The following is a 288,358-nucleotide window of genomic DNA, read 5'->3' on the forward strand; positions in this document are numbered from 1 at the left end:
AATCATACTGCACTTTTCTGTCCAAAGAAACCTCTCTTCCAGTATTAAAAGCCAAGGATAAATTTGTCCAAATTTGGTATTTTCTTGTCAGATGCATCAAAAAAAATGTTGGCCTGGATCTTGCTAGTTCCGATCGAAATGACTAGCATTCGGCAGTAAGCCTGAGACTTTGGTGCATGGTGTGACAAATATGCACGCCTTGACTTGCTGACAGGTGGCGATTGTCTCTTGAATTCTGCACTGGGTTAGACCATGCACAGGATCCAAGACGTCAGCGTTTTCAATGGGAACTGTGTAGCCATGGACCAAAAGGCAGTGAAAGGTAAGTTACTCAATTTTAAAATTAGTTATGTCTCTGCCAGCTATCAGCTTTTATCGGTGGGGAGATGACTCACTTACTACTGCTGAAACCATATCATTGGAGTCTGGGGGAGGAGGGAAGGTAAGGGGAGGAGTAGAGGGAAGTAGCAAGTGAAATGAGGTCAGGAAGATCTGGCCTTAATTACTGCATTTAACATTTTGATTTGGAAGGTAAATTAAAAACAGGCCAGACTAAAGTGATAATTTAGTATTGTGAAGTGAAATTGAAACACTTAAAAATCTGGACGATCTCCAGCACAAATTTGTGCCATTCTTTGGGGTGTTGTGTGGTGATGATAAAACAACGCAAATTATATAGTTACACAAAGGCAAGTTTCAGCAAGTAGTTCATCCTTACTCTCCCAAAGAAGGGAACAATTTTATACTTGCACCAGTGGAGCAAAATTGTCATTGTGTCTTGCAATTCTATTATTAAATCATTGAAACTGTTAAGGCTAAATTAAAGTCTTTCAAATGAAACTAATGTAAAATTTCCAGAGTTTACTTTTGGGATGAAGATTCTAATTTTTGGCAAAAAGGTGCCCATCATAACCATGCAGTCCAAACTTTCCAATTGCATTCAAATAGCCTAGAAAGTGGTTGCCCAGTCGAAATGCAATCCAACTATTTGTGCAATGGAAAAGGATTCTGGTTGCACCTCAAACCTAGAGTGATAAATGCATATATTTATATATATATATATATATAAATTATATAGCGTCTAGAACTAGTCCCAGGAAGCTTCGTGGAGGAATAACATTTGTACATTTAAAAGTATTTTAACTGTTTACAAAAAAAACTGCTGCTGCTTGATCACTGATCGTAACAGATCTTAAAATCAAAACCAAACATTGCTCACTGTCTTTTTTTTAAACAAACATTCAACATTTCCAAACAATGTAAGATGCATTGAAGCGATCCTGGTTATGACAAACATTTGACAATCTATATGGGTCATCGTTAAACAGCATGTGACATCCAGAATTGAGACTTGACCAATATCAAACAAACCAAAAATACTGTGACAGTACAGATATTAGCATATTAAAAATTCAGATTGGATTTTATCCCAATCTATTAAATTATATAAATATACAGATTAAGATCAGTCAATCATATTAGTCAGTGGAAAGAGCTTGCAAAGGCACAGCAGGTCAGCCATCAAAACAAGCATGTCTGAAAAGTACTTGACAGAAGTTTAAAATTAGGGAAGAGTGAATGTTTGCTTTTCCCAGAACAACACTATTTTGGACATTTAGATCCGTCAAAGCCTTTAACAATATCCTGCCAAAAAATGGGCACATCTATAATCGGCTGCTATTAACTACACTTATAAAAATTAAAATTAAATCTCACCAGACTAAACCCTGGACAGTATTTGGAGTTTCTGTTGATAATTGTGGCAATGTTTTACTATTAATGGCAGTTTCCAAAATGTGTTACGGTCAAAGGCAAACTAAACCAGGACCTAATTCTGTGGAGACTTTCAGTGCTGGATGACTCAGCACATTAAGGATTACATGCAGGGCTCTGTATGACAGTGGAGATTGGTTTTATGGTGTGTTTACATCAATTTGCGAATTCTATCTCTAAGATAGAGGGCATGAAAACCACCAGCAATACAAAACCAAAATGGCTTTTAAATAGATGTTACCTCCTCTGTATAGAGGGCTGTGGAGGAAAGGGTAAGGGAAAAACTGCAGATGCTGGTTTAAATCAAGGGTAGACACAAAATGCTGGAGTAACTCAGCGGGATAGTCAGCATTTCTGGAGAGAAGGAATGGGCGACGTTTTGGGTCGAGACCCTACTTCAGACTGAGGGTCTCGACCCAAAACGACACCCATCCCTTCTCTCTACAGATGCTCCTTGTCCCACTGAGTTACTCCAGCATGTTGTGTCTACAAAGGATGAGGGAGTTGGATCCACTATTCCCAGCACTAGATGATCCAGTTTCATGAGTGCCAGTAAAAGTACTGATAACCATTTCATGTATTCCTGCTGATTCTGCAGTCCAGAAGAATTCCATGGAATTTTTGTCTGGTCATCTATAAAATTTGCACAGTGCTACCAAACTGAAGCACAGTCTAGATTTTCAGCTTGGTTGATATCCAGCAATAGTTCTGATTAAACCTAATGTCATGAAGAGAACATAAACCCCGAGCTTTCCTTTGATTTTCATCATTTGCAATAACTTTGCATCACAACTTTTTTTTAATTAAAAATTTTCACTGTTGTAATCGTCATATAATTTTTCTAAACTTAATCACTTCATTTGTTGGCCTTCATCTGTTATTTCCCTTTGCTAATGGACTCCACCGTTATAAAGGCTGTACCTTTTTAGCTCTGTTGTTTGCAAGTAAGCAAATATTTTTTTACCACATTCTGGATATTCATTTCGATTTAAAGTTCTGGGTCAATTACTATTTAAAGTATTATGCTTGTATTGCAATTGCCAAATCGGTCAAAACAAAAAGGTCTCTGCTATTGGCACAATTATACTTTAAGGTCAAAGACTATGGAAAAATAATGAATTAATGCAAGTATCATCACCCCTAATGTTATTGATAAGTTGCTTTTCTTTTGCTGGGTATTTACAAAGTAAAAGCAAATTACTGAAATTAACCTTGTACTCAAACATTAGAAAAATGAATTGGGGATGGTATTATGCTGATGTAACATACTTCCTGTTCGGGGATTAAAGAAACGTACCAATCTTAAGGGATTGGACAGGCTAGATGCACTAAAAATGTTCCCGATGTTGGGGGAATCCAGAACCAGGGGTCACAGTTTAAGAACAAGGGGTAGGCCATTTAGGACTTAGATGAGGAAAAACCTTTTCACCCAGAGTTGTGAATTTGTGGAATTCTCTGTCACAGAGGGCAGTGGAGGCCAATTCACTGGATGTTTTCAAGAGAGTTAAATTTAGCTCTTGGGGCTAACAGAATCAAGGGATTTGGGGAAAAAGCAGGAACAGTGCACTAATTTTGAATTATCAGCCAAGATCATATTTAGTGGTGGTGCTGGCTTGAAGGGCCGAATAGACTACACCTATTTTCTATGTTTCTAATAAAAGGAACAAGTTAGTGATCAAGTCTAATTTTTTGACATTGAATGTAACCACCAGTTATATATATATATTTATTTTTTTCTGTTGTCTGCCAGATTTCGATGTGTTGCAAAAAGAACCATCAAGCCTAAATAGAGTGATGATACTGGTGTCTTATTTTTCTACAAAGGTGAGTTCCAAATAACTGAAATTATTCATTTAGACATCAACTTTAAGACAAATGTTTACTCGTGCAGACTTAATGCCGATTTTATTTGGAATGAAAATCTAATTTGTATCCATCCAGTTCTCCCTTGTATTGTTAACTGCAGCAAATATTTAAGAACAAATTATTATTACAGTAAATCTGAAAGAAATGCTGGAGACAATCCAAAATAAACAAACATCCACAGAGGAAGGGTTAATTTTAGGTTTACTTCATAATACCAGAGCAGGCAGGGGATTAATAATTAAATTTATTAATTTCTTAGGATAATTGTAACATCATTTAATGCATTGATCTGGCATATAACCAAAAGATCAAATTAATAATAAATCTTGCACTACTTCCAGAATGAAAATACTGCCATTTTAATTAGTGGCCAGGCAAATACTTTAAACCAAAATTTTACTTGGTAAGTTATTTAGAATTATTCTTTTTTCTATGATCTAATGGGATTTTTTTTTGAGAGTTTAGGTCGTGAATGGAAACAAGCTTTTCGTCTCCTCAACTTTTGGGGCATGTAAATGCACCAAAAATGCTTGTACTTTGTTTTTAAATTACTCCACCCTCTCCTGCATTGAGGAATGTTGATATTTGAAACTGAAGTTCAACAGGATTAAATCCCACACAATATCATCTTTGGTTTTGATACTTGCTCCACCTCTCTACAACTCCTAATGAATATCCAGGTTCCTGACATAGACCTACTTGAAAATGAATGTCCATTGCTGTGTTTCCTTGCGAGCAGTCCAACCATATTACAGAGTATTATGTTTGTGCTGCTGCAAGTAAGAATTGCATTGTTCCATTTTGGGACATATGACAATAAACCACTGGACAGTGCTCTGTTTCTTTTGGCTGGAAATTATTATTACGGTGCAGCAACTACTAAAGAAACTTGACATTTTTCCTGCCCCGTGCACTGAAAATTCTCTTTCTCGTTAGCTTATTCAATAATTCAAGATTTAAGGCAGGTTTCAATAGCTGCCTCAATCTTATTTGAAGCCAGCAAGATTTGCAACAGATCCAAAGGATGGCTTACAGACGTCAAAGTACCCAAGGACAACAGACTTGCCGCACTGACCTGATTTAATTTTAAGAAAGAGCCAGCTCCATTTCCACTGCTAAATGTTAAGGAGGTTCAAATGCAAAGTATGAATTTGCAGCTAAATCAGCCGAGAGTTCTTCAGGAACTGTATGAGGACTTGGTAGACGAACCTGTATTGGGCTATAGTCTGTACCATCAACATCCGCTGTTGACGGAGAAATCCCAACATAACCGGAACTTCCAGCTTCTAAAATGGAATTGCAGAGGTGTTTTAATGCGCAAAGTGACAAACATTTTGTAATGAGATAATTCAAATACCAATAGACAACTCCAAGTTTAAACACTATAATAGTGCTAAATATAACTAAATTCACAGCCATGAGACATTTTGAATAAATAAACCAAAATGTAGATAGACACAAAAGGCTGGAGTACCTCAGCGGTACAGGCAGCATCTCTGCAGAGAAGAAATGGGTGGTGTATTGGGTCGAGAAACTTCTTCAGACTGGTTAGGGATAAGGGAAACGAAAGATATAGACGGTGATGTGGAGAGATAAAAAACACAATGAATGAAAGATATGCAAAAAAGTAATGATGATAAAGGAAACAGGCCATTGTTAGCTGTTTGTAGGGTGAAAATGAGAAGCTAGTGCAACTTGGGTGGGGGAGGGATAGAGAGAGAGGGAATGGCGGGGCTTCCAAACCAAAATGTAGTATGGCTTTAAGTGTGTGGCCTCTTATTGGCATGTTCTCACTATTTTTAGCAAAAGTTTGATTTATTTTTTATTATCAAAAATTGTACTCAATTATTTAAAAACAATATTTACAATACAATAAGACAAAACATAACCCACCACTAGAATACTACGCAAACAAATATACAAAATGAAACTATTATACAATTGTATTACAATCCCCATCCAGGATACATCCAACCCCTCGTGGTGCCCAGCGGTCCCAGAAATCCCCCAGGGTGCCCGTGGACAGCACACAGTCCCTCTCCAACACCACCCGGGCGCGGACGTAACCCTGGACAAGGAGCAGGCAGCTGGCTCGGGCAGAGCCCTCTTCCGCCTGGCGCCGTGAGTCACGGATGGCCTGCTTGGCCAGGCCCAGGAGCAACCCAACAAGGATATCTTCAGCCCTACCCTGTCCCCTGCACACAGGGTGTCCAAAGATGAGGATGGTGGGGGAGAAGTGCAGCCAGGAAGCAAGGAGCAGCCCTTTTAGATATTGGAACGGGGCTGCAACCCCACGCACTCCATGTATACGTGGTGCACAGAATCACACTCTCCATATACACGTGGTACACAGACTCACACACTCCATGTACACGTGGAACACAGACTCACACACTCCATGTACACAGACTCTTTCAGCCCGCAAAAGTGGCAGGCGGCGGGCGAATCTGTGAACCGCGCGAGGAACAGTTTGTAGGGGACTCCCCGGTGCAATACCCTCCATCCCAGGTCCCCAAAAATTTGATATTAACAGGCATGTGAGTGAGGTTAAAAAAAAGAGGAAAAGAGCCGAGCGCTTGTGTGAGACATACAGCGGGGGTCAAACAATTGGAAAATGTACACACAAAATTACTAGTTTCAAGCCTCTTTTAGTGCATTTCAAAAAACGGACATTCCAAAATAATGTGAATATGCCACTGTCTACTAATAACATTTTGAAGTATATTCGCACATTAATTGCTAATCAGCCCAAAAAGGTGGTAATTGGCTTTTCTGCTGTTTTTTATATTTTAACCCCGTCTTATTTAATTTAGTTATATAATCTTGCACTGAAATTTAATATTTACTCATTACAGTTCCACCACTGATTTTCTGGCACTCTTGATTCCAGAGCTTTGCTGGTTTATTGAGCCGGCCAAGGAAGCCGGCTTTGGGGATAGATTTGCTGGCTGCAGCTGGCTGGAGTTCCAGAGCCCCGGCCGCAGGTTGCAAATTCAACCCATCGATCGGCTGTGGAAGTCCCGATGAGGTCGAGATTGGCTGCCTTGCCCAGCCTTAGTCTCACATTTTCGGGCAGACTACCAGTGGTGGTGGGGGGGGGGAGGGATTTCTCGCGAAACCCCTAGCGACCTCTAGTGGCCCGAATTGACAAATTGGCCATGGAAGTCCCGATGAGGTCGAGATTGGCTGCCTTGCCCAGCCTCGGTGCCACATTTTCGGGGAGACTTCCAGGGCACGTGGGGGATTTCTCGCGGAACAGCTAGCGACCTCTAGCGGAACCCTAGTGTTCATTATGAGTCTACATCGTTTCTTTTCTTTTTTTTCCGATCCAATTTCTCTGTTAGTAAATGTGATTTTGGCAAAGTGAAAAACGCGGAAATCATGCAAAAAGTGTGGAAAATGGATTTTAAAAACGCGGAAATCCGCAGATAAGCGGAAAATTCACATGCCTGTATTAGGTGTTTGTCATCTTTCGTAAAAAATAACGGCGTCTACTGGGGCCAAATATTTCAAATAAAAAAGTAATTTAAGTTGAAATGAACACTTTGAGATATGGTAGTAAATAAGGTCACTTTTGGGATATAATTTGAAGTGCTCCAATGGAATGCATTACTAACTTAGTCTTCATGCACAAGAAGAAAACTTATGCCTAAGCAATCTGCAACCAATCCAGTTGCAAAGGAACTAAACAGATGGACGGTATGTCCTTCAGGATGCTAGACAAGATTATACTTTGGTAATAAGGCTTCTCCCTTGAATCCTTACTTTGGGTAGTTGCTTTGTGTAGTTTTAGGCAGGTGCAAATACATCCCTGCTACAGAGATTGTGGGCTATTGTTCTGAGGTGCTGGGAAGGAATTCTCAGCACCAATCCCTGAACACTGTATACAGTGAAGACAAAAGTACGTCCCCATAACATGGCATTTGACGGTTTACCTTGTTCTGGTGGAGAGTCATTGCAGCAACTGAAAATGACCTGCATCTCCATTTTGATTAGCTAAGTCTAAATTTTCCATTTTATGCTGCATTTTATCTTTGCATCTTTCAGTATCTCCGGGTTTGTCCGAAATGATGCATTGCAGACAGAACTGCAAAATGACAAATAATCTAATGTCGCGGTTATAAATTGAATAGATAAGCTAGATGTGTGTGTGAGTATATATATTCCAGATATCAGTAAAATATGCAATGAAATACAAATGCCTGAAATTCTAAACATTTGTATAGTGACAGTGAACAAACAAGCAAACAAGTTAACCATCGGAAATAAAATGTCCTTTGTATAAATGATCCTTGCAAGTTTCTATACATTGTGCAGTCCACGAGTTAGAAAAACCTGCAAGGATCATTTGTCCAAACAGTTCAAAAAAAATCAAAAAAATGATCTGACAGATTGCCTTTTCCAATTTTTCAGCATAATGATTTTAACACAAATGCAACACGATTACATTCCTTCTCTCCCGAGATGCTGCCTGACCTGCTGAGTTACTCCAGCATTTTGTGAATAAATCGATTTGTACCAGCATCTGCAGTTATTTTCTTATACAACACGATTATAACACTGCTTTGTTAACAAAAGACACTGGATGACTAGAAGACAAGAGTGATCAATTCACTCCCTAGAATACCAACTTGAAAAAAAATGTCAATTATCAGGAACATGGGCAGACAGAACTTGCCATAAAAGCTGCCAGCATTTCTGAACTACCAGCCTTTCTCTTTGTGGATTCCTGCACCAATTTGCTGTCCACTTTTATGGGGTTTTGCCAAATGTACTCTTAGATCTTGCTGCAAATCCCAGCACTTGATGATCAATTGTTAATATTAATGTGTTAACTAATATAAATCAGTTAAACAGAACTGAATTTACTTAATGTTTTAAGTGAAAAAAATAATCAATATTTATAATTGTCTCTGTACTTATCTCAACACCCCAATAATTCCAGATCCACAAGTGCAAAGAACTCTTAATTGCCCAAGGTGTAGCCGATACTTGCTGGCAATATCCACATCCCATGAATGAATAAAAACCATTAAACCACAAAAAGATACCAGGCCACTGGTTCCTTAGTGCTTATTACTTATAATCTGATTACAAGCCAATAACTCACCTCATTATGCTCCAAACAACCGACCATGACTTCCGTTAGTATCACCACCCCTGTCCTTCCAGCTCCTGCACTGCAATGCACGACTATTGGTGGGTTGCAGCTTTTGGTAGAGTCGAGCATGCTATTGGTGTGCCGACGAACTGACTGAATTTCTTCTAGATAAGCTGAGACATTAAAGGAAAATGTAGTTAGCAACAAAACTAAGTCCTAACACACCGAGTACATTTTTGATAATTTCCTTACTGATTACCACCACATAGCACCCATCGTAGCTTATTGGAATAGTCAAATTTTGGAGCTCAATCAGCCCTGGGTGAGGGTGTGGGCTGCAGATGAGATGGGGCAGGCAACAATAGAGGTGGAGATATCTTTAATGGTGGCACAGATAGGTGGGTGTTTCGACAGTCTTGAGTTCAACATGCAATGCCCATACGTGTATCCTTCTTCAAATACTTGCAAATCATGTTATTTCTATGACTTACAAACTTCTACAGATGCACCATAGAGAGCATAATATCAGGTTGCATCGCAGCTTGGTTTGAGAACAGTTCTGCCCAAGACAACAGACAACTGCAGAGAGCTGTGGATGTAGCCCAGTCCACCAAGATTTAAATCATAAAATTTGGACAGGACAATTCAGCCAGTAAGAAATATTGGGAACAAACTGTATTGTGCAGGCATTTTGAGCCAGACCGGCAGTTGTGCATATTCTTTTTGACCACATCTGGACACCACTGCTCTACAACAAACAGTATGTTTGCTTAATAATACGTTTTTCCTATTGAATTAGCGATGAATAGCAAATGATAAGGTTAACATTTCATTCCATGAGTATGCATACTTACACAAAAAACCCTGAACGTCTTCTGGACAGCCGTGGTCTGGCCAGTCTGTGTACTGCAAATGCCACACGGTTCTCTCCTGCCCGGACAACAGGTGCTTGACCTTTAAACCCGTAGTTGCATAGCAACCAGAATCTGTGCGGAATTTGGTTGTCACCTTAAATTTTCCGTACGTTGCTGAGCTGTGCTTTGAGCCCAGTTTGGGCCAGTATCGATGGGTCTTTGGTTTTCCTCCTTCCTGCACAACAAATGATGTTTCATAGGTTTAGGAAATTTAAAGCATATATCTCTCTACAGTTGCTTTGTCTTGAGTTATACCAAGAATAAATCCCTCCCCCACCCATGTCGCACTGGCTGTTCTCATAGAACAGGTTGCCTACCTGAAAGGCAAGCATGGGATTGAAGTACAACAAGAACAATTGAAAATAAAAGAAGAACTGAGAAGACAGAAGGAACAACTGGAACTAGATGCTGAACTGGCAGCAACCAAGACAAGACTCAATGTACTTGAGGCCATGAAATCAAGAAGCAGCTCTTAAGAGTATCCGATCCGATGAACTCTTACTTGAGAAGAGAAACTGCTCAAAGGGAAACATCAGCTAAATCAAGTGCAACAGGTTTTTAGAGCAAAACAAACAACTCGGGGACCATCTGCTAGAGCTCATGATAGGACCGACCGAACTCACAACTCTCTTCAAAGACAAAAGGCAAAGACTCATGAGCAAAAGGGTGTGTGGGGCATATTCGCATTACCCCCCTGATGGAAACCAAGGTGATATCTATAATCTAATCCAGAAGCAAAATGATATCACTGTTCTTCTGGCTGAACAAAATCTTTCTTCTACTCTACCACCGAGACATTCCTGTTTATGAAGGTGATCCTTTGCAGTATGAAATTATCATCATGGCATTTGAGAGGAGTGGAAAGAAAGACTAATGATAACAGTAACCGCTTACATTTTCTACAGCAATATACAAGAGGCCAAGCAAAAGACTTAGTCCGCAGCTGTCAACACTTACCTCCAGCCCACAGCTATCCTAAGGCAAAGAAGCTGCATAAAGAGCATTTTGGTAATGAACATAAAATTGCCACTGCATATATGGTCAAGGCCTTGGCTTGGTCAGTGACCAGACCAGAAAATGTGAGAGCATTGCAAGCGTTCTCACTGTTCCTTAGAGGTTGTTGCAATGCAATGGAACATCTCACCATATGGAGGAAATGAATGTTGCTTCCAATATGAAGACTATCCTTCTAAAACTGCCTTACAAGCTCAGAGACAAGTGGAGGGATAAGGCATGTAAGCTACAGGAAAAACTTGGATATCGAGCTAGATTTTCTGACCTGGTAGATCCACTTTTTGGGAACATCCAGGAAGCCAAGCCAGTTGCAACTGTCAAAAGCTCTACTCTTGCTAAGGCGAGAGAAAGGCAGCAACCAAGAGGAAGCAATTTTGCAACAACTGCAAAGCCTGTGGAAGCACAGGTGCAAGAAAATCTGGCAACAAAGGGAATGAAAAGAGACATACGTATCACCAAGCCACAAGGTTCTTGTTTGTTCTGTAACAAAAGTGGTCCACAGATCAAGATGAAGGAGCACAAAAAAAGAATTGACTTCTTAAAGAAGGGAATCTGTTTTGGATGTTTGAAAATAGGTTACATGAGCAAAGACTGCAAGAGTCGTTTGGCTTGTGATGTGTGCAACAAAATCATCCTGAAATACTTCACATTGAACAGAATGAAAAGCCAATTGTGAGTGAAACTGTTCTCTCATCTCAAATGTGTGGGCATATTGGGGCCGGTGATGAAACCTGCATCTTCTCCATTGTACCAGTACAAGTAAAGAGCCACAAAGGGAGCACAGTGTTGCAAACATGCGCACTTTTGGATCATGGAAGTCCATCTACCTTTTGCACAGAAAGCTTGATGAGAAGGCTGAACATTACAGGACAAAAGACCAATATTCCCTTGCGTACCATGAACCAAGTGAAGCCTGTGATCAGTCGTCTTATCTCAGGTTTGGAAATATCTAGTCTGGACAAAGACAATTTTATTCAACTATCTGATGGGTTCATACAAAAGACCATGCCTGTTTCTCAGCTAAAGATTCCTAGACAAGAAGACCTGAAACAATGGCCTTACTTGAAGGATATCAAGATTCCTGAAATAAACACTGGCATTGACCTACTCATCAGGACAAATGCTTCAAAGGTATTGGAAACTTGGGAGCTGTCAACAGCCAAGGGGATGGACCATACGCTGTGAAAACCCTACTGGGACGGATCATCTATGGTCCCCTGAGAAGAGACAACAACAGCAGGGATGTAAATGGCTGCCCTGCTGCTGTCAATCAAATATCCATTGCAAACCTAGAGGAACTACTGGTCAAACAACACAATCATGACTTCAGTGAAAGAACCAGCAAGGAAACGGAAGAAGAGAAGAGGTAAAGTTCTTGGACATTATGAATCGCTCAGCATGGATGACACTATTGTCTAGACTTACCTTTCAAGCAAGAAAACGCCAGCATGCCAAATAATCATTGCATTGCAGAGCAATGCATCCAGAGCTTGAAATGCAAGTTGGCAAGAATGAGAGGTTTCACGATGAATATACATCTTTCTTCGCACAAATGATTGACAATGGTTATGCTGAAAGGGTACCAGTGGACCAGTTGAATCAAAGTGATGGAGAACTCTGGTACATCCCTCACCACGGGGTGTATCACTCAAAGAAAGCAACTTTAAGGGTGGTCAAAAAGGCTTTTGGCATTGTGGCCTTCATCAGTCAGAGTATTGAGTATAGAGGTTGGGAGGTCATGCTGCAGTTGTATAAGACGGTGAGCCCGCATTGAGAACATTGTGTTCAGTTCTGGGCACCATATTATAGGAAATATATTGTCAAGTTTGAAAAGGTTCAGAAAAGATTTACAAGGATGTTGCCAGGACTAGAGGGTGTGAGCTATAGGGAGAGGTTGAGAAGGCTGGGTCTCTATTCCATGGAGTGCAGGAGGATGAGGGGAGATCTTATAGAGGTATACAAAATCATGAGAGGAATAGATCGGGTAGATGCACAGTCTTTTGCCCAGAGTAGGGGAATCAAGGACCAGAGGACATAGGTTCAAGGTGAAGGGGAAAAGATTTAATAGGAATCTGAGGGGTAACTTTTTCACACAAAGGATAGTGGGTGTATGGAACAAGCTGCCAGAGGAGGTAGTTGAGGCTGGGACTATCCCATCGTTTAAGAAACAGTTAGACAGGTACATGGATAGGACAGGTTTGGAGGGATATGCGCCAAGCGCAGGGCAGTGGGGCTAGTGTAGCCTGGACATTGTTGGCCGGTGTGGCCGAGTTGGTCTGAAGGGCCTGTTTCCATACTGTACAGACCTCCCAACATTTGATTTTACAAATTCAGAATTTTGATGTCCATAATTCAGAATTTTACATCAAAATTCATAATATGGCACGTAAAGCAACTTTTCAGCAAAAAAAAAGTATGCACGCCAAATGTGCGTACGCATGGCGCTACATTCACGTGTGAAAAACGACTCTTATTTCCAACAGTCTGTAGTTCTTGGACTACATGTACAATGTCAGGCCTATCATGAGTATATTCTACTGTTATAGAAAGGTTATTGAACAGAAATACTTTTTACAACAAAGAAAAAATTGTTTTGTTTTGTTTTTTCTATTTTGCTTTCTCCTGACACATCCCAATTCTCTTGGTATTGAATAAAAAAACAATGGTCATAAGGTGTATGACTAAGTTAGGAAGAGTTTCATTTAAAAAACTGCTCATACCTAATTTAATTGAAGACATACTTGCTCCAGTGGTCTTCAACAGCAAATCACAATGGCCCATGTTCCCCCCAACCCTACTCCCCCCAACCCCTACTCCCCCCACCCCTCCCCCCCCCCCCATCCCTGCCAAATCCACTCCCCCACCCCTCCTCTCCCAATCTCCTCCCACCCCCACTCTCCCCCTCCCTTCCTCCACCCCCCAGCACCCCCACTCCCTCCTCTCATTCCACTGCCCCCCTCCCCCGCACCCTAACTCCCTCCCGCCTCAACGAGGCGAGGCCGGGCGAGCGGCGAGGTAAGGCAAGGCTAGCGGTGAGGCTGGTCCAGTGTAAATTTGAACATAGTGACAATATGTCTCCAATTTAGGTTTGTTAATGTTACCATTAGAGGTCCATTTAATTAGTTTTGGTGCTAGTTGGATAAGAAATACATTTCCTGTGCTTGGGATCAGAAATACTTTCTTGTGAGGCATGAAAAGGAGAAGTAGTTTAAACTGCTGTGTGCTTTGAAATCAGAGGTTGTTTTAAGTGTCTGTTAAAAATACCACTTAATATTTAACAAAGCTAGAATATTTCCTGCTTTGAGCAGAGAAATGTAATACTGCGGACGTACGGTTTTATAAGGTAACACCAGTTTAACCGAATTGCAAAAAATAAGAGCTGTTATGTGTAACCAGAGACGTTTGTTCATTCACTTCACAAAACAACAGGAAGTCCAGTGATCTTAAGGGCATAATAAACATTTGATTCAATAATCTCCTCTCAATGTTCCTGCCACGTATAAAACATCATTTAGTAAATATAACAACATGGAACTCACCTCTTCTGCTGTAACCATGACAATAACATTCACTCCTTGCTCCCACACCATCTGCCAGAAGTCATGACATGTATGAGGCAAGGGTCCCTGGGTAGCAATATAATGCCAGTCTTCTCCAGCCACAGTAACCTGTCAGTTAGAAGCAGCATCATAAATGGACACACTCTCCACAATATTGCATGATTGAATATTTTGAGCTGGACTGGGCAGTACCAGCTCCCTCTAGTGTTAACTGAAATTGTTCTGCATTCCAATGTGTAGGAAGGAACTGCAGATGCTGGTTTAAACCAAAGATAAACACAAAACGCTGGAGTAATACAGCGGGACAGGCAGCATCGAGGCAGGCAGACAGGCAGCTCTTCTTCTGACTCTGAAGAAGGGTCTTAACCCAAAATGTTAACCATCCCTCTCCAGATGCTGTCTGCCTGCTGAGTTACTCCAGCATTTTGTGTCTATCTTCTGTTCTGCATTACATATGGAAAGAAAACCAGGATCTCTTTTTGAAAAGAAAATGCTTGGAAGGAGTAGCAGGGGCAACAGGTAGGTATTGGATCATAATGACAGAGAAGGGAAAAATGCGATTCTGAGTGTCAGGTCAGGAAAAGGCAATGGTTTAGCACAGTTAGAAGACTGACGTGGAATCTGGTGCAGAATGGAACAGCGTCTGAGAGAAGATGTGAAGTGTTGCTTTCTTCACTGGGGTTAGAACAAGGGGAGTCCAGAACAAGGGGCCACAGTTTAAGAATAAGGGGTAGGCCATTTAGAACTGAGATGAGGAAAAACTTTTTCAGTCAGAGAGTTGTGAATCTGTGGAATTCTCTGCCTCAGAAGGCAGTGGAGGCCAATTCTCTGAATACATTCAAGAGAGACCTGGATAGAGCTCTTAAGGATAGCGGAGTCAGGGGGTATGGGGAGAAGGCAGGAACGGGGTACTGATTGAGAATGATCAGCCATGATCACATTGAATGGCGGTGCTGGCTCGAAGGGCCGAATGGCCTCCTCCTGCACCTATTGTCTATTGTCTAGATACTGCTGCAGTTGATCACTGCTGCTGCCTCTGATTAAAGGCCACTTCACTGCATGAAATGATCAGGTTTGTCGGTGAGCACTGGTTTAGGTGGTGTGGCTGTCATTGTTGAATCAGTGGCAGGATGCTTAAGCTGTGGATGTGGGTGTTTGGTTTGGAGAAGTTCAAAGTGTGCGCGATTGTATGAATGGTAGGAATGTCTGATAGCATTTGTGGGTGAGTAAAGATGGGGCCGCTGTTTCTAGAAGCTGTTGGTGGTGTTGATAGGCTGTGACCTTCAAAGTTGCCTTCATTGACCTCAACCCCAGAGATGAGTTCACCGGCATTTTGCAGCACTGTATCCAGGTTGTGACTCCTGCTACTGACAACAGGTGCCATCCTTTGGGCCTTGGTGGGATCATTGACAATTCACTCCCTCTCCAAGGCCTCAATACGTGAACCTCACTTCAGCATTGTCATTTTCAATGCTTCCCATGCCAGAATAATTTCTGGAATGCACCCTTTCTAAAGCATGCAGGCTGGCCTTAAATAATGCAGATAGACACAAAAAGCTGGAGTAACTCAGGGGGACAGGCAGCATCTCTCGAGAGGAATGGGTGACGTTTTGGGTCGAGACCCTTCTTCAGACTGAAGGGCCTCGACCTGAAACGTCATCCATTCCTTCTCTCCAGAGATGCTGCCTGTCCCGCTGAGTTACTCTAGTTTTTTGTGTCTATCTTCGGTTTAAACCAGCATCTGCAGTTCCTTCTTACACACTTAAATAATGCAGGTTAGTTTTAAGCACTATTTGCACTGGAGCCCCTGCTAATGTGATCACCACGAAAAACACAGTTTAGCTTATTGTCGCCTATCCTGAGATACAGTGAAAAACCTTTGTGGATGATCAGCCATGATCACAATGAATGGCGGTGCTGGCTCGAAGGGCCGAATGGCCTCCTCCTGCACCTATTTTCTATGTTTCTAAGTCCTAACCAGTCAGTGGAAAGACTATACATGATTACCGCTTGATGCAAAAAAAAAACCAGCATTGCAAATCCTGAACTCATTTTTCAAACACCCCATCAATTTGTTGCTTTTACAGATGTCAGCATTGTTTTAATAATGTGTCTCTGGCTGTCCAGTGATATATGCTTCCTGTTGTTAAAAAAGACCGACAAATATGGTGGTGTCCAATTGATGTATATGTTTAGAAGTCTTTACATTATACAATAATGTTGACTTGACCATGTTGGTAACAGGTTTGATTGCTGGCTTGTAGGACCTACTGAAGACTAAACAGCCTAATCTGTTCTACGGATACACTGAATGTAGATACAAAAATGCAATTAACCTTATGCAGTGTTAAATTACATTCTATACATCTCAACATTAATATGTAAACAGCTGTATAGAGAAATGGGATTAAACCTTCATAAATATTCAGCACATTTTGTAGACCAGGAAGTATTATAAAAGCATTATACAATGCATAAAATAAAGTAATGGAGCAGCTAATGTAGCCAGTGACTAAGCATCAGATGGGTTTCCTCACCTTGATGTGAGAGGCATTTACGTAGCCAGTATTGTTTTCTTTGGTTGGCACAAGTTCCACCCTGTTCTCCTCATAGGGAACTACATCCCTGAAACGATTCCGTTCTGCATTTTCTGGAAGAGTTGCTGTGGTGAAAATACCATCCACCATCTTCTTTGGGATCTGCTCGTACTCTGTAAACACCATATCTTCCTCCAGCTTTCTTTCCAGCATCTTACACTGCATTTACAGAAAGGGAAAGGGAAGTTTTTCAAGTTTCCTTCAGCATCTCAGAAACAAGTGACAAACTGTACGATTACAACCTCAGATAGAGGTTATTATATTTACTGCAATTGGTATGGTGGGGTGGAAGGATAACAGAACAAAGGCACTAATCTTGCAAGATGCAAACCCACCCTGCAGAAATAAGGCTATTGAGGTAGAACCCATTTTTATTGACAGGACTACCAACGTACACTGTGAACATTGTTGCATTTTTTATTGATATCAAAATATCAAAAATAAAAATATCCAATACAAATATCACCAGGATGGAAGTTTAATTAATTCCCAACAATATGAGATTAAAAACATAAAATGCTGGAAACAGGTCATTCAACATTTGTGGGAAAGGAAACACTTCATCAGAACTGGGGAAAAGGGGAATACCTCATGTAGTGAGGTCAGGGTTGCTCCAGGGATTAATTAATAGGTTGGAGAGAGCAGTGATTGAGTAAGAGAATGAACAAAGGAGTATACAAATTATGAAATGAGCGCAGTTACAGGGAGAGACCATGAAAGAATATAAAAATTGCAAAAAGGCAGAGTTGTAAGAATCACTCAACAAGTTAGGCATTGCTAGTGAAGAAAGAAACACTCAGCCAGATTCTCCACAGCAAAATCGTCCAGTTCTGATAAGCATGGGAAGCAAGCTATCTGAAGCTGTAGAACTCCACACTCTGCAGAAGGCTGCAATGTGCCCAGACAAAAGATGAGGTGCTGCTCCTCAAGCTTACATTAGTAACATTTATAACGGTGTAAGAGACCACAGACAGGCAGATCAGAATGGAAGTGGGACAGATGATCGTAATGCCAAGCATAGGGCAGCTAAGGGGCCATTCTTGCAGATTGAATGCAGATGCTATGCAAAGTGTGTAGGAAGGAACTGCAGATGCTGGTTTAAATAGAAGATAGACACAAAAAGGTGGAGTAACTCAGCGGGACAATAGGCAGCATCTCTGGAGAGAAGGAAAGGGTGACGTTTCGGGTCAAGACCCTTCTTCAGACTTTGCAAAGTAGCCACTTGGTGTCTTCAGTGTGTAAAGGGGATCACGTTGTGAGCTCCGAATGCACACATTAAAAGGGGAGAAGTGCAAATGAATCACTGTTTTACCTGGAAGAACAGTTTACGATCTTGAATGGTAGGAAGGGAAGATCTAAACGGGGAGGTATTGCATCTCCTGATGCTGCAAGGGCCTTGAGAAGGTGAGTGGTTATTGCATCTCCTGATGCTGCAAGGGCCTTGAGAAGGTGAGTGGTTATTGAAAATGGGAGAGCAGATGAGAGTCACAAAAGAGAGAGTCCCTTTGGAATGCTGGAAGGTATGTCTGGTGGAGGAATCAACAATTATAGTATCCTCTCATCATTCCAGTTCCCTTCAATTGGGAAGGAGTGATGCATTTGCCCAGTTTTTTAAATTTGCTCAGTTATATTCACTGAAAATTAGATAAATTATATTAGGTTTGCTTTTTAAAAAAAAAACATCATTAAGAGTAAGCACATCAATATAACCAGCTTTGTTCTCCCTGTGACCGCTGGGTTCTCCTGGTGCCTCTGGTCACCTCCCACATCCCAGGGACGTGAAGGTTAGTAGATAAATCGTCACTAAAGTGTAGTTGAGTGGTGGAATCTGGGGAAATTGATGGGGATATGGGACTAATGAACGTTAGTGTAAATGGGTGGATGATGGTCAGTGCAGACTTAATGGGCCAAAGGTCCTATTTCTGTGCAATATCTCTCCATGACCATGGGCAAGAGTTATAGCATTTATGGTTTAATGGTAGCTTCCGCTAAAATAAAAATCACCATATAGTGCTTTCTTAGATCACATTTTTATTTGTTCAAGGGATATGGACACCACTGGCAAAAAAATAAGCATTTCATGTCGGTCTCTGACTTCCCTTGGAACTCAGAAGGTAGGACAAGTCAACCACTATGGTGGGCTAGTTACTCATAGGCCAAACGAGGCAAAGACAATGGACATCAGTGAACCATAGGAGTTTTATGACAAGGACACAAAGAACTGAAGGGTCCCAACCAGAAACATCACCAATCCATTCCCTTCACAGATGCTGGCTGATCTGCTGAGTTGCTCCAGCGCTTTGTGTTTTACCCTGAAGATTCGAGCATCTGCACCCTCTTCTTTCTCTTTCCACTGATGCTACCTGACCTGCTGAGTGTTTCCAGAAAACACTTTTTTTTAAATTGGGTTTAATGACAATCATGTATATTCATAGCTACTTGCCTTCCTTATAAAAAAAGATTAAATTTATATTCCCCCAATTGCCATGGGTGGGATTGAAACAGGCTCAAAGGTCCAGAACTCTAGCAGTTTAATTTAGTTTAAAGATACAGTGTGGAAACAGGCCCTTCAGCCCCCGCCGACCAACAATCACCCTAGTACACTAGTTCCATCCCACACTCTAGGCAATTTACAGAAGCCAATTAACCTACAACCCCGCATGTCTTTGGAATAGAGTGGTACTGCATGGAAACAAGCCCTTCGACCAAACATGCCCACACCAGTCAACATGTCCCAGCTACACTAGTCCCATCTGCCCGCGTTTGGTCCATATCCCGCCAAACCTGTCCTATCTGTGTACCTGTCTAACTGTTTCTTAAATGTTGGGGTAGTGCCATCCTCTACTACCTCATTTGGCAAATTGTTCCATACACCCACCACCCTTTGTGTGAAAAAGTTACCCCTCAGATTCCTATAAAATCTTTTCCTCTTCACCTTAAACCTATGTCCTCTGGTTCTCGATTCATCTACTCTAGGCAAGAGACTCTGTGCATTTACCCAATCTATTCCTTTCATGATTTTATACATGTATATAAGATAACCCCTGAGGAAGGGTCTCGACCCGAATCGTCACCCATTCCTTCTCTCCTGAGATGCTGCCTGACCTGCTGAGTTACTCCAGCATTTTGTGAAATTAGATAACCCCTCATCCTCCTGCACTCCAAGGAATAGAGTCCCAGCCTGCTCAACCTCTCCCTGTTGGTCAGACCTTTTAGATCTGGCAACATCCTTGTAAATCTTTTCTGTGCCCTTTCCAGCTTAATATATTTCCTATAACATGGTGCCCAGAACTGACCACAATATTCTAAATGCGGCTTCACCAACGACTTATACAACTGCAACATGACCTCCTAACTTCTATTTACTCTGACTGATGAAGGCCAATGTGCCAAAAGCCTTTATGACCACTTAACCTGCGACTCCACCTTCAAGGAACCATGCATCTGCACTCCTAGATCCCTTTGCTCTACAACACTCCCCAGATCCCTACCAATTGTTCAATTAACTGTGTTCTCTTCTTCAGTTATGTTTTTTATTCTTCAACACAGCGTCCAACTTTGAATTTACTTGCAGACTAAGCAGCTGTTTTGTTGGTTACATGGCAGATACTCGATGTTCATTTCATTTCTTATTTACAAAATTAATGGATTAAAGCATAAAGATAGGCTTGTTCTGTACATTGCCTATATGAGACGGTAACATGAGATGCCGTCAAACACCCAAATTAACGACACAGCCACTAAATACGATTGAGTTCACCAGACAAAGAATGATAATGCCTCGAGTTTTGTAACATTACCATAGCTACAACCAGTGTTAAACACAGTGTTCAGTACAGAAATAGAAGTGGATTCTTCAGAATAAAGCTGGCTTTTATTTTACTGCCTAATTATATGTTATCAAATATAAGGTCATACGAATAAGGAAACATTCAATTCATTCTGTCATGGTTCACCCTCTCTCTGCTACATGTGACACATTAAAGTGTTCATTTTCAATCATAGATTAATTTAAACTGAAATCCTAACTATCAATAGTTTAATTTTAAAAACGATGCACATTTAATAGATATTTAACAAGATATCTGGACTTCTGCCGGGAAAACAGAGATTATAGAAGTTGTACATCAACATTCTACATTCACCAAACTAATGATATCTCCAACATTGAAACTCCATCCATAATATGTAGAATACGTAGATATGGCCTTTATTTGCTGACTATGGCCTTCCTGCCCCTCATCTTGCCACTCAAAAGCACATACATAGCTTGCATCTCCTAAAGTATTATAATCTTGGCTGCCTTCCCAGCCTTCAACTTTCATAAACATCAGCTGACACAAAAATGTATTGTCTGTACACCATTTCACATAAAGTCACAGTTACCCAAGGCTCAGGCTGCTGATCAGAGACATAGATGGACCAAAACTCAAGGGTTTATTATGGTGACCATAAAACTATCAGAGTATCGTGAAAAAACTTTTCAGGAAAGGATATCCTTCATCCTTCATCCATAAGGCTCCTGACACACCGATATGATTAACTTTGACTGCCTACTTAAGCCAAACCATTAAGATCAGGAGACATTTGGGGATGGATACAAATGCGGTCTTAGCTGTGATAACTCTTTTTTACAGAACACTTGCTACTCCCAGCAAAACAAAAATTGGAAGAACTCAGCATGTTCAGCAGCATCTGCAGAGGCAAAAGGGATATGTTGATGATTCAGGGCCACGCTTGGCGGCACGGTGGCGCAGCGGTAGAGTTGCTGCCTTACAGCAAATGCAGCGCCGTAGACTCAGGTTCGATCCTGACTACGGGCGCCGTCTGTACGGAGTTTGTACGTTCTCCCCGTGACCTGCGTGGGTTTTCTCCGAGATCTTCGGTTTCCTCCCACACTCCAAAGACGTACAGGTACGTAGGTTAATTGGCTGGGCAAATGTTTTTTTTAAAATTGTCCCTAGTGTGTGTAGGATAGTGTTAATATGCGGGGATCGCTGGGTGGCGCGGACCCGGTGGGCCGAAGGGCCCGTTTCCGCGCTGTATCTTTAAATCTAAAAAAAATCTAAAAGACAGTAAGTGAAGAGGAAAGTTGGAAAGTAAAAGTAGGATAAAGGAGTGGAAATTCTCGAACAACTTCATCTAGTCAGCCTAACGCTATTCTACCTTTTTGGATTCCTTATAAAGTGACCAGGAGAATGTGAGAGTCTTGTCATCGGACTTTTGCTAAAGTTCTCTGTCTCTTGATGGAAATTGAGTGAACGAGGAAAAGACCGAAGGAGAAGAATGAGGAGTGACCTTGTTCAAGCATACAAAATCCTAATGGGGTTATGACATGATAGATGTTTTCACTGGTGGAAGACTTGTGAATGTAGCTATCAGATAAGAGGCCAGTCATTTGAAACTGAAGTAGGTAGAAATTTCTTCTCTGAGAAGGTAGTGTATTGCTGGAATTTTCTCTCCCTTAAGATGTTGGAGGCCAAATCATTAGCACATTTAAGATGGATGTAGATAAATATGCAAAAGAAAAAGGAATTGGGATTTATGGGGAACTGTAAGAGAATGGTAGTTGAGGCCAACACAAGTCAGCTGTGATTAGATTGAATGGTGGGGCAAGTTTGAGGGAGCTGCTGGCCTACTCCCTGCTCCTATTTTTCTTGTGTTCTTGAGCCGATGAAAACAAAGGTACACCACCTCCCACCTAAGGTAAATCAGAGGGTCAGCATATCAGAGTCCAACCAGTATGTGGGTACAGGACATTAATCCTTCTCAGGATATTCTCCATCAGGACCTTTATTGTTTTTTTTTATCCAGGATACCTGATGCAGATGAAGGAAGTATAGAGTATATATAAATATATTGTTCCTAGAAAATTGTTTGTTCAATGGACAATAACAAAAAATAAATTGCACCAATCGGACTGCTCAAGATAATTGGTAATTAGGACCAAAAAACACCATTAAATTCAGCATGCCAAGCAGTCAGGCCATATTAGGAATGGAACATCAGTTTTGGACCTTTAAGATAATTAGCACTCTTTCATTGCAGCCCGCTCCCCTCCCATTCCCAGTCACATACAGCTACATTGGGTAAGAATGGCAGATTCCCTTCCTTGCAGCACAGAGGTAAAATGTTTTTTTGATAATGTTCTTTTTATATAAAGGAGGATAGCAAAAGTTTTTTTAGGTACGTGAAGAGGAAAAAAATAGTCAAGGCAAATGTGGGTCCCTTGAAGACAGAAGCAGGGGAATTTATTATGGGGAACAAAGAAATGGCAGACGAGTTAAACCGTTACTTTGGATCTGTCTTTACTGAGGAAGATACACACAATCTCCCAAATGTTCTAGGGGCCGGAGAACCTAGGGTGATGGAGGAACTGAAGGAAATCCACATTAGGCAGGAAATGGTTTTGGGTAGACTGATGGGACTGAAGGCTGATAAATCCCCAGGGCCTGATGGTCTGCATCCCAGGGTACTTAAGGAGGTGGCTCTAGAAATAGTGGAAGCATTGGAGATCATTTTTCAATGTTCTATAGATTCAGGATCAGTTCCTGTGGATTGGAGGATAGCAAATGTTATCCCACTTTTGAAGAAAGGAGGGAGAGAGAAAACGGGTAATTATAGACCAGTTAGTCTGACATCAGTGGTGGGGAAGATGCTGGAGTCAATTATAAAAGACGAAATTGCTGAGCATTTGGATAGCAGTAACAGGATCATTCCGAGTCAGCATGGATTTACGAAAGGGAAATCATGCTTGACAAATCTACTGGAATTTTTTGAGGATGTAACTAGGAAAATTGACAGGGGAGAGTCAGTGGATGTGGTGTACCTCGACTTTCAGAAAGCCTTCGACAAGGTCCCACATAGGAGATTAGTGGGCAAAATTAGAGCACATGGTATTGGGGGTAGGGTACTGACATGGATAGAAAATTGGTTGACAGACAGAAAGCAAAGAGTGGGGATAAATGGGTCCCTTTCGGAATGGCAGGCAGTGACCAGTGGGGTACCGCAAGGTTCGGTGCTGGGACCCCAGCTATTTACGATATACATTAATGACTTAGATGAAGGGATTAAAAGTACCATTAGCAAATTTGCAGATGATACTAAGCTGGGGGGTAGTGTGAATTGTGAGGAAGATGCAATAAGGCTGCAGGGTGACTTGGACAGGTTGTGTGAGTGGGCGGATACATGGCAGATGCAGTTTAATGTAGATAAGTGTGAGGTTATTCACTTTGGAAGTAAGAATAGAAAGGCAGATTATTATCTGAATGGTGTCAAGTTAGGAAGAGGGGATGTTCAACGAGATCTGGGTGTCCTAGTGCATCAGTCACTGAAAGGAAGCATGCAGGTACAGCAGGCAGTGAAGAAAGCCAATGGAATGTTGGCCTTCATAACAAGAGGAGTTGAGTATAGGAGCAAAGAGGTCCTTCTACAGTTGTACCGGGCCCTGGTGAGACTGCACCTGGAGTACTGTGTGCAGTTTTGGTCTCCAAATTTGAGGAAGGATATTCTTGCTATTGAGGGGGTGCAGCGTAGGTTCACTAGGTTAATTCCCGGAATGGCGGGACTGTCGTATGTTGAAAGGCTGGAGCGATTAGGCTTGTATACACTGGAATATAGAAGGATGAGGGGGGATCTTATTGAAACATATAAGATAATTAGGGGATTGGACACATTAGAGGCAGGAAACATGTTCCCAATGTTGGGGGTCCAGAACAAGGGGCCACAGTTTAAGAATAAGGGGTAGGCCATTTAGAACGGAGATGAGGAAGAACTTTTTCAGTCAGAGAGTGGTGAAGGTGTGGAATTCTCTGCCTCAGAAGGCAGTGGAGGCCAGTTCGTTGGATGCTATCATGAGAGAGCTGGATAGAGCTCTTAAGGATAGCGGAGTGAGGGGGTATGGGGAGAAGGCAGGAACGGGGTACTGATTGAGAGTGATCAGCCATGATCGCATTGAATGGCGGTGCTGGCTCGGAGGGCCGAATGGCCTACTCCTGCACCTATTGTCTATTGTCTATATCAGTGGTATAGATCTCTGGCCTTAGTCCAACAACTTAATAGAGGTAACACTGTGTCATAGAGTCCAGAGTTATGGACTACTGCAATGGGCCCTTCGACCTACCACATCCATGCTAAACATTTTACCCATCTACATGATATAGGTCAACAAAGAGTTCAAACGCAAGGGCAAGTAGTGGTGGGATTTGAAATAGATTCCTGATGATAGCTTGATTGCAGACTGTGATGTTCAGCTCAGAAACAAACTAAACAATGACTTTGTAGCTGATAGGACATGGCCCAAGTGAGTTATCAGACAGATAAAAAGCGATTTAAGAGTTAGTTCATTATTCCTTCCATGAGTGTTGTAGGGAAATAAATAGGAAGTCCAATCAAGAACATAATGTTGACCAAGGTCCTGTATAATATAGGTGATAAAAGAATAATGGATGGTATCAGAGATTTTACTAGGTTGTTATCAGTTTACATATGAAAGCCAATAGATGTCTGTCTACATGACTCAGTTACCTTGCCTTCCTTATCATTCCTCCTCATGGCAACAAGCAAGTCTTCTCCTCTGATCAGTTAACCTTAAAAGACATGTCAGATGCAGACTGGCACAATAACAACTGCTACCGATTTACTCTCCCAAGCTCTGCCAAATAATGCTGCCAGCCACCTTATCCCAATTTAGTAGCTTCCCTCAAAGTCCAGACTTAACTCCGTAAGTTTTAAGATAGTCATGAATTAGGATGTGATCACTTGCTCCCTATACCTCTTCACCCTTAAACTCCAGTTACCTGGCCCGGCTCATTTCCTAGTACAAGTTCCAGTATGTTCCCTCCTTGAATTTGACAATCAACCTACTATTTCTAGAAATCCTCTTGGGTACACCTAACAAACTCTGCCCATCAGTCCTTTCATTTGCTGACTTACTCTGGTTTCCATCATCCTGCCACTCTACTTTAAACCTTCCCAAGTAGCACTTGCAAAACTCCCTGCAAGGATATTGAACCCCTTCCAGTTCAGGTGCAACCTGTCCCTCTTGTACAGTACACCTATGCCCCAGAAAAGATCCTAATGGCCCAAAAATCTGAATCCCTCCCCTGACACACAGTGGTGGCATGGTGGTGCAGTGATAGAGCTGCTGCCTTGCATCGCTAGAGACCATTTTTCTTTTTAAAATGTATAATTTTTCTTTAAAATGTTACCAACAAGTAAAAGCCTGTCACAACTATATGAGGGAAAATTGCTATGCGGTCCTTAATGGAAAAGAAATTGATAATCATCAGCAAGAACAATAAAACCAAAATTGAGCACAGGTGACCAACTCCTTCATGAAACGTTGCCCACAGTTACTCTTCTAGGGAACACCTGTATTCATATAATTTATTTGACCAATTATTTATCTTGGAACATATTAACACCTATTAAATTTTTATTTATTTCCCAAAAGAGGTCATTTTCAAATTCAGTTCCATGGATCATTAGTTAATGCAGCAAATATATTTGTTGAAGAGTAACTAACTGGAACGATTACACACAACGATCTCACGTAAAGTTATGTCTAAAATAACTGAATGAAAATAATTGCATGATTGCAGCAATTGTATTGTCTTATAATAACTTGAATGCCTTTTATTTTACACATACAAATAAAAGTGCGAGTTACAAAATAAAAACAGGCAATTTTGATGCAACCAATTCACATGCTGTTTACAACACCAGTCTTCCTTCCAACCACGTCATAGCAGCTATCCGCTTAAAAGAAAGTAATTGCTTTGTCCACAGTTTTATTCTATTTATTATTGATGTTTCATGCTGTTAGTATGAAATATTCTAGTCTGCTGGATTGATTGTTGCAATGCAACTTCAAAACATTTAGCAAGTTGACTTCTGGGTTAATGTGAAGGATCATACATATAATTTATCTTTACTTTGTGAGAAGTCATGAAAATAAAGTCCGCTCCTGGGTCAGTGAATTTTCAAATCAGATCTAAACAACAATTAACATCACTAAGGAAATCTGTGCTCTATACATTGCAGAATGCTACAAACATTGCTCACCCTTTCATCCATCGGCCCCTTCGAAGTATCATCTTGGCTATCCTCTGGTACTGGAACTCTGGCCATCGACAGACCATTGAGGGCAGCCCATTTGAGTGGCCCTATCTTCTGGGCTTCTGCTGCTGCCAGTTTCTGCTTTTCTAAATTCTTGGGACAGAGAATTTAGAAAAGCTGATCATCGGAGCTGATTTTCGAAGAGAAAAACTTAACTGAAATCTTACCCTTTTTAAAAATCTGCTTGACAAAAATAAGTGAACCCAATCATCAGGCAGCATTCTTTTGAATGTACATTTCTAGCCACCAGACAAAAACCAAATGCTGTACACAATGATGCACTGTTATAAATTGTTAAATTTCAGCAAATTAAACATGAACATACTTTATCAAGATTCAAGCAGTACTATGCCGGTTCTGAACCAGATGCTAATTTGGTGCACCTTACGGGAACTAAATAAATGGCCACAAATGAGTAGTGTCTGAAATCAATGAAGCCAGGGGAGAATCATTTAAAAAATATATATTTTCAAACCTTCAAATTGTTACTGGACTAGAAGAATGTAGATTTGATTATCGTATTTAAACTACGGATTGCAAATGTTTCAAGGAATTATAATTCGACAGTTCTGCATTTATGTTGCTGTCAAAATTCAATACATTGAGATTTAGAATGCCAGTTTTTTAACACATTTTTTAACTTTCAAAGTATGCCATTATTATGATTCGCGCGCGGCATGCCAGTCCTTTGTAAAAGAAATGTACATTTTAGATATTGGCGTCTTCCTCTGAGTAGTAAAAAGAAATAAAGAATTACCCTCAGCATGATTTCTCTTTCCACAATGCTATCTTCAGTAGAAAAAAGCTCAGACACGGGCCTTTCCTTGACAGGCTCCTTTTTGACACGCTCTTTTACACTAGTTAGATCGGGCTCGGAAATAGATGGCCCAAGGGAAGACCCATTGAGCATCATTTGTTCATTTCTTGAGAAAGCATCAAGTTCGGGACCTGGTAGTTTGGCCCTGACTATAAGTTCTGCACTTTTATCTCGTTCTTGTCTTAAAGCTCCATTGCTTATACTCTTTTTGTTTCCTGGATATTCAGGGGGGGGCTTGTTTGGTATTTTTGCCAGTGCTGCCTGCAGCTGGGCTCTGTAGCCCATAGTGTCATTAAATGCTGGGATTTGAACATCATAATCGGGGGTCTCTTCTTCATCTTCGCTCTCACTGCTGTGAATTAGCATTGTGGCGTCGGACAGCGTCTTCTTGTGATGATACGGAGGTTGCTGCTGAACCTCCTGCACCCGGTCCTCGTGGCGGCGTTGATCGCGCATGGTGTTTCTCCGCTGTGGGACGGAAGCACTCAAAGTCTTCAGCGCCATGGCCTCCATACCACGTACCATGCTGCTGATTACCTCGAGGCTGTGCCGCTTGTTAACAGCCGCATGGTGTTTGGCCGTTGTGAGGGGCTCGCTGACCTCTTGCAAGGACTGGTGAACCACAGGCGAACTATCCTCTTGGAAGGTCTTCACAAAGAGCTGGACTCTCCGACTGACCAAATCAGGACTGCTCCCACTCACGTACTTGTGGCGGTGGCTGGCGAGGTCTGGCGTACTGGTGGCGGGCCTAGGACGTGGGTACGGAGGGGGCGGTCTGCAAAAGTGGTTTCTCAACATGTGGGTGGTGCTGTAATTCGGTGTGCTCTGCAATTGCATATTGGCAAGCTCGGGGGTGCTCACTGTGTGGGAAATTGCACTGTTTGCAGTCCTGCTGGGTGCAGGTTGGTGGGCACTCGGTTGGGCAGACGGCACCATAGGTTTTTTGTAACTGTGCTTTGACCCATAACGAGTGGGATACTGATCCCTGATCTCCGGCTGACTGTAAACCATAGCCTCTGGCTGGTTGTATGCATGAGTGTTTCCAATATTAAGGTTCCTCAATGACTGGCTTTGGCAATCCATATGAATGATGCCTCGTTTCATTTGCCTCATCACAGTCTCGTAGTCAGGTGTGGGCCGATATGAGGGCACAATGATAGCACTGTGCCTATGGCTGGGGATGTAGTCTGGACGCATGATGTCACTTCCAGGGATGCTGAGATTAGAGGACATTGGAGATGCCTGGACAAAGTTTTGTGAATGATTTAACGAGTTCATACTAGGAGCACTGTACACACTGCCATTTGGCACAGTTCCATTCATGTAATTATATTCCATTGGACATCTGTCCAAGCTGGTCTGAGATCTGTAGTAGAACCCTTCCTCGTTACCATGGTAAATACTATCTATGTAAGACAAAGAAAGCAAAATTAAAAGTGATGAGCAATGGAAAAAATAACTTCAAGGATATGATTTATTGAAAGTTACAACATGGAAAGAAGCCCTTAAGACCCACCAATTCCATACCAGGCATCAATCAGCTGCTGAAACTAGTTCTATGTTATCTCACTTTCACATCCACTTCTTACCCACTAGGGGCAATTTACATTGGTCAATTAACTTACAAACCTGCACATCTTTGGGATGTTGAAAGAAACCGGGGGCACCCAGAGTAAACCTATGCAGACATAGGGAGAAGGTGCAAGCTTCATACAGACAGCACTCAAGATCAGGATCGATGGGGATCTCTGGTACTGTGAGGCAGCAGCTCTACTCATGAGCCACTGTCGGAGAGACATTTCAATCAGCAACAGAAAGGTCAGATTTATTTAATCAATGATATGTCATGAAAGAGCACTCACTTCTGCTGCTTCAATTGATTTATTGAAAGATTGAGGAAATATATATGAAACGCATTTTGCACAATGTATACATTTCATTATTCCATTAAACAAATAGTATGTATTTAGATACATTAAATACCTTCCAATACAACTAGAACATACTCAACTCAAAGGTAGACACAAAATGCTGGAGTAACTCAGCGGGTCAGGCAGCATCTCTGGAGAGAGGAATGGGTGGCGTTTCGGGTCGAGACCCTTCTTCAGACTGAAGTAGGGTCTCGACCCGAAATGTCACCCATTCCTTCTCTCCCGAGATGCTGCCTGACCCGCTGAGTTGCTCCAGCATTTTGTGTCTACCTTCAATTTTTACCAGCATCTGCAGTTTTTTTTTCCTACTCATTCTCAACTCAAATATACCTTCCATTGGATATTGAGGCTATTCAGTAATAGCTATTGAAACACAGCTTCTCTGCTTATCCAGTATCCTTCCACCCTTTCTCCCACCATCTCTTTAGTTGGTGTACACTACACACTGCATTGGTGACATCATATAGGTGCTCAAAAAATAGTCATAATTCATAGAGCCATACAGCGTGGAAACAGGCCCTTTGGCACAACTTGCCCACACCGACCAACATGGCCCACCTGCACTAGTCCCATCTGCCTGTGTTTGGCCCATATCCCTCTAAACCTGTCCTGTCCATGTACCTGTCAATTGTTTTTTAAATGTTGCAATAGTCCCTGTCTCAAATACCTCCTCTGGCAGCTCGTTCCATACACCCACCACCCTTTGTGTGAAAACGTTACCCCTCTAATTCCTATTAAATCTTTTCCCCTTTACCTTAAACCCATGTTCTCTGGTTTTCGATTCCCCTACACTGGGCAAGAGACTCTATGCGTCTACCCAATCTATTTCTCACATGATTTTATACGCCTCTATAAGATCGCTCCTCATCCTCCTGTGTTCCAAGGAATAGGATCACAGCCTTAGCCTCTCCCTATAGCTCAGACCCTCAAGACTTGCTAAAATCCTCGTAAATCTTCTCTGTATCCTTTCCAGCTTGACAACATCTTTCCTATAACATGTTGCCCAGAACTGAACGCAATACTCTAAATGCGGCTTCACCAATGACTTATACACCTGCAACATGACCTCCCAACTTCTATACTCAATACCCTGACTGATGAAGGCCAATGTGCCAAAAGCCTTTTTGACCACCCTATTTACCTGTAATGTAATCTTCAAGGAACTATGTACCTGCACCCCTAGATCCATCTTTTCTACAACACTCCCAGAGACCTACCGTTCACTGTGTAGATTCTGCCCACGTTAAGACTTTCCAAAATGCAACACCTCACATTTCTCTGCATTAAATTCCATCGACCATTCCACAGCCCACCTGGCCAACCAATCCAGATAATGCTGCAATTTTTTGACATCCATCTGTACTATCTGCAATACCACGCACTTTTGTATCAACTGCAAACTTCCTAATCTCACCATGCACGTTTCCCATCCAAATCATTGATATAGATGACAGACAGATTTGTGGGAGGAAAATTTGGTGCTAGAACGAGTAACTATTTATTTGCAGAATGTATCATTTAATTCACCACCTGACATCCACAGAACCACCTTTCCGGCAAAAATGTGGCTACGAGATATAGTAAAAACAAAATAGGAGGAATACCTTGTGAGGTGTTTGTTTCAGGATAATCTCCATACTGGATGTGCATAGGTGGCAGTATAAAAGGCTGTTGCCCTGACTATAAAAATACATTAAAAAGAGAAAACCACTGTTATATTTAATAACTGTAAATTATAATTGTATGTGAATATATATAGTTATATTTAATACTGTAACATTATCTCTTTGCATGAGAGTTTACACTGCTGGTAATATCTCCAAAGGAGATGAAACCCATTTATAATATTACAATGTCAGGGGTGATCCATTGATCTGGTCCTCTCTACTTTTGTTAAATGCTTGCTTGACAAGTTGGCTATGGTTCAAAACTATTAGTCCAGGAAGCTTTTTAAAAAATTCATTATTAGACATAAAAATAAATAGCAATGATCCAGAAGCTGAGATAAATGTGTGAAATAAATTAAATGTTATTTAATTCAAGAATGCCGTCCAAGAACATTAATTTAATACCTGAACAATTAAAAAGGAAAAATAGGCAGATAATTCTATTTAATGTGCATTTCCTCAGGACTCCTTAGTAGCTATAATTTTGCTGGAATTCCAATCCACAATTGAACAGATTTTACACCAAATATACTAAAGTTACACGGGTGGAGTGAGTAAGGCCTAGAAATCTACATCTAATGAGGGCAAATGAGATTAGTGTAGTTGGGCAAAGAGATAGAGGACTGACTCTAATAGTCTAATTCCCACTTTTCCCACTTTAAGTTGTTTGAAAATCAAAATCGGCGAGTGTAAATATTACTGGATTTAATTGGCCAATCAATTGGAGATTATAACTACTGGAAAGGCTATTGCCAGTATATTCCACAGGCCATTAATTATATGGTCCTAAATAACTTAGTACCTTGCAAATTCCACTATATCCAGGTGTTATTATCTTATTAGCACATGATAGAAACATAGAAAATAGGTGCAGGAGGAGGCCATTTGGCCCTTCGAGCCAGCACCGCCATTCATTGTGATCATGGCTGATCGTCCCCAATCAATAACCTGTGCCTGCCTTCTCCCCATATCCCTTGATTCCACTAGCCCCTAGAGCTCTATCTAACTCTCTCTTATATCCATCCAGTGATTTGGCTTCCACTACCCTCTGTGGCAGAGAATTCCACAAATTGACAACTCTCTGGGTGAAAAAGTTTCTTCTCATCTCAGTTTTAAATGGCCTCCCCTTTATTCTCAGACTGTGGCCCCTGGTTCTGGACTTGCCCAACATTGGGAACATTTTTCCTGCATCTAGCTTGTCCAGTCCTTTTATAATTTTATATGTTTCTATAAGATCCCCTCTCATCCTTCTAAACTCCAGTGAATACAAGCCTAGTCTTTTCAATCTTTCCTCATATGACAGTCTCGCCATCCCAGGGATCAATCTCATTTTTTTAATTTTTATTACATATATTACATGATGTGCCATATTGTAACAAAGCATGGTATGATTTTGATTACAGAATTACCATATTATCCCTATTTTACTTCTATAATATGCAGGAATTATGCATTGGGCAGAATAGCCCAGGAGACAAACCACAATGTAGAATAAATTGAGAGGTAATACTTAACATAGTCTAATAGATTTTAAATGGGTTCTAACTATTTGTATTGGCAAAAAGAGAAACCAAAACCATAATTTTTGGCTAATCCTGGTTCTTGTTGCAAACAAATGAAAACTGAGTACAGGATTGTTACGTTTCTGCTAAAATATTGTATTCCACAACATAAGATAACTGGCGGTGCTGACTCGAAGGGCCGAATGGCCTTCTCCTGCACCTATTTTCTATGTTTTCTATGCCAAGCAGATTATTGGGAATGTAATCATGCAATTATATATTTTTTAAATGATACCGTTCAATGCACATGCAAAAGCAAACGTACCAAAGATGATCTGCTCCATGTGGGTGGTCTCCTAATAGGTGTGGGGGAGCATGACTGTGTTTGTCTGTGAGAAAACACAGCAAAATGGCAGCACTTCAACACATACACATCATCGACACAAGAATTATTACATGAAATTCCCCAAAATGGTGTAATATAAATCTTTGAAAAATTACTTAAATGAACAATGAAATGAGGACTTTCTTTTAGGAAGGAGATGAGGAGAAATTTATTTAGTCAGACGTTGGTAAATTGGTGGAATTCTTGGCCACAGAAGGCTGTGGAGGCCAAGTCAGTGGATATATTTAAGGCAGAAATAGATAGATTCTTGATTAGTACAGTTGTCAGAGGTTATGGGGAAAAGGCAGGAGAATGGAGTTAAGAGGGAGAGATAGATCAGCCATGTTTGAATGGCAGAGTAGACTTGATGGGCCGAATGGCCTAATTCTACTCCTATCATTTATGAACTTATGAACTGTTTGTTAAGCAAAACATGCTGGAAGAAACCCAGTGGGTCAGGCAGCATTAGTAACTCCCAAAATTGAAGTTTCAACCGCCTAACCCCCCCCCCCCCCCCCCACTGCCATCCACCAAACCACTGCCATCCACTCTCCCCACACTCTGACCCCACTCCTTCCTGGTCTCCAATTACAGCCTTGTGCTGCATGCCTTCTGTCCCAAAGCTGACTGCACATCTGTCAATATTGGCCCCAATTATTCCACACTTCTACTCTAGACCTTCCATTGTGTTGGCATCCAAAACGTTACTGCTCTTATCTGACTGATCACAGTTTGCCCATCAAGTTTGAACAACCAAAAAAGCTGATTCATGCTGGCAGTCAAGGCATTAGTTCCTTAAGAGGATGACTAGGTTTCTAAAATTGATTGAGTGGTTGAAAGATACAGCATGGAAACGGGTCCTTTGGCCCAGCGAAAGCACACCATCCCTAGTGTAAATCCAGTGATTTATCAAACACAACGCCATCCATTACCCATTTACACTTGTTCTAGGCCATCATCTTTCCCACCCGCTCCCTACACACTAGGGACAATATACAAAGGCCAATTAACCTACAAACCCGCACATCTTTGGGGTGTGGGAGGAAACTGGAGCACCCGGAGGGAACCCAATGCTTCCAAGCAAAACAAGCAAACTCCACACAGACAGCACCCGAGAGCAGGATTGAACCAGGTACTGTGAGGTGGCAGTTCTACCAGCTTTTGTGCCTTTCTTTAATTCAAACTTAATTTTAATAATCATGTTAACTTCATTCAGCTTTATTTCAATTTTCATCAAGCTGTAGGAAATCAGGAAATCTGAAGTCCTCTACCATGTGATATATATTATTCAACTATTTTTTATCCAGAACCATCTCTCTTCCCTGCTAATACTTATGTCATGTAAAACAGGGCTGGCAAGGCAAATAAAATATGTGAAAATAGACTGCTTCCAAACACTAAAGGGTTAGGGTTATATATTGGAGAAAGCCCTCAGACAAGGCCATTGGCTTTGTTTATTTTATTAAAACAACATCCAGAATCACATAACATGATGCTCAAGAGAAGTCAACCAGACCAACAAAACAACAACGTCGGGCACACGACCTTTCGTCATAAACATTGAATGTGACTGATTAATTATTGTTGAACTGCAGACTTGTTCTTTGTAACACATTCAATAGCAATATGCACTTCATATGACTGTATTACTATAAGCTTATCAAACACTGGTAATAAGTGCATTCAATACAGCACCACGCAACTGGTAAATAAGATTTTGTTCACAAAAAGAACAAACTATCCCCTCAGTAGTCCTTTCATTAGTTTCTGTCAATTTAGAAATGTCTATTAACCTGCTGGAAATCTTTCTGACAGGTTGCATCGAGTGAATTAGAAAGAATAATGATTAAAGGAGCAAAAATGCCAAATTATATGAAAGGCAACAGAACCCAGAGTATTTCCAGCATCTTCCATTTTATTCTTTTAAAAAGTCTGGTTGAAAGTACCAATGTCATCAGGCAAGTAATTTGTTCCAATTATGTTGTACATGGAATGGAGAGCAATGCTCAAAATACTCACTCTGTGCAGATTTTGTTTTGTTTATAAAATTTGTGCCTTGCTGTGAACAACCGTGAGATATATTTTGCCATTTCCATATCATCCTGAAGCAGAAAAATAAACACATTGACGTTACATAATAGCATTGCAAGAATACATTTTGAATGATTAAATCTGAAATGTTACCATTGCGGTACATTTAACAGTTATATTAGTTAACACATATATTAGTATTTCCCCATTATTAAATAAAAACTCTTGTAGGGACTGCTGGTATTTGAACACCTGAAATTTTCCACTTTTCTAACCTCTCCCAGCAGCTAACCAAGCATTAAACTGTTTATGGAGAATGCAGACTGTTTCTTTAGCTACCTGGTATGCCCAAGGTGTGAAGTTCCAAACTATCCAGAAAGAGGGCTGTGATGCAATGTGGAAATCTCCCTGCTGTCGATAAATGGCCAGGGTTTCAGAGGAATTCCTTCTTCCTTGGTCTTGTCCCCCACAATTGCACTAACATTTCCATCAGAAAATGTGTTACATGCTTTAAACAGAAATGTTGCTGCACAAGGGATGGCTGCACAGTGGGAAATGGGAAACTAAGAGGTGATCTACACCTAGACACCGTGCCTGGCACCCAATGTTGACTCAGGCAAAGAAGGGTCTAGTTAATTTTCTGCAGTAATGTGAAATGCTGCAGGAATAAACATCATATTTTGCTACAGGTTATCGTTTTCCAATTGCACAATGCTAGAAAACCGTGGTATATGATCGAATTACAAGGCCACAGTGCTGGAAGCTAGGACAAGAGATCACAAAAGGTCAAAAGTATTGGCAATTCTCTGAAGTTGTCCACCAGACCCAGCAGGCAGTGTTAAAGTACTGCTACAGGTCACAGAACAATTAAACTTTAAACAATTACTGCAGTAAAAAAGATGTGCAGTGCAAACCAAAATATCTCCAAATACTTACCGTGTGAAACAAAACAGTTTCTTCTTTGCTTGTTAATTCTACATTAATTGAAGACTTGTTGTGTGTAATATTTCCAACTTCATTCCATCTGTGGGTTTATAAACACTTTATATTATTGATCATGTTAGAATTATATTCAGATGAGATGAGTATGTCAGATGGGACAATATCAACTACTAGGTTATAGATCACAATAAACCTCACTCTTTTTGGACAATGCACTGGAGTGATGGGTTTTACCCCAGGTTTGCTAAGAAAGAACTTAAATATATCACTCAATCTGAAAATCAACTGTTAGAATCAGGAGAAACGGTAGGGATAGGGACCATTGAAGGACGATTGAAGGGAGTTACATAAGGACTCAACATATGGTTTCCGGGCACATATTTCTGAGCTCTCAGAAGAATTTGATGTTGAATTATCTGCCCTTCCAACTGACTAATAAATAACACAGAGTAAGAACACTGAAAAACCCAGTAACATCTTCTGAGGAGGAGAAACAGAAAATAAAAAAAGTCTAAACGCAACCTTTAAAGTTGCAAGCTCAATTCATACACGAAAATGCACGTCTAAGCTTTTACTCCCAAACTTACTTGTATGTTATAGTTGGTCTTCCATTCCTGTGCTTTACAAATATTCCCATAAAGGAAATGCCAATGAAAGCATCATTTCCAATGTTGTCCTGTTAAAAAAAGAGCAAGTGATCATGAAAATTGTGAAACAACACATTATGACACACACTCTAAAGCAGTGCTTCTTAAACTCATTCACCCTTGAGTCTTTATCACAAAATTTCATTCACCCTCGACTAAATTTTCTTGTTTTTTTGGTCATTTTCATCTTATTCGCCCTTGTGTATAATTTTATATATATTAAGTCATTCACCCTTCATGTACCCCTCTAGTTTCATTCACCCTTGGGTGAACCATTCACCAGTTTAAGAAGCACTGCTCTAAAGTATCCTGTGCTACACTTTTGTCATGTCAGCATATTTTAATCACGTCGCTCTCCTTTAAAGATTATTAGCCATTTTGGATGAACAACTCACAGATGATGACTGGGCAGCAAGGTTTACCCAGGAAGGTAGAATATTTGGGGTGAGAGGGGTGGACTGAGAGGGATGATTGCAATTGGTGAGGTGCACTCTTCTGAGAAGCAATGGGTGGACTTTGGAACATGGAGGGGCCCGACAGTTCCTTCTAGCAATTACCAAGGAAATTGCTCTTTAAAAAATAACATGCATTCCACGCCCTCTCAGATTACCTGACAGATTCATCTGGATGGCGCACAATAGGCAAGTATACTACTCTTACTAAAATACCATCAACACCCCAAATCCCAACATCAGTCTGAAGAAGGGTCTCGACCCGAAACATTGAGCCTGAAGAAAGGTCTCAACCCGAAAAATTGCCTATTCCTCTCTCCAGATATGCTGCCTGTCCCTCTGAGTTACTCCAGCATTTTGTGTCTATCCTCATCGCAATTATATGACTGGATTCTAGTTTCAATTAGTCTTTTACCGAAATTCACCCCACTACGCCTGATCCATTGTCAAAAACAAACACGCTATAAAGGTGAAATCAGCAAAACGATAAACTAAAACTATGTCCCCATTTTTACTTTACATAGCTGATAATTGGATCAAATTTAAACTTCCCCAAAGGTTCATTTAAATGTTTAACGAAAATGGTCATGATTAGAATTATGAGTTGTGCCATATGCAATCCGGTACTAATTAGACATGGTATTACAAAATTCAGAGAGAAATGCTTGAAAATATTTCACTAAACTTTTGAAAATTTTGCAGGGCCAGTTAATTAATTTTTCGGAATCTTGGAAGGAATGCAGCTGAATGGTATTTAACATTTCAGCAGACATACTTGGCATTCCTGTATTACCACAGCTATTACAGTGGTTCAAACAACAAGTTTTGCAATGATAACTCCGCCAATGCTAACAGCCTTCACAGTGCAGTTGGTTGATACCACATTTAAGTAAAATTCCTTTCCTTAAAGCAAACCATTTATTGGAAAATGGGGTTCCCTCTCCCTCTTTCTAACCTTCCCCCTCAGCCATTATCCAGCAGCAAGATTGTGCAGTAGATAATTATGTTTGGGGTCAAAACCAAATAATTAAACAACATGTTATAATCTTTTAAAACTGCCAATAGCAGGCCAGAGAATACTTCCGTATGTAAATGATTCCTATTTTCACTATTCCTATTGTTCTTTCTGTTGCAAGCAATGCAATTGCTGTCTTTAAAGTGTGTCCACAACTCACTTCATTGAAAATATGTTTTTAAAAAACCTGCATAAGTTGGAGATACTCAAAAGGTCGGGAAGAATCTGTGGAAAGAAAAACAGTTAACATTTCAGGTCTGAAAACCTTCATCAGAATTGAGAAAGAGGAAAAACACTAATTAGTCTTTCTGATGAAGGGACCCCCTCAAATGTTAACTCTGGTTCTCGCTCCGTAGATGGTGCCTCGTTTGCTGAGGGATTCCAGCACATGTTCCATCTTTATATCACACTGGAAAAGGAATAAATTCTTGATAAATTAAATTTCAGTTCAGACTATTTATCAATCCCATGAGAAGGATATTTTAAACATGTCTACAATTACGACGTACTGGTGAAATTCTTAACGATTTGTGAAATTCCCTTAGAAAATTATGTTAGTTTCTGATTACCTTGGCCGGAAAGCTTTCTTGCCCAAAGACTTCCAGCTGTTCCACTTCCTTAATATACATCAATTCAGCTTCTGCAGGTGGCATCCCACTGAAGAGGGGAAAAAAGCAACATCCCTAAATAACAATAGTAATTATAATTCAATGTAGGAGGCAGGAACCAATCAGAACGAGCTTTGTAAAAAAATGAAACATTTTCTTTAGACATTAGATTTTAGCAACACACACCAGGGACAATTTACAATTTTACCAAAGCCAATTAACCTACAAACCTGTACATCCTTGGAGTGTGGGAGGAAATCAAAGCGCCCGGATAAATCCCACACGGTCACAGGGAGAACATACAAACTCCGTACAGACAGTACCCGTAGTCAGGATCGAACCCAGGTCTGGCGCTGTAAGGTAGAAACTCTACCGCCGCGCCATTGTGCCGCCCTATCTTCTCAAAGAAGAAAGCAAGCTAAGTTCATAGCTAGCTATGTTTTTACAATCAGCGACGGCAACTGAAAGCATTAAAATTATAATTCCCAACTCTCCTGAAAAGAAACTGCAGCTGCTGGAAATCTGAAATAAAATATAAAATGCTTGAAACATTCAGCAGGTAGAATGACATTTGTGGAAAAAGAAAAGGTGTTAAGCATCTAAAGTTGAAAGCTCCTTGCCTCAAACTTCAAATGTTAACTCTGTTTCTCCTTCCTCACATGATGTCTGTCATGTGGAGCATTTCCACCATGTTCAGGTTTTTATCTCAACTGTGCTTCAAAGTCGCACAGAATTACACCTGTCAATCTTCTAAGGATTCAAGGTTAGGATTTTTTAGAATGTAGCTACCACTGACGATAAGATCTTCCTAAAAGTAAAGAACGATTAAAACAAAATGAAAGCTGTTATCTTGCTGAAGTGTCTCAGTAACGTGGGCTCACAAACATTTATAAATTGGTCCAGGTTGTAACGTGGCAGCAATGCTCTGTGATCTGATGTGAGAAGAAGGAAGGTCTATAAGAAACAGAGAATTTACAAATTGTAGTAACTGGACATCTGTCTGCACTTTGGATTTTCTTACCTGTAGGCCTGGTGTTGCATGGCTACCTTCCTCGTCATTTCCTCTAACATGCGTTCATCCTGAGCCCAGTCCTGTAAACATATTGCAAAAGAATAAATCTTCCACCTACCTACCTACCTATTAATCACACGAAGCATACATAGCATTTAAAAATGATATCAAAGGACAGAAATGCAGTCATCATTATTGCTTGGGTCTCATCAGGCAAGAGTGCATTTGACCTCATGCCTGTGATAGGTTTGGCTCTATTTGCAGATAGGCCATAGTTACAATAAAACTGTGAATTCATTAGGGCTTAGAAATACAATTTAAACTACCTAACATCCCTACTTCCCACTTCTATTCAGTGGGTGTTGCTGGAAATGTTGGCAAAGTCATGATTGGATTTGACTTGCATGTGCCCTATTCAAAAAAAAAGTACTCTTGGTTTTCCCAAAGATCTCACATAGGCTCAAAGAGCATATATACTCTTCTGCCAACATTCCTGAGGCTTGTATTTCTAAATGCAATACATATTTACAAACCCAATGGAAAGCAACATATTCCAGAGTTCCAAGAAAGAATCAGAAGAGAAAATAATTCCTGTTTTATTGGAGGAATGCTGAATCCAAATACCAAACAAACCAAACGTGCATCATCAGTTTCCCTATAACAAAGCACAGATTAGGAATAGATAAGGCACTAAAATTAAAGTATGATTAATGGTATTAATGTTGAATTCTCCAATTTTAGGTAACTAGCCTACAACACTCCCCCCCCCCCGCCACCCCCCAGAACTGTCTTTACATCCTCTCTTTCCTGTGTCCCATCTGGATTTGGACCTATTTCTCTCCTTCCCTTCCAAGATATTCTTTCCTCTGGCTTCACAATTTTCACCTATTCTATCCTTATCTCACACTTTTTATCCAAAAATCTGCCAATCAAACACCTCTCCTCATCACCTGTATCCACCTGCCAGGCTTTGTCCTGTCGCCACCTCTCATATGTTCATATGTTCTGGGATTAGGCCATTTAGCCCATCAAGTCTATTCCGCCATTCAATCATGGCTGATCTATCTTTCCCCATTCTCCTGCCTTCTCCCCATATGTCCCTGACACCCTTACTAATCAAGAATCTGTCAATCTCTGCCTTAAAAATATCCATTGACGGCCTCCACAGCAGTCCGTGGCAATGAATTCCACAGATTCACCACCCTCTGACTAAAGAAATTCCTCCTCATCTCCTTTCTAAAGGAATGTCCTTTTATTCTGAGATTATGACATCTGGTCCGAGACTCTTCCACATTCACTCTATCCAGGCCTTTCACTATTGGGTAACTTTTAATGAGGTCCTCTCTCATCCTTCTAAACTCCAGTGAGTACGGGCCTAGTGCCTTCAAACATTCATCACACGTTAACCCAATCATTCCTGGAATCATTCTCTTCCAGCTTTTTCCCCCCATCCCCCACCAAAATCAATCTGAAGGGTCCAACCCAAAATGTCACCGATACGTGCTCTCCAGAGATGCAGCCTGACCCATTGTTACTCCAGCACTTAGTGTCTTTTTTTCACTAAAATCATACTATCAATTTCTTCTCAGCAAAAAAATGAATGGGTACTTGGCATTAAATTATTTTCAAAAGAGCAGCTTTCTTGCAATACGATACAACTTTATTCATCCCAGGAGGGAAATTGGTCTGCCAACAATCATAAAACACCACAAGATACATGAAACATGAAATTAAAGTGATTAGAGGAAAGGATTGTGAATGTGCAAAGACTGGGGAGGGGGGACGGGGGGGGAGTTAGTCTACCCCTCGACAGAAGGGAATAGAGTTTCAAAGTTTGATAGCCACAGGGAAAAAGGATTTCCTGTGGCGTTCTGTGCTGCTTCTTGGTGGAACCAGTCTGTTGCTGAAGGTACTCCTTAGGTTGACCAGTGTGTCATGGCCCTGCCCAAGACTAGACAGTGTATTGCCTTAAACAGTGACAAAAAGCTTGCAGCTGTGTTGAGTTAATTATGCAACACAATGAATTCCCAGTTCAATCTTCACAACCTTTACAAGGCTCTAGTTCATGGGTTACAAGGTCAACTAACTTGTTTGATAAATCAAGTGAAATAGAAAAGTTAAATATTTTCAAGTGAATTTGACATCAATGGCATGCACCCAATTCAGACTTGCAAATAACTTTGAAACTCATCCCCAAATATTTACATAATACAAGCTGCTCTTACAGCAAAAAAATCTGGTTTAATGGTTGCAGTTGGGAAATTAACCAATCGGCTTAATTGGAGACATGGCTTCAGATTGTTTAGATCAACTGCACCTGCAAAATCAAAAAGATGTTCTTCTGATTTAAAGAAGGAAAAAAATCCTGAAAGGAATCGAGTGTTTGAACTCAACACAAAAAAAAACTTCAAATGAGCAGTCGTGCCTTGACTTGGAAATCAGAAACAAAAGATAGCAACCTTCAGGTGTAAGGCTGCCTGCAGGCATGAAGTGCTGCCTTTGTATTATTTCTGATCAGGTTTTAGCATATTTCACTGACAGAAACAAGCATCAAAGGCAGGATCTAGAGCGCTAGACTGGGGACATCAGCTGGTGTTTATCTCCTCTAACTGGCCCATAAAGTTAATGGGACCTCAGAACAGAAATGTCTTATTTAGTTTTCAGTAGCTCAAGACAGTGTGCAGTCTTTAATATTACACTGAATTTTGCAAGTTTTTCATATTGATAAATCATTCTATTTATACTACAGTGTGTTTGCAATAATTGTACACATGTAAAGTTTCATGTGTGAAATGAGTTGCTCAGATGTTGTGAATGGCAATGTATTTTGGAAAGCACAAGAGAGCAAAAACTCCACTTTAGTTTATGACTAAAGGTGGTAGGAGTGCCAGAAAAGGCAGCTGCCATTTATCTCCACCTTCAACATGGTATAATTAGTTTCCAAATAGAAAAAGAACCTTAATAAAAACACACACTTGCTGGAAAATGTGTTTGCGATTGTTTTTTCTCCATCAAACATTTTACGAACAGTTTTGTTCACGGCACTAATAACATTGATGGGCTCATATTGATGTATTTTTCACCACAATAGGAAATGGTATCATACTACATATAGCCATATCATAGAAGAGTAAAATACCATAAATGCCACTTGGCATACCATGCCATCTTTAACAGGTTAATTTCAATGTTGTGCTATTCCTCACTTACATTAAGGACTTCTTTGACTTGGTTCTAACAACAAATTTACAGTGTTGTTATATGTAATGCGGAGATTAAACTAATGAAGAAAAAGGGAAATTGGCACAAACAATTTAAATGACCCCCGAAGTTCTACTTCTACTTTAATCAAGATGAGACATGGTGACAATACAGTTCTCTGCTCTCCCTTCTATCTCCAACCAGTCAGCAGAGGGTGCTAGTTCTATTTAGAGCAAAGGTTTGTGTAGATTTTAGATTTAGAGATACAGCGCGGAAACAGGCCCTTCGGCCCAACGAGTCCGCGCCGCCCAGCGATCCCCCGCACATTAACACTATCCTACACACATTAGGGACAATTTTTTAAAAACATTTTACCCAGCCAATTAACCTACATACCTGTACGTCTTTGGAGTGTGGGAGGAGACCGAGGATCTCGGAGAAAACCCACGCAGGTCACGGGGAGAACGTACAAACTCCGTACAAATATTGCACATAGGTAGCTGGAATTTGCAATGGTCTCTGATGGTTCTATGCAAATAGCACATAAAACCTAATTTCTTAGTAGAACAAGTGGCACAGTTGGTAGTGGCACAGTTGCCTCACAGCCCCAGCAACCCGGGTTCAATCCCAACCTCGGGTGCTGTCTGTATGGAGTTTGCTCGTTCTCCCTGTGACTGCATGGTTTTCCTCCGAGCACTCAGATTTCCTCCCACATCTCAAAGATGTGCGGTTTTGTAGGTTTTGTAAATGGCCTCTGTAACAAATTGTCCCTCGTGTGTAGTGAGTACTTGAGAAAGTGGAATAACATGGAACGAGTGTGAACGGGAGATAGATGGACCATGTGGACTCAGTGGGCTGAAAGGCCTGTTTCCATGTTGTATCTCTAAACTCTAAATGTTCCTTTCACCTCAACGGGTCTATACAGTACATAATGGAGTTTGTAGAGCATAGCCTGAAAGCAATGAGCATTTCTGGGCACATTGGCACATGTGTGTGCATGCTTAAAGGGTGTGGACTGGTCAAATATACTTATCTGGAAATGGGCCATATTTTCCTGCCCTTTTTAACTCATCAATTGCAGGCTTCCTCTTCATCGTCAACATTGACATCTCCACAACACATTTACAATGTCAGACATCCCCTAAACTTATGATTCTCAAATTTCAGCTCTGCGGAATCTTTCGGTCTTAAAGTTATGTAAACAAAAGTTATCTTAAATGCAATGCATCTGCTGACTTAGGAGGCTTCAACAATAAGCAGATTTTCATGACAATCAAAAATTAACTCATAATTAAAATGGCATTTAAAAAAATCTATTGCAACTCACAAAAATATTTATTGATGATACATAACTAGCAAATGTCTTGTACGACAAATGTCTTGTACGACATTGGACAATTATGGAAGTTCCAATAATTTTCATATGTTTGCCATCTGAGCTCTGCCTATTTTTTCTATTTCTGCTACCCTTTAGACAATTAATTCCAGATCTCAACTACCCTTTTATAAATATATGTGTAAATGTATGGGGTAGCAATCAAGTGTCCTACTTTCTGGGAGGATGCCAAGCTTCTTGAGTATTGAGTGTTGTTGGAGCTGCACTCATTCTGGCAATTGGATTGTATTCAATCACATTCAAGGCTAAGGAGACTATAGTGGATGTATTGTGAATGGCCAAAAGCCTTGGGGTATCAGGAAGCTGGTCACTCACCACAGAATATCCATCTTCTGTCCTACTATTGTCACCAATGTATTTGTGATTAGTCCAGGTGACCCTCAGGATGTTGATTGTGGGGGACTTAGTGATATTAATGCCTGTAAATATCATAGGTAAGGAACTAGTCCAAGTGTGAATTCCTGTGCACGTAGTGTGAGATGACCACATAATATACATGTTCAGTGCTCATGGTGAATAAGGACAGATCCTTCCGAGCAGCTATCAACTCCTGAAGCTTTATCACATAAGACAAGATACCAGCCCTGTATTATGACTGCTGAGCACGGTGACCTGTCTTTGTGTCATGTTGTACATTGTAGAACTTGATTACTTACTCAAGTCACCGAGAGTGAACATTTGGAATGGCTTCGATTGCATTAGGTTTTTATGCTGCTGGAAGTTTTCAATGCATACAATGATGATAGTCCCATAAACAATAATATTAACCAACAAAGATACTCCAAAGTCAGGCAAAGCTTTACTACTCTGATATATAGCCATAGAGTGGTACAGCACAGAATCAGGTCCTTTTGCCATTTTGCCCATGCTGACCTTAATGTCCACCTGCACTAATCGCATTTGCCTGCATTAGGTCCATTTTGTTTGATGTACCATAGCTAAAATCAAACCATTCCTCCAATTTGACGACATTGAAAAAATCATCCACACATTCATTTCCTCCCGCCTAGACTACTGCAACTCCCTATACACTGGGATCTGCCAATCATCCCAGTCCCGCCTGCAATTGGTCCAAAATGCCACAGCAAGGCTCCTGACGGGTACCCGTAAAAGGGACCACGGATTCGCTCAGTTTAAAATGCTACTCAAGGAAAGGACTTCTAAATGCTTCTTGCAATGACCAGCACATCCAGAATTTTTGATCAACATAACATCACCAACCTGGTTCATTTGGTGATTTTCACAACACTTACCATTGGGAATAAGACATATTCCCTGAGGAATTCCTGAGACTCATACTGCCCGTAATCTCCAAAATCAGCTGCGGAGAGAGAACAGATTGGCAAAAAGTGATTCTCACAGTTAATCTATGCCATTGCATGAATGGTAAATGTAAAATTTATGCTAATTAATCCACAAATATTACATGAATAATAAATGTTTCAGTGGGGGTGAAGGTGCAAGCAATATTAATAACTAGCATGATAAGAACATAAGTTACTGGGACACAAAGCAATAACTACAAAGACTACCAGCAACTAACAGTGATTGCTACCAATTAGTGACGGTAACCAAGTGCTAGTTAATAAGGTGTAGGAAGGAACTGCAGACGCTGGTTTAAATCAAAGATAGACACAAAATGCTGGAGTAACTCAGCGGGACAGGCAGCATCTCTGGAGAGAAGGAATGGGTGAAGAAAATGCAAGTTCTTGCTATATAAATGGGACTCAAGATCCTTGACACCATGAGTCTTATAACATTAGGTGAAATGCAGGTGAGAAAATGTCCTGCTGGTTACCACAATCCATCCTCCCTCAAAGGACGTTTCAATACCCTTTTATCTTGAAGAATCTTTAGAAATATTGATTTACTCTCAGGTAGGTGGCTTCAAAATCTATCAGCAAAGGACATAGTTGATAAACTGAGTCTGCAGCAGGAAGTGACAGTGATTTTGTCCTTAACAACTCACTTGTGGCAGGTCCATCAGTGCAAGAGACCACTGGGTCTTCACACTACAAGCTTGCCTTCATTACCATGGTGTAAAATGGTAAAATTACTTCAGAAAAGATCCAGCAGCTCAAAACCAGGCATCCTTGAGGGAATGAGAATTACCAGCAGCAGCAGAACTGTCTCTTATCACAGTTTGTACCCTCAAGGCTAGGGGACTGCAGGTGGCAACTCAACAAAGCTACAACACGCAGTGCTATCCATGCCCTTTACAACAAAAGCAGCATGAAATAAATCTAAACTATGCTACATTTACTATTCTGACAAAAACCCAGCCAGGCTCCGTCCTGAGATTACTTGTGGGAGATGGCTAAATAGTGAAGAGCAAGACGAGCCAGTCTCAGAGGGTGGGTTTGCAGAGTAGTAGGAGTCATAGGGTGAGTGTTTTGATAATGAGAGTCTGGGGGGCAAAGGGAAAAAGATGCAGGGAGGGAGGAGGTATTAATTGAAATTGGTGAATTCAAAGTTCAATCCCAAAGCATTTTATAAGGATATTAAAAGCAAGAGAGCTATCAGTCCTGTGTAAGTCTTTGGAGTAAGACTGAGGGAGAACTTAGGCAGGACAGCGGCACAGTGGTGCAGCGGTAGAGTTGCTGTGTTACAGCACCTGAGACCCAGATTCAATCCTGACCACGGGTACTGGCTTTACGGAGTATGTATGTTCTTCCCTGTGATCACGTGAAGTTTCCCCGGATGCTGTGGTTTCCTTCCACACTCCAAAGACGTACAGGTTTGTAAATTAATTGGCTTGGGCAAAATTGTAAATTGTCCCTAGTGTGTAGGATAGTGTTAGTTCAGAGTGATCGCTGGTCGGCGCAGACTCGGTAGTCCAAAAGGCTCGTTTCCCCGCTGTATCGCCAAAGTTTAAAGACTATTAAAGTTTGGATATACATAAGGAATGGCAGAGCCTCGAGCAAATATTAGACAATAGACAATAGGTGCAGGAGTAGGCCATTCGGCCCTTCGAGTCATCACCGCCATTCAATGTGATCATGGCTGATCATTCTCAATCAGTACCCCGTTCCTGCCTTCTCCCCATACCCCCTGACTCCGCTATCCTTAAGCGCTCTATCTAGCTCTCTCTTGAATGCAATTGAAATATTGAAGAAGAGAGATTTTAGGATTCTTGACATGGGCTGCCAAGGTGTTGAAGATGGCATCTGGGATACTAGACTTCATTGGCCAAGGCATAGAATATTAGATTAGGAAGGTCTTGATACATTTATAAAACATTGGTTAGGTCACAGCTAGAGCATTTTGTATGGTTCTGTTTGTCGTACTATTGGAAAGACATACTGGAGAGAGTGCAGAAGAGGTTCAGCAAGACAATGCCTGGAATAGAATGCTTCAGTAAGAAGGCAAGACTGGATAAGCTGGGTTTGTTTTCCCTGGACCAGAGGAGACAAGAGGGGGGAGGAATCTAATAGAGACGTACCAAATTATAGGGAGCATAGAAAGAGAAGATGGTAAGAAACCATTCTCAGATCAGGCGTCTAAAACTCGAGAGCATAGATTTAGGATAAGAAGTAAAGCTTTTGGAGGAGATCTGAGAAATATTTTCTTTTTGCCTAGGGTGTGGTTGGAATCTTGAACACGCTGCTGAGTGGGTGGTGTTGGCAGATACTCACAACATTTAAGTCATGCCAAAACGGGCACTTGAATCACCAAAGGACAAAGGGCAATGGAACACGCTCCAGTAAAGGAGATTTTAAAGGATAGGTATTTGATCGTTATCTTTGACAATTAACAAAGGAAATGTCAATAATTGACATTTTCATAAATGCAGTTCCATACTCAATATTCAATTGGTGTGTGTGCTTTTGTGTTTCGTACCAAAGTCGACAACAGAGATGGCCTATTCAAGGCTCTCCCAAAGAACGGCTACCCACCAAAACGGCAGAGCATGATAGAATCCTTCTACATCAACACGAAGGGGACAGTGCAGTTCAATGGCATCTTCTCGGAGCCCTTCGACATCTGCAGTGGCGTCAAACAAGTCTGCATCCTTGCTCCCACACTTTGGGATTTTCTTCGCTCTGCTCCTGAAACATGCCTTCGGCACCGCAACAGAAGGGATCTACCTGCACACTAGATCAGATGGCAGGCTCTTCAACCTCACCTGCCTCAGAGCCAGGACAAAAGTACATGAAACTCTCATCAGAGACATGTTGTTCACCGATGACGCAGCAGTTGTGTACCACACCCAGCAGGAATTACAGTCACTGATGGACCGCTTCTATCGGGCTTGCAAGGACTTTGAGCTGACCATCAGCCTGAAGAAGATGAACGTCCTGGGGTAGAATACAAAGGCAAGCCTGTCATCGCCATCGACTACTATGAACTCGATGCCGTCCATCAGTTCACGTACCTCGGCTCCACCATCACCGACAACCTCTCCTTGGACACAGAGATTGACAGGAGGATCGAGAAGGCAGCTACAACTCTCGCTCGCCTTACAACTCGAGTGTGGACCAACCCAAAGCTGACAGTGAAGATAAAGACAGCAGTCTACAACGCCTGTGTCAACTGCACGATGCTGAACAGCAGTGAGACATGGACTACATATGCCAGACTGGAGAGAAGACTCAACACCTTCCACCTTAGAAGCATCCGCCATATCCTGGGTACATCCTGGCAAGACAGAGTGCCTAACGCTGAGATTCTGTCTGGCGCTGGCCTTCCGAGTATGTACACTCTACTCAGGCAGCACAGACTGCGGTGGCTGGGCCTTGTCCACCGCATGGAGGATGGCCGTATCCCAAAAGACACCCTCTATGGAGAGCTGAGATCTGTGAGGAGAACCATCAGCCACCCCCAGCTACGTTACAAGGATGTCGGCAAGAGAGATATGAAGGCACTCGACATCGATGTGGAGTCCTGGGCGAGCCTTGCCGCTGACTGTAAGAGGTGGAGAGGTACCCTGAACCAACATCTCAAAATGGGGGAAGAGAAACTGATGAACGCAGCAGCAGACAAGCGGGCACGCAGAAAGGAGCGCATCAACTTCAACAGACCAGAGACCACACACAAATGTGACCTTTGCGACAGACACTCTCACTCCCGCATTGGTCTCTTCAGCCACAAGCGACGCTGCTCTAGCTAAGGTTTGGAGCAAGCAGCCAACAACTAGGATGCATCACCCATGGTCAGCCATGACTGAGGGGGCCTAAAGTCGGTTAGGTCACAGCTAGAGCATTTTGTATGGTTCTGTTTGTCGTACTATTGGAAAGACATACTGGAGAGTGCATAAGAGGTTCAGCAGGGCATTGCTTGGAATAGAATGCTTCAGAGAGAAGGCAAGACTGGATAAGCTGGCTTTGTTTACCCTGGAGCAGAGGAGACAGAGGGGAGGGGGGGTCCAATAGAGATATACCAAATTACAGGGAGCATAGAAAGGGAAGATGGTAAGAAACCATTCCCCAGATCAGGCGTCTAAAACGAGAGAGCATACATTTAGGATAAGAAGTAAAGCTTTTAGAGGAGATCTGAGAAAGATTTTCTTTTTGCCTAGGGTGTGGTTGGAATCTTGTACACGCTGCTGAGTGGGTGGTGTTGGCAGATACTCACAGCATTTAAGTCATGCCAAAACGGGCACTTGAATCACCAAAGGACAAAGGGCAATGGAACACGTTCCAGTAAAGAAGATTTTAAAGGATAGGTGTTTGATCGTTAGTTTTGACAATTAACAAATGGAAATGTCAATAATTGACATTTTCATAAATGCAGTTCCATACTCAATATTCAAGTGGTGTGTGTGCTTTTGTGTTTTGTACCAAAGTTGCAAACCGATCACTATGTGGCCTTTATTTCAATGGTTAAAACTATTGACTATCTGCTACAATGGAATGTTATATAGTTGGATTTAAGCACCAATTAAAACACTGTCGATTCTATATAAAAAGACTAGGTATCACCAATTAAAACACTGTCGATTCTATATAAAAAGACTAGGTATCACCAATTAAAACACTGGCGATTCTATATAAAAAGACTAGGTATCATACCAGCTCAAGTATTTGGAATAACTACTTTAACACATCAGATGAAAATAATTCTAATTGATAACAAGCAGCATAAATAGGCAAAAGGTCATGTGTCAATCAACATTCTCCGTAACCAGACTAAAGTTGTCAAAAGGAGACACAAGGAAGTGCAGATGCTGGTTTACAAAAAAGGACACCAAGTGCTGGAATAACTGAGTGGGTCAGGCAGCACCTCTGGAGAACATGGATAGGTGATGTTTCAGGTTGACAAACTTCCTGACTCGACTCGAAACATCACTTATCCATATTCTCCAGAGATGTAGTCTGACCCGATGAGTTACTCTGGCATTGTGTATCTATTTTTTAAACTTTAGTTTAGTTTAGATATACAGTGTGGTAACAGGCCTTTCTGCCCACAGAGTCCACGCTGACCATCGATCACCCATATACTAGTTCTATGTTATCCCACTTTCACACACTAGGGGCAATTTACAGAGGCCAATTAACCTACAAACCTGCACGTCTTCGGAATGTTGGAGGAAACTGGAGAACCTGGAAAAAACCCAGGCGCTCACAGGAAGAAGATATAAACGTCACACAGACAGTGCCCGAGGTCAAGATTGAACCTGGGTCTCTGGCACTGTGAGGCAGCAGCTCTAACATGGTGCCACTTTGCCACCCTAATTTTGGACATAAAATGAAAATAATTATAATTGATAACAAGCCGCTCAAGTAGGGAAAGGTCTTGTGTCAATCAACATTCTGTGTAAACAGACTAAAGTTGTCAAAAGGAGATACAAGAAAAGCTGATGCTGGTTTACAAAAAAGTTGTCAAAATACTTGTCACAACTTTTAAACAAAAACTTATTAAGATGTGCTGTGCATGAAAAATTCAAGCCTGAATTCCAAACTTGAGTGAAAGAGAAAGAACATAAAGATTCATTTGTAGAATAGTCTATTCAGATTTCTGTTCTCAGATTAGTACAAATTGCCAAAGCAATATAATTATTATCACTCTGGTTATTTCTACCAGGCACTTGTTGTAAACTTTAAATGAACATCAAACAGGTTTGGTACTGTTGTCAACATTACATTTTAAAACAACTTCAAATCTATCCTTTTAAGGAGAGTCGTATAAATGACCTCAACAAATGCAGCTCTTGTTACACACTATAAACTAGATCTTGGGATTTCCTGAAGACAGCCCAGCTGCAGTGCATTCCTATCTCAGTTCACACCTATATGCCAATTTCACACTTTGTAGGTGCCAGGAATTCAATTCACCCTAATGGCATTTCGCTGGACAAAAGAGAGAGCGTTTCTAAACAAGGAAATCCAGATTCTTCATTGCAGTCGGCAATAAAGAATGAGGATATAATTTTTCTTTGGACTCTTCCAGTCTCTTTCAGGATAACTCAAAGAGCTTTACAGGCAAGGAAATGCTTATAAAGTTGAAGCACTGCTCTTATGAAGGAAGGCAGCAGCCAACTTATGATTGCCAAGCCCTCATGGACCAGAATGGAGTATCAAATTTTCACTGTTTAGTAACATATGCAAAGACACAACGAGTAACACACTTGCTGATTCAGGTTAGTTTATTGCCATATATACCAGAATACAATGAAATTCCTAGTTTGCATGAAACTCAGGGTAAACAGTAAATACAATAAGTATGCAATTAATACAACAATGAATGTAAAAACAGCAGAATGGTACAAGGATTGCAGGGCAAACTGAAGACGTATACAAAAATAGCAATGTGCAATAACACAATGACCAAATGAGGAAAGAGTATGTGACCGCAGCACCAGGAACAGGGTGTGAAAGAGGTAATTGGTTTATGAGGCAGATAGCTTACGGAAGAAGCTATTCTTTCAGGCTCCTGTTTGAGCTTTCAAACTCCTGTATCTTCTCCCAGATGGCAGAAGAGAGAAAAGGAAACGGCCAGGGTGACAGGCATCCTCGACGACGCCCCAAGCCTCCCTGATGCAACGCAACATGAAGATGGACTGGACGGAAAGAAGTGTATACAAGGGAACTGCGGATGCTGGTTTATACCGAAGATAGATACAAAATGCTGGAGCAACTCAGCGGGACAGGCAGTATCTCTGGATGGAATGGGTGACGTTTCAGGTCGAGACCCTTCTTCAGACTGAAGAAGGGACCTTGAAGAAGAGTCTCGACCCGAAACATCACCCATTCCTTCTCTCCAGAGATGCTGCCTGTCGCACTGAGTTACTCCAGCATTTTGTGTCTATCTTCGGGTGGAAAGAAGTGGCATGTTAGTGATGAACAGGGCAGAAATCACCACTCTCAGCAGTTTCAAGTGTTGAAGAGTAGAGCATCTGCCTTACCAGGCTGAGATGCACCCATCTAAATGCTCTCCACTGCACAGCTACAGAAGTTAGAAAGAGTCCTTGTGGCCATGGCAAATCTTCTCAGACACTTAACAAAGTGAGGTAAAAAAAACAGTGGTATCATTGGCGAACTTAAAGATAGAGTTGGGGCTCTACTTGGCCACAGTCATTTATGGATATACAGGGAATAGAGCAAAGGACCGAGCGCATAATTGTGAGGAGCAAGATTGACGGTCCGGGTGGAGGAAATTATATAATCAATTATAACCAAATGAGATTTGGTCAGGTGCTCAAAAAGCTGGAGTAACTCAGCGGGACTGGCAGCATCTCTGGAGAGAATGAATGGGTGACGTTTCGGGTCGAGACCCTTTTTCAGACTAATCGATGACGTTTCGCCTGAAAAAGGGTCTCGACCCAAAACGTCACCCATTCCTTCTCTCCAGAGATGCTGCCTTGTTACTCCAGCTTTTTGTGTCTATCTACGATTTAAACCAGCATCTGCAGTTCCTTCTTACACATTTTACTGTGCCTGCCAGTTGATATGAGATTAATCCTTGGCTCTTAACCGATCTATGATTACATAGAAACATAGAAAATAGGTGCAGGAGTAGGCCATTCGGCCCTTCGAGCCTGCACCGCCATTCAATATGATCATGGCTGATCATCCAACTCAGTATCCCGTACCTGCCTTCTCTCCATACCCCCGATCCCTTTAGCCACAAGGGCCACATCTAACTCCCTCTTAAATATAGCCAATGAACTGGCCTCAACTACCTTCTGTGGCAGAGAATTCCACAGATTCACCACTCTCTGTATGAAAAAAAACTTTCTCATCTCATCTCATTACATAACCAGGATATTAATAATTGGACATTTAGGATGTTCCACATTAATTCCAAATAGTATTCTTTCTTTGTAAACCTGGAGGGACTGTTGATTGGTTGATCATCAAAATACTTTTGGTGTACACCCATGAACACGCATTTGTATTCACATTCTTATACTTGTTTTTCTCTCTCCTGACTTTCTTTCCTTCACCACCATTGGGAAAATTATGTTGGTTTCTTTTTTTCTTACTCTTTATCTAAATTTCTGTGGGCCTCATTTTAAACCTGATCAACAAGTAATAAATCTTGGAAAAGCAAGAAAGTACAAATGTTGAAATTCTAAAATAAAAACATGAAGTGCAGGAGACTCTAAGCAGGGCAGTCAACCACGGAGTTAATATTTCCAGTTTCAATAAGGAGTTGAACACAAAAAACTGGAGTAACTCAGCGGGACAGGCAGCATCTCTGGAGAGACTAGTCTGAAGAAGGGTCTCGACCCGAAACGTCACCCATTCCTTCTCTCTAGAGATGCTGCCTGGCCCGCTGAGTTACTCCAGCTTTTCGTGTCTATCTTCAGTTTAAGCCAGCATCTGCAGTTCCTTCCTACACATTTCAATGAGGAGGTTGACTTGAAATGTTAATTCTGTTTCTCTCTCCACAGATGTTTCGCGAGTTGTGAAGATTTTCAACATTTTCTGTATCTCTATATCTCAAATCTTAAATTATAGTCTGAGAGCTTTGTGTTTTTTTAAAATCTTTAGCAACAACAATAAGACTGAGCATAGTTACAACAGTGGGATTTGAGGGCTATTTCCATTAGCATTTATAAAATATCCATCCAACAAACCTAATTGGTTCAATTATCATTTGCTGCCTATGAGTTTCACTTTATTTAGATTAGGTCTGGAGACTAGATCTTGTGTGACTGCACTTAGCATTTGCCCGACTAAATGTGGCTTTGTTTTACTGGAAACAGCAAAATAAACCAAGTTATACTTCTGCTGAGGAAATCAGAAAGCGAATTGCATAGAACGACAATCAAAAGCAAACTAATTTCTGAAAAAGCAAACTATCCCAGTATCAGCAATAAAGTGCTGATATATGGCATTTATCTTTCCTTCTCTTTATTGTCAGGCATGTAAAATAATAGTAATGACCAGCAGCACAAAGCAGTTTTTAATATAATATAATATAATATAATATAATATAATATAATATAATATAAATTTACATAAATTGGATTTGGTTTTCAAACATTGTGCTTAACATCGGAATATTACAAATCCATTGATGTCAGCCTCGATGGGAGCAGAATTCTTGAATGAGGAATTAAAACACTGGAACTGCAGTTGCTGGTTTAAACCAAAGATAGACACAAAAGGCTGGAGTAAGTCAGCAGGACAGACAGGCTGCCTGTCCCGCTGAGTTACTCCAGCATTTTGTGTAAATCACTGGCGGTATGCACTGCAGCTCACTATCCAGCAAGTTCTGCCCCAAAATGCTTGTGTTTGATCAGTTGGATAATTATATCTAATGTCACCATCCACTGATGATCATGAATAAAGATGAGCCATTTCAGTGTGAAGTATTAAAAGATCTGAAATCTGATATACTGGTATTTCGAGTATAATTTTCAGGGATAATTTACAGTTTAAATAAAGAAATAGGTCTTAGTTGCAGCATTTTACAAGTAATTGATTCTATAGATAAAGGAATACATAGATAAGGCATGAAACATAATTTCATACACATTCCAATACCAATAGCAATCCATTCATTTTACCGATTATCATTAGAAAACCAAGGCTATAAAAAATAATTTAGCAAAACTTCTCTCCTGGTATAGAATCTCTAACTTTGAAAGTGGTTTGGAAAATTGAGCTTTCAGTTTTAACTTCATATCCCTTCAGCAGTACCTTTATAAGGTGAGCAAAGAAACCAAACAAAACCATTATCCAAAATGTGATCCTTAATGAACAGATTTCTAAACTTCTTTGCACCTCTTGCCATCTTCAAGGTGTGTGTAAAATATCTGTTATTCTGTTATTCACTCTATGTGGCTTTGGGGACAAATGCATGCAAATTTATGAATTAGATGCTATTAAATCCTTCAAGCCTGTTCTGTCATTCAATAAGGTTTTGCATGTCTGTTTGTACCTTCAATTCCACATTTCATTATTGTACTTCCCTGTCTTTCTTATCAAGAATCCAACTACCTCAAATGTAAAAAAATGTTTCCATCACACTTTGAGGAAGCAAGTTGCACAGAATCACAGTTTTCTGAGATAAAACATTCACCTCATTTGTTTTAAATGGGAGACCCCTCATTTTTAAACAGAGATAATTAATTCCACATAAGATGAAGCATCCTCACCACTCCCACATAATCAAGACCCCCCCCCCCCTCAGGATTACAATGTTTGATAACTCTTCACTAATATGCCTTGGAATGTGTGTTTTGCAGTGTTAAAAAGACTGTTGAAATGCTAATTATCCCTGCAGCTAGATAGTCACTTAGGTGTAGTGCTGACAAAGTTACTGCTCCATCAAAGGTCCAGTCATTCGGCAGAGTTGTTAAAACTAAGCCCATCTGCTCTCTCTCTCTCTCTCTCTCTCGAGTGATATTGGAAGATCACATGGCTCTGTTGGATGAATGGTCCAGAGGCTCAATTCAACCAGATGGATGTCAGGCGACAACGGCACACCCCAAGTACAATCAGAGACTACAAGGCATGATTGGAAGGGTCTTTGCTGACAACACATCTCTACAGATGAGATTTCATGCTTTTTGTGCCCATTTTGAACAATCAAACGAATTCATGTCCAAATCCACATCGTCTTTGACCCATACATCTCAGTGGCAGAAGTCAGATCTGCTTTCACGAGTGTAAACTCTCAGAAAGCAGTCGGCATGGATGGAGTCGCTGGATGGGTTCTGGGAATATGCACCAATCAAATGGCTACGGTACTCATTGGCAACTTCCAGCTCTCACTTCAACAGTCGACTGACACCATTTACTCCAAGGAAATGCCCATCATTCAAATCCTCCTGGACTTGTCTCTATCACTGCCACCCAGTGGCTCAAACATCGAAGCTAGGGAAACCTAGCCATCGAAGATGACACAAAATGCTGGAGGAACTCAGCGGGACAGGCAGCATCTCTGGATAGAGGGAATGGGTGAAGTTTCGGGTCGAGACCCTTCTTCAGACCCGAAATGAGTTACTCCAGCATTTTGTGTCTATCTTTGGTGTAAACGAGCATTTGCAGTTCCTTCCTGCACAAACCTAGTCATCAGTGGTTAGAAACAGAATGATAGCCATAATAAACAGATAACCTTATTATAATATCTAACGTGCAACCTGTTTCCCAATGCCAGCATTGGAACCAGACTTGAGTGGCCTTGAGGAGCTTTCAATCCTTTCAGGAAATGCTCAGACTTTAACCTCTGACACAACCACAGGTCAACCATTCTCAGGGTTTAAAGATACAGCCCCAAGTGTCAGTTCCAGCTTTTATTAAAACAGTATTTAGCAACAGCTAAGTTCCCCCCCGCCTCTTCCCTTCAAAGATAATGCAGATAACTTGAAAGGGAAGTTGCAGTTCCTTCCTACACATAACTTGAAAGGGAGTTTTGTGACTACATTCCAAGATATTTGAAATAAATTAATCTGTTGTATTCATTTCTGAAAATAAAATAAACCATTTTTGGAACCAACAAAGATGGAGTTGTGTGTTTAATTGCAATATGGACTGATAATGGAACAATAAAATTCTTACTTGCTGTACTTTAACAGACCCGTAAACTCATACACACAGCTAAATATAATCAAGGAAAATCAGTAAATTCATAACCTTAATACTAGTGCAATAAAAAGGAAAGGCAGAAATTCTTATAATCATCTACTGACCTTGCACTGCTAAACCAGCTAGCCTGATGCCTTGCTCCAATGTACAGGGTAGACGTCCGTCGAGTATATCTTTCTTTACTTGAAGGTAATACTGATACCTGAAATTATGAAAACAAAATATCATTGTTAAGTGCTAATAAGAAATTGAAAAATAACCCAATTCTTTTTGTTTTTTGTATAGTTAAAAAAAATATATAGATCATCATATCAGAACAATAAATAAAACTAGGCAACAGAGAATAAAACAAGCAAACAGGTTGCCCTGTAGTACTTTCCACAGTTTATGGCAAGAAGCCTTCAAGATCTGTTAACTAAAGGTGCAAATGAAAAGATTGATTTGAGTGTCCATTTCTCTCCACAGATGCTGCCGAACCTACTGAGTTCCTCCAGCAGTTTAGTTTAGTTTTAGTTTAATTTAGACATACAGCAAGGAAACAGATCATTTGGCCCACCAAGTCTGTGCTGACCAGTGATCTCCGCACATTAACACTATCCTACACACACTAGGGACAATTTACAATTTTACCAAGCCAATTAATATATAAACCTGTACGTCTTTGGTGTGGGAGGAAACTGGAGCTCCTGGGGAAAACCCACACAGGTCACGGGGAGAACATACAAACTCCGTACAGACAAGCAGCGGTAGTCAGGATCAAACCCGGGTCTCTGGCACTGTAACGCAGCAACTTTACCGCTGCGCGACCATTTCACCCATTATTTGCTTGCATAAGATTCCAGAATCTGCAGTCTCATGTCTCAAGGTGAAGATCATGCCTTGCTCGGGCTAATGCCATAAGAATATAATCATATGATCAGTTGCTAATCTCACTGTAGATCATTATCTTAACACTGAGGAAAGAGCCAGTGATGTTTATTGCATACTCATTTACTGCCTAATGATGCTGACTGAACAAGCATCCTTTTTGTCAATATATATTTACTGCACAGGAGATGTTAATATGATACTGGAGAAATTCTTTTATTAGCTGTTGCTTTACAGTGAATTATTAGCACATTTATGGTTATGCTTAGGTCAGCATTCCAGGATCATACAATGACCCTAAGATAGGCACAAAATGCTGGAGTAACTCAGCGGGTCAGGCAGCATCTCTGGAGAGAAGGAATGGGTGACGTTTCGGGTCGAGACCCTTCTTCAGTCAACGTCACCCTTTCCTTCTCTCCAGAGATACTGCCTGTCCCGCTGAGTTACTCCAGCATTTTGTGTCTATCTTCGGTGTAAACCAGCATCTGCAGTTCCTTCATACACATACAATGACCCACTGTGTTACTACAGCACGTTTACCAGGTTGTTGCTGAACAAATGCTGCCATAATGGAAAAATGTGCTTTCACAGCTAGTTGTTACCAAGAGTTACCACATGTACTACAGCCTGACATCAGTGCATTGACTGTTTTCTAACCACATGACACCACCATTATAAATACTGCACGCTGTAAAATATTCAGTACACGGCTGCCTTCCATTTACTGAGATCGTGCAGGAAGAGATTCTTCCCAGCTAATAAAAATAAATTATATTTCTACAGGGTTCAATGTAAATCTTCCATTCTACTCTCTGTGAATCTATCTAGAAACTCAATGAAAATAAGCAACACCATCGTTTCATTTCCATCTAATATCCAAATATCATAAATAAGACTGGCAAGTAATGTCTCAATTGACCTCCAATTTCATTTGTAAAATTATGTAAACCAATGACTATGGCTCAAAAAATAACAGTTAAACTGATTCAAGCTGAAAGGCTGATCACCCCAATATCATCGTCAAGGATAGAGGACTGTATCTACTTATCCTCCAGTGGACAAGTATGGTGGGCATGGGAGTTTACTCACTTTCCCAAAGTGCAGGTATCCATTGGTATTGGTTCATTATTGTCACGTATATTGAAATAGCAAAAAGCTCTGTTTGCGTACTATCCAGTCAAAGTGTACTATATACGAGTACAATCAAGTACAGCAGGTTTGGCAAACAGAAAAGTACCAGAATGCAGAATATAATGCCACAGAGTTACAGCTACAGAAAAGAGCAGGAAAACAATTCAAGATCAGCCATGAAGAGGTTGGGAGATCAGGACCACACCCTTGCTTATGGGAGGACCATTCAGTAGTCTGATCACAGCAGGGAAGAAGTTGTTCCTAAATCTGGTGATACACACTTTCAAGCTTTTGTATCTTCTGCCCAATGGAAAAGAGAAGAGGGAATGACCAGGATGAAAATGGTCCTTGATCATGTGGGCTGCTTTCCTGAGGCAGTGTGAAGTGTAGATGGAGTTTATGGGTGAGTGTGGGGGATGATTTGTGTGAAGGACAGGGGTACATGTTCGATTCTCCTCAATGTCTTCCTGCTTTGGGCAAAGATTTTGCCAAACCATGCTGTGATGCGCCCCGATAGGATACTTTCTACAGTGCATCTCTAGAAGCAGTCGGGTAAATAATACTGTGTATGAAATATCCCTGGCAACCTCCTGCCAGGAGCACCAACTGGTTGGGTCGACACTGCACTCTTGCTTAAAAAGTATGCATCCTGCGGTCACCATTTTCCAGCAGTTGCCAAAGTGGTTGTGCCCCTCTGGGAAGACTTCCTCTTGTCATCATAGTGGCATTATGAGTGTTGGAGTTCCCCCATTTAAGGTAAGGAACTCCAAATCATGGAGCCCGATGTAAACAATAGAATGTTTCCGGTCGACAGTATAGAATATGTTGACAGTAAAATTTGTGAGCATCTGACTTAAGTACACTGGCTTACATTTTGCTGCTTGCAAGCTGTCTCTTCATAGTCAGTGAATTTCCTAATTTATTTTGGAAAAATTGGTGCCTTTGTGTTTTGAAATGGGTTTGTTTTACAGCCAAGTGTGCCCCAAGAGTTGGCAGCATGAGGCTTGTAATCAATGTCCATCCATGCAAGGGTTGACTGTTACAGATGCAGGTAAGCGACTGAGCAATAACTCACACTGACATTGCAACAGTGTAGCATCAGACAGAGAAATTTCACAACAGTGCTTTGGGAAATTTGCAACTGGAGATCTCAATCTTTACGGGGCTTTAAAAAAAAAAGAATAGAATGACAAAGAATGATTTATTAGCGCCTATAATAAAGCATTCCAATATGTTCAAGAGCCCCATGGAAATGGTAGTAACATAGCTGTTAGCACATATGATGCAGCAAGATTTAGTTTAGTTTAGAGATAGAGGTACAGATAGAGAAACAGGCCCTTCGGCCCACCGAGGCCACACTGGCCAGCGATACCCATACACGAGCACCATCCGACACACTAGGGACAATTTACATTTTTTATCGTAGCCAATTAACCTTCAAACCTGCACATCTTTGTAGTGTGGGTGGAAAGTGGGCGGCACGGTAGCGCAGCGGTAGAGTTGCTGCTTTACAGCGAATGCAGCGCCGGAGACTCAGGTTCGATCCTGACTACGGGTGCTGCACTGTAAGGAGTTTGTACGTTCTCCCCGTGACCTGCGTGGGTTTTCTCCGAGATCTTCGGTTTCCTCCCACACTCCAAAGACGTACAGGTATGTAGGTTAATTGGCTGGGTAGATGTAAAAAATTGTCCCTAGTGGGTGTAGGATAGTGTTAATGTACGGGGATCACTGGGCGGCACGGACTTGGAGGGCCGAAAAAAAGGCCTGTTTCCGGCTGTATATATATGATATGATATATGATATGATAAACCAGAGCACCCAGGGAAATCCCACACGGTCACAGGAACCACGTACAAACACCTTACACAGAGCCCCCATAGTCAGGATCGAACCCGGGTCTATGGCGCTGTAAGGCAACAACTCTCCACTGCACCACCGTGCCGCCCCAACGATAAAAAGCGATCTAGGAGTAAATTGGGGAGGTGAAGGCACTTCCACTGGGGTTCATAAATCATATGGTAAAACTGATTACTAATAACAGTGCAGAATGGAGGGGCTTGAGAGGATGGCAATATAAAAGGAATTTCAAGACGATGAGAATTGTCAACTTAATAATCTGCTGGATAATGAAATAGCCTATTCAAGATCCGACTCAACAGCTGCTGGGGAGATTGAGTTTAGTTGAGTTTAGCATTGAAACAGGCCCTTCTGCCCACCAAGTCCAGGCCGTCCATCCATTTATGTTACTTCCATGTTATCCCACTTTCTCATCCACTCCCTACTTACCAGAGACGGGTTTTCCAGAGGCCAATTAACCTGCAAAACCGCACATCTTCGGGATGCGAGAGGAAACCGAAGCACCCAGAAGACACCAATGTGGTTACAGGGAGAACGTGCAAACTCCACACACACAGGATCGAACCCACGTGTCTGGCGCTGTGGCACAGTTGCTCTACCAGCTGTGCCACTGTGCAGTCTAGATAAATGAATGTCAGAAAGTTTTGCTTATACTTCATTCGGCTGTAAAACAAACCTACTTCAAAATACAAAGAGAATGTACATGTGAAAAAGGCACCAGTTTTCACAAACAAAATTAGTAAATTCAATGATTATAAAGAGCCAGTTGCGATCAGCTTATGATAAGCCAGTGTAACTAAAGCAGATGCTCACAAAAACATTACTTTGGACAATTATATGGTTAACATAAGACGTGACGTGGAGTTCCTTACCTTAAATGGAGGAACTCCCAACACTACAGGACATGTTCATACAATGCTGTGTAAACATTGTACATTTACGCCAAGGGTCTTATTGAAACCTGTATTAACAATACTTCCACAAACAACTCTGGACTTTTGTATGACTAAAACAGAATATTCCTTCCATATGTCAGAATGAATACTATCTTTCTAAAAAATAACTACAAAAAAGCCCTGTTCTGGTTTGAAGACAGGGGAAGCTGTGACAGTTTGATGCAAAGAATTGAGGGTGCTACCATCCACATTACATAACACCAAAGCCTATGCGATCATGGCCAAAGAAGTATGGGGGGAGGGGGTGGTAGAACAGAAACATATAAAATGTGAAGCTTTCAGCCTTGCTGATCAAGGCTCAACTGTTTAATTAAGATCTGCTCCACTACTTGTTTGTGTGTACCAATTATGCATGGTAGAACATCACTCAGGGATATACTGATATATTCCACAGCATTTGATATCATTGTACACTACTATGTATGTATGCAGCTTTACATAGTAAATGTCACAGTTTAAGAATAAGGGGTAGACCATTTAGAACTGAGATGAGGAAAAACTTTTTCAGTCAGAGAGTTGTGAATCTGTGGAATTCTCTGCCTCAGAAGGCAGTGGAGGCCAATTCTCTGAATGCATTCAAGAGAGAGCTGGATAGAGCTCTTAAGGATAGCGGAGTCAGGGGGTATGGGGAGAAGGCAGGAACGGGGTACTGATTGAGAATGATCAGCCATGATCACATTGAATGGCGGTGCTGGCTCGAAGGGCCGAATGGCCTCTTCCTGCACCTATTGTCTATTGAGTGGAGAAAAGGGCACCAAATTATCATGAATAAAAGCTGCCTGACCCGCTGAGTTACTCCAGCAAATTGTGCCGTTTTTCTGTTCAAAATAATCGGTTTGAGGGCACTCTGGGAATGTACAAGTCATGACGTACCAATCTTTCAATGTGTAAAGACACACGAGATTCATAAAAACACGTTTAACCTTTCAAGTTTGTGACTCTGGGACCCTTTAACGTTGAGCATTAATTGTGGATAACTTGCACCTAACATGCTGCCGCACTAGTAGGACTAAAGGAATAGCCTGAAGGGAATCTACAGCACAATTTTCACAAAGATTGGGTTTACGAAGCCTCTTTTGGCAAAGAATGTATCCTAGAACACAACGCACAAGATCAATATCAACAAACAACAAAACTGGGACATGCCAAAGGCATGGAGGAATATAGACACAAAATGCTGGAGTAACTCAGCGGGGCAGGCAGCATCTCTGGAGAGAAAGAATGGATGACATTTCGGGCCGAGACCCTTCTTCAGACCCGACCCGAAACGTCACCCATTCCTTCTCTCCAGACATGCTGCCTGTCCCACTGAGTCACTCCAGCATTTTGTGTCTACCTTCGGTTTTAACCAGCGTCTGCAGTTCCTTTGTAAACACGGATGAATATAATCAGGGACAGAAAAAGCAGGAGGCTTGCAGTGGCATTTAGGCTAGACAATGTCCAAATGATTGAAATTTCCATCGTCGGTGGTGCGAAGAGGCAGCAGTATCCACAACAGTTAAGGAATTAATGAGTTGAGAAATGCATGAACACAGAAGACAGTTAAAAGCAATAAGTTATAGTGAAGCTATAGGAGACGTAGGGTCTATTTAATCAAATGGTTAGATGTAGCTTGGAATTCAAGGAAAGAGCACAATTGGTGTCAAAGATACAGAAATTTGACAGCTGCTAATGGCAGAAGGTTTAGGGTTCACTTTGTTAAACTGGAGGAAATTATGACTCATCATGACGATGCTTGAAGATGGACACAAAAAGCTGGAGTAACTCAGCGGGACAAGCAACATCTCTGGAGAGAAGGAATGGGTAACATTTCAGGTTGAGACCCTTCTTGATGTTGATTCCATTGTTTAAAATATTTTGCATGATATACCGATTATCCTAATTGATTCTTACGAATAAAGGCATCCTAAAAATAAGGTATATTGCCCTACATCCTGTAAAAGCAGATTGAAATCTCTTAGCAGGCATCATTCCAGTAAATACCAAGTGTACTCATAAAGTCAAAAGTAGCCATCATAATAGACAGTATGTAAAGTATTTAAAATGTACAATAAACATTCTCGCAGACAATGCCCTCGTGTTTGAGTTGCTAATCAGAATCTTGGTTTAAGGATGATGCCCTTGGTTAATGTTTACATACATAACTACCAGGGTTGTGATAACATGCCTGAACAAAGCTGTAATTACAAGGCTCTCTTCAAGCTCCTCATATGGCAAACAGATGAAGAGTCAACTGCTAGGAGGCTCCTCCACAGAGTAAAGTGCCCTTCAGCATTCATTATTCTGCTGATATCAGCTCTTTAATTTTGTACTTCTAATAACACTTTTAAGCTATTTACTGGACATGGATTGATGTTCACAAGAATGTAACCATTTAAGGTTGCATTAGTGTTTTCTTTAATTGAATGCATTTATTTTTAAAATTGACTTTGGATGGTGTCACAAAGTACTTTCTCTAAACCATTTAAATATTTATTCGAAGAAAGATCCTATCGTTGAATTATTCGCATGGGTCTCTAAAGGGCCTGTCCCACTTAGGCGATTTTTTAGGCGACTGCCGGCGACTGTCAAAGTCGTAGCAGATCGCCAAAATTTTCTTTTACCCTACGACAATGACCACGACAATGCCGAGTCAGGTCGAGATTACACCGTCTTCGGAAACATCGCGAAATTCCCACGCTTACCTGACCGTCAAACTGTCGCCTCCAATCTACCTGTCAAATGTCCTGATGGTAAATAAATTGGTTAAACAAAACTATCTTCTGTTATCTTCAAATGCCTTTTCTTAATTTAATATTACGTGCTTCTAAATGCATCTGCGAGCACCTAGCAAGCCTGGGGACAGCATGTGACAGCGCCCGCAATAAGCTACGAGACCTGGCGACAAGCCAGCTGTCGCCGAGAAATTTCTATCTGGAAAATTTTTCTGCGACGCGCCGAGATCTGCTACAATTCATTGAAGACTCCTCACGATCATGCCCGCGACACCCCGCACATTCGGCGACAGCCTAGTCGCCGGCAGTCGCCTTAAAATCGCCTGTGGGACAGGCCCTTATATAGCAGGCAGCACTGAAAAAACAAGCAGCACCCCAGAGAGGTATGGAAGCAGATTAACTTCGAACTGCGAACATGTATTTTAGCATTCAGATCAGAATCCAGAAAATGGATGGCAGCTGAACCTCCTGTTGTCAACAATAGTCAACTGGAGAGCAAGGCATTTAAAAAAAATCCTAATCTAGAGCCGATATGCCACATTTCTGTGCCATATTCTGTGTTTTTTGTCAAAGGGACCATTTAGCTATTTCCCCAATCATCTAATCTTCAATGCAAAAGTGTCAACATTCAAATTTTCATACTTTTAAATTTAAACATTAGAATATTTAAATTATACCCATTAATTCTGCCATCCTTAAAGTGATTATCATGCATCAATAAATACTGGCAGCTAATTCAGCATGTTAATTCAATGCAGCAAACCTACCACATTTCATGGACTGATTAATGTCAGATATCACAGAAATGGGCCTTTCAGCCCAACTCGACTGTGCCAACCAAGATGCTTCATCTACACTAGTCCCATTTGCCTGTGTTTGGCCCATACCCTCTAAATCTTTTCTATCCATGTATCTGTCCAAATGTCTTTCCAATATTGCTATCATACCTGCAACAAATCTGAAATCATCATCATTGGTCCAAAAACGCTCACCAAATCCACCCAAAACTTCATCCTCAATAGTGATGGTCTCCCAGTATCCACCTCCCCTCACATCCGGAATCTTGGAATCATCTTTGATCAAACCCTCTCCTTCGACAAACACATCAAACACATTACAAAGACAGCCTTCTTCCACCTCAAAAACATTGCCCGTCTCCGTCCATCCCTCTCCTCCACAGCTGCAGAAACCCTCATCCACGCCTTCATCACCTCCCGTCTGGACTACTGCAACAGCCTCCTCTATGGCGCACCCTCAAAAATCATCAGTAAATTTCAATACATTCAAAACTCCGCTGCCCGTCTACTCACCCACACCCCGATCCGTGACCATATCACCCCCGTCCTTTACAAACTCCACTGGCTCCCCATCCCCCAGAGAATCCAGTACAAAATCCTCCTCATGACCTACAAAGCCCTCCATAACCTGGCCCCATCCTACTTGACTGACCTCCTCCACAGGCACACTCCCACCTGCACCCTCCGCTCTGCTGCTGCCAATCTCCTATCCCCCCCCCATCCGGACCAAACTCAGATCCTGGGGGGACAGGGCTTTCTCCATCGCTGCTCCCACCCTATGGAACTCATTACCCCAAACCTTCAGAGACTCCTCCTCACTCACCACATTCAAAACATCACTGAAGTCTCACCTGTTCAGTACTGCCTTCAACCACTGAAGGTCACCTCACCTTCTGTCTCCTTTCTCTGTTCGTTTACTTATTTATCTATTTATTCACTTCCCTCCTAGTGGGTGTAGGATAGTGTTAATGTACGGGGATCACTGGGCGGCACGGACTTGGAGGGCCGAAAAGGCCTGTTTCCGGCTGTAGATATATGATATGATGATGACATTTATATTGCTATATGTTCTTTAAATCCCTGTAAAGCGTCTTTGAGTGTATGAAAAGCGCTATATAAATGTAATGCATTATTATTATTATTATTATACCTGCCTCAACTACCTCCTCTGGCAGGAAATGCTTCATGCATTTAGAAGCACGTAATATTAAATTAAGCTTTTTCCATATACCCATCATCCTTTGTGTGAATAAGTTGTCTATCAGGTTTCTATTAAATCTCACCCCTTTCACCATTAACCAATGTCTTCTACATGGTTAACAGGTATCCATTATTCTATATTAAAATTGACAAAGAACAAATCACAAAGTATTTGGTTTTATCTCTGATTGCATTTAAAGAAAATGGAATCGTAACATGCCAAAAGACTGTCTACACCAGAGAATTATCAGACAACTGTCTTTTGGAATAGATAAAGAGGGGCATTTTTTGTGTGCTTGCCAAGGTTTAATCCGAAACCACAACAAGAATGTTCACTCTTCTCTGTGGGAGCACTGTGTTCAAAATGACTGGTTTACTTCCTATAAAACAATTGCTATATTCCTTCCTCTGGCAACACTGTTTTCCTCTCTTCTATCCTTATCTCACACCTTTTGCCTTTTCATCTCTGGCCTTTGCCCAACCATGTGTCTATATTTAAAAAACTTCACCCCTATCTACCCAATACAGCCTTTTACCTGCTCCCACCTCTCTTCCACCCTTCTTCTCACAAACTACAGCATAGCCCATTGACTCCCAGGAATCTCTGACTGCTCAAAGTGAAGAACCACTTGGGATGGTATTGAGATCCTGGAGACCATGCATTTGGAGTGCACCGAACCTTTGCATTATCAATAGGGCTGTGTTACCCCTGAGCCGCCTTCCTGTCCATTTGTGGGCAAGTCATTGCTTCTTGCACTGGCCTCAGAGTCCCCTCAAAACACACAAAATTGGAGTTTAAGCAAGACCTTGATTCCGACGGACACCCTAACAACATGATGGCCCATTTACAATATCAAATGACACTGAACTGGCTGCAGTTAACTTATGATTGTATTTGCAGGCTAATGTACTACAGAATGAATGAATGAATAAGTTTATTGGCCAAGTATGCATATACAAGGAATGTGCCTTGGTGCTCCTCTCACAAATGACAACACAAACATACAGTTAACAATTAAGAATAAAGCATAACCACATCAAAACAATAAGGATACAACACTACGGTCTAAACATGTGGGTGAAAATAAACCAGAGCAAAAAAGAGACTACAGACTTTGGTTAATGAGTAGAACTATCACTCGTGGAAAAAAGCTGTTTTTATGTCTGGCTTGACAGTCCGGAGTCGCCTTCCAGAGGGAAGTGCTTCAAAGATTTTGTGGCCAGGGTGAGAGGAGTCAGAGATGATCTTGCCCGCTCACTTCCTGGCCCTTGCGGTGTACAGTTCATCAATGGGGGGGAAGGTTGCAGCCAACAACCTTCTCAGCTGTGCGAACAATCCGTTGCAGCCTCCGGATGTCGTGCTTGGTGGCTGAAGCAAACCAGACCATGATGGAGGAGGTGAGGACAGACTCAATGATAGCAGTATAGAATTGGACCATCATTGCCTGTGGCAGATTGTGTTTCCTCAGTTACCGCAGGAAGTACATCCTCTGTTGGGCCTTTTTGACTGTGGAGTCGATGGTGGCCCCCCATTTAAGGTCCCTGGAGATGATGGTTCCAAGGAACTTAAATGACTCCACAGATGTGACTATGGTGTTGTTGATGGTGAGTGGGGGGATGGGAGGGGGATCTCTTCGAAAGTCTACAATTAGTTCCACTGTCTAGAGAGCATTGAGCTCCAGGTTGTTGCGATGGCACCAGGACGCCAGCTGTGTCACTTCCCCTCTGTAGGCACATTCCTCCCCTTCCTGGATCAGTCCAATCAGGGTAGTGTCATCCGCAAACTTGAGAAGCTTGACAGAGGAGTCTGTGGAGGTGCAGTTGTTGGTGTAGAGAGAGTAAAGGAGAGGGGAGAGTACGCAGCCTTGCGGAGCTCCTATGCTGAGGGTCTGCGGGTCCGAGATGTGCTTTCCCAGCCTCACATGCAGCTTCCTGTCATTTACTGATGTAAATGTTAAGAATACACATGGTCACGTGTCCATGTTATTACAGTAGTTAAAACTAAGGTGGTGTTTTCCAAAAGAATATAATTGGTCTACAGAAACATTTTCCTGTTCCTACTGCAGATAAGGTGAGGAGTAAGCCAGGTAAAATGTCATAGTAGGTGGAAAACAATCCAATGTAAATCATGGTTAATGTGGCCAACTAGTTCTGTTTGTCTAAGGAAAGAAGCAGACTGTATTGCCACCTGGTTGTTTGTGGGTGGAGGTGAGTGTAAAGGCTCAGGAATGCATTTGCTTTTGTGTAACATCCCTTCCTTTGCTCTTGTGGAATGTGAGGAGCTCGAAAACACATTCCTATCATGAAGAACATCTCCAGATTCAGAGACAGTTTCTTTCCAGCTGTTATCAGGCAACTGATTTCATCAGAGAGTAGTTAATCTATGGAATTTCTTTAGTCAGTGGGTAGTTAATCTGTGGAGCATTGCCACAGAGGGCTGTGGAGGCCAAGTCAGTGGATATTTTTAAGGCAGAGCTAGACCAATTCTTGATCAGAACGTGTGTCAAGGGTTATGGGGAGAAGGCAGGAAATGGGATTAGGAGGCAGAGATCAGCCATGATTGATTGGCGGAGTAGACACAATGGGCCGAATGGCCTAATTGTACACCTATAAATTGTGAACTTGTGAACTAAATCATCCTACTGCAATCTGAGAGCAGTTCTGAACTACTATCTGCCTCATTGATGACCCTCGGACTATCCTTGATCGGACTTTGCCGGCTTTACCTTGCACGAATTGTTATTCCCTTACCATGCAAATGGCTCAATTTTAATCATGTATTGTCTTTCTGCTGACTGGATAGCACGCAACAAAAGCTTTTCACGTGACATTGTCACATACACGTGACCATAAACTAAACTAAACTAAACACTACTTCATGAAAGGAAGTAGTGTGCTATAGGATGCAAATTCTGTGGAAATCACATATTTTGCATGTGTGTTGACCCTTTGAATTTGTAATTGTATACAAATGTCTATGACGGCTAACCTTTGGGGTGTGGCCAAGGACAGAATAAAAGAGTGCTTCGTGTCATTGGGCAAAGAGCGCCTCAAAATCAGTAGAAAAAAACCCAATTGATTAAGAATGCACAATAGCATTTGTTTCAGATAAGGGGCATCATTCTATGTATCCAGAACACAAATGTTCAACACATGGGAGAAAGTAACACTGCATATGAATGACAAACCAAACAATCAGGATCCAAAAGAACATTATTGGTATTGGATTATTATTATCATGTCCACTGAGATACAGTAAACAATTTTTTTAAGTGCTCTCTGATCAAATCACACCATATACGAGTACAATCAAGCCCTACATAAGTACAACAGGTTGTGCAAAGAGAAAGATACCCAAGTGCAGAATATAATGTTACATCGTTATAACATTACAGCTGTATTGCAGAAAATAAAAATGCGTGGGTCACAATGAGGCAGGTTGGGAGATCAGGACTACACCCATAGCTAACGAGAGGAAAGTTCAATAGTCTGATAACAGCAGAGAAGAAGCTGTCCCTGAATCTGGTGAAATGTTCAACACGCATTGTGATATGCAATTGTGAGGAATTTGTGCAATGTACTGGGCTACATCTATAACTCTCTACAATCTCTTGCCGTCCTGGGCACCGCAGTTTTCTAATCCAAGATGGGAAGCATGTTTATTAGGGTGCTTTCTATGGTGTACCTACCAAAGTTAGTAAGAGTTGTTGGAGCGATACCAAACTTACTTAGTCTTCTGAGGATGTAGTGGTGTTGGTTTGCTTTCTTGACTGCAAATTCAATGTGGTTGGTCCAGACAAATTACGAGTGATATTTATACCATGGAATTTGAAGCTCGCTACTTCAGCCCCTTGATGCCGACTGGGGCGGTTAAGCCACCTTGTTTCCTGGAGTCAATAAGTAACTCCTTCATCTTGCTAACATTGAGAGAGGGGTTGTTGCCTTGATCCAAATACCCATGAGATGTCATTAGTGCTCCATATCTTCAAGAAACCAGAAGACGACACGCGGTATATTAAAGCAAGGTACTGGAGGAACTCAGCAGGTCAGGCGGCATTTGTGGAGGGAAATGGACAGATGATGTCCCAGTTCAGGACCCTTCTTCAGACTGATCTGTCTATTTCCCTCTGCAGATGCTTCTGATCTGCTGAGTTCTTTCAGAACTTTCTTTTTTATTTTTTTAATCCAGCATATGCAGTCTGTTGTGACCTGATTCTAAAAATATTGGTGGCTTCTGAATGGCAGTGAGATGTCTGTTGCCATGTGGAATATTTTGATAGGCATGGTGGCGCAGCGGTAGAGTTGCTGCCTTACAACGCTAGCAGCACTGGAGATCCAGGTTCATGCTGTCTGTACGGACTTTGTACGTTCTTCCCGTGACCGTGTGGGTTTCCTCCAAAGATGTACAGGTATGTAGGTCAATTGGCTTGGTGTATGTGTAAATTGTCCCTAGCGTGTGTATGATAGTGTTAATGTGCGGGGATCGCTGGTCGGCACGGACTCGGTGGGCCAAAGGGCCTGTTTCCACGCTGTATCTCTAGGCCTTTCAAGTCTTGTTTGTGACTAATTGATCAGTCCTGAGGATAGCTATTGGCATCTCAAAGCCTGTGCCCAACATCAGTGGGCTGCAATGAGGGGTTCCAGAAGCAAAGGCAGAGAGTTGCAGTAAATTTGTTTCCCCGAGGTCCCTTGAAAACCAGCATGTGGAGCGGCTTCAGATAATTGTCTGGTGACCCGTGCTCATGCAGGAGAGAAAAGGGTCAAGTTGGTCCCATTCAGACAGCTGCTTCACTGAGACATCAAGGCCCAAAGTTCAGAGGCTCTGGAGAACATTCCAGCCACCAACCGTTCCGAGTCATCTCAGTCATGATTGTCTCATACAAATTGTATCTATGAACTCAGTCCAGCAAACTTAAAGGGAGATTTGGCACAGTAGTTGCAACAAACAGTGGGCACCTTTGATAAAATGTTTTGAATAATGCTTTTAGGCATAACAAACATTTACAGAGTTTATTTCCAAGTTGGCTTTTTAACATTGTGGACCTAGATTTAAATAAGGATAGGAAGGATTTGATCCAAGAAATAAACGAAATTGAAATCTTTGATAGTTACAAAATTAGTGCGGGGAAAAAGCAGATAAGATCAAAGTGACCTCATTTGGTGCGTCAATTTTATAACCTTCCCCTCTCACAAACTGGGTGAAATTTCACCAAAGCCCATTACATTTAGTGCCTTGTAAAAAAGTACAAAGCGAAGAGCCCTTTTCAGTTTGGATTCCAGAATACATAATGTTTTGGCTTCAGGAGGTGGAATTACTCCACAAAAGCTTCAGCATTAATATAGACAATAGACAATAGGTGCAGGAATAGGCCATTCGGCCCTTCGAGCCAGCACCGCCATTCAATTTGATCATGGCTGATCATCCACAATCAGTACCCCGTTCCTGCCCTCTCCCCATGCCCACTGACTCCACTATCATTAAGAGCTCTATCTAACTCTCTCGAAAGCATCTAGAGAATTGGCCTCCACTGCCTTCTGAGGCAGCAAATTCCACAGATTTACAACTCTCTGAGTGAAAAAGTATTTATTGTAAATTATATTCTCCAGCTCATTTGAAAGTACATTCTGATTTCAATCACCATGACCACTTCCCTCAGAAAATTCTAACATTGCCACTACAAAAACACTTCTTTTTCCCTATATTGCCACTGATGATTGTTCTGGTGCTGACTTAGTGCTACACCACATTCTGCTGATTCATTATAGTGCTCTAGGTCCTTCAATCCACACATGGGCAGATACTGCCCAACCACATCCAACCCCAGTAACTTAAAAAAAACATCTGTTCATGCAAAATGCTACCAAATCACAAACCCAGCAGGAATTCATGCCGCCCATGTGGCAGGAACATGCCAGCCAGGATTCATGCCATGTTTCTGGCACATAGGGATGGAAGACATAAAGCTTGGTGCGGGGGGGCTGCCTGTGATGTTTGGTGTTCGGTGGACTGAGGCGAGCATTGTAGCTGAAATATGGAGCTCGGTACTGCACACTGGCATGGCTAGAGCAGCCATTGCTGCAGGTGCTACTGCACCTATGGATAGACTGGTTAGAACTCAGTCTACCTCAATGCTCCTGCTTCATATGATGGAGGCACAGCTCTCCCCAGTTTGTGCACTTCTCAATGATAAACAATGACCAGTATCAAACAACAACAACAACCTCTATAAACATATTCAATAGTCACCAACCTACATATATGCATGCTTTTCTTTTGTTATGTTGCTAGTTTCTTCTAAAGAAAGGAACATTGTTGGCCTCTTTGAAGCTATATTACAGATTTTACACATATTCTACCTTGGTATATATGATGCTTTTACTGAAACATAAGTGAACCTGCAGGGTAACAGAAAAGCCCCTGTTGGCCATCACCCCCTGCTTACTACAAAAAATTCAGCTATGAAACTTTAGGTTGCCAATGACACTCAAAACGTTCCATAAAACATTAATCAAAGAAGCAACTCTCCCACACAGTCTTCTGGAAAAAATATTCATTCTTCTCCTTACCCTTGAAAGCAATTGAATCTCAATTTTGTTGCAGCTGGGAGTTTCTCCAGTTAGTACAATGACTGACGTCCCACCTTACAGTAGAGTTGCACAGCATTGAAATAGGCCCTTCAGACAACTCATCCTAACCGAGCTTGTCCCATATTCCTCCAAAGCATTCCTATCTGTGCAGCTGTGCAAGTGTCTTTTAATATCCTAATTGTACCCACCTTTACTACTTCCTCCAGCAGCTCATTCCACATACACACACCAACTTCTCTGTGAAAAAGTTACCCCTCAGATCCCTTTAAAATTTTCCACTCTCACCTTAAATTTTTGCCCTCTCATTTTAGATTTGCCTACATAAGAGAAAATATGTCACCATTTATCGTATCTATACCCCTCATGGGGTCACCCCTCAGCTTCATATGATCCAGGGAAAAAATGTCCTAGTCTATCCAGCCTCTCCTTACAACTCAAACTCTCCAGACGTGGTGATATCCTCAAACTTTCCCGCACCCATTCCAATTTAATGACATCCTTCCCTGTCGTAGGGCAACCAGGGATGTACACAGTACTCCAAATGTGGCTTTATTAAAGTTTTGCACAGCTGTAACATGACGTCCCAAAACTTGTACTCAGTTCTTTGACCGATAATACTGACCACTGTCAGAAATGTTGTTTCTGTATGTGCCTTGCTCCATGTCTGAAAATGCTTTACACATTTTGAAATATCTGCGTAGTATGTATAATTCTCAAATTTCACTTTAACATTATTAGTATTTGGGAATGCTTCAACAGGTTTTTAATAATCATAGGTTTTCATTAGCAGAGGGCGACAGGTTAAATGCTTTTCTTATTTGATGGATTGGACCATGTTGCTTTCTTAACATGAATCGGAGTGTAAACTGAGAAAGTATTTTGACTGTTAAATCTAAAGAGATGAAAAAAAAGTGCAAACAAAGTAGTCCTTTCTCTGTTAGAAACCCTTGACCATGTGTCTCTGCACACCTGTTTCTCCCTCACTCCCCTGCAAGCTAATACAAGTGTCAGACCCTTGCTGAGGCCTGATCAAAACACCACATTCCTTCCACAAATACAACACAAGAGATTCTATCTTCACTTCCCCATCAGTCATTGCAAATAAATGAACCTCTTGTATTCAAACAGAGAACATCTGCTGCCTTCTCACTTGTTCTCTCACAAATAGCTCACACAACATGCAAGAGTCTAACTTACAAAATGAAAGGAAGCACTTTTCCTTAAACTATTACAATTGTAATGCACCTCTTTGGTAAAGGTTTGTGAGTACCAGTATCAGTGGGTCAGGTTGACTGCATATCCTAACTTGTGGCTTTGTGTTAAACTTTGATGAGATCAACTTACACATGGTGCATCCCTAAATATACATCTGTAATATAGCCTGTCATGAAGCAAATTGTCTGGGGCTCAAAGTAATAAATGATAACTTAGTTTGGTTATCGGTCTAACCGTTCAACAATTACTGACACCTTCCTGGACTGCTCTTTGGTGCAGCAGGGATAAATGAACATTATTTTCAGTAACAGCCTGGGATTTTATCAAAAACTCCACTAGCCAAAACATGAACATATTTTCAGTAATAATATCAATGCTAACCTCAACAAAAGCAGGAACAAAGTGCTTATGATTACTGCACATGCAATGCTAGACGTCCAAATATTTAGTCATGTAAAAGCAATCCCCGAGGCAGAATGAAACAAAAATACATCTAATTACAAAACATTTCATAACCAGCCTTTTCAACTGACTTATTTTCATAATCTTATCTTACTGCAGAATTGCAGCTGCTTTTACATTCACAGTGAATTTACATAATGTGCAAAATTACAGTGCTCTCCACTCAAATTAAACATTGCCTTAGTTTTACTGTGCTGATAGCTGGTGAATAAAGCCATCTACCATCAACATAGTAATTCTGCCTAGATCTAAAGTCCAGGGCCTGATGTAAACCATGGGGAGCAGGAAGATGGCACAGCTAGCAGAGCTGCTCCTCCTCCCAGCACCAGTAACCCGAGTTCAATCTTGACTTCCAATGCCATCCCCATGGAGTTGCAAACTCTCTCTGTCCACATGGGGTTCCTGTCAGTGTTTGGGGTCCTCTGGCATTTTGAGGCAGCATAGGTTAGTAGGTTGTGTAGGAAAATACCTGCAGATGCTGGTACAAATCAAAGGTATCACAAAATGCTGGAGTAACTCAGCAGGTCAGGCAGCATCTAGGAGAGAAGGAATGGGTGACGTTTCGGGTCGAGACCCTTCTTCAGACTGATGTCAGGGGGGCGGGACATAGAAAGGATATAGGTGGAGACAGGAAGACAGTGGGAGAACTGGGAAGGGGAGGGGAAGAGAGGGACAGAGAAACTATCTAAAGTTAGAGAAATCAATGTTCATACCGCTGGGCTGTAAGCTGCCCAAGCGAAATATGAGATGCTATTCCTCCAATTTCCACTAGGCCTCACTATGGCAGTGGAGGAGGCCCATGACAGAAAGGTCAGATTGGGAGTGGGAGGGGGGATTAAAGTGCTCAGCCACCGGGAGATCAGGTTGGTTAAGGCGGACTGAGCGAAGGTGTTGAGCGAAACGATCGCCGAGCCTGCGTTTTGTCTCGCCGATGTAGAGACGTTGACATCTGGATTAGTTGACATAGGTTAGTAGGTTAATTGGCCACTATAAATTGTGTTTCGCATGTAGGCGAGTGGTGGAATCTGGGGAAGGAGATGTTGGCAACTTTGGGAATAAAGTGGGATTAATGTAAGGCTAGTGCAAACAGTTTCTTAATTGATGGGGTGTACTTGGCAGGCCAAACTTGAAAATGATCGTTACAGTTAAGTTAAACTAACTCTATAGCTGTGATCGACTCCTTCATACATTCAGTTCACCAAATCACACACCAGGAACACATGTATTACATTGAGCAAGGAAGTAAACTTAATCTATGCTGAGTAAGAGGCAAACAAACACACAAAAATAATTATGTCATTATTCTTTCCTGCCCTCCCATAATCCCATTCCTCCCACAATATCTAATCACAACCATATAGCTCTTTACATTTTTAAACTATCCAATTAATAAAGAACCAACGTTACTTTTGACACAGTATGTGATAAACCAATGAGGGAAGGAATATTAATGGATCTTATCTTTTGGAATGTACCTGAGCAAGAGGAGGGAGTGGCAGTGGAGGATCACTTTGGAGATAGTGACCACCGATCCATATATTTTAAACTGGTCATGGAGAAGATACAGATGGATCATGAATAAAGGTCTTAAATTGGGGGAGACCAATTTCATTAAAATGGCAAAGGTAGAATGCATCCAGAAGATGGGGAGCATTCAGAAGAGAAACAGTGAATGCTCTGGGCCACCGTGTAAGGAAGAAAGTCAAGGGTAACTCGTACAAAGAACCCTGGATTTTGAGGGATATTGTGGCTTGAGTCAATAGGCAAAAGAAAGAATGTAGCTGCTATCGAGGAATAAAGATATTCAAGAGTATAAGAATTATAGGGAGTCATTTAAAAATGAAATTAGAAAGGCAAAGAGGGGAAATAAAATATCATTGGCAGGCAGGATTAAGGTGAATCCAAAGATGTTTTATAATCATATTGAGGGGAAAAGAATAACCAGAGAAAGAATAGGGCCCATTAGGGACAATCTGTGCCTGGAGTCAGAAAGTATACACGATTTACTAAATTCATACCTTGCATCAATATTCACAAAGGAAATTAACTTTATACTTGGGCAGGATGAGATTTATTCAGGCTGCCATTTGAGTCAGGGGAAGAGATTGCAATGGCCCTGATTGAGATTATTAAATCTTTACTGGTCAAGAGTGAGGTGTGGAAGATAGCAAATGTGGACCCCTTTTTTTCAAGCACAGCAGCAATAGGCCCGGTAATTATAGATGTATGAGCCTAACATCAGAGACTGGAAGTTACTTGAAATAAAATCTGAGCGACAGGCAGCACACACTATTTCCTTCATAACACCAGTTGCCTCTGGGGATTCATTGAGTAGGTTAACAGGGCAGGTTGGTCATGAAGAATGAAGAAACTTCACACAGCAAAGCAGGAGATAAAAAGCAAGGAATGTAAATAGACAATAAACAGTAGGCAATAGACAATAGGTGCAGGAGTAGGCCATTCGGCCCTTCGAGCCAGCACCGCCATTCAATGTGATCATGACTGATCATTCACAATCAGTACCCTATTCCTGCCCTCTCCCCACACCCCTGACTCCGCTATCATTAAGAGCTCTATCTAACTCTCTCTTGAAAGCATCCCGAGAATTGGCCTCCACTGATGCAGAGAATTCCACAGATTTACCAATTTACACAGATTTACAAATGTCACTGAAATTACTGTACAGAAAGCAAAATAAGGATTGGCACATTGATACTTAAACAACAAAAAAATATATATAGGCTGAAGAATTCATGGTACAACTGCAATTATTTTTTACAGTGCTATGCATCAAATTGTTCATTACCATAATGGAATACGATTGCAATAATTTCCAATAAATTAATCTAACTCCAGAAATGCCACCAGGCACTTCTGGTCACAAACTGCATGTGCTGCTAAAGCAATATTGCATTAGACGTACTTGGAATGGCTTCGTTTTTCATGGAACACACCTTCTTTAAAGTGATAATATGGAAGTTAGATCAGATTGTTCCGCACAGTGTCAGCCTTTGGACACTTGCCTTACGAAGACAGCATCTATCATCAAGGATCCCCACCATCCAGGCCATGCCCTCTTCTCACCACCACCTTCGGGCAGGAGGTTCGTAAGGAAGCCTGAAGTCCCACAACACTGTTCAGTCATCATTACCTTCCTTCAGTATCAGGTTCCTGGACCAACTGGCACAACCCCAATTGTATCTCGGCAGCAGAATACTGTGCTCTACCTCTTGCACTACCATAGATGTTTTTGCACTAAAGTCCTGGTTTTTTCCAGTCTTCGTTGTTTTAGACATTCTATGCATAAATAATGTACAATTAGTTTTTGTGTGCTTGGCTGAGTGTATGTGCCTGTGACGCTCCTGCAAATAAGATTTTCATTGTACCCGTACCACACTGTACTTATGCACATGACAATAAACCCGACTTGATGCTCTCAGAAGGACAAAGTTTTAATGGTATCGCTCCCCAGCCAGGTTCCTTTAATTACTACCTTAGCTTCAGATCCAACACCACTGATCGGCTCATCATATGACCTACCTCTCATGGCCATTGGCCTAAATACCCTCCACTGCAGGTGTCCTGGTCCCGATTACTTCAGTCTCTGGCTCAGACTTTATTTCTACCCCCCTCCCCCAGCCAACACTGATGCTTTTCTCATCTTCACCTCTAATGATCACTCTCTAACTCTGATCCCCATTCACATATCAGTTTAAACTCCGACTCCAACTAGTCATTCATGCCCAGACCCGGGTACTAATACAACAGCACAATATTTAGAATGGTCCATTCCTTCTTTCCTAACAGTCCTCATTGTCTTTTGTCCTGACCCCTGAAATATCCTGATCTCATGGCACTTCTGGCTCCTGCTCGGCTTCCAGATCAAACCACTAATTCAAACTTTGACCCAACTCAGACAAGGCCCCGACCAATAGTCCTCGCTCCCTCCTGCAGGAGGTATTGTTCCCATGTGCCTGCTACTGTTGGCTTCTCGATAATAGGTCTGGATGGCAAGGTGTGGTGGAAGAGGCCTTCGTAATATATACTGCTGCCATGGTGGGCTTGTGAAGAAGGGAGTGAATGTATAAGGCTGTGTATTACCAGCTAATCAAATATTCTTCCGTGTAGGGAATAGTCATTGTTTTGTACATATACAATGCAAATGTTACTGACTATTTATTAATCAGTTCAAGAATGTTGTTCCACTCTATTCAGGCATTGACTGTTTTATTATCAGAGGAGTTGTGCATACAATTGAACATCCCCCTTTTTAATGGATGGAACATCATTATTGAAGCAGCTGACACGGCTGTACCTTCGACAGTGGCCTGATGAACTTTTGCAGTTCAGGGTTGAGGCAACGATGGATAATAAACACTGGCCTTACCAGCAACATCCATGTCGCATTAATAAAGAAAAATAATTGCCTCCAACAACCACAGCCATTTTTGTCAATCTACGCGCAGCTCTAGCCAGTCGAATGTTTTCTACAATTCCCATTAATTTCAATTATAGAGAACATTTGTTGATGACACACCAAGTCAAATATTGTCTTGAAGTCAGCTTCACTATTCTCCTGTTTTTTGAAGCTTGTTTTTAGAAGCGATTATAATTTACTTTTATAGTCTTGCTATTTTCATATTTAATTGTATCCTTGTTATTCATTACCAATTTCAAAAATACTCCCAATCCTTGTGCTTACTAATCAAATGACCACTTCAATACTATCCCAAATTTAACGTGTTTAACTACTTTTAATTGAAGTTTTGTCATTTCAGGGAACATTATCAAACAAAACGTATGCACCATCTGGGGCAATTCAGCAACGAAGATAGAAGATTCAAACCAAACTTGCAATTTTCAAAGGAATCATTTAGCAAGAACAACTTGCCTCATGCAGCACCACCAACACTGCATTCTGTTGGAGTAATTATCAAACAAATTTTAATTTTGAACATATAAGAGATGATTACCAAACTCAGTAAATTGGCAAGTTAAACACAGAGAGGAAAGTAGAGATTTGTTTTGGGAAGAATTCCAGAGGTCAAGCTCAACTCATGTGGTATGAAAAAAGATCAAAGAGATATACAAGGAGGCACTCTTGCCGAATCTCAAATGATCTGCTGCTTTTAGGGCTGGAGATCATTGTAGAGATAGAAGCTCATGAGATGAAGGAGGAACATAAAAACAAGGATGAGAAATATATAATGTTGCCAGAATGAAGGCTAGTGGTGGCCAGTCAACACAGCAGGGTACCAAATCGTTGGGTTCTCCAGAGTTATTATATATTATTAATTATTATTATTATTATTATTATTATTATCTGCTCATTAGGACCCGATACGTGTGAGGTCATGGGCAGTATTTTTCAAGCTTCTATTTATTTGTAGATATTCGTGGACATCATTGACCTTATTGCCATCTTTCTAGGCCCCTGAACTGGTGGCAGTTAATTGTAAAATAGATTGTCAAGTCTCTAATCACCTACTGTGCAAACTCCATCCCTTTGTTGTTTTTTGTAATTATCCAGTCACTTCACAGAAACTGTTGATAGGAATGAATAAATTCCAGATTAATTGAAATATTTAAATTTAATTTCACCAACTGACATGGTGGTATTTGAATTTGCTTCTCTTCATCAACAGTCTAAAGCACTCGCTCCTGGCCCAATAACCTAACCACTGCATTACTGGGCCCTTAACAAGGATGTAACAAGAGAGGCCCACCAGGAAAAGATTTTCCGTTATATATTCTATTCTACATTTTCCCTGAACTTCATCGTTTGATCTCTCAATTTCACACCTTATCCTTCCATATCTCTGTCTCCCTCTCCCCGATGCTCAGTCTGAAGAAGGGTCTCGACCCGAAATGTCACACATTTCTTCTGTCCAGAGATGCTGCTTGTCCCGCTGAGTTACTCCAGCATTTTGTGTCTACCTTCGGCGTATACTAGCATCTGCTGTTCCCTCCTAAGCATTTTTTTTGTTGAGGCAGGGTTAAATACTTCAGCAAATGATGGGGGAGCTAAGGCTAAGATTAACAACAATCAAGCAATTGAAGCTGGGTGAAACTTTACCACTTAATTCCCCAAATCTCAAGTAAAAATTACCTTATAGAATTTCTAACCTTTGAAGCAAAAATAAGTACCAAAAAGATATATAACTTTGAAAGTCAGGTTGTAATATCACATCTGGTTATTATTTCCTTTAATGGTTAGTTGTATATCTCAATCGCACGAAAAACAGCCATTGTATTAAAAAAAATTCTATTTCAAGTAATTTAATAAATTGTATAGTATCTTCAGGGTGGAGTGTGTCTGCCCATAAATGGAATGAACATGAAAGACACACTGCTGTTTTACCTATAAATTAATCTAAACCCCTTCAAAATGGTTTCAAATTGGCTAAAACATTACCCAAGTTCCAAACAGTTGGGATACTGTTTTTGCTTCTGAGTTACTTGGATTATAAGAGAAAAAAATAATTATGGTGAGAATAATTATAATTATAAGATATCTTATTTCATTAGGCCCATTATCAAATGATAACAAAACATCATTAGCTATGCACTTATAAAACTTCATATAACTAGCGCGATAGTTTGTCCTTCGCATAGAGCTGCTACTCAAACTATTATTAAATCAATCAAATTCCCAATCATTCGAATCAATAATCACATTCATGCAAACATTTCTGCAAACTGCAACAAAACGAGTTCACTTTTGTGCTATTTTCATGCTTATCATTGTTTCAACTTGTCATTATTTCATGGTACAGTTTGACTTTCACAAAATAATTGGAATATAGTATAATTGGAATATGAAATAATTGGAATAATAGAAAGTGTAGACAGATACAAGATGAGCAGTAAACCATCAAAACCCAACAATTTCAAAAGCCACTCTGCAGAATTTACTGCCAAATTCCTTTAAGATTTTCAACCACTTAAGGACCTCTTCACAAATGCATCTTTTACATTTCTGTACAACCTTCATAGTCATGCTAACATCATAAGGTCATAAGTGAAAGGAGTAGAATTGGGCCATTTGGCCCATCAAGTCTTCTCCTTCATTCAATCAATCATATCTGATCTATCTCTCCCACCTAACCCCATGCTCCTGCCTTCTCCCCATGGCCTCTCACACCCGTACTAATCAAGAATCTGGCTATCTCTGTCTTAACAATACCCACTAACTCGGCCTCCACAGCCATCTGTGGCAAAGAATTCCACAGATTCACCACCCTCTGACTAATTTAATCGAATCTAATCTGACTAATCCTACTATAGCTTTTATCTTTTTAGTTGGCTAAAATAGAAATTCCCAAGATGTTGAATGGGAGTCCTCCACATTTTCCTCTCATCATGGCCAGATTAGCACTTTAGATATTGGGGCTAAGAAGGTTACATAAATTTCTACCATTATTTTTGTGAGATGTAGTACTTCTGAAAACAAAAAAAGTAACTGATGTGCTTTAAGTAATTCAATACACCATTATGTAAACTATCTTATGTGCTACAATACTCACTGGGGATGAGCAAAAATCCACCTTAGCTTCAAAAGGGAACAAGAAAACTAAAGGATGCCTCCCTCCTTCTTGTGGATAATTCTCCTCCTTTCTTAAAATATCTGTCATCATGCCTCAAGAACAGATTCCTGCTATCCAGAGATGCTGTCTGATCTGCTGAGTTACTCCAGCACTTTGTCTTTTTTTGCAAACGTGCACCTGATGTTCCTTGTTTCTACAGTTCTCTGCTCTTCTGTCATGTTCCTCCTCCATGCTGGTAAAGAAGGATATCAACGGGAAATGGACATCGTCGTTGGAATACAACGATTGATGTAACCCAAAGTTAAAAGTGCCTCAGATTTCCACATACATTTGATTGAGTTTCAAATCTAGCTGCTTGATCAGAATGATTCTCAGAACTTTACAAAATTGCTACTGCCAGCCCTGTCAATCTTCTGCAACTAGCAACATAATTTTTGTGCACTGTGCTGTTTTTGAGGGAAGGATACACTGTGGCACATTAGATCTAATAACCCTAGTGTTTGAATATTACAGACATGTTATATCAGGCTCAGGTGTCGACCTGAAATGTCACCCATTCCGTCCCTCCAGAGATGCTGCCTGTCCTGCTGAGTTACTCTATCTCATGTACAGTAAAAGCAAGGAATTCCTCAAACTACAGACTTGATCATCTCGAAGTGGTCATGGTTTTATAGAGTCATGGTGCCAGCCAAGTGGACCCGTTGGGCCCATTCCTCGTAGGGATTCCATTGTGATTTGGGAAAATTGCGTTTCTTCTTTAAAATATATTGCTTTTTTTAAAAGATAAAATAAATCTCAATTAAATAAATATGCTATGCAAAATAAAGAGGCCGAGATGGATCCGAGGTCCTTCCCGGCGGCGGCCGGGCGGGGAGCGTCTCCCGGGGCCATGGGTGGGTGAGGGGGAACAGGGATGAGGAGAGGGTGCCCCGCACCTCGGCCCCGTGGCACCAGCTCTGCAGCAAGAGCGTGCCATGGACCCAAAGCCTCTCTTGTATTGGTCTAGCACCCTCAACCCCCTCACTCACCCTTTCTTTAAAATAAATTGCTTTTTAAAAAAAAAAATGAAATGAATCTCAAGGAAATAAAATAAAGAGGTTGAGCGGGAGGTCGTAGTCAATCAATGGACCCCAGGTGGGGGTGAGCGGCAGGAGCAAATCAGGATGCGCCGGTGATCAATCAGAGCGGGGGAGTGTCGGCGCTCCCCCCCACGTCGGACCCGGACCAATTGGGTGTCGAGCAGGCGGTCGGAGCTGAACACAAAATGGCCACCCTCCCCCAACTGCGGACGCGGCAGAGCTGAACACAAAATGGCAACCCTCCCCCAACTGCGCACGCGCAGATCCAGCGGACATCCGTTGGGCCCAAAGCTCTCTTGCATTGGTGTAGCACCCTCCCCTCCCTGACTCCCCCTTTCCCCCGCTTACCCACTCCATCCCCCCTCAACCCCCCTTTTCATCCCCCTCACCCCCTTACCCACCATCCCCCCTTACACCCCCTCCTCCCCTCAATCCCCCTCCAGGGTTAGGGGCTCTCCGGCACACACCCCCCCTCCCACTCACCCATTCCATCCCCCTCCTTCCCCGACTCACCCACTCTATCCCCCCTCACCAACTCCATCCCCTCCCCCCACTCAAACACTCCACCCCCCCTCACCCACTCCAACCTCCTCCCTCCCGCTCATCCATTCCATCTCCCCACCCCACTACCTCCCTACCCACTCACCCATTACATCTGTTTGCGCATCTGTTAAAGCTCTCATTGGTTAAAGTCAGGCCCCCCCTTCCTCATTGGCCGGCACTCGTGTGGGTCCCATTTTAAAATATAAGATCAATTTGAACGAAACTTGTTTTAAAGGGTTCCCAGGACAATGGTGATTAAGGTGGTGCTAAAATTGTGGCACTATTTGTATACCGTTTTGGCTGTAGCTCAATCGCCAAATCTCAGATACACACGATGAAGATGGTAAGAAATCGGTTTAAAAGGTAACTTGTAAACTTTAAAATCTCTCTAACATAAAATATATAACACAAATTTGAATGAAACTTGTTGTAAAGTGTCGCCAGGACAATGGTGATCAAGGTGGTGCTAAAATTGAGGTGCTATCGTTTACCGTTTTGGCTGTAGTTCGGTCACCAAATCTCAGATGCATATATATATATATATATATATATATATATTCACAAGATCAGCGTTTTAGTAATATATTTATGTAGATGGTGCAAACCCAAGCAGTTTTGGTGCAAATTTACAAAATCTGGACCACTGTATGAACCTTGCAATAATTTTTAAAAGCATATGCAGAAAAATCAATTGATTTTATTTTATTTCTAGGCAAGTGATCAGACTCATGAAATCAATATAATGTGGTAATAGCTGTTCATATTAATTTTAGAGGAAAAAATCTACTTTTGTAAACAGAATTATCAAACCTTTGGCACAGAAGACACAAAAGGAATATTGTAGGTAGGTCTTTCATCGAAAGACATAACTGAGCATGGTTGGAATTTAAATAATATTCCCTCTCTTCTAGAAAGACCAATCACATAATATGTATTCACTTGAGCTCCAAAATATACTTCAGATGTTTTCTTTTGATTTAAACCAAATTGCATTGTTGAGATGAGAGAATGTTATGTTTTAGTTTCAATTTTTCAGGCAATCCAATATATATTTTGACATGCTGCCCTCTAAAATGACCATTTTTAAAATGTTTTGTTGAAAAGGGTATTCTCACACTTAACTCAAACTTACTTTGTTTAAAAAGGGTTATATTTAACAATCCAGGTGTAGTTAGGATACATAACCTGACACTGTAAGATACCTTACACTTTTATAATTCTTCCACATAAGGGAGGCAGTTTAATAAAAATTGCTTTGGTGCAGACAGAGGAAGTCTTAGATAGTGGAATACCAGGTGGAAAGTAATCTCCATTACACACCATTTCAATTGCTCACAATTGAAGCACTCTTTCGCCAGGAAACTGGGGTTTGAATGGGGCGCTGTTCCATACCTGCCATACCATGGGTTATTTTATACATTTGTTTAGGATACAGTGAAAACACCTTTGGCAGTGGCAAACATTACTTATTGAAAACATCTGGGTTAGTCCACATTACAATTTCATCATTATTATCAGGAATTTGGCATTAAAAAACACTCGATATTTATGCCATAGGTATTATTGAGTCATTGATCACCCTATGAGAAAGATATCAGAATGAGGAACAAATTCTATTTGCTGGTTCACTTTCATTGATGTTTCTGATCTGCTAACAGATTTCAACGAGGTTGATTGTGAGGATGGCATTTCATTTACACCTGTAAATGCACGATAACATTCAAAAATTGGCCAGCTTTGACAAGGCTTCACGTAACATGCTGGACTGAACAAATATAAAGCTCACAGGGTTCAAGGGGAGTAACAAAAGTGATCCAAAGCTGGCTCCTGGTCAGGAAGCAAAGCACAATGGATGAGAGCTATTTGCACAAGGCTCTGAATATATTTATGTTGGTTAAATCTAGGGAGCACAATAAAGTCTGCAGATGATGCAAAAAAAATTGGTTGTGTTTGACAGGAAGGAGGAAAAAAAATAGAACAAGGGTCCCACCACTACTGTTCCAGCACCCTTGGTTCCAATGCCTTGTCTTATTATCCATTTTGCCAGACCAACAGACATCACGTAAAAATAATACAACAAAGCATCTCTGACTACCTAAGGTAGCATCACTACCTAATTTCTTTGTACTCCAGTGGTAAATAATATATCACAATCTAGAAGTTCAGACAGCCTGGCCAAAACAATGAGGGAGAATAATGTCCCTGAAACTTCAAATATTTATCACTTGAAATTCGTTTTTCTTTAAAGGCCTATTAAAAAAAATGATAACCACTGTACCCAAAACAGCACCTTTGACTCAGAACAGCATCTTGTAACTGCAGTTCAATATCAAATCTCCCTTTCATTATTTCAGGCTTTTAATTGATTGTCCTCTCATTATTGCACCTGATCAAGGCATTAGTAAAATCTGTATATTTGCCTTGGGTATCAACTGTGATACAAGCAATTAACACCTAATTAAAGAATCGTAAAATAATAACAACAGAGATCTGGAAAAAATGTGCTTCTCTGACCCCATGCCAGGTTCTCTAAGTATATCAAGTTAGACCTATTCTCCAACCCCATGCCAGGTTTTCTAAGTGTATCCAGTTAGACCTATTCTCTGCCTTTTCCTCCACAGCCATGCAAATATCTTCTTTGGCTAAACTCAGTTGACTCACAAGAAATAATTCAATTAGCAATGCCTTCATTGTCATTAACCACTTTTAGAGTACAAGCTTGGAAGCAAATGGCGAAAAAAATTCAATGAAGAACTGAACATGATAGAGTCATAAAGTCATGGGGTGATAAAGCGTGGAAGCAGGCCCTTCAGCCTAACTTGCCCACACCGGCCAACATGTCCTAGCTACACTAGTCCCACCTCTGGTCCATATCCCTCCAAAACTGTCCTTTCCATGTGTAAGAAGGAACTGCAGATGCTGGTTTAAACCGAAGATAGACACAAAAAGCTGGAGTAGCTCAGCGGGACAGGCAGCACCTCTGGAGAGAAGGAATGGGTGACGTTTTGGGTCGAGACCCTTTGTCAGATACCCATGTACCTGTCTAACTGTTTCTTAAATGTTGGGATAGCCCAGGCCTCAACTACTTCCTCTGGCACCTTGTTCCAGACACCCACCACTCTTTGTGTGAATAAGTTACCCCTCAGATTCCTATTAAATCTTTTCTCCTTCACCTTAAACCTTTGTCCTCTGGTCCTCGATTCACCTACTCTGAGCATGTGACTCTTTGCATTTACCCGAGCTATTCCTCTCATGATTTTATACACCTCAATAAGATCACCCCTCATCCTCCTGCGCTAATAATGGCACTCTTTTCTCCAGAAAACAAGCTGAGAGGTGAATTAACAGAGGTCTTTAAAATTAGTAAAGGATTTAGAGAAATCCAAAATTAAAGAGCATAAATAGAAGGCAAGAACAAATACAACAATAAGGAATTTAAGACAATTTCTTCATTCTACCACAGAGTAGCTGAGTGACAGGGGGTGAGGTTGTACTCCTAAAAAATGCTCCTTTTCACAAATTTCATGAATGCAAAGCTGCATCATCAGCACATGCGTCAAAAAATAAGAATTGAAAAAAATATTTCAATGCTTTATGTAGATTCAAAAAACTATTTTTTGCATTTATTTATTTAACCCTTTTTACTCAAATTCCATGAGAGAGAATTTAATTCCATATCTCAGGGAGTGATTTGTGAATTCTGTTAGGACAAATTTCCATCATCGAATGACCAAAATGCAGGGGTTGCCTGTTCTATGTAATTCTATTAAACTCATTGGATCGACAGAAAGCATTGGAATTAACACAGACTTTTTGATTACTTACAATAGTTTTTAAAATGCTACAGGTATACATAGGGATGCAAATAAAATCGGAAAAAAAATACTTTGCTCTGTATTTAAGTAACATATTTTAAAAAAATCTTTAGCTGTTCCTCTTTGCACGAATGCTCCCTGTCTTACATTTTCTATTCTAAAGTAATTTTTAAATGTTTTCTTTCAGGGACCTTTAAAAGTCTGCTAATACTGCAAACTTAGAACATTGGGAAGCCATATTGGCAACTTTTCTGGGCAGTATGGCAATATATAATACTTTTTTTCCAGTGAACTAGATTAAAGGGAGAACCTGAGCTACAGTGAGTTCAAATGCAGCCTTGGAACTAGGCCCAGTGGGTTGAAGTGAGAGCAAGAAACTGGGCCCAATTAAGGTTTAAGGCAGCCTGTGAATAGAACCCCAGTGAGTTCATGGAAAAGGAGCCCTGAAGATTTGAAAGGGAGTGTGGGAACTGTGAGTTTAAAGGCAGCACAAGAAACAGGACCCCAGAGAGGGTTAAAGGCAGCTAGGATCAGAGTCCAGGTTGGTTTAAAGCGTGCACAAGAACGTGGCCCCGATGAGCTGAAAAGAAGCATGGGAACCAGGGTCCCGGTGATGTGAAAGGGAGTCCCGCAACAGGGCAGTAGGATCATGGGAAAGGGGACGCGGTGTTTAAGAGGCTGCATGGAAATGAGCAACCGATGAGCCAGGTGCAGATCCATTGGGATTTTTGAACAATAAAATATTAGATCATCAGTTTTCCTTTATATTAAATTGGCAAAATGCAGACTAGGACCAAATTGTTGAAATGGCATGACACCGAAGTAGTAGAAAAGAAATTGTGCACAACAATCTATTGAGATTATTTCAGTCTACAGGCTTGAAAAATGACAACATACCACTCAGCTTAAATGATCCAGTTTCAATGTTATCCAATGGAGCCTGCAGTGCAATTCAGACAGAACAGTAGACCGGAGCTATCCCACTGCCGATTCTCAAAACTGCTGGTATCAGTATGTTGGGAGCAAGATGCTCCACTTCATAAGAGTGGTGGGACAATCTCAGTAGAAGCAGGAGCACAGCATGACCCATTCCGTGTCATTTAAAGGAACACTTTACTGATGCTGATGATTATTGATACTTTAAACGATCCAGTTTCAATGTTATCAGATGGAGCCTGCAGTGGAGAACATCTCGAGATAAAACCATGCCAGAGAAAACATTGGACCGGAGATATTGGGAGACCTAACGGGGCACCTTCAGAACTATCCAAAAGAGCCATCTAAAATGCGCAGAATATGTTGCAACTAACAGCTGCCAGGATGTTCACTGTCACATTTTTTGCAGCAATCCCTTGGTGGAGATGCTGTTATGGCCACAGCTGCCTATTCACAACTAGTTATGTACATTGGGGTGGATGACTAAGACATGCCTTTATGAAATGCTAGCATTTATTTCAAAAGGACTGGGATATTAAAAAACAGGGATGTAAAGCTGAAGCTTTATAAGACACTGTTCAGACCACATTTGGAGTATTGTGAACAGTTTTGGGCCCCATATCTGAGGATGGATGTGCTGGCGTCGGTGAGGGTCCAGACGAGGTTTAGGAGAAAGATCCCACAAGTGATTGGGTTTAACATAGTATGAGCGTTTGACGGCACTGGGCTTGTACCCATTGGGGTTTAGAAGGATGAGGGGGGACTTCATTGAAACTTACCGAATAGTGAAAGGCCTGGATAGAGTGGATGTGGAGGGGATGTTTCCACTAGTGGGAGAGTCTAGAACCAGAGGCCATAGCCTCGGAATAAAAAGACGTACCTTTAAAAATGAGCATGGGAGGAATTTCTTGTCAGTGGGTGATGACTTTGTGAAATTCATTGCCACAGAGGCCTTGGAGACCGTCAATGGATATTTTTACCGCACAGATTGACAGATTCTTGATTAGTAAGGGTGTCAGGGGTTATGGCATGAAGGCAGGAGAATGGGGTTGAGAGGGAAAGATAGATCAGCCATGATTGAATAGCGGAGTAGACGATGGACCAAATGGTCTAATTCTGTCCCAATAACCTATGAACTTATGAACAGTATCAAAAGGACGACTCCCACAGTGTCATCACATCCTCCCTGATAAACAATGTCTTCATAAGCTCAGGTATGCCAAGGTTACCAGCACCGAGGTGTGTGATATTCTGTGGCAAGTCCAAGGCCAAACGCTCATATCTGGACTGCTCTTCATGGAGATCAAAATTACATTGACTCTCAAATTCCTCGTTTCTTTCCAAGTGTCTGCAACAGATCATTACTCCCAACTTTCTCCCAGATTCTCCCAACTTTCTGCTCACCTTGGCACCAGATATATTGCCCAGGCATTGACTTTGGAAATATTTCATCTACTTTAGTAAGATTTAATAGGAACCCGAGGGACAACTTTATTTTCACTCTGAGGGCGGGAGGTATAAGAAACGAGCTTTCAGAGACGGTAGTTGAGACAGATACTATAATTGCATTTAAATACACTTGGACAGGTGCGTGGATAGGAAAGATTTAGAGGGATAAGGGACAATGGCTGCCAAATGGGATGAGCTTAGATGGGGCATCTTTGTTGGAATGGATGAGTTGGACAGAAGGGTCTGTTTCTGTGCTATATGACTACCTTAGTGTGGAACAGGAGGCAGATCCTGAGATGCCAGTTGCCCAAATGTTGCCCATAAAGGGTCCCCTCAATAACCTCGATCTTTACAGTTTTCTAGTCTTTTAATATCCAAATTTTGGTGAGTTTTACCAAATTTTACAATTTTACCAAAGCCAATTAACCGGTACATCTTTGGAGTGTGGAAGGAAACCGGAGCACCTGCAGAGAACCCATGCGATCACATGAAGAATGTACAAACTCCACACAGACAGCACCCATACTCAGGATCAAATCCAGGTTGCAACTCTGTGAGGCAGCAACTCTGCCGCTGTGTTTCTGTACTACCCACACAGAAGGAGGAGCAGCAAGGCACTCTGGAATTTGAGGACTCCAAATCAGAGCCAGAGGGCATGAAGAGAAGGAGCAAGAATCTGGCTAATCAAGGTTTTTTCCTGGCAAAGAGGAGAACGCAAGTATTGGCTGCATGTGAAATTGGGGCTTTCTGAGAGAGAGAGACTCGTTACAAGAGGAACCTGCAATGTAAATTTCCCAGCAAACCAAATGCCTCTCTCCATAGTACAATCATTAATCTCACAGTAAACAAACAGTCAGTAGAAGAGACACATGATGTATAAAATCCTCTAACATTTCTTTCAGCATTATTCTATTGTGTACAGATTGTAATTCCTGGAAGTAACTACTGCAGTCATTTCATGTCAGTCCTCTTTCCTCCCCCGCCACATCGACTTATTCCAACTCCCGACACATAGGACCAACCTCGTCATATATTTAATTGTCCAGGATTTGCCAGTCTCTTACTGATCGTTAAAGCATTGGATCAGAATGGTAATGTTTTAGCACTTGTTTCTGGATGGAAAAAACTAATTTTATGCCATTTTCAAACAGGATTTTATGGCCAATTCTCTATTTTTTTTTTGTTGCATGGGATCCTTCATTAGCACTAAATACCACAGTGTTGTAGCACAAGAATTGGGAACAACCTAATTTCTGTGGATGTGCTGATTTGTCACAAACATAGATAACAAACACTGGAAACTAATTTTCCCAGTGTTCCAATTTATTGCCTCAGTTTCAACAGCCAGCTAAAACCATATGCCTTTGTTTCACTTTGTCCAATGCCTTTGCTGTATGGTAACTACTTTATCTTATCCAATTATCTATATGTATCAGCAATATTGAAACGATAAAGGCATCCCTCAATTAACACCAAATGGCTGAGGACCCAAAAAGCAAGAGAAAGGAATGTTGATAATTCAGCAAAAAACCTGCATCTGAGCGAAGTTGATTATTGATTGCCAAGATTTATGGGTGTCCTTTGAATTGTATGTCTTGGTTAGAGGTTAGAATTCTCTTTCTGAACACAATCTAAAAGGCAGTAAATAAAAATACTTTTTGGCTTTCTGTACCTTGTGACTTCTTGCTGTAGTCTTGACACACTGGGTACGTAGAACATCACTCCAAAGAAAAGGAGGGGCTCATTGGCAAATTTGTCCAGTTGTTTCTTCAGGGCCTTTTCTAGCTCCACCCACCGTCCTTGCTGAGTTTTACTGAGAAACCAAAGTCCAAAATAGTGTGTCTGGTGGAAGAAACAGAGAGAAATTTTAAAATATGTATATAGTATCCCTGTGGTTCCAAATATACACAAACTGGGAATAAAGGTGCTTTATGGTCTTTTTTTACAGAGAATAATTTGAAGGTAATATAAAACATCAGGAGGGGATTTTGCCACTGGAAAAAACCCAAAGATTTTTGTCATTTCTGATTTAAGAATAGATTCCATTCAAGGTTCCCTTTGTTCTCTGATTATAGAGTCATACATCGCATCAATACAGCACAGGCCTGTTGGCCCAAGATTCCCCATCGAAGCTGGTCCCGTTTACCTGTATTTGATCGAAATCCCTCTAAACCTTTCCTATAAATGTCCTGTCCAAATGTCTTTTAAATGTTGATGAAGTGGAATGATTCACAACTCATGATCCAAAAAGATCTTAACGAGCTTAACAACAAATTTGAAAGATGCTAGTACAATCTTGTGTTGAGCTGTTAAAACAAATTTCCAAGATACTAGTACAATCTTGTGGCTTTCTTTTCATAGCCTCCTGCATTTTCACATACCTCATAACAACTTTTGTTACTGAACCGTATCTTGATATATTTGGCCGAGAATTTGATTCAATTCAAGGACAACAACACTCCCACCTACCCCATCAGACAGCACGTGTGGTAGTCTACACATAACCCATAGCCATCATATCCCTCAGTCACATCAGAACCTATGAAGTGGGAATGTGTCACTCTTGACCTCGAAATACATCTGAAGAGGACACCCACCAGAATTGTAGCAACTGGTCTTTAAACTTCAGCTTTTCACATCTGTAATATTTTGTTGGTAAATTCAGTTCATATGGTCAATATAGCAAAATGCAAGGAGGACATCTTTAGTGGAGGGGGTTGGGGGTGGGGTGCAGATTTAACATAGAAAAAGGTATCATTTAACTACTGCAACAGGTCTATTTGAAATTATTGACTATTCTTTAAGGTATTTATTCACAAAATGCTGGAGTAACTCAGCAGGTCAGGCAGCGTCTCGGGAGAGAAGAAATGGGTGACGTTTCGGGTCGAGACCCTTCTTCAGACTATTCTTTAATGACTATTTGCATTCTACCTCAAAAGAACGCAATGGGACAATGTAATATTTTACAAACAATTTCAGAGACAGTACTGTATCCAGCAAATAATTCACATTAATTACGTTTTTTTTTCAAATAGAAGTTCAGGGCCTTGCCCTTTCGTAAGCAGATTGGCAGATTTCAATGGTGAAAGTCTGAAGACAGGGTCATTACTTTGGGGTTTGGTGGGTCTCCAAACTCTGCACTATCTCCCTCTCTCCATGGATGAATCAAGCCTGCTTTACCACTTTGTATCGGCTCCCCTAATTTTACTCCCCAATCCTGACTTCAACTTTATGTGCATGCTCAACTTTTGTTGCCTTGCTCATTTGCTGGCTGCCAGCTCTTCCCACCTATTTCCTGTTGCCTCCTCCGCAAGCTTTCCAAGCAAATTTCTTCTCACACAGTTCAAACAGTTTCTTCCCAGCTGTTATCAGACAACTGAATCATCCCACCACAAGCAGCGAACAGTGCTGAACTACTATCTACCTCTTTGGTGACCCTCGGACTATCCTTGATCGGACTTAGCTGGCTTTATCTTGCACTAAACGTTATTCCCTTATCATGTATCTATACACTGTAAATGTATCAATTGTAATCATGTATTGTCTTTCTGCTGACTGGTTAGCAGGCAACAAAAGCTTTTCATTGTGCCTCGGTACACGTGACAATAAACTAAACTGAAAAGTTAGCAGTATTGCACTCACGGTTCTAGGGCATGCTTTAAAAAGTGATGCCTCCAGGAAATAGCATCTTTTTCTCTGTGGAAAACTAGATAATTAGAAGAGTCTGGCAGTCTGACACAAACAACTTGGTAAAAAACTCAGCCAGCCTAGGATAAGTGAGTCATCGGAAATTTGGTGTTCACTTAATAACATGTTGCATGTTTTGCGGCAATGCTAATTATATTTGGTGATATTTATAAATAGCTTAACGTTTCTTCTTAATGTTAAGACATCCTGCTGATATTCTGCCTGAAGTGGCCAGTTCCGATACAGACAGAAACAGTGAGTGACCCAAAGGTGGAGAATTCAATATTAAATCTGAAAGGCTGCGACACGACTGAATGGGAAAGGAGGTGCTGTTCCTCATGACTGCAAGGGGCCTTGTTGCAGGAGGTCACAGACAGAGTGAGAGACTATCAGCTCAATCTGAGTTGGTTCAATTTTTCTCTCTCCATTCGTACAGCTTGATCTGCCCAGTCCTGCTATTTACAACATAGAATACAGACAAAGAACCCCCACAATTAAAATGTGGATTACGGAAATGACCGAGACCTTGCATTTGGAAAAAATAAGGTTTGCCTTAATTGACAAACCAGATCTATTTTTTAAAATATGGTCTCCATTTATTGAATTTTTAAAAAAGTAAATGGGTTTGTCACAAAACTAAAATTTAAAACTAGTTAAAACTTGAGTTTAGGGTTGGGTGTACAACTATACTCATTAACTCCCGGATCTATCCCCATAATCTTTATATTTGTAGTTCTCTTTTTTCTTTGCTTTCTCTCTATTAGTTTATAGTCTTTTTTTTCAGTCTCTTTTCATCTTTATTTTTTCTTTAAAAACTAAAAAATTGAAGCTATGTAAGAATTCTATAACCAGTTTGTTGTTTATTATTATTTGTACATATGCTTTAAAAAATTAAAAAATTTAAAAAAAAGAATACAGACAAAGAAACATCATCACCCACTGACTGCTCCAATTACCCTTCTGACCCAGCATTGCTGTATCAGAGATCACCCTGCTCCTATTCATCCCTACCACAAACTTGTCAGATTTGTTCCATATTTTCACAACTATGCAAGATTTTAAGCTTTACTCGCTACCCTTTTGCTCACAATTCTCTTTATTATCTTTGGCATGGCTCCAGCTTTCACACTTATAACTTAATACTAATACTTTTCCTGCGTGGGATGAAATCTTCTGTTCTATTCTACATCGATGATCTATTCTACAATGATCTATTCTACATTTTCCTAGACTTCATTCCCTTTGTCCTGTTTTCACACCATCCACTTCCTTATCTATGTGCCTCACACTCCCAACATCAGACTGAAAGGTCTCGACCCGAAACGTCACCCATTCCTTCTCTCCACAGATGCTGCTTGTCCTGCTGAGTTACTCCAGCATTTTGTGTCTATCTTCGAGTAAAATCTTCTGTAGTAAATACTCATCTATATACAAAAACTCTCGTTTGTTATCTTGTTTGTGACAGAACTTCAGCCAAAACGGTACACGATAGCGCGACAATTCTAGGCCCACCTTACTCACCATTGTCACTTTAGTGATAATGCAAGTCGTTTTATTGAAATCGGTGTTATATTTTTAGTTATTCACATTTTAAAAGTTTACAAGGAGGGGGAGGGGAGGAGGGGGAGGGGAGGAGGGGGAAGGGAGGAGGGGGAAGGGAGAGGGGAGGGAGGGGGTTGAGGAGAAAGGGGTGGGGGGGGAGGACAGGATGCTGCACCAATGCAGGAGAAGTTTGGGCCCAACGGGTCCACTTTGTCTAGTCCTACTGAAAACTTTGTCAAGCCTTCCCGATCTACCCTGCATTACCATTCAGCACAACCTCCTTCCCTCACTCACTACCAACAATTCCTCCAGAGCTTAATTTTTCCTTGCTTGTTGGCTCATTCCCCCAGTAGGCAAATGTTATTTCTTAACTGCAACCAACGCTAATTTTCAGCTCATCTCAAAACAGAATGGAAAAACCCTCACATTTTATCCCAACACATATTTACAAATTATAGCAGATTTATTACACACTACGCTGGTCTATAAACTCCTTTCCATGTTTAAAATATTATAACTTGCAGTAAAAATCACATTTAACATTCTTTTCTTAAACTCTCTGTCCGTACATTGTTGTCTTTTAGCTGCCAGCTTAACAAAACAATGCCATCAAAAAACCTCAATGCCAGGTCATATTTGTGCATCTTTCTCTGTTGTTGTTGCCCGACCATCATGATTTTTATCATCTTCTACTTATGCATTTAGTAGTCTTTAGCACATCCCTTAGTTCTTCCACTCCATGTTTAGTTTTAAAATCAACAAGTGCACAACCCCCCTCGCGCGCGATTTGCAGTGCTCAGCAATTTAGACACTATCAAAAGAATTCAACTTTGGCTACTGAAAGTGTTCACAGTGATGTCAACAAGACTGCAATGTTAAATGCCACATTGTGGTAATGTTTAACTTAATGACCTTTAAAGCCAGTGTTCATGTATCCTTTCAAGGGAAGGCCCCAAATAAGCATCACTGCAACAGCTTGTAAAAGTGCGGATTCTGCCTTCAGGGAAGAGCCAGGTTATCATACTCATTTTGAAGTGCACCACCTGAAGTGTGACGGTGGCACACTACTTAAATGATATAGCTACTGAAAACAAGGGGTATCCTAAAGGGCCTGTCCCACTTAGGCGATTTTAAGCTGACTGTCGGCGACTAGGCTGTCGCCGACAGTTCGCCGGGGTGTCGTGGGCATGATCGTGAGGAGTCTTCCAAGAATCGTAGTGGATCTCAGCGCGTCGCTGAGAAATCAACTGGAGTGAAATTTCTCGGCGACAGAGGGCTTGTCGCCAGGTATCGTTGCTTATTGCGGGCGCTGTCGCATGCTGTCTCCAGGTTTGCTCGTTTCCCTTAGATGCATTTAGAAGCACGTAATATTAAAATAAGTAAAGTCATTTCAAGATACCATAAAATACTTGTGTTTAACCAATTTATTTATCGTAAGGACATTTGACAGGTAGATTGGAGGTGACAGTTTGACGGTCAGGTAAACGTGGGAATTTCCGATGTTTATGGCCATCAACGATCACATTTAAAGTGGGCTCCCAAACCAGATATGCAACCCAGAAATCAGATGTGCATCTCCCGTACATTTTCAAGGAATGCCCACACTCCGCACAAAAATCCATTTAACCACTTTTAAAATTAAATTTTTTAATACTGCTATTAGTAAACTGGAAGTCAATCCAGTTTATGCCTTGTTAGTGTGAAGCTTGGTTTTCAAGTAACCCGGGCAAGATGTTATATTTCAAAACTCTCAAGTATTTACCGACTTGTCAGTGATTTCAGCCCCGAAAATTAGGACGCCGGAGAAGCATTGACAGCGTGGGAATTTCGCGATGTTTCCGACGACGGTGTAATCTCGACCTGACTCGGCATTGTCGTGGTCATTGTCGTCGGGTAAAAGAAAAGTTTGGCGACCTGCTACGACTTTGACAGTCGCCGGCAGTCGCCTAAAAAAACGCCTAAGTGGGACAGGCCCTTAACATAGATCTCTGGTTATACTGCACAGCTACAACATCGAGTCCAATGGGAAAACAACCAATTATTTCCAGCTTCAGTGATCCTTCTGTTCTATTTTTAATGCTTCATAATGAATTCTTTTGAAATGCATTTATGAAATGCCACTCATGAAATTCATTTTCAATGTTCAAATATCCCATTATCATGAACAGCACGATGGCGCAGCAGTAGAGTTGTTGCCTTACAGCACCAGAGACCCTGGTTAAATCCTGACTACAGGTGCTTGTCTGTACAGAGTCTGTATTTTTTTCCCTGTGACCTGCATGGGTTTTCTCCGGGATCTCCTGTTTCCTCCCACACTCCAAAGACATACAGGTTTGTCCATTAATTGGCTTGTTATAATTGTAAATTGTGTCTGTAGGATAGTGTTAGTGTACGGGGTTCATTGGTCAGCGAGGACACGGTGGGCCAAAGGGCCTGGTTCTGCACTGTATCTCCAACTCAACTAAACTAAACTTGTAGACATAAAAACCTGGAGTAACTCAGCAGGACAGGCAGCATCTCTGGAGAGAAGGAATCGGTGACGTTTCGGGTCGAGACCCTTCTTCAAACTAAATTTGCTTTGTTTATACCTCAACAATGCATAATCAAGGGAACCTTTATCACAAAGCTGCTGCATACAAAGAATGTATTTTCAGCAAGCTGTTGAAGCACGTTAACTTAGAAAGTCCCAAATTCAATTCTATGCCTGCATTGAGTTGGGGTAATAGTAAAGATACTACAATAGAGCTGAAAAATCATGCCTAGAATTTTGTGTGCTGGCACAAATGCGAATGGTGCCTTTGTGTAATGTGCCAAGAGCCATAATGGACAGCTGCAAACGCCAGTTGCAGCTGAATTGCCTATACAGATTTTCCTTCATGCGCTGCAGTCAAACGTAAAAGTTAAATGTACCATCTGCCAAAGCAGTGCCCGAAGGGGAAGCAAGTGGCAGCAGTCAGAGGGTGTATTGGGTCTGGGAAATAGGGGGCGAGAGAGAAGGGTGCTTGGTTCAAGGCCTCTGGCAGTGATCTCCGTTATGGGAGTCAGAAGGTCACAGCCAGGGATGATTTGGGGAGGGAGAGTGACACGAGGTAAACTGGTCTACCCCAAAAGACAGAAGTAATAAGACTACTAGTGGAGCCCAGCCTTTTATCAACATGTCTGCCCAAGGAATGATCAGTGTGTATGAAGGAAATGCAGATGCTGGTTTAACCCAAGATAGACACAAATTGCTGTAGTAACTCAGTGGGACAGGCAGCATCTCTGGAGAGAAGGAATGGGCGATGTTTCAGGTCGAAACCCTTCTTCAGATTGCCGACAGAGGGGAGGGAGATAGATAGTCCGAACAAGGGTCTCAACCTGAAACGTCCTCCATTCCTTCTCTCCAAAGATGCTGCCAGTCCCGCTGAGTTACTCCAGCATTTTGTGTCTATCTTTGATTTAAACCAGCATCTGTAGTTCATTCCTACACATAGATAGATAATGAACTGTGCAGGCGTGAAAACGGGGCAAATTTGGCTGCTCCATTGACAATGTGGAATGACCTTCCCTGCAATACTCAGTGTTCCTTGGAAAATTATGTAATTTGATGCTTGCTTGACAGAAACTGATTTAGTTTTGCAGAAATGATCCATACCTGGGTTTGTCCAGTTACATGTCTGGGAGTGACATGAAACACCATTGAAATGGTGCTCACATGTTTATTTCTCCAAATAGTGCCACTCAATTGAATTTCAAGGCAAAGGTCTGAGGAAAGGGCAAATAAGTACCCGGCCTGGGTTTCTGCATGGCCTCAGTGACTATCCAATGGTCCACCTACGCGCAATGCATTCCCCTCCTTTTAATACTCACTGCCACCGCCATGGATTGCTAATTATATTGGCTTAGCATACACATTCCGAATGATCTTTTGGGTGAGGTACACAGGTGAGTCAGCATATCAAACGTGATGAATTTCAAATAAATTTGTTTCAAAAATTCAATACAAGGTGCTTTTGGCAATATTTTGATACAAAAGGTGCCAGTTGCTATAGATCTACTTAGGAAGCAGTTGTGTAACATCTGGATTTTGAAACTGCTGACACACTGCATCATTATAGAGGATATCATGCAGACGGTGTCACTATAGTTACAACCCAGGCAGCAATAAACACCCACAAACATTGCGCTACCCTCCCTTCCCCTGAGTTCTCAAGGGATAAACATAAGAGGGCAATGGATCAAATTTGATCTATCCAGCTTTTTTTAAAGACAGAGGTTCAACCATAAATAATAAAAAAGATTTTGGCATGAGTTCAAAGAAGAATTGTAATATTAAAATGACAGGTTGTTCATTAGATTAACGGGGGGAGGCCAACGTCAGACAGGAATGTGTTGATGATAGGTTGTCTGCCCTGAAAGAACCTGCGCAATCTCTGCCGTGGAGGAGCATAACTTTCAAATGATTAATTAATAACATCTCAGACATGTTGTTTACATCTTTTCAGGAGAAGCAGGACAACGTGCACGTTGCGACTTGTATCTGTTGCACTGCACCATGTGGAACACAATGGTATGGCGGAATGCAAAGGTATGGGAAATGCACAACCTTAAAACGTGTTGAAAGCAGGATCAGGAACACCAGCGTGGCATTTAAAGGCACTTTTATTGCAATCGTTTCCAAATACTTCTACAAGATCTATGCCAAAATAGCATTTGGACTATGGATCCACATTCAGAACCATCATTACAAGTAAACCTATGCAGACACTCCTGATTTAAGTGGGACATCTTCAAATGTTGATACTGATCAGCAATCGTTTGATGGAGTCATTGTTTCTAAGGAGGAGGCCAATTAGCAGGAAAATTAATGACTAGGGAGAAAATTGATTACGTGAGCAAACTGACAGGAAATACCAGAACAAACCCGCAAAGGCTTCTGTTGAAATATATGAAGGAAGAGCGTAGGTAAGGTCTGTGTGGAACCTTGGAGAGTGAAACAGGGGATTTAATATGGGAAAACGAGGAATTGGCAGCTACTTTGCAGTTGTTTTCACAGTGGATGATATTGATGAACATCCTAGACATCTCTATTTTAAAATGAAAGACAGGAACTTGCACCAATTCCCAAGACAAAGGACAAAATATTGAAAACTATAAATGGGACTGAAGGCATATATTGGAGGATATGGGTCCATGTGGAATGCATTGGTTATCACATTGAGGACTGTGTTTGAACAAATGGGTCTTTTTCAAAATGAAATGACAAAATGTCAATTGTTTACCATCTACAGTAATAACGGAGGAGGGGGTAGATGCAAGTATCCTGGTTGCTTGATGAAAGTAAGTGGGAGAGTATGCTGCAATGAGTCTACTTTTTCTCTGCAACGTGGCAAATATATCGGGCTGGAAGGACAAAGACTTGGCAAGTGGAGTTTAATATAAGAAAATGTGATGTCATGCACTGATAGTAGATTCAAAAGGAAGACTGTTATCTAAATGGGGAGAGATTACACATGTATTAAGTACATAGGTATCTAGAAATTCTTAATCATGAAACACAAAAGAAGAGTTTGTGGGGGCAGCAAATAATTAATAAAGCAAATAGATATTGCCCTTTATTGCTACAAGGCTGGAGTTTAGAAATAAAGAACGTTAGTTTAGTTTTTGGAATGCCCGTTGTGTTAGGGTTTAGTTTAGTTTAGCATAAGGATACAGTGTGGAAACAGGCTCAGGCCCACCGATTCTGTGCCGACCAACGATCACCCATAGTAGTTCTATCCCACACAACAGGGACAATTTACACAAACCAATTAACCTACAAACCTGCATGTCTTTGGGAATGAGTGAGGAAACTGGAGCATCTGGAGGAAACCATTGGAGTGACAGTGAGAATATGCAAACTCCATGCAGGTTGCACTCACAGCGAGGATCGAACCGCCATGTCTCTGGCGCTGTAAGGCAGCAACTCTACTGCTACGCCAGTGAACTGCCTCGACTCTTGGAGTAATGTGTGTAATTTTGGTCCCCTTATTTACAAAATAATATAATGAATTAGAGGCGGTACAGAAGATATTCACTGGGCATTTACTGATGTCTGGCATTCATGGTCATATCAAGAATAATGAAAATTACAAGGTCTGCTTTCTTTTGTGTTTCAGAAGATTTAGGGTGATTATATAGCAACTTAAGACCCTGAGAAGGCTTAACAAGATAGACATTGAGATGTTTCCACACATAGTAACAATAGTATAAGATAAGGGGGCAATGATTTAAAACTGCAGTGCTTTGGAATTTCTTCTCACAGAGGGTGGTGAATCTTTTTTTTTAAACCCCCAGTGGATTGTAGAAGCTTGTTCATTGGAAGTAGTTAAAGAGGAGGCAGACTTTGAACAAAAATCAGGTATTTGAGGGCTTTGTGGAACCAACGCAGAAGGTGAATAGGAGCCTTGGACAATTAGCTATATTGAATGAAACGCAGAGTAGACTTAAGGTCATACGGTCATAAGGAATAGGTGTAGAATTAAGCCTTTCACTATTCTGTATGTTTCAATGAGGTCCCCCCTCATTCTTCTAAAGGGGCCAGATGACCTATTTCTACTCTTATTTTTCTTCAAGTGCATTCTTGTGTTTAATCTATCAAGTCCATCCTCTTATCCTGTTGGCAAAAAAACCAGTCAATCCTATTCCCTTACTCAATCACTATAGGCTCCCAAGTGCATAGTTATTGATCATTGATCATCTCTATTTTCACTACTCCACTCGACAGCAAGTTCCAAGTCATCATCATCCATACCATACTGCTTTTCTGCCCTTTCTTTTTTTTGTTATTTTTATTATGTGTTAACAGTACGTTTTCATGTTCCTTGGTTTGTTTTATATGGGGGGGGTTTGGGGGAAACTTTTTTTAATCTCTTACCTCGACGGAGATGCGATTTTTTTCCGTATCATATCTCCGTCCCCACTGCGGCCTAACATCGTGGAGTTGGCGGCCTTTCCTGGAGACCGATGGGCGCTCCAAGCCGCAGGAGTCTGCGAGACTTTAACATCACGGAGCTTGCGATCCCTTTGCCGGGGATCAAAGCTCCAACCGAGGGGCCTGTGGACTTTAACATCATGAAACCCGCGGTCTCTGGTAAGAAGAGGCCGACTCGGGAGCTCCATGCCGCGGAGAGAGTTCCAACCACCCCGATGCGGGAGTTTCGATCTCCCAGATGGGGGCTTCGATTGTCGGCTGCAGGGGCTTTGATCGCCCCGACTGCGGATGGTTTGACTGCCCCGACTGCGGGAGAACAAGGGGAAGAAGATTGAACTTTATTGCCTTCCATCACAGTGAGGAATGTGGAATCCGCTGTGATGGATGTTTATGTTAACTTTTATGTGGTTGTGTGCTTTGTTGCTTTTCACTTAGTATGGCTGTATGGTAACTCAAATTTACATGGGACAATAAACTGACCTTGAAACCTTGATGTTCATTGAAACCACAGGGAGAAATTGAAACAACACGACTAGCTCATTCTTGAGGTAAAACTCATCCAATGAAGTCTATGTTCCTCTTCTTGCTTATTCATGAAGTGAAGATGCTGTGCATGAATTCTTTTAATTGCACTCCAGGTATCACAATATTAAAAAGACGAGGTCATGGTCTAATGGTAAGAAAACCAGCCCCTCTCTCCTCACTCTCCCAGACCATTGATTATCCTCCCACTCCTCCATTTCCAGTGACCTTACTTTCCGAGGCCTGACGTCTTCCAAGGATTTTTCCAGGTGCAGTCCGTGTTTGTAAAAGACTGCAGCCTCTTGCCTAATGCTGACAATGTCCAACCACTAGGTGATTGTTGGTTCACAATACCAATTTTAAGTGAGATAATGGAACCGGATAAGATTGCGATGGGGATGAGTGGGAGGACCTCCACCATGACTGGATTTCAATGTCAACCATTAAAGCGGAAGCCAGCTGATTGCTCCACTGCCCAATTCAACAATTCTCAGCACCATTCGGAGGTTGAAATTGGGACACAACCAGCTAACAACAGACAAATTACAGGACCCACAGTCATTTAACAGGGATGAAACACTTGAGCTGGAAATAAACACATTTTTCTTCAGTGACAGAAGCAAATTGTAATCTGCAATATATGGTAAAGTAGACTGAAGTTAAAAATTATGCATTTATGCTTTCTTAGCCACACCTATATGGTCAGAATATTAAAAGCTGACTGTGGTTTTGCCAAGAGCGCTCAATGCTATTTTTAATACAAGGAAAATGTAATGGCCTACATTCAATATTTTATTGCATTATTAAACTTTGTTCAAAGATATTTACTATGTGTCCCTGTAATTTAATTAAAGAGAAGCACTTTTTTTAACCTACAACTTACTTGCAAGATGTTCAGATGAATATCATCCTGTAGGGAACAATAACAGAGTGGTATTTGAAGTAGTGAAATACTTCATGGGTAATAGGATGTTGGGAGGAATTGGTGAGGTTGGGGAAAGGGGGAAGCGGACAGAATCAACCTCAAATGATAAAGAAGAAATGCATTTTATTTCTTGGCATCATAAATGTCAGAGAAATATCTGCATAAATTAATTATGAATGTCTAGTTAATCTGTTGACAGAAACAGTTGCCACACCTATCCTCCACACTGTTGTTGGAGATAGAAATGAAAACAAATATCAGTCCTATTATACAGTGGGTCGGTCGCATGTTTGGATGGTTTTGAAACCAGCATAAAAATACCATAACTCAATATCAACTTTTATTTTGGCTGAAAACTAAAGTGTAACAGCAGATACTGGAAATTCAAAATAAAAAGGGAACATAATGGAAATACTTGGTTATACAGTTGCCAATGGAAGTCCAGCAACTTAAAATGATAGGGAGGAACTGCAAAAGCTGGTTTAAACCAAATATAGACACAAAAGGCTGGAGTAACTCCGCCGGTCAGACAGCATCTCGACCTGAAACGTCACCTATTCCTTTTCTCCACAGATGCTGTCTGACCCGCTGAGTTACTCTAGCTTTTTGCGTCTACCTTCAACATAAAATGGTAATTCTGTTTCTCTTTCCAGAGTTGCTGCCTCGTCCTAATGCTTCCAGCATTTTCTGTTTTTAATTCAGATTTCCAGCAGCAAGCCTGTTTTGATTTTCAGGATTTGAAAGAGTCTCTTCTGGCATCAGTTTTTTTTAATGGAAACCATCTCATCATCAAAACAATCTATTCATTGCAAGCACTAACTAGCAAGTTACACCAGAGTGTAAAACTGAAAAGTACAAAATGAATACGTCTGGCCTTGGGTTTATCTAGGTGTTTTTTTGGCCGCTCGCAGGAGATTACATTCCTGCAGAGGACTGGGAAGAATCCAGCTATTATACTCTCGGGATTCAGACAGAGACTGGCATGATAGACCAACTACTCTTTCTCAACAAAAATTTTTTTGATCGTGAGTTACATTTCGTGCCTTTACAAAAAGGGCAGGAGTCGGAATGTTGTGTAGTATTCATAAGAATTTTTTTCTGCTGCCAGAAACTAAAACCAGTTTCTTTGAGTAACAAAACAGTTTGAATACTACAGAGGAGTAACATGGAATCAACAATCATCTTTAACTTACACTGTGATGCACTGTATTGATAATGATCTCACAAATATTTTACCATCACGCCTCACCATGGAAAAGGAAGGGAATCAAATTAGTTTTAAGCTTAACTCTAGTTCTTCCAAGATATATATGTCCCAAACGGCAATCCCCAGCCCCCCAAAAAAATCACATTTTGACACAGGTTAAAAAAAAATTAAATGTAACAATTTACCATTGAGATACCATTTTTTGACAGGCAGTATAGAGCACATATTACTGGAGGATGTTTTCCTACATTACCAATGTCCACACTATTCTGACAGAATCCCTTAGGTAATATTTCCTTCCACAGATTGTATGTTGGTAAACGTACAAGATTGAACAAGTACAAAATACAAAGATTGTATTTTGGTAAACATCATAGAAAATTCATCAAATGTCTGAAGAAATAGAGATCGGAGTTTCAAAGCGGCAACTTGCCAACTCCATTTGCAAATTGTATGCAGTGTCTATTCTTGGGTTTCCCTCTTCTTTCAATACTCATCTCCACACTGAAAGTTACTAGTTTTATCAGAAAATGTCTTAATCGTCAGCATAACCAGTGGATTGACCAGAGTTGACCAAACAATAACCTGTATTGACTGTGCTATCAGCTAAATAAGAGTGGTTTCCTTCCAAATCAGATTACCAAGTTAAAAATGAAAATCTTAACAATTGATGTGTACTAGTAACACAAAAGTGCATTACAAACACTGGAAGTGTATTAGTAACACAAAAACTGGTTACTTTAAATGCTGCATATCAATTTGTATTCAAGTAACAGTGCGAGACCTTTGCTCATTTTAGTTAACAAGTTTTTGTTGTTTATGTGTTGACCTAAAGAGAGTAAAATTAAACTGTTAATTGACAAAAACTGCCACCAATAATACTGCTGAAGCACAACAACATATGAAATAATAGCAGGAGCAGGCCATTCCACCTGTCATGCCTTCGACATCATTCAGGCAACTTGACTTGATGTATTAAAACAGGTACAGCAGGCAGTGAAGAAAGCAAATGGCATGTTGGCCTTCATAGCGAGAGGATTTGAGTATAGGAGCAAGGAGGTCCTACTGCAGCTGTACAGGGTCCTGGTGAGACCACACCTGGAGTACTGTGTGCAGTTTTGTTCTTCTAATTTGAGGAAGGACATTCTTGCTATTGAGGGAATGCACCGTAGGTTCACCAGGTTAATTCCCAGGATGGCGGGACTGACATATGATGAAAGAATGGATCGACTGAGCTTATATTCACTGGAATTTAGGACGAGAGGGGATCTTACAGAAACATAGAAAATTCTTAAGGGGTTGGACGGGCTGGATGCTGGAATTTTTTTCTCGATGTTGGGGGAATCCAGGACCAGGAGTCACGGTTTCATAACGGGTAAGCCATTTAGGTCTGAGATGAGGAAAAACTTTTTCACCCAGAGAGTTGTGAATCTGTGGAATTCTCTGCCACAGAAGGCAGTAGAGGTCAATTCACTGGATGTTTTCAAGAGAGAGTTAGATATAGCTCTTAGGGCTTCTTAAACACCAATATCGTATCTGCCTCCACCACTACCCCAGGCAATGCGTTCCAGGCCCCCACTGTGTTCTGTAAAAAAACTTGCCCTGTGCATCTCCATTATATTTTTCCCCTCTCATCTTATAACTATGCTCTCTAGTGTTGGACATTTGCACCCTGGGAAAAAGGTTGTGACTGTCTATCCTATCTATGCCTATTATAATGTTATATACTTCTACCAAGTCTCCCCTCAACCTCTGACATTCCAGAGAAACCAATCTAAGTCTGTCCAACCTCTCCCTGTAGCTGAAACCCTCTGTTGTCTCTAGTCCTTTGAAACCCACTATTCTGTCCATTCTGGTAAACCTCCTCTGCACCTTCTCCAAAGCTTCCATATCTTTCCTCTGATGGAGCAACCAGAACTGCATGCAATACTCCAAATGTGGCCTAACCAAAGTCCCACAGAGCTGCAACAAGACTTCCTGATTCTTATATTCAATACGCTAGCAATGAAGGCAAGCATACCATATGCCAAAAACTCATACAAGCCACATGTGTTACAGCAATTCACATTATAGAAATTTGCCTTCAATTCACAAAACACTACCCATATATTTGAGCTCTGGAAGAAAAATTTGCTCTCATGGAATTTATGTGAAAATCTTTTTTCCAATTCACATTTCTTGACAGGTGCACATCATGCTTCTTCTCACTACAGAACGCAGAACAAAAACAGGTCCTTTGGAAAACATAACCATGCTGAACATGTGCTAAACTAATCTCCTCTGCCTGCAAAGGATCCAGATCCCTCCATTCCTGCATATCCATGTGGTGATCTAATAGCTTTTTAAATATCACGCATTCGGTCTGTTTTCTAGGAACACTAATCACTGTATCGTAGGGGTTGACTGTAAGTAAAAAGGAATTTAAAGATTCCTGCAGTGAGTATTACAACATGGTGACAGTCAACAGGTTTATGGGACAGATGTCATTCGCAGGCTTATTACAGTTATGTTGACACCAATGTAATGTCAACTGTCCAGATCATGCTCACCTCGCGAGCAATTCAATACGGAATGTTGTGTAGGAAAATAACTGCAGATGCTGGTACAAATCGAAGGTATCACAAAATGCTGGAGTAACTCAGTGGGTCAGGCAGCATCTCTGGAGAGAAGGAATGGGTGATGTTTCGGGTCGAGACCCTTCTTCAGACTGATGTCGGGGGGGTGGGGGCGGGACAAAGAAAGGATATAGGTGGAGACAGGAAGACAGTGGGAGAACTGGGAAGGGGGAGGGGATGAGAGGGACAGAGGAGCTATCTAAAGTTGGAGAAGTCAATGGACCCACTACAGTTCGCATACCGTCCGAACAGGTCCACGGATGATGCGGTCTCCCAGGTTCTACACACCGCTCTCTCTCATCTGGACAGCCAGGGGGGCTATGTGAGGATGCTGTTCATTGACTTTAGTTCAGCATTCAACACAATAGTCCCCAGCAGACTGGTTGAGAAGCTGCTGGAACTGGGGCTTAGCACCCCTCTGTGTGCCTGGGTCCTGGACTTTCTCACTGCCAGGCCCCAAGTGGTCAGGATGGGGGAACACACATCTAGCTCCCTCACCCTGAACATAGGATCCCCCCAGGGCTGCGTCCTTAGCCCCCTATTGTACTCCCTGTACACACATGACTGTAGGGCCAGGTTCAGCTCAAACTCCATCATCAAGTTTGCTGATGACACTGTGGTGGTGGGCCGGATCTCCAACAACGATGAGAAGGCCTACCGGGAGGAGGTGGCTGATCTGGCACTCTGGTGTCAGGACAATAGCCTCCTCTTGAATGTCACTAAAACAAAGGAGCTGATTGTGGACTTCAGAAGGGCTAAACATCCAAGGACGTACACGCCACTGGAGATAAATGGGTCTATTGTGGATAGGGTGAGCAGTTTCAAATACTTGGGAGTCCGCATCGCAGAGGATCTGACGTGGGCAACGCACATTGCCGCACTGGTGGGTAAGGCTAAGCAGCGCCTTTACCACCTTAGACAACTGAGGAAATTCAGAGTGTCGCTGAGGATCCTTCATTGCTTCTACTCTGGGGCTGTAGAGAGCATCCTGTCCGGCAACATTACAGTCTGGTTTGGGAACAGCTCTGCCCAGGACAGGATGGCCCTGCAGAGAGTAGTGCGTTCGGCAGAACGCACCATGGGAACTACACTCGTCCCCCTGCAGGACCTATACATCAGGAGGTGCAGATCCAGAGCAAGCAAGATCATGAGGGACCCCTGCCACCCCAGTAACGGACTGTTCCAGATGCTACGGTCAGGCAAACGCCTCCGCTGTCACGCTGTGAAAACGGAGAGGATGAGACGGAGCTTCTTCCCACAGGCCATCAGGACTGTCAACTTTGATAACCCCAGAGACTAAATTTTTGTCGACACTTTTGGTGCTATGTTTAGTAACTTATTAACTTTATTTATTGTAACTGTAATTATTTTTGTGCACAACCCGCAGGCATTGCCACTTTCATTTCACTGCACATCGAGTATGTGTATGTGACAAATAAATTTGACTTGACTTGACTTGACTTGACTTGTTCATACCGCTGGGCTGTAAGCTGCCCAAGCGAAATATGAGGTGCTGTTCCTCCAGTTTGCGGTGGGCCTCACTTTGATACTGGAGGAGGCCCATGACAGAAAGGTCAGACTGGGAGTGGGAGGGGGAGTTGAAGTGCTCAGCCACCGGGGAGATCAGGTTGGTTAAGGCGGACTAAGCGAAGGTGTTGAGCGAAACGATCGCCGAGACTGCGTTTGGTCTCGCCGATGTAGAGAAGTTGACATCTGGAACAGCGGATACAATAGATGATGTTGGAGGAGGTGCAGGTGAACCTCTGTCTCACCTGGAAAGACTGTTTGGGTCCTTGGATGGAGTTTAGGAGGGAGGTAAAGGGACAGGCGATGCCATCAGCTATTTCCCCGTCACTGTGCAACTTAGTCATAGAATCAAACAATGTTGAAACAGGTCCTTCATCCCAACGTGCCCACACTCTAGCAACCTCCCCCCCCCCCCCCCCCTCTTCAATCTGAAGAAGGGTCTCGACCCGAAACGTCACCCATTCCTTCTCTCCAGAGATGCTGCCTGACCTGCTGAGTTACTCCAGCATTTTGTAATACCTTCTGTTAGAATCTGCTCTGTTGAGCATCTTGTAGGTCACAATGAGATGGTCCTTTAGAAGTGCGAAGAACACAGATATGCAAATAATTGCTTGTGTATATTAAATGTTTAACAAATTTGCCTACAGATAAAATATCATCAGAAGAACTGAAGGATGATAATAAATCAGTATTCAATACAAATCTACGCCTCCAGTAATTGCATAATTTAGATAAAGGCAGAAAGTTATTAATCCTGCATCTACAAATGGATAATAGAAAGATGGACCAAGTGATTGCCAGCATTTCTAGTGAATATATTACATTTTGTTCATGAGCCTAGTTCCTCTCCTAATTTTTTTCACTCAAATACTTCCAGCTTGGAAAAAGAAATCCTTCAAGTGAATACTTTGCCATTCGGAAAACTACCACGTCATCAATTTGAAAGAACAACTCGTTATACTGTGGTTCATTATGTTCAATTGACATATAGTGGATCGATAAATTAGGTTCACCCACCTCACGCAATTCTAAGCGCTGAGCCACGGCTTCCAAGCATTCCTGCCCTGTGCCTTCCACAGACAGCGTGCACTCTATGACATTGCTGTCCAACAATCGGATGCGAGTCACAAAACAGTTCTTGCTCAGGACATTGTAGCGTCTGGTCCTCCGTAGTTTCAGCCTGAAAGGCATGGCTCACTCGCTTTGGAAGCAGTCCCTCAGAAACGAACCCCTTAAACAGTTTGCCAGTCGCCTCACAGCTTCTTCTCAGCACAGGGTGAAAACAGCTGTCCCTTTCCCGGTGACATTTAAGAATTTGATGCTTCCTGTGGAAAATAAAGTTGGAAACCGTCAGAACCAGAGTGCTACATCTTTCCGAACAAAACTCGAATATCTGTAAGCATTCTTAAGGAACCGCAAGTACTTGCTTTGAAAATGTAACATTTCTTGTTAACATATCATTTATTCTCTAACTTATGGAAAATATTGTCATCATGAAATATCGCTGAATGTTTTCTAAAAAGATCCACAATTCTTCAGGGTAAGTAAGCATTTCGAATGACATGCATTTTAAAGACAAGTTTATGACATTTGCGATTTATCTCAAGCCGAGTTCTAATAATTTAGTATATTTGGCAAAATAAGTCGACATCATGCATGAGGGGACAAATTAAAATGTTACTGTTACTGTTATATGGAATTAGAACAGATTCAGAAGCCAATTCCTTCTATGTTCTCATACACTGGGCTTAAAATGCCAGTATATTCCTTCCACCAAAGGAAGCTCTGCATCAAACTGATCAATACTGAGACCAACTCCAGATATCCAAAGTACATTATCCCATTCCCCAGCTAGCTGATTAGCTGCAGATCAACAATGAACAGGTGAGCTCTTCCAAAAAGAGGAATAAAAGTACGGAATGGAAAACCACAACTAAAAGAACAAAAATATTTTTAGCCTTACAATGAAAGCCGTGGTCCTTCAGATCCAGATGAACAACACATTTATCAATGTCTGAGGGAAGGTGGGGGTGAGACTTGACCAATGGACCATTAAATATGTTTCAACTCCGATCAAAAGCTGTTTAAACTCCCACATGCAGTAAATTGGCTGTTCAGTGTTTGCATGAATAACTTAAACAAAATGTGCGTTCTATACTCGAAAACTGTAAAACTTTGAAGGACTAGTCACTTATCAGCTTCCAGTCTAAAGCTTTTCATTTGATCTCTAGTCATTGTTATGTACTTAGCAAAACACTACAAGCATGCAGCAACAACTAAAACGGGCTCAATATATGAAAAGAAACTGTTTGGAAACATAATCTTATTTGATCAAAAAGCCTTTGTTGTGGGCTTTGTGATGCAGTTCCCCCCTTAATTTAGTGCTAGTCGAAAAATGTGAAAAGTCACATGAAGAGGAACAAAGGCACTCTGGTACTCAAGGAGCCCTTACCCCCCGGTCAAAATTGAAAGACAGGCCATTTGAGAAATGTTATATTGCAAAGATCAGATCCTGCAAAGGCAAAAGCATAAAACAGCTCTGTCCACCTCCAATCCAACCATTATTAAAAAACAACAGAAATGTTGCAGTTTTGGAACAGGTTTTTAACTATATTGACACCAACTCATAATAAAGGAAAAAATATATATTTAGACCACAAAGTTCACAGAAGATAGACACAAAATGCTATCAAAATGTAACAGTGGGACAGGCAGAAGATGGGTCTCGATCCGAAACGTCACCCATTCCTTCTCTCCAGAGATGCTGCCTATCCCGCTGAGTTACTCCAGCATTTTGTGCCTATCTTCGGTTTAAATCAGCATCTGCAGTGCCTCCCTACACAGTTCACAGTATTGAGATGTGCTGTGTGCAGTGCAAACACCAGAAAAAAATGCAAAATCGTGCTGCATTTAACAATGTTTTGCCCAATGACATTTCTCACACTGATTCATGCACCAAAATAGTAACGCTAGAGTTCTCATCAGAACCTGTATGCAGAACAAACAGCTGCCATATCATTACCACAGGGAGAGTCAGGAAGGCAGGCAGACCAGGGAGAACATCTCTCCATTGCAGCAACAGGCAAACTGCAGAAAAGGTTGTCTCCACGGTGAGGAGAAAGCAGCAGTCTCCAAATGTGCACAGCCACTCCCAACATGACTTAAAACGCTAAAGGCAACCCCTGCCTTGCAGTTGCTTGGTTTACAGAGTTCACCCTCAGAATTCACCACTACCCAAAACTATGATGTTATGGAATCAAATTTGTTCTCATGGAACTTTTGGGGAAAAAAAGTTTTTAAAAAATATGTACTGCATTTCACACCATGGCACACATCACACATCACACTATGTCAGAGGTTAAGGGGAGAAGGCAGTGGAATGGGGTTAGGAGGGAGAGATAGATCAGCCATGATCGAATGGCAGAGTAGACTTTGATGGGCCAAATGGCCTAATTCTGCTCCTATCACTTGATTGTGATCTTGCATTGAGATGCATAACGTAGTAATGTTGCAATCTTCAAGGAGACACAGTGATGCTTCTTCGCACATATTGAGCAATGAAAATAAGTGGCAGACACAGAGTAAATAACGATATCTCATCAGGGATGCTTTAATTCACATCTCGCCACTTTGTTCTTTTTTTGTACCTAATAAACCAAGGTTGGTTCTGAAAAAAAGTGTTCAGTAACCAATAGAAGTGGCTCATGCACATGTGGTGGTATCATTGGAAGTGCAATTGATGCTGGCCAAATATCAGAGGTGCAAGGAATTACACACACATGGGCCAAACCTGGGCCAATTTCTCAACAGGCACTAATGAATGGAGTAAGATCTCTGGAAAAACATTTTTGTGGATATTTTACCAAAAATTGTGAATATCAATAATAAAGGTTCCTATTAATTTAACTCTATGTTTTGCCACAACCATCAAGAGACATATTTATAAGTATTAATGCTTCATCAAACAGTTCAGATTTTTCTTTTTAATTCTTAAATTGAAAGGAATAGAATCTATATATTTCTGTTTAATGCCATTTTCAGACGAACACATGCTATGTTAGAATTCTTTTAACTACAATTAGAGAGCACCTTAGTAAAATATGCATTGCATTCACAATGTTTACATTAGCACAATGATCAGATTCAGGGAATATTGACATCATATAATGCAGGATACTTTCTGAAAGACGGTCTCAGGAGTCACAATTTTAGATAGTGCAGGAGTCACAATTTAATAATGACATGCCCTGATTTATTTGGCTTTGAATGGTTCAGCATTATGTATCTAAGTATTTCAGAAATCAATGATTTTTCAAAGCCATTTTCTATCTGTTGTTACAACAAACTTCAAACAGCTAATAAAATGTACCTGCTTTTGGCATTGATTAACAGGAGTAACAGAAGGTACAGAAGTTTGAGAGTGTGCACCACCAGAATCAAGAACAGCTTCTTCCTCACTGTAATCAGGCCTCCGAACAGTCCTTCCATAAGCTAGTGCACTGTCTGATTCATCGCAACCCCATTCAGGAAATTGGACTTTGCGCCACAATGCTGAGAACCATTTGCTCTATCTATTGTACTTGAGTTTGACCACCCCGACGTGGCAACTCCAACAGCCTGACCGCGGGAGAAGGCGGCAGGGGAAGAGAAAAGACATTCTGGCCTTCCATCACAGTGAGGAGGGACTGGAGGAGACTCACTGTGATGGATGTTTCTTTTTGTTTGGTGTTAGTTTGTGATTGTATGTGTTATTGCATTTTTATTGATTATTCTTATTGGTCTTATTGTTCAACTGCGGGTAATGTTTCATTTCACTACACATTTATGTGTGTGTGACAAATAAACGACTATTGACTATTGTATGGTATATCTGATCCGTTTGGATAGAAAGCAAAACAAAGCTTTTCACAGCACCTCAGTACATGTGACAATAATAAACCGAAACGTTGCCCAGTCATGACAACTACCTCCTTTACATGTCTATTTAAATAGATGGGCATCACAATTTGTCAATCTCATCGAAAAGATCAGTTTAACGTCTTGGGCTCCTGGTTTTGACAATATTGATTTTTTTTTCAATATTGTGAACATATTAGATGCTTCCAGCAACTTTTGCCCCTGGATCTTCTTCCGGACACCCTGTTTCCAACAGTAGCATAGGAGCTCACAAATGAATTGCAGTGGTTCAGGGAGGCAATTTACCATCAACCTCTCAAGGGCAAGTGGGGATGGGTTTTACTTGCCATACTCAGATCCTGAGAAAATGAATAAATTTAAAGTATATATGTTTTTTAATCTATATATATATATATATATATATAAATATATATATATAAATATATATATATATATATATAAAATAATATTTATAAAATATTCAGCTGGTGAACACTTGTACAGATGCAAAATGCGTGAAATTTTCACATTTAAAAGACTAGGTGCAACTTCAAACTCATAATACCGTTTCATTATTATTTTACGCTACAGGTAATTAGCTAACCTCAGGCCAAGTTTACTTCCAGCAATTTAACTTTCAAGCGGAAAAGAAAAGAAAGCCACCTTCTACACTAGCTCTAATGAGACTGTACACCTATTACAATAATAACTCTACTGACTCATATGACTCAGCTTAACAAGAGCAACACTACAGAAGATGCCACATTATTAATACGTAAACAACTCACATTTACTAAGTCAAGAGTATTTGTCATATGCACCAGACATAAACCAGAACAATCACATTCTTACTTTCTGCTGCTTTACAGGCTCAGTAGACACAACAACAATAAATAAACATACGATAGATTATCAATTTTATAAATTACTCCCGTGTTAGTTCCCTGCCTTTATGGTTTTTTTTACAGAAACCTTGGATTTCTTTTTCATTGAATAGTAACAAATCCTAAGCAGGAACTGCAGGGAGTAACAATAACGGAAAATGTCAATGATATAAAAAAAAGCCAAATGGACAGTCAACAAAGGAACCAATCATTGCACAAACTATTTCAAATATTTTATTTGTTTCCATTTGCCTTCTAAAGGGCTAAACACGCATTAGTTAAGATGCTAAAAACACAATTAACACACAGTATAGATGTTGAAAACGTACACTATATCGTCATTCCTCCACTACATTCTAACCAAAGGTTTCCGTTTCTTCAGACTTTGAGCTGATAATCTACCCTTGTCAAGATGAAATGAGCCATCCCACAGTGACCGCCAGAGCAAATGCAGAGCATTGAAAGTTCTGGAATGCCACTAATCATCTGAGCTTTAACTCATTCTTTGATTTACGATTCTATGCATTTTTATTAAAATTCAATACCCACTCTACAGCCTCGCTCAACATCTCTCATAAAAGCCAAGATTTGTGATAAATCCTTCAGTGCACAAAACACTGTCACTACCGAACTCAGGGAAGAATCTGCTCTCTCTCTTAGCAATATAAACTTCAAAATAATTAGAATTGTCGTATCATCCCAAGCAAACACAGAAAAACGCTCCCTTTTTAAATGACATTATCATCAGCAGAATGCCCATCAGATGATCAGATGTAAATGTGCGCTGCAAATTGAGCTCTTCTGAGAATCTGAGCACAAGATACAACCACATTTAACAATTACGTGGCAGGACAAACATTCTAGTTTAAACTGCAATCCATTTTGCTGAGGTTAGACAATAGACAATAGACAATAGGTGCAGGAGTAGGCCATTCAGCCCTTCGAGCCAGCACCGCCATTCAATGCGATCATGGCTGATCACTCTCAATCAGTACCCCGTTCCTGCCTTCTCCCCATATCCCCTCACTCCGCTATCCTTAAGAGCTCTATCCAGCTCTCTCTTGAAAGCATCCAACGAACTGGCCTCCACTGCCTTCTGAGGCAGAGAATTCCACAACTTCACCACCCTCTGACTGAAAAAGTTCTTCCTCATCTCCGTTCTAAATGGCCTACCCCTTATTCTTAAACTGTGGCCCCTTGTTCTGGACTCCCCCAACATTGGGAACATGTTATCTGCCTCTAATGTGTCCAATCCCCTAATTATCTTATATGTTTCAATACGATCCCCCCTCATCCTTCTAAATTCCAGTGTATACAAGCCCAATCGCTCCAGCCTTTCAACATACGACAGTCCCGCCATTCCGGGAATTAACCTAGTGAACCTACGCTGCACGCCCTCCATAGCAAGAATATCCTTCCTCAAATTTGGAGACCAAAACTGCACACAGTACTCCAGGTGCGGTCTCACCAGGGCCCGGTACAACTGTAGAAGGACCTCTTTGCTCCTATACTCAACTCCTCTTGTTACGAAGGCCAACATTCCATTGGCTTTCTTCACTGCCTGCTGTACCTGCATGCTTCCTTTCATTGACTGATGCACTAGGACACCCAGATCTCGTTGAACTCCCCCTCCTCCTAACTTGACACCATTCAGATAATAATCTGCCTTTCTATTCTTACTTCCAAAGTGAATAACCTCACACTTATCTACATTAAACTGCATCTGCCATGTATCCGCCCACTCACACAACCTGTCCAAGTCACCCTGCAGCCTTATTGCATCTTCCTCACAATTCACACTACCCCCCAACTTAGTATCATCTGCAAATTTGCTAATGGTACTTTTAATCCCTTCGTCTAAGTCATTAATGTATATCGTAAATAGCTGGGGTCCCAGCACCGAACCTTGCGGTACCCCACTGGTCACTGCCTGCCATTCCGAAAGGGACCCATTTATCCCCACTCTTTGCTTTCTGTCTGTCAACCAATTTTCTATCCATGTCAGTACCCTATCCCCAATACCATGTGCCCTAATTTTGCCCACTAATCTCCTATGTGGGACCTTGTCGAAGGCTTTCTGAAAGTCGAGGTACACCACATCCACTGACTCTCCCTTGTCAATTTTCCTAGTTACATCCTCAAAAAATTCCAGTAGATTTGTCAAGCATGATTTCCCCTTCGTAAATCCATGCTGACTCGGAATGATCCCGTTACTGCTATCCAAATGCTCAGCAATTTTGTCTTTTATAATTGACTCCAGCATCTTCCCCACCACTGATGTCAGACTAACTGGTCTATAATTACCCGTTTTCTCTCTCCCTCCTTTCTTAAAAAGTGGGATAACATTTGCTATCCTCCAATCCACAGGAACTGATCCTGAATATATAGAACATTGAAAAATGATCTCCAATGCTTCCACTATTTCTAGAGCCACCTCCTTAAGTACTCTGGGATGCAGACCATCAGGCCCTGGGGATTTATCAGCCTTCAGTCCCATCAGTCTACCCAAAACCACTTCCTGCCTAATGTGGATTTCCTTCAGTTCCTCCATCACCCTAGGTTCTCCGGCCCCTAGAACATTTGGGAGATTGTGTGTATCTTCCTCAGTGAAGACAGATCCAAAGTAACGGTTTAACTCGTCTGCCATTTCTTTGTTCCCCATAATAAATTCCCCTGCTTCTGTCTTCAAGGGACCCACATTTGCCTTGACTATTTTTTTCCTCTTCACGTACCTAAAAAAACTTTTGCTATCCTCCTTTATATTATTGGCTAGTTTACCCTCGTACCTCATCTTTTCTCCCCGTATTGCCTTTTTAGTTAACTTTTGTTGCTCTTTAAAAGAGTCCCAATCCTCTGTCTTCCCACTCTTCTTTGCTATGTTATACTTCCTCTCCTTAATTTTTATGCTGTCCTTGACTTCCCTCGTCAGCCACAGGTGTCTTTTACTCCCCTTAGAGTCTTTCCGCCTCTTTGGGATAAATTGATCCTGCAACCTCTGCATTATTCCCAGGAATACCTGCCATTGCTGTTCTACCGTCTTCCCTGCTAGGGCCTCCTTCCAGTCAATTTTGGCCAGCTCCTGCCTCATGCCTCTGTAATCCCCTTTGCTATACTGTAATACCGACACTTCCGATTTTCCCTTCTGCCTTTCCATTTGCAGAGTAAAACTTATCATGTTGTGATCACTGCCTCCTAATGGCTCTTTTACCTCTAGTCCCCTTATCAGATCAGGATCATTACACAACACTAAATCCAGAATTGCCTTCTCCCTGGTAGGCTCCAGTACAAGCTGTTCTAAGAATCCATCTCGAAGGCACTCTACAAACTCTCTTTCCTGGGGTCCATTTCCAACCTGATTTTCCCAGTCTACCTGCATGTTGAAATCTCCCATAACCACCGTAGCATTACATTTTTGACATGCCAATTTTATCTCCTGATTCAACTTGCACCCTATGTCAAGGCTACTGTTTGGGGGCCTATAGATAACTCCCATTAGGGTCTTTTTACCCTTACAATTTCTCATTTCTATCCATACTGATTCAACATCTCCTGATTCTATGTCACCCCTTGCAAGGGAATGAATATCATTCCTTACCATCAGAGCAATCCCACCCCCTCTGCCCACCTGTCTGTCTTTTCTATACGTTGTGTACCCCTGAATATTCAGTTCCCAGCCCTGGTCCTCTTGTAGCCATGTCTCAGTGATTCCTACAACATCATACTTGCCCATGACTAACTGAGCCTCAAGCTCATCCACTTTATTTTTTATACTACGCGCATTTAAGTACAACACTTTAACTTCTGTATTTACCTCCCCTCTCACATCGTTCACAATTGGCCCTGCCCTTAATTTCTTTTCCCCTCTAGAACTTCTGTTCCCATTCTTCCCAGACTTCCAAGACTTTCAATGATAATTCACTGCCACAAAGACATATTTTGATCCTTAATGCTTCACATTTGCTTGTCTGTGTGTTCTGTTCAAACACTCGACAAGGCCTGATTCCTGCATGCTCTACATTTTCTTTCCTGTTGCCTTTGGAATTTCAAACCTGAAATCAAGCACTTGTGAACATTACATATTGTGGTGCTGTCAACATTCAGTGTTAAAGTACAACCTACAAGAGCATCTGCACTGATTATTAATAACTGGATGAGGAAGGTACGGCCAGAATGGAGAAGAAAAGATACTGTAGAAACAAGGCACTGCAGATGATCATTTACAAAAAGGACACATAGTGCTAGACTAACAGCAAATCAGGCAGTATCTCTGGAGAACATTGATAGTTAACATTTCGGGTCAAGACTCTACCACAGACTCAAGAGTTACTGGTCAGCTTCTTCAAGAAAATGTGGAAGGAAAATTACAAATTCAAATGGCCTCCTCTGCATTGTAGCAGCCACATTTAGATTGAGTGGTTGTTTTGCGAGCATCTGTGCACAATCTTCAGGGGCGATCATAAGTCAAACAGGCCCAACCATCGTGCTAAGCAAGTTACCAAACTCAGCTATTCCCACATGCCACATCACCTTGTAATGTCTGGCCAATCACCAAAGAAAAAAAATGATACCACAACTGCACTTAGGATTGGGCTATCTACCTATTTCAAAGAAAACTTTTGTTCAATTTATCCATGGCATATTTAAAGTAGGAATATAAGAAAATAACTGCAGATGCTGGTACAAATCGAAGGTATTTATTCACAAAATGCTGGAGTAAATCAGCAGGTCAGGCAGCATCTCGGGAGAGAAGGAATGGGTGACGTTTCGGGTCGAGACCCTTCTTCAGACTGATGTCGGGGGTGGGACAAAGGAAGGATATAGGTGGAGACAGGAAGATAGAGGGAGATCTGGGAAGGAGGAGGGGAAGGGAGGAGGGGATGCATCAAAGTAGGAATGCATCATTTAAAATCCCATACTTTTCTACAACAGTGCAACAAAATTTTCCTTGTGATAGTGAATCATTGGGCTTAATCATCATTACCTCTTATGACAGAAGACATGATTTATTTGGCTGATCAGCCCTTTTGCCACTTAACTATCCTAAAGGGTAATTTACAGGAACCAACTAATGTACCAGCAGGTATATGGGTCACGGGAGGAAACTGGAGCTGCCTGCAGAAACAGTGAGAGTGTGCAAACTCCAGATAGACAGTGCCTGGAACAAGCTGCTTCCCTACCTTGACCTTCTGAGCCTCCTCTTAGGAGGAGGTCAGTAAAAGGACAATACAGCAAGCTTAAAGAGAGATCTTCAAGGAGATCTGCATTATCAAAATGAGATGCCAATGCAAGAGATTCAATGATCTCACAAGCATGTCTCATCATCCTTCCTTCTCATAACTCCTGCTGACCTTTTGTCCTCACAATCAGCGAAACCATATTCTCAATAGTGCGTCACGGTGGCGCAGCGGTAGAGTTGCTGCCTTACAGCGAATGCAGCGCTGGAGACTCAGGTTCGATCCTGACTACGGGTGCTGTACTGTACGGAGTTTGTACGTTCTCCCCGTGACCTGCGTGGGTTTTCTCCGAGATCTTCGGTTTCCTCCCACACTCCAAAGACGTACAGGTATGTAGGTTAATTGACTGGGTAAATGTAAAAATTGTCCCTAGTGTGTGTAGGATAGTGTTAATATGCGGGGATCGCTGGGCGGCGCGGACTCGGTGGGCCGAAGGGCCTGTTTCCGCGCTGTATCTCTAAATCTAAATAAAATCTAAAATCAATGTTTCCATACGATAACAAGCAGAACGTCAAAACCTTCTTTCACTTTTGCCACGATTCGCTTCATTACCATTCCCTTGACATATTAAATTCCTGTTAGGTGGGCCTGCCTCACTTTTCCTTCTACACACTTTTCTTCACACTGACCATCGCTCAATTCTCATTCCAACTTGCACCTTTATGCTTAGTTGATGTAATCGTATAGAAACAAGGAAGGTTGTTTTAAAAACGGATTTCAGTATTACTTATGCAAAATCTTTCCTCTGAGCCATCTGATTGGATCTCAAGGCCTTTATCTTTTGAAATATCTTCTTCAACCAATAGTTTTATATGGTTTTTCGTTTCTCAGCAGATTGGAACAGTGTACAGATCCTCCCCAGCTTACATAAGCTCAATTTATGGACAGTCCGTACATACACGTGAGCATTAGGAAGGCCGGCAGGATGGATTTGCAGGCAGCTGGGGAGGGGAGGGTGAGGCATCTTCTGCCATGTGGATACTTGGTTCATGGCCATAATTGCACCTTGTGAACATTTCAGGTTATGAACAGGTTCTCAGGAACAGAACCCTGACTTAGCCTGGGGAGGACCCATTATGAGTCCAAATGTACCGTAGACTCGTGTAATACTGAGTGTCCCGGTCTTCCAGTTTGCTAGAAGGGGCGGCATGGTTGTGCTGTGCCTTGCAGCGCCACAGACCCGGGTTCAATCCTGACTACAAGTGCTGTCTGTATGGAATTTATACATTTCCCCCATGACCTGCATGGGTTTATTCCAGGATCTCCCACATTCCAAAGACGCACTGATTTGTAGGTTAATTGTAAATTGTCTCTAGTGTGTGTAGGAGAGTGCCAGTGTGCGAGGATCGCTGGTCGCTGCAGACTCGGTGGGCCGAAGGGTCTGTTTCCAAACTGTATATCTCAACTAAACTCAGAGATAGAGGTATACGGAAGTATAATTTGCTAACATTTCTCTTTTTTCCCCTGATTTACAGAAAGTACAAGATTTTTTTTTATACATCCATCTGAATTTGATCATTTATTCTATTTTCTAAAGTTTGAAAACAGTACTGTAAAGTTGAAAAGTGTGTCATAATTTAGGCTGCAGGTACCTGGAGGTTTTTATACTTTAACTGCTAAAGCCTCAGAAAGTAGCAAACAAATTCATGTCAAACAAAGCACCAGGAGAGAGTGTTTAAAATCCCAATCCAAGAAGTGGTGGAATTTACTGCTTTAAATTCCTAGTAGCTACCTGGCCCCCCAAAAGGGAGCATAACCCTTCAAACAGATCAATATTCTGAATCAGTGATTGCTGCTCTAAAAGCAGCTGCGATCGGCGCTGGGATACAAACATTTAATGGCAATCTCAACATTCAATGCCAGACAAGAAATTTTCCCAACTGCTTTAGGGCTCAAATAAATTCCTTTATTTCAACTTCTGTAACTGATTGGCAAAATTCTACAAACGACTTCAAAGCTTAATGGAATGCAAAGCTGAAACAATTAATCACACCCTGCCAGGTCACCATTCTAGTTCAGCCACTGAGATAATAATAATAATAATCGAGCTGCTACTAATCCAATTGTTGGTTTCGTAAACCAAGAGAGCTGGAGAGAATGCATGTTCAAGAATCATAATCATCTCTGCAGTTATGGAAATCAATAATAACTGTTACAACTAACTGAGTTAATAGTACTACTCAAGAAAACCCACCTGGTCTTCACGTGACAACAGTTTTAAACGGTGGCGCAGCGGTAGAGTTGCTGCCTTACAGCGAATGCAGTGCCGGAGACTCAGGTTCAATCCTGACTACGGGCGCCGTCTGTACGGAGTTTGTACGTTCTCCCCGTGACCTGCGTGGGTTTTCTCCGAGATCTTCGGTTTCCTCCCACACTCCAAAGACGTACAGGTATGTAGGTTAATTGGCTGGGCAAAATGTAAAAATTGTCCCTAGTGTGTGTAGGATAGTGTTAATGTGCGGGGATCGCTGGGCGGCGCGGACTCAGTGGGCTGAAGGCCCTTTTTCTGCGCTGTAACTCTAAATCTAAAAAAAAATCTAAACTAACGCAGTTGATGACATAATTAACTCACATCCATCAGGCTAACAAGAAAAAATAATTTGCCATATTGGATCAATGGTTTTAATTAACATAGAACAGCACCGCACAGCACAGGAATAGGGTCTTCAGCCCACAATGTCCATGTCCAACAGGATTCTAGGTTAAACTAATTTTCTCTGCCTGCCATATCCATAACTCTTTATTCCCTGCATATGTATCTGGCTATCTAAAAGCCTCTTAAATGCCACTATCTATCCTGCCTCCACCACAACCCCTGGCAAAGTATTCCACTCTGTGTGTAAAAAAAACTTGTCCCACACATCTCCTTTACACTTTACCCCTCTCACCTTAAAACTATGCTCTCTAGTCTTTGACATTTCCACGCTGGAAAAAGGTTCTGACTGTCTACACTATCCATGCCTCTCATAATTTTATATACTTCTCTCAGGTCTTTCCTCAATCTCTGATCTCCCAGACAAAATAATCCCAGTTTGGCCAAACTCACTTTATAACTAATCTCTGCCTCTCTAATCCAGGCATCTTTCTGCTAGACCTCTTCTGTACACTCTCCAAAGCCTCCACATCCATCCTGTAATGGGACAACCAAAACTGCATACAATATTTCAAATGTGGCCCAAACCAAAGACCTTTAAAGCTGCCATACGACTTCCTCATTCTTTTACTCAATGCCCCGACCAATGAAGGTGAGCAAACCTTACTAACATTTTGTATCGGGATTCAGGCAATTGAATTCTCATTGCCACAGTAAAATTTATGACAGAGCTTTTGTGGAGATGCCAAGAAAAACTGTTGTATATAAAAGCCTGACATAGAGCAGCACAGTGGCACAGCTAGTGGAGTTGCTGCCTTACAACGCCACAGAACTGTGTTCAATCCTGACGTCAGGTGCTGTTTGTGTGAAGTTTTCCCATTCTCCCCGTGACCGCGTGGCTTTCCTGCAGTGCTGCGGTTTCATCCCACACCCCAAAGACTTGCCGGTTTTTAGGTTAACTGGCTTCTATAAAATTTCCCCTAAAGTTTCAGGAAGTGGATGCGAACTAGTGTGAATGGGCGATTAATTTTTGGCGTGGACTCGATAGGCTGAAGGGACTATTTCCATGCTTTATCTTTCAATCAATCAGTAAAATCTTCTGAAATGTGTATGAATATGTTCAATAAATGCACCATTGTAGTGGAAGATATTGTTTTTAAAAATTCCATGCCAAAACCATACAGAAGCCTCACAATATCACCAGGGCACCTGCTCTATATCTCAAATACTTCTCAAATTAAGCACATGGATATGATTCGGATTGCTCAAACAGTATTTAATAGTACATGTAATTTTAATACTTACTAGACCAAGTGGACCCGTTGGGCCCAAACCTCTCCTGGATTGGTGCAGCACCCTCTCTTCCCCCTGCCCCCCTCCCCTCTCCCACCCCCCTCCCTCCGCCTCCCCTCCCCTCTTCCTCTCCCCCCTTCTGCTCCCCCCCACTCAATCCCCCTCAACCCTCCTTATCCTCCCTCCTCCCCCTCCCTCCACCCCCTCCCTCCCTCCCACCCTCCCTCCCGAGGAGATAGATTTAAACTTTAAAATGTGAATAATTTTAAAAATATAACACCGATTTCAATGAAGCTTCTTCCATTAGCACCAAAGGGACGACGGTGAGTAAGGTGGGCCTAAAATTGTCGCGCTATCGTGTACCGTACAAACAAACGAGTTTTAGTATATAGATTGCATTGGCGATTGATTGAGTCATAGGAAACTACAGTACATCGCTTGCAGAGAAAGGCCTTACATTTAACTAGGACCTTGTGAAACAGAATCTATACGGATGTCTATGTTAGCACAATTTATAATTTCCTTCCATTCAAAAATAGGCATTTTTGTTGCAGTACCTCAGTCTCTACCTATTGAACAAATATCTTGTGCAGTTACTCCAAAAGGCTATTCTAATCATATACACAACATAAATCAGAAGTAAAATGGGCTCCATACCAAATAAATCAACAATTTAAGCTCATACACAAGGACCTCACATGAGGTAGCCAATCAGAAATACAAGTCAACCTGATGCCAAGATTAAGAAATCCTGTAACAAACAATGTCAATACCTCTTTAGGGGTGTGGACCAGCTGCCTATACAATCATACAAGTCCAGAGCCGGAAGACCTTTAGCAAGCAGCAGCAAAGCCAATTGTTAAAACTTTAATATTAGTGTAGCGCCATTTCAGATATGCCAAAGAAAAGTGGGTGTCTCACCAAAAAATACGAATGCCTAATAACTTTCTTGGCCTTGACTGATGACAGTTTAGTCCTTGCTTGCTACCACAAGCTGCTGCTTTACTATTTCTCTTTCCTAGGGGGAGAAAACAAACTATTTCAGATATCATGTCTGTTCTTGTTATACCTTCTGCTCATGGAATGTTGCTCTGGATGCAATCCAGCATTCCATTTAAGACAAAACAAACAAAACAGCAACTGAAGGTAATGTGTAATCCTGAACCAGATAATTTGGAAAGGCAAACTGTGGACTAAGTCACAACGGTCAGAGAGATATTTGTGTTGTGCGCATTGCAGCCTCCAGAAATGTTTTCTCTCAAATGACATGACAGCAAAGATCGGCACCAACAACACCAGAGGATATACTCATCGTTCTGAAGAAAGTGTGATTTTGAACGAATTGACGAGATGGAAGACACCACAATTTCGTACCTCTTCTAATAGACAATAGACAATAGGTACAGGAGGAGGCCATTCGACCCTTCGAGCCAGCACCGCCATTCAATGTGATCATGGCTGATCATTCTCAATCAGTACCCCGTTCCTGCCTTCTCCCCTTACCCCCTGACTCCGCTATCCTTAACAGCTCTATCCAGCTAATGTTACCTGTCCTTCAGGTCATTTCATGGCCTAATAAACATTCCCTACAAATTATTCATGTTCAATATACAAACTATATTTTCTCTCCCTCATCACTGAAATGTTACCACTGTGTTGCAATAGGCAGTTAACGAGTGCTTTCTTATGATCACATATAAAAACGCAGTTCTCCTCCCCTCACCAAACCACTTTTTTAAATCAATTCATCAAGAATGCTACCGATTGTTTGCCACTTTTACTCAATGGAGACCTAAACCCAGAGATTTTTTTCCTCCCATGCAAACGTTGTGATAAATTACTGTTTAACACCTGTACCATAAAGCAAGTAACACCGCGGGTGATGGTTTTATGGTGGATAAAAACTAATAGAACAACAATGGCCCCAAGTTGGGAAAATCTCCACACAAATAGCTGGAATCTCTTCAACATATAGACAGTGCGAAAGCTGGCCATTCCAGTTTCCTAGAGAGTTGATTATATCATATTCTGACTCCATGTATCCAATCATGAAACATCGGCGAATGTGAAAATCAACTAATTACCACGTAAAATTTCCCCGGCATCTTCACTATCCACCACCTTCACTTTCCTCCACCCCAAGGCCCTCTAACGGTTGACTGTCTTTGCAGAAACCGAGCAGCTGCTGTGAGAGCAATTCCACATTAGATCATTTAGATTTTTTTTTTAGATTTAGAGATACAGCGCAGAAACAGGCCCTTTGGCCCACCGGGTCCGCGCCGCCCAGTGATCCCCGCACATTAACACTATCCTACACCCACTTGGGACAATTTTTACATTTGCCCAGCCAATTAACCTACAAACCTGTACGTCTTTGGAGTGTGGGAGGAAACCGAAGATCTCGAAGAAAACCCACGCAGGTCACGGGGACAACGTACAAACTCCGTACAGTACAGCACCCATAGACAGGATCGAACCTGAGTCTCCGGCGTTGCATTAGCTGTAAGGCAGCAACTCTACCACTGCGCCACCGTGCCGCCCTCATGAGATAGGAGTAGAATTAGGCCATTCAACCCATCAAGTCTACCCCATTCAATCATGGCTGATCTATCTCTCCCTCCTAACCCCATTCTCCTGCCTTCTCCCCATCACTTCTGACACTCGTACTAATCAAGAATATATCTCTCTGCCTTAAATATATGCAGACTTTGCCTCAATAGCCTTCTGTGGCAAAGAATTCCACAGATTCACCACCCTCTGACTAAAGAAATTCCTCCTCATCTCCTTACTAAAAGAACGTCCTTTAATTCTGAGGCTACGACCTCTAGTCCTAGACTTTCTCACAAGTGGAAACATTCTCTCCACATCCACTTTATCCAAGCCTTTCACTATTCTCAATGAGGTCCTCCCTCATTCTTCTAAACTCCAATAAATATAGGCCAAGTGCCATCAAACATGGCAGGAACCAGGTGAAGCGATCAGAAGATGGGAGAAAAATGTGAAGGAATGAACTGGGGGTAAGGCTGGGTCAGTGGAAGAGGACGGAGGAAAAAAGATCACCTATTTTATTATTGTAATCTAATATTTTTTTGCACATTAATTTATTATTGTGTCATCCCTTGTATTTATCATTACCATGTATACTGTTTACTCCATGAGCTTCATGGCCACAAAGAATTTCACAGCTCTGTAGTGTAGCTGACAATAAATAATCTGAAGGCTTTGATTCTATGAGTAATGCACTGAAACTTGCCAATGACTAATTGCAATACCAGGAACACTCAGATTTCCCTCATTACAAATTCAGTGATTGTATATATGGGCGTTACACATATTTCTAACTGTTACTACTGATTATTCCATACCGTGGTAGCATTTAAAGTTACCTCATCTTCGTGCCAGGAAACGGAAATACTCTGAGTTACCTTACAAAATGGTTGCAATTGATTAGTTCAACAGAAATTCAAATTGAGGCACTACTAATCCAAATGGCTGAAAGCCATGAAGTTCTATTGTTTCACCAAATAAGCCATCTGGGGAGTCCAGCACTTAGAACGAGTGAAGATTCTGGGAACAGCACCGTTTGGGAGTCGGGTGTCAGAGCGCACGTACAGTTCTGCACAGGATGCATTCCTGGTCTATTGTGGCCAAAATGTCAGGCGGGAGATCAATACTCCAATGTACTTTTACTCTTCCCTATAACAAGCACAACTACACAAGATGCAGACATCAAAAGAGACCATCTAGCCATCCATGTGATAAAAAGATAATGAAAACATAAAGTGGTAAAATAATTAAAATTTAGCATGGGATTTACCAGCATTAAAATGACACAAAGCTTCACAACAAGTCCCACAATCTATCAAGAAAAACTTTAATGAAAGGGTTCTACTATTACAGCTCTCCCTTGCAAAACATCCTGCACGCTTGGCATTTGAATATCCTACACATAATTTGAGTCAATCAATGGCCTTAATGACTCATACAGTGGGGAGAAAGCACAAAGTAAATAATACCCTCTTAAATAAAGGTAACAAGTACAGCTTGAAACATTGCTCATTTACAGTGGAAACGTGTCATTATTTACCACCACCTAACAATAGCTCAGTTTTAATACTGGAGAAGTTGAAAAGTACTCACAGAGCTAGGACAATGAAATTTTTTGATAATATATAACCTCTGATAGCTACAACTGGGTGATAAAATGGAGCTTTAGAGCAACCATTCAACAGCATAAGCAAGGTCTTTTATTTAAACAGTAGCTTTAATAAAATAAAACTTTCAAAGCATTTCTGGAATGTCTCAAAATAAAATTTAAAACACAAGCCATAATCTGTTAGTGCAATGCCCCAAAACTTGGATAAAGATGTAGGTTTAAGATCCATCCAAAAAGGAGGAAAACGAAGTGGAAACACAGAGGTTCAGGACAGGAATTCCAGTGTTTATGGCCTTGGCAGCCGATGACATGAATGCCAGCAATGGAGTGATTTAGAGGCAGTTGAATTCCAAGGCTGTTTTTGTCTGGGGGGAAGGGGGGCTGGGTTGAGTGGAAAAAAAGATACATATTTTGGTAGGACTGTAGTGCAAGGAAAACTTAAAGGCCTTGAAGTTAACAGATGATGTATGCCATAATAATTTATGGGTGCGTAGTATTATGGTAACACGGTAAGTAGACTTTGAACTGAAAGCGCACAATTACGAGCTAACTCGCATGTTTCAACAGAGAGGCAGTTAACAGGGATTTAACTCTGGTGCAAGTTGGGCCAAAGAGCCCGTTTCCGTGCTGTATGACTACGACATGCCACATGACATCACTGCATTTATGCAATTACCTCCATGAATAATCGTGTATTTTAAACAGGGAACCTGGAACACAAACAGCATTCCACAAAAACTTGGATGAAATTCCATCATGAACCACACAAAAATATTATGGTACACTAAAGAATTTTCAGAGATTTTGTGCTGTATCTCCTATAATGCTTTGCTGGAACAAATTCAAACTGAACCCCTTGCACTGATCTCTTCCCACTGTCCCTTTAAATAGACAGCAACTTTCTTGTGCAAAACATATCATGGTCCAATATTTCTCCTTATAAATAAAGAGTAACACAAGTTAAATAAAAAAGCAATGCGGGGAGAAAAGATGAGGTACGAAGGTAAGCTAGCAAAGAATATAAAGGAGGATAGTAAAAGCTTCTTTAGGTATGTGAAAAGGAAAAAAATAGTTAAGACAAATGTGGGTCCCTTGAAGACAGAAGCAAGTGAATTTATTATGGGGAACAAGGAAATGGCAGATGGGTTGAACAGGTACTTTGGATCTGTCTTTACTAAGGAAGACACAAACAATCTCCCGGATGTACTAGTGGCCAGAGGTCCTAGGGTGACGGAGGAACTAAAGGAAATTCACATTAGGCAGGAAATGGTGTTGGGTAGACTGATGGGACTGAAGGCCGATAAATCCCCAGGACCTGATGGTCTGCATCCCAGGGTACTCAAGGAGTTGGCTCTAGAAATTGTGGATGCATTGGTGATCATTTTCCAATGTTTTATAGATTCAGGATCAGTTCCTGTGGATTGGAGGGTAACTAATGTTATCCCACTTTTTAAGAAAGGAGGGAGAGAGAAAACAGGAAATTATAGACCAGTTAGCCTGACATCAGTGGTGGGGAAGATGTTGAAGTCAATTATAAAAGAAAAAATTGCAGAACATTTGGATAGCTGTAAGGATCGTTCCGAGTCAGCATGGATTTACGAAGGGGAAATCATGCTTGACTAATCTTCTGGAATTCTTTGAGGATGTAACTAGGAAAATGGACAAGAAGGAGCCAGTGGATGTATTGTACCTGGACTTTCAAAAAGTATAGAAACATGGAAAATAGGTGGAGGAGGAGGCCATTCGGCCCATTGAGCCAGCACCACCATTCATTGTGATCATGGCTGATCATCCACAATCAACAACCCATGCCTGCCTTCTCCCCATATCCCATGATTCCACTAGCCCCTTGATTCCACTAGCCCCTAAAAGCCGTTGATCAGGTCCCACATAGATTAGTGGGCAAAATTAGAGCACATGGAATTGGGGGTAGGGTACTGACATGGATAGACAATTGGTTGGCAGACAGGAAACAAAGAGTAGGGATTAACGGGTCCCTTTCAGAATGGCAGGCAGTGACTAGTGGGGTATCGCAAGGCTCGGTCCTGGGACCGCAGCTATTTACAATATACATTAATGACTTAGATGAAGGGATTAAAAGTAACATTAGCAAATTTGCAGATGACACAAAGCTGGGTGGCAGTGGGAACTGTGAGGAGGATGCTATAAGGATGCACGGTGACTTGGACAGGTTGTGTGAGTGGGCAGATGCATGGCAGATGCTATTTAATGTGGATACATGTGAGGTTATTCACTTTGGTGGTAAGAACAGGAAGGCAGATTATTATCTGAATGGTGTCATGTTAGGAAAAGGGGAAGTACAAAGAGATCTATCTGGGAGTCCTTGTTCATCAGTCACTGAAAGTAAGCATGCAGGTAAAGCAGGCAGTGAAGAAAGCTAATGGCATGTTGGCCTTCATAACAAGAGGAGTTGAGTATAGGAGCAAAGAGGTCCTTCTGCAGTTGTACAAGGCCCTAGTAAGACCACACCTGGAGTATTGTGTGCAGTTTTGGTCTCCAAATTTGAGGAAGGACATTCTTGCTATTGAGGGAGTGCAGCGTAGGTTTACGAGGTTAAATCCCGGAATGGCGGGACTGTCATGTTGAAAGACTGGAGCGACTAGGCTTGTATACACTGGAATTTAGATGAGAGGTGATCTTATTGAAACATATAAGATTATTAAGGGGTTGGACACGTTAGAGGCAGGAGACATGTTCCCGATATTGGGGGAGTCCAGAACCAGGGGCCACAGTTTAAGAATAAGAGGTAGGCCATTTAGAACGGAGATGAGGAAAAACTTTTTCAGGCAGAGAGTTGTGAATCTGTGGAATTCTCTGCCTCAGAAGGCAGTGGAGGCCAATTCTCTAGATGCTTTCAAGAGAGAGTTAGATAGAGCTTTTAAAGATAGCGGAGTCAAGGGATATGGGGAGAAGGCTGGAACGAGGTACTGATTGTGGATGATCAGCCATGATCACAGTGAATGGTGGTGCTGGCTCGAATGGCCTACTCCTGCAACTATTGTCTATTGTCCAAAGTTCTTAATTTCTCTCCAAATTTGTACAGACTATTTTACGTTGGTACTTTTTCCGTTTTGATCAAACCTAAAAATAAAATTCTCTTATTACTGGCAAAATGTATCATAAAAACGTCTGGTTCACTGGAAAAAATCCCCTAGCAGTTCAGATTACTCCTTATAATAGTTCTGAAAGCATCTTGCTGCAAGTCTGTTGCACATTCTGACTTTCATTTGCTTTTTTTGGCAGATACTTAAAAACTGCACACAGTATTTAAACTGTAGAACATGTGCAATATATCTTCATAATCTATATACTAAAACTCTCGTTTGTTTGTTTGTTCCTGAACTACAGCCAAAACGGTACACAATAGCGCGACAATTTTAGGCCCACCTTGCTCACTGTCGTCCCTTTGGTGCTAATGGAAGAAGTTTCATTAAAATTGGTGTTATATTTTTAAAGTTATTCACATTTTAAAGTTTAAATCTAACTAGGGAGGGAGGGGGAAGGGAGGGATGGAGGGAGGAGGGGACGGGGGGGAGGACGGGGGAGGGAGGGAGGGAGGAGGGGACGGGGGGAGGACGGGGGAGGGAGAGGGAGGAGGGGGAGGGAGGAGGGGGAGGGAGGGAGGAGGGGGAGGGAGAGGGAGGAAGGAGGTAGGGTGCGGCACCAATGCAGGAGAGGTTTGGGCTCAACGGGTCCACTTGGTCTAGTTACCTCTAAATTCCTGTACTATAAAGCCCCCGTTGGCTTTTGTTGTGAATCATTTCTCCCAATACTCAAATCTTCAGGCAATAATGTCAGGTAATAAAAAAACTAAAAAATGCTGGAAATCCAAAACAAAGGAAAAATGCTATAAAAAAGGAGTCCGGTGGTGCAGAGGTAGAGCTGCTACATTACAGCGCCAGAGATCTGGGTTCAATCCTGACTTCAGGTGCTGTCTGTACAAAGTTTGTACATCCTGTCATGGCGTGGGTTTTCTCCGGGTGCTCTGGTTTTCTCCCACATTCCAAATACATGGTTTGCAGGTTAATCAGCTGATGTAAATTGTCCCTAGTGTGCAGGGTGGAACTAGTGTAAAGGTGATCATTGGTCAGGGTGGACTCGGTGGGCAGAAGGGCCTATTTTGATGTTGTATCTCTAAACTAAACTAAATTAATTCAGTAAGTCACTCATCATCTGTGGAGACACACGTCACATTTGCCAAAATACCATTTAATAAAGATTGACTTCATGCTGTCTTTTCATCAATTGATGCAAGGCAGCATTTTTAAATCCACTCATTGCTTTGTAAACATATTCACAGATTTTCTGCTAACACTTTAGGTTGATTGACTTCTGTAAATTGTCCCTGGTGTATAGGATAGAACGAGCGCATGGGTGATTGTTGGCTGGCCAACATGGACTCAGTGGGCCGAAGGGCCTGTTTCCACACTGTATCTTTAAAAACTAAAACAAAAGCTTTCTGCGAATACAAATTCCATAAATCTACATTTTTTAATATCAATAATTATAATATTACTCCTCTTACACGGTGCTGATTTGTTCAAAGTATTGAAAAACAAAAACATTTATGAGGTTGTACATACATATATCAGGGCTCAAAATGCTTGTAAAATCAGTATCCATTTCAATAGCACTCCAGTGTCTGTCTGAAAGGTATCAGCTTGATGCATACAAATATGCAATAAAAAAAAGCTGCTGTGGAAGAATTCAGTCAATCTTCCCATGCCTCACAGGAATATGATAATATTTTCAATTTTGACTTCAAAATCTAGTCTGTCCTAAACACCATGAAAAGTAAACTGTTGCATGCATTCTACTTTCTGAATGTTAATGTATTATTTTCTGCCGGAATTTCATGCAATATATGATGTTTCTATCAGAATTTGACTGCTCGTTTGCCCTTGGACTTCATAGCAGAATTTAATTTTGCCTCAACCAGAAAGCAAAAGAAAAGGGAGGCCAAAAAAAATCTCATAACTTAACAATGTTTTTATTCATGTTCAATTGTGTCAAAGATTTTCAATGAAAAGAGTTACACATCTGGAGAACAACTAATTTGCCCATTTGGTTACATTAATCTCTGCTACAATTTTAAAGCATACATTCTGCCCAATTTAATGAGCTGTTGTCTGAAAGTAAAATGTACATACTGAGCATGTGTAGACACCTTTATTCTCACTACCAGCACTTAAAGTAAGGTATTGTGATCCGAAGAGACTCGGCACATGTGGAATTACTTTCTCCTGCACCTTGAAGTGGATTAAACGTCTTGGCTTCAGGCAATTTCCAACGGGGTTGACTTCACTGATGTATAAATGGAAGCATTGTATTCCCTCCCCCACACAGGAACTGCTCCTCAGCAGATGTTCTCCGAGCTCCTATCGTTCCATTTATACAAACAAAAAACTTAAAGGAACAGAGAGTAATACTGGAGCATCCCAAGAAACTGTGGTTTTCATTTCCCAGCAGCCAGTCTACCTGTAACCTATTAACTCCCAATAAAATCTTATAAACATTCCCCTCCCATTCAAGAAACACGCACAGATTGCCAAGCTCAAAATAATGCCTATGTGTGACGAAAAAATGAGTAAAGGAATCCTGCTAAATCAGGAGTTGCAATACATTCCAGTGCTGCTTCAAATTCATAGTCTTGAGTTATTCAGAACAGAAACAGGTCCTTTCAAGTCCATGGCAACCAACATGCTAGTCTTATTTGCCTGTCTTTGGCTCACTTCCCACTAAACCTTTCCAATCCACATATGTGTCCAAACATCTTTTAAACTTTGCAATTGAACCCACCTCCACCACTTCCTCTGCCAGCTCCTTCCAAATATCCACCACCTTCTATGCAAAAATCTAGTCCCTCATGTCCTTTTAAATCTTTCCTCTCTCAAACTTATGTCCTCTAGTTTTGGACTCCTTTACCTGGGTATAAAGACCTAGAACATCCACCTTATGATTTTATAAAGTCTCTCCGTTTGATTTAAACCTCCCAGTTCCAGCAACAACATTGTGAATCTTTGTTCACCCTCTCTAACTTAATCCTTCCAAGAGAGGGTGACACACAATATTCTAGGCAGTGTGTCTCCAACATCTTGCACAGCTGTAACATTGATATCCCAACCCTTGCACTCAATGCTCTGACCGATGAAGGCAAGCATGCCATACGCTTTCTTCACCACCTTGTCTAGCTGCACCTCCACCTTTACAGAACAATGTACTTGGACCCCAGGTCTCCCTGCTCCACATGATCCCTGCGTTTCATTGTGTATGTCCTGCCGTGGTTCAGTTTACCAAAATACATAATTTCACAAGTCCAAATTAAGTTCCTACTCCCATTCATTTGCCCATTTTCCAGTTGATCTAGGTCTTGTTGTAACCTCAGGCAACCTTCTTCACAGTCAACCATGTCACCAATTGTGGTGTCATTTGCAAACATCAATCCCGCCACCTAATTTTGCATCTAAATTGTTCATGTAATAACAGCACTAATCACTATTCACAGGCTTCCAATCTGGAAATCAACCTTCCACTACCACTCTCTTATTCCTTCCACCAAGCCAATTTTATATCCAATTGGCCAGCTCGCCCTGGATCCCATGTGATTTAAACTTCTGGACCAGTCTACCATACAGTACTTGTCAAACATAAATAATGTCTACCACCCTGCACTCATCACTTCTCTTGGTCTCCTCTTCAAAAGACTCAATCAAATTTGTGAGACACAACTTCACACACAGAAAGTCGTGCTGACTCTCCATAATCAGTCATTACCTTTCCAAAGATAGACACAAAAAGCTGGAGTAACTCAGCGGGACAGGCAGCATCTCTGGAGAGAAGGAATGGGTGAAGTTTCGGGTTGAGACCCTTCTTCAGACACAGATAAGCCCTTTTTCTGAGAATCTCCTGCAGCAACTTTCTCGCCATCAATGTTAGGCTCATCAGCCTGTCGTTCTCTGGCTTGTTCTTGCAATCCATCTTAAATAAATGCACCGTATTTATCATCTTCCAGTCTTCCAGTCCACACCCATGGTTAAGGAAGATCAGTCAGCGTGCCAGCAGTTTCCTCTCTGGCTTCCCATAACACCGTAGGATACATTGGGACAGGCCCAGGGATTTATCCACCTTCATGTGTCACAAGACCATCAACAACTCCCCTTCCGTAATGTCAATGTTTCAGGACATCATTATTCTCTAGGACACCTTAATTCCCTAGGACATCTTAATTCCCTAGGACATCTTAATTCCCTAGTTTCCATGACCTTCTGCATTATAAACACAAAGATGAAGTAGTCATTTTTTGACCTTGCCCATATCATGTAGCTCGACACACAGATGCCAACACCGATTCTCTCCCCAGTCACCCTTTTGCATACTTTTGGAGTCCCTCAGGATTATCCTTTTCCTTATTTGCAGAGGATATCTTCCATCTTGCCTTCCTGATTTTGTTATTAGTTGTACTCCAGCATTGCTAATATTCCTCAAGGGATTTGCTTGATCATCAGTCCACCCCCACTCCACAGGTACTGCCTGGCCTGCTGAGTTCCTGCAGCACTTTGTTTTTTTGCCTGACATTTACTCCTTTCTTTTTCCTGACCAGAGCCTCAATATTACTCATTAACTAGGGTTTCCTAATCCTGCCCTTTACTTCAAGTTGGCCCCAAACTCTTGCTATCTCACTTTTAATAAGCTCCCACTTGCCAGGAGTCCCTTTATGTGACAACAGCCTCTTTCAATCAATCTTTGCAACTTCCTGTCTAATGCCCTGCAAAATTAGTCTTGTCCCAATTTAGGAGTTTAACTTGTGGATCAGTGCTCTGTTTTTCCATAACTATTTGAAAATGAACAAAATTATGGTCACATGGTCCCAAAATATTCCCCCACTGACATGTCAGTCCTGCCTCATTTCCCAAGAAAAGGTCAAGTGTTGTTCCCTCTCCCCAGAAAAGCCATCTATATATTGCTTGAGAAAACATTCTTGGACACTATCCACCATTTAGATAGGAACAGACTGATTAGGCATAGTCAGCATGGTTTCGTGCGTTGGAAATCCTGTCTCACAAATCTGATTGAGCTTTTTTTTGAAGAGGTCGCCAAGAGGACAGATGAGGGCAGGACGGTTCCTGTCCTTTAACATGGCTCCGCATGGTAGGCTACTCTCGAAGATTAGGTCACATGGAAGCCAGGGTGAGATAGCCAAATGGATTCAAAATTAGCTTGGAGGAAAGATCAAGCGTGATTTTAGAGGGTCGATTTCCTGTTTGGATATGTGCGATCAGTGGAGTACCGCAGGGGGTTGATGCTGGGTCTGCTGCTGTTTTTTACGCACATTAATGATGTGGCTGACAATGTAGTTAACATTGGTAGTAACTTTGCAGTTAACACCAAAGTAGGTGTTTAAGTAGAAAATGAAGAAAGTTACAACAAGATCTAGATGAGATAGGAAGATGGGCCAAGGAATGGCAATGGAGTTTAACTCTGACAAGTGTGATGTGTTGCATTTTGGTATTTCAAACTTATTTAGTCAGGACTTACTTTGGAAAAAATAAATAAATTTGGAAATGATGCTGAAGTGATTTACCAGGATGTTAACCTGCTGGGTTTAAGTTATAGGGAGTGGATAAGCTAGGGCTTTTTTCTTTGGAGAGTAGGAGGCTGAGGGCTGACCTTATTGAGGTGAACAAGCTCATGAGGGGCATAGATAAAGTAAATGTGCACAGCCTTTTTCCGAGGGTAGAGGATTCTAAAACTAGAGGGCATAAGGAAAGATTTGAGAGGGAACTCAGTAGCAATGTTTTCCACTCAAGAGAGTAGTCCATTTCAGGAATGAACTAGACAATAGACAATAGGTGCAGGAGGAGGCCATTCGGTCCTTTGAGCCAGCACCGCCATTCAATGTGATCATGGCTGATCATTCTCAATCAGTACCCCGTTCCTGCCTTCTCCCCATACCCCCTGACTGTCAGAGGAACTGTCAGAGGAAGTTATAGAATTGGATACAATTACATTTTATAAATACATTTGGGCAGATATATGAATCGGAAGGGATTAGAGGGGAATGGGCCAAATGCATGCAAATGGAACTAGTCCAATATGCCAACTTCATTGGCTTGGACAAGGTAGGCTGAAGGATCTGTTCCCACGCTGTATATCTCTATGACTCTCCAAGTACAGTTAACAAATATTGCCCCATCTGACTCTGGAGCACTATGGCAATCGCAGGGAGGGAAAGTATGGTTAGGTGAGAAGGAAAGAATTGAGAAGTAGAGAGTATAGAAAAGAGGAGGATTAGAGAACATAGAACAGTACACCACTGGAACAGGCCCGTCAGCCAATGATACCTGTGTCGAACATGATGCCAAATTACACAAATCCTTTCTGCCTGCACAAGATCCCTCTATTCCCTGCATATTCATGTGCCTATCTAAAACTCTTTTAAAGGTCACTATCGTGCCCAAGTTTCATCCTCATCCAAGTGATCATGTACCCCAAGAGAGGCTGCATTTTTTTTAAAATCACAAAATTCCTAGCCATAAACAAACTATATTCTTCTTGATTCAACAGCCACCAGGTGTGTGGATTTCTTGAAAGAATCACTAAACTCAAGTGAGGTGAGAATGTGAAGAAGGAACCGACCCAAAACATCACCCATCCTTTTTCTTCAGAGATTCTGCCTGACACGCTGTTACTCCAACATTTTGTGTTCCTTTTTGGTATAAACCACCATCTGTAGATCTTTATTTCTACTGAGACAATATCTTCTGTTTGCTTTTTACTTTATAAAATAATGCAAATGTATCAACCACGTTATTGACAATGCTACAGACTGAGAGGAGCTGACCAAGGATTGATCTTGCAGTCTTCAGCGCTCAGTATCTTGCAGGATTCACTGATGACATCAGAAGCTTTAATGCACAACTCTTCACGGTATTACTGAAATACACCCTTAAGAATCAAAGGAACAAAAGTTGTTTATAAGCCTTGCGTGGACTCTTACAGAGGTAATGTGGCATGTTGATGCATGCTGGAAAACACAAGGTATAGCAGCTTCATATGTTGTGCTACAAACTCTCCAAGAAGAAAGCCAGTCAAGATAATACGAAGGAGAAAACTAACAGAAACAAAAAGAGATGGAGATAAATAAAGACAAAAAGACTGGAAACTGAAAGGACTGAAGAGGGGATGGAGGAAAGGGAAAAAGAAAAACTGAAGGGCAACATCTTAAAGGAAACATTGGAAGTATGGAGAACAAGACTCAAAAATGTGCCGAGTGAACTCCATTCTCAGGACTTGCTTTTAGTGAGGCCTGGATTTTCTGTTGGTATTAGGAATAAAAGAGGGGAATACAGCTCAAGGAAATGGTTGCCACCAACGGAAATGCAAAGCATTTTTACAGGGCTGTTATGATGGATTACTAACATATAATTTTAATCAAAGTCCCTCAGGAAACACATATAATTAAGACATTGTTTTGAAATTGCCCTTATTTTTCCACTTATTATGAGCCCAGCAGCTGAATTCAAAATAATCTTGTCATACACCAAAAATATTTTGTTTTAATATCAGCACTTATGGCTGATCAGCAGTTCAATTTACAGTGATGCTCAGCCCCTTCCATTTATATATTCCAACAACTAAAATTGTAGGAAGGGACCTCAGATGCTGGTTTACACCAAAGGTAGACACAAAAAGTTGAAGTAACTCAGCGGGTCAGGCAGCTTCTCTGGAGAAAAGGAATAGGTGACGTTTTGGATCAAGACCCTTCTTCAGACTGAGTGTCAGGGGAGAGGGAACCGAGAGATGGAACAAATTAATGAAAGATGTGCAAAAAGACAGATCAAAGCCAGCAACAATGATCAAGGAAACCACAATGGTCCATTGTTGGCTGTGGGAAAGGTGATAGAGAGTAATACAAACAATGAAACGGCAGGACGACAGTGAAATTATTATGACCACTTGGTTGGGGAAGGGACGGAGAGAGAGGGGATGCAAGGGTTACTTGAAGAAATCAATTATCATGCTGCTGGGTCGTAAGCTGCCCAAGCGAAATATGAGATGCTGTTCCTCCAATTTGCATTTGGCCTCACTCTGACAATGGAGGAGGCCCAGGACAGAAAGGTCAGTGTGGGAATGGGAGGCCTTTCCAATCATGATCCAAATGAAACAAAGTCTAGGCAAAACCAATTTCTGAGACAATATCCCATCTCCAATGGAAGCCGTTTTGTAATGCATTCTTGCATAATGGGGAAAAAACTGCAATCACAGCACACCACTGAGAGCCATACTCTGCACTTCCTACAGAATGGTTCAAAAGGCACTGGCCAGTACATACCACGTTATTAGCATGGAACTGGTCACCAACTAAGAATGCTCTTTCCCTGTTCAAGGCACCAGCAAGTTCTAGCATGTCCCTGTACTTTCTTTCAATCCTCACGTCCTGTCATGCACCAAGCAACACTCGCCTAGTTCATGAAAAATAATGTATTTAACCTACATCAGAATGATTAGGAAAGTTGACTTCTTCTGGCTGGGACATTTAACCGCTTTCAACTGTACTATTATTATCCAAACAGGTGTTCTGCAATGTGTGTGGTTTGATGAATTAATGTGTTTTTTTTACAAGTCTCTGCAAATTCCACTAAGTTATTGACTGTGGTTAGTACAGATTTCAGGAACGACAGAAATGTATTAAAATTTGCAATGGACATAAAAAGGGATACATTTACATTGTGCAAATCTGAAAATAGAGAATGTTCACTTAGTTTGCTCTAGTGGTGCATTTAACTGACCCACTAAAAAGCTTTCTCTCACTTGCTTGTAGAAACTAAAAGTGATCATCAGTCTGAAGAAGGGTCTCGACCCAAAACGTCACCCATTCCTTCCCCCCGAGATGCTGACTGACCTGCTAAGTTACTCCAGCATTTTGTGAATAAATACCTTCGATTTGTACCAGCATCTGCAGTTATTTTCTTAAACTAAAAGTGAGCTGCTCAGATTACCCATAAAAAAAACACCTAATGGTGACACAAGGAACTGCAGATGCTGGAATCTCAAGTAAAACACAAAGCACTGGAGTAATTCAGCAGGCCAGGCAGCATGGATAGATGAAATTTTGGGTTGGGTTCCTTCATCTGACTGGCTACCATTTCACCAATTCATTAGCAAGGTTAATAATAAACATTTTTTTTGTATCTATGAACACTATTTAGTACTACAGCTTATTATGCAACAGAGGCACACACTTAAAAATCAGACAGCAATAGCAAGACATGTCTATGTAAAAAAAAGCAGATAATGCTAAATAAACAGGTCAGCCAGCATCTGTGGAAAGAGGAAATCAGGTAGAAGCCCTGTACTCTGATTAAATTCAAGAGAGAGCTGGATAGAGCTCTTAAGGATAGCGGAGTCAGGGGGTATGGGGAGAAGGCAGGAACGGGGTACTGATTGAGAATGATCAGCCATGATCACATTGAATGGCGGTGCTGGCTCGAAGGGCCGAATGGCCTCCTCCTGCACCTATTGTCTATTGTCTATAAACATCATGCTGACACAAGGAACTGCAGATGGTGGTTTCCAAACGACGCAAAGTGCTGGAGTACTGTTTTTCTCTCTTCAAATGTAGCCTGATCTAGTGATTATTTCAAATATTTCTGCTTTTGTTTCAGATTTCCAGCATCTGTTGTAGTTGGCTTTTGGGGCACACTGTACACCTTTTGATTATTTACTCATCCTAAACTTTAAATAATCTCTCTAAACCCACTTTTTTTCACCCTGCTTGCACGTTAATATGCAAGTTAATATTGGTTATTACAATATCAAATTTAACTCTAGGAAAGTGTTATACTTTTGCTCTCTCAAACTCCATTTCTACTACATTTATTTGGGCATACAAAAGCATTATTTCTCAATTTATGAACCCCCCCCCATCCCTTCCCTCCTCCGACCCCATTTTCAATTTTAGCCAGTGATGAGTTTCTTGACATTTATTTCCGTTTCTCAAACTAAATGTACCAACTTTCCTCACGATCTTAAGTCCACGTGTCATATAAATTCCCAAATGTGTTCACATTTTTAATTACTGCCAATATTCAGTCAAATTTGAATGAAAAATAATTACCATAAGCTCAACAATTTAGAACTACTACCATGGCCCATGAAAGAGTTAAATAAATGGTTTTGTTGAGCTGCAGAAGCTGAATCTAAAACAATTATGGAAACCACAAGCATTGGCATTTTTAATGGTTTCAGTTTTTTCACAAAGTTAAAATAACCCAGAAATTCCACGAGAACAGCCACAATTGTAGGGATGGGTGAACAATTTGGATCTGGATTGCAATTCTTTTGAAGCTATTGCTTTGATGAATTTGCCCCTTTTAAAAAAAAGTGAACAGTAACTTTACTGAGGCACCACCAGTTTTACTTTCCAAAACAGAACTCTTTAAACATCAAACAAAAAAGCATCAAAAGAACAATGTCCTTGAATGAGAAGTGTACTGTAACCCTCGCTCGGGGAAGTTTTGAAGGCAATAGAATTGCCAATTTGAATGGCCTGTTAGAAATCTGCTTATTATGCTTGTTAAAAAGTTAATGAAAAGCAGTCAGAAATTCTTGCTACTCTACCAAAGACACTGTTTTAACATGCAGATAGACACAAAAAGCTGGAGTAGCTCCGCGGGACAGACAGCATTTCTGGAGAGAAGGAATGGGTGACGTTTCTGGTCGAGACCTTTCTTCAAACAATCCTTGTGCCAGGCGTACACTGGCCCTATTCCCGAACTCTATCTCCATTACATTGACGACTGCATCGATGTTACCTCCTGCGCCCATGCAGAACTCATGGACTTCATCAACTTCACCAATTTCTATCCTGCACTCAAAATGTTTTACACGAGCAGTTCCTTCCTACAACATATTAAAATGCAACTTGTGGCCAGCTTTGGATTCCTACAGCCTGCTACTTAGATCTCATATCTCTCTCTTTCGCACTCACATACAAAAGAATCACATTATAACATCCCAAAGGATACAAAATTTGGGACAGAATGTGATATTCTGCCCTTTCTTGATGCGGTTGCAAACAAATAAATTCTAATTTTCATAAACTTGCCACAATTCTTAAAGTTAGAATTAAATATAAATCATTTTATTTCAAAGTATTTTAATAACAAAATTCCATAACCCAGTATATTTTTAAGTAATGTCAACACTGCTATTTCATTGTCCAATCCCTCAACTGGGTAACTCGTTAATCCTTTAAGAAAATAGTTAATGGGTAAACTACATTGCTGAAAATCTAGAGACACACAAGGACATCAGTGAACAAGGTGGATTTTTAATGACACTCTGGTGTTTACGTATACAATTATAAATTCATGCTTTAAATTCAGATAATAAATTTGGAATTAATCTGATGATGGAATTCCAACTCATTTCCCTTGATCAATATTAGGGTGGCAACTCCAGTTAATTTAAACACTTGGCCCATATATTCAGAAATACCACCCAAAAAAAGGCAAAATTCACACACTGTAAATGTAAATTTTGTATTAATGAGATCTTGATACCACAAATCGAAAAGAGTAAGCCAAACACTTCTTCACACAAAAGACTGAAAAAGAGAAAATATAAAAACACGGACCCCCCCCCCATTCTCCTGTCCCTTAGCAACAACGAACTGAAAAAGCTAATTCATTTCATAAAGAGTATGATTAAATTGGTAAAGCTAGAAATATAACTGAAATGTTATTCTCCATGGATTAGTCTAATCACTGGAAATTCATCAGTGCCTACTAAAGGGTGGTGAGATAAGGTAGTGAGATGGCTCATTATTGGCAACATGATTGAATCTATAATAGTCAACAGAACACAAATTAAAAACTGCACGGCAGAACACATATCCAATTTTAAATAAATTCTGGAAATGAAGGAATAATATTGATTACATCAATAGGGCTGTCCGGTTGCCTTAAAAGCTAAATGGGTCAATAATGTGTAGTAAGGAACTGCAGATGCTGGTTTAAACCAAAGATAGACACAATAAGCTGGAGTAACTCAGCAGGACAGGCAGCATTAGAGAGAAGGAATGGGTGACAATTTGGGTCGAGACGTCTGAAGAAGGGTCTAGACCCAAAATGTCATCCATTCCTCCTCTCCAGAGATGCTGCCTGTCCCGCTGAGTTACTCCAGCTTTTGGTGTCTTTAATGGGTCATTAATGTTCTTCAGAAAATATGCTATCCTTCATCTAAAGCATCACTGTGCAGCACATCTGAAGTAGGACAATTAAAGACAGTTTTCCCATACCCAGAGTTGTGTTTTGTTATTGTTATCAGCAAACACCAGGAAAGAGTCAGAAGTGGAGTCAGGTCCTTCGACCAACTCGTCCATGCTGAGCAATATGACAATCTATGCTAGTCCCGTTTGCCCATGTTGAACCACACCCCTTTAAACCTTTCCTATACATGTACTTGTCCAAATTAATTTTCAATTGTTTATGTGCCTGTCACAACCCCTTCCTCCGGCAGCTCGTTTCGTATACCCACCACCATCTCTGTGAAAATGTTACGCCTCAGGACCCTGTTAAATCTTTCCTTTCTCACCTTAGAACTATGCCTTCTAGTTTTTGACTCACTTACCCTGGGAAAATGATTGCATGCATTCACAATATGTATGCCCCTCATGATATTATATGCCACTTTGAATTTGCTTGTCAATCTGCTCTGCTCCAAGCAATAGTTCTAACCTGCCCAACCTTTCTCTGTAACTTAGGCACTCGAGTCCCAGCAGGTTTGTCATAAATCCACTTTGTACTCTTTCCAGTTTTACGACATCTTTTCGACAAAAGGATAACCAAAACTGTGCACAATATGCCAAGTCTTGCTTCACCAATGACTGCCTAGTACAACAGTAAACTAACATCCCAACTCCTGACTGATCGATGAAGGCCAGCTTGCCATATCCTTTTTTCACCATCCTATCTAACTGGAATGCTACTTCTAGGGAACCATGTACTTCTACTCCAAAGTTCCTCTGTTCTACAAAACTTCCCAGGTCCCAACTGTTTGCTGTGAAGGCCTGGTTTGGCTTCCAAAAATGCAACAGTTTGCACTTTTTAAATTGAATGTTTACATATTCTGTTAAGCTGCTGCAAATAAGTTATTTTGTTGTTTTATCTGGGACATATGACAATATGTTTGTATACTTGTATACACTGTAGGCTTGTATACACTGGAATTTAGAAGGATGAGAGGAGATCTTATCGAAACGTATAAGATTATTATGGGGTTGGACACGTTAGAGGCAGGAAACATGTTCCCAATGTTGGGGGAGTCCAGAACCAGGGGCCACAGTTTAAGAATAAGGGGTAGGCCATTTAGAACGGAGATGAGGAAAAACTTTTTCAGTCAGAGAGTTGTAAATCTGTGGAATTCTCTGCCTTAGAAGGCAGTGGAGGCCAATTCTCTGAATGCATTCAAGAGAGAGCTAGATAGAGCTCTTAAGGATAGCGGAGTCAGGGGGTATGGGGAGAAGGCAGGAACGGGGTACTGATTGAGAATGATCAGCCATGATCACATTGAATGGCGGTGCTGGCTCGAGGGGCCGAATGGCCTCTTCCTGCACCTATTGTCTATTATCTATTGTCTATAATAAAACACTTGATTTTCGAATGCCATTTGCCATTCCTTGGCTCATCTGTCCAGTTGGTCAAGATCCCATTGGAATTCTTGATCACCTTTACAATACCACCTGTCTCAGTGCTATGCCTCAAACATTTTCATCCAACCTGCTGATCGAGCTGACAAACAACAATGGGCCCAGCGTTGATCCCTGTGGCACATCCCGAAGGTATTTATTCACAAAATGCTGGAGTAACTCAACATCCGTAGCTTATGAGAGGTCAGTTCAGTAGGCTGATAATAGTGGGGAAGAAGCTGTATCTGTATCTGGTATACATGCTTTCAACCTTTAACCTATTGCCCGATAAGAAGTGGGGGGGGGGGGGGGGGGGGGGGGGGGGGGGGGGGGGGGGTGGAAGAAGGAATGACCGAGGTGCAAGTGGTCCTTGATTATGATGGCTGCTTTTCCAAGGCAACCTAGGGTATACATATAATTGATGGGGTAACATTAGTTTGTACGATGAACTGGGCTGCACACATAACTCTCTAAAACATCTTGCGATTATGTGCTCAGCATTTGCCGAACCAGGTTATGATGCATCCCGATAATACAGTGTACCTATCGAAATTGGTGAGATTTGTCGGAGACATGGTCTAAGAGATCACAATTCATTTGTTTCAATTCCTTAGATTCCATGATCTTCTCAATGTTGCTACCTTACAGCGCCAGAGACCCGGGTTCAATCCTGACTGTCGGTATGGAGTTTGTGCATTCTCCCTGTGATCACATGGGTTTTCTCTAGGTGCTCTGGTTTCCTCCCAAACTCCAAAGATGAACAGGTTTGTAAATGAATTGGCTATTATAAATTGTGCCTAGTGTGTAGTATAGTGCTCGGTGCAGACTCAGTGGGCCGAAAGGCCACTCCGTATTTCTAAAATCTAAAAGTAAAAACCGATGAGAAATATTCATTAATAATCTCACCCCTCACCTTTGGCTCCTGATGTAGACAGTCATGCTGATCATTAATGGGACGTATTCTCCCTAACCACTCTTTTACTGTAGAATCTCTTGGAATTTTCCTTACCTTGCCTGACAGATTAATCTTATCCCCTTGTTTAACCCTGCTGAATTCCTTCTTAAGTACACTGCAGCACTTCTTATACTCAGAGGGATTTGCTTGATTTTGACTGACCAAACCTGTTGCATGCCTCCTTCATTTTCCTGACCAGGGCCTCAATATTTCTTGTCTCCCAGCCTCCATGAACTTGCCAGCCTTGCCTTTCACCCTATCAGGAACATTGTTCTGATCAACGTGATCATCCACTCTTGTTTCTACCCATATAGCTTCACTGGACGATTCCCCCAAGGATTTCCTCCAAGGACTGTTTATGTCCTCCTTCATCAAACATGCCCCTAATCTTCACTTACCTGTACCTCTATAACCTCTGTAGTATCTGTACCCTGGAACAATGAGCCGGTGGGCCTGCCCTCCTCACACCCTTATCTTTGTAATGGCTAGAGTATCCCAGTCCCCTGAGCCGTACCACTCCCTGCATTTGCCCACCTTTCCTGTATTAAATGCCTCTTGCATTTAATGAATGCTGCTTAAACCATCAGTCTATTTTCTCTCTTTGCCATCATCACTAGCTGTCCTGTGTACTAAATTTGATCTCTTTGGCTACAGTATTTGCCCCCAACTTCCTTTCTGCTCAGGGATCCATCATACTGCCTATCTATTTTAAATCTCCCCTCCCCCCCCCCCCCACCCCCCCCGAGTAGCACCAGCAAATCTCCCCAAGAGAGAAATACTGGACAACATGACTACTGACAAGCAAAAAAAAATAAAACCTGCAGGCCATGGTTTGGAGGTGTCTGTACACATTAAATATGAAAGGCCCCATTGGATACAGCACAGCCGTACTGGACCACAGCACATGGCAATGTAGGTGAAGGAGGGAGGGTCTGTCTGCTCATACAAAAAGAGGCCAAATTTACAACTTCAAAATCGGAAGAAGGGTCCCCTTTGATGTGACAGAGCCGCCTTTTATTACACCAGAGACAAGCTGCTTCAAAGAGCTCTCGTCTGTCAACTGCTCTTTTATTCCTTTTCTGTTTTTCTAACATATATGGCTTGACGATTGAACAAAGTATCTTTTATCAGAAATAGATGAACATTTTAAGGTGGAAAAATTGGACATTAGCTCACACCGGAACCAGCTCCCTGACACTTCTTGATATGTGGCCCATAAATTCGAAGATCACAAGATCTTGGAGTCAACCACGAGATTTGGTAGAACTTCAAGTCATGTTGAATTTATTGCTTTATACAAAGGTACAGTAAAGTACAGGTGCAACAAAAATCTTGCTTTGGCTTTGAAAGTCCTCAACATTCAAGATTTCATGGATTCTCTAACAAGTAAAGTAAGGATAGCATGCAATATCTGCAAGAGTGACTACTGGATCAAAGATCTGTCGTGGCCCAGCACCAATGCAATGACAAAGAAAGCTCATCAATGCCTCTACTTCCTTAGAAGATTCAGGAGATTTGTTAAGTTGACAGTCTATCAAAGTTCTACAGGTGTATGGCAGAGAGCATTGTGACTGATTGCATCACAGCCGGGTTCGTCATTTTGAATGCTCAGAAACGAAAAGAGACTATAGAGAGTGCTAGACTTTGCCAATCCATCAGAGGTACTGACCTCCTTCACCATCAAAGGGATCTACAGGGGGCATAGCTTCAAAAAGACAGCCACTATCGCAGGAGCTTGAAAATCATGACTACCACGTTCAAGAATAGCTTCTTCCCAGCAACCAGCAGGCTCTTGAACATTACATATCTCTAACTTTAGCAACTAAGATCTTTTAGTTTAGTCTAGAGATACGGCGTGGAAACAGGCCCTTCGACCCACCGAGTCCGTGCCAACCATCAATCACCCGCCCATACACTATGTTCTATCCTACACACAAGGGACAATTTGCAGAAGTCAATTAACCTACAAACCTGCACGTCTTTGGGATGTGGGAGGAAACCGGAGCAGCTGGAGAAAACCCATGCAGTCTCTGGGAGAACATACAAACTCCACCCGGAGTCTTCCCATCCGGTCCCCTGCAAAAAGTCTATCCCCTACTCCCAATTCCTCCGTCTACGCCGCATCTGCGCCCGGGATGAGGTGTTTCACACTAGGGCTTCTGAGATGTCCTCGTTCTTCAGAAAACGGGGCTTCCCCTCCTCCATTATAGATGAGGCTCTCACTAGGGTCTCTTCTACATCCCGCAGCTCCGCTCTTGCTCCCCCTCCACCCACTCGCAACAAGGACAGAATCCCCCTCGTTCTCACCTTCCACCCCACCAGCCAGCGGATCCAACATATCATCCACCAACATTTCCGTCGCCTACAACGGGACCCCACCACTGGCCATATCTTCCCATCCCCTCCCCTCTCCGCATTCCGCAGAGACCGCTCCCTCCGTAACTCCCTGGTCCACTCGTCCCTTCCTACCCAAACCACCCCAACCCCGGGCACTTTCCCCTGCAACCGCACGAGATGCAACACCTGTCCCTTTACCTCCCCCCTCAACTCCATCCAAGGACCCAGTCTTTCCAGGTGAGACAAAGGTTCACCTGCACCTCCTCCAACCTCATCTATTGCATCCGCTGCTCTAGATGCCAACTTATTTACATCGGCGAAACCAAGCGCAGGCTCGCCGATCGCTCGCTGAACACCTGCGCTCGGTCCGCATTAACAAAACTGATCTCCCGGTGGCCGAGCACTTTAACTCCCCCTCCCATTCCCAGTCTGACCTTTCTGTCATGGGTCTCCTCCAGTGCCATAGTGAGGCCCGCCGGAAATTGGAAGAACAGCACCTCATATTTCGCCTGGGCAGTTTGCAGCCCGGTGGTATGAACGTCGACTTCTCCAACTTTAGATAGCTCCTCTGTCCCTCCCTTCCCCTCCTCCTTCCCAGATCTCCCTCTATCTTCCTGTCTCCACCTATATCCTTCCTTTGTCCCGCCCCCCTGACATCAGTCTGAAGAAGGGTCTCGACCCGAAACGTCACCCATTCCTTCTCTCCCGAGATGCTGCCTGACCTGCTGAGTTACTCCAGCATTTTGTGAATAAAACTCCATACAAACAGCACCTGTAGTCAGAATCGAACCCTGCGCTATAATGCAGCAACTCTACTACTACGCCACTGTGCCGCCCCTTAAATCTTCTATGAACTGTCTTTTGTTGCACTATAAACTTGGACTACCAGTTTTGAACTATCATGGTCACCAGTATCATAGTTTATTATGTCTTTATCTGTGTGTTATTGTATTTATGGGCCTGTAAAGCTGCAGCAAGCGAGAAATTAATTGAACAGTCATCAGTAAATATGACAATTAAACACTCCTGACCTTTCACTCCCTGATCTTCAAGTGCCCTTTTCTCTGCCATATATCCTAAATGCTGCTTTATATTCCACACAGGATTCCATTCAAAAATGTGTTTTCAGCAATTAACCCCCACACTCCCCCCTCTTAGAATTATTGTATTGTTTGCTGAGGTCTGAGGCTTTTACTGTCTGCTTTCACAACCTGCATTTTCAATCCTAATTGAAATCCTACCTGCAGACTGGGTTCAAGCCAGGCAGCCCTCCTGGATTCCTCTTTCTGCTTGCCTCTCTGGGTGCAGCTCAAGGTTTGCCAAATTATTTTGAAGTTCTTAACAGATTCAACATTATTTTTTGTATTTCATCAGCCAGTGGTTTTGTCTGGCTTCAAGGACTTGGCTCGACCTAAGATGACCGTATCAGTTTGCTGTCAACCCGAGAAGTAGGACAAGCTGTCTTCTATCCAGCCCTGTTGCCACCATGTTACCTGTTCTAAAATATAACTATGTTTACATGCTTCTGCTGAATTAAATAATTATCACGTAATTTCAAATGATCATCTGCATAAACAAAATGGGTTTCATTTATCGGGAATTTATATGTTCACTTGCACCTCCTCCAACCTCATCTACTGTTTCCGCTGTTCCAGGTGTGGACTCCTGAATATCGGCGAGACCAAGCGCAGGCTCGGTGATCGTTTCGCTGAACACCTCTGCTCATTCCGCCTAAACCGACCCAATATCTCCCTGTTGCTCAACACTTTAACTCCCCCTCCCATTCCCACAATGACCTTTCTGTCCTGGGCATCCTCTATTGTCAGAGTGAGGCCGATTGGAGGACCAGCACCTCATATTTCGCTTGGGTAGCTTACACCCCAGCGGTATGAACATTGACTTCTCTAACTTCAAGTAGCTCTTGCTTTCCCTCTCTCTCCATCCCCTTCCCCCTTCCCAGTTCTCCTACCAGTCTTACTGTCTCCGACTACATTTTATCTCTGTACTGCCCACTCCCCTAACATCAGTCTGAAGAAAAGTCTCGGCCCGAAACGTCACCCATTCCTTCTCTCCAGAGATGCTGCTTGGCCAGCTGAGTTACTCCAGCATTTTGTGTCTACCTTCAATTTAAACCAGCATCTGCAGTTCTTTCCTATTCATTTATAGGGAATATTGATTTAGTGAAGTATCCATTTTCATAAAATCTGTGGAATGCTCTACATTTGTACAATACTACAGACACTTGATTGCACGGCTCTGACTAAAACAATATTGTGTAAAGACATAATTCTTTCTCCCGACAATTGGCATGCCCATCTATCCTTCAAGGAAAAGAAATATTACTGGAATACTACCCCATATTCTGCCCATTCCTTCCTTCCTCAAACAATTGAGATGCCGTTCTTTGTGTGCAGTTTCATACACCTGCTGACTCCTTTGCTGCTTTCCATACTTGCTCTGACTCAAAACAAGTGCATCAACCCTATTCTTAGATGGTTTTACACTGATAGATGGTCATCACAGATTTTTAATAATGTAGTAAGTAATTCCAACAAGTAATTGTTTATATAAAACTACTTACATCACCGACCTGAAGTTGAAAGTAAACTGCAAGTAAAGCTTAAAATAGCTACCATCATACCAACAGAAATCATGAACGTTGCTGGATAAGATTCACAACACAGTTTATATGTGGATCTACATATTTATTCCCCATATCTTATTCTTTCTATGTTCCTCATATAATCCAGTGCAAGGGTCCACACCAAGTTCTACATTTATTCATCAAACCTGTTCGGTAGGAGATATTTCCCAGCCTAAACCCTGCATCATAACTAATTCTAGTATTTAATTAGTAACGTCTAGTCAGTTGCACAAACTAGACAAGGATTTCATTACCATTTGTTTCAGTTGGGAGACAATGCATAAACACACAATAAAGATATTCAGTTTTCAGACATACGAGAGAATTATGAAAATGCTTACTCCAGAAAAGAATTTTACATAATAATCACATTGATAAGAACACAAAAATATGGACCTGTGCAACTCATTTTACCACCTGACGTGAGAGACAGCTTGCTTTTGTATGTTACATTTGTCACCTTAGTTTTAGACATGAATTAATATTTTCATACTTTATTACTAAAAATCAAATCTTTGATTCTCAGGTACAGATAGAGAAATGAGAATCATTTTTCCTCATCAATAAGCTGAAGTCCCTTCCACCTTAATAATTGACACAATTGTATCTGAAATCTTTCTGCTGTCCCATCATACAAATGCAATGCAAAACACAAAGTATTCAGAATCAGTCTGAAGAAGGGTCCCGACCCGAAATGTCACAGACCCGTTCCCTCCACAAATGCTGCCTCAACCACCAAGTTATTCCAGCACAAGTATTTTGGTCAAGATTCCAGCTTCTGCAGTACCATGCAAGCTTCATATAAGCTATGACACAGAAATATTTAATTTAGGAAAATTTAGAAAACCAATCCCAAAAGAATGCATTCTTTCATTGGCAGGAACTATGGTCAATTATACAGCAATTCATTCCAGCACATGTTCAAATCTAGTTCATTTCCAGCAAATTCTTAAACGGGCAATGACATTCCAGGGAAAAAAAAAGATGAGATATAGTTTTACTAAATATGACTTGCACAAAACAGAGTTGATGATGAGATGTCATAAGATGTTGCATAGAGGTTCCAATGCATCCATTAACGTCAAAGCATTGGAACCATATTTCTATCTGTCCCATTGCATTAATTTTTCTTTGCAGCAAAGGTTTCATTCAAAGAATACAGCCTGAAAAACTCTCCATCCTGCCCAATCTGTATGAGCCATCAAGAACCTATTTGCGCAAATCCATTTTGTTCTACCCCCATTCGCAACAACTCGTCCAGATTCTACCACTCATCTTCACAGCAGGGGCAATTTACAGTGGTCAAATAACCTACCAACCTGCATGTTTTTGGGATATGAGAGGAAATCAGAGCACCCGGAGGAAGCCCACATGGTCACAGGGAGAACATGCAAACGCCACAAAGAAATGGTTGCAAGTTTGCCAATTCAATTTTCAGCACCATGACGCTATTTACAAAGCACATAAAGGGTATTTCCAATTTCAGTTCCAAATGGAGCCAAATTTCAAACATATTTTTTGGAAATAAACAGCACACAAATACTGCACATTTAGTGCAAGTGTCCAAGGATGGACTTTTATCAATCATTGTTAACGATTTTGCCAAAAGTGCTTCTGTAGTTCCGCCACCCATCAGCTCCATCCCAAAATATAGATGCCTCAAGAATGGGAGCTGATGTTATAACAAAGTCAGAACTGGGAATAGATCACAGGAAATACTGAAGCACCCGTTGTCACATTTACACAAATAAACCTATGGGCTAACAGGCAAAGACAAGTCCACAAACATCTATATACCAAAACTCTCATTTGTTTGTTCCTGAACTAAAGTCCAAAACTGTACACGATAGCATGACAATTTTAGGCCCACCTTACTCACCATTGTCCCTTTGGTGCTAATGGAAGAAGTTTCATTGAAATTGGTGTTATATTTTGAGTTATTCATATTTTAAAGTTTAAATCTATCTCCTAGGGAGGGAGGGAGGGGGGAAGAACAGGGGGCGGGGAGGAAGGGAGGGAGAAGGAAGGGAGGGAGGAAGGGAGGAGGGAGGAGGGGAGAAGGATGGGGGTTGAGGGGGATGGAGTGGGGGGGGAAAGGGAGGAAGAGGGGAGAATGAGGGGAAGGGAGGGATGGGGGTGGAGGGAAGGGGAGAGGGGAGAGGGGGGGAGGGAGGGAGGGAGGGAGGGAGGGAGGGAGGGAGGGAGGGAGGGAGGGAGGGAGGGAGGGAGGGAGGGAGGGAGGGAGGGAGGGAGGGAGGGAGGGAGGGAGGGAGGGAGGGAGGGAGGGAGGGAGGGAGGGAGGGAGGGAGGGAGGGAGGGAGGGAGGGAGGGAGGGAGGGAGGGAGGGAGGGAGGGAGGGAGGGAGGGAGGGAGGGAGGGAGGGAGGAGGGGAGTGGGGAAGGAGAGGGTGCTGCACCAATGCAGGAGAGGTTTGGGCCCAACGAGTCCACCTGGTCTAGTCTGACAATAAAAAACAAGTAGTAACCTAAACCAACATTTCCCCAAGATACAGAAAGAAACTGGTTAATTAGAAGAAAAAATATGCATATAAAATGGGTACAAAACATGATTATGATTAATAACACATCTTATACATTAAAGGGAGCTTTGAACATTGCTTTAAGGGTTGATCAGGAGGGCTGAGAAAAGCGAGCCGCTGTCGTGCAATGAAGCTTGCAGTTGTTGTGCTTCAAAATGAAGAAAACACGGTCCAATCAGTTCCAGTTTAAGTGAAAATGCCATTATTGTATATGCCATCTCAACTTAAAAGCTTGAAATGTAATTAGCATTGAATCTTGCCAGGCAATATTTCCTGATGGTTTTATCCATGACAAGTGAAAAACAAAGAACGAGTGCAGTACGGTACGTCAGGTCATGACCCACAAAAGCAATTCGAAAATCCCCTCCAGCTATGCTTTTAAAACATGAAACACTGCAACTTGAAGATACCAGTGAATGGGGTGACAATATCATAAATAATCACACTCATGAACACTGAGAGGAGAGAGATGCAGTGGGAGAGAAGTGCTAGGAGAGGGACAGAGATTGAACAGAATAATAGAACAAACGGGTGGTTTTAAACTAAATAGTGGGGTGCGGGGGGGTTCAAGTGGGATAGACAAGGATGGAGTTAAAGGGAAAGAGAGTAAAGGAAAAATTAAGATAGACCCCAGAATTAACGGGACAGAAAGCTCATGAAGGAACAGGAGAGAATGGCCAAGTGTAATAGGAATCGATGCGAAAGGCGAGATGAGCAAAGGATTAAAAGTACTATATATGAATGTGCGAAGTATAAGAAGTAAAATGGATGAGCTTAAGGCTCAGTAAAAGATTGGTAGATATGACATTGTGGGGATTACAGTGACGTGGCTGCAGAAGGATTGGGATATGAATATTCAGGGCTTTACGTCCGATAAGTGGGCAGAGGAGGTGGGGTAGCTCTGTTGGTGAGTGATGAAATTTAGTCCCTTGCGAGGGATGACATTGGGACTGACGATGTAGAGTCACTGTGGATAGAGCTGAGGAATTGTAAAGGTAAGAAGACACTAATGGGAGTTATCTACAGACCCTCAAACAGTAGCCCGGATATAGGGTGTAAGTTGCAGCAGGAGTTAATACTGGCATGTAACAAAGGTAATGCCACTGCGGTTTTGGGGGATTTCAATATGCAGGTAGACTGGGAAAATCAGGTTGGTTCTGGACCCCAAGAAAGGGAGTTTATAGAGTGCCTCCAAGATGGATTCTTAGAGCAGCTTGTACTAGAGCCTACCAGAGAGAAGACAATTCTGGATTTAGTGTTGTCCAATGAACCAGATTTAATGAGGGAACTCAAGGTGAAGGAACCGCTTGGAGGTAGTGACCATAATATGATTAGTTTTAATCTGTAATTTGAGAGGGAGAAGGTTAAACCAGAAGTGTCAGTGTTGCAGTTGAACAAAGGGGACTATGAAGGCATGAGAGAGGAGCTGGCCAAGGTCGAATGGAAAAGGATCCTAGCAGGAATGACGGTGGAACAGCAATGGCAGGAATTTCTGGGCATAATCCAGAAGATGCAGGATCATTTCATTCCAAAGAGGAAGAAAGATTCTAAGGGAAGTAAGAGGCACCCGTGGCTGACAAGGGAAGTTAGAGATGGAATAAAACTAAAAGAAGAGATGTATAACATAGCAAAGAGTAGCGGGAAGCCAGAGGATTGAGCAACTTTCAAAGGACAACAGAAGCTTTAAAAAGGGCAATACGGGCTGAAAAGATGAGGTACGAAGCGACGCTGGCCAACAATATAAAGAAGGACAGTAAAAGCTTCTTTAGGTATGTTAAGAGAAAAAGATTAGTAAAGACAAATGTGAGTCCCTTGAAGGCAGAAACGGGAGACATTATTATGGGTAACAAGGAAATGGCGGAAGAGTTGAACAAGTACGGATCAGTCTTCATTAAGGAAGACACAAACAATCTCCCAGATGTACTAGAGGACAGAGGGTCCAGGGAGACAGAGGAACTGAAAGAAATTTGCATTAGACGAGAAATTGTATTGGTAGACTGATGGGACTGAAGGCTGATAAATCCCCAGGGCCTGATGGTCTGCATCCCAGGGTACTCAAAGAGGTGGCTCTAGAAATTGTGGACGCATTGGTGATCATTTTCCAATGTTCAATAGATTCAGTATCAGTTCCTGTGGATTGGAGGGTAGCTAATGTTATCCCACTTTTCAAGAAAGGAGCGAGAGAGAGAGAAAACGGGGAATTATAGACCAGTTAGCCTGACATCGGTGGTGGGGAAGATGCTGGAGTCAATTATTAAAGAGGTAATAACGGTGCATTTGGATAGCGGTAAAAGGATTGGTCCAAGACAGCATGGATTTATGAAGGAGAAATCCTGCTTGACTAATCTTCTGGAATTTTTTGAGGATGTGACAAAATGGATGAAGGAGAGCCAGTGGATGTAGTATATCTAGACTTTCAGAAAGCCTTTGATAAGGTCCCACACTGGAGGTTGGTGAGCAAAATTAGAGGACATGGAAAGACAATTGGTTGGCAGACAGGAAGCAAAGTGTAGGAATAGACGGGTCCTTTTCAGAATGGCAGGCAGTGGCGAATGGAGTGCCGCAAGGCTCGGTGCTGGGGCCGCAACTATTTACAATATATATTAATGATTTGGATGAAGGAATTAGAAGTAACACTAGCAAGTTTGCGGATGACACAAAGCTGGGTGGCAGTGTGAACTGCGAAGAGGATGTTAGGAGGTTGAAGGGTGACTTGGACAGGTTGAGTGAGTGGGCAGATGCATGGCAGATGCAGTATAATGTAGATAAATGTGAGGTTATCCACTTTGGCGGCAAAAACAAGTAGGCAGATTATTATCTCAATGGTATCAGATTAGATAAAGGGGAATTGCAACAAGACCTTGGTATCCTTGTACACCAGTCACTGAAAGCGTGCAAGTACAGCTGGCAGTCGAGAAAGCTAGGGGCATGTTGGCCTTCATAACGAGAGGATTTGAGTATAGGAGCAAAGAGGTCCTTCTGCTTTTTTTATAGGGCCCTGGTGAGACCACATCTGGAGTATTGTGTGCAGTTTTGGTCTCCTAATTTGAGGAAGGATGTTCTTGCTATTGAGGCAGTGCAGCGTAGGTTCACAAGGTTAATCCATGGAATGGAGGGACTGTCATACGAGGAAAGATTGGAAAGACTGGGCTTGTATTCACTGGGGTTTAGAAGGATGAGAGGGGATCTAAAAGAGGCATATAAAATTATTAAAGGACTGGACAAGCTAGATGCAGGAAAAATGTTCCCAATGTTGGGGGAGTCCAGAACCAGGGGACACAGTCTAAGAATAAAGGGGAAGCCATTTAAAACTGAGGTGAGAAGAAACTTTTTCACCCAGATAGTTGTGAATTTGTGGAATTATCTGCCAACCGAAGGCAATGAAGGCCAATTCACTGGATGAATTTAAAAGAGAGTAAGATAGAGTTCTCGGGGCTAGTGGAATCAAGGGATATGGGGAGAAGGCAGGCACAGGTTACTGATTGTGGATGATCTGCCATGATCACAATGAATGAAGGTGCTGGCTCAAAGGGCTAAATGGCCTCCTCCTACACCGATTTTCGATGTCTTTATGTAATAAATGAGAGAATCAAACAGAACAAGTGTAAAAAAGTGGGAGCGTGATGAAATTGAAAGAGAGAAACATGAAAAAATTAAAGGAACGAGCGAATTAATCATTCTATATTATTCTTGCTACAAATATATATTCCTTCGGGATTTTTTTTTACCCAAGGTACAAATTAAATTCCAAATATACAATTTTCTTTGACTCAAATAATCCTGTTTCTTTCATTTGTCTCAGTGTTTCCTTATTTGCACTAATTATCCCATTCATCCCTTGTGAAGTACATCAGACAATTTGGCCACATTTAGCCCAACTAAATACAAACTGTTGTTTTTGTTTGTTCAACGTCACCAGTAGACCTGAAGAGGTTTGAAATTGTCTTATGCATCGGTTAACTCAGTTACACTTGGCAAGATAAATTATCCTAACACGATGTAAAAATCAAACAACTTGCATGCCAGACAACCAAAGTGCGAATAAAATTAACAGTACATTTTAAACTTGCAGTGTTCAAATGCATCTTAACACCTCTATTTGGGCACAAGGGTACAAGCAGCAGAATGTAGAATTGATTCTTGACACTTGAATAACAATTCTTGACATTTGACATTAATGTGTAGGAAAAAATAACTGCAGATGTTGGTTCAAATTGAAGGTAGACACAAAGTGCTGGAGTAACTCAGCAGGTCAGGCAGCACCTCAGGAGAGAAGGAATGGGTGACGTTTCAGGTCGAGACCCTTCTTCAGACTGATGTCAGGGGAGGGGGTGGGACAAAGATAGGTCTTTGTCCCACCCCCTCCCCTGACATCAGTCTGAAGAAGGCTTTCGACCCGAAACGCCACCCATTCCTTCTCTCCTGAGATGCTGCCTGACCTGCTGAGTTACTCCAGCATTTTGTGTCATTCCTTAACATAAAATAGTCACCTGTGCTGAGCATGAGTGATCTTTCCATTTCCTGCTTGGTCTCCAATTTTCCTACTGACAACGCCAATGGGAAAGCAATTAGGGCGCTTGGGGACGGGCATTATGATGACTACAGGTTAACTGTATAAAGTAGTTTGTCTAGAAACACAAATTCCAACACAAGGGTACCAGTCTGTTAAATATTTAATGCCCGATTTAAGATGTTTTTGCGTGCTGAATAGGGTTTGATTAAACAGCTCTTTTTTAGACATGTTCAAAAGTTACAATGTAAATCAGAAACAAATGAGCACTTTGAATAAAAGAATATGAACAATGGACAAGCAGTACTTGATTTTTTAACGATTGCATGCATTTCACGTGGGTTTGTTTGAGGCAAAAATTCTTCCACGCCAGGAAAGGCATGTGAAACTGGTGTACTGCAGGCTAGCACATGATCTTGCTTTTGTACATATCCAATGACTGACCCTCTATAATCCTAGAGAATTCAAAATATTCACCAATCTCCCAGTGAGTAAATATCTTCCTTTCTGCATCCTGAATGGCCAACACATTATACTGAGTCCATGACCCAGGTTTTAGATTTATTATTGTCACGTGTGCAGGGGCACTGTGCAAAATTTTGTTTTTGTATGCTATCCAATCAAATCAGAAAATACTATACATAAATACAATCAAGCCAAACTCAAGTGCAATATGTAGAGCAAAGGAGAAGATAATTATATGCAATGCACTGTTGCCAGAGACAAAGTACAATGTCCATAATGAAGCAGAGGTGAATTGGACAGTACCCCGATCTATGAAAGGATCGTTCAGAAGCCTGATAACAGAGGGGGACAAGCTGTTCCTAAGATAAACACAAAAAGTTGGAGTAACTCAGCGGGTCAGGCAGCAGTTCTGGAGTAAAGGAATAGGTGATGTGTCGGATTGAGACCCTTCTTGAGAAGGGTCTCGACCCGAAACATCACCGATTCTTTATCGCCAGAGATGCTGCCTGTCCCGCTGAGTTACTCCAGCTTTTTGCGTCTATCTTTGGTTTAAACCAGCATTGCAGTTCCTTCCTACACGAGCTGTTCCCGAGGCTGGTGACGCAAACTTTCAAGCTTCTGTATATTCTACCCAATGGGAGCAGGAAGAAGAAGGAATAACAAGGGTGGGACAAATATTTGATTATGAAGAAGGTTCCTGACCCGAAACGTCACCTATATCTGTTCTCCAGAGATGCCACCTGACTCGCTGAGTTACTCTAACATGATGTGTCTTATTTTGTAAACTAGCATCTGCAGTTCTTTGTATCACCTTTGATTATGTTGACTGCTTTTCTGAGGCAGTGTGGTATCGATGGAGTATATGGTGGGGAGTTTGGGTTATGTGATGGGCTGGGCTACATCCGCAACTCTAGACACCCCAGCTGGGGGAAGCATTATCCTCCCATCAACCCTGTCAAGCTCCAGATTTATTCTGTACATTTCACTGAGATCACCCCTCAAGAGAGTACCGACCCAGTCTGCTGAATCTCTGAACACAATTAATCAAGAATCAGTCCAGTGGCTCTTTGTCACATTTGCTCTATCACAAGAATATTCATCCATAGGTTGGATATGAAACAAAATATTTTCGCCTGGGTACTGTGTAATTGGAGAACCTTATATAGCTCGAGCAACTCATCATTTCCATTTAATTCTTCCAATAAATGCCAACATACCACAACAAGATGCATCTGAACACATGTTGACACCAAGAGAGGCAACTATACACTTGCATGTCAGGCACCCAAAAATAATTTGCCCAGTTGCACAAAACACAAAGTACTTTCAGAATATCAAAGACATAGGAACGGAATTAGGCCATTCGGTCCAGTGAGTCTGCTCCACCATTCAATCATGGCTCTGTTTGATGAACAATTTCTGTTGCCTACTGTCCAATAACTTGCTTCTGCAGGAGCAAACTACTGACACATGACTGACTATCCCTGTACTGACTCATGAACATGAATGACCATCCCACAGTCCTCCAGAAACCATTGTTCATGGCTGAGACCGTTCTTGGGTTGTGTGGCAGTCACCCACAGGAACCAAGAATGAAATCTATACCCTGTTTACATTTACTTGTTATTTTTCATTAAAAATCAATCGTGTGAAACATTGAAGGATTACAATTACTCAGGAAAACAGTATGGTTTTATAACAAGAATAACGTCTTTTTTAACTGTTAGAAATACAAATCAAACCCTTTTAAAAAAATTATCGCTAAGCAATATGGAATCACCTGCAAGTCTATAAGTCTCTGTTCCCAGTTTACTTGGCTTGTTGTGCTGCAGCTCATGGGGTACACACTTACAAGCATTGGTATCTGCCTAACAACTTATCTATGTGCTTACCCTTCACACGAGAACCCCAGAGATGAACGGCAATGATTATTTGACTGCGAGGGTCATCAAACCTTGACTAAAATTGTGTCTTCAGCAGCATTTGCTGTGAACTGCTTTTAAGCAAAATGTCTGCGTCAATCAAAAATAAAATCCAGGTTAATTTTTTCCCCCCACTACTCATGGAACTTAAGATGTGGTTTCAACAGCGTCAAAGCAACGTGAAATTCTAAACAACGTAGAGACAAAATGCAGTCTCATTTTAAAATCATGGTTGCCAAAGCTCCTTTTTGCACTGTAGAGATGGCAGAAGAAATACATCACAGAAGTGACAGGCCGAATAAAAGAGGATAGAACAAGTGCACGGTGGAAACATACCTGGATTTGAAAGAACAATGGAACACACCAGCTTAGATAGCTAACATCTTCTAGACAAGAGGTTAAAAAGCAAAGAACTGAGCTACATAAAAAGTAGCTGACAATAGTTTTTGACATGTGTGCATGCAACTTCCGCATAAGGTCAATTCCTCAGCAATCTAAACAATTACAGAGATTTACATTTGTTTATTTCTTTGGTATCACAAAATGCTGGAGTAACTCAGCAGGTCAGGCAGCATCTAGGAGAGAAGGAATGTTTATATCTTTAAGAGAATATTCCCAGGCACAAGTACAAGGAAAAGACGATGATGTGAGCTTCTTTACTTTGAAGGTTTAAACACCTGAATTTAGTTTTACGTGGCAAAAACAAAAAAGAACAAGCCCCACATTACAGAGATTCCACCCAAACTGAAAAAGATAGATGAATTAATGATTACTTGGTGCCAAGTTGAAGGGAGTTCAAAAATCCTGCAGTTTTGTTTTGTAAAATAATTTTATGGGAAGAATATTATGCAATGAATTATAGCTCCTGCATAGTGAATAGGGAAAAGAGTGGCATAACCTGTGGAATACATTACAAATGCTTGTGGCCATAGGAACAAGTCAAGTCAAGTCAATTTTATTTGTATAGCACATTTAAACACAACCCACGTTGACCAAAGTGCTGTACATCAGTTCAGGTACTAATAAAAGAGGCGAGAAAATATGTTAGAGGCGAGAGAGACTTCTCACCAGGTCTGGTTTGTCGCCTTGCTTGAGTACCAAAAAGGTGATTACCAGCCTGAAGATGACTTGAAATAAATCTCATGTTACAATAGTTTACTTGAAAGCCAAGAAACATGCATTAAAAATTCAAAGTGGGCTGTCCATATCAATGCAATTAGCACCTATATTTCATTTTCATAGCTGAACAAACAAGGATGAAACAAGGATCTGCGGATGTTGATTTACAAAAAAGGACACAAAGTGCTCGAGTGACTCAGTGGGTCAAGCAGCTGAAGAAGGGTCTCGACCCGAAATGTCACCCATTCCTTCTCTCCTGAGATGCTGCCTGACCTGCTGAGTTACTCCAGCATTTTGTGAATACCTTCGATTTGTACCAGCATCTGCAGTTATTTTCTTACACTCCCTGGAGAACATGGATAGATGATATTTTGGGTTGCGACTCTTCTTCATAGTGTACATATTTAACAATAGGCTTTTGTAAGTAATGGCCAGAAAGATCAGTGATGAGGAAAAAAGTTGTGTAGCACTCATGCATAAGTTAGAAACAGATTCATATGCTAATAGAGTTAAAGTTCAGGTAAGGTATCCTTTGGTTCCGACTTTTATTTCAATGCTCCTTTACACTCAGATTGCAAGACACCTGAATCCATGTATGCATGTATAGGGTAGCTGATTTATTGTTTCTAAGATAAGTATCTCTAAATCTAAAAAAAAATAAGGCCAGTAACTACTGGGTGCATTGCAAGAATGTTGACCATATAAATCTAACTTGTATCATGAATTGAGTCCATAAGCAGAGCTAGCTGGGGAAATGCCCATAGTTATACAGCTCTTGTTCCAACAGAGGTCCCATAGAGCAAAATATTCCCACTCTTTGAGAAGGTAGCTGCACTACTACCGTCAAAACAAACAGGCGTGCTTCAGAGGTTTCAAAGCCTCTATGGATTAGTACAAGAGAGTCCCTGGTCAAAGACAACTCCCTGGTCCAAGACAGCTCAACTTTAAAAGATAGCTTTTAAAAGCCACTGAGCACTTTGAGACTGTAACTAGAGCACATGGAAACCAAGCACAAATGGTGGAAGGTTGATTTCCCATCTGCCAAGTTTTGTATCTTGTCTATGAGTAAACACATGTGCCTGAGACACAGAAGTAGTACAAAATGACAATCCAAAATACTGAATGGTTAAAATTGCTGGGGAAAATGTTAAGATCAATTTTATTTTTTTCCCTAGTTAAGATGGTTTGTGGGTTTTTTTCCATTGATCAGGAAAGTGGGAAGAGAATAGAGACTAAAAGCAAATGGCAGAAAAGGAATATTGAAGTTGGAGTTAAGAGAGATGCAGAATGACAGATCATTGATAGATTCTTAGAGAGATTTGTAATGCTGGGAATAAAGAACAAAAGAGAGAAGGCAAATAAACAAATGACATGATTGCAATGCATTCATATTCAAAGCCATCTAAAATATACAAGTTATATTGATGGTTTACAATTATGCAATTTAAATGTTTGGGCTTTTGGCCTCATACAAATTCTCCATATATCTTGACTCATGAAGTGTGCATCTTGACCTGGGACACTGTTAAGCCAACACTCTATTCAATTATAGTACACTGACTCCATGTTCCAAAGATGCTCTGGTGAAGATTACCACTCAAATCATGCAGAGATTTCAGTGCCAGTGTAGAGACACCTTGCTCCAATAATATAGGGCGACAGTGAGACCACATATTTAATATTATATGCAGCACTCGTCTCCCTATTTAATGGACGATATATGTGAGATTGACAGAGAGACTGTCATTTTGAATCTTGGGATGGCAAATTTGTCATATGGGGAGAGACTATGATGAGTGGGCGTTTGTTTCTTTCACAAAATGGAGGTGGTCCCATTGGCAAGATAGATGGTTAGTGTATCAAAATAAGAAAACTGTCTTTCAAGGAAAGAGATGAAAAATTTCTTCATCCCGAATGCTAAATCTCCTTCAAACTTTTTTACCCAAGAAGGTTGCATAGGATCAGACACTGAGGGTTATCAAGAGGTAGGTAGTTAAGAGAATAGGTGGATATAGAATGTATGAAAAATAGCACCAAGGCAATAAATCAGCTGTGATCATATTGAGAGGTGGAACAATTACATGGGACTGAATGGTCTACTGCCACTTCTATTTCCTATGCAAGGCTCACAACTGCAGCTTTTAATTTCCTATGTTTTCTGTAGCAGACCTCAGATGATTAAAGAGCTGATAGCAAAGCAACAGACACACATTGGGAGCCAATTCTAATGTCTTTCTTACTTCCACTTCCCCCCCCCCCCTTAAAATGGATAATTGACATTTCCTGGTGCTTCCAAAACTGCCTATTTTAATCTACTTAGTAATATTAAGTACCACAAGCTAGGAGACAATCGGAGACAAAATTCTGATCAATAACAAATGTATGTAATTCAAAACAAGCTAAAGTAGACGTGCTCTTTGTGATAGTTACTGGTGAACTGTCCATTAAATGCACAAAGGATTAAATAAATCAGATGCTGCACAAAGACTTTTGACATAAACTCATATTAACTATAAAGTCAAGAGAAGCATGTACCTTAAACATCTATGATGGAGCATAATAAACAAAAAAATCCTTTCAAATAGAATCTAAACACAAAGAACTAACATCAAAGCATCATGATACCATAAAAGCAGTGGACCAAATACTGTAACTGGGGAATTTATTTCAGTTACCAGAACTTCAATTACTATGTTCAAAGGGAATTAAAAAGGATCAAGTTTCAGAAGACTTGATATTTAAATATATGTTAAAATGTATTGTTGTGTGTTTTGTTGCTTTTTATTGGTGTAACTGTATGGCAAATCAAATTCCTCATATGTTGCAAAACATACTTTGCTAATAAAGTATGATTATGATTATAAATTAGAAAAAGTTAAAAGTTGTAAATAGTAACAAAATATCAGAAGGGAATGAATAATAACTTCAAAAATGAAGTTCTGGCTATTGATATCTATCATTCCTAAAGATGGTCGTATCAACAAAGTTGCATATTTTTCAACAAATTGTCTTATCTGAGAATGTATCATGAAAGTATATAAATTCATATAATCTAAACTGGTAAAATGAAAGAAAAAATTACGTTGACTCACACGAAGATTTGCAAGAGAAATTGACTTGATATGGTTACTGTAAAATGCATTCTTCTTGCCATTGAAAGTTACTTTTAAATCGCTACTATACTCATAGCAGAATAGCATCTCAAATAATGAAATTAATTGCCTTGCCAAAAGAAAGGAATGAAACCATCCAAGACTTCAAACTGGAGTAAAGAGTCAACAATGGTTTCTTGTCATATGTCCCAGACAGAATAATGGAATTCTTACTTGCAACAGCACAACAGAATATGTAAACATAATACTCTGGAAACAATATAATGAACAAAACAAAAGTTCATATATATATACATACACAGGTACACATAAAAATAAAACAAACTATAATAGTGCAAAAAGACAAAAACCAATGCCTCTGTCTAGGTTGTTCAAAGCTCATTTGGAGGTTGTAGTGTTTAATAGCCTGATGGTAGGGAAGAAGGAGCTGTTCCTGAGACTGGACGTTACCGTTTTCATTATATATTCCTCCTGATGGCAAGAGTGAAATGAGTGTGTGGCCAGGGTGGTGTGGATGTCTGATGATGCAGTGACCTGTAAATCCCTTCAACGGTGGGGAGGTCAGTACCCGTGATGGACTGGGCAGGGTTCACCACTTTCTGCAGTCTTCTTCGCACCAGGGCATTAAAGTTGCCGAATCAGGCTACAATGCAACCAGTCAATATGCTCTCTACTGTACACTTGCAGAGGTTCAAAAGAGTCCACTCTGACATACTGAATCTCTGTAATTTTCTCAGGAAGTAGAAACGTTGATGGGCTCTCTTTATAATTGCATCAGCATGCTAGGTCCAGGAAAGATCTTCAGAGATATGCACACCCAGGAATTTGAAGTTTTTGACTCTCTCCACCATCATCTCGTCAATTATCAGGTTTGTTGGTCCTCACCCTTCCTCTTCCAAAGTCCACAATCGATTCCTTAGTCTTACTGACATTGAGAGCCAGGTTGAAGGGTCTCGACTCGAAACGTCACCCATTCCTTCTCTCCTGAGATGCTGCCTGACCTGCTGAGTTACTCCAGCATTTTGTGATACCTTGAGAGCCAGGTTATTGTGCTGGCACCATTTCGTCAGTCGGTCGATCTCACTTCTATACTCGAAGGTATTTATTCACAAAATGCTGGAGTAACTCAGCAGGTCAGGCAGCATCTCGGGAAAGAAGGAATGGGTGACGTTTCGGGCCGAGACCCTTCTTCAGACTGAAGTTCTGAATTATGAACTTCAGACTGAAGTTCTGAAGAAGGGTCTCGACCCGAAACGTCACCCATTCCTTCTCTCCCGAGATGCTGTCTGACCTGCTGAGTTCAGCATTTTGTGAATAAATACCTTCGATTTGTACCAGCATCTGCAGTTATTTTCTTATATTCACTTCTATACTCTGACACATCACCACCCATAATTCGTCCAACAACGGTGGTGTCGTCGGCAAACTTAAAGATGGAGTTCGCACTGTGTCTGACTACACAGTCGTGAGTATAGAATGAGTAGAGCAGGGGGTCGAGCACACAGCCTTCAGATGCTCCCGTAGTGATAGTTATCGGGAAAGAAGTGTTGCTCTCAATTTGTACAGACTAGTCTGTTAATGGGGAAGTCGAGGATCCGATTGCAGAAAGATGTGCAGAGACTGTTCCGTGAGCTTGATAACCAGCTTGGAGGGGATGATAGGATTGGACGCTGAGCTAGTCCACAAACAAAAGCTTGACATATGTGTTTTTTTTGTCCAAGTGGTCCAATGCACAGTGGAGACCCAGTGAGATCCCATCTGTTGACCTGTTGTCTTGGTCGGCAAATGAGTCGATGTTCATAATGAGGTAGCAGTTGATATGCGCCATAACCAACCTCTCAAAGCATTTCATCATCATGAACGTTAGTGCCACCGGTCGATATTCATTGAGGCATGTCACCGTACTTTTCTTGGGCATCGGTATTATTGATGCCCTCTTAAAGTAGGTGGGAACCTCAAACTTCAGAAATGAGAGGTTGAAGATGTCCACAAAAACTCCAGCCAGTTGGTCTGCACAGGTTTTCAGATTAACTGCATATATTAATTTTCAACTTTGAAGAAGCCTTTTGTTCTATTTACAATTACACAGAATTTAAAAAATGCCAACAGAAACTTCACACAACAAAAGCCTTGAGAATCGCTTTTCAGATGAACAGCTTGTTTTTACATTCAAGAGTGTGATACCCAATTGAGCAATAAAATGGTGATCCCCAAGGACAACTCACAAAAGGTTGTAGATAAAGGAGACTGCAGATGCTGGAATCTTGAGCAAAACACAAAGAAACTCAGTGCATCAGGGAGCATTAGCTGTCCATTCCCTCCCCAGATGCTGTCTGACCTGCTGAGTTCCCCTAGAAGTTTTTGTTTTTTCCTGAAAATAGGTTGTGTTTTATTTTCCTGCTGAAACAGAATTACACCTCAGTTTGCAGCCTGCTTCTGTACAAAATGCACGACCTGATCTGAGTTCAACACCACAAGTAAACCACCACAATATAAAGTTTATCCAAGTCTGTCCAAACATAAATGTACTCACTGAGAAATTTTACTTTGTTCTTAGAATCAGAAACAAATCATTAAACTAACCTGAACTAATTGGGAAACTAGTTTTTTAATTCTTGCCTTTGTAATATTTCGTCTACTACAATGCATTTGAATTTCCAGTGAGTGGTACAGTATATAAAACACCACTGCAAAGATCTTATCTCATTTTCCATTTCAGTGGCATGTTAATTGATAGATGTTGTGGCACGGCTGTCATATTTGAAGTTAAAGCAGAATGTTTCAAGCTTGACTCGTATTCTTGTTGTTCTTGTTGTTGGGGATCTCCCATGCAATGTCTTTCAGTTCAACAAATACGAAAGACCGATAGCTTTGTAGAGTGTTTGGGGATCCCCAACATGATAATGAATGACTTAAGGAAAACTTTTGCAGTAAGTTAATGGAAATTCTCTCTGGCCCATGCAGATCTTAAGGCCCTGGTACGTGATTAACCCAGAAAGTGGAAAACTAAGAGACATGTTCAATTCTCACCACCTATTCCCAGCATCTGATGATGTGTTTTCACACTGAAAGTTAGCACTGTCACTTTTCCCATGGATCCAGTCTGACATGCTGAGCAAAATAAAGCATTTTCTGTTTTTATTTTATGTTCAGCATGTATACATGTTGCTTTTTTATCCAGATGCTGATTAAGAAGTGTTAATCTATCAGACACAAAACTGACAAGTGTGCCTTTGAGTGAACTTCCAGCCAAAGAATTAGAATCAACAGTGCTAACTTTACAATCAACTAAAATTTAAGGACACAAATGAACACAGGACACAGATTAGCACAAACCAAGTTAGACCAAGAGCCGAAACCCAAGAATTTGCCACAAGGTGTAATCATATGTTAACTATTCCAAGGTTCACAAAACAGATCATATTTATATTCCTGGTGGTTTTCAAAAACGGTTTCTCAAACAAATGGGCATCTGACATACAGAAACCAACAAATCCCATTTACGAATTGGAGCCAAGTTCCCAAGCAACGCCCGATACAAAATGCAAGTTCAATTGAAAAGAATGCACTTGATCTATACAATGCTGCATGTTAAAGCTAAGGTGAAAGAGCCAAGATTTGGGGGCCATACTTTGTGTGAGGAGACATTGCTGAAGTTTACACCATACGTTTTATCAGTATGAAGTATTGGGAAACTTCCCACAGTTCGATCAAGCATGGCCATTCTGCCAATTTGAACATTTACTTTGCAGGGTGATTGGAAATTAAGGAATTTAATTTCTTTGTGTTGACTAGCTGCTCGAGCCATTAAACAAGAGTGTTCTGAATTTGGCTAGTTAAGGTATTGAATTACAAAGCCCACCGCAGATGGTTGAATTAATCCTGAACTCATAGGTGCAAGCATGCCATTTTGGAGTGAATGACTAGTTACCTGACACGACCCCACCAGAATTCCACTGAAGTGTTGAGTTTGGATCAGGTATCAAAAGTTTTGCCCTTGGGTTCAGGTCAGATCAGACTGGGCCGATTCTTTATAGAAAGGATGCACAATGGCTCGGTACTGGGGGATGTGAAAGTAGCCAAGATTGTGCAGGTAGCACAGGAAGTGGTTTCCATTTCCCTATTCATTACAGATCCTGGTTACTTGATCCAAACCTGACTAGACCCACCATCAGGTCGAGGAGAGCATCAAAAGCAGAACAATTGCTCAGCCTCAGGTCAGATCCAGATTAGCTGTACTCAGATCAGGTTCTGGTCAGTTTTTAATTTTATATCCAAGCAAACCTCTACATGAAGCCCCTGACCTGTGAACTGCAGAACCCACTTGTAGAGTCAGTGAATCAGGCCTGCATCAAAAATTGAGATTAGATCAACTTTTTGAATGTAAAAGATAGCTGAAGGAATACAAGAACAAGTTGGGTGAATTCAATTAGAACAATTTAGACTTTAGAGATACTGCACGGAAACAAGCCCTTTGGCCTACCGAGTCTGCACTGACCAGCGATCACGCTGATAGACTAGCATTGTCCTACATACTAGGGACAATTTTCAATTAAGCCAATTAACCTGCAAACCTGCACGTCTTTGGAGTGTGGGAGAAACCGGAGCACCCAGAGAAAACCCATGTGCCCACAAGAACGTACAAATTTTGTGCAGACAGCACTTGTATCCACACCCAAAATAATGCGGTTCAGCGTGCAAGTGCCAAAGGCAAGGCTGGTGCATTTTCAAACACGTTTGACTAAAACAGGCAAATAAATGAACTATTCCTTCCAAGCACCCGTCATCAGTCTTCGGAAAATTATATCCAATCCAGATGATATCACGAAATGGCTGAAGGCACTAGATATGTCAATTGTTCTGCAGAATGCTGCTGCAGAACAACCAGCAGCTTTAGCCAAGTTGTTTCAATGTTGTTGCTAAATTGTCATCTCTCAGATAATGCGGAAAATTGGCCAGGTGCATCCTGTCCACCAAAAACAAAGCAAATTAAATCCTGAAAATTATCATCTCATTTCTTTATTCACAATAGTAATGAAGATGATGTTGTTAACCCTGGAAAAATAGCACTCAATTATCAATAACCTTAGTGCTTAGTCTGGCTATTGGCCAGTAAAACCTGGTGCCAGACCTCCTTGGTCATAAATAGGTAAAATAACAGAATTCCAGGGTTGAACTGAGAATGATTTACCTTTGACAAAGGCATCATTCACACATTTAATGCTAGGAAAGAGCTCTGGTAAAATTAAACTTAGTAGAAGTACAGGGGGAAACCCACCATTGGTTTGAGTCACAACTTGCGCAGAGAAAAATGGCTCTAGTTGGAGGTCAAACATCCCATTTTGCTGTAAGAAGCTGTTTCATCAATTACCTTCCTTCCTTTCAAGTCAGAATGTGAATGTTCAATTCTGGTTGTATTGCATTCAATTCAATTTGCAACCCCGAAAAATGAAGCAGTTCATGCTTACATGCAACACGCAGGCAAATGCTGATAAAGAGCAAGTATTTGCTCTTTTTAAGAGCAATGTCAAATCAAACATCAGATTAGCATTCAAAGAAGTGATAGGGCTTAACAGTACTATTCTCCAAATGTTGTTTCTGTTATCATTACATCGAGCACACAGTAAATTGGAGGCTATTCAGACAAATTGTAACTCTCCACAAAACCATATCAATTATGTTTCAGTGAATGAACCTTTCCCACCAAAATATTCTATAAAGTAGCTATCTGAAATGGTAACCAATAAAAAAAACAAAGGAATTCATCCAATTGCTCAGATTCTTGAGTTTTAAACACTCTTCAAAATCTGAGAATGGAGATATGTATATAAATTAAATGTCAATACAGGGTACACCACTGATATTAAACAGACTAAAATGTAACTTTATCCTACATGCAATTATTTATTATAATATGTGGACTGCAAACTAATAGACTAAAATGTAACTTTATACGAGACCATTTAGTCCATTTTATAATAGACTAAAATGTAACTTTATCTTACATGCAATTATTTAAAATAATGTGTGGATTGCAGACTTTGGACAATTCAACAAATGAGAAAAAGACACAATTGCTGGAGTAACACAGCGTTTCAGGCAGCAACTCTGGAGAACACAGATAGGTGATGTTTTGGATTGGAGCCCCTTCTTCAGACTGAGTCACGTATCCACATCCTCCAGAAATGCTGCCTGACCTGCTGAGTTACTCCAGCACTGTGGGGTTTTTTTGTAAACCAGCACCTGCCGTTCTTTATGCCTTCAACAAATAAAAAACAGTATAACTCAGACAATTATAAATGGATAGCACTTCAGTTTGGAAACTTAAAATCGCGTGATGGACAATGTCAAAATATTGTTATGTCATGGACTGTGAATCTGGTGGGGGGACAGTGAAATATTCTTACCTGCGTGACATGCAAAAAATCCAATGCATTAAGTAGTGAAGTCCCCAGATTCTTAGTACAATTACAAACAACAACCACACTTCATCAAGGACATCTGGAAGCTCAGTTGGCTCAGCAACCGAGTGCCATGGTGGGAGTACTTAAGACAACTGTTGGCAATGGGAATGGCTTCTGCAAGTAGTAGGCCCAAATCAGATGACCTACTGCCTGATGTAGGCGAGATGGGAATGCATTAGGCATTTGGGTTCTTCGACAGACAATCTGATATTATAACATAGGAGAACACCAAGGGCAGAATCTTTCAGATTCCTCCTCAAAGAAAGACAGCAGCCTTACTGAGAACTTTCAGATTCCTCCTCAAAGAAAGACAGCTGCCTTACTGGGAACACATGGAGACATTTACAATAGACAATAGACGCAGGAGGAGGCCATTCGGCCCTTCGAGCCAATGTGATCATAGCTGATCATTCTCAATCAGTACCCCGTTCCTGCCTTCTCCCCATACCCCCTAACTCTGCTATCCTTAAGAGCTCTATCCAGCTCTCTCTTGAATGCATTCAGAGAATTGGCCTCCACTGCCTTCTGAGGCAGAGAATTCCACAGATTCACAACTCTCTGACTGAAAATGTTTTTCCTCATCTCAGTTCTAAATGGCCTACCCCTTATTCTTAAACTGTGCCCCCTGTGTTCTGGACTCCCCCAACATTGGGAACATGTTTCCTGCCTCTAACGTGTCCAACCCCTTAATAATCTTATACGTTTCGATAAGATCTCCTCTCATCCTTCTAAATTCCAGTGTGTACAAGCCTAGTCGCTCCAGTCTTTCAACATATGATAGTCCCGCCATTCCAGGAATTAACCTAGTAAACCTACGCTGCACGCCCTCAATAGCAAGAATATCCTTCCTCAAATTTGGAGACCAAAACTGGAGACCATTTGGTCCATCCAAGAAGATTCCACAAGCACCTTCAGTGAAGTGCTTTGCAACACCAATTCATCGAAACATAGAGCATAGAAAATAGGTGCAGGAGGAGGCCATTCGGCCCTTTGAGCCAGCTGTGATCATGGCTGATCGTCCCCAATCAATACCCCATGCCTGCCTTCTCCCCATATCCCTTGATTCCACTAGCCCCTAGAGCTTTATCTAACTCTCTCTTAAATACATTCAGTGATTTGGCTTCCACTGCCCTCTGTGGTAGAGAATTCCACAAATTCACAACTCTCTGGGTGATTTTTTTTTTCTCATCTCAGTTTTAAATGGCCTCCCCTTTATTCTAAGACTGTGGCCCCTGGTTCTGGACTCGCCCATGCAAAGATATTTAAACTCCTGCTCAAGTAAACCTTCAACTCTCCTATTAACACCTATATTTTTCTGTGCGAGGTCGACATTACATCTGCACCATTTATGCAAATGTCATCATTACAGCATGCACATCATGCCCACGTAAATCTTAGCTGCACAAAAGCACTGTCCGTGCACTGGTGTTTTATATACACAAAGGCAGGCAACTAAATAAAATGTAAAAGATTAAGTAATTAAATAAAACAAGATTTACCTTCTAAAGTGTGTTTTAAAGCAAGTCTTTATTACATTTAAACAGAAAAAGTTATTTCTTTTTTGACAATCAAATAACTCATTTAAAAAAAACAAAATTCTTCGCTGAAGCAAAAAAAATCCTGTTCATAAACTATGGCATTAATCATTGGAAAGACAATGTAGGTTGCAACTTACAAACTTTGTACATTTTCACCATTGTTACAGTCGTAATTATTGGACTGTACTTTTTTAAGATCACAATTAGTGGAAATCTGCATTATGCAATGTAATGAAAGGTGGAAAATGAAAACACAAGATCATCCGGATCACACCGCTGAAAGTACTGAGGATTTTATGAACATTGGCTCCTCTATCTAAAATCTCTCTGGCATCATTTTCCACAATCAAGAACATCATGTGCAAAAACAACAATACAAATTAACATGGTACTTCAAAGATCCCTTATAGAAACATGTAATCCCAGTAGGTAGACTTCCCAAATGAGTCAAAACTTCGACATCGACCAATCTTTAAGCATGGCGGTGAGAACTAAAACTAGCATGTGCTCACCTCCAGGTAGTCAACAATGAAAAGGTTCCTACTTAAAATATCAATTCAGAACCAGCCTTGTTAGAGGCCCTCTTAAGATGGTGAACAAAGCTTGTGTTGAATGTAGCAACAGCTGGCGTTTATTTATACCTGTTAAAACAAGCAGGCTCTGTATTAATTTCAAATTCAGCAATCTGCTGAGATTAACATTGTAGATGCTGCTATTGGGATACAAATGCATGCTGTTTGTTACCGCCAAACAAGTGTGATATGCTGTGGAGCATACTGTGACCATTAATCTCCAACTCGTGTTGGGTCTAGTCTACAAAGGTGCACCTGGTTGTGTGGACCACTGAAGAGAAGCGATGATTGAACAAATGTTCTTCAGACAGCCAATGTGCTGGCAAAAGCAAGGCAAAGGCAAAGGCAAGTAAAAAAAAGTTACAGTAATATTTAAGAATGTTTATTATTAATGCATAGGAAGGAACTGCAGATGCTGGTTTAAACCGAAGATAGACACAAAATGCTGGAGTAACTCAGCGAGACAGGCAGCATCGCTAAAGAGAAGGAATGAGTGACATTTCGGGTCGATACCCATCTTCAGGGTCTCGACCCGAAACGTCAACCATTCCTTCTCTCCAGAGATGCTGCCTGTCTCGCTGAGTTACTCCAGCATTTTGTGTTGTTAAATGTAGATTTGATTTGTGAACCAGATTTAACTGCTGTTGTTATAAACTTACAGATCAAGACATCCATTCAGTTTCACTGGTACCTTTGGTAGGCAAAGGCATTAAACATTCCATCTAAAATTAATGAAAATAATTTTCTCAAGGGTGTCTGAACAAACAGCCAATATCATATGCCGTATGACAAACATGAAAACGGGAATGAATTTCCATCCATACCAACACCATTTCTCTGAGTTAGTTAAGCAGAGCAAATATACGCCTGTTTTCCTTTCTTATCACATTGGACTAGAGGAAAGTCAGAAAAACAGGTTTCCATCAGTTCCTGTCCAACTTAAATGGCAGGACCTGATAAGCACTTTTGTTTTAAATCACTAATTTCCAGCTGAAGCCAGCAAAAATGAAAGGCTGGCTGATTAACCTGTCAGGCGGTTAGGGCCCCAGGTCACATCCAAAAGCTGGAGTAATCAGAAAGCAGGGAAACTTAGTGTATCTAAATGAAATTGCCAGTCTGTCTGATGAGGCTGTCTGCCCACTCTGCATACCTCCTCCATTAAAATTGGAACTATGCACTTAGAAGGGAAGCTGGTTTTGGAATCCAGGAATTTCACATTCCCAGTCACCTACACAATTTTAGGTGAGAGCAGCTCCTATCCAAGTATAAATTTAAATTGTAAAGTCGGGTGTTCTTATGTCCACCCAGCAGTAATTAATAAACTGAAGCCTCAAATTTGGGGGGTTGGAATAATCTCATTATAATAAAACTCACTTACAATCTCAGTAACAAATTCAATTGTAAATATACAATTAGGAAGATATATTTTACAGAAAGTATTGAATGTAATTGTTTCTCTTCCAAATGGCTTATTATTGGATATTTCCATTCAACTAAAAACAGTGATAATTTTAAAACATTTGTTAGTTTTTGAATTTGCAATCTTAAGGTTAAAAAAATTGCTAAAACAGGTTATTTGTTCACATAGTTGAATAGGATTTCAGAATCATTACAAAAATAAAGAAGATCACTGGGGTTGATGTGGGCTCAGAGCTAAAGGTTAACCTGCACCCACTGAACTTTATTGTACACCAAAATAGTAAAATGGTGCCTATGAGAGTCATGCAACAAAAACAGACTATTCGGCCCACTGCCTATAGGACACCCATTTATACTAATCCTATTTTATTATCCCCATATTTCCATCTACTCCCTCCAGATTCTACCACTTACCCACGCACTAGTTACAGTGCCCAATTAACTTAACAACCCCGTCTTTGTGATGTGGGTTAACTGCACACAGACAGTACACCGAAGGTCAAAATTGAGCAAGGGTCTCCTTTCCCTGTGCTACAACATGAACTGCCATTTTCTGGTTCTTTGCTCATACCTTCCCTGGAACCAACCTGAACCTTTCAGACATATTTGCAGTTTGAAAACTCTCTGAATCCATGTCAGGTTCTGCATAAACTTATAGGAGAGCCAGGCTTCCGCTACAATCAACTCTCAGCGCAGTCGCCTGGAAAACTGAACTTGAGCCAAGCAATTCTGTCTGCCAAAACATATAAAGGAAACTAACATTCCTATCCTATATATTTTTTTTAAATCAGATTGTTTAAATCGACCATGGAGAATAGCACAAATTAACAAATATAATGGTACACGGCTTAGATGAAACAAACTTAGACACAATTTAGAGAAGTGATGGTCTGTGTCGATACTTGGTTCACTCTTTAGCACATTATGCAGTAATTATTGATTGAACGAACCTGATCTGCAAATGGCTTGGTCACCCGTGATCACCAGGAGCTCAGCAGAATGTTGCTCCCCACTTCACCAACACTTCCTTACAATCAGCCAAATGTTATGTCAATACAAAGCTAGACCTGTGTGCCCAAGTCCGTTGCATATTAAATGTTGGGCTCCTTTCTGGTGCCAGTTTTATCTGCTCACTATCACACTACTGTTTGTGGAATGTTGTCATGCACAAACCGCCTCCCACACTTCCTGCAAAACAACAATGACTACACTTCAGAAGTACTCTGTAGGCCATGTAGTTCTCTGGGACATTTCGAGGTCACAAAAGGGGGCTGCATAAAGGCTCTTTCTTTAAAATCAGCCGCGGGTCTATTCCACCTGATATGGACAAAACATGATGTCATTATAACGCAAAGTTAACTTTTTAATGTAAGTAGACACCAAAACAGTATTTCCCTGTACTCTAAAACAAAACTTTTAAAATTTAAACAAACCTCAAATGCCTCCATGTATATCAAGAGCAGTTATGAGTTATTTGTGGAAGCATCTTCTCCTCAAAAGAGTGCACAGCTCACCTTACGGTAACTATGGCACAATAAAAAAAACGAGCAGATTAACATTACCCGAATCCCACAAGCAAGAGCATGTAACTATATTGTGCCTTGCCCTGTCGGTCGGTGCATCCTGATGTTTCACTGCCAAATTTTGTACTTAAGAACTTTTACATCTGCTTGATATAACAGACTAAGCACTGGTTTGATATAGCTCCTTCATGACACTGCACTGAAGTTAGAGCCTATGTTACATGTACATACCATCCAACCCAGAAGCAAGTGTGCTTTCACAGGGCTATTGCTGATGGCTAAACACGAGACTCCAAATCTGATCTGCACTGAGCAGGAGGTGATGAGCTTATATCACATATCTCCTCATCACAGTAGGAGAGAGGAATAATCTGACAGGAGATTCCCAAGTGGTGGTCTCTGAAGCTATTGATAGCTGATTATAAGGACGTTAGTAATGGCATAGGAGCAGATTGTGCTTTTATCCTCATTTGCAAGCATAAGGTTAGGTAGATGAAAATAAAAACCATTTAAAAATCTAAACAATGTAAAAAGAAACATCCAAATTGACAGTCTGGTCTTTATCACATTGCTGGTTGGAGGTGATTGTGGTGTATATGGTATGAGAAAATAACTGCAGATGCTGGTACAAATTGAAGGTATTTATTCACAAAATGCTGGAGTAACTCAGCAGGTCAGGCAGCATCTCAGGAGAGAAGGAATGGGTGACGTTTCAGGTCGAGACCCTTCTTCAGACTGATCAAAGTCAAAGTCAGTGTACTAAAACGGAGGGCCCGCCCCCCTGACATCAGTCTGAAGAAGGGTCTCGACCCGAAACATCACCCATTCCTTCTCTCCTGAGATGCTGCCTGACCTGCTGAGTTACTCCAGCATTTTGTGAATAAATACCGTCGTGGTGTATATGGTGGTCACTGTTTGCTACATAACAGTGACAACATTATGGAATTCATTGACAGTTAACCCAATTTAGGATAATATAAAATGATGAAAAGGAGCTTTATCACCCATTCACACCAGTTCTGTTATCCCACTTTCTCATCCACTTGCTACACATAGGGGCAATTTACAGAGGTCAATTCACCTACAAATGCACACGTCTTTGGGGTGGGTCACCGGCAAGCACTGCACAGCCGTGCTGGAGCAGACCCGGCCAACAGTCGACACAGACAAGAGCGAGCCCGGTGGCCAAAGTGACCGCCGAGAACGAGGATGGGCCGGACATGATCAGACAAGGACTACCAAGAACAAGGACGGGTTCGCCGGCCAACGAGAACAAAAACCCTAAGATAGACAAAAAAAAAAGCTGGAGTAACTCAGTGGGACAGGCAGCATCTCTGGAGAGAAGGAACGGGTGACGTTTTGGGTCGAGACCCTTCTTCAGACTCTGAAGAAGGGACTTGACCCGAAACATCATCCATTCTTTCTATCCAGAGATGCTGCCTGTCCCGCTGAATTACTCCAGCATTTTGTGCCTATCTTCGGTTTAAAGCAGCATCTGCAGTTCCTTCTGAGAATAGACCCGCCTGCCGCTGAGAACGAAGACCCAACGGCCACGTGCAGCAGAAGCTGTGAAACTCTGAATACCGGAGAGTCGAGGAGGGAGCCGCTGGTGGCGACGGAGGCAAGTGGACCGGTAGGAGAGGGACCGGGGTACTACTTCCGGCACCTTCAAGGTTGTCTGCAGGAGATGCCCCCCAGGACACAGGGGTGGTTGGCAGAGGAGAGGATGTTGGGTCACAGGCCCACAGGCTTCCTGGATTGGAGGCACTCCAGGACAGGCTAGCCAAGAAAACATGAAGGTATCCCATTGAAGTTTAAAACCAGAACGGATTCATTTTTGCATGGAATGTGTAAGGCTCTGGCACAGTCAGGGTTAATTGCCCACCACAAAGTGCCCTTGTGGTAGACACTGTGAACTGCTGCCTTGAATTGCTGCAGTCTCTCTGGCATTCCCATGGCATTTTGGAGTAGGATTTATACATAGCAATGATATTACATAGTAACATATTTTCACGTCAGAATCATCAGTGAACTGGAAGGGAACCTGCTAATGCTGCTTCCCAGGTGGTATAGGTGTCCATTGTCAGGGTGAGGCCACATCTCATATTTCACTTGGGCAGCTTACACCCCAGCGGTATGACTATTGACTTCTCTAACTTCAAGTAAACCTTTCTCCCCACCCCCCCCCCCTCCTCAGTGCCCAGTTCTCTGACCAGTCTGACTGTTGTCAATTACATTTCTGTGTTTGTGTTTGCTTTGTTGTTGCCTTCTCCTAGCTAACAATGATCTATTCTACATTTTCCTTGATCTCCATCAGATTTGTCTCGTTTTCACACCTAACACTTCCTTATCTCAGTATCTCCCTCTCCCCTGACAGTCTGAAGGAGGGCCTTGACCTGAAACATCACCCATTCCTTCTATCCAGAGATGCTGCCTATCCTGCTGAGTTACTCCAGCATTTTGTGTCTATCTTCGGTTTAAACCGGTATCTGCAGTTCCTTCCGACACAGGTCCTGGGTTTGGGAGGGAATGATGGGGTAACCTGCTTGAGTAAATACAGGGTCTTTTGCAAGATGGTAGGCATGCCTACTGAAGGCATGCTAAGCCTATTATGAAGGCAATTAATGGTTATGGGGGTGAATTAATTATTAATCAAGGCTCTGTTCTGAATGGAGTGGAGCTTCTTGAGGCCTTTTGTGCTGCCTTCCCAGTTGATGCAGTGTATTCCTCAAGCTTGCCTATTTTTAATTACAGAAGGCAAGCATCTTGCACAAGGCCAGCATTCATTGCCCGTCCCTGATTGCTTGATGAAATCATGGCAAAACAACTTCTTGAATTGCTGCAGTCCTCTAAGTAAAGGAAAGCCTGCCGTGCTGTCATGCAAGGAATTCTTGGATTCGGAAATCTCCAATAATACAGAATCCAATTGTTCAGCAATCCTGATCGATCAGCATCTGGTTTACTCATCAATCCAGATGTGAGCTGGGGGCCAGAGTACAAGCAGGGTGTGTGGCCAGAGTCAGTCTAGACTGCAGGCTGGCTGTGTGGCTGGAGCCAGGGCTGGGATCAAACACGCAGGGGTCATAAACATGTGTATGTTTGTAGCTGGAGCCAAGGTCAGGGCTACTTCTTTACTTCCTGCTCCCTTTAAGCTCACCAGCTTTACTTGAAATGTTATGATACTCTTGTGAAACATGTAAGAACGGTGAAATTAAAGCGTTTGAGAGTATTAATAGGAGAAACACCCAATAGTCCAAAAAAATGATCATCTGGCACAACCAAAAATACCAGGGGTGCAGAATTACCTGCCTTTTATTTTATTTCTATGCCAAGAATGTGTTATTTCAAGGGGTGTGTTTCCTAGGTGGTGTCCCCATTGCACTACTGTACTTGTCCTTCTTGGTAGAGGTCATGGGTTGGGAGGTGCTGTAGGTAAAAAAATGCCATCGTGTGCCATCTTCCAAGTCAATGATTTCTGCAACCAGTGGACCCTTTGAAAATGTGACAGCATTAACCTAAGGTTAATTTAATCTCGTGCTTGTATCACACATTTCCTCAGAATTTGAACCCAGACATGCCCACAGGTCATATGTTTCAAATTGCATTTCCATTAGTTGATTACTACACTGAGTGGATCAGAACACAAGTAGTAATTCAGATCAGATTGCTTACACTGTGACCAAATGTGATGAATGCCAAATATCCTTTTTAAAAGTTTTAGCAAACTCAAGGATGTTTATGAAATTAACAAATATAATAAAATGTAAGTATAGTGTGACATTTATGGAAACACTGTGGATGAATGTTTTATTCCAGATATTTAACATTTATATAATGATTATATCGATGTTTTAAAAAAATATTGTAAAAATATTGTTTGTGTCCTAAGAGGCAGTCATCCCAAGTACTAGCTCAAAGTCAACAATATCCTTTGTTTCAATACTTCTATCGAAAAACCAAGACAGGGGAAGTCAAATTATAAACATGTCAAACTGAGCCTTTCTTCAGCGAAACAGACTGAATTTGGAGAGTTCATGTAACTTACTCGAACAATATTTATTACCTTATTTTATATTATTGTTTCAAGTTTTGCTTTGTGATAACATCTAATTCATCCGGCAAGCTCAATCCTTTGATTGTTTATTCACTATGTTGGGGGCCCAAGCAGTCATGTTCATTTGTGTTTTGGTTTTGCATTTTTAAAATGTTCAACTGTTTAGCATTTCCAAGTAAACACCTTTGCCACTAAGGTAACGATTAAAGGTAATTGTCTCTGACGGCACAGCATCCTGTCCTTTATTCCACTACCTAGATTCCCCATCGAGAGGGTCTATTTAAACACGTTGCAACAAAGCACGGGCCGGTTAACTTTCTGCAGGAATGCAGGCGCCGTCCCCAGTCCAAGCACTTCACAAAGTTGAACAGGCAGACAGATACACGGTAGAATAGGAGGCTGCGTGCGACGTCTTGGTCTAAAAGCTCCCCATCCTGAAAACCTAAAACAAGGGAATGCAGGAAAGATCAAGCAGCCAGGGACCGCTGGCAGTGGAGCCGCAGAGGGAGGCAAGTCTGACTGCCTCTTGTAAAACATTCGGGGATCAAGCAAACGCTCACTTCTCACCTTCGACTTTACCTCCCACCCCCCACACCTATTCCAATTAAACGAGAGGGTGAAGAGTCTGGTGTTCTTACCTGTTTACGTGTCTTTTATTATTCAGTCCGGCCAGTCCATTAAATCCACAACAAGCAGCGCGCGCTCCCTCCAAAGGTACTTTCCAAAATGTGTGTTTCCTTTCCTTGTATATATATATATTTTGTTGTTTGTTTTAAGTAAAGGAGTTTCCAAAAGTGGGCACTGGGCCGGTTGCACGGTCCCGGAGAAGAGATCCACGCCGTGTACTGCACTGCACTGTGCACTGGCCCGGGGGAGCACGAGCCTGGCGTGTACTGTACTGCACTGGCCCGGGGAAGCGCTAGCCTGGCGTGCACTGTACTGTGCACTGGCCCGGGGGAGCACGAGCCTGGCGTTGCCCCGGGAGCAGCGCGCGGCTCAGCCTCAGCGAGTGCTCTCGACAACTACTTTCGGCCGGGGTAGAGTGGGAGGGGAGAGCTCGGCCGCTGGGGCAGCGCTCCCCTTCCCGCTCCTAGCTCGTCAGATCTCCCTCTCCTTCCCTCCTCTTTCTTCCCACAGCTCCCCCCACCACCCTCCCTTCTTCCTACTTTGCAAGCGAGACTATTTTCGATGGAATAACATGGTCAGAGTTTGTGGATTTGAGGGGGGGAAAAAAAAATCTGCGCCTCGTGACATCAGAAAGGTGGAATGCCAGGAATGCGAGAAGCTGCTGTTGCTGCTGCAGCCTAAGATGTGTGTCGTTCCTTCTTCATAGTCACACAGCGAAAACACGCCCAGCCAGCCAGCGTCGATTCAAAGCTGGCCCGCAACAGTTTAACCTTTCCTTTAATGCGATTATATATATTTTTTTCATTGCACGCATTGTTTTAGTATAATCAATGGGCAGTTTTGTTCAGCTAAGTGAGCCGACGCGGTTGGGTGCATTAACGACAAAAAGTATTGACACATTTAAACTAAAATATTATGAAACGAATGCACTTTCTTCCTTAAGGAATGTATGTCGTCTGCAACTCGGGTTATTTATTATATTTTGCGATTGTAGTGACGAGCAATGTTGCCAACTGCTGAAAAGCTGTTTCGTGGGTGACACCGTGTGGCTGAAATTGTCTTTAAGTATTTCGGCCGCTTCTTGCATTTCATTTCACATTCCAACCGCTCTGATCCCAACATATAAAACCCAGCACTATTGTTTTGATTGCCTTCCTCCACTCACAATCCCTTGTCCATTGCGCTGGCATCTGAGAGCCCATATGACCCCCGAGTTCTACTTTACACTACTTGGGATTCATCTAAAGAATTCGAATGAGAAAGAATTCGGCCTGAAGTTTTATTATTTACAAGAGTTCCTCAAAATAGTAAAATGTGCTGATCACCATATGGCCAAAAATTTAGATTTTAAGGATTGTCTTAAAAAAAGATAAAGTGGAGAGATTTAAGGTGGGCGCTGAGGCATCAAATAATAGAATTTACCAAGATTAATAAAATTATTCAAACGTACCTCCTTCTTCCATCTCCAATAATCTCCTCCGCCTCATGGACTTCCCCTTCTGGTTTCTACCATCTCGAGACCTTTTTATTTCTAACAGCCAGTGCAAAATCAACCGCCTTGACTTCTCCGCACCCATTCCCCACTCCAATGACACCCCCTCTGAATGCACAGCCCTCCACTCACCCAGTAACCATCCAAATGTTGTTATCAAACTCACCGTCAACTGAGGTGCTGTTGTAGTCTGGCAGGCTGATCTCTACCTCTCTCGGCACGTGCTCATACCTACCTCTCGACCATGACCTCACGGACAAACACCAGGCCACTGTCTCCGACCATTTCCGATCTCATTACTTCTGCCGATCATCTTGCCACAGCCTCCAACCAAGCAGCACGCCCTGTTTTGCCTGCTTCTATCTCCATTACAAAATCCACAAACAGAACTTCTCTGGCAGATCCATTGTTTCTGACTGATCTTGCCCCACAGAACTCATCTCCAAATGGCTTGATTCTGTCTTAACCCCCTTGTCCAGCCCCTTCCGACCTACATCCAAGATATCTCAAGTGCCCTTCAAGTCCAATAATTTTCAATTCCTAGGTCCCCATTGCCTCATCTTTACCTTGGGTGTCCAGTCTCTTTGCACCTCAAGTCCCCACCAGATAGTTCTGAAGGTCCTCCAGTTCTTCCTGGAAAATAGACCCAATCAGATCCTCTCTACTAATACTTTACTCCACCTGGTGGAACTTGTTCTCACCCTCCAAAACTTCTCTTTTGGCTCCTCTCACTTTCTTCAAGTTGAAGGTATGACCATGGGCACCAGCTATGCTAGCCTTTTTGTTGGTTATGTCCAACTGACCATGGGCGCCCTAGCACAACTCTTTGATTTCATTAACTTTGCAGAAGAGCACGCCCCCAACACCCAGATGATCACCTTTGTGAATGCTGGAGTGCAGCTGCCAAGAACCACAGCAGCCAAGAATCCGTCAGGAATCCTGGCGACTGCGCAGGACTGGCGGCTTTCTGTAGATCTGGTGAAACAGCTGAAGTTCCCACAGCACATCGCCATGACCACCCTGAGGCCGGACATCCTCCTGGTCTCAGAGGACCGTCTAGAGGAGTCGCACGAGAGGAAGAAGACCAAATACGAAGAGCTGGTCATAGACTACCATAAGCAGGGCTGGAAGGCAAGGTGTGTGCCCATCGAAGTTGGTTGTAGAGGTTTTGCAGGGCAATCACTCTACAAGGCCTTGAGTGCACTGGGCATCACCGGAATGGGGAGGAGAAGAGCCATCAGGAACACCACAGAGGCAGCGGAGAAAGCCTCGAGATGGCTCTGGATCAGGATAGGAGGTCCATGGGGAGGAGTGAATGCCACCTGAACACAAGTCGTGGTCTGATCACCCACGGCTGGGTCGCCTGGGCGAGGGTGTCTGATGTTGAAAGACCCGAAACACCCGATGACCCCAGGTGACATCACTGATGATTTGTTCAGGAGGATCAAGAGATGTATTTTATCAAAAAAAGTCACTAACCGATCCAGCCCTCAAATTCACTTGGATTATCTCTGACACATCTCTCCTCTTTCTTGACCTCCCAGTCTTCATCACAAGGGACAGACTATAAAATGACATCTACTATAAACCCACTGGACTACACCTCCCATCCTAACTCTGGCAAAGACGCATGGTGGCGCAGCGGTTGAGTTGCTGCCTTGCAGCGCTTACAGCGCTAGGGACCTGAGTTCGATCCTGGCTATGCGTGCTGTCTGTATGGAGTTTGTACGTTCTCCCCGTGACCTGCGTGGGTTTCATCGAGAACTTTGGTTTCCTCCCACACTTCAAAGACGAAAAGGTTTGTATGTAAATTGGCTTGGTATACATGTAAAAATTGACCCTAGTGTGCGCAGATAGTGTTAACGTGCGGGGATCGCTAGTCGGTGCGGACTCGGTGGGCCGAAGGGCCTGTTTCCACACTGTATCTCTAAACTAAACGCCATCTCTTAATCTTAATTTGTCCAACTCCGTCACATCTGCTCCAAGAAGAGGCTATTCCAGGACATCTGAGATACCCTTTCCTAAATGTTGTTTTCCCCCTGCTATTGCAGATGGATCTCTCACCTATGCCTCCTCTGTGTCCCACAGTTCTGCTCTTGTTCCAGGTGGAACAAGGAGACCGACTACTGGTCATTACCTTTTACCCCTTCAGCCTCCACATCCAACACATCATCCTCTGACATTTCCACGACCTTCAGCGTGATCCCATCACCGGTTACATCTTCTCATCTCCACATCATTCCACTTTCTGCAGAGACTGTTCCTCCGCAACTCTTTAGGTCACTCATCCCTTCTCACCCAAGCCACCCCCTACCCAAGTACTTCCCCCTGGAGATGTAATGCCTGTTCTTATGCCTCCTCTTCCACATACATCCAGAGTCCCGAGCAGTCCTTCCAGGTGAGACAAAAATTCATGTGCACCTCCACTGACCTCATCTATTGCATTTGGTGTTTCCAATGTTGCCTACTTTACATCAGAGAGACCAAGCATGGTCCAGGCAACTGTTTCACTTGTGCTTCACTTCTGCGAAGGCCTGTTGGATCTCCTGGTTGCTAACCATTTTAACTCTCCTTCCCTTTTCCCCCCTCTCTTCTCTGTGCCCCACCTGGATGTGTACCCATTTCTCCCTTTTTCCTTCCCCATCCTCTTTCGCTCACTTCACATTTCGTGCCTCTATCCTTGTCTCACACTTCTTATCCTTTCATCTCTAGACTTTGTTCAACCATTTGTCAATCATCTCCCTTACCTGCATCCATCTATTTACCATTTCCTCGGACCCCAACTTCTCTTCCAGCTTTCACCCCCTAATACAATCAGACTGAAAAAGGTCCCTGGCCCGAAACACCACCTATCCAAGTTCTCCAGAAATGCTTCTTGACCCGCTGAGTTACTCCAGGACTTTGTCTATTTTCCTTGGGTTATATATTGTGTTATACCTGTGCCCTCTGACAAAAAACAGTAAATAAAGCTAATTTTACCTGTTATTTTAGCAATCAATTTATTGTACCAACCCAGACAATCATTTGAACTACATATTTTCTTAAGGAAAATTACAGAAGCGAATTAGGTGTAGATTTCTTTGCACTGAAGGATGCGGAGGCAAAGTTGGTGGATATTTTTAAGGCAGAGCTAGATAGATTCTTGATTAGTACAGGTGTCAGAGGTTATGGGGGGAAAGGCAGGAGAATGGGGATAGGAAGGAGAGAGAGATCAGCCATGATTGAATGAAGTAGACTTGATGGGCCGAATGGCCTAATTCTGCTCCTATTCCTAACTCTGGGTGAGTGGAGGAGGAAGAGCACAGAGGGTGTTGAAACCTTTGATAGGCACAAAAAGCTGGAGTAACTCAGCGGGACAGGCAGCAGCAGCATCATCTCTGGAGAGATGGAATGGGTTTTGGGTCGAGATGCTTCTTCAGACTGTAGGGGCCATTTACACTTAAATTAGTTACTGTTATTATATTATGGCCATGTTTAATATTTCTAGTTTCTATCTGTCTGTACTTTGGAAGGTGGGATTTGATACGTAGGGGGGGGCGTGTCTACATCTGAGGAGGCTAGTGTAACCACAGAGATTGGTGGTCAGTTTTAGTCTCGGAGGATGGAGAGAAAACAGTTTTTTACCACACAGTAACAACCACATGGTAACAACCACTAGCATGTCGACTAGCGATTTCTGTAGTGGCCAGATGGAGATGCACAACAAGATCTTGTTGAATATCGGATGAAGGTACATCTCTTTGGTACAGTGTCATCGCCGAGTTGTGCAAACTTTGCTTTGAGGAAGACCGCTGAGGACAATAAAGCTCACTTTCCAGAAGAAGTGACAAACACAGTATAGAACAATTTCTATGTGGATGATTGTTTAAAATCCATGTCTATGGAACAGAAAGCAATCCAAATGGTAAAACATCTGACTTCCCTCTGCAATAAGGGAGGATTCATGCTATCGAAATGGATCAGCTACAGCCCATTTCTCATCCAAATATTGGAAACTATTCCATTAGATAACAGAGCCAAGGAGACCCGGGAGTTGGATTTGGACAAAAACAATCTGCCTTTGGAGAGCACTGGGATTGCACTGGTGCATTGAAACAGATGTGTTCAAGTTCAGAATCTCGATTCAGGAGCGACCATGTACAAGACGGGGCATCCTATCTGTGATTGGTTTACGACCCTTTGGGATTTCTTGCACCATTTACATTACCAGCCAAGTTAATTTTGCAGGATCTCTGTAAGAAGTAACTTGGATGGGATGAGAGTTTAACGCAAATCTTCTCTCAGCAATGGACAAAGTGGTTAGCATATCTCGACAAGATCTCGGAGTTCAGAGTGGACCGGTGTACGAAGCCTACAAACTTTGGTCAAATCAAATATGCACAGCTGCATCACTTTTCTGATGCAAGTGAAAGTGGTTACTGTATTGTTTCATAGCTAAGATTGGAAAATGGCAACAATGAAGTACATGTTGCAATCGTAATGGGATTGGCACCATTGAAGTAAATGATGATTCCCAGAATGGAGCTTACAGCCACAGTTTTAGCTGTCAGAATTGACGTAATGCTGCAAAAAGAACTGCAGCTTGAGCTGGAGGAATCCACCTTCTGGACTGATAGCACCACGGTGCTTAAGTACATCAACAATGAAAACAAATGCTTTCAAACATTTGTAGCAAACAGGATCTCTTTTGTAAGGGATGCTACTACTGTATCACAGTGGAAACATGTCAATACCAAGGAAAATCCTACGGATGAAGCCTCTAGAGGATTAACAGCAGACCGTTTCTTAAGCAGTAAGAGATGGATCAATAGACCAGAGTTTCTCTGTAAACCAGACCGAGAATGGCCAAAGCTTAACCTAGAATCTGAAATCGCTGCTAATGATCCGAAGATCAAGCAAGACATCTCAGTAAATGCCATTAGCAAGGATCTATTAAACTATTTAACTATATATTAAACTATCCCTATTAAAGGATCTATTAAACTATTTAATTACCTATTTCTCATCATGGAATAAGTTGAAGACTGTGGTAGCTTGGTTTCTTAAAATAAGGACAACGTTCTTGCTGTTAGCTTGAAAAAGAAAGGAGATTGTAAAGGTATCTTTGAAAAAGATCCTGGCAAACTAAAGGAAAAGGTTGACAAAGAGATGCAAGTCTTTAAAGCATTATACCAAGGACAGTGTTTATGTCCTGATGATCTTTTTTAAGGCAGAAAATGCAGTTATCTCTTTCTGTCAAAGACAAGGATACAAGGAAGAGCGATCAACATTAGAAACTGGTGTGCATGATGTTAAAAGAAGCAGTCATTAATACAGGCTTGATCCGATACTGGATAAAGGACTTCTGAGAGTAGGTGGTCGCCTGAATAAACTAGCGATGCCTGAAGAGGCTAAGCATCCTATTATTCTCTCGAAGGACTTTTATATTTCAACATTGCTGTTACGACATATTCATGAACAGATTGGACATGGAGGAAGAAATTATATGCTGTCGAAACTTCGTAAAAGAATACTGGATTATCAAACCTAACTCCCCTGCATGAGAGGTCATAAGGAATTGTGTTGTGTGTAGATGACAGCATGGAAAAGTTAGAGACAGGTACAATCTATAGCAAACCTTTTTTGGAAACTTGAAATATTTTTGGAAATATTTGCCTCTAATCCAAGAACGACAACAATGGTTGAGAGTAAGAAGAAATTTTATTCCAGGTGATATCGTTTTTAGTGGTTGATTCCACTGTATCACAAAGCTCTTGGTTGATGGGCAGGATACTGGAGATCATGCCAGATGTTAAAGGTTTTGTGCATACTGTACGACTTCAGATTAAGAACAACATCTGGGTAAGACCGATAACCAAGATATGTCTGCTTCTAGAAGGTGAAGGAGAAGATTGAAGAATCGCTAAGGAAGTCTGAATGTTAACATATAATGCATATTACTTTTGTTTTTGATATTTGTTAAGCTTTTTATAGCTCCTTTTAATGTCTATTGGTAATTGCTTCATTATATACGTAGAACAATTAGGGGCTGGTGTATAGGAGCCATTTATGCTTAAATTAGTTACTGGTACTATATTATGGCCATGTTTAATATTTCTAGTTTCTATCTGTCTGTATTTTGGAAGGTGGGATTTGATACATAGGGGGGAGTGTCTACATCTGAGGAGGCTAGCATAGCCACAGAGATTGGTGGTCAGTTTTAGTCTCGGAGGATGGAGAGAAAAGTTTTTTACCACAGTAAAAGCCACACGGTAACAACCGCACGGTCACGACTGTGTTGTTTGTAGAGGAAACAGTTGATAAGAACGATAAGTTATGAATTATTCTTTTGATTTGTGCTACTTTAATAAAGACCAATTAATCAAGAAACAGCGTTTGGAAGATTCGTTTTTGCTATCTTAGAGTGCGGTGTGTGCGTAATCTATATCTCCACCACATCCCCGAGCAGTAATGGCTATAGAAGTTGGACTTTGAGAAGGTATAGAAACTGCCATTACAGACTGGTTAGGGATAAGGGAAACGAGAGAGATAGACCTTTCTTCAGAGCCGGTGTGGCGACCTGGAGCGTATCACCTGTCCATGTCTCTCCAGAGCTGCCGCTAGTCCCGCTGAGTTACCCCAGCACTTTGTGTTTGTTTCCGGCAAAGATACTAGAGGAGCAAGATGAACCCCTCTGTTGAAATCACCTATACTGAAGCGTACACTGAAGTGTACTGAAGCAAAGGAGCGTAACGTCCGCCATTGTAGTAGGCAAAACCCGCTGTTCGCTATGCCTCTCACAGTGTAATCAGTGTTTTGGGTGTTTTATGGTCATGTGTGATGATACCATAAAAGTGCAGAATATATCTCATCTATCAATTCACAGATTTTTGTTGTTTTTCTTTTTAAATGTTTGTGCAAGTTTCTGCCTACTAAAACGGCGCCATGACATAGCACGGCTTTTAGGGTCGAGTGGTCTACCTTGCTCTGCTCTATTGTCTTTGGTGTGAACTCGTGCCTGCAGTTCCTCCCCAACAGCCACCGCGAGACTGCCGTTGGAACGCGGGGCGTGGCCAATCAGACGCTGGCTACCAGTGGGTCGGAATTGGCCAATGACAGAGCAGGGCGGTCGGGGACGCCGCAGGCCCGAACCAATGGGATCACTCGATAGATCGGCGCCTGTCGTTATTGGAGCGGCGCGCAGTTTAAACTCGGGGCAGCGGGATTCGAAATTCCAAATCAGTTGGTGCGGGCTGGGGGTGCGCACCACAATTGTCCCGATCCCCGGATACACGGGGGTTCGGTCTGCAGGTTCTCCACCAGGCAGGGGCCAGTGATCAGGTAAAGCCGACGTACTGCACCGGTCATGGGTCACACCTCCAGGTGCATTGCTGACTCCTGCATGAATGTCAAGATAGGGAGAAAACCTGCGGGTGCATTGCGTTCTCCACCAGGGGCCAGTGATCAGGTCAAGCCGGCGTGTTGCAGATTTCCTGCACCGGTGATGGGGGTGCAACCTGTGGGTGTGTTGCAGGCTCCTGCATGAATGATGGAGATAAACATGCGGGTGTGTTGCAGTCTCCAGCACCAATGACGGGGTAAACCTGCGGGTGCAATTGCATTCTCCACCAGGGGCCAGTGGTGGGGGTGAATCTGCGGGTGTATTGCATTCTAATGCATCAGTGATTGGGAGAAACGCGGGTGTGTTGCAGATTCCAGCACCGATGATGGGGTAAACCTGCGGGTGCAATACATTCTCCACCAGGGACCAGTGATGGAGTAAATTTGCTGGACTGATGCAGATTCCAGCACCAGTGTAAACCTACGGGTGCATTACATTCTCCACCAGCAACCGGGTGTTGTTGTGGATGGGGGTAAACTGGGAGTGTTGCAGGCTCCAGCACCAGTGAAGGGGGAAAACCTGCGGATGCTTTGTATTCTCCATCAGGGGCCAGTGGGTGTTGCACTCGTGCACGTGTGATTGGGGTAAATCTAAACTATGGGTGTGTTGTAGACTCCTCGGGACCAATGGTCAGCGGTAATCGTTCATTGCAAACCCTCTGAGCCAGGATGTATCAGTGTTAAATAGTTTAATCTTGGGCTCACATATTTTGTGCAAACCATTTAAACCGAGAGCACTGAATGTAATGTGAATAATCGCATTCAAGTTGTATTGCTCCAGTTATTATGTTTCACTATGTCGCTGTTCCAGAGTAAAGAAGGCTGGAAATACCAAAACGCTGCTTCTCTCGAATCAAAACTATAGATACAAGTAACTGACGATCTTATGAAATGGCAGACCCGGTGGTTGAATCCTTTCTCTTGCTAAACCCAAGATCATCTTCACCTATAATTCACCCGGCGTGATCTGCTTTGCTTCGGACTGTTTTGGCCGTGATTGTCAGCAAGGTCTATATATTTTGCTTTCGATGAGCAGTAAGGTCATGCAAGTGTTGACTTCCAGTTGCAGGAGTGAAACGTCTAATGTTTGAGTTGTTTTTGACAAAAAATATAGACTGCAAGCCTTTTAAATTACTGATGCCACTTTGATTTCACAATACTTGTTGCGATGTAATTTAGATTTTGTTTTTACCCATTCTTTCCCAAAGGATATACTTTTCTAAAAACAAAATTTACGGAAAATGAGTTGGGTAGTGGAAGAGTGGAAAGAAGGGCTTCCAACGAAAGTTCTTCAGAAAATCCAGGAAATCGAACTTCATCTGGATAAACTCAAAAAGGAACGTCAGCAACGACAGCTTCAGGTTGAAGCCCTAGAAGCTGCTCTGCTAAAACAAAAACAAAAGGTGATTATTTTTCACTTGCTTACCAACAGTTTAATTGTTTTGAGGTATCAAATTGTATATTAGATGTTAGTTTGCTAAACTAAGTCTGAAGATTGTAAGCGCGACAGTGATTTGGAGTAAGTGCAAGCTTTGCCATCACTGTACATTGTTAAAATTGCTGTTGTACAAATGCAATGTTGTATATTAATAAATATTACATGTTGCCTAATTTTATACTCTGAACAAGGATCAATAAAGCTAATCTTGTTCTTCATTTCTTTTAATTTGCCTTTGCCAAAATATCTAACAGCAGAGTTGAAATAATCTTATTTTTAAAATGCTTTTGTATTGTGTGGTATATTTTCTCCACCGCAATTCCTAAAATCTCTGGTTCCACCTATAGTTGATATGCACAAACATGCTGTGTAAAGTGAGATGAGACTGCTTATATTTTTTAATGCTATCTTGCTTATAGTGTAGTATAATGTCATTTTTTAACAAGTAAGAATTGAATGCATGCTGTGGTTTAATGATTCACAATTTAGTGACAAAATAAAACAATTGCATTGGAAAAATTGGACTTGCTGATATTTTGGTGATCCAGTTTTCTTTCCATAGTTCACTGTGTGACTTGTATATAAAAGTCCTGCAAAACATGAGCAGTGACATTTAATGATGGAATAAGTTCAGGTTTATTATTGTCACATGGACTGAGATGCAGTGAAAAGCTTTGTTTTGCATGCTATCCAATTAGACCGGATAATACTATACATAAATGCAATCAAGTCAAACTTGAATATAGTATGGAGAGCAAAGGGGAAGATACAAAGCACAGCATATAGTTCTCAACATTGTAGTACATCAGTTCCATAGACAATGTTTAATGTCTGCATTGGGGTAAAGGCGAGTTGGGACACTGTCCTAGCTTATGGAAGGACCATTCGGAAGCCTGATAATAGAGAAGAAGCTGTTCCCGAGTGGTGGTGCACACTTTCAAACCTGTACATTTTGCCCGCTGGGAGAAGTCTTTGATTATATTGGCTGCTTTTTTGAGGCAGCATGAAGTGTAGTTGGAGTCAATGGCAGAGAGTCTACTCTGATGGATTGGGTTGCATCGACAACTCTGCAATTTCTTGCAGACTTGTGCAGAGCTATTTCCAAACCAAGCTGTGATGCAACCCAACTGTATGCTTTCTATGGTGCATTTCTGGAAGCTTGTAGACATGTTGAAGCCTCCATAGGAAGTAGAGATGTTGGTGTGCCTTCTCGGCTGTTGCATCAATGTGGTTGGTCTACCATTTCCATTTTGGCACCATTGGTGTTGATGGGGGCATGTGCTCCACCACTGTTTCCTGAAGTCGATAACCAAGTCCTTCATTTAGCAGACATTAAGGGAGAAGTTCTATGACTGACCTTCAGGCCAGTTGTGCTGAGATTTTTTAATGTATATTAGTTGCTATATTTCCCACAGAACAGCCCGTGCTGCATTTCAAAATATTTTATTGATTTTGAGGACTTTGGGAGACTGAAATGTGCAAAAATGAAATTCTTTATATATAAATATCATCAAAATAATTATTTTAAATCTTGGAGCATTGGACCACATAATGTAGTATTTTTCTGTCTTTGATTTAATCAACTGTAGAGGTGAACTATTTGCCAGTAGTGATGCAAAAGACAAATGTAATTATGATCTTGATCGCCAGGTTTTATAGACTCATGGAACAAATTAGCCTTTCAATGCTATCCAAACAGGTCCGATACACTATACATAAATACAATCTGGGGTCAAACTGAAGTAGGGTAGATAGAGCAAAGGGGAAGATACAGAATGAAGACTATAGTTCTGAGCATTGCAGTATATCAATTTCATACACAATGTCCACAATGGAGGACAAGTGAATTGGATAGTTCATAAGACATGGGAGCAGAATTAGGCTTTTCGGTCCTTTGGGTCTGTTCCGCCATTCAGTCATGGCTAATCTTTTTTTTTCTCCTCTCAACCCCATTCTCCTGCCTTTTCCCTATAACATTTGGCACCCATACTAATCAAGTAACAATCAATCACTGCTTTAAAAATACCCAATAACTTGGTCTCCACCACCGCATATGACAATGAATTCCACAGACCAGATTTCCCATCAGTGACTCCATCTATTCATGTTGCCCCAGAAAAGCAGCCAACATAACCCTGTCCAATTCACCTTCACCCCATTATGGACATTGGACATGTGTGGAATTGATGCACAACAATGCTGAGAACTATATTCTGCATGCTGTATCTTCCCTTTTGTTCTTTCTATTGTTTTTGAGTTTGACTTCTGTATTTGGACAGCCAGGGGGGCTATGTGAGGATGCTGTTCATTGACTTTAGTTCAGCATTCAACACAATAGTCCCCAGCAGACTGGTTGAGAAGCTCCTGGAACTGGGGCTTAGCACCCCTCTGTGTGCCTGGGTCCTGGACTTTCTCACTGCCAGGCCCCAAGTGGTCAGGATGGGGGAACACACATCTAGCTCCCTCACCCTGAACATAGGATCCCCCCAGGGCTGCGTCCTTAGCCCCCTACTGTACTCCCTGTACACACATGACTGTAGGGCCAGGTTCAGCTCAAACTCCATCATCAAGTTTGCTGATGACACTGTGGTGGTGGGCCGGATCTCCAACAACGATGAGAAGGCCTACCGGGAGGAGGTGGCTGATCTGGCACTCTGGTGTCAGGACAATAGCCTCCTCTTGAATGTCACTAAAACAAAGGAGCTGATTGTGGACTTCAGAAGGGCTAAACATCCAAGGACGTACACGCCACTGGAGATAAATGGGTCTATTGTGGATAGGGTGAGCAGTTTCAAATACTTGGGAGTCCGCATCGCAGAGGATCTGACGTGGGCAACGCACATTGCCGCACTGGTGGGTAAGGCTAAGCAGCGCCTTTACCACCTTAGACAACTGAGGAAATTCAGAGTGTCGCTGAGGATCCTTCATTGCTTCTACTCTGGGGCTGTAGAGAGCATCCTGTCCGGCAACATTACAGTCTGGTTTGGGAACAGCTCTGCCCAGGACAGGATGGCCCTGCAGGGAGTAGTGCGTTCGGCAGAACGCACCATGGGAACTACACTCGTCCCCCTGCAGGACCTATACATCAGGAGGTGCAGATCCAGAGCAAGCAAGATCATGAGGGACCCCTGCCACCCCAGTAACGGACTGTTCCAGATGCTACGATCAGGCAAACGCCTCCGCTGTCACGCTGTGAAAACGGAGAGGATGAGACGGAGCTTCTTCCCACAGGCCATCAGGACTGTCAACTTTGATAACCCCAGAGACTAAATTTTTGTCGACACTTTTTGTGCTATGTTTAGTAACTTATTAACTTTATTTATATGCTGTAACTAATTCTTTTTGTGCACAACCCGCAGGCATTGCCACTTTCATTTCACTGCACATCGAGTATGTGTATGTGACAAATAAATTTGACTTGACTTGACTTGACTTGTATATCTAATCTGTTTGGATACCAAGCAAAACAAGGATTTTTACTGTACCTCATTACACATGACAAACTGTCATTGTGAAGATATTACCTAAAACAAAACTAACATTTAAAGCAAATATGGAATTGTATCATGCAATATAACTGAAATGTGCAAATGTCCTTGTGAAAAAATGTGCAATTCCCCTCCCCCCCCCCCCCCCCCATATTCCTGTTACTCCAATCAACCATCACCATTTCCAACCACAGCTCCCATTGAGTTTCTGGCTGGCAAGAAAATGCCTCGAGTTACAATATATTAGATACTTTCACAGTGTTTAAGAAACATTAAACAAATACATGGATATTATAGGTTTCGAGGGATATGGGCCAAACTCGGGCATATGTTGATTGGCATATGTAAATTGGGCTGAAGGGCCTGTTTCCATGAACTCTATGACTATCTAATGTGATTGTAATAGGTAACGTCCTTTCTCAAATTCAATGTCACCTTAGATATGGGTAAATGCACCATCCTCCTGCAGAGTCTCTGCCATCATTTAGATTGGTCGGTCCATTAATTCTACTCTTGTATTTGTTTGTCCGATGGTAACCACTTGATTAAACTTCCTGTACTTCTGGTATCTCTCAAGGGTATATTCTTGCTTCATCGACTGATCATTCTCATGCTTTTGCAAAATTATTGAGAAATAGCATTATTTTTTACCTTCGAATGGCAACACCAAGCTCTACTTTATTGTTACCACCCTCGATTCTTGCATTATCCATGGAAATTTTCTCACTAAATATTGTTAATAATATTTTCAGTCCCTACACGCAGCCCTGCCCCCCTTGTCATGAGTTTCCTCCTCTATGCAGCTCTCTGAAACTGAAGCATACTGGCTGTAATCTTGTTTTCATGTATCTTGTTTTCCAAGTTATTTAGACCATGTAACCATGGCGTTACCAGACCTCCCAACCCTTCCAAATTTGGCGGAAAGTTTCCGCTTTCTTATTTTATTTCTGCCATTCCGATTTCACCTCACATTTTCACGCACAACACGTGTCTCACTGCTCGCCTCACCACTGGCCTGGCCACGCCGCTAGTGAGTGTGGGGTGGTGGAAGGGAGGGGGGCAATGGAACGGTGTGTGGGTGGGAGGGGAGGGTAGTGGGTGCGGGGGTACATGGACCGTTATGATCAGCTGTTGAAGGCCACTGGAGCAACAATGTCTTCAATGAAATTAGGTATGTGCAGTTTTAAATGAAATTCTTCATAACATAGTCATACATTTTATGACCGTTATTTTTTTATTCAATACCAAGAGAATTGGGATGTGGAAGGAAAAAGCAAAATAGAAAAAACAAAACAATTTTTTCTTTGTGTTGTAAAAAGTATTTCTGTTCAATAACTTTTCTATAAATAGCAGAATATAGTCATGATAGGCCTGACATTGTACATGTAGTCCAAGAACTACAGACTTGGAAATAATAGTCGTTTTTCACACATGAATGTAGCGCAACGCGTATGCGCATTTGGCATGCATACTTTTTTTGCATTACGCACCATATTATGGATTTTGATGTAAAATTTTGGACATCAAAATTATCAATTTGAGAAATCAAATGTTGGGAGGTCTGCATTACCAATACCACTTCTTCCACCTCAATGCTTGCATCAGCTCATCTGCTGAACAGCTTCTTTGCTGTATTGATTATCTCAGTGCATAACTTGTCACATAACATCATCAGAGGAATAGGTTTAAAATGAAGGGGAAAAGATTTAATAGGAATCTGAGGGGTAACTTTTTCACACAAAGGGTGGTGGGTGTATGGAATGAGCTGCCAGAGGAGGTAGTTGAGGCAGGGACTATCCTGACATTTAAGGAACAGTTAGACAGGTACATGGATAGGTCAGGTTTGGAGGGATATGGGCCAAACAAGGGCAGGTGGGACTAACGTAGCTGGGATATGTGTGGGCAAATTGGGCCAAAGGGCCTGTTTCCATGCTGTATGACTGTTGTGTCATTAATTAATTAATCTAAAATTCTAGAGCTCATGTCCTATCAAGCATCAGGGGCTGCATCCGCCCTGTGATTGCTGACCTCCATTGGTTTCTGATTAACCTTGATTGTGAAATTCCCCCCCCTCCAAAAAAAAAAATCCTTGGTATCTCCTAAAATCCTTCCAATTCTGGCCTTTAGATAAAATAAGAATTGAATAGCACCACCGAGGACAGGTATGCATTATAAATTCTCGCCATGAAGTACAATTTTGCTAATCTTGAGATGTTTCTTGAAACCTATGGACAGAGTTTGCAATGACTTGCATGGCATTTTGTCTTACTTTTAAAATAGTTGGGCTGGATAATTTACCCCCAAGAGGTAATTGGAAGAATTGTGTTTTTTTATTTTGTTGAATGAAGGAGTAATATTGTCCTCCAGGTGTTCTTGGTCCCTTTTGTCACATGAAATTTAATACACTCGCCTGAACCTTATAGGATGCACTTGTACATGGATCTCTTACAAAGGAATTGCATCTTAGTAATATCTTGTGTTAGTCTAGGGAGAATAATTTTTTACAGAGGTCTGCTCAGCCTTCTGTTGAATACAATTTTATTTTCTGACAACCTTTACAATGCATCTCCCAGAGCAATCAGGATTATATAAATCCTGAATTCTTCTGGTTCAAATGTGGGTGCAATCAGCCATTAAGCAGACAACTGTGAATTCACTTTATTGGAATAATACTATTCTAAGTTTTTTGATTGCTCCCCTTATAAAATAAACATTGAAGGTAGACACAAAATGACACAACAGCACGACAGGCAGCAGGTCTGGATAGAAGAATTGGTGATGTTTCAGGTCCAGATCCTCCTTCAGGCTGAGAGTCAGGGGGGAGGGAAATGAGAGATATGGAAGGGTAAGGTGTGAAATCGAGAGAAACGTCATCTATTCCTTCTATCCAGAGATGTTGCCTGTTATGCTGAGTTACTCCAGGATTTGTGTTTATCTTTGGTGTAAACCAGCATCACAGTTCCTTCCTAAACAACCTGCTTACATTGCCTAGATGGAAATTAATCATAAACCACTTTTGGATCATGGAATTATAGCCCGTCAAAACCTTAGACAGGAAGATTATGATTGGAGGATATCTCTAAATATTCTGAACCATTTTAATGGCAGCAATTTTCTGACGATTAACTCGCATTTTCATTACTCCTTGTAAAACAGGTGGAGAGTGAAAAAACAGAAGCAAGCGCTCTGAAGCGGGAGTGTCAGACTCTAAATGACTCGTGTGATAATCTTGAGAAAACCAAGCAGAGGATTTATCATGAACTGCAGCTGAAGGAATCACAAATTAATTACTTGGAGAGTCAACTTGCATCAAGCAAAAAACATGTGGAGAATCTTGAGCAAGAGAACAAAAGGTTAAAGTTATAATTTTTACTGTGCTAATTAAGTGACCAGGATATTATGGCCCATAGGCAGAACTGCTTGGTTTCATGAAACAAGGGATCGTTTGATTGGGGGTTCTTGTTATCTATGGATTTGCCATCCTCTCACTCACAGATTGGTCATACATCACTGGGCATGGGTGTGATTGCAGGCAAGGTCAAGAACACTGGAGATCACAAAAAGAACTGTCCTGGCAGACCCATTGTTTTTGTCTCTCCCTATGTCCAAGACACCACACATGCTCTCCATCTCCTCAATAACTTCAGTTTTCCAGGCCCCACTTCCTCATCTTTACTATGGATGCCCAGTCACTCGACACCTCCATCCCCCACCAGGAGGATCTTAAAGTCCTCTGTTTCTTCCTCAACTGCAGAACCAGCCAATTTCCATCTACCAATGCTCTCCTGGTCCTTACTCTCAACAACCTCTCCTTTGACTCCTCCCACTTCTTCTAAATCAAAGGCATATCTATGGGCACTCGCATGGGCTCTAGCTATGCCTGCCTCTTTGTAGGGTACGCTGAACAATCCCTGTTCCAGGTGTACATTGGCCCTATCCCCGAACTCTACCTCCGCTACATTGATGACTGCATTGGTGCTACCTCCTCCACCCATGCAGAACTCGCTGACTTCATCAACTTCACCACGAATTTCCATCCTGCTCTCAAATTTACTTGGACCATCTCCCTACCATTTCTGGATCTCACCGTCTCCATCACAGGAGAGACTATTGACCGACATCTATTACAAACCTACTGACTCCCATAGCTATCTTGACTGGAATTTAGAAGGATGAGGGGGGATCTTATTGAAACATATAAGATAATTAGGGGATTGGACACATTAGAGGCAGATAACATGTTCCCAATGTTGGGGGAGTCCAGAACAAGGGGCCACAGTTTAAGAATAAGGGGTAGGCCATTTAGAACGGAGATGAGGAAGAACTTTTTCAGTCAGAGGGTGGTGAAGGTGTGGAATTCTCTGCCTCAGAAGGCAGTGGAGGCCAGTTCGTTGGATGCTTTCAAGAGAGAGCTGGATAGAGCTCTTAAGGATAGCGGAGTGAGGGGGTATGGGGGGAAGGCAGGAACGGGGTACTGATTGAGAGTGATCAGCCATGATCGCATTGAATGGCGGTGCTGGCTCGAAGGGCTGAATGGCCTACTCCTGCACCTATTGTCTATTGTCTATTGCACTTCTTCTCGCCCTGTTTCCTGTAAAGACTCTATCCCCTACTCCCAATTCCTCCGTCTACGCCACATCTTTCAGAATGCGCCGCTTGACTTTCAGAAAGCCTTTGATATGGTCCCACACGGGAGATGGGTGAGCAAAATTAGAGCACATGGTATTGGGGGTAGGGTGTTGACATGGATAGAGTATTGGTTGGCAGACAGAAAGCAAAGAGTAGGAGCAAACGGGTCATTTTCAGAATGGAAGGCAGTGGCGAGTGGAGTGCCGCAAGGCTCGGTGTTGGGGCCGCAACTGTTTACCATATATATTAATGATTTGGATGAAGGAATTAGAAGTAACACTAGCAAGTTTGCGGATGACACAAAGCTGGGTGGCACTGTGAACTGCGAAGAGGATGTTAGGTGGTTGCAGGGTGACCTGGCAGGTTGAGTGAATGGGCAGATGCAGTATAATATAGATAAATGTGAGGTTATCCATTTTGGCGGCAAAAATAAGGAGGCAGATTATTATCTCAATGGTGTCGGGTTAGGTAAGGGGGAAGTGCAGCGAGTCCTGGGTGTCCTTGTACACCAGTCACTGAGTGTTGGCGTGCAGGTACAGCAGGCAGTGAAGAAAGCTAATGGCATGTTGGCCTTCATAACAAAAGGATTTCAGAATAAGAGTAAAGAGGTTCTTCTGCAGTTGTATAGGGCCCTGGTAAGACCACGTCTGAAGTATTGTGTACAGTTTTGGTCTCCTAATTTGAGGGACATCCTTGTAATTGAGGCCGTGCAGCGTAGGTTCACGAGATTGATCCCTGGGATGGTGGGACTGTCATATGAGGAAAGATTGAAAAGACTAGGTTTGTATTCACTGGAGTTTAGTAGAATGAGGGGATCTTATAGAAACATATAAAATTATAAAAGGACTGGACACGCTAGATGCAGGAAAAATGTTCCCAGTTTTGGGCGAGTCCAGAACCAGGGGCCACAGTCTTAGAATAAAGGGGAGGCCATTTAAAACGGGTGAGAAGGAACTTTTTCACCCAGAGAATTGTGAATTTGTGGAATTTTCTGCCATAGAGGGTATTGGAGGCCAAATCACTGGATGGATTTAAGAGAGAGTTAGATAGAGCTCTAGGGGCTAGTGAAATCAAGGGATATGGGGAGAAGGCAGGCACGGGTTATTGATTGTGGCTGATCAGCCATGATCACAATGAATGGCGGTGCTGGCTCAAAGGGCCGAATGGCCTCCTTCTGCACCTATTTTCGATGTTTCTATCTGCGCCCAGGATGAGGTGTTCCATACAATGGCCTCGAAGATGTCCTCATTTGGGAAATGAGGGTTCTCCTCTTCCATTGTAGATGAGGCTCTCACTAGTGTCTCCTCAATATACCTCAGCTCTTGCTCCCCCTATTCGTAACAAGGACAGAGTCCCCCATGTCCTCGCCTTCCACCCCATCAGCCGTCGCATACAACATATTATCCTCCGACATTTTTGCCACCTCCAACGGGATCCCACTACTGGCCACATCTTCCCATCTCCACCCCTTTTCTGCTTTCCACAGAGACTGTTCCCACAGACCATTCCCAGGTCCACTTGTCCCATCCCACCCAAACCACTCCCTCCCCAGGTACTTTGCCCTGCAACTGCAGGAGATGCAACACCTGTCCCTTTACCTCCCCCCTCAACTCCATCCAAGGACCCAAACAGTTTTTCCAGGTGAGGCAGAGGTTCACCTGTACCTCCTCCAACCTCATCTACTGTATCCGTTGTTCCAGGTGTTAACTTCTCTACATGACGAGACCAAGTGCAGGCTCGGCGATCATCTCGCTGAACACCTCCGCTCAATCCATCTTAACCTACCTGATCTCCCGGTGGCTCAGCACTTTAACTCCCCCTCCCATTCCCAATCTGACCTTTCTGTCCTGGGCCTCCTCCATTGTCAGAATGAAGCCCAGCGCAAAATGGAGGAACAGCACCTCATATTTCGCTTGGGTAGTTTACACCTCAAGTGAAGTGTAAGGCAAGGCATGATCATTGACTTCTCTAACTTCTGATAGTCCCTGCTTTCCCTTTCTATCCCCCCTCCTTCCCAGTTCTCCCACTAGTCTTCCTGTCTCCGACTACATTCTATCTTTGTCCCACCCCCTCCCCTGACATCAGAAGGGTCTCTACTCGAAATGTCACCCATTCCTTCTCTCCCGAGATGCTGCCTGACCCGCTGAGTTACTCCAGCATTTTAACCAGCATTTGCAGTTTCCTACGCTGGAGATCAAGGTCTGAAACATCCAAGCCGACTAATGCAGCCTGAAACTCACCGGGGCTCTGTTTCCCACTACCTTTAATTCATTGGGTTCACTCAAATGCATTATATTATATTTTAATATGGCAAGAAATGAATTGGATGTGTGTTGGTATTCGTCCAACAGTGCAGAAACTGCTGGTCTTGGCACGACCAAAGTCCCGAGGCTGCCAGAAATAAAAGAAGAATCTTGGTCCTACCACCAGATGGTGCCATTTAAATTCACTCAGCAGTTTGAATTCAGTTGAAACTTGAATCATTTCTTGAATTAACAGTAGTTATTGAGTCATATAACATAGAAACATACCCTTTGCCCCTCCATGTCTAGGCTGACCATCGTACCCTATTTACTGATCTCATTCACCAGCACTTCTTCTGTAACCTTTAATGCCTTGGTGATTCAAGTACTGATCTAGTCACTTTTAAACTTTGTGATCATTTAAAGGTATCGTCACCACCTTCCATAAGACATGGCAGCAGCATTAGGCCATTCGGACAATAAAGTCTGCTTTGCTATTCGATCATGGCTGATCTATTTTCCCCTCTCAATCCCTTACTAATCAAGTACCTATCAATCTCCGCTTTAAAAATACCCAGTTTCACAGATTCCCCACCCTCTGGTTAAAGAAATTCCATGTGCATGCAATATGTTCCTGATTGCATTCGTCTTTCTGTGTGAAAAATAATTAATCAGATCTCCTCTAGACCTCTTACTCACTGTAAACCTATGCACTCATGTATTGGATGTCTTCTTTATGGGGAAAAGTTTCTTGCTATCCACTCTAACTATATCCCCACCACTATGTTGTATAACTAGCTATTCCTCCCTCAGCCTTCTCAAAGGAAACCCCCAATGTAGATGTTTTAACGTTTCTGATTCTCTTTTATTTCTTCAATATAAATTAGCACTTAAAACACAACTGGTTCGGTTGGTAAATGTAGAGACCTGGAACTTTATGATATTCAGTGGTAGGAAGGGTACTACACTTCAGTTCCTCTGCTGTAATATGATGAAAAATCATCACGCTTTCTATGAATAACCAGTATTCAGTAACTATTGAGGTGCATCATATGGAATTCATATTGAAGACGTCATTGGACTCTTGTATTGATGCATGTCAAGGAAACCTATGGACTTTCTATTTGTTTTAAACACAAAATGCAGCCACTTTGGATATCAGGGTTCAATTGGAACTGTATCTCAGCAAGCAGTTGTTGTATTCAGATTAAAGAAAGGGGGAAAATGACTGACAAAGAAAATGTTTTCTGTTGTTATAATGATGTGACTTTTGCTGTTTTTCCCATTTTATTTTTTCTCCTTATGTAGTAGAATACCGATGTGGAGAGTGGATAAATATACTCTTTTTGACGTACGCTACACTCACAATTAATTCATAAGTAATGAGATTATAAACATTAGCCATTTGTGAGTCTTTAAATGAAATTAGTAACTACATATTTTGCATTCGCTCTCTTTGAAAGCCAGGAAATTAATATTGACAAAACATTGTATAAATGTATTAATAAGCAAGAAAAATGAAGGGATCCATATTTGTTCAAATTACTATTAAGTAGCTTAATTATTTAGCTGAACTGCATTTAGGGATTTTGTTTTGTCCTTTAGTTACTGTTGAAATGAAACTAAGAATTATTACAGGTTGTATAAATGGAAAGACAATTAGATCTTACTGCCATCTAACACCTGCGCTCTTGTTTTTATAGATACAGATCTGACTTAGAGCGATGCCAAACAAATGCCGTGTCTGCAGATGTATCATTTGGAACACCGGAAAAAAAACTTTCTACGTCCCCAACACCAAAAAAAATTGTATCTGGTATGCTTGGTTACATTTCCATATTGTAAAAATGTTAACATAAAAAAATCACATCGAGTCACTCGTTAACATAACGTGTAGAATAAACCCAGTGGGGCAAGGCCCTTGTGTCTGCTTTTTAAAACACCAGTTCAGGATGAAAATACACTCACATCCAGAATGTGAATTAATGGAATGTGCAAAAAGTCAGTCCATGTTTTAAGAATCAGATTTATGACGTTTTTGAGTACATATGGATTTCCAAATGCCTTTCTCAAAGGCCTGTCAGAAATATTGGAAACAAAAGGGACATAGAATATGAGATTAGGTTTGGGGTAGAAAGTTATAACTTTTTTGAGTGCATATGGATTTCCAAATGCTGTTTCATTGTGCCTTTATCAAAGGGCTGTCAGAAATATTGGAAACAAAAGGGGCATAGAATATGAGGTTAGGTTTGGAGTGGAAAGGAGATTTGTGGCGAATGGTTGCTTAATTTACTAGAGGAAGGCGATTGCGCTTCCTGGAGCTTGGTGCTGAGACATGGATAAATGGCAAATTCAAGTGTACAGGGGGAAAAAATATAGAGACCACACAAAATTTGAAAGTAGTGTGAAAAATGGGGGAAATGGTATTTGACTTCAAAAGGATGCAATGTTGACAAAGTGGACAGGCTGCCAGATGAAACTTCATACCAAAGGGCATAGGTTCAAGGAAAAGGCGAAAAGATTTAATAGGAATCCGAAGGGTAACTTTTTTGCACAAATGGTGGTGGGAGTATGGAACAAGCTGCCAGAGGAGGTAGCTGAGGCTGGGACTATCCCACCGTTTAAAAGACAGTTAGACAGGTACATGGATAGGACAGGTTTGGAGGGATATGAACCAAGCGCAGGCAAGTGGGACTAGTGTGGCTGGGACAATGTTGGCTAGTGTGGGCAAGTTGGGCCTGTTTCCACACTGTATCACTCTAGAAGTAGCGGGTGTCGTCGGCTGTAAACCTGCGGATGTGGAATTGAGCTTCTGCCTGCTGGAACCACACCTAGGGCTGCGAGGTCCAGAAGACCGGCAGCTTAAGTGTGACCGTGCTTTGTTGGGCCTGGTTGGCGGCAACGAAGGGCCGAGCGTTGGCGGCGTCCATTATTGCGATCCAAAATACCTATTTCAGACCGTCGGGGGTCACCAATGGAGCAGGACACAGGTGTCAAGCAAAGCCAATGAAGCGGGACACGTGTCAAGCAAAGTTTTCTATTGTTTCTCAAGCACCATACAGCTCCCCAACCAGTCCAACTCCTTCCGGAACTCCACTACCAACTGCCACTCCTCCCCATTCCAACTTCTGTGACCCCACCCCCCCGAGCCGAGGTTTCGCACCACGCGTGGCTCAATACCAGGTACCGCCAGAGGGTTATAAATAGTGCCCTTGCTTCTGAGACAATTAGTTGATGAACATGTATTCTAGGCAGTCTTTCAGCGGATTGCAAGGTAATTATAAACTGTTGTGCTCTGCCTAATATCTGCTGTTTTTGTGCTACCACAACTTTTTGAAAAGGAAATCAAGTGGTACGTTTTTAACCACAATAAAATCCACAATTGTACTGCTGTTGCAAAATGTGGTGATTACTGATCTTGCATGCTACACTCAAAAAGGCTTTAATACTTTTGTGTAGTTTTGCGAAGGAAAGTTGAAAAAGCTTGATTTATTCTTAATTAATTTGTTTTTAATTAATAGGTTTACCAGAATCAAAATTTAGGGAGCTACAGGAAAAATATAATAAGGAAGTGGAAGAAAGAAGCCGATTGGAAAGACAACTGGACACAATTCAGGCCACGGTAAGATGTCATTGTCCACTAAAGAGAATTTGCTGACAATGCAGTTCTGGCAAGGGGGGTAGGGGGCGCTCTACTTGAAACATGAATGATTCCACATTACACCTGATTTTATTTTCTACCCCTTTCACTTAAAGGGAAACAACAAAAAGAACTGAGCAGTATGTGCTTGCTCTTTATAGTCTCAATTGAATCGGTCTCCACGAGCCTGTCAGATAGTGCATTTCAGATTTGTTAGCTGTATGCAAGGCAAGCATTTCTTCAACACAGATTGCAGCAGTGATCATTTGCATTTACATAGCTGCTTACTCATAGCACAATGTCCCAAGATGTTTAATAAGAACCATCAATATGAACTCCCAAGAATTTCATTACATTTATTAACAATTTCCACCTTGCTCTCACTTTCGCCTGTTCCAACTTTAACACCTCCCTTTTGTTTTCCTCGGCATCTCTATCTCCATCTCAGAGGTTAAGTTAACAACTACAATCATCAAGTCAACGAGTTCTCTTGGAAACCTCTACACTTTCTTTCACTCTGCTTCCTGGAAGAACTCTTCCATTCTCTCAGTTCCTCTGTCTTTGTCACCTTTAACGCCAATTGTTTTTGCTTTTCCACATACTTGGTTAACCCTCTCCCTGAGTTGGCTGGGTTCTCATGATCATTCTCAACCATCAGACTGATATTCTGTTCCCTCGGTGTCTTTCCCGCGAAACCACTTGTTACCCTTCAGGAGAAGGACTTTCTCAGTTTAGGCTTATAGCACATAATCAAGGACTGTTCTCACCCTGGTCACTCCCTCTTCGCCTTGCTCTCATAAGACACGAGGTACAGAAGTTTGAAAATGCGTACCTCCAGATTCAGGAAGAGTCCACTAAAGCAGTAATAAGATATCCAGAAAGATGTATCAATATTACTCTACTCTCAGGAACACTGATGTTCAACTGCACAGCGCCATTATTTTGGAGTTGTGTAAAGGAGGTCCTCAGTCTTACTGTAATGGATGGGATACGTTTAGAAGGATATGGGCGAAATGAAGGCAGGTGGGACTAGTGTAGTTGGGGATGCTGGTCGGTGATGGCCAGTTGGGCCAAAGGGTCTGCTTTCAAGCTGTATGACTAGTTTCTTCCCAGCTATTTTCAGGCAACTGAATAGTTGGTCCTCATCATGTCGAGGGCAGTCCTGACCACCCATCTACCCCATTACAGACTTTTGAATTATATTTTATTGGACCTCAATGTTATATCTTGCACTAAATGTTGTACTCTTTCTTCTTTATTTGTACACTGTGGATGGCTCAATTGTACATGTGCATATCTTTTCTTCAACTGGATAGCATGCAAACAAAAGCTTTTCACTGTACCTCAGTACACTAAACTAAACATTGTTGTAGTAGAACATTTCTGAAAAAAATGTATTATTGTTTACAATTTTGCAGTTGGTCAACCAAGCTCAACCTCAAAACACCATTAGCCAGCTGAATGTTGCACGGCATCAATTTGCTTCTGCTGTGTTTCCATGGCAACAAGGTCAAACTCCAAGTCAGCATACCTCACTGAAGACCCCGTTAAAGGGTGTTGCCATGAATTTTCAGTGGGAACAGGAAGAAACTCCCTTCAAGCACCATCCCAAGTCTTTGGAAATGGGCACCCATTCTGCAGGATGGAGTAACAATACCACAGACAGTTCAAAGCAGATGGAGCAGCTGAAATTACAAAATCAAGGTATTGTAGTAACCAGCAAATGCATTTTTCTAATAACTGATCATTAGGGAATTCTCAGAGTGAAAAGGGAAGCTGCTTCCTGTAGCTTTTTTTAAATGTAGACTCTATGCACATGAATAGGGATGATGGCTGAGAGGGATATGGATCAAATCCAGGCAAATAGGACTAGCATAGATGGGCATCTTGACTGACGCAGGTGAGTTGGGTCGAAATGTCTCTTTTTCTGCTGTATAACCTTATGAAACTACAGTAAAACTGGTTCATAAGTGATGAGAGCAGAATTAGGCCATTCGGCCCTTCAAGTCTACTCCGCCATTTAATCATGGCTGATCCATCTTCCCCTCTTAACCCCAGACTCCTGCCTTCTCACCACAACCCCCTGACACCCATACTGATCAAGAATCTATCTCTGCCTTAAAAATATCCATTGACAAATATCTGAGCCATCCACAGTGTACAATCCATCTACAGCAATCTGCGGCAATGAATTCCACAGATTCACTACCCTCTGATTAAAGAAATTCCTCCTCATCTCCTTCCTAAAGGGACGTCCTTTTATTCTGAGGCTATGATCTTTGGTCCTAGACTCTCCCACTAGTGGAAACATCCTCTCCATATCCACTCTATCCAGGCCTTTCACTATTCAGTAGGTTTCAATGAGGTCCTCCCTCATCCTTGTAAACTCTGTCAAACACTCATCATCTGTTAACCCACTCATTCCTGGGATCATTCCCGTAAGCCTACTCTACACCCTCTCCAGAGCCAGCACGTCTTTCCTCAGATATGGGGCCCTGAATTTCTCTCAATACTCCAAATATGATCTGATTACACGGTATCCAATTAAAAAAAAATCCCAGTGGTTCACTCATGAAGCTGGAGTGTAAGCGGGTCATGCAATTCAATGTAGCGGGGTCTGAACTGTGGGCTGGATGTGATGAGCTGTTGATAACAAACAGGTAAATTCATTGTAACACAGCCAGTTGCAGAACTATTCTGATGGTCCAATATATGTTGAGTCCAACTTTATAAGAAATTCTGCGTGAAACCAATGTGAATATTTTTTATCTTACAAGCGATCAATATATTGGTAATTGGTACACAACTGGTGGGGCAGGGGTACAGGGTTGCAGCTGGTAGAGCTGCTGCTTGTCACAGCACCAGAGTGCTTCATAGAGATCCAGGTTTGATCCTGAGCTTGTGTGCTATCAATACGGAGTTTGCACGTTCTCCCTGTGACAGCTTGGATTTCCTCAGGCTGGTCCCCATGTTTGCCAGCTTTCATTTAAAAAAAAAAAAACAACCATGCTTGTAACCAAAATTGAGTTGATTTTATGATATTAAACTGGGTTAACTGTATGAACAATCCAAGGTTTTCCTCAAATTGTCCTTCTCTTAAACATGGTACAAAGTAATGTAAATTGGTAATTTTTACCAATGAATCAAGGTGGAAAAATTTGCATTACTTCCTCTGGTCAAATATACTGCAATCTCTCCCCAATATTAGCCATTCCTTTTTCTCTTTGCGTGATAGTATCTAATATACAATTTTGATGGATGGATTTGTTTTTTAATTGAAGAACTGCAAACTAAAGTTTTGGATCTGGAATCTCGATTTGAAGCTAAGCAGAAAGAAGTAAAAAATCATCTGAGCAAGCTTCTTGAAATTCAATTTCAATTTGAGAAAACTAAATCCGGTCTTTTCGAGAAAGAACGCACACTCACAAAATGCCATGAAGAATTGACCAAGATGACTCAACAGTGTGAGCAGAGCAATAACAAGGTATGAAAGGCTGAATTAATTCACTCTCTTAAATTTCTGATTTATAAACCTTTAGACTTGGATACATATATATTCTGTGAATTTGCGATAACTAGTTGAGATATTTTTTCCCATTTTTTTAAATGGATATTCAGCATGTACTCTTAGAATAACTTTATACAATATTGTGATACACTTTCCGTCTGATGCCCTGTTTGGTAAGTGATCCATATCCCTCCATTCCCTGCAAATCCATGTGTCAATCTAAAAGCTTCTTCAATGTCACTATTGTATCTGCCTCCACCACCACGCAATGTGTTCCAGGCCCCCACCACCCTCGGTGTGTAAAAATCATATTGCTTACTATTTTGAGTATACTGCACCTGCTTTAGGTTGTCCTGCCCTTCAGAGAGTGCAAAAAAAATTCATAAGAATTGTAACAGCAACAACGAACCAAGTGTATGCAGAAACAGGAATTATCCTGCAGAGTAGAGAATGTTAAATAGGGATTCAATTATCGGTGTTCAAAATCATAAATAGTTTTGGTAAATTACATATAGGAAAATTACTTCCTGGAATAAAAGTCAGTAATGGGGAAAAATGAACTTGAGGCAATACGAGGAAAAATATATTTCCTTTTTGCTGTGAGGTGTTGTAACAAAATATATGCAGGATTTAAGGATTTGGACCAATTAATGGAGAAAGCACATGCTGAAGAACACAAATAACTATTTATTGAAGCAAAATAGAAGTAAAACAGAAAAGAAAAATCAATAAAGTGACAAAATAACCGGTCTCATCTGTCTGGATGTCACCGGCACACACCAGGGTCCAAGCTCTCTCTCCCTCCCAGTGAAGCTCTCCCCAAAGGTGAAGATCCTTTCTCTCCCCGAAGGTGAAGCTCTGTTCTAATGGTAGAAGCATGCACTTGTATAATAACTTTTATCTCTATAAGAACAGCAGGTGACTGTGTCAAACTAGATATTCTCCTTGGTACCATAATGGTGTAATAGACAATGGGTGCAGGAGTAGGCCATTCGGCCCTTCGAGCCAGCACCGCCATTCAATGTGATCATGGCTGATCATTCACAATCAGTACACCATTCCTGCCTTCTCCCTATATCCCTTGACTCAGCTACCTTTAAGAGCTCTATCTAGCTCTCTTTAAAGCATCCAGAGAATTGGCCTCCACTGCCTTCTGAGGCAGAAAATTCCACAGATTTACAACTCTCTGACTGAAAATGTTTTTCCTCATCTCCGTTCTAAATGGCCTACCTCTTATTCTTAAACTGTGGCCCCTGGTTCTGGATTCCCCAACATTGGGAACATGTTTCCTGCCTCTAACGTGTCCAATCCCTTAATAATCTTGAATGTTTCAATAAGATCCCCTCTCATCCTTCTAAATTCCAGCGTATACAAACCTAGTCGCTCCAGTCTTTCAACATACGACAGTCCCACCATTCTGGGAATTAACCTAGTGAACCTACGCTGCACGCCCTCAATAGCAAGAATGTCCTTCCTCAAATTTGGAGACCAAAATTGCATACAGTACTCCAGGTGCGGTCTCACTAAGGCCCTGTACAACTGCAGAAGGACCTCTTTGCTCCTATACTCAACTCCTCTTGTTATGAAGGCCAACATGCCATTAGCTTTCTTCACTGCCTGCTGTACCTGCATGCTAACTTTAAGTGACTGATGAACAAGGACACCCAGATCTCTTTGTACTTCCCCAATTTCCTAAGTTGACACCATTCAGAAAATAATCTGCCTTCCTGTTCTTCCCACCAAAGTGGATCACCTCACATTTATCCACATTAAACTGCATCTGCCATTCATCTGCCCACTCACACAACCTGTCCAAGTCACCCTGCATCCTCATAGCATCCTCCTCACAGTTCACACTGCCACCCAGCTTTGTGTCATTCGCAAATTTGCTAATGTTACTTTTAATCCCATCATCTAAGTCATTAATGTATATTGTAAATAGCTGCGGTCCCAGCACCGATCCTTGCGGTACCCCACTAGTCACTGCCTGCCATTCTGAAAGGGACCCATTTATCCCCACTCTTTGCTTTCTGTCTGCCAACCAATTTTCTATCCATGTCAGCACCCTACCCCCATTACCATGTGCTCTAATCTTGCCCACTAATCTTCTATGTGGGACCTTATTAAAGGCTTTCTGAAAATCCAGGTACACTACATCCACTGGCTCTACCTTGTCCATTTTCCTAGTTACATCCTCAAAAAATTCCAGAAGATTAGTCAAGCATGATTTCCCCTTCGTAAATCCATGTTGACTCGGAACGATCCTGTTACTGCTAACCAAATGTTCCGCAATTTCTTCTTTTATAATTGACTCCAGCATCTTCCCCACCACCGATGTCAGGCTAACTGGTCTATAATTTCTGTTTTCTCTCTCCCTCCTTTCTTAAAAAGTGGGATAGCATTAGCTACCCTCCAATCCACAGGAACTGATCCTGAATCTATTGAACATTGGAAAATGATCACCAATGCATCCACGATTTCAAGAGCCACCTCCTTAAGTACCCTGGGATGCAGACCATCAGGCCCTGGGGATTTTTCAGCCTTCAGTCCCATCAGTCGACCGAACACCATTTCCTGCCTAATGTGAATTTCCTTCAGTTCCTCCATCACCTGAGGACCTCCTTAATGAAGACAGATATCCAAAGTACCTGTTCAACTCGTCTGCCATTTCCTTGTTCCCCATTATAAATTCACCTGCTTCAAGGGACCCACATTTGTCTTAACTATTTTTTCCTCTACACATACATAAAGAAGCTTTTACCATCCTCCTTTATATTCTTGGCTAGCTTATATTCATACCCTGTGGCGGCTCCCGTTATTTCGGCCTACTTGGCCCACTACAACCCCATCTTTTCTCCCCGTACAGCCATTTTAGCTATCTTCTGTTGCTCTTTAAAAGAGTCCTAATCCTCTGGCTTCCCGCTGTTATACTTCTCCTTTATTTTTATACTGTCATTGACTTCCCTTGTCAGCCACGGTTGCCTCTTACTCCCCTTAGAATCTTTCTTCCTTTTTGGAATGAACTGATCCTGCAACTTCTGTATTATTCCCAGAAATACCTGCCATTGTTGTTCCAACATCTTCCCCGCTAGGGTCTCTTTCCAGTCAACTCTGGCCAGCTCCTCTCTCATGCCTCCATAGTCCCCCTTGCTCAACTGCAATAGTGACACTTCCAATTTTCCCTTCTCCCTCTCAAATTGTAGATTAAAACCGATCATATTATGATCACTACCTCCTAATGGCTCTTTTACCTTGAGTTCCCTTATCAAATCCAGTTCATTACACAACACTAAATCCAGAATTTCCTTCTCCCTGGTAGGCTCCAGTACAAGCTGCTCTAAGAATCCATCTCGGAGGCACTCCACAAACTCCCTTTCTTGGGGTCCATTACCAAGCTGATTTTCCCCGTCTACCTGCATGTTGAAATCTCCCGTAACCACTGTAGCATTACTTTTGCGACATGCCAATTGTAATTCTTGATTCAACTTGCACCCTATATCCAGGCTACTGTTTGGGGGCCTGTAGACAACTCCCATTAGGGTCTTTTTATTCTTACAATTCCTCAGTTCTGTCCATACTGATTCTACCTCGTAAAAGGCCAGAGTATTTGTCAACCATTGTTAAAAGATATTGGTATCTTTGTTGCAGGGGAAGTGGACCAACATAGTCGACTTGCTAAACCTGAGCATTGCTGCTCCCTCGCTTAATGTGTGCCATTGGTCGTTTAAATAACGGATGTTTTTTTAGCTCTTTGGCAGACTTCGCACTGAGGCACACACTCACTAACTTTGTCAAAGGAGAGCGACAGACCTCGCTGTTTAGCCCACTGTACAGTTCCTTGCATCCCTAAATGTCTAGAAGTCTCATGTGCCCATACACACAGATGGCGCTGTTCTTCCTCGATGGTTCTATTGTTTTTACTTGCACAATCTGATCCATGATGTTATTGTGCAAAGTCACGTCAGAGTAATTGTTCATGTGTGCGTGCACATGGACAGTAATGGGCATGCATCGGGCTTTCTCCCAAATGTCTTCCCAGATGGTATTGCCACAAAAAAGGGGCTTTCCTGCAATGTTCTAATATTTCTCTTTCCACTTCGGTAACCAAGCAGCCGTGCTATTGACAACAGCCCAGGAGTCAGTGTAGATATGAGCTTCCTTGTCTTCTTCCAGTACAAGTGGACTGCGACCAATTCTGCATATTGACTGGAACCTTCAGAGCCTTGTTGCTGTACAATAGTCTGTGCATCAGGGTTAAAAGCTGCTGCCTTCCAGCATCGCTTTCCGTTTTTCAATACAGACGAAGCCTCTGAACCACGGCATGCATTTCGTTGCTGACCCATGGATAGTTCGCTCAGTGTGCTCCCCATTTAATAGGTGAGTCTGGCAAGCTAGGGACTGGCCAGGTCAGGATCTGCAGACTGAGGGGTTTCAGCAACTTGCTCATGTAAATTGCTAACACCGTCCACTCCTTTGACAGCGCTAAGGCAGGAGTTGCTGCCTTACAGTGAATGCAGCGCCGGAGACTCGGGTTCGATCCCGACTACGGGTGCTGTCTGTACGGAGTTTGTACGTTCTCTCCATGACCTGCGTGGGTTTTCTCCGAGATCTTTGGGTTTCCTCCCACACTCCAAAGGCGTACAGGTTTGTAGGTTAATTGGCTTGGTAAATGTAAAAACAATGTCCCTAGTGGGTATAGAATAGTGTTAATGTGCGGGAATCGCTGGTTGGCGCAGACCCAGTGGGCTGAAAGGGCCTGTTTCCGCGCTGTATCTCTAAACTAGACTCTTTCAGCAATGTACCATTTCCATTTAACAATTGAACTTTGTTGTGCTCTGCCAAATCGATCGGTGGGGGTCTCGGAAATAATCCATGTCATGATAGGAAGGTCTGGTCACAGGGGGACCTTGACTTCCCCTGACTGTCCTTCAGTTTCTTCCAGTGCTCAGTAACAGCACAGCAGTTGTTTTTCAAAAAGAGTGTAAGGAGTGGCTGCATCTGGCAGCTTGCTTGACCAGAGGCCCAGGGGCACTATTCTGTTGCTGCCATGGACTCTAAATAGCAAAGTCTGCATTTACTGAGGCTTGCAATTCAAATGGGGCATCTGTCACTCGTGGAGGAAGTGGCAGGGCCTGGGCGACAGCTTCCTTGGCAGTATCAAAAGCCCACTGCTGTATAAGGTTCCATTCAAAACAAGCTTCTTTCGAGTAACGGCAAGCAAAGGTTGACAGGATTGTCAGATGTGGGATATGACACCTCCGACAAATCGCCGAGCTTCCTGCTTACTCGTAAGAGTCGCTATATTAATGATTCTGATCTTGATCTTTTCTGGTATGTGATCTCCTTTAACCCACTGAATGGCCAGAAACTGCACAGTTTGACTTGGGCCCTGTATCTTGGAAGGGTTAATCTCCCACCCCCGAGTTCGCACATATTCTAGCAAAGTGGCAAGGGCGTCTGCAACATCTTTCTCCGTAGGTCCTTGTATCTCTCTCCCTCTCCCCGTAAGGTTAACTGAATGTGTGGCCTCGGGTCTCCAGGTGATACTCCAGGGGTTGCTCGCACTTGAGCCCTGGAACCCCAGCCCCATTCCTAGTCTAAGGAGCGGCTGAGACGCCACAACCAGGGGAGAGCTGTGGCACAGAAGGTGCAGAGGGCTTCACTGCCTCCTCCTCCTTCCTTAGGTTTCCTGACTGTGTCTGCCCTTTCTCACAATACTGTCTCTAAAGATCATACAGTACTGCAGGCTGGAGACCATCAATCTTATCACTTTCCATCCCGGCTTTTAACAACGATATAAACATCGCCTTCTGATCTGTCAACATATTTCCTTTATTTTCTGTCTGTCTTTGATTCAGATTTACCTTGGCTGCTTTGGTTTTAACCTGCTCCACTCCTACTTCCTCCAGCTCTGTAAGCCTATTGACAATCTCTGTTACTGTACTCCCTATCGCCAGCCCCAGCATAACCAACATAATTCCACGCAGATGGGCAGGGCCTGCTCTTGTCTTCGACAACATCTAGTTGTTTTCCTAAGCAGGGTTTGAAATGTGGTGCTGCTAATTTATCTGACAACTCCATTTTAGCTGACATAGTCTGTTTAACCCTTACATTACAGGTGTTGGAATATTTATGGAACAGATTAAAAAATGGTGGAAGCAAATTCAATGAAAGCACTTAAAAGCAAACTGAGTATATAACTTACAGGGATGTAAAATGCAGAGCTAAGGAGAAAGAGCAGGTGTTTTTGTCTATGTGAATAATTCTATCCAAAGATTGGTCAATGCAAGTCCAATGGAGCAAATGGCTTCTGCTTGTACTATGGAAATCTACAAACACTGTAACATTCAGAGTTGAAGGAAGTTCTGTTCTATTCACTTCTACTGCAGTCTTCAATTCAAGGTGGATGATTCATTTTACCAGTGGTGCAACCATATTTATGTCCAGATTCATATGTAGTAGTGACAAATTTGACCAACAAAATGACAAAAATTAAGAGTGACATAGCTGGTAGAGCTGCTGCCTCATTGTGTCAGAAGCCTGGGTTTCTTGGCCTCTGTAAATTTGATGCGAAATTAAGGATAACACAGAAATAATGTGAACGGAGTGATGAATGGTTGGCGTGGACCTGAAGGGCCTATTTCCATGCTGTATCTCTGAACTAAACTAAATCTTGATTCAATCATTTGAAGCTGTGCACTTCATGAATTTAAATAATGTTGAAATAATTTGCTCCCTGTGCATTATAAACAATGATATTTGTGACAGAATAAAGAGAGAAATAATGTGCATATCTATGTTTCTCTGTTTTGTTTCAGTGTGCAATGGTTGAAAAAAGATTAAAGCAGGTGACAGATGAACTGAACTGCTGTAGGCAAAATGCTGAGAGCACACGATTCAATATTGAGCAGAAGTTGAAAGACAAGGAAAAGGAATTACAAGAGGTGATCAACGTGCAATTACAATACTGTGGCATTGGTTTCAATTGTACACAAAGAGTTCAAAAATATAAAATGTGTTACAATTTCATGTTAAAATAGCTGCTACTGGTTTGGTAAAGGTGGGGATGGGGGTGTTGCATAAATCGTTCTGCAGCATTGGACAAATAATTTGGTAAACAGAATGGAAAATGACTCTTCCAACTTAATTTTGAGACAATTGTCATGCAGTTTACTGCTGATTATGATGTAGAATTGATATTCCTATTCTTGTCAATTGGTGGTGCTTTCAATTCTTAACTTCAGTGAGTAGTGTGGAACTCTTCCCAGAGTCTGTCACTGCATGTGACAATGAAGTGTGTATGAGTTCTTGGGAAAATTGAAGTCAAGATAATGACGTTTGGGGAAATTCAGAATGTTTTACGCAAATTGTTATTCATTGTTTAATTTGTGTAATGAATAGTGTTTTAATCTTTGACACTGCATTACTCTGATGTTTAGCATTTTAAATTGCAAATATATCTTCTACTCTGCAGGAAGTTTCTCATCATCAACACAACCTGCAAAGTGCAGATCAACAGATGATACAAACAAAAAATAAACTGAATCAGGAATTACAACAAACTAAAAATGAATGCAATATTCTTCAATTAGACATTGATCGAGTATGTATTGCATTTAAAATTAATGGATTCAGATCTCATAAATGAGTGCAAATTAAATTATTGAATAAATTGCAGACTACTGCCAATGAATAAAATACTAAGCTTTCTTAACTTTTATTTATTGTGGTTGTACAATAAAGGCATTGTGAACTATTATTAACTCGATAGTTAAACTGTAGACCTTAAATACATGATGCACTAGAATGAGGAAACTTAAGAACTATTTATTTCCAAATCGACATACGATCATTAATTTTGTAGTTGGAAAACAACAAACTAATTTAAAATATTTGTGCTTTGCCTTTGTGCATCAAGAGATCAAAGGATGTGTCACATTATAAAATATATTTTTTTGGTTACAGTTATTAGCATGCAAACAGAAACTGGAGAAAGAAATGGATGAAGTTAGGCAACAATTGCACCATTCTGACCAAATGCTAAAGGAAAATCAGTCAAAGGAAAATGATCAGAAGAAAAAACTTGAAGTGAGTTTTAATAAATAATTTAGATTGTATTTTGGAAGGTCTACTCTGTACATTTTTTTATCTCGAATTCTCCAAATGCTTATCATTTTTTCATGATTTAAATGGCTATTTGTATAGAGAGGCAAAACAATATTTCAAGAAGACAAGGAAGGCTCAATTACTGACATTTTAATGAATCTTCTGTCTCAACAACAATAGGTTGTGTTTGAATAGAAATTTGAATGTAGATGACATCTTCCATGGTGCATGAATGAAACATTTTGTGTGAAAGCAGATTAGAAAGTACAAGGAGAAAATGGTTCAGCAATTGATTTGGGGATCGTGAACGTCAGGCAGAAGGCCTGACAAGTTCATGAAGAGATTTCTAGAGTAGCGGATGTCAGTAGCTGCAATACTGGGGAATAGATAGTGGATGTCCAAGAGCTTATCTGGACAGTGTTTACTTGCACAGATTGGGATTGGTAGGGAGAGAGTTTGAGATTTTTTTAGAAGGAAGGTGCAATTCTGTGAAAAGATCTTTTTAATTTTGCAAAAGACTGAAGAGAACCTGTTGGTGTCATTGAGCACAGACAGACAGTAGTTGAAAGATGGAAATTATATGAGCAATGGATAAGTAAATGGAAAATGAGCGATAAAGAAGCTAACTATAAAAATAATCAAAAACAAAATTCTGGAAGTATACATTACATCAGAAGGCATCACTGGAATGAGAAGCAAAGTCAAGCTTTTTAAGTCAATGACCTTTCAATGACACTGAAGAAAATGAGAAAAGAAGCATATTCTTTCCATCTGTGCATACACAGACATAAAGTCTTAAGGAATAGTAGAATTAGGCCATTTGGCCCATCAAGTCTACGCCTCCATTCAGTCATGGCTGATCTATCTCTCCCTCCTAAACCCATTTTCCTGCCTTCGCCCCGTAACCTCTGACACCCTTACTGATCCAGAATCTATCTATCTCTGCCTTAAAAATATCCACTGACTTGGCATCCGCATCCTTCTGTGGTAAGGAATTCAATGGATTCACCACCCCCTGACTAAAGAAATTTATCCTCATCTCCTTCCTAAAAGAACGTCCTTTAATTCTGAGGCTATGATCTCTAGCCCTAGATTCGCCCACTAGTGGAAACATCCTCTCCATATCCACTCTATCCAAGCCTTTTATTATTCCGTATGTTTCAATAAGGTCCCCCCTCATTCTTCTAAACTCCAACAAGTACAGGCCCAATGCCGACAAATGCTCATCATAGGTTAACTTACTAATTCCTGGGATCATTCTTGTAAACCTCCTCTGGACCCTCTCCAGAGCCAGCACATCCTTCCTCAGAATTGGTGCCCAAAACTGCTCACAATATTCCAAATGCGGCCTCACCAGCGCCTTATAGAGCCTCAACCTTACATCCCTGGTTTTGTATACAAGCCCTCTTGAAATAAATGCTATCATTGAGTTTGGTTTCTTTACTACCGATTCGACTTGCAGATTAACTTTTTGGAATCCTGCACCAGCATTCCCAAGTCACTTTGCACCTCCGATTTCTGGATTCTCACCCCATTTAGAAAGTTGTCTATGCCTTTATTCCTACTACCAAAATGCTTGACTCCACACTTTGCTACACTATATTCCATCTGCCACTTCTTTGCCCCCTTTCCCAACCTGTCCAAGTCCTTCTGCAGAGTCCCTGCTTTCTCTACACTAACTGCCCTTCCACCTATTTTCGTAGCATCCGCAAACTTTGCCACAAATCCTTCAATCCCCTCGTCCAAATCATTAATATACAACGTGTAGCGGCCCCAGCACCGACCATTGTAGAAAAGTCTACAAATTAACATTCTTGCATTTATCCTGTTCTGATGAAGGGGTCTTGACCTGAACCATTGACTCCGTTTTTCACTCCACTGATACTGCTTGGCAAGCTGAGTTCTAGCTAAAAGTTCTTCTAAGTTTCTAGATGATTTTGTTTTGAATTTTCAGCACCTACTGTTTTCGGCTCCAAATGAAAAGATCTATTCTGCAGGTGGCAGAGGTGAAATATAAAACTTTTAATAGGGATGGACGAGCATGAGAAATTTTTCAAATTGCGACTTTTATTGAATCTTGTCTGCAGTCAGTTATTGAATATGATTTCATTCTATTTTATACAGTTTTATTTATTCAGATTTTAAAGTAAATTTTGAATTAGAAATAAGTTTTTATAAATTATCTTCTGTCAGGATGTTCAGGAAGAACGGAACAATCTTAAAAATCAGCTTCACCAGAATTCTACAAACATTTGCAAACTGAAAAATGAACTACAAACGGTGAAGCAGGATTCTACCCATGCATACAATTATGGAGAAGATGTGAAAAGTAAGTATTTTATCTTTTTAATTATTGGCGATGTAAAATGCAAGGATTAAGAAAACTAATCAGCTTAATCTTTTCTGCCTGCTGATTTTATGAACAATTGTTTTAAGAATTTGCAATTTGTAAAAGTTGTCTCAAACAATTGTTCTTGGAGAACAACTGCTTTAAATCTGCACAAATCAGATGTGGACTATGACTGTTTAAATGACGACCAATAGTCTATCCTTGCATTGTTAGCTGTTGATTGGTTTCCAGGACCGAGAACAATTTACAATGATTACAAGTGGAGTTGACTGTTATAATTTCATGGCCAACAGCCAAATCTTCTGACATATGGAAGTCTAAAATGGTAGATTTCTGTTGGTGGTGGGAATAAAATTCGAAATACAAATCACCAGCAGAGAAACAGATTTTTGAGGTGTGATTGTGATTGCCTAAGTGTTATTTGAAGAAGTTCTATCCACTCCCCCCTTGCCTTTCAACATTAAAAATAAAAAAACATATTACATTCACATTTAACGAATTGATTTCAATGTCGTGATGCTTTGATTAGATTGGAATTGATAACGATAAATGCTATTTACTTGGTATTAATAATTAAAATAATATGCAGTATTATATGCACTATATTCTCTAATAGTAAAATGTATAACTGTTCCAATTTTAACTACCTGGAATATCTTTAGATTCTAAACATAATAATGTGAGCATCTTGAAAGATACATAGAACTGAGGACTAAGTAGGTCTTGTGGACAGTGGCAAAGCAATTGTGCTAGCCAAAGGTGTACATAAAAATCGGGTTATATCCCTGTTTAGAACTCTCCTTTTTTTGATTCCCACAACAAAGTTGTATTGGAAAAGTGCAGCTTTTAGTTATTTTCCAAAAACATTTTGCACTAAAAATATACTACAATTTATAAGAAAAATCCATCAGATTTGAAAATATCTATTTGGGGAAATATAAACAATAGTTGTTTTTTTACTGCTGCTTTCGGAGAGTTGAGCTGTAAAAATGGCTTAAAATGCCAATTAAAAAAACTTGCACAGACTCCATGTCATAAATGATAAAATTATCAAAGTATTTTTCATTTCTTCATCTGATTTACTTTAAATGCAGTACAAAGTCTTTAAAATAGTACAGTCCTGTGGAGAACTGCGTCACTGGCAGCAACGTGGGAAGCTGTATGTTAAATTGCTAAATTGCTGTCGGCTTCTGAATGCGCTGATGACAAAATTGGTCGATTTGTAGAATTTCGACTATAAAATATGAAAGAGAGAGTTAGCTTCAGGTAGTTTTGATTATGCAGTCACATTACATGCTGATTCATCAGGATGCCACAATCAATTGGGAAGGATGTTATTCCTGTTCAATAATACTCTTAAATAAACGTGTGAAATAAAGGCAAAAAAAGGTATGAGGTGGGTTTGAAAAAAAACCTGGTGTTTCCGTAAAATTATTTTTAAATTTATATAAAACTAAAGCTTCATTTAACTTGAGGAGAATTTCCTTAGTGAAACACAGTGTAGATGGAGCAAATTGTTTACATTTGGTGTATAGATGAAATCTTTCCTTTCCACGACCTTTTGAATGTTAATTTAACATTTGCAAAACTAATGTGTTCATTTTTGTTTAAACCCAATTTTAATTTGCAGAGAGATTTGTGGCTTTTTGATTTCTGTACTATGCCTTTCATATTTCTAGACAAGAACGCTGCTCAGGACATTGAGCTAAAAGGTCTTCGACAACAGATGGATGAACAAAGCAAATCATCGTGTATGATTATGGAAAACCTTAAAATACAAATTGCACATCTGAAAATAGAGCAAGATCAAGTTCAAAAGTTCATGAAGGAGAAAGAAAGGAACATCGAACAGTTGAACACCCAAATTGGTACGATGGAAAATAAGACTGAAGACCTACAAAATCTATTGCAGTTAAAGGAAAAGACATGCCATGAACTGAAGCAGGAAAACAGTTCCCTGGCTCAGTGGAAGGCAGAAAATACCCAAGCTTTAGACAATGTTAACCAGAAAACAGAAGGGATAGAGAACAAAATTAAAGAATTGGAGCAGAGTCTTAAGCTTTCTTTGAATAAAAATGGAGAACATGAACAATATCTGGAGATTTATCAAAGTAAGATTGAAAAACAATCTGAGACGCTGAATTTACTTGAGGATGAAAAGGGGAATTTGCGAAGACAGACTGATGAACTAAAACAAATGCTAGACAGCAAAAAGTTGGAGTTGGAGAAACAAGAAAAAGCCTTTGATGAATTCAAGAAAATGGCAAAGCAAGATGAACATGAAGTAGAACAGCTTAACGTGAACATCTCTCAACTTACATCACAGATAGCTGAACTGGAGAAAAAATTGCAACAAGAAACCAATAAAGTGGTAAAACTGGAAGAGTCTCAATGTGTATTCAAGGCTGAATATGAGAATATCAGTAAAATGGCCAAATCAAAAGATTGTTTGATGGAGCTAAAAGAAACTGAGATTTTGAATATAAAGGACAAAATGTCACAGATCACGCACAATTTTGAAGAGCAGCTTGCCGGGGTTGAAGCAGAGAAAAAACATTTGATGGAAGATCATGAAAAGAGCATGCTTGACAAAGTTGAAGTTGAGATAGCAAAATCAGCTCTAGAAAATGAAATTGGTGTCTTGAAGGAGCAGATAACTTCTCAAGAATCCTTACTGAAACTTGAAACACATGCTCAATCTGAGTTGCAGAATAAATATGATGCACTAATAAAAATGAAGAAAGAATTAGAAGAAAAAATTGAGGAATCTGGAAAGAAATGTATGAACTTAAGAGCGGGGATGGAGGAAAAAATTAATAAGCTGAAAATGCAACACGTAGTACTGCAGGCTACTATAGATGAAAAAGATAACGCCATACAAAATTTTACACAAGAACTTGAGAGTAACATGAATAATTTGAAATGTTTGCAAATAACCAACAAAGAGCTAGAAACAAAGTTGGAAGGACATCTTCTGTTGGAGAAGTGCCTTCAAGAAAAAGAAGAGTTAATTTGTTCAAAGGAAGAAGCATTGAAACAGCTTTCCGAGGATAATGATGAATTGAAGATGTCCATTAATAATTTACTGCAGGAAAATGTGGAACTGAACAAAAAGAATTCTAGTTTTGATGATATAATGAAAGTACAGGAAGAAATGGTTGAAGAACTTACAAAATGTAAGCAAGAAACTGCTATCAAGGAGAACATAGTTAAAGGTCTTAAAACACAGTGTGAAGAACTAACGGAGAAACAAGGATTGCTGGAAAGTACATTAGAAGCCAAAGAAAATGAAACAAAACAATTATTGGCTAAGGTGAATGAGAGGGAAGGTAGGGTAAAAGAATTGGAGCATGAGTGTACGTTAATAGACGAACAATTAAAGGATCTTCAAGGCAAGAGTACTGCTACAGAAGAAACCAAGAATTTCCTGGAAGAGCAATTAAATGAGAGAGCAAATGCATTATTGATAAAAAGTGCAGAAGTTGAGGATTTGGAGAAAAAATGCACAGAGGATTCTAATCAATATAATGACAACATTGTGGGCTATGAGGAAAAAATTAAAACATTAGTTGAAGAAATAGGAGACCTGCAGTCACAGCTGGAGAAAACAAAAGAACTTGATCACTTACAAAAGGAACTTGCTGAGTCCATCGCAATTCAAAACAAAGTACTGGAGGATTATAATCAATTACTTACGGATAAAGAGGAATTGACACACCTGGTACAAGCTCAAGGTGAAAAAGAAAATGCATTTGCAGCAAGAATCGAAAAACTTGAAAATGATTTGGTAAAAGAACAGTCTGAAAATGTCAATTCTAATAAGTTAATTGAAGAGAAAAATATCATTTCAGACCAGTTGCGAGATATAAATAAAACTAAAGAAATTGAACTTCAGAGGATTCAAGTCCAACTTCAGCTTCTTCAGATGGATCTTGAAGATAAAGAGGCTTCCTCAGAGTCTTGTGTGTCTCAATTGGAACAACTGCAGACTGACACTAGCATTCTGGAGAGCACGTTCCAGCGCAGTGAGGAAGAGAGGGTTCTTCTGGAGATAAAAGTGAGTACAATGCAGGAAGAGATGGAAACTATGCATTTGAGAATTAGTGAGAGCAGTAACAAAGAAGAATCTTTGCTGGGAGAAATATCTCGGCAGAAGCAAACCATTGAAGAATTGAAAAGGAAATTTGAGAAGCAAGAAAAAGATTTACATTTCTTGGAAAGTCAGCTCTATGAAAGTCAGACCAAAGAGAAGCAATGTCACCTAAAAGAAGAGGAAATTTTAGAGCTTCAAGAGAAAGTGTCTAGTTCTGAAACCCATATAATTGAGTTGATGAATCAAAAGAGTAATATGGAATTTCAACTGCAGGAGTTGGCTGTACAAATGCATTCTGATTTGAGCAATGTCCAGAACACGCTCCAACAAAGTGAGGAACAAAGAGTTATTTTGCAACAGAATTTGAGCAACGTACAGTCTGACCTGCAAAAGAGTGACGAGCAAAGTATTTCTGTGCAACAAGAGTTGGCGAAGGTGCATTCTGAGTTGCAACAGAGTGATGAGCAAAGAGTTATTTTGCAACAAAACATCAGTAAGATGCAATCTGAGCTGCAACAAAATGAGGTGCAAAATGTTATTTTGCAACAAGACTTGAGTGTGGCGCAGTCTGAGCTGCAACAGAGTGCAGAACAAAGAATTTGTGTGCAACAAGACTTGAGTAAGGTGCAATCTGAGCTGCAACAGAATGAGGAGCAAAAAGTGATTTTGCAACAGGACTTGAGTGATGTGCATTCTGAGCAGCAACAGAGTGAGGAGCAAAGAGCTATTTTGCAACAAAACTTCAGTAAGGTGCAGTCTGAACTGCAACACAGTGAGGAGCAAAGAGTTATTTTGCAACAAGACCTGAGTGGGGCGCAGTCTGAGCTGCAACAGAGTGCTGAACAAAGAGTTATTTTGCAACAGGACTTGAACAAGGTGCAGTCTCAGCTGCAACAGAATGAGGAGAAAATTGTTATTTTGCAACAGGACTTGAACAAGGTGCATTCAGAGCAATCAAACAAGCATTCGGATTTCACTGAATGTTCACCACAAATGTTAATCAGTGGATATGAGAACAGTATCCAATTAGAAAATAAGGTTATGGCAACGGTAGACTGTCAAAAGGGTACTGTCCTGCAGGCGTCTTCATTATGTCAAATTGACAGAGAAAATCTTAAGCCTTATGTAGAACAGATGGACAAAAAATGCACAGAAATGAAGGAAGGATTGCCCCTTTTGCAGAGTAACTTGATTGAAGCTCAAGCTGCCTTATCTGGAGCAAACATTGAAAATGAGGCACTACAGGCTCAGTTGAGAATGCTTGAAGCCTCATTAGAAAGTGCTCACCTTCTTGCATCTGAACAGAAAGAACAGTTGCAGCAGCTAGAGAAGATGATTCAGGAAAAAGATAATGAACTAATTTTACTCCATGAGCGGTTTAATGAGAAATTAGCCAACATGATTATAAAGGATCAGGATGCTTCCTCTGAAGACACTGACTCGAAGATGAAAAGTTTGGAACTAGATATTTGTACCAAGTCACCTGAGCAGTCTGTTACAAGGCTCCAGGAACAACTTCAGAAGCTGCAAGCTGATACAAATGCAGAAATTCTAGAATTGCAACAGACTATAACTACAACATGGCAAGCACTTGAATCTCTAAAGGAACAACATTCGTCTGAATTAGCACAGTGGCAGTTGAAGTTTTCCAATCTGACCACCGAGATGGAAGACAAGCTGGCTGCACAGAAACAACAGACAGAGATGCTATCTGCAGAGTTGGAGGGTGCAAGAGTCCAACTCCAGTCTCTGGACCTCTGTTCCCAATCATTGCTGAATGCAAGCCACCTTTCAGAAGAGAATACTCCACAAAGGGTAAGTAACAAAGTAAAAGAATAAAGTAGTCAGCAACTTGCAAAAGGTGTTTCATGTGTTCTAAGGAAGATTGTAAATTATACTATGTAAGGCTGTTAAATTAAGTACCTGTGGTTAGTCATGATAAAAGTTTGTATTTGGTCGTGGAGGAAGCAGGGAAGCATTACATTTGTTAATTCAGCATTAGTAATAAAGTGTTTTCTTTCCTGGAATTATTATCAAATGTCAGAAACTGCATTTAAGCTTTAGAATTTTTTGTTCTCAAGCTATCCAGGTCAAATCCAAGACCAATACCTATACCCCAACTGTCAGGTCTGAGATGACTGAGAAATAACCTGAACTCATGATCTTTCGGCTGTATAATTTAAGCACTGTGTCAATGAGAAAGGTTGACATTTTTTAATACATTTAAAAAAAGATTAGGGGATGCTATGGAGTAGTAGAAGAATTAGTAATAACTAAGTTAGAAATGAGAAATAACTAAGTGAAAGGCTTGGATAGAGTGGATGTTTCCACGAGTGGGAGAGTCTAGGACCAGAGGTCAAAGTATCAGAATTAAAGGATGTTCCTTTAGGATGGAGATGAGGAGGAATTTCTTTAGTCAGAGGGTGGTGAATCTGGAATTATTTGCCACAGAAGGCTGTGGAGGCTAAGTCAGTGGATATTTTTAAGGCAGAGATAGATAGGTTCTTGATTAGTAAGGGTGTCAGGGCTAATGGGGGAGAAGGCAGGAGAATGGGGTTAGGTGGGAGAGATAGATCAGCCATGGTTGAATGGCAGAGTAGTCTTGATAAGTAGAATGGCCTAATTCTGCTCCTATCACATGACCTATTCGTCGCTCCCAGTGTTGTAGATTTGGAGAAAATGAACCTCGGGCGAAGGGATGAAGGGACTGAGTATCCTATAGCCTAATTTGCTTTCCAGTACAGAATTAAGTGTGTTGGCAAATTCTGAGGAGAACAAAAGAGCCTGGAAATGGAGATACGCATACTTTATGTGACAGGCAAGAAGTTGGCAGACGGAATGAAATTTGGGGAAATATTAAGAACAAAGAAGCAAATTGTTTGAATGGAATGAGACTACAAAATGTTCTGATTGTACAGTCTGATTACAAACTGAAAATGTCTCGATTGTAATCACGTATTGTCTTTCCGCTGACTGGAGAGCACACAACAAATGCTTTTCACTGTACCTCGGTACACGTGACAATAAACTAAACTGAACTGATGAAATGCAACATGAAGGCAGAAATAATTTGGAAGTCCTTTATTTGCTAAAAGTATTGAGTATACGTGGAGGGAGGTTGTGACGCTGGGATATAGGGATTGAATCCAGAGAAATGTTGATTGTCTTAGGCCTCGTCACAGCAGAGGAATGAGAGGTGATCCTATTGAAACCTGCAGCACCTGTAAGTGATTTGTCTTACAGAATCTTGTAGATCAGATGGATGTTGAGAGAATGTTTCCCTAATGGGGTTATTTAGAGAATAGACTTTGAGAATATGGTTCACACATTTGACACATTAAGAATTTATTTTCTTAGCTGGTCATGATTCTTTGGGATTCTTTGCAGACAGGGTTGTTGAATATTTAAAACAATAGAGAGATATATGGATAGTAATGAGGAATTGTAAGGGTAAAAAGACCCTAATGGGAGTTATCTATAGGCCCCCAAACCGTAGCCTCGACATAGGGTGCAAGTTGAATCAGGAGATAAAATTGGCGTGTCACAAATGTAATGCTACGGTGGTTATGGGAGATTTCAACATGCAGGTAGACTGGGAAAATCAGGTTGGAAATGGACCAGCAGGCAGTGAAGAAAGCGAATGGTATGTTGGCATTCATAGCAAGAGGATTTGAGTTTAGGAGCAGGGAGGTTCTGCTGCAGTTGTACAGGGCCTTGGTGAGACCGCACCTGGAGTATTGTGTGCAGTTTTGGTCTCCTAACCTGAGGAAAGACGTTCTTGCCTTAGAGGGAGTACAGAGAAGGTTCACCAGATTGATCCCTGGGATGGCGGGACTTAAATATGAGGAAAGACTGGATAGACTGGGCTTGTACTCGCTGGAATTTAGAAGACTGAGGGGGGATCTTATAGAAACATATAAAATTCTTAAGGGGTTGGAGAGGCTAGATGCGGGAAGATTGTTCCCGATGTTGGGGGAGTCCAGAACCAGGGGCCACAGCTTAAGGATAAGGGGGAAGACTTTTAGGACCGAGATGAGAAAACATTTCTTCACACAGAGAGTGGTGAGTCTGTGGAATTCTCTGCCACAGAAGGTAGTTGAGGCCAGTTCATTGGCTATATTTAAGAGGGAGTTAGATGTGGCCCTTTTTGCTAAAGGGATCAGGGGGTATGGAGAGAAGGCAGGTACAGGCTACTGAGCTGAATGATCAGCCATGATCATATTGAATTGGCGGTGCAGGCTCGAAGGGCCGAATGGCCTACTCCTGCACCTATTTTCTATGTTTCTATGACCCCAGGAAAGAGAGTTTGTAGAGTGCCTTCGAGATGGATTCTTAGAACAGCTTGTACTGGAGCCTACCAGGGAGAAGGCAATTCTGGATTTAGTGTTGTGTAATGATCCTGATCTGATAAGGGGACTAGAGGTAAAAGAGCCATTAGGAGGCAGTGATCACAACATGATAAGTTTTACTCTGCAAATGGAAAGGCAGAAGGGAAAATCGGAAGTGTCAGTATTACAGTATAGCAAAGGGGATTACAGAGGCATGAGGCAGGAGCTGGCCAGATTTGACTGGAAGGAGGCCCTAGCAGGGAAGACGGTAGAACAGCAATGGCAGGTATTCCTGGGAATAATGCAGAGGTTCCAGGATCAATTTATCCCAAAGAGGCGGGAAGACTCTAAGGGGAGTAAGGGACACCTGTGGCTGACAAGGGAAGTCAAGGACAGCATAAAAATTAAGGAGAGGAAGTATAACATAGCAAAGAAGAGTGGGAAGACAGAGGATTGGGACTCTTTTAAAAAGCAACAAAAGTTAACTAAAACGGTAATAAGGGGAGAAAAGATGAGGTACGAGGGTAAACTAACCAATAATATAAAGGAGGATAGCAAAAGTTTTTTTAGGTACGTGAAGAGGAAAAAAATAGTCAAGGCAAATGTGGGTCCCTTGAAGACAGAAGCAGGGGAATTTATTATGGGGAACAAAGAAATGGCAGACGAGTTAAACCGTTACTTTGGATCTGTCTTCACTGAGGAAGATACACACAATCTCCCAAATGTTCTAGGGGCCGGAGAACCTAGGGTGATGGAGGAACTGAAGGAAATCCACATTAGGCAGGAAATGGTTTTGGGTAGACTGATGGGACTGAAGGCTGATAAATCCCCAGGGCCTGATGGTCTGCATCCCAGGGTACTTAAGGAGGTGGCTCTAGAAATAGTGGAAGCATTGGAGATCATTTTTCAATGTTCTATAGATTCAGGATCAGTTCCTGTGGATTGGAGGATAGCAAATGTTATCCCACTTTTTAAGAAAGGAGGGAGAGAGAAAACGGGTAATTATAGACCAGTTAGTCTGACATCAGTGGTGGGGAAGATGCTGGAGTCAATTATAAAAGACGAAATTGCTGAGCATTTGGATAGCAGTAACAGGATCGTTCCGAGTCAGCATGGATTTACGAAGGAGAAATCATGCTTGACAAATCTACTGGAATTGTTTGAGGATGTAACTAGGAAAATTGACAGGGGAGAGTCAGTGGATGTGGTGTACCTTGACTTTCAGAAAGCCTTCGACAAGGTCCCACATAGGAGATTAGTGGGCAAAATTAGAGCACATGGTATTGGGGGTAGGGTACTGACATGGATAGAAAATTGGTTGACAGACAGAAAGCAAAGAGTGGGGATAAATGGGTCCCTTTCGAAATGGCAGGCAGTGACCAGTGGGGTACCGCAAGGTTTGGTGCTGGGACCCCAGCTATTTACGATATACATTAATGACTTGGATGAAGGGATTAAAAGTACCATTAGCAAATTTGCAGATGATACTAAGCGGGGGTTGTGTGAATTGTGAGGAAGATGCAATAAGGCTGCAGGGTGACTTGGACAGGTTGTGTGAATGGGCGGATGGATACATGGCAGATGCAGTTTAATGTAGATAAGTGTGAGGTTATTCACTTTGGAAGTAAGAATAGAAAGGCAGATTATTATCTGAATGGTGTCAAGTTAGGAAGAGGGGATGTTCAACGAGATCTGGGTGTCCTAGTGCATCAGTCACTGAAAGGAAGCATGCAGGTACAGCAGGCAGTGAAGGAAGCCAATGGAATGTTGGCCTTCATAACAAGAGGAGTTGAGTATAGGAGCAAAGAGGTCCTTCTACAGTTGTACCGGGCCCTGGTGAGACCGCACCTGGAGTACTGTGTGCAGTTTTGGTCTCCAAATTTGAGGAAGGATATTCTTGCTATTGAGGGCGTGCAGCGTAGGTTCACTAGGTTAATTCCCGGAATGGCGGGACTGTCGTATGTTGAAAGGCTGGAGCAATTAGGCTTGTATACACTGGAATTTAGATGGATGAGGGGGGATCTTATTGAAACATATAAGATAATTAGGGGATTGGACACATTAGAGGCAGGAAACATGTTCCCAATGTTGGGGGAGTCCAGAACAAGGGGCCACAGTTTAAGAATAAGGGGTAGGCCATTTAGAACGGAGATGAGGAAGAACTTTTTCAGTCAGTGGTGAAGGTGTGGAATTCTCTGCCTCAGAAGGCAGTGGAGACCAGTTCGTTGGATGCTTTCAAGAGAGAGCTGGATAGAGCTCTTAAGGATAGCGGAGTGAGGGGGTATGGGGAGAAGGCACGAACGGGGTACTGATTGAGAGTGATCAGCCATGATCGCATTGAATGGCGGTGCTGGCTCGAAGGGCTGAATGGCCTACTCCTGCACCTATTGTCTATATGAGGGGCAGCGGTGCTGTTTCATCCTGGCAACAATTTTTTTTTTTTTTAATGATAAGGGCATTTGCAGCCAAGGGTCGTCAGGGAGAAGAGTTTAAGTTTAAGTATAATGGAGTGTGGATAGGTGGTGTTGAGGCCAAGATTGGATCAGTCACATTCTTACTGAAGCAGGCTCAGAGGGCTAATTGGCACATGCTTCTGATGTTCTAGTTAGTAAATTTATTTAAGGACTTTTGTGCATGAACGATAACTTGAAGAAAGTATACATTTTTCCCAATGAACACTGGAATGAAAAGTGCCTGTGGCATGTATAGTTCTCGAAACAAAGGTCAAACTGACATTTATTGACATCTTTCATATCGAAGGGGGCACCACAAAGTCTTTTTTAAACTAAAACCCCCACTTTGTGATTTAAGGAACGACGAGATGCCCTGGAATATAGTTGGTGCTTTTATTACTTGCATTGCATTTATCATGGTGTTGTAAATACTGTTGTCGGGAATTTTGAAAATTATAAGGAAGATGAGTAGGTTATAATATGGTTAACCCTAGAGCTCACATACTGGGGAAGCATGATGGGAAAATGGCCAACATAGAAATTTAGGCTTCACAGCACAGTTTAATTAAAATAGCTAAAATTAATATATTATGCTACTTGATCTATTGAGGGGGAGGGGGGGGGGTGGGATTGTAATTCACTGTTCTGTCTAGGTTCTTATCTGTTGCAATCTTGAGATTACAGCTGCTCTTTGTTCACTGTTTAGCAGGCAAGTCTCCCAAAGGTTAACGAACGGGACGGGCTCTTTTAACAAGTGGCCCCGCCATCAATTCTCCCTTCAGGGACATTGACATTTATGGTATCTATTCGTTAGATATACACGAGAGAGATTTTCAAAACAACAAGAAACGTAAAGTTTAAAGTTAACTGTGGGGAAAGGCAAAGATGAAAGATTACAAAGCCATTGATCAATGATGATTTGTTTCAACTCCACAAATAACTATTGTGTCTTGAGGATATAAAAATGTTGTAGGTACTCCGAAATGTTGAAACAGTTTGGGTTTTCTCAGACTGCTTATCGATGTGCATTGAAAAGGCCTTCAATACACCGATTTGTTTGATAGACCCATCTCTGGTCTACGAGCTATTTTATTTTGTGTCTGCTTATCTGAGTAAAGTCAGCTATAGGGTATGGGTAGAGCACAAAATAGCACAAAATTCCCTCCTACAAATAATATGTTTTGTTACATATAAACAGCCAATTATATACAAAGGGGCTGAAGAGATCTGTGTTTTTTTAATGTTAACCACTTTTGTTTTCCAGCTGATGTACAGCAGTTCAGAAAAGCCAAAAGAGATGAATGCAGTTGAAGATAAATTGGAATGCATTACCATTCCAGCTGTGACTGCTGACAGTGATGTGCAAAGGCAAGAGAAGACTGCTTTGCATCTTGACCCATTAGGAGAAAGGCACGTAATGTCCTGTGACGGTGCCAATTGTTTTGACAATGCCGGGAACTCAGATACTGATGAATTAAATGAAGGTAATGCAGAACACCAGGGCATTGCTGAACTGGTACCTTCAGATGAAGTGAAATTTAGTGCCCCAATGGACCTATCTGACAAGGTGCCAAGCAACTCTCAAGTACAATTGGGAGAGCAAAAGAAAAAAATCAATGAAATTGTACTCTGTGAAATGGAAGGTTTGCATTCTGATCATCAAAAGGAGCTGTTTCTCACTACCGCTGCAGTCACTGACTTGGAAAGTAAAGTGTCACTGCTTGAAGAAGAGAAACACCATTTATCTAATGAACTGAAGTTCTTTGCTCTTGAAAATCAGAACCTTTCTGACAGAGCAAAAACAATGGAAGCAGAGCTCGATGATGTGACAACACAATTGCAGGTGGATAAAGGTAAAATGTTTGAAATGGCCAAGATCCTCGAGAGCCTAGAGGTGGATAAAAGGGACAGGAATGAACAGGTCCTTGAACTTGAAATGAAATTGAAACAAACAAAGTCAAATAAAGCTAATTTAGAAAATCACATCCTAGAAATGGAAGTTGATCTGAACAAACTTCAGACCGAGAAGCATACTTTGGAAAAGGAACTTGGGTCGGCTCAACAATTTATCCACACGCGGACAGGAAAGCTGGCAGAGTTTGAGGCAATAAACAACAAGCTTATTCAGGATCTTGACACATCAGCTGAAACAAATGATAAACTAGAGCAAACCAATAAAATTTTAAAGACCAAGGTGCAAGACTTTGAAGCAGAGCAATTCTACAATGCTAATGTAAACGGGGTGCTTGAAGCTGAAATAAAGAAACTAACCAACCAGCTACAAACTATTGAGGAACAAATGGAGCAAGTTTCGACAGAAAAGGAAGACTTGATCCAACAACTCCAATATTTGGAAAAGGATGCTAAGTTGCATGGTGGAGAGGAGGAATTCCAAAAGCAATTGAATCAGTTGAAGGAAGAAAACTTCTCCGTGAGTAAGCAGGTTGAAGATATGGAAAACACTATTAATATAGTGAGGGTGGAAAAATCGAACATACTCCAATCTTTGGAATCTTCTTTAGTGGAAAGAAGTGAAGTTGCAGCAAGGTTGAACTCCACCAAGATAGAGCTAGCGGAAATGCGGCACGCTATTGAGAAGCTAAAAGTACGCATTGAAGCAGACCAGAAGAAAAGTCAAGACATGGCTGAAAAACTCAAAGCAGCTGACCGAAAGGCGGACTTCCTTCAAGATAAGATTGAAGCACTTGAACGAGAGCTTCAGGCATCTGAGGAAAATGCAGAGGACTTAATATTGCAAGCGGAAACTGCGAAGGAACAGGCTGAAGTGATGGAGGAAGAGAAAAAAGCTATTACTGAGAAACTGGAGCTATTGAATGAGGATATCAATTCCTTGTCCCGTGATAAACAAGATCTAGAAGAGCAACTACAGAAAAATCAGGAGTTGGAAAATCGTTGCTCAGGTTTATTAAGAAGTTCAGAAGCTGCTAAAAATGAAAACCTCAAAATGGCAGCAGACTATGAGGGTTCTATTAATGAACTGCAGACCAAACTCAGCCATTTAAATGAAAAGGTGAAGAATTGCAACGAGGAATTGGAAACACTTAGAGTAAATGAGAAAAATTACTTCAATCAGAATTCCTGTTTGGAATGTGAAACAGTTCAACTGTCCAACCAACTTCAGGAAGTTTCTGCCTTAAATGTGGAACTGCAATCTGCAAATGCAGTTCTAAATAATGATCTTCAAGGATTTCAGCAAAAGTTAGACGAGCACAAAGACGAGAAAGAGAAGCTTCAGCAACAAATTACCGATCTTAAGAAACTGGACCAAAACAACTCAACGGATTTGTGCAGTTTGAAAACTGAGGTGGAAAACTTGAAGAAAGAAAGCCAAATGTTACAGAAGGCAGCAGCTGAATCTCAGCAGGAAATACAGGATCTGTCAGCTAAACATAACGCAATGCTAGTCACTAAGGAAACTTCTGAGAAGCAACTGCAGAAGGAACTACAGGCTGCTCAGTTGCAGGTTTCGGCACTTCTTGATCAGGTATAATAATCTATATACTAAAATTCTCATTTGTTTGTTTATCATTCCTGCTCCCATTTAAAAACCAAAACACCAATAATGTGTTGCATTATATCATAAATTGACTGTATAAATATTAATAGGCTGTTTTTCCAAGTGAGTCTTTTGTGTACTTTCATGATGTTTGTGATGTGAGGATAAGTGGGGAAATAACCAAATATTGTAGCATCTTGCTTTAAGAACTAACCATAATTATTATATTTTTAGGTGAAAGGTCTGACCGGGAATAACATTAAACTGCAGAGTGATTTGTCCGCTGCTAGTGGAAAGATTCTGGAAATACAAGACTTTTATACTGAGAAGAATTCAATTTCAGCACAATTTGAAGCGTTCAGAAGTCAGGCAGAAAGCTTTAAGGTACAGAATTTTAAAAAATCAACAATTTTATACTTTAGAAAGATTAACAGCCGGGTGAGCCAGGTGGCCAAGGGTTCATTGGGTTGCTGTCTCATTCTAGCCATTAACTCCTGAAACTCAGCAGCGCTATAATCCTTGACGGTAGTCTCCGTGGTTTCATTCCCTGGGTCCAGCTGTGCCAATTGATTATTCTCTCTCTGTTCAGTCTTGGTCTGGACTAGAAGTTATCACAAAATGCTGGAGTAACTCAGCGGGCCAGGCAGCATCTTAGGAGAGAAGGAATGGGTGACGTTTTGGGTCGAGACCCTTCTAGAGGTCTGGCACCTGGTCTATTATCCCTTTCTTCCCCCTCTGTCCATTCTCCATCTTAGTGCCAAATGTCCCCATCCCAGTGGTCGAGGTCCCAGTCATTGTGTGATAACATACCACGCATTTTTGCTAGGTCCACACGCCACTCCTTATTTAATTTCTTTTGGTGTTTAACGGTTGCTAATCTACATGCGGAATTCATTTGTTTCATTCCCCCTTCTCAGCCCGTTCAAGTGCAGCCGTTGCTGTCTCAGTCAAGTTCAGTGTTTTTCTAGTGCCGTTAACCCTTACTTTAATCTATCATTTTCATTATTCAATTTGTCAAATCCTGAGACCCTGCTGCCCTAGTGCAGTAACAAATATCCATCACACCTGTGGGAGGTCCTCTTTCTTTTTGGGGAAAGCCCACTCCCTCAAAACAACTAATAATTAAGTATGAAGACAGAAACAAAATGCTGGAGTAACTCAGCGGGACAGGCAGCATCTCGGGAGAGAAGGAATGGGTGATGTTTTGGATCGAGACCCTTCTTCAGTGTGGTAGCTTTCTTTGCTGCCATATCCTTTAACTCCTCCACCCAATACTTAGGAATTCCTCATTCGCTTAACACATTGGCCAAACTACTGTAACCTTCAGAATTATCTACCCATCTCGGGACTTGAAAGGTCTCGGGTTCCGCATCTTCAACCCTCTTTCTCCACATTTTCACCGAATCCTGCCGACTGCCAAAATGTAACAAAATATATGCAAGATTCAAGGATTTGGACCAATAAATGGAGAAAGCACATGCTGAAGAGCACAAATAACTATTTATTAAAGCAAAATACAAGTCAAACACAGAAAAACTATCAACTATCCGTAATGTAACAATACAAATTACAAGTCTCGCGCCCCTCTGATTATTCGATTCTTCTGTCTGGTTGTCACCGGCACGTATCACGGTCCAAGCTCTCTCCCTCTCAGTGAAGCTCTCTTCAATCTCTCCCCTAAAGTGAAGCTCTTTTCTCTCCCCGAAGGTGAAGCTCTGCTCTAATGGTAGAAGCATGCACTTATATAATAACTTTTATCTCTAAGAATACCAGGTGACTGTATCAAACTAGCTATCCTCCTTGGTACTATAATGGCATGAGTTATGTTGCCTATCAGACGTCAAGCTAGTCTCGGATGTCTCTGGGAAGGCAAATTTTATCTTAATGACCTTGCAGGTGGCCTCATGATTTACTGGTCCATTGGAGTTAGCCTAAGCATTCTTTGAAACCATCTTGCATCCCTAAGCGGTGGTTAAATGTGGAGCTGCTGATTTTACTGACAACTCTATTTTAGCCGACATCGTCTGTTTAGCCCTTGCATTACTTGTACAGATAACCCTCGTTATAACAGACCATATGGGAGGAAAGGTGTCGGTTAGTACCGATTGTCCACTGTAACCGTGTAAGGGGATGTTAGTTTATATATTTTAAATCTGAGGTGGTATATGAAAGATAAAATGGATACTGAAGGCATTAGAATAAAATCAATTTCCTCCAATACTTCACAAGGCATTGGACAAGGTTCTGCATGGTAAGTTCTGGGTTAGATCGCATGGGATCCAAGGAGAGCTAGCTAACGATAGAAAATTGGCTTTGTGGAAGGATGCAGAGGGTGATTGTGGAAGGTTGTTTTTCAGACTGGAGACCTGTTACTAGTTCTGTGCCTCAGGGTTTGGTGCTGGTACTATTGCTATTTGTCATCTATATCAATGATTGGTTGGGAATGTACAAGGCATGATTAGTAAGTTTGCAGATGACCCGAAAGTGATGGTATTGTAGATAGCGAACATGGTGGTAGACAAGTATAGATAGGGCATTGTCGGCGTGGGCAAGTTGAGCCGAAAGGCTCAACTTGCCCACGCTGTTTAAATATGATTCTATTCCGTCATGGATTGTACTGTATTTGGAAAGAGGTTCATTTAAACATTGAAAGTAGTGCATGTAATTCTTTATAATTTAGTAGAGTTGTCCTTATCTACTGGTCATTCCGTCCACTATTTCCAAAATCCGTTATCAAGATGTCGTGGACTGGATTTATGAGAGTATGATATGTTCAAGAGAGAGTTAGATATAGCACTTAGGGCTAACGGAATCAAGGGATATTGGGAGAAAACAGGAATGGGGTACTGATTTTGGATTATCAGCCATGATCATATTGAATGGAGGTGCTGGCTCGAAGGGTCAAATGGCCTACTCCTGGACCTATTGTCTATGTTTCTTTCAGTAAAAGAGGGGCTTGTGGCGTTCATGGACAATATTTTTGTAACAAGTGGGAAGATCATATTTTTGGGTAATATGAAATTAATTATAACTGTCATCTTGGATGGAACAAGAACATTGTTATTTTTGCTACATTGATGGATATGGGAGAAAAATAGAATTCCTTTTAGTTTTATAAAGTAAATTAAGCTATTTTATATATATGGTGATGGAACCCAAAAACCATTATTGAAAATAATATTTCAGATGCTCTTGTTTCCATTCTAAATATTGCTTTCATTTTCTAGATGCAATTAGAATCTTCTCAATCAGAAAATTGCAAGCTGAAAAAGGATCTTGAATACTCACAGAATGAATTGCAAGTCACTTGTATTCTGAAGAAACAAGTTGAAGATTATAAACAGTGCATAAATTGTATTCAAAAAGATCACCAATCTGTGCTTAAAGATGCAGAGGTGACGGTAAGTTACAGTATTTCCCCAGATTAGTGATCACCAAAGCTGCACCAATTACACACACGGGTTTATTTATAGCAATGAACAATTTACAGTGCAAAGGAAATATCAAATGCCTCAGGTCCCATTATTTTAGTGCACTAGAGAGTGAATTTGTCTTGGACAAAGTTTTACTTGGATAAACACGAAAAGCATTCAGCTCTAAAAGTTCTTAAAACTGGACTGTATTGTTTAACTAGTTGGTTCAAAATATAGTTATGTATAAATGAGCTTCCCTCGCATCACCCAAATAAATTCAACATAGAAAAAACTATTTGTTCCCATATTTCATGATTATTTCTTAGAATATTGGGTAATATCTATGACACTGGTGGCGCTCTTAACCGAGCAGCAATTACAACTTGAACATTTATTGGTGTTATATTCCGGACAGCAGAATGAAGAACTAGACTCACACATTGGTTGCTGGTATCACATGCGTGTTTATTACCCAACATTCCCTGTTTATATTGAACACCAACTCATTAACATAAAACATGAATATGTATGAATAACTTGCTCTGCTCACCTTTTTTTAAAAAGCATTAAATTTAAGTACTCGGTTACAATTTTGTTGTTGTGATACTTGATTTAAACCAGTATTGCTTATCCTGTATTTATGAAATTTTAAATGATAAACATTATATATTTAGTATAAGAAAATAACTGCAGATGCTGGTACAAATCGAAGGTATTTATTCACAAAATGCTGGAGTAACTCAGCAGGTCAGGCAGCATCTCAGGAGAGAAGGAATGGGTGACGTTTTGGGTCGAGACCCTTCTTCAGACTGATGTCGGGGGTGGGACAAAGGAAGGATATAGTGGAGACAGGAAGATAGAGGGAGATCTGGGAAGGAGATGGGGAAGAAAGGGACAGAGGAACTATCTAAAGTTGGAGAAGTCGATGTTCATACCACTGGGCTGCAAGCTGCCCAGGCGAAATATGAGGTGCTGTTCCTCCAATTTCCGGTGGGCCTCACTATGGCACTGGAGGAGGCCCATGACAGAAAGGTCAGACTGGGAATGGGAGGGGTAGTTGAAGTGCTCGGCCACCGGGAGATCAGTTTGGCCAATGCGGACCGAGCGCAGGTGTTGAGCGAAGCGATCGCCGAGCCTGCGCTTGGTTTCGCCGATGTAAATAAGTTGACATCTAGAACAGCGGATGCAATAGATGAGGTTGGAGGAGGTGCAGGTGAACCTTTGTCTCACCTGGAAAGACTGTTTGGGTCCTTAGATGGAGTTGAGGGGGGAGGTAAAGGGACAGGTGTTGCATCTCGTGCGGTTGCAGGGGAAAGTGCCCGGGGATGGGGTGGCTTGGGTAGGAAGGGACGAGTGGACCAGGGAGTTACGGAGGGAGCGGTCTCTGCGGAACGCAGAGAGGGGAAGGGATGGGAAGATATGGCCAGTAGTGGGGTCCCGTTGTAGGCGACGGAAATGTAGCAGATGATGTAGTGGCTTTAGCACAATGCTAAATCTGGAAGGAATCGTGCATAGAACAGCACCATCCCAAGGAATGATCGTAGCTCTGACACATTGTTGGGCTTTGGAGCATTCAATATTGCTTCAACTTTCGCCTTCACAGGGCGCAGTCCATTGGCGTCTACTTTGAGTCCAAGGTAGACCACCTCTGACTGCGCAAATGCACATTTACTTTGTCGCAGTTTGACGTTGTGGCAGTTCAGTCGTGTGAGAACTTGCTCGAGGATTTCCAGAAGTTCTTCAATGCCTCCGTGAATATTAATAGGTCATCCTGGTTGCACACACAGTGCGGAATACCTTGCAACATTTTGTCCATGACAGACTGGAAGATTTTCGGGGAGGATCTCACACCATAGGACAGCTTTGTATATGAATACAAGCCCTTATGTGTGTTGATAGTCAAATACTGCTGACTTTCCTTGTCGACATTGAGTTAGGTGTAAGCGTGAGACAAATCCAGTTTAGTGAAGACTCTTGCTCCGCTAAGCTCTGCGTACAGATCTTTCGAGGTTGGCAACGGATATTGTTCGTCGTCAATGGCTTGCATGATTGTGACTTTGTAGTCACCGCATAGTCGAGCAGTTTTGTCGACCTTGGATACGGCCACAATTGGCGTTGCCCAGTTGCTCTGGTCTGTCTTCACGAGTACTCCATTCCGCTCCAACCTGTCGAGTTCCTCCTCCACTTGTTACTTTAGGCCATATGGTACAGGTCTTGGTCGGCAATCCACAGGTCTCGCATCTTGCTTCAGTCGAATGTGTGCAGAGTACCCCGTTATTCCCGTGTAACTGTCAGCAAATATTTCTGCATGGTTGCTTATGACGTTTTCAAGATGTGATTTGGACAAATGGACACTGAAAATTTTCTTCCAGTCTAACTTTATTCTACTCAGCCAATCCTTTCCAAGGAGCGTTGGTTTATTTCTGTAGCTGGCTACTGCGATGGGCAGTGTTACTGACTGACCATTATGCTGAACTTTACAGTTCATTTGTCCGCATGTCTCCAAAACTTCGCCCGAGTAGGTTCTCAGCTTGATCTTACTCTCAGACAATGGTGTCTGTGGGAACTTTGTTTCGTACAGGTCTTTGCTCATGACTGAACAATCTGCTGCCGTGTCAATACACATATCGATTAACTGTTCACTAATCAATAGTTTACTTCGAAAGTCCTTTCCTTGGCTGGTTGTAGGCTTGTCGATGTCGGTTGCATAAATGGTGTACAATCCGAGTTCATTTCCATCTGGGTTCATCTCCAAGTTGTGAACTCCTTTCTGGTGTTCTCGCTTGTTTCCGGCAGGTTGTTTGTTTCCTGCTTTAAGCTTGGCCTGACATGCTGAGGCAATATGGCCTTTCTTCTGGCAGTTATAGCACTTGGCTGTTTTGAACTAACAAAATTAGGATGAGTGATTACCGTTGCAACAATAACAACTGGCTGAACCTGGCTCCCCGGCATACTTTGGTTTTGTTTTAGCACCTTTTGGTTTGGCCATGGGCACTGCTTTGTGACTGTAAACGGCCACTACAGTCTGTGGTGGATGAAACTTGCGAGCATTCTTTGATGCCATCTCCATTGTGGTATCAATCTTGCATGCTTTCTTGAATGTAAGATCTGGAGTGTTCATGAGTTTGGACTGAATTCGTTCATCCACTGGACCACAAACAAATCTGCCGCGTAGTGCGCGTTCGAGAAAGGTTCCAAAGTTACAGTGCAAAGTTAAGTTTTTCAAGGCAACAATACTCGCTGATTGTCTCGTTCCGCTTCTGGTTTCTAGTGCCGAATTTATAGATTTCTGCAATTTCCAGAGGCTTTGGGTCGAAGTGCTCTTCCAACTTCTTCATAATGTCATTGAATGGCACGTAGTTTGCCTTTATGGGCGCAAGGAGATTCATGAGTGTGCCGTACACTTCAGGACCAATCACCGTGAGCAGAATCGCTTTCATGCATTCGCGAACGGCCTTATTTGTTGCAGTCACTACCTCTCCTTCACCGCTAATCTCCATTATGTTGTTTGCCGTGAAGAACATGTTCGCTCTTTCCATATAGGAGTTGAACAGCTCTCTACTTTTGTCGAAAGTGCCAAGGTTTCCGACGTAGCCCGTAGACGCCACCATCTTGTCCCTCTCTTTTTTTTAATAAAAAGGACGAGGAGAGTCCGCTCAAAAAACCCAATTTCCTGTCTGTTCTGGTGTAGCAATTCACCTAAAACTTAGCTGTTCAAAGGCTATACTAGCTTGAGGAACTCGACACGAAAAAAACCTCAGTCTCAAATCCTGTACAATCCCATCCTCGTCGCCAATTGTGTTATATTGTTTTTTTCAGCAGAATGAAGAACGAGACTCGCACATCACTTGTGTTTTTATTTCCCAGAATTCCCTGCTTATATTGAACACCAACTCATTAACACAAAACATGAATATGTATGAATACGTATACAATTGCTTTCAAAGTCGCTGAATGGTTTAGTTTTGAATTAAGAGCTAGATTATTAATTTTGTACTGATTTGCTTTATCAAATGTCACTTGTTTTATGACAAGGACTTTGCGCATATTCACAAAAAAATAATTTTGAGGAATTCCCATCCATTTGTAAATACCACATTTATTTTGTTAGCATGAAGCTCAGTTGAAGACATATCAAGAGCAAATGGCTGGAATGAAACAACAGCTTACTGCAAAAGAGGTGGAAATCAACAATCTAAAGAATGCGAACGAAGTAGAAAATAATACATTGAAAGGTGACATTTGCAAGGTAAAATTTGGATTTTCGTATTCCCAAGTGTAATACTTGTCTTACTATAAATTGACTCTGTTTGGACGTGTCAATTGGGCAAGAGAAATGATGTTCCACCATGGGCGTGCTAGTACAGTCCGATAATTTCTCTCTGTTAACAAACTCAAAGGGCTGGGAGAAACGCACCTAAATTAAGAGATGAGGGTAAAGCAGCCTCACGTCCAGCCCATCCAGCAGATAGTGACGAGAAAAAACACGGAATCCAAGAGTCAAGAGTGTCCCAGATGGAGCAGTGAAATTCTTGCTTGCAGCAGCGCACAATATGTAAACATAGTACACTGTAAACAATATCATAAACGAGAGAGAAGAAAAAGTTCAGTGTGTGTATATATACACATACACACACACACACACACGCGCACATACAAAAAACCCAATAATAGTGCAATAATAACCCATGTAGTTCAGAGCTTATTTGAGGTTTTTCGTGTTTAATAGCTGAATGGCTGTAGGGAAGAAGCTGTTCCTGAACCTGGACGTTACAGTTTTCAAGCTCCTGTACTTTCTTCCCGATGGCAGGAGTGAAATGAGTGTAGCCAATGTGGTGTGGGTCTCTGATGATGCTAGCTGCCTTTTTGAGGCATCGACTCCTGTAAATCCCTTCGATGGTGGGGTGGTCGGAGTCGGTGATGGCCAGGCAGTTTAACTTGCAGTGTACCTCCTCCACAGCAATGGTCTGTACTTGCACCTCAGTCTCACCCCAAACCACTATCTGCTTCTCCACAACAAGCCACTAACGGGGGACCATGCAGCCAGGTGAAGAGTCGGGAAGAAAGCAGATTCAAATAGAGAAAGTAAAAAATACAGAACATGTACAAGCCTGTAAAGAAAAGCCTAATTTCCAATTTTAGAACCCCATTGATGCTAAGAAGTGTGCTGAACATAATAAAGCAAATAAATAGCGATGACGGGTAGGTAATGAGCCTCTCAACACCGCAAAAAGCCTGGAGGAATATAGAAATTAAAACAGAATTCAGGATGCAAAAAGAGCGCATGGCATAATGTTGACAGGTAAATTCGATGAAAACCCTCTGATGGTCTATAAATAGATGAAGGATTGGAAAAGAAAATGCAGTGCTTGGAAGAATCAAAGCAACAAACTGACTGTTGAGGTGGAAGGTATGTGTAAAGCTTTGATTGAATACTTGGCACCTGTCTCTGAAAACGGCGTTGATTTAGGTCTTGACATTAAAAAAGAGTACTATGAGAATTGGAGAGACAAATGGTGATATATTATGGGAGCACGTGTCTTTTAAAAGTACATAAATCACCAAGCCCATTTACTTGTAAAACAGACGAGGGAGGAAATGGTATAGGCTGGGAGCATAATCATTTATTGCTCTTTGACTGTTGGGAACTGGGAGGTTGCTGCCATGGTATCATCATGTTTTAAAATGTAGGAAATGGATAGATCAATAAACTACAAGTGAGTCAGCCGACATCACGAGGTGGGCAAATTATTGGAGAAGTTTGGAGCGATGGCATGCATCGTCCAGGAGAATCAGTGCTTGGATTTGTTGAGGGAAGTTAATACATAACTAAATTGAATTGTTAAGGAAGGTAACAAGAAGTGTTGAAGGTAAATTTAGTAACATACTTGCCACCATACATTACAGTGACCAGGAAAGTACAAATTCATGAGATCAAAGGGAAGTGGCAAGTTGCATTCAAAAGTAACTGGAACTGAAAGCATTGGAAAGTTAGTGACTGGAGGGCTAAATCTAGTGGAGTTTCTAAAGAGCTCAGTACCAGACCTTGATTTTCACTATAAATTATTTTTGCCAAAGGGCCACAACATAGAAGATTTTTGATGATATAAAATCGACAATGTGGTTAAAAGTGTGGAAGAATGTTCCAGTCTGCAGAATTGCTTATATTTGTACTGGAGATGTATGCCTATAAATGGCAAATGGAATTTAATGTGGATGATTGTGATATCGTGCATTGATTTAAAAAAACAAACGATGCCAAGGGAATATACAATAAATCACTTGTGCATCTACACGGTGGCTTTCAGTGACGCGTAGATGCCTACCTATTTCAATATAAACATAATCAAGTTTTTCACCTTTTGCCAAACATCCCATTTTCCTGTTGTAGACTGAGGTTGTTTTCCTTTGGACCAAAGTGACTGGGCAATGATTTGATTGAGGAATATAAAATGAATGGGAGGCCTAGACATGATTAATAAATGGACCATTTTCCCTAAGCAGTAATAAGGGATATATGTGTCAGTTGAACAACAGAAAAATTAGAGGGCTGATATTAAAAAAATAATTTGCTCATCGTAGGTAGACACAAAATGCTGGAGTTACTCGGCGGGCAGGCAGCATCTCTGGAGAGAAGGAATGGGTGACGTTTTGGGTCGAGACCCTTCTTATTGAGGATCTAGAAACCAGTACCTAAAAATGGTATTGGAAGCAGCAACTCTCAGCATACTTAAAACACATCGGGATAGCTCGTTGAACAATCAAAATCAACAGATGGACTAAGAGTGGAAATTGGGATTAATCCACAACTTCTTATCATACTGTTCAAATCTCTATGCTGTTTTATCTCCTACTTCAGTAGCTTCTGTGGGCATTCTACTTATGCCATGTGATCTTTCACTTTTGTCTTTGACTTCTGATCCACAGATAGCTTAATTCTGCAGTCTGGAGCTCAATCTAAACTAATTACTTCATTTTTAAAAAGCTCCTGATTCAATTTTGCAAAGCACCTTTAGATATTGACTGTTGAACCCAGTCTAAACACAAATACTGCAATCACAATATAGTTCCTGACTCTTTTTGGTTTGCACAATAAACACAAGGGCTGTTAAATACATTGTGCACAGGTTTCTTTCCCAATGATTGTTTAATTAGTGTAGGAATGAACTGCAGATGCTGGTTTAAATCAAAGATAGACACAAAACGCGGGAGTATTTTTATTACTGTCAGATTGCACTATTAATGGGTAATTTGTAGGAATGATTTTAATGCATATACAAGACATTTGAAAATGACTTCAGTCCTATTGATTCAAATGGAAATGTCTGATTGAAGACTGCAAGACTTTCCGTTCTAAACCTCCCTTTTTTATTCCTCTTGTTTTCTATCCATTGATCTGATCTCTTTAAAATAAATCTTTGGGGACTCAGAATTCCCTTGGTCTTGTTCTGAAAGCATGTGAACACTACCTGCCTAATATGTATTGAATTCTAAATAGGACACACTTTAGAGCAAGTATATGTGATGCAGAATTATCATGCTGTATATGTGGGTATCATGGACTTCGTGAGGTCTGGGAAGTAAGTTTTCAAAACTGAGTTGTTAAAGTTGTGTAAATAGTGTAGAGTTTCTTTTGGAATATATTAGATTCTAATGTGAGGATTAATGGACGTTTACCAATGGCATCTTTCTCTTAGGTGGAGGAATTGCAAAAGTCCGTTGCCAAGCTAAAGAGAGACAAGGATTGTGCTCAGAGTAAACTGCTGCTTTGGATGAAAAGTTGTAAGCAACTTGAGCATGAGAAGGAATCACTGAAGAAACACATTCAACGACAAGAAGAACAGCTCACAAAGTTGCAGAATAGTCGGAAAACAGGTAAAGGGGGGAGAGTAAATTAATCCTGTCTTTGAATTGGATTGAAAAAATAATTAGTTCAAAATGTCTATTTGGTGAACAATGCCATTCATATTGTTGAAAAGTTCAATGAGTCACTTTGAAGTCTGCACTGATATTTTATTGAGCATTTTACCAGGAATAACATTTTGAGTTGGTTGCTTTGATACATAGAAAATATTGCACTACTTTTCTGAAATTTGTCCATGAAAAACACAAGGGTTCTGATATATGCTACACCTCCATGTGACACCTCGAACGGTTGAATAAGCTGCATTGTATGTTTATTTTTCAACTTTCCACAACTTTGTATGTCCCGTCAGTACTTTTATCTGGACGTCAAAGTGTGTCAAATTTAGCATTGTTGGGCTTTGCTGAACACGGCTAATGCCAAAGGCAATCTAAAGCTCTTCTGTTAACAGAAGAAACATATATAGGAGGAGCAGTGGGGCTGATTTCCAGCCAAACTAAAGTTCCGTTGTTGAAGGTAGAATACAAGGTTGAAGTACAGCTGAATACTCCACACAAGGAAGAAAACTTTGCCAAAATTATGGCAAATGACAAAATGGGTTGGAAATGATAGGATCAATGTAGTTAAAATGGGCAAGATAGAATGGTTGAAGTGCAAGAGTTATCTGATCTACTGGGTCAGTCAGAATCAAGGTAATTTAAGGCACAATCCTCCATTTCTCCTTGTATACAGGGCTGGTATCTGAAGGCAGGGGGACAGTAACTAGGACTTCCTTCATTAACTTGGGCGAGTAGGGTTAGTATGACAACTAGAGTTAGCTGGTTTACCATCGGCAACGGAGAATTACTGAGAAACAATAGTGGGTCATAAATAACGGTAAAGAAGATCGAATGTGGCTTGGGTTTCAGTAAAACTAGTTTGACTAAGTTGATCGAGCATTTAGGTGAGGCAATAGTTTAGAGATACAGCACGGAAACAGGCCCTTCAGCCCACCGAGTCCGCTCCGACCAGTGATTAACACTATCCTACACACACTAAGAACAATTTTACATTTATACCAAGCCATTTAACCTATAGACCTGTATGTCTTTGGAGTGTGGGAGGAAACCGAAGATATCAGAAACCCTACGCGGTCACGGGGAGAACGTACAAACTCCATACAGAATAGCACCAGTAGGCGGGATCGAAGCCGGGTCTCTGGCGCTGTAAGGCAGCAACTCTACCACTGTGCCGCCCTAGTTGGATGAAGGATGTGCAGTTTATGTTGTATACATGGCTTTCAATAAAAGCACATTTAGCTCATTGGCAATATATTTTAAATTTTGCAATATGGGGAAAGTGGGAAATTAGTTTAAACTATCGACCCTTCAAACTATACACCCTTGCATATTTAATAGACTAGTTAATCATTGATTACGTGAATAAAATGTTTTTGAGCACAAGGAATAGCTAAGTCCTTTTCAAGCATTCGTTTCTTCAATACGTTTTTAGAAGCTAATTAATTTTTTTACTTTCCTGTCATTTTATATTTGATTTGTGTCATTTTTGTGCAGGTGCATTTCCCTGTACAATTCTTCAAAGCTAAGTTGCTAAATATATTTAGTTTTGGGCCATCAGATTTCTTTATTCAGGACAATGCTAAATCATTGAAATTTTGCTTTAAATTATTATCGTCCTCTATTTACTGGATGATGGTGAGAATAATAAAATGCAACAAAACTACTTTTAAAAGAATTAATAAAACAAATATATTTTCATTAATCTGAATTAACCTAGCCTATTTTTAAGATTTCTCCGGTTCCTATATTATTTTAATGCCTTGATCTGTATTACGTTAGGTTTAAATTCAGAGCGAGCAGAATTAAGTGCTGAAATGAAGGAACTAAAAGAGACGGAGGAAAAAACTAAAGAAACGGATGTAAATATGGATAAATATTGTAAGCTGATCAAATGCACATACAAATTGGAGGAAGAAAATGAAATGTTGAAGGGCAGGGTTGCCTTGCTCAACAATGAATTGCAAAAGGCAGATTCTGGAAATGTAATATGTGTGGCAGAACAGACTTTGGAGGTTACATCAAAAGAAGCTGCTCATAAAAAGGCTGAAAATAAATCCCCTGGTCGGCTGAACAGTCGACAAACACATCTGAAATCTCTGGAAGTGGGCAGCATTTCAGGACTGTCCTGCGATGCCCCAATGAAATTGGATGTAACCAAAAGTCATAAAAGATGTCCAGATGCTCAACTTAAGCGAAACACTAAGAGATTGAGAGGAGCCCAGTCCAAGGAGGTGGAAAATGAACCAGAAGCTGCTCAGAATTATTTGAAGCAGAGCAGATGTGGCAAAGCACAAGAGAAAACTTCGTATGAACCAGAGGGTCTTCCAGAAAAAATTAAGAAGGGTGAGTTTTGTGTACTGATATCACAAGATAAAAATACAAATTTCATGGTGGGGAAAAATGGAATCAGTGGAGAAGGTGAATCTCTAAAACCTTGTTGGAAAATGTTGTTCTATTTAATTAACCATCAGAATTATTATTTACATTTGAAGAGCACAGTTTAACTAACAGATCAGCACTGATGAGACACAAGTGTGGATCTTCATATAGCCCATACTCATTGCGTAGGACCACCTTACTCAACACAGTTACTTTCAATCTTGCAGCTCAGAGCAGGGTATCTCCACGGAGAAAGATGCCACAAAAGGAAGTGGTACAAACTTGTAATACGTCAAAGATGGCAGCAGAAGACGGTCACATATACCAGGTAATATTTATTGATCAATAATAAATATCATATACTTTATGCACTTTACTTTAAGTAATACTTATGATATTGACGTGGAAATATTAATCCATTGATATCATATGATGACATAACCATTATAAAGTTAAACGGTTTTATATTCAACTTCATTCTCCTCCTCATGGATCACGCCTATCGGTCTCCTGCCCTCTTTGGTCCTTTTTATGTCCAACCTCTGCCGTGCTGAGACTAGGCCCCAGTTCTCAGACACCACCTCATGCCTACACCTGGCCATGACTCCACATTTGAGCGCCTGGCCCTCATCTTCCAAACTATTTCCAACGTCATCACCTCTGACGATCTCTCTACCACAGCCTCCAACCGCATCAATCCCCATATCTGCACCCGCAGCTTGTAGCTCCTTCCCAAAATCTACAAATAGGACTGTCCTGGCAGACCCCCTGTTTCTGCCTGTTCCTGCCCCACAGAACTCATCTCCACACACTTTGATTCCATCTTAGCCTCTTTGTCCAGTTCCTTCCGACCTACATTCAAAGCACCTCACATTGCCTACAAGTCTTCAATAACTTTTAATATGCCCCCATTTCCTCATCTTTACCATGGACACCTCCATCCACCAGCAAGAAGGTCTCGAGTCCCTCTGGTTCTTCCCAATGACCCAATCGATTTCCCTCTACGAACACTTTTCTCCGCCTGGCGGAACGTCCTCGCCATCAACAATTTCTCTTTTAATGCCTTTCATTTTCTTCAATTTAAAGATGTGGCTTTCCTGTGTACCCCACCCGGACTTGCACCTATATTCCCCCTCCCATTCCACCTGCATTCCCTCCTCTAGCTTCAGCAATTCGCAACTCCTTAATCCTTATGTCTAACACCATCTATAGCCTCTGTTCACCATCTGCCTATCAAAAGAACACTCACCTGTATCCACATATTATTTGCCAGATTTTGTCCTTCCTCTTGTTCCCCCCCCCCCAACAATCAGTCTGAGGAAGGGTCCCAACCCTAAATGTTACCCATCAATGTTCTTCAGAGATGTTGCTGAGTTGCTCCAACACTGATTGTTGTTTGTAAACCAGCATATGCAGTTCATTGTTTCTTCATTGCTCTTTAATTTAGCTTGGAAATCAAAACAATTCATTGATTATTATATTTCTCATTTTTGTTGATCTTCATTCATGGATTAATTAACATGTTTCCTACACAACTAGTTGAGATTGATGAATAATCATTTGTTAAAAAATTTCCTAAAACTACATTTGTAAGTCGTTAAATTTCTTGCAGACGATTACAACCCTTAATTCCAATGACAAATATGGGATCTGTTTGTTTTCCTGCCATTGGTCTGTCCCTTAACCTGTATGGTGTCTTTGCCCTTTTGTTTTATCTATTTGTTTGAAGCCCCTCCCAACAGCTAGTGTGTTTAGAAATGCCTGTTTAGATTCTGGAACTTAAACCGATCTATCAACATTAATTATTTTTGTGTTCCTCAACATTCAAAGGATTCCACACGTTCATCTCCAAAGTTAGTTCCATGCCCCATGGCACCGATACTGCCAATATCTGTAACAAACAGTGTAAAGAAGAAGGGTGTTGAAAATCATGATGGGGAACAATCACAAGCCAGATCCTCACTGAATGTGAAGAAATCTTTAGAAAAAAATATACAACCTACGGAGCAAACTGCAGTGAAAGATGGGAATGAAAACTGCAAACTACAATGATGGGTATCATACTTGAACAGTACTTGCAAGTGTTGTCAATACCCAGCAGCAGGACTGTACATTTTCTGGAGGGACTTGGAAGAACAGCAACAACTGGCATTTATATTGCAACTTTATTATGGAGAAACATTCCAACGCATGATGAGATTGGAGTCGCGACAAAGCCTATCAGGATAAGAAGATTCTCATAAGCAATGGAGGGGAAAAAACTTCTGTACATTATGACCTAGAAATTGGATTGCACAGTGTAATATTTTTGTGCACCACATGATTCCATTTAAATTTTTAAAAATAAAATGAAATCATGGATCTATTCTGCATTCCATTAAGTGTTCGATATCCTTTCTGGATCCACCCTGCGTCTGATGGCATATAAAGGAACACAAATGTGCGTTGTGATGATGAATGGTGTGCACTGCATCCCTGGGCATCAATTCCATTATTTTGATGAGGTTCATGTCAATATAATTACCCAGAGATCCAATTCCCTGGACTGAATGCCACCAAACCCTTAACTCACCAACTTGCAGGCTGTACGCCCACCTGCACTCAACCCATGACTATGTGTTATGAGATCATAAGCGATAGGAGCAGAATTAGGCCATTCGGCCCATCAAGTCTACTCCGCCATTCAATCATGGCGCCTCCTAACCCCATTCCCCTGCCTTATCCCCATAACCTCTTATCCGTGGTACATTCCCCAGTGCTGGAGAATACAAAGGAAAGGCATTTCAACTCGTGCTGGGCAAAATGCCCAATCTGTAGTGACTTTGTAATGTGGAACTTCGGACTTCCCACTGTAACACTTGAAGAACGTTGGTTTACCATTCATCTGTAGTCTGTTGCATTTCCAGGCACCGTGGAACTTCTAAACCTACTTTTGTAAACTGTTTAGTAACTATATTCATGTTTTTTTGTTGTAATTTTTTTTGTTTCCCTTCTACTGATGGCAGGGGAGAGCAGGAGCTTTTGGCATATAAAGCAGTTGCAAAAAGATAATATAGAATTTGATAAATGTTTTGTGATTCTTGTAGGATGGTGGTTTTCCTCATCGATATTTGTGTTGTAAATTTGCGTCGTATTCATTCACATTAATAATCACCCAGGGAGTTGTGAATCTAGAATTCTCTGCCACAGAAAGCAGTGGAGACCAATGCTTTCAAGATGTTTTCAAGAGAGAACTGGATGTTTTCAAGAAAGAGTTAGATTTAGCTCTTAGGGCTAAAGGAATCAAGGGACATGGGGGAAAAAGCCGGAACGGGGTACAGATTTTGGATGATCAGCCATGATTAAATTGATTGGCGGTGCTAGCTCAAATGGCCGAATGGCCTACTCCTGCATCTATTTTCTATGTTGGACACAAAATGCTTGGAGTAACTCAGCGGGTCAGGTAGCATCTCAGGAGAGAAGGAATGGGTGATGTATCGGGTCCCGAAATGTCACCCATTCCTTCTCTCCTGAAATGCTGCATGACCCTCTGAGCTACTCCAAGCATTTTGTGTCTACCTTCGATTTAAACCACCATCTGCAGTTTTTTTTCCTACACGTCTATTTTCTATGTTAATCATCTTTCAGTATAAAGTGTTAATTTGACACTTTTTCTAATACTGGATTTACTTGTAACCAAGTTATTTGTGCTTTTGTTGCCATAATACTCTGAAGTAAAATAATAGCTGCACATTTTTCTCGTATTCTAATATTTGTATACAATTTGTACAGAATTGAATTAAAACAAATCTATTTGCAATTGTATTTAAATCAATTTATTTCATTAAATTTCAATCTTTTTCTGTGATGGGTTAACACCTACAAATAAATGTATTTAGTTGTTACCATCATGCAATATAATTTATATCTTCCAATACATTTAATGGAAGATCCCATTCATATAAAGTCATAATACTGCACAGGCAACGAACCAAGAGGTGGGAAAGAAGTCATGTGGGCGCCTAAAAGCAAATTTAGCACAGTTCAGAGTTTATACTGCAAATTCCTGATAATTTGAGTGGGAAATACGACAATTATTTTAGCTTAGAAATTCAGCATGGAAATCAGCCGTTTGCCCACTGACTCCATGCTGACCATCGATCCATTCACACTAGTTCTATGTTATTTCACTTTCTCGGTCACTCCCTACACACTCGGGACAAATCAGAGGCAAATAAATCTACAAACCTTTGGGATATGTGAGGAAACCCACGAGATCGCAGGGAGAATGCAAATTCCATATAAACAGCATCCAAAGTCCGGGTTAAACCCGTGTCTGGTGCTGTGAGGCAGCAGCTCGTCCAGCTTAAAATTGTCAACTAAATTTGGGTATAATTTGTACCAAAATTAATGAAACCAACAATACAAGAATATGAACAAGAATACCATAAATTATGTCATGGGTTAGCTCTCAGTGATTGCAGAAATTACATTTAGCCTGAAATTCTTTTAGGGTTAACTTGTTTCTAGGAAAGAATCTGATAAACTTTTTCTTGTTTGATGAATCAGTTTTCAGTCCAAAGTTCTTTTTTAGGAGGATCTATCACCGTATGAGATAGAAGAAATGGGTGACTTTTTGGGTCGAGACCCCCCCTTCATCAGTCTGAAGAAGGGTCTCGACCCAAAACATCACCCATTCCTTCTCCAAGATGCTGCCTGACCTGCTGAGTTACTCCAGCATTTTGTGATACCTTCAATTTGTACCAGCATCTGCAGTTAATTTCCTACACAACTCATTGTATGAGATACATAAGTTCCAAATCTGATCCACTCCTAACATATTTTAAATGTCAGATATATATTAGAATGTTCTTAGTTTTAAGGATATTATTATCACATTTTGAAATACAGTGGTTTTCTGTTGAAGATATGGATCAATTAAATAATGGTCAAGATTTTGTGGGATAATGATAGCAAAACCCAGTATTCACCTTCAGCAGTTTTTGAATTTTGCTGCACAGGATCATATGTAGAAATCGTGACATTGCTGTGACAGGGGAGTTCAGGGAAGAAGCAATAAATTTCAGTGGTTCCCTACCTCACTGAGGATAGACACACAATGCTGGAGTAACTCAGCGGGACAGGCAGCATCTCTGGAGAGAAGGAATGGGTGAAGTTTCGGGTCGAGACCCAAAACGTCACCCATTGCTTCTCTCCAGTGATGCAGCCTGTCCCACCGATTTACTCCAGCATTTTGAGTCTATCTTCGGTTTAAACCAGCATCTGCAGTTCCTTCCTACACTTAGGGTGTTCCACTCAAAAATCATCACATGTGAGATGAAGTATAGGCATTGCATATCCACTGTATTAAATGGATATGATTGTGCAGGACAGACACATTTTCAGAAAAATAACATTTTCTTTCAATTAGTCATAGTTTTCCAAGTGTCCAGGAACAGACAGATCTAGAATTCGACGGACAGACCGCAAGCTTGGAGTGGTTGAGATGGAGACCAGACTTGTGCACAGAGGGACTCAAGATAAATATTGACCAATTTAGACGGTTTCACCATTGTTTAAAATGGTTAAAATGTTTTAGTTTTTTGCATTGTTTTAAATACAGAAGCAAATAAATCCTTTCACAAATGTGAAAAATGGAGACATTTAGATTCTAGCAACTTGTGCTAAATCTGGGTCTGGAAAATAACCTGCTGTTAAGATTTTTTGTTTCCTTGAGCAATGCTCACTTTGAGCACTGATGTGAGAATATTCTTACATCCCTGGGTTAATGCATCAAGGATTCTAGCAGCTTTCCCTGTAAGTTCCTACAGCAAAAAATATTGAAAGCAAGCCTGTATTTTTCTTAAATCAAAGTCAGTAATGTAGGTGGGTTGCTGACTGCAATATCTTGTGCGATACTTTCACACCTTGCCAAGCAATTGGCATGATTCAATGCTTGTAGCAACTGTTTGGGTTTTTTTGGATTAAGGTGAGATACATCTGGTATTTATGTATAAAAACAAAATGGCAGGTTAAAAAATTGTATTCTTCCCATTAAAGTATTACACAAAATGCTGGAGTAACTCAGCGGGTACTAAAGTATTACTTGTCTTCTGACCTTTGGGATGGACAAATAAATTGAAGACATTCTATGAATTTTCTACAACATATCTGTTTTGTATTCTGAGGAGATTCTGTTTTAACATGCATAAGTTGCACTGTTCTATCTTCAGATATTGAACAGCAGAATGCAAAGTGACTACTAACTGCAACCACGGACACAGAAAAAATATGCTGATACAGAGAAAATGGGGTTTGGCTTGAGATTTGACCAACTGTAGTTTGTCAATTGTATGCTTGTAAGAGTTTGGTAAAAATATGCTGATACAGAGAAAATAGCCTGTACTTTGTGGGGAAATGCAACACTTACTGCATTAAGATGCTGGTAATTCCTTCTAAGCATCGACAATAAGGTTCAGGGTTCCTATTTATGTCTGCAAAACTATATTCTGATGTCAAGAGTTCAGTGACAGAGTACAAAGTTATTGAAATTCCCCAGGACCTACATTGTCGTTTCTTCCTAAAATGAAGCAGATGAGAAACGGCAACTCCATGTATTTGAAAGGAGACGAATGGCTGGGGCATTAGAATGGGCCATTAAATTAAGTGGTTTGCTTCTTTGAATTGAGTGTTTAGTTTAATGTATTTGAGTGTTTGTCCAAATGTTAATATTTTTTATTGGCAGAAATAGTTGCTTGAATTGCACTGCGTTCAATTTTAGTTAAGCCCAAGTTCTCATTCTTTGCTCTATAATCACATTTTTCTCCAAACATCTTCAAAGAGGATTGAATCCTTGTTCTGAAGAGCTGAAGATTGGATCTGCTTGTAGCTCATCTCTCAGGTTTTGGAGAATGTTATTCAGCTTATCCTACAAAAAGTTAAAGAAATGTTTGGTTTAGTTTTCACTCAATTTTTCAAACAATACAATTGCATGCCATCAATTTTAATTATGTTTCCACATTTAAAAAAATATTTTCTAAATTAACTGCAGGATGTCTCTCAGCTTCCAGTAGACACTTCAGTGACCCTGATACGAATGCTTTTTGACAGTTTTCCAATAGCCCTCTACAGGTATTCTTAAAAGCATTGTATTTTGAGAAGTCAATAGTTACTATCCTATTGTGTTGATAAACCTAATCAGGTTATTGTATAGCAGTCAGTAGATAAATCTCCAGAATGCTTTCAGTTCGCTTATATTTGTGCCAAAATGTTCTATAAAAAGCATTTCAACTAACAGCATCATTGAATTAGTGCGAGCAGAGATTTTCGATGTAATTGTTTCTGAAAGCACTCAATTATTGACAGTGAAAAAGCAGCTACTTCAGATCTTGGTTGTTTCTCATTCTATCCTCACAGGTTGAGCCTGAATGTAACTGAGTTGGAAATATGAATTTTATTTGATGTTTTACAATAAATAACTTCATTATTTTAGCAAGCAAGGAAACCAATTGGTAGATTGTTTGCTAACTGCCTTGATTCAGAGTACAAAAGCGAATCATTCTTGTTTGCTTGGCATTTCAATTCATCACATTACTTCCTTTCCTTTCTGACCTCTGCATGGCTACTTATACTGATTCATGGAACACCCAGGGACCACAGTCTTGTCTTAAAATTTGGCATTTAGACTCAGTAGCAAGATTCAATTCACAATCCCTTTTTTTTTTAAAGAGAAATGCTAGTGAGAATGTGGCTGTTGGATTATTTAATGCACCAAATTATACAACTATTCCCAAATCTACCCTCTGTTTTCCAAGCAAAACCACCTTTTTTCAGCCCACCAGCATCACCTGCCTGTGTGCACATGCTCACACTTGTTACACTGGTATATTTATTTCCAGTTATGATGAAAGCTCAGCCTGATAATTGTATATAGGGTCTGGCTGTCAAATGGTGTGAATTGGTTTCCTCATTAACAATTATGCTATTCCTTCTGAGGAATTACTTTTAACTAGCATCTCAGTCCAGTTTTAAGAACATTTAGAATGATTAATTTGGTAATGAGAGTCTAGAGTATTTTATTGTCACATGTCCCAGATACAACAATGCAATTCTTGCTGCAGCACAACAGAATATGTAAACATTGTACACTGTAAACAATATGATAAACAAGAGAGAAAAATAAGTTCAGCGTGGATTATATACACGTACTCACAAGTACACACATACAAAAATATATATATACCTGTTTGTTTTATATATATTAATACAGGTGTATATATATATATATACTCATAAAACAAACAATAGTAGTGCAATAACAATAATGATAATAATAGTCTATTGTAATTCAGAGCTTATATGATGTTGTAGTGTCCTGATGGCTGTAGCGAAGAAGCTATTCCTGAACCTGGACGTTACAGTTTGCAGGCTTCTGTGCTTTCTTCCCGATGGTAGTGGTGAACTGAGTGTGTGGCCAGGATGGTGTGGGTCTCTGATAATGCAGTGACTCCGATAAATCCCTTCAATGGTGGGAAGGTCAGAGCTGGTGATGGACTGGGCAGTGTCCACAACTTTTGGGTTTCCTGTCTCAGCTTTTGTAACTTGAAAATGGAGGAAAGTTAGGCAGTTAGATTCTCTAATTATATTGCAATTTCAGGGATCTTGCTAGCTCTGAAAGTTTACCCTAGCGACATTATTTCAACCATCTAGATAGATTGGAAAAGTTTATATTCAAATTACCAGAAGAATAGGTTTTTTATTTACTTTCTGAGCATCAAATACCACTCATATCGACTAAATAGTTTAGCAAAAGTAACTCAATGCTTTTAATAGAACCCACCTGATTTTCAAAGTATAATGAGCGTTCAGAAAAAGAAAACCTGAAATCAATGACTTTTTCCGAATGTTTCTTCTGCGCCCAGTTGATGTGACACTGAATCACTTTCAGGACAAAGCTTTCAACTTAACTTTTGTACCTTCTATATTACTGGGTCCAAAAGCACAAAATATACTGTGGTATTTTGTCATTAATATGACATGCATTTATGTAATTGGCATAGTTAAAGTAGATGCCATGAACAAATGAATGCTAGACTTGAGAAAATACATGAGACTGTGGCGGTGCCCGGGGGCTAGGCCACTCCCTTGGTCATTCCCCTCGGCACTGAGTGGACAGGGGGGATTAGGTCACTCCCTGGGTCATTCCCCTGGGGACAGAGCGTTCTGGTGCTACGGGGTTTGCTGGAAGGGGTTATTGTTTTGACTCGTGGGGATGACTGAGTGAGTTTATGTTCAGTTACTGCATTAAAGTTATTGTTACTTCTTACCTGGCGTCTGGCCTGAGACCCACTACAAGACTACATTATCTGAAGTTTGTTTTAAGAGCCTTTTTGAAGGCTTTTAAGAAGTGAACGATGTAGTCCTGGTGGTGAAATTTTATTTGGCCTCATTTGCAATGGTAGCTAAAGGTATTGGCATTGTCGGAGCCATTTTTGCATTTATTAGTTATTTTAGTATATTATTATATTACTTTGTATCCTGTTGTATTATTTGGGTACTAAGAGGTTAATATTATGCTTTCGTACGGACTGGGCAGAGCCAGATGAGCCAGAGGAGATGCCAGCTCTGATGTAATGCTTCAGTTCACGAGAACCTACCGATAGAAGGTCGGTAAGAAGGATTTTTAACTATAAGAGCCTACTAAAATAATAAGATTTTGGTGGCTAAAGAAAATACAAGTACTTACTGGAGATAAGGTCTGGTAATTTCGTATAACTTGCAAGGAACCACGGAAGGATATTAAATTTTTACCGTTAATAACAAGAGATATGCCAATATATTTTATTGCAACTTCAAATAAACGACTAACGAACAACCACGTCAAGGATATCTCTTTGTTGTTGGTTATTTGCATCAAGAATATATTGTTCCACTATTCCTCCGTCAACAGCAGTTTTGGGGTTTGATAAGAAAGACGAGAAGATGGCCGTAATATCGTAAAAATCTACCTTAGCTGGAGCGATCAGCTTGAATTTACTCTTCAGAAACGTTCAGCCAGAACTTGCCTTTGTGAGATACGAAGTGTGAGAGCTTAACTTACCTGGAGGGATTTATTGCTAAAAGCTTCTCAACCATAGAATAGAAAGAGGTATCCTCGTTGACCAGAAACATAAATCTGTCTCTAGAGTGATTTAAAGTTAATTAGCTCGTAAAGAGACTGAAGTTGTTTAGCGATTGAAACTAAAGGATTGTTTGTAGCTGAAACTTTGAAGATAAGAAATCGATATCTGCGTTAAATTGGTTTATAAGAAAGCCTGTTAATTGCAGTAAGCTTTTTTGGAAGGCTGTTTTCCATAACTGGTACTCAGAAGTTTGGAATGAGAGCCACAATGAGATGACCTTGAAGAGTGGCTAGTTATTAGTCTTGTTTGGCATGCCATTGAAGGTAAGAACACAGCTGCACCTCTTCAAGAAATACAACATGTCTGTAATTAAATCTGATGTTCAGGCTTAAGGTGGCGACATTAGTACAAGGCTTAAAGTGGAAAAAAGGGTCACTAAACTTACATCGATAGGTCTGAATTTAGCCTATGAAAAACATGAAAAAAAGAAGAAAAGTAAATGGAAACAAGCTAACAGGTTAATGGAAAGCACTAAAGAACTAATGGAATCAGATGAAAAGGTACATAAGGTACGATTCAGACAAATGGCTGCATCAGGTCCGGGACGCGCTCGATGAATTTGATCAGGAAGTTAATGCGTGGTTATACCATGTTGGTCATGTGGCCATCCCCCCCATCCCCCAATGTTGAGAGCGCCTTATGTCAGGGTGGTGTAAATGTAGACTCCATCAGACCAGAAGATAGGGCTTCAAATATCTCAAACTCTAAATTGAGCATTAAATCTCGCGCATCTTCGACGTGCTCCGTAAGGAGGCTGAGGTCGAACTGGCTGTTCTTGCAGGGCAAGCTGTGTTCGGAACAGATGCATGAGATTGAGGCACAGCAATTAGAAATGGAAGAACAGAAGAGAATTAGAGGTGGAAGAAGAACAGAGGAAAGAAGAAGTAGAATGAAAACCAATTAGCAATGGAGAGCAAATACAAGAAGAGGAATGATCAATTGAGAAGAAAGAAAGAACGATTGAAACTAGAGTCTGAAATGACAACAGCCAAGCCAAAACTCAGAGTACTTGGTGCTCTGAAATCAAGAAGCAGCTCGATAGTATCTGATAGGCGGAGTTCTTATCTGGGCAGGGGAGCAGCTCAAAGCCAATTGTCAGCTAAACTGGAACCATCTGCAGCTAGATGCTGGTATGGTCGGGAGCAACAGGCTGTTAGACCGAAACAAACAACAGAGACCATATGCTAAAGCTAGTGATACGGCACATCTAACTCAACACCCTCCTCAAGAGGCCAGAGCAAGGCCTCAGGAACAAAGAAGTGAGCATTAAACCCCCTGAACGTGATGATAGAGGCCGAAGTGATGACATATGGCATAGGCAAAATGAAATCGCCGTTCTTCTGGCGAAACAAAATCTTTCTTCCTCTACCATCAAGAGACATTCCTGTGTATGATGGTGATCCTTTGCGGTACCAACTTTTTATCAAGGCATTTGATAGAAAGAAAGACTGATGATGACAGTGACCGTAAACACAAACTGCTCGAGTGTCAGGGGAGGGGGTGGGACAAAGATAGGATGTAGTAGGAGACATCTCCCACTGTCTTCCTGTCTCCTACTACATCCTATCTTTGTCCCGCCCCCTCCCCTGACATCAGTCTGAAGAAGGGTCTCGACCCGAAACATCACCCATTCCTTCTCTTCTGAGATGCTGCCTGACCCGCTGAGTTACTCCAGCATTTTGTGTCTACCTTCAATTTGAACCAACATCTACAGTTATTTTCCTACATATAACAGTGAACGTTATCATTTCCTGGAACAATTTACAAAAGGACAAGCGTGAAAGTTAGTCCGCAGCTGTTAACACTTACCTTCAGACCAGGGTTATCAGGAGGCAAGGAAGCTGCTTCAAGAGCATTTTGGCAATGAGCAGAAGATTGCCACTGTTTATATAACCAAGGCATTGGCTTGGCCAGCTTTCAAGCCAGATGACATGAAAGCATCACAAGAGTTCTCGTCTATTCCTTAAAGGTTGTTACAATGCAATGGAACAGCTCAAATATATGGATGAAATAAATGTCCCGTCTAATATGAAGACCATCCTTCTAAAACTGCCTTATAAGCTCAGGGAAAGGTGGAGAGATCGGGCATATGAGATTCAGGGAAGCAAAGAACATCCACCTGGATTTCCCGACCTGGTAAACTTCATAGAGGTACAAGTGAAGATACTATCAGATCCACTGTATGGGAATATTGAGGAGGCTAAAGCAGCAGCAACTGTTGCTCTACCTTCACTAAGCCAAGAGAAAGGCCGAAAATGGCCAGAATCAGTTTTGCTATGAATACAGAACCAGTCGAAGCACAGGCACAAGAAAATCTGACAAAAAAAGGAAAGAAAGTTGACGTACCTATCGCAAAGCAGCAGGACCCTTGTCTGTTCTGCAATAGGAGGGGTCACCAGTTGGAGAAGTGTTGGCAGATCAAAAGGTTAGAGTACAAAGAAAGGATGGATTTCTTAAAGGAGAAAATACTGTTTTGGATGTTTAAAATTGTGTCACATGAGCAGAAACTGCAAGAGTCATTCAACTTTTATTGTATGCAAAGGAGATCATCTTGAAATATCTCGTATTGAACAGGACAAAGAAAGGAAACCAGTATATACAGAACAGAAGGAGAAGCAGGAAAAGGCAAGCTCGAGCGATGCTGCCCTTTCATCTCAAATGTGTGGACATATCGGGGCCGGTGAAGAAGCCAGCATCTTCTCCATCTTACCAATGCAAGTAAAGAGCCACAATGGGAGTACAGTGTTGCAAACATACGCATTTTTGGATAATGGAAGTCCGTCTACCTTATTTTTGGGGTGAATGAAACTAGAGGGGTGAATGACTTAATTTATTCAGATATTTATATATATATTTTTCTATGCTTAAAAAAGGTATTGCCATTAAAGTGGTTAGTAAGCTCTTATTGGTTTTAATGGCAGTGGAGCTGGAAATTTGATACGTTCTTTCTCTCTACCTATGGTTTTCTAATTCAAAATAGCAGGATATTTCCCAAATTTACTGTAATATAACCTTTTAAGGAAGACCAGCCGAGCTAGTGGGATCATAAATGTATAAATGGCAACACTAGAAGATTGCCGTAGGCAACTGTTGAATTGTAACTTTACTTTGTGTTGCCAATTTAGCCACTTTTCTGCTAGAACTAGAATTCTATTTATATATTTATTGTACTTCAATCTACCAGCACTTATTTGCATCAAGCAACATGAATTCACTTGTATTAAGGAGATTTAAGCCCCGTTTTTAGGCAATCTAAAGTTAGATTGTGCCATTTTCTTGTAGTGATATTCTGCATTTTCTATTCTAGCGACTTCAGTATTTTGTGAGTTTGATTTGTAGATTAAGACACTATGTCTTTGTTGAAGTACCTAAAGAAATCAGCTCTAGAGGAAGAGTGTGCAGGAGAAAGTAGTTCATTTCTGAAAGAAAGTGAAACAAACAGGACTCAAGAGCAGGTATGTTCAGGAGAAGTCACTTGTGAAGGGTGACAAGGAAACTGAGGATAACGAACTTAAAAATGCAATTACGTATGTTACAGATGATGACTCTGTTAATGATAAGGGCAAGAAAAACTTAATCTCAAGAGAAAATACCAGGACCAAAGTACCCTCTCCTCAAAACTCAAAAAAAGAAAGTGGAACGAAGAATATATCAAGTATGGCATTTTCCTTCCCCAAGATGAACTAACAAGCCATATCCCTTCACCTCAGTGCATGTTTTGCAATGTAAAATATTGCAACCAGTGCCTGGCTCCTTCAAAATTACAGACTCATTTAATAACAAAGCATAGCAATCATGAAAACAAGTCCATACAGTTTTTCAAAAACACTCGTGAATAAGTACGTATTTGTCAATGTCTTTTGATATCCACCATGTCTTAACCAATGAAGGCCAGCATGCCAAATGTCATTTTCAACACCCTGTTTACTGCTGCCACTTTCAGGGAACTACTTGCCTTCTACCCTTATGTTTCTACCTCTACAACACTATCCAGGGCCTTACCATTTACTCTGCAAGCTCCACCCTGGTTTAACTGAATAAAATGCAAATTGTTTTAAGTTAAATTCCATCTGCCATTTCTTGGCTCACTTCACCAGTTCATCTAGATCCTGTTGTGATCTTGTATAACTTTCTTCCATATTATATTATCAACATTGTCATTCCAAATTGTTAATATTAATGACAAACAACGGTGGATTCAGCAACGATCACTGTGGCACACCACTAGTTCACAGGATGACAATTTGAAAAATAACCATCTGCTACAACTCTCTGACTCCGAGCACAAAGCCATCTTTGCCATTTGTCCATTATTTCTGTGAGTTGAAATGTTTAATTTCCAAGTTGTTCTGGTGAAAAATTAGCACAGTTTTTCACTCTCCAGAGATGCTATCTGATCTGTTAATTATTTCCAGCATTTAATATTTTAATTTCCAATCTGCATTATTTTGCTTTTGATAATTGATTTTAAGCATTTAATTATCTTTGACTTAAGGACATTTAAAAACTATTAACACTGAAGTGAACCATTGAGAAATGGCAATTGAGAAATGAGATGTCAACTTCTCTACATCAGCGAGACCAAACGCAGGCTCTGCTATTGTTTCGCTCAACACCTTCGCTCAGTCTGCCTTAACCAACCTGATCTCCCGGTGGCTCAGCACTTCAATTCCCCCTTCCACTCCCAGTCTGACCTTTCTGTCATGGGCCTCCTTCAGTGTCATAGTGAGGCCCACTGCAAATTGGAGGAACAGCACCTCATATTTCGCTTGGGCAGCTTACACCCCAGTGGTATGAACATTGACTTCTCTAACTTTAGATAGCTCCTCTGTCCCACTCTTCCCCTCCCCTTCTCAGTACTCCCACTGTCTTCATGTCTCCAACTACATCCTTTCTTTGTCCCACCCCCCCCTGACATCAGTCTGAAGAAGGGTCTCGACCCAAAACGTCACCCATTTCTTCTCTCCAGAGATGTTGCCTGACTCGCTGAGTTACTCCAGCATTTTGTAATACCATTGAGAAATCCCCTGTAATCTGCATTGAAATCTACAGAGGTAGGAACCAGGTATCAGAATAGAATAGAAAGATGTTTCCTCTATACTCCACAAAAACTTCATGTTTTAAATGGCTGAATGCTGACAATCGTGATTGGTGATTGTTGGCACAATTCAGCCCAATGTAATTGGAAAAAAGGGCAAAGATTAGAGATTGCCTTGGTAGCCCAGTATTGATCGACACGCTGGCTGCCTCTGTGTTGTAATTATCATGCTTCATTGTCTCACATAAATAAAATAAGCAGTTCTGTTCGAACTCTAATAAGCTTTTTCAAATTTGTCTTTAATGTTTAAAAACAGCTGCATGTCGATAGAATACAAATTTTGTATCCAATGTGAACTAACAAAGCCAGAAATACTACTTTGTTGCTTTTCATTTTAGTGAACATCAATTTTCTGGAGCTAATTCAAATCTGCCTTTTATTGGAAAATCCCTCTATTTGAATTTCAGAGCAGGTTCGAGGATCTTGAGATCTGCATTGCTCCAATTTATATTCTCATCTCTTCTCAATAAATCAATAAATGATTCATGTCCCAAATAGCCCAAATTAATTCTATCTATCTCCAAACGTAATCTTTGTAAATAACCTGGTTGCAAATTATAATCTTCTGATCATAAAAGAACTTGGATGTTATAATGACAAAGAAATATTGAATGAGTTATGAAGTTAACATGGAAGCCAAATGTTCTATCATAAAACTCTGGATTTATGTTATGTTTTTATGTTGTATAAATGACACTCACATTTAGCCAGTCTCCTGTGACTGGTAACTCTACTAAAGATGGCTGGCATTCTCCTGTCTTTTGATGTTCCGAACTCACTCACTGGCCATCATTCCTCTCTTCCCTCCATCCTGTTCCTGGTTAAAATAGGGGCTTAAGTTTCTGTTATAAATGCAATCATTTTGTGTCAGAGGGATCTTGGGGATGTTTTACAAGATCATCCTTTTCTATTCAGTATAATAAAAAGGTTTTATAGTGCACATGCAGAGCTTAGTGAATGGGGGTCATGTCATTAATGATGGATGGTATCCTTGAGTACCTGACCATCGTGGTATTTCAATTCTATCAATGTAAGAGAAAGATACACAGACATTTGATCTACTTTTTTAAACTATTGTTCACGTTCAAAATTAATGTCAAGATGAGCTGACTAAACATTAAAAAAAATCCTACAATCATAGACAATAGACAATAGGAGCAGGAGTAGGCCATTCGGCCCTTCGAGCCAGCACCACCATTCAATGTGATCATGGCTGATCATTCTCAATCAGTACCCCGTTCCTGCCTTCTCCCCATACCCCCTGACTCCGCTATCCTTAAGAGCTCTATCTAGCTCTCTCTTGAATGCATTCAGAGAACTGGCCTCCACTGCCTTCTGAGGCAGAGAATTCCACAGATTTACAACTCTCTGACTGAATTTTTTTTTCCTCATCTCCGTTCTAAATAGCCTACCCCTTATTCTTAAACTGTGGCCCCTGGTTTTGGACTCCCCCAACATTGGGAACATATTTCCTGCCTCTAACGTGTCCAACCCCTTAATAATCTTATATGTTTTGATAAGATCCCCTCTCATCCTTCTAAATTCCAGTGTATACAAGCCTAGTCGCTTCAGTCTTTCAACATATGATAGTCCCGCCATTCCGGGAATTAACCTAGTAAACCTACGCTGCACACCCTCAATAGCAAGAATATCCTTCCTCAAATTTGGAGACCAAAACAGTACTCCAGGTGCGGTCTCACTAGGGACTACAACTGCAGAAGGACCTCTTTGCTCCTATACTCAACTCCTCTTGTTATGAAGGCCAACATTCCATTAGCTTTCTTCACTGCCTGCTGTACCTGCATGCTTCCTTTCAGTGACTGATGCACTAGGACTAGGTCATGTTTAAATTGAATTTACAATCAGAGAGGTTCTTAATTAATTGGATTCCAGTGAGATGACGTTCAACGTGTACCTTAATAGGAGTGATTTGTATCATTGTAATATTTTTTGAAATGGTACAAAAAACTGAAATAGAAGGAAAGTGCACATCTGAGTTGGAATCCAGGATTCATGCATTTTTATAAGTAATGGAACTCTGATTAATTTACTTCATATTATTCTCAATAAATGTGAATTCAGATGGCAATCTCAAACTTAATTTGTATGAGTATCGCCCAAGAATTGCTGAGTTTTATGCAGATAGTTTCACTGTCAGATGACATCCAACCTTTGCATTACAGCACACAAATGAATTGTCAATGCATATATCAACTTTCTGTTAATGCAAAGGAACATGTCTTTAACGTTTGCAGAATTAATTACTTGTGAGTGAAAATAAGTGATAAGGCTTTGTATGAAAAAAATATTGCAGATGTTTGAAATCTAAATAAAACTATTTCTGATATCGTATTCAGAAGTAGGACCCGCAGAAATATAATTTAAGAAGTGGATAACCAAACAATGATTACAAGATTGCCTGGGATTTTCAAGATTATGTTCCAGAATTAAAATCAAACCCGAATGAGAGCATCAGTGAAAGACACAAAAGGATGGAGTAACTCAGCAGGTCAGACAGCATCTCTGGATTAAAGGAATAGGAGACGTTTTTAATCGAGACCCTTCTTCAGACATCATCATCAATGAATGTGCCACTGTGATCAGTGATCAGCATCAGTGAAATTTGTTGTAATTTCAACAAAGGATTTGTGGACAAGCGGCCACAGGAGGTAGTGGTGGCAGATACTATCACATTTAAAAGGTATCTGGACAGGTTATTGGACGGGAAAGGAGTAGGGAGGTGCAAGCCTAATGCAGGCAAATGGGATTAGCATAGAAAACCACCTCAGTTGGCATGGGCAAGGTCCTTTTTCTGTTTTTGGTTTTTATGAGTCCATGAAATCAATTCAAGTTAAATGTGCCACATCAGATACCCAAGATGAGATTGTTTTGAATTGACTGAGGCCATTTGTTCCCAGTTTAAAAGGTTCATTAAATTTTATTGAAAAAAGGTTGTTCATCAAATCCATTCTAAATGCAAACATCTGTGTGACAACCTTTGTCACAAATTTTGCTGTCTTGTACTGCCCGATTCCCACAGGATGGTTCTTTTACTTGTTTAGTATGAAAGCCAAAATCTGCAGTTCAATGTTTACTCTGGCTGGCTTTAGCTATCTCTGCTTGGGAGAAATAGGAGGGGAGGGGTAATCAAAATTAGGGCATGTACCTTTCACTGCCTTTCTGCCACATCCTGACATTGGCCTATTTCTTTGTGCAGGCATGTGAAGGTATAATGAGTAAATAGGCAGTACAAGTTTCCCCTGTGGCCAATGCTCCCTGTAACAGATATACCTCTTGGATACTTTTGTGGATAGATGACCCTTCAAAGGGCAGCAGGATCAGCTCGGTCTATGGCACCAGGACTGGTTCTAAAGCTAAATGGGGAAGGGTGGGATGAGACACAGCAATATTAATTATAGTCTCAAGAGTCAGGAGACAAACAGGAAATTCTGTGCACATAAATGAGACGACAAGGAGTGGGTAATGTTGTACCATTATTTAAGAAGTGTGGCAAGGACAAGCTAGGGTAGTAGAGACTGGTAATCCTGAAATCAATGGTGAATAAGTTACCGAGGGGATTCTGAGGGACAGGATCTACCAACATCTTGTTAAGCAGGGATTGATTGAGGATAGTCAGCATAGCTTTGTGTGTTCCAACAAAACTGTTAGAGCTTTTGAAAAAAATAACACAAAGTGCTGGAGTAACTTGGGTGGTCAGGCAACATCTCTGGAAGACATGGTTAGGTGACATTGTGGGTTGGGACCCTTCTTTGGACTGGCTTTTTGAAGAGGTAACCAAGAGGATTGATGAGACAATGTTAATTTTGACTTGAGCAAGCCTTTGGTAAGTTCCTGCATGGTAGGCTTGACTGGAAGACCACATGATATCCAAGGGGAGCTAGCTGTCTGGATACACAATTAACTTGATGGCAGGAACTTGATGGCAGAATGTTGTTCACCAGTTATCCATTAAGTATAGTCAAGTCAAGTCAAGTCAAGTCAATTTTATTTGTATAGCACATTTAAAAGCAACCCACGTTGACCAAAGTGCTGTACATCTGATTAGGTACTAAGGAAAAAAATGAAACATACAGTAGCACGCAAACAGTTCACAGCGCCTCCTCAATGAGTCTCAAACGCTAGGGAGTAGAAATAGGTTTTGAGCCTGGACTTAAAGGAGTCGATGGAGGGGGCAGTTCTGATGGGGAGAGGGATGCTGTTCCACAGTCCAGGAGCTGCAACCGCAAAAGCGCGGTCACCCCTGAGCTTAAGCCTAGACTGCGGGATAGTGAGTAGCCCCAAGTCGGCCGACCTGAGGGACCTGGAGTTAGAGAGGGGGGTTAGAAGATTTTTGATGTAGGGGGGGGGAATGTCCATTTAGGGCTTTATACGTGAATAGGAGGAGCTTGAAGTTGATTCTGTACCGTACAGGGAGCCAGTGGAGAGAGGCCAGAATCGGGGTGATGTGGTCCCTTTTACGGGTACCCGTTTTGGACCAGTTGCAGGCGGGACAGGGAAGATTGGCTGATCCCAGTGTATAGGGAGTTGCAGTAGTCTAGGAGGGAGGAAATGAAAGCGTGAATGATTTTTTCTGTGTCGTCGAATTGGAGGAAAGGTTTGATTTTAGCTATAATATAATAATAATAATAATAATAATATTCATTTATTGTCATTGCAACGAGTACAACGAAATTAAAAAATAGCCAATCCTGACGGTGCGTACAAACATATATGCAATAAATGCAAAAACAAATAAATACATAAATACAATTAAATACAATTATATGACCGATTTTTTAACGGTGTTGCCTAGTGCAAGGTAGTGTTCAGTTCTCGTATGGCCCTGGGGTAGAAACTGTTCTTAAGTCTGTTTGTTCGGGATTTGATCGACCTGAAACGTCGACCAGAGGGCAGATGAACAAACAGACGGTGGCCGGGGTGGGATGGATCTTTTATTATTTTGCCTGCTCTACTGAGGCAGCGTAGGCTGAACAGGTGCTCCAGGGAGGGCAGTGAGCAGCCGATGATTTTCTGGGCCGTCGTGATGACCCTCTGAAGGGCCTTCCTGTCCTTTTCTGAGCAGCTGGCATACCATGTTGTTATACAGTATGCCAGCACACTCTCGATGGAGCAGCGATAGAAGGACAACATGAGCTTCTCCTGCAGGTTGGTTTTCCTGAGGATCCTCAGGAAGTGGAGTCTCTGCTGTGCCTTCTTTACTGTGGTGATGGTGTTGGTAGACCAGGTGAGATCCTCTGCGATGTGCGTACCCAGGAACCTGAAAGCTGGTACCCTTTCCACACAGACCCCATTGATGTAGAGTGGGTCGTAATCTCCACTGGTTTTTCTAAAGTCAATTATAAGTTCCTTTGTTTTGGAGGAGTTCAGGACCAGATTGTTCACTGAACACCATGCTGCCAGCCTTTGGATTTCATCCCTATAGGCTGTCTCATCTCCTTCTGAGATGAGTCCAACCACAGTCGTGTCATCCGCGAACTTGATGATGGTGTTGGTGGGATGGGTGGGGGCGCAGTCGTGAGTGTAGAGGGAGTAAAGGATGGGGCTCAACACACAGCCCTGTGGTGAGCCGGTGCTCAGTGTAATGGTGGAGGAGAGGTGAGGGCCTATTTTGACTGTCTGGGGGCGGTTGGTCAGGAAGTCCTTGATCCATTGGCAGATGGTTTGGGAAAATCCAAGGTCGGAAAGTTTGGTGACCAGTCTGCTCGGGATGACCGTGTTAAAGGCAGAGCTGAAGTCGAGGAAGAGCATCCTCACATAGCTCCCCTGGTGTTCAAGGTGGGTCAGTGCAGTGTGAAGAGCAGTGTCGATGGCATCCCCTGTAGACCTATTTGCTCTGTAGGCAAACTGGTGTGGGTCGAAGGTGGGTGGGAGGCTGGCTTTGATGTGCTGCAGGACCAGTCTCTCGAAGCACTTTGTGATGACCGGTGTGAGTGCTACCGGACGGTAGTCGTTAAGACCGCTGATGACAGACTTTTTCGGCAGTGGGATGATTATGGCGGACTTCAGGCAGGGAGGGATGGTGGATTTTAAAAGGGACAGGTTGAAGATTTTTGTGAAGACCTCAGATAATTGGTCTGCACATTCCCTCAGCACTCTGCCCGTCACACCATCGGGGCCTGCAGCTTTCCTGGGATTCACTGCTCTGAGCACGCGCTTAACATCATACTCCTGCACAGTGAAGGTGTTGCTGTCAGGTGCTGGAGAGGGTGTAATGTCTGCCACTGTAGCTTTCACCTCGAAACGAGCAAAGAAACAGTTAAGTTCCTCAGCCAGCGAGGCGTCGCCGTCGGCAGTCGTGCGGTTGCTGGTCTTGTAGTTGGTGATGTGCTGGATGCCTTGCCATACCCGCCGTGGGTCATTGTTGGAAAAGTGGTCCTCAATCTTCCTCTTGTAGGACGCTTTGGCATCCTTGATGCCTCTCTTCAGGTTCGAAGTTGGAAGAAGCTGGCTTTTACCACAGTGTTGACTTGCTTATCAAATTTTAATGCAGAGTCAAATATCAAGTATAGGAGTTGGGACGTCATGTTGCAGTTGTACAAGACATCGATAAGGCTGTACTCGGTATATTGTGTACAATTTTGATTGCCCTGTATGGAAAAGACATCATTTTGTTGGAAAGAGTGCAAAGATTCATGAGGATGTTGCCAGGCCTTGAGTTAAATGGAAAGGTTAAGCAGGCTACGACTTTATTCCTTGGAGCATTGGAGACTGAGCGGTGATCTTACGGTGGCATTTTAAATCATGAGGGGCAGATATAATGTGAATGCTTATCCTTTTTTTCCCCACATTCAGGGAATCAAAACCTAGAAGCCATATGTTTAAGGTGAAAGGAAAAAGTTTTAATAGGAATCTGACAGGCAACTTTATACAAAGGGCAGTGTGCACATGGAACTAGCTAGCAGATAATGTGTCTAAGGCAGGGAAAATAAATTTAAAAGCCATTTGTAGGTATAGTATAGAGGGATATGAGCCAAATGCAGGCAAATTTGAAGAACATCTTAGTCAACATGAATAGGTTGTGCTGAAGGGCCTGTTTCCATTCTGTATTACTGTATGGCTTTATTTCATCTGTTGTTACAACCTCTTCAAGAAAAGTATTATTCATCTGTGGTCAAATTATAATCATTGATCATGTGTGCACATAACTTCTAATGCTAATATCAAAACCATAAAAGGATACGAGAGGAATAAAATGTATATTATAAATTACTAAATGACAGGACTGAATAACAGTTATCATCTACATAATTTGAAATTAATTATAGGGCATGCTCAGGTTTTCTTCCATAGTTTGTGATGCCAGTTCAAACCTTGCTGTTGTTTTTCTATTTTACAATGATTAACTCTTATTATCTTATGCCTATTTCGCTCCCCTTTAACATTACATTTCTTTCCCAAAAATGTGGTTTATCTCGAGTTCATATCTTTAAAAAAAATTGATGTGCACAATAGTATTGTCTGCAGCTACTGAAATTGAAAATGTTATGTATGTCTTTATAACACACCTGACTGGCTATTTCTAGTTATGCAGTCACATGCTAGCGGTACTGCTTATTTCAGATCCAAGAAAAAGTGGTTGTCAGAAGGATTTATCACGTTAGAAAAACAAATTTAGCTCAAAGAAAATTAATTTGGCTCAAGGATCATAAACGCCATCTGGGAGCTACATTAACAATTGTTAATTTGACTCCTGGAATTAAAAGCAGTTTTATATGATGTTTATCTAGTTCTAGGACTGATTTACTGGGGAATTATTTTGAGAATAGAAAGAGCAGTACAGTACTAGATAATACAAAAGAAATGTTATTTTATGCAGATATTATGCATTATGTGTGCAGTTAAACGATTGATAAATATTTGGTAACCGTATGATTATGGTTTAAAATGCCCAAGCAAAGAGATGGATTATTCTATTACAAATAAAATTGTAATTTGTTTCGTTATTTATTTTCTTCCCTGTCCTTTACTTTCTCTCTCAGTGATGCAAAAGACTTGATTAAAAGGCTAAGTTACAACCACTGGCAAAGTTTTCAATGTAACTGCTTAGGTTCCCCTCTGGCTGTGCTCCTTATTTATTTATTGCTTTTATTAATGCTCTGACCTCTTTTTGCCTTGTATTATAATTCCTTTAACATTTTATCATTTTTGCCTTCCATCCTTTCAAAGATTTATCCCTTTGGTCTCCCATTACCCCAGGCTCTGCTCATGCTTAAAAACGGTTACATTTCTAACGACATCTATTTACAAACAACGTGAAATACAGGACTCAATATCCACCATGGTGATGGTGATAGAGCATTCGAGCTCAATCACTTTGGGGGAAGACGATGGGGTGGTGGGGAAGGAGAGAAGAGGGCCTAGTATTTGGAAATTCCCCAAACTCAAATTGTGTAAGTCCTGCACAATCATTTTTGTTCTTTGGTGCATTTTATTTTTGTTATTCAATGCGTTGTGCTTGTATCAGCTCATTCATTGAACTATTTCATTAGCACTAATTTCCTGAGCTCCCACCCAATATTGTAAAAATCAACCGGTATTTATTCAATTCTTCTCTTAATATTTGAAATCTTCTGCATCAAACATCCTTGAAGGTAATGTGTTTCAGATCAAGACAATGTAACATGCTGAGAACATTTCCCCTTGTCATACAGTTATATAGCATGAAAGCAGGCCCTCAGCTCATGAGTCTGCAATGACCATCTACACTCAACCCATTATAATTCCCCCCATATTCTACAACACAATTATACTCCAGGGGCTATTTGCAGGGGACAATAAACCTACCTGCCTAGAGTCATAGAGTCACTGCATGCCCAACTTGTTAATGCCGACCAAGATGCCATTTCTACACTAGTTCCACCTGCCTGCGTTTGGCCCATATCCCTCTAAACCCTTCCTATCCATGACATGTCTAAATGTCTTTGAAATGTTATTATAGTACCTGCCTCAACTACATACTCTGGCAGTTCATTCCATATTACCCACCACCCCCTGTGTGGAAAACATTGCCCCTCAGGTTCCTATTAAATCTTTTCCCTCTCACCTTAAACCTATGCCTTCTTATTCTTGATTCCCCAATTCTGGGTACCAGACCCTGTGAATTCACCCTACCTCTCGTGATCTAAGACACCTCTATAAGATCACCCCTCATCCTCCTGCGTTCCTGGGAATATAGTGCTGGCCTGTCCAACCTCTCCCTATAGCTCAGGCCCTCAAGTCCTGGCAATATCCTTGTAAATCTTCTCTGCACTATTTCCAGCTTAATAACATCCTTCCTATAGCAGGGTGACCAAAAATGAACAAAATGTTCCTAATGTGGCTTCACCAACGTCTTGTATAATTGTAACAAAACAACCCAACTTCTATACGCTAATGAAAAACAATGTACTGAAAGCCTTCTTGACCACAATATCTACCTGTGACGCCACTTTCAAGGAACAATGTACCTGCAGTGATCAGTGTTCTATTAGGTTTAAGAGAGTTTATGCATAGAGACAGGATGAGCTTACAAGTTAACATTCTAAATTGGGGCAAGGCCAACTTTGAAGATATTTGACAGGAACTTGCTCAATTTGATTGGAGCAGGTTATTTGAAGGAAACAAAAAGTCTGGAAAGTGGGATGTTTTTAAAAGTGTGATGACAAGAGTCTAGGACCTGCATGTCCCTGTTAGAGTGAAGGGCAAAGCAGGGGGGCATAAAGAAGCTTGGATGATGAGTGAAATTAAGGTTCTGGTCAAGAATAAAAAGGAGGCTTGGGGTAGGTATAGACAGGTGGGATTATGTATCCCTGGAGGAATTTTGGGAACTGACGAACAAGCTAAAAAAAGAAATCACTGGAGATAACAGGCAGATAATCTTAAGAGATTTTATACGTGCGTTAAGGAAAAAAGAGTAACCAGAGAGAGAATGGTGCTCCTCAGGAATCAAGAGGCCAACTCTATGTGGAGCCACAGGACATGGGCAAGGTCCTAAATTAATATCTCTGCTCTGTTTTTATCATGGAAAAAGACATAAGGACCAGGGAACTTGGGGCAGTCAATGGAAGTGACTTGAGGGCAGCCAGTATTACGGTCGAGGAAGTGCTGAGCATCCTAACACGTATGAAGGTAGACAAATCTCCTGGGTCTGATCAGATATATCCGAGGACACTGAGGGAAGCTAGAGAGGAAATTGCAGGTGCCCTGACTGAGATTTACGAGTCATCATTAAATGCGGGTGAGGTGCCAGAAGACTGGAGAGTGGCAAATATTGTTCCTCTATTTAAGAAGGGCCCACAGGGAAAAGCCTGGGAATTACAGGCCAACGAGTCTAACATTGGTGGTCGAAACGTTACTAGAGAGTATACTGAGGGATAAGATATACGTGCCTTTAGATGGACAGGGATGATTAGGGATATTCAACATGATTTTGTACATGAAAGATAGTGTCTCACAAGTTTTTTGAAGATGGGATGAAAGAGGTTAATGAGGGCAGAGCTGCAGACGTTGTATATATGGATTTCAGCCAGGCATTTGACAAGGTTCGGCATGGTAGGCTGCTCTGGAAGGTTAGAACCTTGCTGACTGGATAGAAAATTGGCTCCATGGAAAGCAGGAAAGGGTGATGGTGGATGGTTTTTCGGACTGGAGGCCTGTGACTAGTGGTGTGCCTCATTATATCACATTATGGTTTGATTGTACTCTTGTATTTGATTGTATTATAATTTGATTTGACGAGATAGCATGCGTTAAAAAAAACGTTTCACTTTATCTCTGTACTTTTGACAATAATAAACCAATATTAATACCAAGCTCATATAGCTCCCAGAGCAAACATGCCCCTCTGTTGAAATTTTCATAGTATTTAAGGCAGGAGATTATTTTAATAGGAAGAAGCAACTCCATACCGAAGTATAATGGCAAGGTTTGCTTATTGAGTTGAATTAATGTTAATTATATTCTCATGATTTGTTTTATTTCCCAATTGTTTTTAACATCTTTGCTTGTTTGTGAATTCAGAGACATTCAATCACTTTGACAGCTCTGACAGCAGGTAAGCCAGTGGTTTGATTTGACCAGCTTTCAATGCACAGTTGGAAGGGGACCCTATAGTTTTCATTAGAAAAATCACTTTACTATTTTGGACTTCGCTGGTCAACAGACAGCAGCTTCCTGCAGAAAGGTTATTGCAGAGACCACGTTCAGTTAAGAGCAAGTTTAAAAAGGCAATCAATTAGTCAAAGATAGACACAAAATGCTAGAGTAACTTTCGCGGGACAGGCAGCATCCCTAAGGAGAAGGAAAGGTGACATTATGGGTCGAGTCCCTTCTTCAGACTAATCAACTAGTCAACTCAGGCAGTTCACGGGTCAGTGGAAGATCTGGCCTTTTTTCAGCTGAGGCCTAACTGGTATTTTATAAACATTTAACGCTATTTTTTTACATTGTACTCTATTCTACTCTAAATAAAGCCAATGATCCTCCAAACTATTTTAATTGCCTCAACACTTTGTCCTGCTTTCAAAAATTAATGTACTGTGGTGGTCCCTGGGGATTAAGCCACTCCCTGGGTCGAACCCCTAGGCACTGGATGGACAGGTCTGGGGAACGGCCCTGGGCTACGGGGTTTCCCGGAGGGGTTAGAGATCAGTCTGTCTATCTCGTGGCTTGCAAGGAGAGCAGTCCATATTAAACAGCCTTTTTGGAATCCATCTGGCGTCTAGCCATATTTTACATCCAACACCGCTATAGTACTTAGATTTGCATCTCTGCTCATACGTATCATTTGAAATTGTACAATTTATTTTTAATACCCTCTTCATTAGTTCTATTAATATGTAAAACTTCACATGTGCACATGCCTGGCGTATTGATATGCTCCTGAAATCCATTACAGGTGACCTTCACTTTCCAGATAAGGTACGAGGATTGTGTTCCTTTTAAACGGGCCCAATTGCAATTTATTGTAGTGCAAAACTGCATCATCTGTACATGCATCAAGAAATGCAAGTACTTGCATTTGGATTTATTTATTTATCTTTTTTCACTTAAATTCTGAGGGGGCAAATTTTATTCTTTATCACGGTAGGAGCAAAATGGAAAGGCCACGCGGAGTTGGTGTTTGTGTTTGAAATAACGGGCGATTTATTAAGCCAAAGCTGACCTGTCAAGTGTGACTTTGGTACATTTTTTTACATTCTCAGATGACAAGATTACTCAGAGACTTGATTAACAGTAAATCGAGGTCTGAATTACAGAATGGAACTCAGAAAGACTCAATTAAGTCACAAAGAGAATGAGAGGATTATCCACAAGTCGAAATTCGTTAACAGTAGATCCAAATTTCTATTACAAAGATGGGTGCACGAATATTCAATGAAATTCCTGTTCGGCTTTTTCTGTGATTTCCTGTCACCATGTTAACACTTTCCACATCCCGATTTACTAATTATTAGCCCTCACTAGTGTTTACCCTACAATAATCACAAATTATGAATTCTGTAAGGGAGAATTTCTGTAACCCAAATGGCCTTAAAGTGGGGGTCACATGCACTATGCTTTTCATTGTTTATTACATTCTCAATTTTTGTATGATCTGTAAACATCATCCATGTATATACATAGAGATCAGAAGGCATCATAAAAGATGCAGCTCCTGATATCAGTCGCTGGGAAACACCACAATATACAGTACGTAATTGACCAAGCAGCTCATTCCTTCTCTCCAGAGATGCTGCCTGTCCCGCTGAGTTACTCCAGCATTTTGTGTCTATCAAGCAGATTGAATGTCAGACCAACTGTTAAACAGAAAAGCCAATGAATGATGGACTGATTGCAGCACAGAGAGACCATGATCACCAAGTTTGAAAGGCTGTTATTGCATTTTCCCTCCTCCTGTTTTATCTTTATGATATGGCTGCTTCCAAGACACAATTAATCTGACTTACCAGCTGAAACTTAAATCAAGCTCACATCTGCACTGTGGGAGTTTGATGAAAACATTATAATGTTCTGTTTCTCTATGGCAGACTGAGGTGCACCAGGCAATCAACAACTAAATATCTCAATAGGTGTCTCTGCAACTAGTTGGGACTGTGATTTGTGTTCTTAACTTTTCCCGACCTGTAGTCACTGATTTGTTTTTTTTTGTAGCAGTGGGAAGTGAGATGAGTAAGGAAAAATTCAGTTCAGATCAATCCCATTATCTCTGCTTGTTTCTACACAAATGTTGCCTGATATATTGAGTGCTATCAGCCTTTTCTGTTGTTAATAAAACGGCAGAGAACTAAGTGGATGCAAAAGCATCTAAACATGCCAAAATAACAAACCTAATTAATTTAATATAACTACAATATGAGGAAATAGAGAAATACATGTATGATCCTTCTGAACTGAGGCATTGCTTAATACACATTCTAACATACATAGATGCCTAGCTGAGAAACAGTAATTTCTTATGGAAATGGATTACTTCTCAAATAGTTTCATAACATGGCATTCTTTTATTCTGTTAACTATGTAAAAAATATTTATAGATATTCCTTGAAGATGGATCCACAAGAGACAGTCATGATTTATTAATATTGTGGCAGTCCGCTAAGGTCTCCATATTTGAGTTAATCATGCCAAATCAAAGGTTAATTTTTGTTGTTGTAATACTCTATATATAACGTATAAAGGAAAATAAAGCATGACTGCTATTGTTTGTGAATTTAACACCTGTTGTGGGGTTAATCTTGTAAATTGGTTCGTAATAAGCAGAGCTTATTTTGATATCTACTTCCATCCTACTGAAGTTCTGAAGTGGAGTTTATGAAACATAGTTTAGTTTAGTTTTGTCTATTATTGTCACGTGTGCCAAGGTACAGAGAAAAGCTTTATTTGTTGCCTGCTAGCCAGTCAGTGAAAAGACTGCATGATTACAATCAAGCTATCCACAGTGTACAGATATAGGATAAAGGGAATAATGTTTAGTGCAAGTTGAAGTCCAGTAAAGTCCGATTAAAGATAGTTAAAGGTCTCCAATGAGGTAAATGGTAGTTGGTGAAGGATAGTCCAGTTGCCTGATAACAGCTGGGAAGAAACTATCTCTGAATCTGGAGGCATGCATTTTCACACTTCAGTACCTCTTGCCTGGTGAGAGAAGGGAGAAGAGGAAGTGGCCGGGGCGAGACTGGCCCTTGATTATGCTGGTGCCTTGTCGAGACAGCGTGAAGTGTGGATGGAGTCAATGGAAGGTAGGTTGGTTTGCGTGATGGTCTGAGCTATGTCCACAACTCTCTGCAATTTCTTGCGGTCTAGGATGGAGCTGTTCCCAAAGTGTGATGGAACCCGATAAAATGCTTTCTATGCGCATATGCTCTGATATTGTGTTTTTAGCAATGTTTAATCAATGATTACCTTTTACCTCAAAGTATTGAATTGCTTTCCCCATCTCCAAATAAGGACAGTTGGTGGCAGGCAGGAGCAACAGAGGGAGGTGAAGTGTAAGCAATAGATGGGACAGGGATCTAGGGCGAGGAATGTGTGGGGGATGTGGTGGAAAAAAACATGGTGATAGGGGGCTGGAGGGAAAGGTGGGAGTAAGGGAGTGAGTGAGAGAATCAGGGTAGATAGAGCCATACACTGTGGAAAAGGCCCTTCGGCCCAAATTGCCCAGACCAACCGACCAGATAGGAGAAGAAAGGGACAGAGGGTGTGTGAGTTAACTGAACTTGGAGAATTCAATGTTTATGCCATCGGGTTATAGATTACCCAGGCAGAGTATGAGATGCTGGTCCTCTAGTTAGAAACATAGAAACATAGAAAATAGGTGCAGGAGTAGGCCATTCGGCCCTTCGAGCCTGCACCGCCATTCAATATGATCATGGCTGATCATCCAGCTCAGTAGCCTGTACCTGCCTTCTCTCCATACCCCCTGATCCCTTTAGCAAAAAGAGCCACATCTAACTCCCTCTTAACTATAGCCAATGAACTGGCCTCAACTACCTTCTGTGGCAGAGAATTCCACAGACTCACCACTCTCTGTGTGAAGAAAGTTGGCCTCATCCTGGCAGTGGCTGTGCAAGTGGCCGAGGATAGGCAAATTCCAAGTACAAGGCCTTTATGGGCTTTGTTCGAAGAATGCTAAGGAATACTCCAGGATTAGTCAAAAATAATTATTTCTCGGAACCAACAGGATATAACAGGGAGCAGTGAGCAGGGAATCTATTGGCACTGTTTAAACATTGTTAAGTTACTGTCACTTTGGTTAATAGCCACAAGTGCCAGATGTCAACCTTCAGCTGGTAATGAATGGCAAATAGTTAGAAGGTAATGAAGGTAGTGAAGCAGTGGAAAGCAAGCATACAGGAAACAGGGCACACTGAATCACAACATCTGAGTAACATGTATCACTTCATCAAATGACAACTCTCCAGCAGGAAAACAGACGAGGTCAAAAGTACAGTATCGTGCAGCGCGGAGTCTGAACAAATAAGATAAATGTCTGGTTGACAATTTTTGGAAGCTTTAATTAACGAAGCACAACAGATATGCAGGTCGTCAAAGCTTTAAGTTATTCAATACCATGTGCTAATGAACCAACAGTGTACAGCAAGCATTTGAGCATAATAATATAGACAGCTTGACCCCCAACAAGTCCAACAACTAAGAGGGAAACAAATTAAATAGTTAGTTCCGAATCCTGAGCAACAAGAATTCCTACCCATTGTAATTTAAACATGTAACGTAAAATGCATGAAAAATATGTTTGCAGATTGCTGAGAAACTGCATTATTAAATGAAAACATGGATAAAAATGCTTCAGGATAGCAGTTAATTTTCTAATCTAATTGCCTGGAAATTCATCTTCAGCTGCAAATACTTTTCTTATCAACATGCTAAAAAATTCAAAGGCAGTATACTGAAACTGACATATTGTGTAGCGATTGTAATGCTACCTTCAGGGGATGCATTTCTTAGTGTAAATACCTAACTGATATCTTTGCCTCACTGTGTTCGGCTGACAAATTTCTAGAATGGCTGGGTGGAGAGGATTTGCTTGAGAGTTGTGGAATGCTAATACCCAAAGATGGTCTCACCAATCTGACTTTGGAATGGAATACTTTATTGGCAAAGTAGGCCGGCTCCTCCTTTGCTCTCTCCCCGCCTCCCCGCCACCCCGCTTCCTCCACAGCGGTTTCCCCACACCGGGGCCTCCATTGTTCCTCCTCCCCCCCCCCTCACGGCAGTCCCCCCATGCCCTCATCGACCGCTGACCGCAGGTCGACCTGTGTTCTGATGTGGCTGTTTGTCCACCAAGGACCAGAGAACCGGAGAGGAGGGTGGTGGGAGCCGGCGACGGTGGACGCAAGAGCAAAGGGCTGGTGAGAGAGTGAACCAGGGTCTTACCCTCTGCGCCCTCAAGGTTGGCTGCGGGAGGCATCCCAGGGGTGCAAAGGCTGAAGGTGGCCGGGCAAGGAGGGAGACAACAGTTCGCTAGACAATCCGGACGGAGGCGACGGCTGGAGGCCTGGGGCACACCTGGATCGGGCACTGCTCCAGAAGACCGAGTCCACTCCAGAGGACCGGACTGGACTTTGAAAATGGTGCCAAAACCTGGTGATGCTTGCAAGTGGTCTCAGTGGACTGCTTCTATACACTTTGTACTAATCTTGGGATTGTACGGCGATTAGATATGGCAATACTTTACTGAACTGTATGCAAAGAAGCCATTCCACTGTACGTCTGTACATGTGATAATAAAGAACCATTGAACCAACGCTACACTCCAATGCTATAGTGGAACAGTGACAGCCCCCCCCCAGCATCTCCTCCTCCCTCCTCAGTATCAACCCCCCCTCCCCCCACCAGCATCACCCCTCCCCCATCACAGCATCACTCCTCAACAGCACCACACACCCTGCAGCCCTCACAGCATCACCCCCACCCCAATGGCCCAGCATCCTCTCCTGCCCAGCATTGCACTCCCCAGCCCCCCCCCCCCCCCCTCCAGTTTAAATGATTATTAAGGGTGTTTTGACCCATTCTTCCATATTTCGTGCCCCTGCAATTTCTCCACTTATGGCTGTTTAATCTGTACATCAATTTATTAAAGTTGATAATAACAACATGCATTATATAGTCTATAGATATCATAAAACAAATGCACATTGGGAGCAGAGTAGGCCACTCAGTTTCTGGAACCATTTAATAAGATGACGAATGAGACACTAAAAAGATTACGAGTTGTTTAGAATGGTGAACTGAAGTGATAAACAGTTGGATGTTTAAGGTCGTCTCTACAAATTCAACAGATATGATGGGCAGGAGGCAAGGACAATGAGAAACCTCTCATGCTTTCTGAATAAAACGGTCTGATTGCCTGGCACCCCTTCAACAACTTAAAACATGTGCTCTCTTCAACGCTGGAACATGACAGCCACAGTTTATACCATCTTCACTAAAACAGCTCAATAATAGAATGCACAGGAACAGTCCCTTCAGCCCACTGAGTCTATGTTAATCATCAAGCATCCATTTACTTTAATCTTGATCCCACAGATGGGTCCTGACCCAAAATGTCCTCTATCCTTGTTCTTCAGAGATGCTGCCTAACCCACTCAGTTACTCTTGCACATTTCCCCAAACATGACTTCTTTCAACCAGAGGGACTAGAGTAAGAAGTACCAACATACTTCAATTCACATCCCAGCCTGACTTGGTTCCTTAATCTACACTAGATTAAAATCTTGAAACTGCAAATTTGAGTAAGTGTTGCACAACCACATTCTCAAGGACAATTACATATGGTCAAGGATTGCTGGCAAGTTGCTGGGAGGCAATAATTAAAGGTAACTACTTTCAGCCTTGGAGCTCTGTGAACAGAAGTGGGATCAAAGGAAAGAATTTACAGTCAGCCATGCACAAATATCCCAGGCAAACATCAAATACCTTACTTCCAGGGCAACTAATTATATAAATTTGCCATGAACGTGACCAATTGAAATGAGGGGGCAATTGAATATGTAGCTCTGACCAATGCATAACAACTGAAAATGGTCATGAACGTAGCAATCACGCATCCCAGATTATTTATGTGCATTCAGTGCTAAAAGGATTTATACTCCATTAGCATACTTTGCCGCAAGAACTTTCTGCAGATGTGTTAATAATTCTCCACAGTTGCCATGATGCACTCATTGTGCGGTCGTCTACCTTACATCAGACAAGTGGACACAATGCTTGTCAATTCAGAGACAAAGGTTAATACCTTACATCTGTCCCGGTGGCACAGCGTTAGCTCTGCACTGCAGGGATAATCCTGACCTCTGTGGAGTTTGCACATTGTCACAGTGGGGTTTCCTTCCAAAGATAGTCCCAAACTGCTGGAGTAACTGAGCGGGATAGGCAGCATCTCTCGGTAGAAGGAATGGGTGATGCTTCAGGTCCAGACCCTTCTTCAGACTGAGTCAGACTCTCCGTTTGAAGATAGGTCTCGACCTGAAATGTCACCCATTCCTTCTATCCAGAAAGGCTGCCTGTCCCGCTGAGTTACTCCAGCATGTTGTGTCTACCTTCGGTGTAAACCAGCATCTTCAGTTCCTTCCTACACATGGGTTTCCCTCCAGGTACTCCAGTTTCCCCCTACTTCTTTACTGGTAGGTTAATTGGCTACTATAAATTACTGCTTGGTGTAGACTAAAGATAAAAAGAATTAAAGGGAAGTTGATGGCCACATGTGAGGTGAAATAATTTCAAGACCAAAGGAAAATATGAAGAGTAATCAGATTAGTGGCCCTTTGCTGCATGTGGTCAGCTGTTTTTTCAATGCACATGGACATTCCTTTAAGTATTTTCCCTAATTTTATATGCCATGATATATTACACACTTTTTCTGCCTTCCCAATTTCCTTTTTACCTTTACCCCAGCACCTCAGTCCTCGTTTCTGCAGCATTGAACTCTCAGCAGCTTCCCTTTTATGCCTCATGCTAACTATGCTCCTCAATAACGAGGTGGTCTGGTTTTGGGAGTTAGCTGAAGGAAGGTCAGTGGAAGGGTCCCGACAAAAACGTCACCATTCCCTCCCCAGATGCCATCTGACCTGCTGAGTTCCCCCAGCACTTTGTGTTTGCTCAAGATTCCACCATTTGCAGTTTTCTGTGTCTCCTTTGGGAGTAACCAGGTTTTCTTACAAAGAACATATTTACTCTGCACCCTTACGATGTCTTCCTTGAATATCTTCCATTGTTCTTGCACTGACTTGCCTACAAGCAACTGCTTACAGTCCACATTGGTGGGATCATTTCTCAGAATGACCTATAGTCACTCTTTTCCAAAATACAATACAATACAATATATCTTTATTGTCATTGTACAGGGGTACAACGAGATTGGGAATGCGCCTCCCAACTACTGCAAATTAAACTATTATGCTAATTGAAATTTCCTATTAATTGTTTTTGGACTTAGAAATTTGCCTGCAAGTTTACTCTTCCAGCCCCTCAGAGTGACATTGCAAATGTTATAGTTCCTTTATCGCTGTTTCGTTTGATTTATACAATCTCACTTGTTCTCTAACATTGGACTCTCATGTATTCATCCAACATCAAGAAAATGCAGGGATAATCGAAAAAGGCAGCCAAGGACCAAATTATTTTGACACACTCAAGCCCACAACAGTGCAGCTGCAAATACGTAGAAAGAAAATCAAGGTCTACCCTGGAAGAGTTGCTAAGTAAAATTTAATGGTTGAATTTTGTTTCACTTGAAAGTAAATCTCATCATTAAATTTAAACCGTTGGCATGGGTGTTCACTTCAGAAATTCACATCATGGCATTGCTTGCGGTCGACGGTTGATGAGAGCGTGAAGGGACCGCCGTGAGGGGGAAGGGGAAGAACAATGGACAATTGGGGAGGGGGTAGAACAAAGAACAATAGGGACCCGGCATGGGGGAACCACTGTGTGGGGGGGGGGGGGGGGGGGGGAGAACAAAAGGAGGAGCCGGCGTATTTGTAACTTTGTCAGCGCCGTATGTGGCTGCTATTTGTACACATTGGGTATGCAAGCAAATTTCACTGTGCCTCGTCACATATTACGATAAAGTATCCCATTCCATCCATTAAACTAATTTTACATCTTGCATAGCCAGTTCAACAGTAGTTTACCTCATTAAGGTGGTATTTGTTTCTTTCAATGTGTCTTTGGAAAACATTTTCCAGGATCCTGTAAAAGTATGGAGAAAAAAAAGAGCTATTTAATTTAATATTAATTACAATTGCGCAATTGTTATTGCGTTGTTGGGGCCTATTCAGATGCAGCAAGTAAGATTTTCATTGTTCATTTGCTGGAACATATGATAATTAAACACACTTTACATTAAGTAAAAGACAAAGTGCTGGAGGAATTCAGCAGATGAGGCAGCATCTGTGGAGGGAAATGGACAGGTGACATCTTGGGTTGGGAATCTGATGGAGTGGAGGGGAGAAAGCTGGTAAAGAGGGGTGAGGGGAAGGGGTGAGGCAAACAGTCAACCCTTCTCTTTGTTTCTCTATGTTTCTCCTTGCCTCTCTTTACCTGTTTTTTTTAAACAAGAATTCCTCCAGTACTTTGTTTTTTTACTCAAGATACCAGCATTTGTAATCTCTTGTATTTATTCACAAAATGCTGGAGTAACTCAGCAGGTCAGGCAGCATCTCAGGAGAGAAGGAATGGGTGACGTTTCGGGTCGAGACCCTTCTTCAGACTGAATCTTTTGTGTCTTCTTTGCACTTTACATTGCTCTCATAGTGTCAAAGGTGCAGAGGCGATTTTGGTGGTAAAAATGTTGAGAAAGTTGTTAATATCATGTATGTAGAGTCTGTGAATGACCAGCTACACTAAGACCCCAGGGATAGCTTCAGTGCCTTGGGTAGTATTTAATCACAGGTTCTGTTCATTCTCTAGTCTACCTCTAGTATTAGGTTGAGTATAAACTTGTGTAATGTTAGGCCTGAGAGTCCACAACACTCACTTTGAATCTAATGAGCTTCATATCAATTATGGGCATGGAGCACACCACCCCTTGTCAATGAATCAATACTCTGTTGAACATTACTTAAAATTAACGCTGAGGATCTCAAAAGCACAATATGCACTCTTGATGGGAGAGATTTCAGTGTCCTTTACGAAGGTTGACATGTCCAACAACAGTATAAGTCATAGATTCATACAGAGGATAAAGAGGCTCAAAGGCCACCTAGTCCATGCCAACCATCAAGCACCATTTACACTAATCCTACACTAACTTTATTTTATTCCATACACATACCCACCAGCTCCCCTCAGATTTTACCACTACACTTACCTATACAGTAGGGTCACCCTTGATCAAAATCTTAATGGGACTCATCCACATTGTTCCTATAACTACAAGGAGATGCTGTACTCTGGCACTACTTTCTAATTTTCCAAAGCATTCCCAATAGTCTGTGAGGTGTAAGTCAGGACTGTAATAGAATGTTCACTGAATGATTGCACCTCCAGCAATACTCAGGAAGCTCAATACCTTCAAAACAGTTACCCTCTCACCACTGGTGCTTTGTAATTGCAGCCCTTCCTATCTTCAGGATAGACTGCATGTACTGACCTAGGTTTCTTCGGCAAGGCTTTCAAAACACACAAACCCACAATTAGCAAGAAGATCAAGAGCAAAGGACACATTGGGACGCCATCACTACCAAATGCAAGCTGTCATTGCAAACTATCCCAAATTGGTAGTGATGATAATGAAAGAACAGCAATTTTCCATCTAAATTCAGGAACTCTCACACCAACAGAACCATTGAGTACGTGGACTGCAGGTGTTCAAGAATGAGCTACACTTTCGGACAACTTACGAGGGAACTTTCCTGGATGCTCACTCTCTGTGAATCAATAAAAAGTTGGACCAAGTCCAGTTGAATTGATGCTCCATAGATTTTAGGACCAAATAACACAGATAAATGGATATCTCCAGAAGTACTGATGGACCAGTGGTGTATCTACCACCACATTCAAATCACAAGGAAAGCACTGAGTAAGTATATTTTGTATGTTATACTTTACCAAAAGTTAAAATTAGCATGCATGATGAAATACTCAGATTGACAGAAACAGATGAGCAATCAATATTTTTGTTAGTTAGTTTTCTTCTTGGGAGAGAACCTTGTCCACCAACGCATATCATTAGTGTAGGAAACAGGGTGCACGTGTCTGGACTAAAGATTGTCATATTTGGTGCATGGCAGTCCATGTCTTTAATTCATAGCTGGAAGATTACTCCGCTGGAACTTAGTTACATTTGTAGCTGACAATTACAATTGTAAAATTGTAGCTGGAAGGAAATTATATTAACTTACTTGTTGGAATGATAACCTCTGATCAATATATCATCTGTAACTTCTCTGAGAAACTGTAAATATTTCAGTTCGTTATCCCTGAATAAAAGCATGATATAAAAAAGCTTTTATTAATCTATACACCAATTGATCAAATTGACATGGCATGACATGACAAATACTGTATCCAGTATGGGCACTGCACTTCAAAACGAAAGACTTATATATTCATCAAATATAATACCAGGGCTAGAAAAATGTTGACCAGCCTTCCCCTGTTTTGAGATCATTTACTCTGGCAATTTGAAAAAGCCGAGTCCAATGTTTTTTGCAGTCCTGCCGCCCATATTGATTTAATGTAAATGTTCACAGTGCAGAATTCAAACATATACATATTTGCACATTGTTTGTATAGAACACAAGATATGAAACTGCCTTAATATTTTTTTTAAATTAAAAATTAATATTCCATTTACCTCAGTAATTAGAAAGAAATAGATTTGCCTTCTGATTTTAAAGGGCACAATCTTTCATTGTTTTTGATACCAAAGGCACATTATTATGTCATAGAGTCATAGAGTTGTACAGTGTGGAAACAGGCCCTTCTGCCCAACTTGCCCACACTGGCCAACATGTCCCAGCTACACTTGTCCCACCTGCCTGCATTTTGTCCATAATCCCTCCAAACCTGTCTTATCCATGTATCTGTCTAACTGTTTCTTAAACGTTGGGATTGTCCTAACCTCAACTACCTCCTCTGGCAGCTTGTTCCATACACCCACCACCCTTTGTGTGAAAAGGTTACCCCTCAGATTCCTATTAAATCTTTTCCCCTTCACTTTAAACCTACGTCCTCTGGTCTTCGATTCACCTACTCTGGGCAAGAGACTCTGTGCATCTACCCGATCTACTCCTCTCATGACATCACTAGCACCATATTTCCTTTCTGCTCCACATAGTAGAAACTACGGAAAAGTTAAAGGAAGTTGACTTTGAAAAACAGAAGAATTAAAGAGGAATATTTCTGTGGAGGAAATGACATCCTGTCACATCTTTGGTGAAACTCCATGGAAAAAATGCAGTCCACGATGTCTTTCCTGAACAGGTTCCTAATATTCCTCATGTGTGATCCAAAAGTAGAGCAGATTCTAGAACATTTACATGGATGAACAAATGCAAGAAAAGCACAGGATATGTGAAGAGATGAAGGGACAAACAGAATTAACATTTCAAACTGATGATCTTTTGAAAGGATGTCATTTAACTTTGAAACATTAACTGTGTAGGTGGACCATATTTCCTTAATCCTAGTGGTGATTGCAGGCAGTGCTGGATATTAAATTCTGGTGTTGACATGCTTGGTTTTACAATCTACTAGACCGAGTGGGCCCGTTGGGCCCGTCCTCGTAGGGTTTCCATTGTAACCGGGATGGGAGGAAAGGGGGAGGGTTGGGGGAGGGAAGGGGGAGGGAGGAGGGGAGGGAGGGGGGAGGGAGGGGGGAGGGGAGGGGGGGAGGGGGGAGGGAGAGGGGAGGGAGGGGGGTAGGGGTGAGGGAGGGGGGAGAGGGGGGGATGGGAGGGGGGAGGGGGGAAGGGAGGAGGGTAGGGGGGGAGGGAGAGGGGAGGGAGGTGGGTAGGGGGGAGGGAGGGAGGGGGACCTCCCCTTTTCCCAGTACCCCTCTTTCCCCGTTGGGCCCGTCCTCGTAGGGTTTCCATTGTAACCGGGAGGAGGGGAGGGCGGGAAGGGGGAGGGAGGGAGGAGGGAGGTGTGGAGGGAGGAGGGGAGGGGAGGGAGGGGAGAGGGGAGGGAGGGGGGAGGGGAGGGAGGGGGGTAGGGGGGAGGGGGAGGGAGGGGGGTAGGGGGGAGGGGGAGGGAGGGGGAGGGAGAGGGGAGGGGGGAGGGGAGGGGGAAGGGGGGAGGGAGGGGGGAGGGAGGGGGACCTCCCCTTTTCCCAGTACCCCTCTTTCCCCGTTGGGCCCGTCCCCGTAGGGTTTCCATTGTAACCGGGAGGGGGGGAGGGAGGGTGGAAGGAGGGGGGAGGGGGAGAGGGGTGGAAGGCTGGAGGGAGGGGGGGAGGGAGTGGGGGAGGGTCGGATGGAGGGAAAGAGGGACGGGTGAGTTAGGGGCTGAGTGGTGATGGAGGTTGGGATTGAAGGGGGAGAGAGTGGGGATGGAGGTGGGAAGGAGGGGGGATGAAGAGGTTGAGGGGGGAAGTGGGACCTCCCCTTTTCCCAGTACCCCTCTTTCCCCCACCACCAAGCCCCCACCGCAACGACCCCTGTTGTCCCCCTCCCCAGTCCCCATTCTCAGACCCTCCCCATTCTCTTGGAATAAAAAAATACTTAAAAAAAAATAAGTGCTTTTTAATTGCTTGTTTTGAAACATTCGCGGTTAAGTGCTTTTTAAAAAAACATTCGCAGTTAAGTGCTGGTTTTGAAACATTCGCGGCTACTTAGTGCTTCTGTCAGCTGCTTTTCAAAACAATGTTGCAACCATCTCACACAAGCATTGGGAGGATGGGAGGGAGGGAAGGGGAGGGAGGGAGGAGGGAGGTGTGGAGGGAGGAGGGGAGGGAGGGGGGAAGGGGAGGGGGGAAGGGGGCGGGAGAGGGGAGGGAGGGGGGATGGGATGGGGAAGGGGGGAGTGAGGGGGACCTCCCCTTTTCCCAGTACCCCTCTTTCCCCGTTGGGCCCGTCCTCGTAGGGTTTCCATTGTAACCGGGAGGAGGGGAGGGAGGGAAGGGGGAGGGAGGGAGGTGTGGAGGGGAGGGGGGGGGGAGGGGAGGGGGGAAGGGGGGGAGGGAGGGGGGTGGAGGTGGGAAGGAGTGGGGAGGAAGGGGTTGAGGGGGGAAGGGGGGGGAGGGAGGGAATAGGGGCCCCATGCTGATCTGTGTATGTTAAGTGACTCGCACAACTTTAAAAAACTGGCAGTTGCTTTTCGCAACAATGTTGCAACCATCTCACACAAGCATTGTGACGTCACAAGCTGAAGACCTTGAAAAAAAAGGTCAGAAAAAAAATTATGTAAATTTAAAGTAGTAAACACCCAATAGCAGCCGCTTGTCCATCGCGAGCTGATCTCTCATTGGTGCACGGGTGCCATTGTGACATCACGCGCTGAAGCCCTTCAAGAAAAGGGTTAGAAATGA

General features: G+C 41.4%; 3 protein-coding genes across 6 annotated transcripts in view; 1 reads left to right on the forward strand and 2 right to left on the reverse strand.

The window, feature by feature from the left end:
* Positions 1-2,210: 2,210 nt before the first annotated feature.
* On the reverse strand, positions 2,211-181,679 carry LOC144596516 (tyrosine-protein phosphatase non-receptor type 14-like). Of its 4 annotated transcripts, XM_078404903.1 has the most exons (21): positions 181,243-181,679; positions 176,461-176,551; positions 173,549-173,677; positions 110,681-110,988; positions 92,359-92,528; positions 57,635-57,732; positions 45,804-45,871; positions 39,963-40,033; positions 38,903-38,990; positions 36,807-36,895; positions 36,214-36,301; positions 35,266-35,348; positions 33,187-33,250; positions 31,297-31,372; positions 27,702-29,167; positions 26,891-27,037; positions 16,766-16,984; positions 14,208-14,336; positions 9,595-9,829; positions 8,750-8,913; positions 2,211-4,925 (listed from the first exon to the last, which is right to left on the reverse strand). In XM_078404903.1, the coding sequence occupies exons 4-21, from the start codon at positions 110,852-110,854 to the stop codon at positions 4,797-4,799; spliced, it is 3,558 nt and encodes a 1,185-aa protein (XP_078261029.1). In that variant the 5' UTR covers positions 110,855-110,988; positions 173,549-173,677; positions 176,461-176,551; positions 181,243-181,679; the 3' UTR covers positions 2,211-4,796. The 4 variants fall into 4 exon arrangements, with proteins under 4 accessions (XP_078261029.1, XP_078261028.1, XP_078261027.1 ...); XM_078404902.1 differs by lacking the exon at positions 176,461-176,551; XM_078404901.1 differs by lacking the exons at positions 173,549-173,677; positions 176,461-176,551.
* A 9,665-nt stretch (positions 181,680-191,344) lies between these two features.
* cenpf (centromere protein F) lies at positions 191,345-249,725 on the forward strand. The gene is made up of 19 exons (XM_078405801.1): positions 191,345-191,506; positions 198,186-198,382; positions 203,605-203,717; positions 205,423-205,523; positions 206,960-207,245; positions 208,823-209,025; positions 215,868-215,993; positions 216,524-216,652; positions 217,015-217,137; positions 219,349-219,484; positions 221,185-225,413; positions 231,644-233,884; positions 234,131-234,280; positions 237,124-237,297; positions 241,421-241,558; positions 245,007-245,184; positions 247,012-247,575; positions 247,839-247,939; positions 249,442-249,725. Exons 1-19 carry the CDS (start codon positions 191,345-191,347, stop codon positions 249,661-249,663), a joined length of 9,573 nt encoding a protein of 3,190 aa, XP_078261927.1. The 3' UTR covers positions 249,664-249,725.
* A 1,732-nt stretch (positions 249,726-251,457) lies between these two features.
* The window catches only part of LOC144596517 (spermatogenesis-associated protein 7 homolog), an 87,943-nt gene continuing 51,042 nt past the window's right edge, over positions 251,458-288,358 (reverse strand). The window contains exons 9-11 of the mRNA XM_078404905.1: positions 285,231-285,308; positions 283,020-283,077; positions 251,458-254,518 (exon numbers count right to left, since the gene is read on the reverse strand). Coding sequence (XP_078261031.1) covers positions 254,426-254,518; positions 283,020-283,077; positions 285,231-285,308 — 229 coding nt within the window. The 3' untranslated portion in view covers positions 251,458-254,425. The remainder of the gene's footprint in view (positions 254,519-283,019; positions 283,078-285,230; positions 285,309-288,358) is intronic.

The sequence above is a fragment of the Rhinoraja longicauda genome, chromosome 9 (genome assembly GCF_053455715.1).
Source record: "Rhinoraja longicauda isolate Sanriku21f chromosome 9, sRhiLon1.1, whole genome shotgun sequence".
Taxonomy (NCBI): domain Eukaryota; kingdom Metazoa; phylum Chordata; class Chondrichthyes; order Rajiformes; family Arhynchobatidae; genus Rhinoraja; species Rhinoraja longicauda.

Excerpts from the sequence above, each read along its gene's own strand:
- LOC144596516 (XM_078404901.1), bottom strand. The coding sequence starts at position 110,854 with ATGCCTTTCAGGCTGAAACTACGGAGGACCAGACGCTACAATGTCCTG. Across the intron at positions 45,872-57,634 it reads AGCTGGTTTAGCAGTGCAAG|CTGATTTTGGAGATTACGGG; the intron begins GTCAGTAGATGA and ends CTCTCTCCGCAG. Across the intron at positions 36,896-38,902 it reads AAGAAAGCTTTCCGGCCAAG|GACAACATTGGAAATGATGC; the intron begins GTAATCAGAAAC and ends TTTTTTTAACAG.
- cenpf (XM_078405801.1), top strand. The coding sequence starts at position 191,345 with ATGAGTTGGGTAGTGGAAGAGTGGAAAGAAGGGCTTCCAACGAAAGTT. Across the intron at positions 207,246-208,822 it reads GCTGAAATTACAAAATCAAG|AACTGCAAACTAAAGTTTTG; the intron begins GTATTGTAGTAA and ends TTTTAATTGAAG. Across the intron at positions 241,559-245,006 it reads TGAAAGGTGACATTTGCAAG|GTGGAGGAATTGCAAAAGTC; the intron begins GTAAAATTTGGA and ends TCTTTCTCTTAG.